The 288,358-nt window shown below is 35.9% G+C and overlaps 3 protein-coding genes across 3 annotated transcripts; 2 read left to right on the plus strand and 1 right to left on the minus strand.

The window, feature by feature from the left end:
- Positions 1-5,076: 5,076 nt before the first annotated feature.
- On the minus strand, positions 5,077-186,680 carry LOC129235637 (uncharacterized). Its single transcript, XM_054869585.1, has 9 exons — positions 186,551-186,680; positions 181,811-181,920; positions 132,605-132,703; positions 122,603-122,738; positions 122,358-122,494; positions 119,868-120,078; positions 106,104-106,284; positions 18,838-19,232; positions 5,077-5,276 (listed from the first exon to the last, which is right to left on the minus strand). The coding sequence occupies exons 1-9, from the start codon at positions 186,678-186,680 to the stop codon at positions 5,077-5,079; spliced, it is 1,599 nt and encodes a 532-aa protein (XP_054725560.1).
- LOC129235555 (phospholipase A1-like) lies at positions 55,548-57,899 on the plus strand. The gene is made up of 3 exons (XM_054869459.1): positions 55,548-55,633; positions 56,868-57,045; positions 57,108-57,899. The coding sequence occupies exons 1-3, from the start codon at positions 55,600-55,602 to the stop codon at positions 57,886-57,888; spliced, it is 993 nt and encodes a 330-aa protein (XP_054725434.1). The 5' UTR covers positions 55,548-55,599; the 3' UTR covers positions 57,889-57,899.
- LOC129235556 (uncharacterized) lies at positions 68,220-69,112 on the plus strand. The gene is made up of 3 exons (XM_054869460.1): positions 68,220-68,234; positions 68,306-68,495; positions 68,541-69,112. The coding sequence occupies exons 1-3, from the start codon at positions 68,220-68,222 to the stop codon at positions 69,110-69,112; spliced, it is 777 nt and encodes a 258-aa protein (XP_054725435.1).
- Positions 186,681-288,358: the final 101,678 nt, after the last annotated feature.

Consider the following 288,358-nt stretch of genomic DNA (forward strand, 5'->3'; position numbering starts at 1 on the left):
TTTTTTTCTCATTTTTTATATCTAAATTGTAAATGTATAATTAATGCAAATAATCTCTATATCTTTTTGTTTTGGTTCATTTTTGTTTTTTGCTTTTGTTTTGTTTCTGTTGTTTAGTTAATAATAGACAGCGTAGCATAGGAAGACGTCAATACCTGCATAAGACATTTTAGCCATTTTTTTTCTTAGTTTTTTTAACATATTCATATTTTTTCTATTTTTTTGTTTTCATATACATACATAAATTTTCGTAAAAACCCGACCTTGTTTTTTGTTCTTTATACTTTATACTTGTGTTTCATTTATTTTTGGTTTAAATTTTACGCTTTTTGAGTAAATTTTCCAGTTGGGCATTTGCGGATTTTTGAATAGGTATTTGAATTATGTTTCTTATGGTTGCGGTTGGCTCTTTTCTATTGAAAATAATTTTATTTTATTGTGTGAAACTCAAGTTATTTACGAGTATATTTGTGACATATATTTTCTATGTACCCACGTATGTTTGTATTTAAGTATTTTAGTGATTAAATTTCATTTTAGTACTTTGAATTATTGGGGGCATTTAACAACCATTTTAGTGTTCACTTGTTTTGTATGGAGAAGAAATCAATACTTCAGTGTATTTGCAGTTCGCAGTTATGAGTTTATTTTAGTTACCTTAAATTTCTGTTTTTTGTTATGGTTTCTATTTATTTATTTATTTTTTGGTTTTGTTTTTTGAGTAGAAATTTCTTCGCAGGCTCACACAATTACTTACATGCACAAGAGTTTATGTTTTTATTTTTTAGAAAGAAGCTTACCAATACGAAACACCTAAATATAGTCATCTGTTAGGAAATCCTTTAATTTTTTGCACGCACTTTCGGCATACGATATTTTTGGTTAATTTTTAAATATCAATTTGCAATGGTTATTTTTTTATAGGTATAATTGCATTTATTTTTTAAATACTTTTTGTAGACACTTAAAGCGTTGAGACGATTTGGTTGCCCTCAATTTGATACGTACACGTGCATGTATGTATGTATATGAGTTACTCTTACTAAATCTTTTACACTATAAATGTATATATGTATGTATATGGCTGTTTTATGTGTGTGCATGCATACACATACACGTATGTATGTATGCAAATTGGGTTTTCATTTATGTACGTGGTATTTTGATCTCACTGACACTTGCCACACATAACAGCATTAATTTCTACATTGACTACACAAATTCTATCTTTTGCCAATACCTAACTATAAATAATAACAATAATAGACTGGCGCATATATCCTTGAGAGAGGATCGGACAACATTACTCCGGCTCGTGGTGCACTTGCCACACAGTTTTTGCCGTCAACGAACGGCTCAACAAGGAGGCCGCCACCTATCTAACTATACGAGCACAAATACTCAGCTCATTGCATAATTTTCTACCCAAAACTAATTTAATAGGTTTCCTTTTTTGCTTTTTTATATAATTTTTTTTTAATACACGCACATTATTCAAATGAAGTAGTAAGCATCTAAAGTTAGAATGCAATGTCGCCATAAAAAAATATGTATTTTCAATAATAAATTTGCTCTCTAAACCAGACTTGATAAGACATACGAATATATGCTAGCGTCCCTAATTAATTGGTAATAACATATACATATACAATTATAACACTCACACCTACATATATAATATAATATCCGCAGTTACTAAAATTGTAAATACAAATGTAGCTCGCAATTCTTATCAACATTTGTATATTTTAGTTTTTCGTATTTAGGTTTCAGTTTTTCGTATTTTTGCTTTTGTAAATGGGGTCTTGAATTAATTTGGTCTTTATTTTGTTCTCAACATTGATTGTATTTTTAAGCTTCTTGGGTTTTGGTTTTTGGATTTTTTGTGTTACATTAATTTTTATGTATTTTTCGGTTACTACACTAACGAAATTTTTGCATTGGACGCATCGAAAAACATATATGTACATATATTTTTTATTTAGGTATTTTGTTGTTGCCTAGTTGTTTTTAGGGCTTTTACTCAAATGTGCTGCTGAGTTTGTAAATAGTTTTGTAGTAACACACACATCGAAAAATATGGAAATTGTACAATAAACCACTTCGTTTGCTGCGATCGGCTAACGCATTGGGACATTTCCCCTAAATGCCTATTATGTATATTTGTATATATAAGTAATTTTTATACAACTTTGAAAATTCTTTTGACTTCTCTAATGAAATCCTATGCGTAGAATTCATCAATCAGTTTATACGCTACATTTACGAACAGAAAGATTGAGGAATTTGCCTCTTCGATGGTTATTCCACAGATACTACGCATATTTTCCAATAATGCAAATATTTAAAGTCTGTCAATAAAGGAATTAACTATCTAAGTACTGATTGTAATTTTCGGATGGGCTTTTAGAAAGATTAAAAACGAGGTTTTCGCAAATAGACATGTAAAAATGCATATTACTGGGTATCGAACGCAACTCACCCATATAAACGGTTATATTGATATTGGATTCTAATTGCGATTGTCTCTGAATGTTAGTTGCTGGATGATAATGGAAGAATTTCTCAATTGTGCATACATATTTCAAATTCAAGCTAAACTACACCACTCAATTCAAAATTGGCGATAAGGGCTGACGAGGGCGTTAGCTCTCGCTCACCAAGTGTTGGCGATGTACGAGCCATAAAAAGCCCGATAGGCCAGTTAATGACCTTCCTAAGCATTGACAGCCTCCACATATTACACAAGGGTCACGAATTCTCTATGAGAAAAGTGGCTCCGTCCAATTGCTGAGTGTCCAAGGAAGATAAAAGGGTCACTGCAGTGTAGAAGATGAAACCAAAGGCACATGGCCAAAAAAATATTCAGCACGTAACGTCTACTGCAGCTCGTATGATAGCACGCAGATAGTTGGTGTGCGATTCATACTTGGAAGGGAAGGAAACTGAGACATTATTTTCAGACTGACTCTGGTGCATAAATGAACACGCGCAATAGGCAATAAATCCATATTAAACAAACGGGAAGTTCGGAAAGCTTTGAGTTTATTTAACTTACGGTCCATAGCAAGGCAGATCACTGCCTGGGTGCAGCTGCAGCAAGACACGTGCATTAGACAGAGCCCAGAATTGGCAAACTTAAAGGAAACTTGATTTTGAATGCTGCTGAAAGAAACAACTGCTCACCATCCGCCGCACATACGAGCAGGATTTTATAGCAAATCGAAAACAGATCTTTACGCACGCAATTTAAAAAACGGCTTGAAAAATTCGCGCTTATCGCTTTAACATTCCTTTATGTTTAAAACTTTTTGTGGTTTCTACAGCTTTAGATATACGCAAGTTAATTTCTTTTAATTGCATTGTCTTTGTTCAAAATTTAAAAATGCAAGTATACGAAGAATGAGAGGAAGTTTTGTTTGGAAATCTTCTTTAAAGCCTGTGAACAAAGGTACCCAAATATTTCAATATGCAGCAAATTTTCGCTACTTTCTTTCTCTTCAAAATTTTGCAGCTGCTCAAAAAGATTTTTGCTGCTCTTTGCCAATCTTCAAAATTATTTTCACCCAACTCTTCGTACAATATTATAACTTTTGGCCTCATACTGAAGTAAATAATTTCAATCACCTCTAAATGATCTAAATATTTATTCTTTTTCAAAAGAAAATCAAATTAGAATTACTTTGAAAATCTTCACGAAGTGCTTTAGAAAATGAATTCTGCATTTTGACTACTTACAGTGTGTGCGACATTTTGCAACCAGGAGCTGGAAACTTTTCAAAGCGAATTCTCTTTTTATACATGTGTATGTATGTATATATATATTTTATATGCTCTTCTTCTATGTAAAAATTTGAAAATATTCTGCGGTGGAAATTTACCACCAGTTTTATATTTTTTAGAGCTGCTTCTTTTAAAAAATTATTATCCTTTGACTACCCTCTTTATAACTTTTTTACGACTTTAAAAATCTCCACATCCTTTCGTTTTCAAATGCATCTTTCAAGTACAGATCTCCAGATTTCGTATGGCAACCTGTTTTTTTATTTAAATTTTCCACTTAACTAATTCTCCATGTTCATCAGTTTGTTTCGGTTAATTTTATTCCTGTTTTTGTAATATATATACATATATATGTATTTATAGAAAAGAAAAATTATTGTTTTATTTCGTCTTTTATTGCGGGCAAATAAGCAAAGCTTCTCAAAATTTTCCACATATAGGAATCTTTGTAGATGCTAACATCTACATGCACGCCTACAAGTACACCTATACACTTAAATGCAAACACAAACATTTACGCTTACACAGGATAGTCGCTGGGCCCATTCCGCCAGTTGGGCGTTTCGTCTCATTTCTTTTGTGCAATTAAATTTAGTCTATTCGTCCTGTACTTGATGCGCTGGGCATATGTATGTATGTGTCTTGTTTCGCTTTTAAAGTTCACAAAGTTTTTCAGTTAAAATTCTCTGTTTGTTTTTTCTTTTTCTCCTTTTCCATGCATTTAGTTGTCTTTTGTTGATTTTCCCTTTTAGCTTCTGTTGTTTTTTTTTGTTTTTTGTTTTTTTTTTTAATTTATATATTTTTATATTTATTAAATTTCTGCTGCTTCTTCTTCAGTTTTAATTTCTACTTTTTACATACAGTCATTTCTTCATTGTTTGCTCTCAGGCTATCCGGCACCGCCCTTGTGCCTTTTGTTTGAAAACAACAAATGTGCAAGTACACGTAAATAAGTATTTTACCTTTCCTTACTAACTTTCTACAATTCGTCGTTTCAATTTTATATTTAGTTCCCTTTACATATTCCCTTTTTTATTACTAAGTATGTACTTTGTGCCTTGTTTGTTTTTGTTTCTGTTTTATGCTATATATGAAGAAAGAGAGAGGGATATTTTTCTAAAGGTACATATCAGCTGGGTTTAACTGTAGTTTTTACTACAGCGAACCAAGATTTTTGTTTCTACTTTCGGTTGGTCGTTCGGTGGGCCGAGACGGGGTTGCATCGAAAACCGAAGCCGGTGGCACCTACCGTCAGGCAGCCGGTGCGTAGTGGTAAGCTTTCTATTTTATCATTCAGTAGCACAACATCTGCAACACAGCTACCTGCACTGCTAGTATGGCCCATGTGTATGTGGCTGCAATTGTGAGGCTAATGGTTGGTCTATCAGCTGCCGCCGCTTCGCCGGAATGTGAGGCGCCATTACCAAGCGCTGCCATTCCTATGCTTGGGGCTGTAGTTGTTGTTGACGAAGTTTCCATTCGTATGAGTTCAACTGTATCCAGCAACCATTCGTGGATCCATTTGTGTGTAAGTGAACCGGTTTAAAGGCGCCACAGGTAGAAGATGCAAGGAGAAACGCGGCACATGGAATAATAAGAAAAAGAAAAAAATTAATTTGGAGTTAAATTTCTACAGCATAAAAAGTACATTGTAACCCACAGATCGCTCCCTCTCATTGCCATCCGTCAGCAATGGTAGCGCTGAAATGGGTTGCCAAAGTATTAGATTGACATTTAGAGTGAAGGCAAATTGATGAAATTAATTGAGCACAGCGAATAGCTAACCAGCATCAGGTCAAACGTGTACATATGTACGTACATACATACATACATGCATGCATTTCTGCTGATGTAGGCATTAAGAATAACGATTTAAAATGCGACCTACACGGCCATACTTTCATACGTTTCAGCAAAATGCTATTGAGCTGCATTATTGTTGTTATTTTAAGAATACCATTTACTCGTAAACCGACTGAAATAAGTAACTGAACTGCCGCAGTTAAAAAAAGGTCGAATAGCTTGTGGTCGAAAACCAATTAAATGTATTTTCAAGAGTAGCAGGATCTAACAAGCAAAGCAGAAAAAGTAGTGAATAGGACAAAATTAAAAAAAAGTACCTACTTTTTTAGTAAACTAATGAGTGTAACCACGGCCGCCGTAGCAGAATTGTTTCGCGCGGGTTCGAAACCCACCATGGGCATGAAATATTAAGATGATAGAAAAGGTTGTTTATGACAGCGGTCGCCCTTGGCATTCAATAACAAGCCTCCGAGCGTATTTCTGGTAAGATAAAAAAACCATCTGTCCTTCGCAGGCAGTATAAAACTGTAGGCCCCCATTTGTAGGACAACATCAAGACGCGCACAATAAATTTTGAGAGGAGCTAGACCAAATACCCCAAAAAATATCGGCGCGCCAATTATAAATGAAGAGAGTTTGTAAGTTATCAAAAGATTCGATATTCTTGAAGAGAAACATTTTACTAAATTAGGTAATATTATGTAACACCAGGTAGCCGTTGCTGGGCTTAACAGTCGTTAGTATGAAGCTTATAAAACAAAGATATCAAAGGTTGAAAATTGTTAGAAAATTTCCCCAAAACTTAGGCATATCTCGGCAAGCATAGGATGTACAAGAAGCTACTGTGCTTAACCTGTAAAGTGGGGGGCGCCTGAATGCAAAATGCACTCTACAGTAGCGAAAGGTTGCGACAGCATGCGAGTCCATACATACTACACTGCCTCATATGAAATCGAGGGGTAAATCCCCTTTTACAGTAAATAATGATATGTTTTGTTTTTGAACTTGATTTTTCATTTTATCAGAAATGATAATTACCTAAATTTTAAGAAATTAAAAAAAGAAGCAATCACAAAATACACTTGTTTACATTTTCAGTTTTTTGCAACGATCTTTTTTCGACATATCTGCAGTTACTTTATCAAATATGTACACGCTAAAGTACTATTAGTGTTTCATTTTGTTGCTAATGAAATAATTAACACTTGAAATTAAAAAATATTATATATTTAAAACACATTTACTTATTATTTATTAAATCGTAGGAGGCTTCTCAAACAATATTGATGGAATTTTTTTCGAGTTAAGTCATTGCAACATAATGAATATCTAAATCCCTTTACTAATTTCAGGATCCCACAACTGCAAGAAAGAGATCCCGAAAATCGCGGTATCATAAAAATTAATAAAATTGCCAACCCGAATACATACGCCAGAACGTGCACGTCATAGCGTTAGAATGGAATATACTCGTATATATATGTAATTGGCGGGTACACCCTTTTTGGGTGTTTGGCCGAGCTCCTCCTCCTATTTGTGGTGTGCGTCTTGATGTTGTTCCACAAATAGAGAGACCTACAGCCCTCCTACTTCGAACGGCAGATATTTTTAACACACTTTTATTAGGTCGGGTTGTATGTATGTATGTATGTAACGGAATCTTTGAGCTTAATTTTTACTGACTTCTAAAAATCTAATCGACTTGAAATTTTGCACACCTATCAAGGACCGATGACAATGCAATAATTTGATAAAAGTTTTCCATTATCCTTATTAGGATTGCCAGGATTAATATTTTCTTTTTTTTACTGTGGGCAAAAAGTAAGGTGAATTTGATTGTAAAATGAAAAATCTTTATTTATTCTTGTAAATCAGTTTCTCAGGCTCCCTCCACGAAATAAGTTCTTCATCCCGATTACTTCTTTATCACGGCCGATAACTGCATAGCTTTAGACTCACAGTCGATAAGAAAGGAATTAAATATAACACGAATATATCAAATCATTTATTCACTGACTGCAATGATAACAATAATTTTCATTCATAATAAAAAAAAATAGTTTAAAGAAAGTAAAAAACACATTTTTTTGCTAATCGAACTAAAAAGTAGAAAATAAAAAAATAGTTAAAAAACCAAAAAAAAAACGCTTTATTGCTAATCGAACTAAAAAGTAGAAAATAAATTTTAATGACAAAGAGACCTATAATGAAGTAATAGCAAATCGAACGATCAGTCATAGTCAACTACCTCAGAACAGAATTATAACAAAAATTAAGATAAAAAAAGAGTAATTCAAATTAGATTTAAAAGCGTGGGATGCATTTTGCTTCACTTTCATAACCCTCTGTACATAGGTAGTTGCCAATAGAATGATTGTAATATTTACTATATCAAGCCTGCCGAGGGGCGACCGCTATTAGAAAAAACTTTTTATTTATTTTGTTGTTTCACCGAGATTCGAACCTACGTTCTCTCCATTTATAATGGTAGTCACGCCTTCATCCGTCGTCGTTGTCTTCTAAATTGCATAGCTTGACTTAGTCATTTTAAATTTTTTATTCACAAATAAATAAAATTTCACAGACTGAATGTATTTCTTCAACAAAAATCAAACGGAAAATTAAAGAAAAACAATGTTGCAAGTAAATAATATTTAAATATAATAACAAAATATCTTTTTAAGTTTTGTATCTCTTTTATTAGTTCCTTGCTGTCTTGGCGTCTACACAATTTAATATTATTTACGAAACAAGTGTATTGAAATCAACCTTTACTCCGTTTGCGTTTCACCTTGCTTTTTGAAGACTTTATTTGAATGTAGTTTGGACGTGGGAAACGAATTGGGCCCATGGCAGAGAGAAAATGTTTCACCACAAAACCAGCATTGTAAGCAAAATTGTTTTTTATCGTCGTCAGAAACCTGAATAAATCCGAAAATTTCATCTGGAGTAATAAAATTACGTTTCATATTTCTTAATCATATAGACTTCATGCTATCTAAAGCGTACTCCATTTTTTATCAGAAGGAAAAGTTTGCAACTTACCATGTATCTTACCTATTGACAGAATTGAACGAGCACAAAATGTTGTTTAATGTATGTTCTCTCTTCACTGAATTTATCTGACCCTGTCCGTTCATATAAATCCCGCTTACTTCTAATTAGTAGAAAGTAGAAGATCGATGTTGTCGCTGTTTTTTTGATTGTTCAACATTATCGAGGCTGAAATTGACTGTTGTGATGAAACAATGAGCAGCGCAGCGAATAAAGATCCAGCGACTGCGTTGGCTGGGTCATGTCATGCGAATGGATACATACGCTCCGGCTCTGAAAGTATTCGATGCGGTACCAACTGGTGATTCCCACAAATGTGAGCTATGGATTGCAATGAAGTAACATACGGCACGCAATTCCCCAATGTTGCTTTTTGTCGCGTGAGATACAAAACAGCGCGTCCAGTACACTTTGTGCTGTTGCACAAAAAACACGGATTTCGCGGCATTGGTTTTTAGTTAATTTTTTTACTATGCACAAAATATTTATTTTCCAATTTCCACAAATGAAAAGTAATTTCATTAGGGTTAAAACTAATGACACTTAGTGCAAACTTTCAAACAATACATTCAAACGAATTGTCAAATAAGCACGCATACGTTTTTTGTTTTGTCTATGATACTTTGCTCAGTGTATACACTGTGACTTCGTCTTTGTTGTTCGGCCATGAGCTATAGCTATTGTGCTTCGTCTTAAGGGTAAAATATTTTAGAAGCAAAAACTAAGAAGCTGGCTTAACAAAATTAAACAATTCACTTAGTCGCATAATCTTCGATTCCGATTAAAGTCGACAAAATAATTCAGTAGATTTAATAAATTTCATCACAGAAGGTGTTTATAAATATCATCGAATCGAATATATCAAATACTAAACACAAATAATATTTTATTCAAGTCCTCCAATAATATTGTCTATCGTTTTAAAAAGAATTTTATTTCCGCTTGCCCTCACTACCCAAATAACTGTATCACTACGCCTAAAAATAGGCTAAGCAAAATTTTACTTAAATTTCATGCTCAACCGCACCGGATATAAGCTAACGAATTTCCGTCTAGCTATCACTCATCATTTGATTGATGACATGGATTCAATTTTAAATAATTTAAAAAGTAATGGAAAAAGGTGTCATGTTTCTGAGTTCCTAACCCAAATCCGCTCATACAACTTGTTCGGTTGGTGTGCATTTACTCGAAAATAATTTCATTCCGACTTTTGTTAGCTACGAGAAATTTCTGTGGACAGTCATTCAACTCCTTTGCGCAAATGAATCCCAACACAAATATGTCAACAAAACAAACAAGGATTAAGCGAAAACAAAGTCAACAGCTTTCCCATTTCAGACTGGACGAAGTGTCTGAAAAACCATTGGCAGTAGCCGGCTAAACCATGGCTTTGTGGCAAAGGCCAGTCGAGAGAAATATTTCAAAACCAATTCAATCAAATAACTGGCAAAAGATTTTCAATGTTTTGATTTATTTCTCACGTGCATACAAATTTGACGGATTAGAAACAAAAGTGAAACTTGTATCAAATAATCTGTCCTGGCAGCGATGATTGGGTGACGATGCAGGGCACAACACCTTTTGGTGTTTATAGCTGCGACAGTTGAGTAAAAGCTGAATGAACTTCAAATATCATTTTGCTTTTACGCCCCACATTGCACAATTAATTATTTATGAGTTGAGAAATTAAACTCTGCTCGACTTTTTTGCGTGAATGGAATCTTGAATGAAGCGCAAACTTTTACACATTTAAAGTGCCAAAACAAAAACAAAAACTAAACAAAAAACAAAAAAACATATAACAGTAATAAGACCAGAAAAACCAATAACAGTTTCCAGTGAACTTTTGGGTTTTTGTTCTCTTGCTGACCTCCGTAGTTAACGCAAATTTATTTTGCATTCATTTTCTGTAAAGCTAAGGTGTGGAATTTTGGCTTGGCAGAAAACGCGTTAGTGCGTAGGTATGTTATAATAAATTGCTGGTATAATAATTTACTACAATACATAATAGTGTAAATACGCAAACACGAGGAAGTTTCTGAAGCCGCCACTCATTTCTCTGTCCGCCCATCTCGTCAAACAATTACAAACGCACGAACATATTGGCGACTTAGCCAGCCAAGTTGTTGCTGATTATACGAGTAAGTACAAATAGGTTAAGCCACGTTGCGTCTGTACTATTTGGCAACGCACCTGTAGGATAACTGCAGCAATAACTCATGAGGCGGAGGTGTGCATTAGTCCTCCACAAGAAATACACAAATTATTTCTCACAATTTACGACAGTTTGACGCCGCCCCAGTGCCGGTACTCCAACTCCCCAAATAACACTCATAAAAGGCGAACGTTTAAGTACAACTTAATGACTTCCTTCGAAGGTTTGGAACTAACGCCCATGTATGCCTACACATATACAGTCGGTCTAATAGAAGCGTGACTGCCATAACCTAGAAACTATTTCAACAATTCGATTGTATTGTATGGGCTCATAATATTTCTTATACGCAAGAGATTCAATCAAATGTATAGTCACCACCATTGGTTATAATGGTTGCACATCTTTGAGTCATACTTTGTGTTAATTCCTGCGAAAGTTGCGGACGTAATCGGCTCCAAGCCAGCCGAGTTTGCCTTGAAAACTGTCCATGTCATAACGATCATCAATTAATATTTGCTTTTCTTTGAGTTTTTGCTTAACTATTGTCCCAAAATGTTCAATAGAGTTAGCACCAGGCCAATCGAACATTTCAATCCCATTTGCTGTTTCCACTCTACACACTTTCAGCTTCGTCCCAATGTTGGCTAGTTCTTCTAAATATCGCCGCAGTTGATAACAGTGATGGTTTTTAGTAAATTTTATTATTCAAACCTGCATTCAAATTGGTGGTAAACACAAATAAATGACCAAATCTTTTTCTCGGAGAAGCAGCCCCAAACATGAACCTTTACATGAAAGATTACCAGTTCATTGAGTTGTCCATTATCAGCAGTGCACCAGAACTAATGTATGCAACTATTTGCCCAAGAGGAGGATTCATCGGTGAATATTGAGTTTGCCTAATTCCGTTGTGAATTTGTCTTAGCCCATGCAAGTATTTTTTTCAATGTGCAATAGTGAGAGCAGCGGTTTTTTCAAACTGCTCCGGAATTCAAGGTCTTCTGCACATCAATGTCCTCGAATCGTGTGTATGGATATATTAACACCACTTTCCCTTACACTGATTCAGCTTCACCCAACCATAAGTTTGGCTTTTCGGTTGATCTTGCTTTGTAGAGGTATTTTTTGGGCCTCGTCCGAAGAAGTTATCAACGTCTTTGCTTCGGCATACCGTTGCACTCATTTATTTCTGAACGCTGCTTTAAATAGTTTTTCATGCGAGGAACTCATTTTGTAAAAACAACGTACGCTTTCTAAATTTCGCCAAAACCAACAAATTGCTCAACGCACATTATGAAAAGCACCCACCTACTTAGCAGCAATTAAATTTTTTTTATAACGGAACTCAAAGTTTGAATTTTGCCGGACACGCTTCTATTAGACAGACTGTGCTGGTTTGAAATATGCCTTAAACAACGCCAATATAGCAAGCCAAAGGTTATAAGTTTTCGGGAGCGCAAACAAAAAAAATAGTAGCAAACAAGTCAAGAAAAAGACTTTCACATACATGCATATGTACATTAGGATGATCCTCTTTTCGCGAGCACGCCTTAGATTTATTCGATTTGCTTACTAATTATTATATTTTGCAGTGTAGCAAAAACCTTCACGTTTTACCACACTTTTGTTAATGACAGCTCATACACCCGTAGCTACATTGACTGATTAAGAGTATAGTGAAGGGAAAAAACCTTAGATTTTTCTTTAGAAAATTATTGGTAATCAGGTTTTAAGTGAAAACACGATGAATTATTTCTTTTTATTTGGTTTAAAATGTATTTATTTATTTAATTTTTGTTAAAGTGTACGTATATATTATACATTCTTTGGAATACGATCAATATGTTGGCGACCTTGAATACGCCGATAAAATCGCTCTCTTATCACGGCCTAGAGGAGCAAACTTAATGACTTAAGCTTTCAAGCTAAAAATCTAGTACTACGAACCACTGCACAGTGGTCCCGCCGCGTAGGAAGAGCGGTCATAAGAACTTTTGGCGTGATAAATGACTTTTTAGTACGTTTTTAAGTTGTTTTTATTTGTTACAAAAACATTAAGACATATAAAAAGTAATATATATAATAAGAGTATAAATAAGATATAATAATAATAATATATATATTAATAAAGTAATATATAACTAAAATAAAAAGTCAAAGGAAAATTAGGTACACACATTTTTTATATAAAATTTTTTTATTTCGTTTAAAGTTTGGCATAAATCTTAAATTATAAACAATAATGAAAAAAAAACATTAAATTCCGAAAGGATGAGCATAAAGTATACTTTGATACCAGTTAACTTATTCTTATTTATGAAAACAATAAAATATTCACTTCCAAAAAGTGAATCAAATAATAAATAAATCTAATACTTCTCTTGACATCATAGATATCTTTTTACATGGTAATTTTCGTAGACTAGATATAAATGGATCCGAATTAAGAAGTAGCCTGTGCAAAAGATCCGTGTTAGTTACAGTTCTTGAGTGCTTTCTGGTATTGTCACGTCTGAATTGTATCACTAATTTATTACATGATTCAGCTGCCTCCTCTGGTAATTCTCCAATTGATAATAAACAATAATCGATCACCTCCGACCCATGAATGAGCACTTTATGAACTGATGCAGGTAAATTATACCATGAATATTTACTAACTAGAATTTTAGCAGTGTCTAGTGCGTATATTTTGAATTTATTCGAATTAATTTTAAAACCAGATGAAAGACATTGTAGGAGATAGCTACATCTGTCTATAACGTGTTTTTCTATTCCTGTGATTTCGGATGATATGGTTGAATGAAGGAAACATTTTCGTGCTGTATTTCCATCATTAGAGGTGCCACTTCCTCCACTTCGCTGTTTGTCAACTATCAAGCCTAATTGTTCTCTAAACTCCCTCTGAACAAATTCCTTTCTCTTAGCTAAAAGTGCTTTTTGCTCAGATGAACGTGCTTGCCACCTTTTAAATTCAATTCTATAAGAAACATGAATAAAGTATTCAAAAAATCTAATCCAAGAATGCAGGGGTAATAAACCAAATTCAAATCTACTGGAGTTTACTTGTTTGTTTCCACACTTTTCTAAGTCATTCATTTCTTTAGGTGTCGCACCACAAATATAAGATTTACTCGTACATGAGTCACATAGGTACAGATTAGACCCTATATCAAGCGCAATCGCAGGTCATCGCAGCTGGGAATTATTTTTCTTAAAGAGGACATACGTAAGAATATTTTAATGTATGTTTCATTTGTGCGGATTCGTGCGAACTTAGTTAAAACTTTACAAACTTCTTATAAAAAAAAATAAACGACAAATTTTAAAGTACGATAATAATTAAAAAAGATAACAAAACGTTTAACATGTTGTACATACCTTCAACTTGAATTTCCATTGTACAACAGGTCATAAACACAGTAATGCTTAGAAAAATAACACTTCTCAGAACTGCGTAAGTACGGAGCGGAGACCACGCTAACTCTCACTTTTCAAATTCTCTTACTTTGGAGGCACAATTATAAGTGAATTGTTTGTGCAGTTGAAATTTCTTTTGTACTCTAAGTTACTATGACTAATGAACTAACATTTAGCTAAATATTGTTGCATAATTTTAACATGACTATTTTCATCCAATGTCCTATGGCGGAACTACTGTGCACTCTCAAGAAACCCAAAACTATGGAAATCAGCATCATGCGCCAGAAAACGTTCACACTTTTTGGAGATTCCTCGATAACGTCAAAAGCCGCACCTATCTCGGAAACCAAATCACCCTGGACGGTGGAGCAATAGATGATATTGGTACCACAACAAAAAAAGCAAAAGCTCCATTCTGCTGTATGGCGAAACATGGTTAGTGTCTATATCTGCGACTCAAAAGTTGCAAGCATTTGTAAACCGGTGTCCTAAAACCAGTTTTATAGACTGAAATAGACACTGAAATACGAGAACACAAATGGAAGTGGATTGGCCATACACTGCGCAAACCAGCGACCGGCATACAGGTAAGTACAATGGAACACACACGGGTCAGGCCGCAGGGGACGCTCTAAAGTATTTTGGTGATGTAGCCTTAATGAGGAGCACTCAGCTCCTCTCTCGACGACTCTCTTACGTGGACCCAAATTATGGCAAAAGCGAAAAGCAGTCAACGGTTGTTTCGCCACTATGCGCGCAAAGCAGGCGCTCTAGCAACTAACAATAATAATACGCATACATACATACATATATGTTTGCTTTTAGCACATGTAAACGGCAGACTTTAATAAATATGCCTTCATTATGCCTAATTTTAGCTCATTTCCGGACAAAAAATAAATCTGAAGAGGCTTTATTTTGCACTGTGAGCCACTTTCTTCCGCTTTTTTTTAATATTTACCGTTAGTAGACTTGGTAGAGTAGGTATATAAAATGAAAAAAATTGTATATTCGTGAATGGCGATTTTGGCTGAGAAGGTTAAGGGCTACTCATAAATAGCAATAAACTAATATACACCTATTATCCAAGTATTTTTTAGATTACAGTCAATTGTTTTATTTTTTAAATTATAATTAAGATCCTTGTGTGAAAAACTTAAATACCATCACTTTGAGCTAAAGAATCGGGCAATTGATGGACAATAACAATACAGTGAACCATCCTCTACATAACGAAGTGCAGTGCGTTGAGTGCACCGTGTCAGTCATGTTTAAATTTTTTGTCAAAGTAAGGTATCCAGTGAAGCTTAAGTCGATTTACCTACCCGACAGAAATGCAATTAAAAAGCTCCAAAAATTGTTTGCGGTGAGGCATTCTACACCGCATTGTATATTTGGGAATTTGACATCTGTAAAAAATTCTATTGATGGTTTTATTCAAAATGAATGAAATAACATAATAATTTGCACAAATTGAAAACTTTTAACTTCTTTTGAAAACTGTTTTTTAACTGTTTAAAAACTCATCACATTCTTCTTTGTATCGAGTTTTTGATATCCTATAAATACCACCTTAATCAAAAAGTTCCCGGAACAACCGCTATATGACGCTCTAGGTCAACTGATCTGAGATCTCTTTTGTTTTTGTTTAGGTTGCCATATCTATGAATGACATTGCTACCAAAAATGTATCGCCATTGCTTCAGATTTATTAAAGTTACACCGTCTTGAGTAGGCCTACCTCTGCACGTGTTTTCGAGTTTTTACAGTTTTAAAAATGGATTTAAATTTGAAATAACGACTTTGTAATAAATTTTGCCTTAAAAATAGATTCAATGGTGCGAAAATCTTAGTAATGTTGGAAAACTATATATTTCGTTACTGACACTATAAAGAAAGCCGACGTTTACGAGTGGCATGAACGCTTATGAAGATGTGGTGAGTTCATCGAGGATGACGTCGGCATCGAAAACCCATGTTAACGTCAATAAAGTGAAAGAGAAATTGTTACATAATCGCAAATTAACCATCAAAGAGCTAGCAAAAGACTTAAGCATTGTTTGTGGATCTTTTCAGAAGATTGTAGTTAAAGATTTAGGTTTGCATCGTGTTGCTGCAAGTTTGGTTCCAAAGGGCCCGAATTTCACCCCAAATCCATGATTTTCAAGACTGAATCCAAACTTCAGTCTTCAAACGCATCATTACTGTAGACGAGACGTGAGCTTATGAGTACGACATGCAATCCAAGCACCAGGCACTAGTCAAGTAAGTGGAGAACTCCGAAAGAACCAAAGCCAAAAAAACCACTTTGTTTTCAGTCAAAAAAAAAAAAATCGATGCTCACAGTTTTTATGGATTAAGGCGGTATTGTACACCACGATTTTTTGCCGAAAGGTCAGACAGTTTATAAGGATTATTATTTGGACATTATGAGATGTTTACTCGTATGAGAATCAGTTCGCCTAAAATGAAAGGATTTGCAGGAAAAAAATTCATCGATACAATCCAACCGCCATCGAATTCAACTGATATGACTCCCTGTGACTTTTTCTTGTTAGATTGAGCTACAAAATCACTATGGGGAATGCGTACGAAGAAAGTAATGGAAAAATCGAACACGGTTCTGATGGCTGAACCGAAAATAGAGTTTGAGAAATTTTTCAAAAGCTGGATGAAACGCTGGCAGAAATGCGTTGCAGTAGATGGGTAATACTTTGAAGGCGATAATATCGCTTTTGAGGAATAAACTTGTACTTTTTGAGTTTTTTGAATATATTCCTTGAACTAAAGGGCGATTTTTTACCTATTATCTTTTTAAACAGTTGGTTTAAACAGCTGACGCACGTTTCATGTTTTGTTTCACTGTCAAACATCTTCAGTTTGGTTTATAATTTAACCATGAATCGTCTTATAAACGAACAACGCTTGCAAATCATTGAATTTTATTATAAAAATGCGTATTCTGTTAAGAAAGTTTAAAGTCGAAAAATTGTGTTCAGCGACGAAGCTCATTTTTGGATCAATGGGTACGTAAATAAGCAGAATTTTCGATATGGGAGTGAAGATCAGCCAGAAGAATTGCAAGAGCTACCAATGTATCCAGAAAACGTCAAAGTTTGGTGCGGTTTATGGGCTGGAGGTATCATTGGACCGCACTTCTTCAAAGATGCTGCGAATCGTAACGTAACTGTGAATGGTGAGCGCTACCATGAAATGATATCCAACTTTTTTTTGCCCAAAATGCAAGAGCTTGATTTGTATGACATGTGGTTTCAGCAAGACGGTGCCGCATGCCACACAGCACGCGTAACAATGGACTTGTTGAGAGGCGAGTTCGATGAACAATTTATTTCACGTTCGGGACCTGTCAATTGGCCACCCAGATCGTGCGATATAACGCCTTTAGATTATTTTTTGTGGGGCTACGTTAAAGCTCATGTCTATTTCGACAAGCCTACTTCAATTAACGCATTGGAAGACAACATTAAAGCATTTATGTGTGAAACATTGGAAAGAGTGTGCCAAAATTGGACTAAGCGGATGGACCATTTGAAGCGCAGTCACGGTCAACATTTGCATGAAATAACCTTCAAACATTAAATTATATGGACTGTACTATCGATTTAAATAAAAATTGCATGCATTTTTCTGAATTTTACGTGTGTTTTTTTGAAAAACTTTCTTATAGCTCTTAAAAAATCACCCGTTATTTCATGAAATTAGTGTAACAAACGTATAGATATGACGAAGCATTTGTCCAGCCGCTTTAACTTCGTTACACCGAGGTTTCACTGTATTTATATATGGGTGTTTTCAATGTGGAAACTTGCAAGTGACCGAAGTTAAATTCGCAGCCAATGTTAGCAATGCTCCTTTTTGTGAACAATTTGTTTGAGTTCCTTAGAGCTTAACTTAATTTGAATCACTTCATGGACAGCAAACCTCTTCAGCACATTAGGTAACCCAATGTGACCTATGCGACGTTTCGGGCATTACACACACATTCACAATTTTTAGAAAATTTAAATGAATAATGCAATCAGCTCAATGGAAACGCTGACCCTTAAGCCGTTGGGTTCAACCTACTTTACGCCTACATAAATCACGTCAAATTCCAATGAAGCTCACTCAAAATCTAATAAGTATGCATGTATTTCATAATAAAGTTCGCATGCATAGATGTAGTTGTGTATATACGTACACACGCCCATAAATGCAAATGTATGTGAGTGAAAGCGAGCTGCCCGATTACAGGCTCGAATAGCATTCACCACTACCCTACAGTATAGTTAAACAGAACCACAAATTTACATGGACTATGCATAAATATTTCAACGGTAAAATTGCCACTTTCGCTTTAACAGCTTACAGCACAAAAAACATCGAAAATCACCAATCCCAGCGAATACGAGTACAGTAGGCATGCAAAGAGCCGGTCACACAATCGTTCACATGTATGTACTACAAATACATACATACATTGATATATTTTGTCCTTCTGACATCTCTGTGCATTACTTACGGTCGGACGGCAGTGAAGTGCGAGTTTGAGGCATCTGCCAGTAATGTAACAAAAAGCACGGCTAGGTTTTATTGGGACAACCTGTACTCACCTTTCACCGAGTAGGTCTTGTAATCAGCAAACATCTCCCCTTGACCTATTGCTGATGGTATTGTGGACAAGCACGTCAGTTCCATACGGCCATTGTTGTTGTGCGCCTCCTCCAAGTCAATATTAAGCTGGCTAAGTGAGAACATACCCCGCTCCTTTGTAGCCGCCGTTACAGCAGCTGCTGCTGCTGCAACACCAATGCCGCCGCCGGGATGTGATATTGGTCGTCCATAGCCGGCAGCCAGTTGACTCATCGGTCCGGCGTTTGGTGGTATGCCGAGCTCGTTATTTAGGTTAGGCGGCTGAGGCCCGAATCCGCCGCTGTTGAGGGTGCTGCGTATTATGCCGAGGGCATTCTCGTTGATGTGCCGGCGATATTTCTGCTTTGATGAGTTTCTGTGAAAGCAAATAATGCGAAATGAATGCAAAATCAGTTTGCTAGAGTACGAACTTGCAATAATAATGAAAATATGGGAAGTGCGGTGAGTTGGTTACATTATATTAAGTTTTTCATCATTTATTCTCAAATTCGATAAGTGCATCAAAATGAGATTTTAATTCGTGTGTTTTCTTAAACTACAAAAACAGTGAAATTTCATGTTGAATGGAACATTTTAATTTAATATTTAATTGAATAATTAAATGAATTAAACAAATAAAGTTTTAGTAAATTGGCTTAACCACGTCAATCACGGACTTGAGTTGAAAATGGATTTGGGGGTTAAGATATCCAGAAATAGGAGACATATTATCTAATTTTTTAATTTGGTTTAGAATTTTTGAAGTTATTAATGAAAAAAACTGTATGAACCTACAACAAAAAAAAAAATCAGAGAATGCAGCAGACGTGGCAACATCTGCTGATATATTCGAAGATTTGGACATTGATTCCAAAAATGCCATGACATATTGGTAAACTAAATAAATCAAATTCAGGTTGAATTGAAAAAGAAGTATACTAAATTTACCCAAATAAAATTAGAATTTACCAAGTAAGGAATGCTAATTTTGGACCAAACCGAACTTAAATGTATCTTAGTAAAATTTAATTTTGGACAGCTGTTAAATTTCTCAAGAGAAAACTCGATGTATAGGTACCACAAGAATTGACGCAAATGAACCATTTGAGCTCAAACGATCGCCAAGTCTGAATTGAACATCAGAAAGATTTGCTGTGTGTTTGGTAGGATTCGAAAGGAACCGTATACCTAAGTCCTACCTCTATGGGGCAAACATTCAATTCGGATATTTACTGCCTACAGCTAAGAAGAATGAAGCAGGCTATAATTGGCAAATAGGGAGGGCGTTGAGTTCCATCAAAACACCGAAGACTGTACACTCCGACGCCTGTTACACCGTGAGTTTAGATGTAAGGGCCTGGGAAATCCAGATCAGGCGTTTATCACCTCTCCAAGCACTTACAAAATATCGTGGTACATAACTGACCTCAAGATAGGCTTGAGAAAAAGATCATTTCAAGATAGAAGTGAGGTCTTATTTCACCGTGGAATTCTGAAGTTGACTTCAAAATGGACAGGAGTCAAAACGACTAATCTAATTCATAGGATATACAAATTTTGTTTATAAATGGTTGTATGTAACAACTTATAGAAATCGGGATTTACATTTAGCATTTACATATATACCGAAATGTTCAAAATAATGGGAGCAGTTGATTCCATTTGTAACAACATCAAGACGTCCGCCACAAATCGAACCGAGGAGGCGCTAGGCCAAACAGCCAAAAAGGGTGTAAGCGTCAATTATATATGCATAGTTGATTTAGATATGTCCGTCTGTCCGTCAATGCGAATGATAACGAAAACAATTATTTTTTCAATGAAATTTGGTTCTCTTTGTCCGAGGCAGTTGATGGACTTTAATCGACTTTAATTAGACTAAATCGTTCAATAACCATTCATCAATCTCATATAACTTTAATTTAAAAAAATCATGTGCAGCATGTACACGTGGTAGAAGTGAAACTTCTGTGTGTGAATGAGTGTGAATAAGAGAGAGAGAGAGAGAAAGAGCGAGAGGGGAAGAGAAAGAGACAGGGATAATTTCAAAAGAAATACAACAGTATAAAATTTGTGTAACCAAAATTCGATTTTATTAACTATATATGCATTATGCTATCATCTGTTGGTGGTTCAATTGGTAATACTGATATAATTGGTTTGTGATAGCTGAAATATGAAATAAATGTACGTGATTCAATATTTTCTAGATTACGTGTGAAAATTGCATCTAGTGTAGTTCCGGATTTTGTTGTTGATTCTTTAGGGTTATTGCTGCAAACCGAATGTTTCTCGAATTGAAATCAACGGCAAAGAATCATTGGGTCCGAAATTTACGTTGAAATCTCCCCCGAGAATCAATGGAATTTTGTCTTCGCCTCTTCCAAGTGCATTTGCACCTGCGTGGCTGTAAACCAGTAGTGAGCGGTGGATGAAATATATTAATATATGTCATCAAGATTTTGGTTCGGTGAGATATAGATGGCGGCTATGACAATAGTTTTTCCATTCAGCGTTTGACATTCTGTAATGCAAACATCGCCAACTGGTGTGACTTTGATGAATATGACTGAGACTGCCTTGCAGTCATTTCCATGTTTGGTGTGACGATATTTACGCTATCATCTTGATTGTGGTAGATTGCCACACCGCCAGCTCTAACATTTAGTCGCTTATATTTGATGACGCAATTGAAATTTGGTATACTAATATCCTCGTTATCGTTTAACCAAGTTACGGACAAAAGTGCTATACTCGATTTGCGGAAGACAGAGTCTGTTAAATCTGCGGAATGTGCTCGTAGGCTCTGACAATTAAGAGTATATACAGATAGCCCTCTTCTCTGAGTCTTGAAATCGATTATTTGTTTATCCACAGTTTCCAGTCTATTTAACGATACTCTCCGGAACTCATCTTGTAAATGAGGCTCGTCGGCCATGGTAGAATCTAAAATCATTTCCGTTCGTGATAATCCACAAGCCTTCAATACAAGTGACTCGTGATAAAGCAACGTAAACTAATGATTGCGAATGTTTTTTATCATATTCGTAAACAACTTCTGAATACGTGCTTCCCTGAGACTTGTGAATGGTCGTCGCACAAGCACAAACTAATGGTAAATGTGATCGTTTAGCGTTAATCGTTTTGTTGTTGTTAAGCGGGATTGTTGATGTGCGTCGTCCGATTGGTATCGTTGTTATACTGATATTATGCGCTGCAACATGACCAGCAACTCTTTCTCTCTATGTTATATATCTGTATACTCTGTCTTACAACGAAGCCTATGTCTTAGGTATAGAAAATCTATAGCTCTCTTTCTCCTTCTCTCTACGTTGTATCTTTTTTCACTCTCGCGTAACGAAATCTCTAAACGTTAAATTTTTTCCAATTCACTCTCCATTCTCGCTCAAATATCAGACCGCCGCTAAAGAAGTTGCACTTCAAAAAGACAAAAATGTGATATCGAAGCAAAATTACTCAAATTGGTACCAATTGATACCTTGTATGTAAACAAAAAATAAATAGTAATAGTAGTAGTAGAAATATATTTATTTGTTCTATACATTAAATATGTTTAGAAATGTTGGAAACTCTTATAAAAATAGAAATAAATAAAATCATAGACATTTAACATTTGATATTGTATGTCTGCAAAGCACTTCAATTTTAAACTGAGCGAATTCATTCAGAATCAGTTCTCTATACTTTCCTCACTTCTTTCCTATATTTAACACCTGTGGTAGATCCAAAACTTTCACTTTACCGATTATTTGAATAAATAGGACACCCAGCGATAAAATGGAACGTATCTTCAACAACATTTCAATTGGAAACAGTACAAATTGAAGAATAACAGAACGAGAAGGACGGCTCTCGCATTAAGCTTTAGTAAGCCACCGCCTCTAGCTCTAAAAGTCAAGCTCACAGTATACGCCGAGAGCTCAGTTTAACCAAGATATTTATATTCATTGACGATTTCAATCGGAACACTACCGTAAAACCAATGACAGCCAGCATGAATTCTTGAACATTCTCTGAAAACCATAATCTCAGATTTAATCAGGTTTACGTTTAGTAGTTGGTACAATAAGTGTAAAGATCAGGTGTCATTTTTTGAGAATCTATCACAGAAGCTCCAAGCAAAACGATATCGTCAAAAATATCGTAAAAATTAATAGCACGCAAGTAAAATTTTAGAAAATGTACGGTGCCGCACCCACTTTTGGTTAAAAGCGTATATCTTGAAAGAGACTTAGTAATTTAATTAGTTTTGAAATGCGATTTTCCTGTTCAGCTATGCTCGGACATGTGTACCATAAATGGCGCGTCGACACGATACACAGGGCTGAGGCTGTATACAGCTCCATGCATACGCAGATATGATATACATATATGTATGTATAGCGGTACTTGCGGTCATGTATTCCATTTTGGCGAGTACACATGCACCCACATACATACATACATATGCTCAAATGTTGTTTGTGAATGCAGTCGGTTTTCTTCAAACGACATCCACACATCAATCATAAAACACAAATATTTGCGATGTTATTATTTATTCGCTCGTTTTTATGGTTGTTGACACTAATGCAGCGTATTGCATTTGTTGGTGGGTGTGAATTTGCACCCAATCGAATTCGTGATTTCTAATACGATTCTGAGGGTAAAATGGGAAATCTTTCAAAAGTATGGCGTTGCGAAATAAACTGTTAAGAGGGACATAAAAATGCCATAACATGCCAACGTTACCACTCGGAGAACGACAAATATACTTATAATGTAAGTACCTATGTACTCGTATGTATATAAACATGTCGTCATTTGGTTTTTTATTGAATTTTTCAGTAACACCGATCACAATAAGGCCCATGAGCGTGTATATGGTACATACGTATGTATGTATATGTATGCACTACACTTTTATATGCTGAAAAATGTGAATACATTACAAAATGCTTACTGAATGGTTAAAAGGTGCTTACATGATATTTATTGGATAAATGAGAGAGGCGTCCGAATTTTCTGTGAGCACACGTGGCTTTACGTATTTTGATACTATTCTGAACTTTACCCAAATGCATTGTTAACTTTTGTTTTTGTTTGTCTCCTTATTTTTGTCATAGGGAACAAGCTTAATTTTATTACCGTTATGGAAAAGCTTAGTTTATATATGTTGTGTTTTTGTTAAATCCACATGCTCTATGTAGTGGCCTAATTGTATGAGCTCAAGTGTATGTATTTTATTCGGTGACAATTTGAAAGATTGCTTAGAAATTTGAAAAAGGGTCCGTAAGTTCAATCGTATTTACTTCAGGGACCCCGTTGCTTATTCAAAAGCTGTCCAAAAGACTAGAGAGCTTATTTCGGCCGAAGCTCCCAGTGTTTCAAGCAGTCGATTGCGATGACTCATGATTTTTGAGAGCACCACCTCAACTGAACTGAATTTTTTTTCGGCTGACCGATAAGGGACTACTACATGTGTATAAGTATAAGTATGAGAACTTTTTATAGACGTGAATGTGCTTTGTGCTTTGTAAAAAATATCGATATCTATTAACAGTATCTCGTTAGGTGAAAAACTTTATTTACTATTACTTTGTTTACATTTTTTTATTTTTATTTAATTTTTTTTTGTCGGGACAACTTTCAAGCACAGCACACATACAACATTAAGTCCATTGTACTGAACTTGACTTCCTTTCTTTACTTTTCTTTAAATCTACTCGACCTGCGAAAGTCGGTCGGACATGGCAGGGACAGTTTTGTCCTAGTAAATTACAAGTTTTGAAGCCGTTTTTCTCGACATTTTGGTTTTTTGGATTATTACCCTCTTGAAATAAAAGAGCTTGCATTTATTTTTGCGGATAATGCATACTTGAAGTAGATAGAGTGGCAGCGCCTGTTGTTTGCGCTGTTCTTTAATATCAGGTCAAGTGAGGAACAAAGAGCTACGCAACTCATTTTGCGAAAACTTCTAGAGAGGTGGGCCTTGTTTGGCATCGACTGGCATCTACTGAAACTAATCATATCATCTATCTATACGTCAAAACGCCACATCAAAAACTGTACCAGCTAAAATTCTGAAAGTAATTTCGGCTGTCACATCACAATGTTTTCTACCCGCTCATTTCACATGTATTCTTACGCTCGTCCAATCAGTCGTTGTTTATACCGCAACGACGTAACCTAAGTATGATGTTATTTTATATCACCAAGAAAATTTCAATTTTGTCATAAACAAACCACTGTCACATCTGATGTGATGTCAGCAAATCAGCTGATTCCTTAAAAATCGCTGAGAACCGGTTAACGGTCCAATGCTGGTCACGCCTCTACGTGCTGTGCATCGTGCTACCGCACCTTTTATTGAAGTTCCCTTGATCTGATTTTACTCAAACTTATATGTATGTATTTGCACATACATACCTTCTACTCAAATATGAACGAGACGGTATCAATAAAACGGTCCGCGGATGACATATGGCAAAAATAAATTTTTTGTTTTTTGGTAGGACTGTTATAAGCTTACATGACAAATTTCAGCGTGATATGTCACATAGTTTGTTTTCTGTGCTACTGTAAACAAGTCAAGCTCGAGTGTGTTCTTCGAATTTAACGATGGAAATTCAGAGAATTTGTTTGAAAGTTTGTTATTCCAACAAAATTTCGGCTTCAGACGCCTTAAAAATATTGCAGACAACCTATGGGGACTCTGCTCTATCGCGTGCACGTGTTTTCCAGTGGTACAAATCGTTCAAAGAGGGCCGTACATCGGTTGAAAACTTGCCTCATTAACGTCGTCCAGCAACATCAGTAAACGACGAAAACATCGGAAAAGTAAAGGAAATTGTGCTTGAAAATCGCAGAAATCGCAAAATCGGTTAACGCTGAAGATTATTTAGACGTTTTAAAGCGTTTGCGTGAGAACATTCGTCTTAAAAGGAAGGAATTGTGGGACAACAAGTCATGGTTCTTGCATCACGATAATGCACCAGCTCACACATCACGTCTTGTTCGCAATTATTTGAACAAAAATAATGTTTATATCGTTCCGCAAGCACCGTATTCGCCTGATATGGCTCCATGTGACTTTTTCCTGTTTCCCAAGCTCAAGTTGCCGCTCCGTGGAAAACATTTTGAGACAATTGAAGTCATAAAAGAGAATTCGAAGAACACACTCGAGCTTGACTTATTTACAGTAACACAGAAAACAAACTATGTGACATATCACGCTGAAATTTGCCATGTAAGCTTATAACAGTCCTACCAAAAAACAAAAGATTTATTTTTGCCATATGTCATCCGCGGACCGTTTTATTGATAACGTCTCGTTCATATTTGAGCAGAAGTTATATTGATCTAAAGCTATCCTCTTTTACTAATGTACAAATATTAATCCCGATATATCGGAGGTGTATATATTGGCACAATGGCATGACTCCCCTTACTAGATTACAAATTTTTCGTCGCTTTTCTCTGAAACCACTTCTGTTATGTTGCGGAAATTCTAAGCGAAAAAGATGAGAGCTATTGGTAGAGACGGCGTGGCATTTTCTAATTGATTTTCTCTGTATTGTTCAACGTTGGAACGATTTTGTAAAATTTTGTTTAATAAGAAATAGAAATCGGCTAAGAGCGGACAATAATATTTCTAAGAATCCTGCTATGCCACGGGTGTAGAAATGTATCCCAAATAAGCGTCCTATGAAATAGTTTATAATCCGGTTGCGGTGGAGTTTTAAACGTGGTACTACTTCTTGAGAAAGTCGGCTCGAATTGATTGCCCTTAGTACCGTAACCACTACTTTGTTAACTGTGCAAAGATTTCGCATTTGAAATGGGCAAGAAAATTCCCAGGGCGTTTAAAAAGGCTTTATGCAAATGTTCTTTTTGACTTCCTAAGTAATTTCTTAAATATTTACATACATTAAGGCACACAACCGAAAGCAAAACGAAAGCTTTTCACAAGAAGAAGTTCTCAAGAATTTGTACGTTTGCGCAGCACTTTGTTATTGCATTTGTGCAAAATGTACTTATACGTTCATACAGATGCACTGGCTGACATTCTCGTACTAACTAATGTGTGCATACAAACAACTACTTTCCTGTGAATTCATCCGTGTACGCAAAAACTACGCCTGCTTACAGCACTTCGAGTGTCATGAGTACTTTTACGCAAACATCGAACAATAGCAATAAAAAACATTATGCACTTAACGATCATCTTGGTTGTCAGTCAGGCAGTCATCAGCATCGTCATTTTAAGACAAAGCTGCAAGCAGTACAAAAACAAGAAAAAACAACACTTCAACAAAAACAACAAGGGTGAATTGGACTAGACCAACAATAGCGTTATAATCCAGATCAGTCTGCTTTCATGTTTTCCTTTCAGTCTGTTTTGCTTCTTTGCTCTGAGTTTTTGTTGTAATGTTTATGTACATAGATAAGTTGATTCTCTAACAATATGCAAACTGAACAAAAACAACTACTACATAAAATAGTTCGCAGTTGAACAACCCCTGTAGTCAACCGTACAAGTTCTGGTCACAGGTGAATTACTAGTTGCCCATCGTCTGTCTTTTCAATATTGGAAACTAGTATTTTTAACAAAGCGATGTCCTACAAAATGCGCTTCAGCACAAACTAATCGGCCTCTACGTCAGCATACACCAGTTAACGAACCAGTAAACCATTGAAGCTGTCCTACACCAGTTAATGAATTACATCATGCGTTACTTCATAATGGATAAATAAATGTAGTGGAATTTGCAGTGAAAATAACCATTGATTGTAGCAACAAATAAAAATTGGCAAAACGAATTAAAAACTATTTTATTATGCAACAAAAGATTACACACTTTTTTTTTTCTTGTCTCCAAATTTGTTGCTCGACTTCAATTTACAAATTTTTCTATTCTGAAATTAAAGGAAACCGAGTTCAAGTATAAATTTTGAAATATTGATATTGAAAAATGTAACAAAATAAGCAACAAACATAATAGCAGAACATTTGTTTTGCTAACATCTCTAATTGGTTATTTCTGCAACTGGTATACTTTTTAGTCACTCTTGAACTAGTACGACTTCTTCCCATTCATGAACTGTGTTCTCGGCTGCGGTAGTTTGGCTTTTCACTGCAGGAGCTACAGTAAGAACAGTGAGTAAAGGAACATTACTGCAAACACAAGGAATGCTCTGGGCTATTGAGCTACTCTTGTTGCAGCACGCACAAGGCCACCTTGGTTAGGATAACTATCAACCAAGAGCATGCAAACAGCTAACAAGGGCAACGTTGCTGCTACTTCAGCTAAACTAAAAGAGAAACTCTTTAAGTTGAAAAATAATAAAGTTTTTGTTGCACTACCGGTTTGAGGAGAACACAGACGCTGCCATGCAAATCAGGCGGAAATGTTGCGACTTCCTTGTGGGAAGCGTTGTGAACGGAAGAGGTAAAAGCGTAGGGGGAACAACAACCACAGCTGCACTGCTGGCATTAGACTTCAAAAGGAAGCTGCAAAGTGCTGGAGGCTGCATTCATGTCCTCACACAAACACAAACACAAGCAATTCAAATTCCCATTTTGTGTGCACGAGTATGTATGTATGTGAAATGAAGATGATTAGCCTAGCCTTGACAGCGGTAAAACTTTACATGCGCCAACTTAAACGCAACCAACCTTCGAAGAAACAACCAACAGCTGAAATGACAGCCTACATCCTGACAATTGATTTCTCCGATTGCCTCCGTTTAAAATAAAAAAATGAATATTTTTTAAATTGAATTGTGCGGCAGGAAACATGTTCAGGAACTGTATTAACAAGGAAATTGCAATAGAAGTAAAAAAGATGGCGTGTTTAACATAAGACTAACGAAATTTTATTTAAGACTAAAAAGATAATAATATTCTGACATGCCTCTAGGCGTAAAAGATAATCAAGAGTAAGAATTGCTAACAGAGTCGAGGGGAGTAATACTTACCACAGCGGCGTTTATGACAAACAAAAGCAAACGACTAATAGTGTTTTGTTTTCTTGGAGAAAAATTACATCTAATTTTATGGCGACAATACGAAATGGTTGCATATCATTTCCACAATAATATAATACATAAGTAATATGAGCTGATTTCGACTCACCAGCCTCCTGGCGAGTAAAACGAAAAAAAATTGCCTTGAACCCCACGTTCGTGATATGATTTGGCAGCACTTCATTATTTTTGTTCGCAAAGAAAGACATTTTAAAGCAATTTGTTGTGATCAAAGAAATGCAAAGGTGACGAAATACATCTAAATTTAAGGTGTTGTTAAGGAGCTTGATATCTTAAAATGATCATACAAAACAGAAATATTGTTGGAATGAATTTTTTTATTGTAATCTGGTAGATAGTTTCACGGCATTTATTTTTTTTTAATTATATCCGGCCTATTTCTATCGTGGCTCCAAGGTAAATGGTTCATTCGATCAGTCCAAATTTTCACCTCGTTTCACAATAAATCTGAATAATAAATTTAGATAACTCTAATTAGCCAATACGAAAGGCAAACGATAGTCATTTGGCTTTAATTCTTGCATGAGCTGCATTTCATAGGGACGTAAGTCAAGACCCTTCCAATAAATTTCGATTAAAGTTGGCAAATAACATAACAATAAAAAAAATATTTAGCTTTCACTTGAAGTGTTTGAGAAAAAGAATTTGCAGAAGATTTTAGACCTCTGCTAGCTACGGCGAGTATCGGAGGCTATAAAACAATGAGCTGTAAAAGCTTTACGGTAACATACACACAGCGGAGCGAATAAAGATCCAGCGGCTCCGCTGGCTGGGTCATGTCTTCCGGCTCTGAAAGTTGTTCGTTGTGGTACCAGCTGGTGGTTGCATAGGAAGAGTATGTCCTCTTTTGGGCTAGAAAGGTGTGATCAACCAGCGTCGGTTAGCACGAGAAGGAAACGACTGGTGCGCTTCATTAAACTCGGTCAAAATATAGGATTGGGGGCATATTGTTTATATTCAGTCGTGAGAATTTCTATACAAAATGGAGAAAAGAGCCGTTGATTTTTTTGGGGGATACTGATATTGATATATTCCTATAGAAAAAAGCAATCTATAACCCAGTTAGCCACGTTAAAAGCAAAAGAGAAAGATCCCACAGGTTTTCTAGGTTGCAGTTACTTGAGATTAACTAAAAGTACATATACGATTACGATTACTGTATGGCGGCGTAGGCTCCGAAAATTTTAAGGCACGTAGTTTTAACCTCAGTGATGACTTTTTGAATACTTTTATGAGTATTAAAATATAAATTCGAAGAGAAAATAACACTGAAATTTTGTTCCCATGAACATTTTAAAGTAGATACTGAATTAGAAATTCAGTAAGACGTTGTGTACTTTCGCATAAGTTGCTTTAGAACACTTTTAAATATTTAATGAAAAAGATTATCTTAGTTGGTTAATTTCATCTTGAAGTCTAGCCACGTCACTAGCGTGTTGTATAACCGAAAACATTTTGAAGTAGAAAGTTTGTAAAAGAGAAGGAAGTACTAAACCAAACGCAAAGCAGAGGGCCTAAAATACTCCCTTAAGAGACCGCAGAAGAGGGGTAAATTTTTGCATTGTATAAGTATATTAAATAAAACTAGCCAATATCGTAAAAAAAAAAAAAATAAATTGAAATAAAATTTCGAAACCGTAGAATATCGAAAGGCACTATTAACAAACAATTTCTCATAAATCAAACTACTCTGTGTAGAGTATTTTTGCGTCCACCACCATTCATTGTTGAAAGCCTTCGAACGCTCTTATTTTATTGCAAAATATTTTGTTTTACTTCAATTTAGACTTTTTGAAAGTTTTCGACCCTCTTTTCGGTCTCTAACTTTCTTCGAGATACACACATATACAAGCATATGTATTTTTTGAACATTCTTTTTAAAAGTTTTTCCTAATCTTTATAGAGATTTGACTGTAAAGCTAGTGTCTCAAAATTTATTGCCGCAACAACAAACATTGACAACCAATATTATTATTAACATCGTACCAATATTTCAATTTCCAATAGGTTATTTTCAAAGTCACTGTCTGATTCTGTACATTTTTTTTTGCGGCGTACTTCAAGTCAAATTTCGTATTGGATGATGACTCTACGTGCGTCGGCATTGAATCTACCTAAACATTTGATTTTGGGTCCATGTCTGTCTCTAAAATAGATGCCATAAATGGATGTCACTACTGTTCTAAGGATCTTAATGAATAGTGATAATAACGGTTTTCGATCCTATTTTCTTAAACAATGTAAATGCACTTCAGCAGCTGTAATATTGTGCTTGATTTATTGGTTCACTTGAATAGAGGCACTAACCAAATAAGTAACAAATATAGGATTTTTTTCATTTATTATTTAAACTGAATAGCTTATGCTGCCACCTTCTTTATAAATTACTTCATAAATACGTTAATGAATGGATTTTAATAAATTCTCCAGAAAGCCTATCGGAATTTAAAACCAGACCGTTTTAATTACGCATTCTTATAAGTCTTATGAGCGAACCATACCCACATATTTTCAGTAGTGTTGATATTTGGGGAATATGGGGGCCATGCTAAAGTTTCAACGTTTTGGGATGCAATCCAAGTTTATCCCACACTTAAGGGGGGAGCCTGGTTTATAAGGTCAAAAAAATCAATTTTTTTTTTCGTTTTAAGCGATTCCTAATATAATTCAGAATATTCACACAAAGTTACAGAGACTAATTCTCAATATTTCCGTAGATACAAAGCCAAAGGTAGGCGAGCGTTAGGTAGTTACGCTGTGACCGGACAGCTATAGTACAAACTTTATCTTCTTTTCTCGACTTTTCATTTTTATGATTTCTTTGAATTGGCGTACATGAATGAAAAAAAACTAATGAACCTTTTGAAATGAATCATAACTTGTTCCCTTCAGTATTAAATTCTCATCTATTTGAACTAACAAAATAGATACAAAAAATTTTTTTAAGATTTTTATACCAAGTTGAAGATAATTTTTTTTTTATAGAAAGGCATTTTTTCGTTTAAAACCTCCAAAAAGTTGAAATTTTGGAATTTTTCTCAGTTTTCTTAGTTCAGCTAGAATAAAAAATCATGATAATTAGAAATCCATTTGAATTTTTTACTTTAGATAATAATTACGAGCTGTATCTTGTAGGCCAGTTGGAAACTCCAGCGTGGCAGGGCTCTACTAATTTCTATGTTAAACATTTTTTTCAACTTATTTTAACCAGTACAAAAATTTTTTATACTTTTTAAATGTTCATTAAAAGATAGAAAAAACTTTGCAGTGCTAAATTAATTTTTTCCTTAAAACAAAAAAAATCGCAAAGAGATGCAATTTTTAGACCTCATAAACCAGGCTCCCCCCTTAAAGTGTTTATAGATGCGTTATACAAAGATCCAATTAATAGATCCCAATCTTTCACAAAAACATGATTCCAGCAGAGCTTTATAACAATTCAAACGCGCCATAGGGGAGTAATCCCCATACCATAACACCTCCTTCACGGCAGGGAAGTCGACTCAAGTACTTTTTCTCCTTCCTAATTCATGGAAATAGTAATTGTATCCATCCATCCCATCTAGATTGCACTTCTTTTCGTCACTAAATACTAAATCGAGGCCGGTGGTGGTTCTTTGCGAAATTTGTTCAAAAGCATTAAAGCCATCGCAGTTCTGCCCTTGTAGTTCTTACCATGGAAGGCACTTTGTTTCACCTAAAGAACCCAAACGCTTCATCATTGACCAATCTTTTTGGCAATTTCATTGATTTCGGTTTGTCCTTTTTCGCGATATAGTAGGAATGTCTACTTTACCATTTTATTAGAATTAAGCATTAATGCGCAAATAATGTAAGCAAACTGGGTGTCTCTATTCAAGTGAACGAATAAATCAATCACAATATTACAAATGCTGAAGTTTGACTGCTCTCAAATACCGTTAAATGGAATAATATTTTGATGCATGTTTATTTTCGAGCAAAGTACAATAATCTCTTTAATCATCAGAAAATTTTAAGAAAAATTTTAGTTATTTACAACATAGATGTGACGAATATTTAATAGGTTGGTGATTGGATTTGCTGCAGGTTGCCGCAGCGGGGCATTGGGTATGGACAATTAGGTACTATATTCCTTGCGACTTACTAAGAAAGACGTAGACTCCACCTCATGCTTCCTAAAGGTAATAGTGGCGTATCCCAAACAACAGTTTTAAAATACATATATAAAGCGTTTTTCAGTAAGAGCGCTTCAACTTTTTTTTAATAAAACACAAACGGTTTGACTTTTTTAACTAATTTTTTTTTATTATCGAGCTTGAACATATACATTTAAGTATGAAATTCGATTTCTTTTGCATGACCACCGCGTGCACGTTTTACGAAGTCCAATCGTTGAACCCAATTTTCGACCACTCTTTTGCATAAATCGGCCGAAATTCCAGCAATTTCGCGTTCAATATTGGCTCTGAGCTCACATATCGTCGCCGGCTTCATACTGTAGACCAATGACTTCACATAACCCCAAAGAAAATAGTCTAGAGGCGTCAAATCACACGAGCGCGGCGGCCATTCGACCGGTCCATTTCTGGAAATAATGCGCTCATCGAACTTACTCTTCAACAAATCAATTGTAGCGTGTGCTGTGTGGCTTGTGGCCCCGTCCTGTTGAAACCACATGTCGTCTAAGTCCATACCATTCAATTGCGGCCAAAAATAATCGTTTATCATGTCGCGGTATCGATTTCCATTCACAGTAACGTGCCGATCGTTCTCGTCAACGAAAAAATATGGGCCAATTACGCCGCCGGCATTTAAACCGCACCAAACAGTGATTTTTTCGGGATGCAACGGTGCCTCATGAATCACGTGTGGATTGCTTTCTGCCCAGTAACGCATATTTTGCTTGTTGACAAAGCCATTGAGCCAAAAGTGAGCGTCATCATAAAATGGCCGTAATGCTCTTAAAGTAGCAGCAACAGAACGATTATTTTCATAAAAAATTTGCACGATTTGCAATTGTTGCTCAAGTGTGTAGCGTTCCATGATGAAATGTATACTAATGAAGTTTACAAATGACAAGCGAAAAATAAAAAATAAAGCGTCGTTCGCCCTCCCTATCGGAAAAAAGTTGAAGCGCACCTATTGAAAAACGCCTTACAATATACATATATAGATACTATCGAAGTATACATGTATACATAAAAAAATTTCTGAAAATTAAGCGTTTCTGCTAAGTTTGCTTAAGGGGCATCGAGTAGCATACATATAAATATGTATGTACATGTATACCTATTTACCTAAAAACATAAACAAATCATTTTTCAAGTGTTGGGCCAAGCTTTCCCTTCAGTTCATAGCGTGTTTTTTGATGTTCTACAAATAGAGGGTACAAAAATATGATGCCATCTCCGAGCTGAAGATGGATTTTATGAGTAATTGTTTCATATTAGGAATCCACTAGGGGGTTTATCATTTTGCGCTATTAAGAAAAACTTATTTAGTCATTTAACTTCTCGTGCCCAGAGGGAGACTCGATTCGCGCACTTGCTCGGCCACGGCACCTGCGTATACTTGTGTATGCGTTGTTGGACACGAGCAAGTACATTATTTGCACTGACCTTCCTATATACTTAATTGCTTCTTTACCATTTAGAGTACATATTTACACATTATTATGTACCCACCGATAGTTTTTCACTGTCTGATTTGTTTCCTTTAACTGCCATTCGCTTTCATGAACACTTTCTGTGAAACATTTTTTAATTCACTCTCCCAGCCATCCTAATGAACCAATTAAGATAATTTTTTTCTGTCTCATAAGCGCTAAACAAAAGGTAAACAATTCATTACACTAAACAAACACGGTACACGTATCACTTTGTGGTTCCGTCGTGCCGAGTCTCTTGTTTATAAATGTTGCTGTGCAAAAAAAGACTCAGGCGTTAGTTGGCGGTGCAGGCCTGCAACAAGGACCATATACACCACAAGTACAAACATACATATGTATTTGAAGAAAGGCGAATATTGGTATATCATTGGGCTGGTATGTTGAAACAAATATGTACCTACATACATAAACACATCCAAACATACACACATACCTACATACATATGAACCCATACCTGCTTGATTCTTGAAGCTTTCAATGTTGTTATTGCCATTAATTTTCCTCGACATATTACGGCGCACCTTAAATGAGAAAATACCCACCTACTTACACAAATACAAACAAAAGCCACCATTCATTAGGAACGGACGCATTGCGCCATGAAACGCACCCGTTGCCAACTGGCGCCATCGCACGATACATTGCACACCGGCTAGACTACGAGTAGTTTGAAAACGAGGCAAACACAGGTGTAGATAATTTTGAATTTCACATTGCTAGGTTATTTCAGTGCTACAAAACACTACGCTGGCCAGTCGCCAATGCTTAAAGGCTACCGACATAGTTTTAACCAGCTGACAAATGTAAGGTCAAAGTGCATATCTACCTATGTACATATGTATGTGTAATAAGTAAATTTGTATATCGTATGGTTTAATGGTATTGATATCAGCACCGAAGTGTAAAAGCACCAGTTGCCGACTTGCAAAAGTGCCGAGACCTTGGACACAGAAGGTGATGAAGTGATGAAATGTCTGCCATCGGAATGGAAAATTGCGCCGTTTGCATTTTAAGGTCGAACTGGCTTCTGCCCATATCAGGTTGCATGCTAGTGCGTCATTTGCTTGGATACATTTCCGGTAGCATAAAACAACTTTTCGTGGTTTCAAGCTAGAACTCAAAACCAAACTTGCACAGCTTTTTACTGAGCTATACGAGTTGTTAGTCCGAACTACGCGTAGGAAGTAAGATAGGGAGACTCAGCTATAAGTTTACAATTTACTTGTGAAATAAATTTGATTGGAGGGTAGATAAAGAATAATTCTTTCAAATTATTTTAAAAAATATTTTCGTAATTGGTCTTGCTTACTGACTTATTTATTTATGTAACTGCAAAATATGCATGTGTGATTGTGTTAATATTTACATGTGTACGTGCCTTGCAAAATATTGTGCGACTAATCCCTAAAATGAGTATTCAGGGATTAGTCACCATGGGGTACGATTGGGTATTAATTCCGCAATTTCGAGCCACTTTTACGCAGTTTGAAAGAAAACATAAATAACTACTTCACTTGCCCATGACGACAATCGCGTAATGTGAAATTTTCAAGTCAAATATGTATTCGAATTTAAAAAGCATTAGAAGGGAAAAATTGCATACAATTTCCATCACCGGCCTTAACAACCATGCTGTTATTTTCCAAACTAGACAAAGAAGCAAAGCGAATGGACCTGGTGGTGAACGAGGACAAAACGAAATACCTCCTGTTATCAAGCAAACAGTCAGCGGACCCGCATATCGGCACCCACGTCATTGTTGACAGTTATGATTTCGGGGTTGTAAGAGACTTTGTTTATCTAGGAACCAGCACTAACACCGATGAAAATACCAGCCTCGAAACCCAACTGAGGATCTCTCTTGTCAACAAGTGTCACTTTGAGTTAAGTAGTCAAATGAGTAGTAAAATCCTCTCTCGACTAGCAAACAAAACTAACACCGTATAAGGCTCTTGTCATGCTCGCCTTAACGTGTGGCGCAGAAGTTTGGACGATGACAATATCTGATGAGACGTCACTTGGAGTGTTTAAGAAAAGGATTCTGCGGAAGATTTTTTAACTTTTGATGAACAATGAGCTGTATGAGCTTTACGACGACATAGACATAGCGCAGCGAATAAAGATCAGCAAAAATCAGTTATCGCAGCAATCAAGAAAAAAGGAAGGGAAAAACTAATAACTAAAATTTGTTGGCATATGCCAAGACTTAAACTCCAGATGTCAAGTGTACATCAACCCTATAACCTATAGGCTATTGAGCTGCCTACAAATGTAAAATTCAATTTTCAAGACCGGTTAGTCTCACTTTATGGCCATTCGGACACAAAAGGGTACAGTTCATTCTTTATAAAGAGATTGAAAGTGGCTATAATCGCATTTTCCTTTACGACTGGTAACGAACTCGTCCGTCGTAGCTGAATGAGTTGGTGCGTGAGTATCGTTCGGTAGAGCCCAAGAAACACCGGATATGAAACACGGAATGATAGAAACGGTTTTTTCTAATAGCGGTCGCCCTCTGCAAGCAATGGCTAACCTCTTAGTGTGTTTCTGTCATGAAAACACTGAGTGCGGCATTAAATGGTAAGTCCCCCCATTTTTGAAAAAACAGACGCATTTCACAAATAGGACGAAAAAATCCTCTATTTCTTAATTATCCAGGAGAAGATTAAAAAAAAAATTTGGTAGTAGAAAGTAAAAGTTTAAATTATTCTATACCAAGTTGACAAAAAAATGGGATAAAGTAAATAAAATGATTAAAGATTGCATAATATAGATTTCCGAAAAGTACCAGACGAAGAAACTGCTGAGTTGGAGCATTAGACATAGGCACAAAAAGCTTCAAGGCATATCCGCGATAAAACCAACTTGAATTGTCGCAACCATCGGAGTACGAAAAACTATTATAGTTTCCATAAATTTTCCCACTTTACAGGTTTCAGAAGTACTATAGACTTAATAAAACTATTTCGATATTTGCTCGAGCAGCCAAATAAAAAGCAATTGCACGTTTCGCTCATTATAAAACTTAGAGAAATTTGCCCTTTTTTGCGCTCCGCTTAGTACGGAGATCGGAAAAGATGGGGGCATTTATTTGAACTTTTATTCATGATAGAAGGAAAGAGAATAGAGCAAAACATTTTGGGGGAGTTTCAATTCAGAATCGAGCTAATCATTTATTGTTGCCAAGCTTTTTTTTCTCTTTTGTCTTGTCATTTGTAAACTTCATTAGTATACATTTCATCATGGAACGCTACACACTTGAGCAACGATTGCAAATCGTGCAAATTTTTTATGAAAATAATCGTTCTGTTGGTCTACAGTAACAAGCCGGCGACGATTTATGAGCTCAGAGCCAATATTGAACGCGAAATTGCTGGAATTTCAGCCGATTTATGCAAAAGAGTGGTCGAATATTGGGTTCAACGATTGGACTTCGTAAAACGTGCATGTGGTGGTCATGCAAAAGAAATCGAATTTCATACTTAAATGTATATGTTCAAACTCGTATATGTTCAAAAAAGTTCAAAAGTTGAAGCGCTCTTACTGAAAAACCCTCTACTATAAATTAGCCCCGGCATAAAAATAGGCATCCGGATATCTTCTAAATGTATTTGAATATTTTTTTTATTGAATGTGGAACGTTAAAATGTACTTAACAAAAAAATATTCTTATTTTTTTACACGCCTCCTAAGTGCATACAATTCTCTTATTGATGTAGTCGAGGGTTTCTTAGAAAATAGCGAGCCAAAAAGATGAAACCATTGAAGACAAAATGCTTGTAAACTACGAAAGCATCGAAGCCACAATGTCTTTGAAAATTAGTTTTCTAAAATGTTACCATATTTTCAAACTCTAACAAACGTTTTAGAACGCTTCGGTGACGAACATGATGAGCGATTCCAACAAAATATTTCCAATGTGGAAAAGCGATTTGATGTACTTACGTATCGATTTGAAATGCTCGGAGAGTTTTGCTGACCGTTACTGCGCGAGTTAACATTTATTTATAGAAGAGATGGATTGAATTATGGTTTTTATTTTTGTTTTTGTTATTCGTTGGATGGTTTTGAAATAAATATGCATGTTTTTGTGTTTCTTTAAGTTACGCTTTTTGTAAATTTTGGTGTTCATATTTTTTAGTCGTTGTACTAACAAAATTGTCGCAAGCCATCTTTTTTTAACTAGCGAAACTGAAAACTAGGTTATTTTCGCAATTACATATTATATTAAACCAAAGAATAATGGGTCTCTCAGTGCAGAAAATGAAAGTAATTCAAGGAAAACAGTAAATATGAGAATTTTTTATTAAATCGATGCCAGCAGCAAATGCAACCAGCCATGGAAATTTCAAATGTATCAAAAAGTGGTTAAACATATTTTATATAAAGCAAATGTAAGATATCTTTAGTTTGTTTGTAAAGATCTTCGCATTCAATAAAAATTTTACTCTTTTATCCATATCATTCATCGCGTAGGACAACTTTTTTAGAATGAATTTTATATGGTGAGACTCACATTTAAGATATAAGTTTTAAAATAAATAAATAGTTCTTATATAGGTTGCAAAGTTTTTGAATTTTAGTGATGAAACCTCAGTAATGCTCTGAAAACAAACAAAAAATCAGAAAATGGTTCCCAAAAAAAACAAATCTGACCAACTTTGGAAAAACAATACGAGTATGATTTTTACCACATAAAGGTAATAGCTCAATAAACAGTCCATGAATAAATAACTAGAACCCAATAAACAGAAGGAAACGGATAGACATCGGAGGGTTATTGTAATAAACTACAGCGCGTTGAATAACTATAGCGCTAGGACTTACTGAAAGGTTTTGAGAATTTATTTGTTTTTTATTCAATTTTCATAATTTCCATATTATTTATAGAGACGTTATAATATTGCAACTAGTATGTAAACAATAATACCAACAAGCAACTTGAATTTAATATTTTTACATTGTAAAACGAAGCATATATACGAAAGACATATAACTAAAAATAAAATTTATGTCACTCGTTTTGCATGAGGTTTGCAACTGTTATGCGCTTTAGCCGTCTTCTCGTAGTATTCAGCTGAAGTAAGACGGATGCAGCCACATTGGCATGGTTTTGTAGCGTTGGCAAGTTATTTCGTCACCCCAGTAACTGTTAACATGCTAAGATCACGGTGAAAATCATTGTTTCGTATGTAATATGGCGCATTTACTATGTTTCGTAGAACCTTTTGCAGACGAAGAATGGAAGTAATGCATTTTTTGATTGCGCATCCCCAGAATTAGATGCCATAGGCCCAGACAGGCTTTTAAATTTGTTGAAGGTTGATAATTTAGAGCACCGTAAATTCAATTAGGCAATGGAGCTTTTTGAGTTTCAAATCTGTTTTAGAAATTCTGAATAAAAAATGTGAAATTTATAGTTTTTTGCAAAGTTTGAAACTTGTATTATATGGTGTTTGCAAGAGAATGAACTATTTTCATATTTTTTTATTAAGACTAAATAAAATACAAATAAATTGCTAAATTTGTCCTAGTGCTATAGTTATTTAATGCACTGTATATTTGATAAAAAAGTGCTTATTTGTTAACAACTCTACTTAAATTTATTAATACCTAGCCTACGAGTTTTTTCCAAGTTTAACCTTTGCCTTCTTTATTAGCTCGAGCGTTCGAAACCTCGTAGACCAACAAAACTGCTGGGCGTTCTCCACTCATTTTTTCGTTACTCAATACTCGATTGTTGCCCTGCTATAATGTCAGCCCTTCATTAGTTCCACAGTCTGTGATTAACCGCTCTAAGTTTTTGACCAAAATGGTTAATAGTCAACTGGAAACGAATTCTAGCATTAATTGCTCGTGGCGAACTATTTGAATACCAATTGAGGTTAAAGGAGGGGTGAAAGTTTAGGTATAATTTTTCTTTTTATGAAACGAGTATACATATATACACCAAGTTGTTGAACGTTAAACAGATGTGCATTTTTACCTACCCAACACGCATTCACTAATAGATGTGATTCAAAAGTTTCACATACAAAGCTTCTGATTAGCCCCAAAATGAACTCACTCCGATGGAGTTAGCTTGACATTATCCTTTGCCACAATCCGTGGCTTTCACAGTTTCCATAGGTTCCTTGTGTTAAGTTTAGCGCGTGCTTTTGTGGTACTGGCTGCCGTTTAATTACAAGCGCCTGCTTTGTGGCCGCCATCCAGTTGATAGCTAACTACCGAAAGCCACTCGCAAAGCGATTGCAGGCAAACCAAGTATAATCAAAAAGTACGCGCACAAAAGCGTGTATGCATGCCTGCATGTTCATACATAACTCTGCCTAAGCATGTGGGAGGACTGGCAATATCATATGAATACTAAACAGCTTTTTAAGGAACGGAGGGACATTTTTAAAAGAGTAATAATTGGGTGTCGTAAATGAATACAAAGCGAAATTTCTTCCATTTGCGAGAGTGTACCGGCGAACACGTTCAACATGTGCGCCATACTATTTGCGTGTACATACATACAGTCCGCGACAAAAATATAGAATATTCAGGTTTTTTGTTGCAAGGCAACTAGGATAAAAACTACCATAAATTATAAAAAATAAATGGATGTTCTAGTCGTGCGTGGATATGTTCTACTTATAAAAAAAACCTCTGCCATATGTCGAGATTTAAATGAATACTTTATTATACTGACTATGAATCTATTTAAACTTTTCTAGTACATTTCATTTCAACAGTTAATACTGCACCATAGTAAATCACACGAATGCCGACATTCCTTTTATATGGAAAATACGCGAAATACCGTCAGTGGGAAAAAATTATCAAAACTAGTCAAAATATCACATTGTTCATTAAGTGTACGCCGCGGCGGCCGCCTTAGCTGAATCGGTTGGTGCGTGACTATCATCCGGATGAGCGCAGGTTTGAATCTCCGTGCATGAAATAACAAATGGTAGAAAAAGTTTTTTTCTAATAGCGGTCGCCCTTCGGCAGTAAATGCCAAACTTCCGAGTGCATTTCGGCCACAACATGAAGGCGCACACCACAAATCGGAGGAGGGGCTCGGCCGACAAACAAAAAGGGTGTAAGCGCCAATTATATAGGTATATATAATTAGCTGGATGCAACAGAGCATATCTACATACGCACACTAGACTGATTCGAAAAAAAGTTGCACAAATCCACCCTTGTATTTAAAGCTTATGTTGAGAGGACTTCAACATTTAAAAACCGTCGAAATGATTTCTTCACTTGCTTACATCATATTCTATTTTCAAAAATATAACATCATTATTCCAGTCTTCAGGAGTTATGTATTTGTTCCTATGTCCTTTTGAGCTCCGAATTCATTTTCACATAGTTGAGTCAGTCACCCAGAGTTGTACCCACAGAAGATATCCTTTTTGTTTCATCAGCTTTAAATTCATTAAAAGTTTGCTAAAAAAGGTTGTAATCCTTAAACTTTTATAATATTAAATATTATCATTTAAGCAGCATTTAATAACATGCAGTTTTCCATACATGCTCAATTTTTTTTATGTTCGGGAATTAAAAAACTACGTGGAAAAATATTACGTTGCTGATTTTGCATTTGCTCTTCTTTTAATTTTCACTGTCAAATTTTTTACAAGTCTCATATACAAGGTGGCACAAAATTCATCATCTAATTTGGTTTTTGAATAATTTCTTTACTAAACAAAAAAAAAAATAGTTTTTAGTAATGGAAATCTTTATATTGACCTTTACGCACTCCATTGCTTGTCTGCCTGGTTCACAAGTGTTAAATATTATCCGACGGCATTTGCAAATATTATAAATCATCCGACGGTGTGATTAATTTTTTCATGTGCTTATTTAAACATAGCAAGGGAGAATGTTTTTCGTTAAAAGTGACAAAATCGCGGCGTAATCAACTTAATTACTGATTCTTCCGTTAGCCTGACTGTGCGGAGTAAATTTAAAATTACGGAATCTCCTTCTGTGCAGAGAGTCAACTTGGAGAGTATCAATTTTCAGAAAACGAAATTATAAATATTTCAGGTAAACATCCCGAAGTGGAAAACTAGGTTGTTTATTACAGCTACATATGTCATTTTTGCTGACTTTCTTTGCCGTTCTCAAACCATTGATTTGTATGTGTTGTGAGTGAGTCTACCCGTGCTGTCGGTATTGATAAAAAACGCCTGGGTCACATTTTTGGGAAAGTTAGAAAGTGGTGAGCATTTTAATTACCATTACACTGTGGAACAAATTCAGGTTAGCAAAAGTTAGGTCCATTCTGAGAGTGGCGGGTGAAAATAGAGGCGAAATTAGAAGACCCGTATCGCGGCGTTTGTTTATGTTAGTTCGAATTTTTTTTTAATCGGCCTTCGAAGTTTGCAGTCAAATGCCGATTTTCAGTATATTGTTTATATGGTTTTTTGGCTATAACTCGTCGACTAATTGATATTTTTTCAATCTGTAAAAGCCAAATTATTGCTAGAGACCTGTGCAATAATTACAATTTTTGAAAAAATTGATTTCGAAAATTTTTATGGTACTTATGAGGCAAAATGTTGGAAAAATTATTTTTTTTCATGTTTTTTGAAAATATTTTCAACAAAACTAAGTCTTTTTTACATTTTGTGTGGTCTATAATATGCTTCTCAGTTTCTTAAATAAATGTAATTTGAAAAAAAATTGTCTTAGTCGACAATTTGCGCTTTAGGCATACAGTCATAATACAAAACTTGCGTTTTTTGAGCTTAATATTAATTTATTTCTCATTTTTTATTTACCAATTTTGTTCAGTGTTGGTTTTGAAGAAACATAGAAAAAGAAAATATAAAAATATGGAAAAAAATATAATTTTGAAATGTTAATAATGAAAAGTTTTAAGTAGAAAAATAAAATAAATTAAATTAATAATTTGGCCAGCTGCCGTTTAGCAGGCGGCTGTGGATCAACATCACTGCTCTCTCTAATGTCTTGGTCATCGTCATCATCATCAGAGAGATCGATTATTTCGTCCAACAGATATTCTGGATTTTCATCTGTGTCTTCCCCTTCTTCCTCTGTTTCCTCGTCTTCCTCTTCTTCAAAGGTGTTTTTATACCACCAACAAATTTCAGCGAGTATCGCATCTGGAGATTTCTTTCCTCTGTACCTGAAACGAAAATAGTTTTCAATCGTTAACATGTTTAAATTGTGCACTCTGACCAAGATATTAGAAAAATCTAGGAATTCAAAATATGCACACTCTATAGTTACCTTATTTCAAATGGAAGCGCAGTTTGGTGATGACGTTCGCCTTGCTCATCAGATTCAGTTGGCAACTGTTGAGCGAGTTTTTCAAGATGCTGATGCAAGAGATGAATTTTGTATGACATATTAACCCCAATTTCAGCGAAAGCTGCCAACATGTTTGCAACAGATTGCCTGTAGTTTTCTTCACGTTCTTTACCCAAAAGTCCTTTGATGACTGCTTTCAATGCGAGCCATCCATTTAATTCTCGGTCTGTCAGAACTTGCTCAAAATCTTGACGACTCATTAGTTTCCGTATGTCGGGACCATTAACAACCCCTTCCTGAATTTTGGCCTTACTTAGTCTTGGGAAAATATCTTTCAAGCGGTTGAATACTGCTGGTCTTTTTGCGATACATTTCAAAAAATGCAATGCCAAGTTTAATGTGGAGCAACGGCAACAAAATTTTCATTTCAGGAACAAGACTTTCGTGTAGCCTATTGTCATTAGGCCATTTTCGCCCAATTCGACTACTCCAGTTATGTTGTTTGTACTGGTTTCTTCCTTTAATACCTTCTCCGTATCGTGAATCCCAATCGCACAAAAAACACGGATATTTTGGACGGCCAGATGCTGTTAAGCCTGTAATCAAGGAAACTACTTTGAGGTCGCAGCAAATGCGCCATTGGTGTTCGTTATATTCGACTACTTCCAGAATGTCTTTCAATTTATCGAAAGTTTCACTAGTGTCAGTGCTATACGCAATCGGAACAGAAGGCATTCTATTTGTCTTGTGCAAAAGCACAACTTTTAAGCTGATTAGTGAACTATCGATAAAGAGACGCCAATCATCTTTTTTATAGGTTAACCCTATCGCCTCCATTAACTTTTCAATATCGTTGCAATAAGCGAAATTTTTTGCATCATTGACATTGAAGAACTTTTGTAACTCTTTTTGGCGTTTTCGATATGCTGTTACTTTTGTACCTTTCGTCAGCAAATTATTTCCTTTCAAAAATGACGCCAGTCGTTCTGATTTTTTCTGAGTCAAACACAAATTTGCAACAATTCCATCCAATTGGTTTTGTGTTATTAGGATTGGGTCCTTTGATGTTTTATTTGATGTACCTTCACCAGGGTTGAATTCTGAGGAGAAATCCATGGGTGTGGCAGGGGTGGTTGTAGTACTGATACCTGTTTGAAGATCAGTACTTCGGTATGTTGGTACTGGAACGAATTCTGAGTGCGGTAATGGTAATTGGACACTTGACACTGCTACATAAGTTTTATTCTTTGTTTTCCTTCTATTCAAAGTTTTATTGTAGTTGGTACATCCATAGCAATTTTCTTCTTGATGTGGGCTATTATCTGACCAAATCATTGGTACACCAAAAGGCATAGCCTTCTTCTTTTCACTTTTCCATTGCATAAGAATTGAATAGCAATTAAAGCAAACTTTTTTAGGGGCATAGTTTACGTCATTGATAAACTCTTGCGAGAAATATTGTCTATAGATTTCCAAAAAAGAATCAGTCACATTGCCGCATTTTTCATCGCTTACTATGAAACGTCCACAAATATTACAAAAATGGTTCATTTTACATGTTGGTTCCGACATTTTTAATACAATATATATTATAGAATGTTTTTTTTTGTTAATTTTATGAAACTGATACACTTAACTTAAATCACTCAATAAATGAAATAGGTTCCAAAAGAATGAATAGCAAATTTTATCACGACCGAGCGAAAATTAAAAGACATCAGCTTCGGCTGAGTTTCGAGTCTTAACTGAATCTTTATTTTTAAAATTAGTTCGCATGCAACACAAATGTTTACAAATATTATTTTAATAGCTATTGATTGTTCCTGGAAATTCCCTTTCTTAATTGTATTCTGGGAATTTCCTTTTCCTTAATTATTTTTGGAGCATGCTTTCTTCTCGGAAAATCCCTTTTTTAATCCATACTTAGCATTTCCTTTTCTTTAATTGTTTTTGGAATGTTCCTAATTCTTGAAACTTCTCTTTTTAATTACTTCTACCAAAATCGATATTTATTTAATGGTTTTGGGGATTTTTAATTACTATGTGTTTACTAGGAATTTTGGGTTTTTTTACATTAGTTTTATGTAATGAATGTGTGTATATCGCACAAATTTTCGACTGATACTATATTTTTTTCCATGATATTTATGTCATGGATTGAAAACTATATTTTAGATAAGAAAAAAAGCGAAAAAAATGAGTTGCTTGCCAGATATTAAGAAATAATAAGGAAAACGTTAATTTTTCGAACATTTTGTGACTTTCGTCAAAGTAGCTGCCAAAGTATTTAATCCCGTAATTTTCTTTTCAAATTACATTTATTTAAGAAACTGAGAAGCATATTATAGACCACACAAAATGTAAAAAAGACTTAGTTTTGTTGAAAATATTTTCAAAAAACATGAAAAAAAAATAATTTTTCCAACATTTTGCCTCATAAGTACCATAAAAATTTTCGAAATCAATTTTTTCAAAAATTGTAATTATTGCACAGGTCTCTAGCAATAATTTGGCTTTTACAGATTGAAAAAATATCAATTAGTCGACGAGTTATAGCCAAAAAACCATATAAACAATATACTGAAAATCGGCATTTGACTGCAAACTTCGAAGGCCGATTAAAAAAAAATTCGAACTAACATAAACAAACGCCGCGATACGGGTCTTCTAATTTCGCCTCTATTTTCACCCGCCACTCTCAGAATGGACCTAACTTTTGCTAACCTGAATTTGTTCCACAGTGTTACACGCGCCAATATTTAAGTTAGTCATTTCTCACTGCTTAACCCGCGCGTTGTTGAATGAATTCTAGAAGTAGGTAACACTTATCCTTACTTATGTTGTAGTTCTCCCGAAGTTAAATGATGTAAATAATAATAAGTAAGTGTTAACCTCAATTTTTGAAAGTTGTGATAAAACAACCTGTAAGTTCGTAAAAAAATACATATTTACTTTATTGTAAACCATTTCCAATTGAATCAATCATTACTTTCGAAGATAAACTAACTTTTGAGGTCTTTTCGCCAAAATGATACTCCAGAAAAGTTCAAATGACTTTTCCATTATTATTAAGAATAATAGGCAGAATAGGTTCTTAAATCATTTCCACATGAATTAATAAAACGTAGGTGGAAATAGATTTACTTAATTATCATTAAGACACACACATATTAAAGGAGAAATAATGAAATAGTAATATATTTTGGTTTTTTTGTTTACGAAACCATTTATAAAAAGTAGTTGCAAAATATATAAAATAGTTGAAAAGCGGAAAAAATGTTATCGCTCGACTCAATGAAAATATTTTTCGAAATGTCATAGAATTATAGACAATTTTTGATAGTTTTATTATTGCTAAATATATTGATTAAAATAGAGTCAATTATTTTATTTTATAAAAAAATACTTTTTCAGCAAAAATGGAAATCGAAAAACAGTTTGAACGCATTTTTTTAATGAACATCAAGTACTTGAGATTGATATTTCAAAACGGATATCTTATGGGACTACAATTCTGGGTAACTGACACAACTATGTGAAATGACTTCGGAGCTCAAAAGGACAAGATCTAGAATTCTCCAACACTAGAATAATGGTATACTATTTTTGAAAATAGAAAACCAATAAATAACCAAGCTATTATAAAAACCATTACGGCGGTTTTAAAAGAACCAAAAAAAATTTTTTTAAATGCCAAAATCCTCTCAATATAAATTTTAATTACAGGAGTGAAGTTTTGCAAAGTTTATTTGTTTTGTACGGCGACGGACCAGGTCTAATATTCGCATTTCGACTTTTAGAGTAAAATTAATATTTTTTCATTACCAGGGGTATGCTCTCATAAAAAATTGAACTTCAATAGTCACATAGTCTATATTATATAAAATTTTCAGTTTTTTGCTTTATAAGTAAAAATAAAACTCAGGTGCCAATCATTACTCTTAAGAGAAAAAATATAAATCACATGATAGCCATTATTCCTGAGCGAAAAACATATAATTGAAATAATCATTTTGCTGCACGGGAAAACTAAAAACCAAATCAGAATTCGTCCCTCGATCAAAAATATAAAAAAGACTAAATCGTTATCCAAGAAAAAAAAAATCAAATATAATAAATAATTTTAATAAAAGAAATAGTCAGTAAATATAGTAGTTATACTTAAAAAATAAAAATCAGATAGTGATAATTCAATGTTTTAATGTATAATGATTACGATTCCTAATATTTATATACAATATAAAACAGGTTATCGGAAGATTTCATATAATCAGTGTTTGCATTAATTAATTCGTAGCAGCAATCTCTACGAAAACATTGCTCTGCTCTACTGCTCTGAACTTGATCAGATGAGTAGTGGAGCAGGTAGCTCAGAGCAATAGTCACTCAAATTTTAAGTGCTCTCTGTAGTTGGAGTACTAATAAAGATCTTGGAATCGACCGGAGCGCTGCTTCGGAAATTATTCATGTGTACTCCAATTACTGCTATTCCTTTCGCTTCTGTTGCTGTGCTACTATTCCCATAGCTGCTATAGGGTGGGCCATATAAAATTTGCTTTTTGAACCGGCTATAAAAAAAAACGAATCAATATTTTTTCAAATTTTTTTTTTTATTTCACATTTTCGATTGTTTTGGGCTCTCAGCTCCGAGGCGGTCAACTGATATCGGAATTTCGGCTGATTATTCGGTTTTCAAAAACGGTAGCCAAAAGTTCGAGTGTAACTTTGGCAGTGTGACAAGTTGCACCGTCCTGTTGAAACCAAATGTCTTCCATGTCATCCTCTTCAATTTTTGGAAACAACTCGTTGAGCATGTCACGGTAACGCTCGCCATTTGCTGTAACCGCGGAAGAAGAAGAAGAAGACTCACCACTTTGGAAATAGGTTTTCAATATTTCCCAATTTTGTTCAAGCGTATAGTGTCCCATTTCGCAAATGTCAAACCTTTAAGTAATTTATGAACACATTTGACATGTCATTTGTGTTACCATTATGAAAAAAATAGGTGGTTCAAAAATCAAACACTATATGGCCCACCCTGTATTTGAGCACTGTTCGTTTTTGCTTTTTAGATGTATTTTTATGCGTTTTTGCGGTGCCATATTGAAGACATTTCGAACAAATTATGTTGTTCAGGGTAGAAGTGTTGTTGAATACAACCTAAAATTATGTTTTTTATAGTTACTGAACCCTCCAAAGTTTCATGTTAAAACATATAAAAATGCCATACTTTATGCTATACTAACCTATTGATATCTGGACTATTTTTTATGGATTTATTTTTTTTATATGATTCTATAATTCTGAATACAGATAAACAAAGAACTATTCCTTTTTCAGAGTTTTATGAGAATCTTTTTCATTCCAATTTTGAGTCGCCGCCAGCTAGCCTAAATTTTCAATAGCATCAAAGTTTTTTTGTCGTCGCATTATTATATATACTCGGAGGTGTGCTATTGCCTGCCGTGGGGCGACCGCTATTAGGAAAAACTTTTTGGTCTTTCACCGAAATTCGAACCTACGTTCTCTCTGAATTCCGAATGGTAGTCACGCACCAACCCATTCGGCTACGGCGGCCGCTTATTACTCGCATTAAATTACAAATGCCGATAAGAAGGATATAAAAATCGACACTCTGTGAAAAGTGTTCATTGCGCGCTCAGGCCAACTTATGGTGTACAACGATGAGGCCAATTTTTGACTTAATGGCTACGTCAATAAGCAAAATACCTGTGTTTGGGCTGAAGAGCAATTCCAAGCCATCCAAGAGCAGGCGTTACATCCATTGAAAACAACAACAACATTTAAAACGAATTATCTTTAAGAAATAAAAAATAATAAATATTGTCCAATCAATTTGAATTTTTTTTTGCAGGGGCTGAGACTTAAAATGTCGCACGCATCATCCTACGAAATAAGTTATCAAATGATAAGGGTTCAAGAGGCAGGATCCCTGGCAATAAAATTGCATATCATTTCCGTGAACCCTTAAAAGGTGATATTTCTGTGTCTACGAACATAAAATCTTCGGAATAGCATAGACTAAATAGCACCAGAATCATACCTTGGATTACCTACAAATCGCATGGTGCAAGTATACGGAATTAGGGGCATTCTCTACCACAGATTACTATGCAATAGAGTTCCGCAGACATCAGAATAACTGCGTATAGATATCAATTATTTAAAGTTCGTCCGTAAGACATCAGCATTAGTCTTACTCACCGCAAGCTTCGACCCATCTATCGAACGATAGCGGGATAACCAAACTTGTAAATCTTTTTGAATTTTTCTGTTTCAGATAACTTTTACGTGCTAAATGGTGGCAACCATTTGACATGCAAAGACCAACAGAAATGTCTGTTAAATGAGTGAAAATAAACGCATTGAAATCAAGTAACCGTACCTTAAAAATGTAATCATTCATTCTCTTACAAAACCCATATAAACAATACAAAAAACTTCAATAATTTTTTTTATTTCAAAATTCTTAATCAGAATCTTCAGAAAATTCCGATTTTGCGATTGTATATCTCTTTAAATGATGGATTTGGATGTTTCCTTCCAAATAAAAAAAATTGAGCTTTTATTATATTGAGAAAATGCTTTAGTTATTTAACGCAAACAACAACTTAAAGACTCAGCATGCGTTAAGCCAACAGTAATAATAATATTTTATAAATTTGTATGTATTTCTTACTTATTTTCTCAATCTGTGAACCCAACCAAATGCCCCTTAAAATTCTAAAAATGTTTTAAGAAACTTATGCAAGGAAAAGTGAAATTTACACGTACGTTGCTAAATTTTTGAAATCTCGACGCTTTTATTCATTTAAAATAACTTTTTAACAAAATTCCTACCTCACTATTATTTTTGCCAACAATTTGTATGAATACGTCTACTGTGAGTCGATGCATTCATAATGTTTGTATGCAAATATGTATGTTCTGGTACTTTCCTTCCTATTAGCTTTATTTGCTGTAAATAAATACTTCACGAGAATCTCGGGTAAAAGTGTCAACTTGAATGTGTGCTGTTGTGTTCATATACGAACCGAGGTTGATACTGTATGGAAAGAAAGGTTTTAAAGTGTGTGTAGCTGTAGCTGTTCAATAGTTTGTTTTAATACATGCATATGTATGTGTGTATGTAAGTGAAGAAAAATTATAGGGATATCTATCCCCGCAAGAAAATCAGCTTGATCTGAACTGGCTCCTTTTATTTATATGTATAAAAATAAAATGAGATGAACAGAAATAAAGTTTTCAATTTGTTGAGAACTAATTCAAAACAACAAAAATCCATACGCGTATTATTTATGGTACATGTTTTCATTCTTGTGGCTGTCCTGTCTGGTCTCGTAGTACCCCAACCAGCCAAACTAATTTTGGAAGACCTTGTTGACAGTTTCTGGTTCTGCCTTAAGACTATCTGTAATTTTCTTTTTCTTAACTCTGGATTTTTGCATAACATCGAACTTTCAGGAAACTCCACAAAAATTCGTCACTAATGATTAACTCAACGCTATTCAAAAGTTGGGCAATTATTCTGCTTCCACGGTAGTTTGGTAGTTTCGAATTAATGGATTTTCCTGCTGGGTAATGAGTCACTGCGCTACATTCTGTGTGCGTGAACTCGAGTGGCTGATATTGAGACGCAATGGCGCGTATGAAAGTGTAATGTGCGGATTAATTGTACATTTGCTGCCTTTCATTAAAGTTTATTTTTATATCTGACTTATGTTTTTATTTTGCGCTTCGTAGCTTTGCCGTAATTAAGCTAATGTTCTATTTTACAATTTGCTTTAAGATTTTATAAAATTTAGCTCTTCTCATAACATAAAATGTTTGTATGTGCATGCATGCACCCCAAAACTATACTTAATTAAAAGCAAACGTTAATGTGTGACTAAATAGGGGTAGTAGCACAATCGTTGGTGTTACATACACACACACACATTTGTTCAGTCAGCATAGTAGATAGATAGAAAATTAAAATGTACAACAAAAAGTGTTTTTTTGATTAATGCATCGATCCACGTACATACATATATATACACATATACCTATGTATGTACAGACGCGCAACTAGGATTTTTTAAGGCGGATTAGGTCGTGGTTTTGTGAAATAATATAAAGCAAGTAAATATTTAGAAGTTTCATGCAAACTTTGTTTATAAAAAGTGAGAAAATTAATAATAAAAAGAAAAAAATAATAATACAAAAAAAATAATATATATATTTTTCAATAAAAATAAATTAAATCCAAATAACATTGAAACAAATAGAGATATTTAGTGGCATGAAAGTAAAAATATATAAAATTTGATTTCGATTATTTACATTTTACATTCTTTCCACCGTGATAATTTGAGCCTCTACAGATATAAATAAGTGTTACCCCACTCAACCGGTCTTCCGAGGTCATACTTTCAGCCTCTCACTTGATAAGAGCTAAATATATTTTTTCTGTTTTTGTGTCAAATTCCTTTTCAGCCTTTCTTCGGACTTCATATTGCAAAATATCATCAATAAGTTATCACTACAAAAAATTATCAAATTTTTATTTTAAGCATTATCGTCAAGCCCCGAAGTATTATAGGGAAAATCTGTATGAAAACCCATGATTCAATAATAAAAGGTTTGCTCAGTAAGCAGCTTTCTCATTCCCTCTTGACAAATCGGCTCCCTTAGCAAGACACTGGGTTGCTAGCTCTAGAAATTTTAACTAAAATTGGAGGAAAAGTAAAATTTGTAGAAAAAACATTTCATTTTCAAAATGGACTGCTTACGAGCAACAACTCGCTCAAGAGTTTTCATCGGTATATTCAGGACTATGGTAGTATGACATGGAATACATACCGCTTAAGTCAGGACATGATAGAGTATTTGACGCAATCCGAGATCGAGATGGAGAATTTACAAAGCTTTATTTCCTATGATGTGATGATTTAAACGGAACTCATGGTTTACAAAGAGCTGACGTTTGCTAAAGAGTTACAGCAGGGAGAATTATTGGATAGTCCCGACGGAATCGATTGCATTGCAGACCTCATTATAAAACAGTTGGCAGAACTTGTTTCCAATGAGCCCACCTTTCTATGGATGGATGAAGTGTCCAGAGGGGGCTTAGAAAGGCACAGTACCAGTATGAAAGAGCTTCTAATAAAAAACCATCTACCGGAATCGGCTTAAAACTGTAGGGCCTTCCAATTCTGGAACGCGCGCTACAAATAGGAGGAGGATCTCGGCGAAACACCTAACAGAATTGTACATGCCAATTATTTATTTATTTTTAACAAAATAGTTTCATATTGGCGAAACTTCGCGATTGGTTTTAAATTTAAAAATTAATTCACAAAATAAAATCTTGAGTTATGTGAAATAATTTCTTGTTTTAATATTAGACTTGGCAATTTCCGCTAATCACTTCAATCTATACCATTATTTACATTGAAATATTATAATTATTAAAATTTATAATATTTTTTAAGCCTTTCGCAGTTTGTTTCCATTTAAGTAACAAAATACTATTTTGCTACCATTTTTACCAAAAAGTTTTTAGTTTTTTCCTTTTTATGCACCTTCTTAAATACAACCTTTTGTAAGGGAGTGTCAAAATTCGAATGCCACTAGTGAGCAAACCTTTAATAATTGAATATTGATTAAGGGGTTAGAAGTAGTCAGAATTTTCAAAAAATTTGATTTTTTTTTTGCATTTTCTTAAAGTATAAAAAAAAAAGCTTCGATCAGGCACAAGATTATCTAAAACTAATTTCTCTTGTCCGATTGATTTTAGATGGATATCCAAGGACTTGTGATGATCACCGCGAGGGACTTCTAGAGAAACGGGCTCCCCACAAACAGCAATAACTTTTACAATTATTATTTTTTTTTTGAAATTTTGCTAAAGTCAAGTCGAAACATGATGTATTAATGCTAAGTTTTTATTTTTGTAAAATAAAGCAATTGACTAGCAAAAAAAAAATTATTGAAAATCACCATATTTTTTGGAGCCTCTTACTATCTCTAACCTCTTAATAATAATAGGCATCTTCTATTCGCTACATAAGGACACTGGCTAACGCTTGGCGAAAAGCAGAGGCCCATATTTAATAGATACTAATCATGTATTTAAACCAAATTTGGACGAAATTAATGCAGCTGAAAGAAAATAAAATAGCCGTTTAGTTTTTTTTTATGGATTGGTTGCAACTTTAAAATTTAACTAGTTTTCGAGATAACGCATTTGGTGTAAATTTCTTCCCTTTTTTTCCTTCTAGTTGTATATAGGTGTATATGCGCATCCAAAATAAAAACTTAATTACTATTATATTTACCAAATTTGGTTATATTTTCTGTAATTATTATAATAATTTGTCTCCTAAATACTTTATAATCAACGTTATTTGCTCTATCATTGCCGATTGAAAATGGATTAGTTCAGTTGCCAAATAAAAATGCAGCAACAAGCGTGTTACTATTTCATTCGCAAGTCTAAAGCTAGAACTCCAGACCAAAGCTCATAGCGATTCTTATAGCTGAATAAAGCGCTGAAAACTACAGCGCCCGCAACGCTTGTTATGGAGTTTTAGCTTATAACACGTTCACATATAAGTAGATGATCTACTTTTTCGCGCTTAACTCAAAATCTGTAATCAGAAAGCGCGATGGCCCATACAAAATTTCTCTCCCAAAATCTGAGATTATAAAATAATCCCGGATAATAACGATGCTTATTGACATACAACCCTGTGTTTTCTGTGTTATCGATAATTACGAAAGTAAGGAGAAACATCAAAATAAAAACTAAATAAAATGGATGCCGGCAAAGCAAATAGAGCTGTAAACATAATTGTAAAAAAATTTTTGTTAAATATTATTAATTAGGGAGTCATTTTACAGAAAAAAGCGTGTGTCCATAAACGTTTTGTCCTCTTATTACTTACTATAAAATGTAACCTCAGTAAACGTCTCATACGGATTTCCTCCAATTGTTTATTATTAGCAGCCAATCGCGCAATTAAATTAGCTATTCCTTCTCCTTGTATTTTCTTCATATCATTAATAATAATTAAAGAAACCAAAAACACCGAAATATTCAGACAAAATAATTTCTATGAAGAAAAACCTCTCAAGCAGTATTGACAGCTGATTGTAGATTTTGCAGGTAATCTGCCATATGTGAACGGGTAGATTAATTTGGTGGATTTATAGGTGATATGTGCATATGTGAACGTATTATTAGGTGCTTGGCATATTATCTATGCATGTCATATTTAGTGATTATCGCCTTGATTGAAGTACAAGTATTGTTGTTTTCTTTGATCGTACGCACGTGCAGAAAACATGTACGGGACTTAAATTATAAAAAACGTTAACTTTGTGTCGAGAGTCATATTTAGTGATTATCGCCTTGATTGAAGTACAAGTATTGTTGTTTTCTTTGATCGTACGCACGTGCAGAAAACATGTACGGGACTTAAATTGTAAAAAACGTTAACCTTGTGATCGTACGCACGTGCTCTCGACACAAAGTTAACGTTTTTTATAATTTAAGTCCCGTACATGTTTTCTGCACGTGCGTACGATCAAAGAAAACAACAATACTTGTACTTCAATCAAGGCGATAATCACTAAATATGACTGCCGAATTTAAATCTATACAAAATCTAATCAGCTCAATATTTATTGAGTATTTATAAATGCATGGAAGTACGATAGTCACGTGTAAGTTGTGAGTCGACTTCTCTCAGTGATCAGTTGAACATGAAGGGGCTATTAGTGCTCTGCGGCTTTTTAGGTAAGTATAAGTGGTACATTTAAAGTTATTAGAAAACTTCCCGGATTCTGAATGAAAGATTAATCCATTTTTAAACGTTTGAAAAAACTATTACCGATTTTAGTCAAGGACGTTGAAACTCCTAAACTTTCAGTCAGTTAAAAAAAGTGATGTGAAAAAAGTGCATCTGTTTCTGTGAAAGAGACATCTTTACGAGTTTATGGAACCTTCAAAGGTAGAAAGTGACTGTGCACCAGCGATAAACGGTTCACTAGACCGGGCTGGATTACTGAGGTGGCAGTCCTTGGTCGGAAAAAAACCGAGTTATTACTGTAACGTATAACCGGCGGTCATGGGAACTACTGTGCAGCAGTAGTCGCATCTGCTCAATAATGGTCTCATTCGATCACTCAATCGTTGCGGTTGCAATTAATGGTATCTGGTTTCCTGTGACGGTAATCACCAGATACGAGTTTCTTCCTTATCTCTCCTGCAAGTTTAACTCGCTTATTGAACTATTTTATGAATTCGTATGCAATATATGTACAGTGATGTGCGATGAAATAGAGACCCCTTCAACCAAAGTTTTCAAATCAACAGGTTTTCCAAAATAAGACTGATGATACACTTTGTTTATTTATTTTTATGCAGTGCTAACATGTTGAAATAATTTAGCGAAACCAATACAGTGGTTCATGTCAAAGAAATAATATAAAAACTAAATTTTTAAATAATATAAAAATTAAAATTACTAAAATAGAACCGAACGTCAGAAATTCTTATCGATAGAGTCCTGAGTTCTTAACAATAATGGGTCCATTCCACTATTCAAAGCAAAGGCTCGTTAGACCCCAAAACGACGGGCGACTACTTTTTGAGGAAGATATTCAAACCAGAGATTTCGTAAATCTCTAATCCCGTCAACAAGCACACCACAAACTGGAGCAGAAGCTCGTCCTAAACTCCTGACAAAGATATGTTGTGTACAACACAGATAGATTGCAAGTGGAATTTTGGCAGTTCGCTCCTTAATTTGTTTTGAGAGTTGAGTTGCGGTCTTTTATTATAACATAATTTTATTTATTATATTTTTTCTTTTTTAGTAGTATTTTTTTTCCTTTTTTTTGTAGTTTTTAATAGTATGTTTTAAATTCTTCTTGAAAAAAGTTCATAATGCGAAGAATATTTCTTTATATGTGCGTAGGTGTATGCATGGCACACATTTTTTAATACCAATTGATTTTCTATTTCAAAGCTACAACATGCGCGCTTCCTTTACGTCAAAACGCTCTGGATACAGTCGATGCTGAAGTCACAGATAATGTTCGTTTCTACCTTTACACTGCTTCAAATCCGGAAGAACCGCAAGAGCTACGCATTGACAATAAGGACTCGGTACAAAAATCACTATTCGACAAAGGCCGTCATACAAAGTAAGCATTCCGTTACTTTTATAAAATAGCTGATATTGTCATAAAGCATATCCATCTTTCAGAATCTTGATTCATGGCTGGGGTGGCTCATATACGACTTCACCAAATGGCGTGCTGCATCGAGCATATTTCACGCAACAGGATTACAATATAATTTCAGTTGATTGGTATCCCTATGCCAAATTGAATTACATATCTGCCCGTGCGAAGGCGCCCATTGTAGGCGAAAATATTGCCGAGTTATTGGATTTCCTACATGAACAATTCAACTTAAACTATGACAAAGTGGTGGTGATCGGCCACAGTTTGGGTGCACACATCGCAGGCTTTTGCGGCAAGAGCGTAAAGCGTGGGAAGATTGCTGGGATTGTAGGCTTGGACCCAGCTTCTCCGCTTTACAGCTATAATAATCCTGAAAGTCGTCTCTCCAGTGATGATGCCAAGTTTGTGATAAGCATACATACAAACAGCAATTTTAAAGGATTCTCAGAACCCATTGGCGCAGCGGCATTCTATCCGAATTGGGGTCGCATACAACCAGGTTGTGGTTTAGATTTAGATGGCGTGTGCTCGCATGCACGCTGCATATCTTTGTATGCGGAAGCTTTACGCGGATACGGATTTGTGCCAATGTACCAATGTGGCGATTATGATGATATTTCATCGAAAGGTGGCTGCACCCAAATTGTAACTCAAGTGAAACTGGGTGATCCACTGCAGATTGATCAAAGAGCTGGTATATATTATTTCACAACAAACTCAGAATCGCCATTCGGAGTATTGGGTGATAGAAGCGGTAATAATGAAAGTATTGAATATGTTGTTAACGTTCCTGAAGTATAATCTAATAAATGTTTTACTGGTAAAGTCTCTCTTAAGTATGTTTTAGTTAAAATAATTTCATGTTTGCCGTCAACTAATGCGGAAGCATAAATTTTTACCTTTTATCGCCTAGGCAGGCGGTGGCGTTAATCTGACTTAATTTAGAATTATCTCAGGCAACTGAGACAACTATCTTAGTGCAACTGATGCGGATTGATAACTAGACTTATGGTGCTCACACCCACCAACGGAAACGTACGCCCGTATCAGCTGACACTATAAAACCAATGCCCGTATAAATCAATTCTCACCAACGTCCCGTTCCGTAGTATCGTAGATCGTTGTTTCATCGTGTCAGTTGATACGGGCGTACGTTTACGTTGGTGAGTGTGAGCACCATTAGCGGATAGCGGAATTTCAGCACTGCCGAGAAATAACAGTTAAATCTATTGTGAATGAAAAATAATTAAACTTTCAAAGAGATCAAGAAACTGGCATTACATCCAGGTTTGCACTAACACTTTCGAAATTACATCAATTGTTTTGATATTTCAGAGCAGCTTGAAAATTAGATTTCGGTGATGCCGGTCTTCGGAATATCCATATATGCATATAGATACTCATGGCGTAAAGACAGCGATAGTTTAGCGTATAAGAGATGCATGGGACGAAGGAAAATGTACACCCATATTAAATATTATGCTTCTTTTTACACAGATTTTCTACCGTTTATCCACTGGAATTAGGCACTTCAGCTGTCTTTGATTTTTTTTTAATTTAATTTTTTTTAATGTACCACGATTAAGGCAGTTGCCTGATTCATTTTATGTTATTTTATAGAAAATCGGTTTAACTTCGTACCATATTTTCGGTCTAGATGACACGAATGATATTTAGAATAATTTAAAGCTTCTCAAAACATATGTATTTATATGTATACTACGAAAACATGTCATTGAAGATTTTATAATGCAAATCATGAAAGAAATAGTCATAAGTATGTCTGAATACTTATTTTATTTTAATAGTGCCCTTAATAGTAAGCTGTACTCGCACATTGTGATGAACTTATACTAGTATAAAAATTTTAATTGAAATTATACCAAAACATATACAAACACATACATGTGTACATACATACAGTGATATTCTAGCGAATCCTCAATAAATCTAATTAGTGGCAGAATCCATTGTTGAGCCGGTCCCACTCAGCACACCAGTAACACCCAATAGTGTCTCTCCAATAGAGTTAACTGGATTGACATCTGTCCCAAGACCTACCCCAATAGCACCTGCAAGACCCATGCTGGTACTAGTGCCAACACCATCTGTAACTACAGGTGCAGGAATTGCGTTGCTAGTGTCCACAATACTCCGACTCAATGCTGCAACGTGGGTCCGCATATGCGCATTCAAGCGTCCCGATTGTGCAAACGTTTTGCCGCACACTTTACATTCGTGTTTACGATCTTTAGAATGTAATTTTTTATGCACGCGAAGAGACTTCTTTCTTTGATATGTTGAACCGCACATGTCGCATGCAAATGGTCGTTCAGTGCTATGTGTTACCGCATGCACATTTAGATCGTGGAAACTGTAAAAAGCTTTGCCACAAACATCGCATTTTGCAGGTCTTTCACCGGTGTGTCGGCGCATGTGTGCTTTGTATACCCCGTGGTCGCGACAACGTCTTCCGCATATCTCACAAACTACTGGTCTTTCGCCTGTATGGCGCAACATATCGCACCCTAAATACAAAAGGGTCACAACTCAAAATGTGTCTTCTGCTCAAATATGAACGAGACGTTATCAATAAAACGGTCCGCGGATGACATATGGCAAAAATACATTTTTTGTTTTTTGGTAGGAATGTTATAAGCTTACATGACAAATTTCAGCGTGATATGTCACATAGTTTGTTTTCTGTTCTATTGTAAACAAGTCAAGCTCGAGTGTGGAAAATTTTGAGTTGTGACCCTTTTGTAAAGGGTGTTTTTTTTAGAGGTTAGGTTTTCAAGTTGGCACTACTTTTTTCGTAGATGGTCTTTTTGACAGCTGTCACTTGATTTATGCTCAGTTTGGTTTGCCATTTCATAATGAATAGACTTACACCTGAACAACGTTTGCAAATCGTGCAAATTTATTACGAAAATAATGGTTCGGTTCGCGCGACGCATCGAAGAAAATTTTGTTCAGCGATGAAGCTCACTTTTGGTTGAATGGGTATGTCAATAAGCAAAATTGTCTCATTTGGAGTGAACATAATCCACAAGCCATTGCTGAGACGCCGTTACATCCTCAAAAAGTCAATGTTTGGTGTGCTCTATGGGCAGAGGGAATCATTGGTCCATATTTCTTTAGAAATGAAGCCGGCCATAATGTTACAGTCAATGGAGAGCGCTATAGAGCCATGATTAATGACTTTTTCGTGCCTGAATTGGACGATGTTGATGTGGACGACCTTTGGTTCCAACAAGACGGCGCTACATGCCATACAGCCAACGCAACAATCGATTTATTGAAGGAAACTTTTGGTGAGCGCATTATCTCGCGCCGTGGACCTGTGGCGTGGCCTCCAAGATCGTGCGATATAACACCGCTGGACTATTTCTTGTGGGGCTATGTGAAATCGCTTGTCTACGCAGATAAGCCCGAGATGATTGACGTCTTGGAAGAGAATATTCGGCGCGTTATTGCTGACATACGGCCCCAATTGCTGCAAAAAGTGGTCGAAAATTGGGCCTCTCGGCTGGAATTTATTCGAGCCAGCCGCGGCGGCCACTTGCCCGAAATCATTTTTAAAACATAATGGCAAACCCTTATCTTTATAATAAAGCTAAATTCTTGGCCATAACATTAAATTATATACGTTTTATTTCTTCTTGAAAACCTAACCTCTAAAAAAACACCCTTTATTTAGGGTGCGATATGTGCTTTTAATTCTTTATCTGTGAAGAAGTCGTTGCCACATTCCTGACACTTGTGCGCCTTTATGCCGGTGTGTCGTATTTTATGTCGTTGCAGGTTACCAGTTTGAGAGAATTTCTTGCCACAAATGTCGCACACAATACCAGTATGTTTCCATTTCTGCGCACGCAAATTCGGATACTTTTTCCCCCGGGCCCGGAGTTTTCAGAGGGGCCCGGACTCGAGATTATACGTATTTATATGAATTAGACATAATTGGAAAGGGCCCGCATTTGCAATTTTCCCCCGGGCCCGGATATGCTCCCTACGGCCCTGGCGATATGCTTAGGACCGTGCTACCAATTTGAAGTAGGAATATTTTTTTATTTACAATTTTAGTTTGGGGAAAGTCATCGGTAGATGACTGTAGTGATCGATATCTCGTAAAGTATGAATCAAACAATCAAAAGTTTATGCTCGTTTTCAACGTGACATTTCACACTAAAAAAATTATTTTACTGTTTTTTATTTGTTCCATTCAGTTGTGAGTTACAGGGTGTCAACAATGGAAGTCAACAAAGAGAAAATTCGGTACATTTTACAGTTTTTCTTTAATAAAGGAGAAAATGCAAGCCAGGCAGCTGAAATTGTGAATGGTGTTTATGGTACCGATACTAAAATAGCTAATTACGTGCAATTTTGATTTCGTTGACTCCATTCAGGCATTTTTCGATGTTAAAAATGCACCTCGCACGGGCTGGCCCGTCCTCGAAAATGTCGATAAAATCACAGAAATAATCGAAGTTAATCGATATGTTAGTAGTTGTAGCATCGCCCAGGGGCTAAAGATCGATCATAAGACAGTTTAAGCCATCGATCATAAGACAGTTTAAGCCATCACAATTGTATGCGCTGTATACTTCAGGTGAACTACTGTTTGCCAAAACGAAAATAATGGAAATTAAATGCAACGTTGGATTCAAGGCGATTTTTTTGTTTTATTCACTACATCCTAGGTGGTTGGTGAATTGAAAGCAGCTATTGTATAATTTTTTTATGAGAAGTGTTATCCTTTTGGGGGTTTGAACCCAAGCACCCCTTTTTGATTGTATATATCGATGGTTTTCGAGAAAAGCGACACAACTCAAAATTAACTCAAATTCGGAGTTTTGCCGTTAAAAGCAAAAATCAACTACAGAGTTTATATATTTTTATCTGGAAAAGCGTCATAAGCGAATCTTGAAGCAATTCTGAGAGATGGCGTTAGTGTCGTTTTGTAAGGTGATCGAATTGGCGCATCAATTATCTAGAAAACTGACCCACCGCAGTATTTTGTATTTTTGAATTATGTCACTTTTCTCGAAAACCATCGATATGCTTATGTATATAAGTACGCAAATAAAGTTCTTTCCCGAAACTATGCATTGATTTGTAAGTATACGTTAAGTAAGTATGATATGTAGATCTTCCCGGACTTTTTGTGTTCAGGGGGTAGCACCGGACTAGTCGTTTGTCTGCTACACGAATCAAGTATTCAATTTATTTCTATATTTATATGGTAGAGCGGATATTTTTCTGCTTACTCTTTCTTTGCCTTTCCTATTTTTGACATATTTGTTGTTTCTTCAGCTCAATAAAAGTTGAAGGAGATTGTATCAAAAGTCTCGAAGGTACTCAAAACAGAAAGTACGTATTTTTTCCTGCACATTATGTTCGATTAATGGCAGAATAGTTGACATATTGGTATGCATATTTTATGGTCAGTTAAACGAATTATTTGCCTTCTAACAGGTACTAAGTGTACATAAACGCACATAAAACAGAGGAAACGACTCCTAAGTGAGTATAAGGTGAAAAACAAAAAGAAGCCCTTTGAATTTCCAGGAAAATGTCAGTTGAACTGAATTTTCAGAATTAGAGCTTGGACTGATCAAGTAAATGAATCAAACCCGTACGAAAGTTGCCAAATTATAGCTTTTGTAAGGACACATTGAAGCACCGTTAAAGATTTTAGATTAAGATTTTATATAAAAAAATTTGTAATAGCTTTTTTTTTAATTATTTTCAATATATTTTCAAAAATAAACATGACTTGTGTAAAAAGCATCTCATAAAAATCATCCGCCGTTCGTAGACAGCATAAAACTGTAGGTCCTTCTATTTGTAGAAAAACATCAATATGCAAAAGAATAAATAGGGTGTAAATATGTATGTATATGAAAACAATACCATTAACAATGAAAACAATAACATTAACAACAACAAAAACAAACAATCAAGAAGAAGCTTAGGATTGAAGAGCTAAGGCAAACCCCTACAATCAAAAGGGGTTTAAAAACTCATACCTCTCCCCAGGGATGAATGGAGAATGCTCACGGGCATTCCCATAGGCCACTGCAGACTCCAATGTATCTTCGTTAAAGCGCGGAGATGGTTGAGACATCTCGCCCAACTGCAGTCAGAGATACGCTCAATACAACACAGTTATCCTGAGTTTAATAAGGGAACTAGGTCTGGATGAGGTACTGTGATAAGGTGGAAGCGCGAGCTTCGAAGTAATCTAATAAAAAGAACCTTTTGCTTTGGATTGAATTGTATATTTTTTCTTCTTTACAAAATGTTAAAATTTTTCCCGATATTTATACTTTCTGGGTTGTACCACATTCATAATTATTTTGTGTACCACTACTGCGATCGGTATTTGAATTATTGTAATTCTTTTGCTTTGTTTTATATTTTCTTGATGCAGTGGATAGAAGAAGAAATGCTATAGTTCGCATGTTAAACACAAAATTTTGTGGAAATTAGGAACGCCAAAATAAAAACGCCGTATTAAATTTATGCATTAGTATCAAATGGTATTTAGTTGTTTTGTATTTAAATGGTTACCCTACTCATGCCCAATAAACAGGAGAGGCGTAGGTGACAGTGGTGTTATTCGCAAGTCACGTAAAAGTCAGTTCCCCCAGACTGCCGACAAGATATCATTAAGAGGTAATGTACGAGTATATAAACATGTACAAAATCTAAATTTCAGAACAAGAGCCATTCCTTTTTTGAAAAAAAAAAAAATTAATTAATTAAACTTTTATATATATGGATCACTACTTATATATAAAACCGCTGATAAAGGGACATAGTTTTAGTGTATTGATTCCTGATTGACATTGGAGTGCCGGAGTAAGTGCTAGTGAAACTATGAGTCGAGAGCAGGACAGAAGAGCTGCGATACTAGAGTCACTTCGCACCGGAAAAAGCCCTAAAGAGATAATTGAGTGGTTTGGTTACAAAAAAACGCAAGTTGTTAAACCCTGGATGGACCCCGTGGCTGCTGGAAGAGAATATGTGTTTCAGCAGTACTCCGCACCTGCTCACAAGGCCAAGAAGACTCAGGCCTGGCTCCAGAATAACCTACCCTACCACTGGTCACCAGATTTTTGGCCACCTTCAAACCCAGACTGCAATCCTCTTGATTATTACGTGTGGGGCACAGGACGCTCTGAAGACAACCATCGAGGAAGTGATGACCACATTGGACAAAGAGGACGCTTGTGGGCGCTTTAGGTCCCGGCTGGAGCAGGTAATAGCACGAGATGGAGGTTACATTGAATAATTTTCAACTATGATATGTGTACTCACAATATACAAAGTTAAGTGCAAATAAAATTATTTTTGTATAAATATCCAATAGTTTTGTTTTTAACTTCAACATTCCGGATTTACCTCCACGGCCCTGTAGATCACTAAGGGAGAAATAATTTCGAAAAGCTTAACTTGCTCCAACTAATCGGTACACCCATCAGAGAAATTTGCCGATTGCAAAGGGTCAAAAGGGATGGAGTGAAAAATAAAATTTCGGCAAACGTATCGAATTGGTTCATTCAATACGTAATTTCCTTTACATGGCTTTAAAAAGTGTTTGTACTCGAGAGGGAATATTAAGTTTAACTTCTGTCAAATGAAATGCACTCTAAGCCAAAATGCTTAATCAATTGTATGTCCAGCATTTTTCTGCGACAAGCTAGAGTGGGAGGATTGATTAGCTCTAAGCAACTAGTAGAAAGGAGATCATAAAGCGAATCCGGCACGTCGCAAAGCTTTCTAAACTTATTCGTGCTAAAGAGTAGTCAATATAAAATAAAAGGTATTTCTGTCATCACGTAGGCTCTATATTTGCCTACTAACTTTCTTATTATGCCAACATTTTAAGTTTCCATTGAATAACTTCCTTGAAAACCAAATTTAATAAAGAAAGTAAATTAAATTATTGATGCCTAGGGTTTCTAAAATTTAACAGCAGGTAAATGTATTAGTTTGTAGACCAAATTTGTATTTTGTATTTTTTAAAGTGAATGCAAATATATTTACATATAATATATGTATGTATGTATGCATATGATAATTGCTCACACAGGTGATAACCACAGTACAGCGTAAACCATAGCAAATTAATTTCAAATTTGCATAACAAAAATAAATGAGAAAAGGCTTATTGACATTACTGACTCTATTTCAGATTAAAATCTATACTAATTTAAGCAAACAAACCGCAAAGCAGCGAAATATTTGTGTTTGTTATTTGTTGTACGCGTATTCACTACAAAAAATGTACGGCAGTTAATTGAAAAAATAATGCAAATCAGCGTTTCTGTTAATGGAACACATAAAATGAATAAAAGTCAAAATAACAAAGGCGTGGACATTTAAATATCTATCAAAATGACGAACGGTATTAGAAAAAACACATTTGACGTTTTTGTTAATTCATGTTTCTGGCTAAAATTTATAATATAAATACATACATTATTTAAACACACCGCGAAAAATAAATGACAGCAAATTCTTCGCTTTCGAAATTCGTTGAAAAGCAGTGTATGTACGGTCCGGAGAATACGGCGGATACTGAAGGACCTCCCATTCGAGCTCTTGGAGTGTGGCTTTGACAACTTGTGCAACATGGGGCGTGGCGTTGTCGGGATGGAGTATGGCTTGACCATCTTGATGAGGTATTTTCAATCGAATAGCCTCATTCACGAGGTGGAGCTGGGCAATGTAGAACTCCTTGTTGACCGTGGCATTCTTTTCGAATATTTCCCAGTGCATCATGCCCTCTCAGATCCATCATACACATATCATGATCTTCTTTGTATGAAGATCCGGCCTGACTCTCGGCTTTGGCGTATCTCCTGGAGCCACCCACTCTTTTCAAGCTGACTTTCTTTGTTTTTTTGTTGGCGTCGTGAGGCACCCAGACCCCCAATTTTTCGGTAAGTCCCATTGAATGAAAGTGATTGAGAAGCGTTTTATGATCGCAGTTCATTTTTTTCGCCCATTCACGACTGGTTTGGCGACCGTTCTCCTTTAAAAGTGATTTCAGACGTTCTTCATTGTATTCAGAAGGTCTTCCGCTGTGGAACGTATCGTTGTCATCAAAGTCACCCTATTTTGAACTTTACAAACTATTTCTCTGCTGTAAACTCACCGATGACACCTTTCCTATACGCGTCGTAAATGTCCCGGCCTGCTTGGCATCTTTTTGACCTCGATGAAAAGCAAAGAAAATCAGGTGTCGAAATTGTTGATTTTTGCTTCCTGGGTATTCCATTTCTAAAACTCAAAACTAAAAAAAATTAAATAACTCAAAAATAGAATTAACAAAGTTTTGTAGAGCAGAGAGAGTTCTATCGAATGAATACTTACCCTTTGCCAAACAGCAAACAAATCGTTGTAAAATAAAAGAAAATATAAAAACATTATGCACTTATTCCGCAATTAATTGGCATGAAAAAAGGTGTTAAAATATCGAAACTCTCAGTGAATATAATTATTGATTTGCTTAAAAGAAGCTCGTAAAATTTACGAGGGGTTGAGAAGTATGACGCCAAAAAAGCAGTTGAATGGGGCAGTCTATACGTTATTCATATCTAAAGAGATGGAAGGAACTTTAGATGTATTTGCTGAAAATAAGGGACGATCTGTTTTTCATTCCACTAAATGTTTAATTGTTCCAATTTGATTTGGTTTTAATTTAATTTCATTAAACAAATTTTATTTTCGTTTTATTAAATATAATTTTCTTAGAACATTGAAATAATTTACATGGCATCAAAAAGTGGATTCATAAGAATCGGTTGAAATTTGTTTCGACACTCACTGCAGGAATGGTTGGCAGTTTTCATTTCAACACAGAAAGAAACCAATTGCCATGTATGGTGCCAATCCTTTTCGGTATTATGGCTAATACTAATCAAATTAAGTACTTTAGAAAATAGATTATAATATATAAGTAATTACCGCTATCATTGATTGTTCAATTTTACTTGAGAGGGTAAGCTTTAATGTTCCTCAAAGAAATCATTGAAATGTTTGCTCGTTCTATGGGGAAAGCTTCAAAACTGAATTTGTAAGTAACGCACTTCGGGAACTTAACGCATTGCCAAATTCACATCAGCTGGATTTTTCTTTATTTAAACCGGATTTTAGTAATTCAACTTTAAATAAAATTGTTTCTATACCTACTATTTTTTTTAGTCTGTAAGGTACATCGTACTGCAGGTTTAATATAAATAAATACATAAATAATAAATCAACTTTGATGAACCAGATGGTCTTAATAAGACGCAGTCTTGGTTTCCCATATTACAAGTGCCACAAAATGTACAAGCTAATAAAGCGAAAATATTGATTTTGTGTGATTTTTCCCATTATTTGAAAAAAAGTTGTAAACCTTTTTAAGCAACCCGTCATTACCCCCTTAAATATTTCGAATTTTGTTTTAACACCCCGTATATATCTCTTGAATTTTGATGGACCACAAAACCGATATTCGGACTTTTCTTGATCTTTAAACTAAATTTATAGTAGGTATATGCAATTTGCCGGCATTTACCACATTTTGCCAAACTTAATTTAAAGTGGATTTATTTGCCCATATGGCACGTATATACAGGGAAATTATTCAAATTATGTTTTCTTTATTTTACACTCCAGGGTAAATTTTTGTTGCATATTATGCATAGATTAGATTAATTCACATTGCACAGCTGCGAGACATATTGACCTTATTTTAATTCGCTTGCATAGCTGGGCGTTTACTGACAATCGAAAAGCCGCATGCATTAATTTTTAATCATCTAACTAATTCGCAAAGTTGAATGAATTCATAATTACGCCCGGCACATCGTTTCGCCTTATCTATGTGGATACATCGCAAAATTATCTGCACTAAGTGAATATGCAAATACCATCGTCCCGATTGCGAGATTTGAACTTGAATATTGTATGAGTTTGATTGATTTTCGATATTTATTCGGTAGCTGGGTTAAACTGTTGAATTTCAATTTTGATGCGAGTATAAAAATACCTGTGAGATTTGTATCTGGCATCACAAACCATATACGCCTCTCGAGTTGAGCATCTAAGACTTGGAATAGCAAAATACGAAAATGCGTACTTTTATTGTGAGTAACATTTGACTTTCCCTAAAATGTTTGCAGCAACCTTTTTTTTACAAATATTAACATTTTTATAGGTGTTAGCTTTGTTTGCTGTGGTGCGTGCTGATGTTGGTGGCTACAACTATGGATCCGGCGTAGGCTCTTTCCCGAGCGCAGGTGGCTCACTTGGTGGACACGGTGGTTCCGTTGGTGGTGATGCCAACTTGGGGGGACCGATTGGTGGCGGTAGTATTGGCAGTTTGGCAGGTCCCCTCAGCGGTGGTGGTATTGGTGACTTTGGCAGTCCGGTCAGCGGACCAGCTGTTGTAGGTCATGGCGCCCACGCTCCCGCTCAACCTGTACTACAGAAGGAATTCTTTACATACACCGCTCCCGAAGCCGACTTCGATGATGGCAAATCTCTTGGTAACTTGGCTTCCGGTTTGAAGAAGAATTTGCGCGTTATCTTCATCAAGGGACCCGAAAACAATGGTCTCTCTGATGCAGCCCTCCAATTAGCTAAGAATTTTGGGGAAGAAAGAACCGCCATCTACGTTTTGCAGAAGCAGAACGATGTCTCTGGCTTGGCTCAACAATTGCAAAACCTCAACAGACAGAGCGCCAACAAACCCGAGGTGCACTTCGTGAAGTACCGTACTCCCGAAGACGCTGAACATGCACAACATGCCATCCAACAACAATACAACGATCTGGGTGGCAACTCCTTGTCCCATGACGGTGGTGTGGCACCAGTCTTGAACTACGCTTCCCAAGCACCAGCTGCTCCTGCCGCGCCTTCGAACCAGTACATCCCACCTGCTGAACCTTCCAAGACCTACATTCCTCCCGCCAGTCAACCACAAGCACCAAACGCTGCTTACTTGCCAATCCTCAAGTTGTAAAGTGAAAACTGGATAAGGTAGCAACAAAATCGAGCTGCAAAGACTATTCGATTTAAGTTAGACAAATTTCATCTTCCCTCATTGTATAATATTAATGATTGAACTACAACTAGTTTGATTTTGCATAGAATACATGCATATGTATGTTTATAGCTAAATAGTTAATAAAAAAATTAATGAAATTTTTACGACATTCGCTTTTTTGTTTCTATGCGTGACTATTCAAGCAGTCTCAGCCCTGACCTTCGTTATCTGACGTTAATAGAGTGCAGAAGATAAATTGTTTAACCGCGAATGGCTGTCCGAGTTTCTCACCATGTGCATGCTTTTCGTTATTTTTATTCGTTCAAAGACTAATTTGCATACAGAAAGTCATTCAAGAGCATACGGGAAGAAGCAACAACGAAAGGTGAACGTCGTAAAATTAATATTTACTTTGCTAACTAAAAAGGCGGAGAAGGCATGGCTCGGCAAAGAAGAGGATGTAAAGTAGAATGCAAAAGTAAGTTGACATTATTTGACCTCATTTACTAGTTTGAGAATGATGCAGCCTGAAAAGGGTTGAAGTACCTGACTATTGGATGTAAATAATGCAGCCATTAATTGGTGGCACACGAAGATTCTATTTTCAAATACCCTACATAACTCTAAAAGACCATAAATCTGTCAAATCCACCATGCCCCTATTGTACTGCGGGCAAAAAGTAAGGTGAATTTATTTGTCAAACTTCGCGGTATTCAAATTTCGCTCTAGTTATTTTTTTCATGAGTTGACAGCACTGTCAATAACATCTGGGCCAACTTTCATGTGAATTTCATTATCAGTAATATAATTACGCTTGTGTTTACCAAACGACCAAGAGTGCATTTTTCGATTTTTACAATGTCTGATTTGATTGAGCAGAGAAGTGCCATCAAATTTTGTTTGCGGAATGAAATTTCGGCTGCGGAAACGTGTAGCATTTTGCAGAAGGCATTTGTTGGATTGACCATGTCGCAGAAAAATGTTTATAAGTGGTACAAAGACTTCAAAGAGGGTCGAGAACGTGTTGATGACTTTGAGCGCTCCGGACGACCATCGACGTCAACAGATGACCAACACGTCAATAAAGTGAAGGAGTTAGTGCTCAAAAATCGTCGGTTGACTGTTAAAGACCTTACTGATATGATCGGAATATCAGAAGGATCTGTGGAAACCATTTTGAAAGACTTTGGGCTTACCAAAAGTCAAATCTCGTTTGGTACCGAAAACTCTCAATTTCTTGGAAAAAAGTCGTCGCGTTGATGTGTGTGAAACAATGCTTTTGAGACTATCAGGACAAGCTCAAATGCATCATTACGGGAGATGAGACGTGGATTTATGCTTACGACCCTGAAACAACCGACCAATCAAACGAATATCGTGCTAAAGGCGAGGCCAGACCGAAAAGAGCACATCAAAGTCGTTCAAAAAAAAAGGTCATGATGACAGTTTTTTTCGATTTCCGTCTCACACTGCACTCGTTCTTCGTGACCATTTCGCCAAAAATTCTACGCATATCGTTCCGTAACCACCGTATTCGCCTGATTTGGCTCTGTGTGACTTCTGGCTATTCCCAAAACTCAAGAGACCACTCCGGGGAACGCGTTTCGAGTCGATTGAGGAGATAAAAACTGAATCGAAGAAGGTGCTGAAGGTGCTATACCGGAAATGGACTATTTGGCATGTTTCGGGAATTGGAAAAATCGTTGGCATAAGTGTATTTCATCGGGAGGGGATTATTTTGAAGGGGATGAAATTGATTTACGGGAATAAATAAAGATTTTTCATTTTACAACCAAATTCACCTTACTTTTTGCCCACAGGTATATCCATAAAGAGCGTTTTAACAGACGAACCTTTTTTGATTGAGCTGAAATATGTACGAGTATATGGTTTCTGCGTACAGAATGGCCTAGAGTGTTTATGTCTTTAGTCACTACGGGTATGTTCGATATGAGTGTCTTATTGTGCAATGAAAATTGGTATAAAAAGTTTTAAATAAATAAAATATTTGGGAAAAGTTTTGCAACTTAGCTTTAGTAGTACCAAATACACATGAAAACACATCTGCGTGCACAATAAACGCAGCGCGGCATAATGTTAAGTCTTAACCATTGGCTTATTTCTTATTTAATTTTCTTATATTATATTTTTATAAAAAGTTTATACTCGTAGTACATCAAAACCAGGATCACCAAAGCTTATACGGAAAATATCAACATAACTAAGAGGACCAATAGGGGAACTCCACAGGGAGGGATATTATCTCCAGTTTTTTGGTTGTGTATGAGAAGTGAAATCTTGATTAAAGTCTATAGAGGTGGGGTAAAAGTGGTGGCGTCCACCGTAGCCGAATGGCTTGATGCATGACTACCATTCGGAGTACGTTGGTTCGAATCTCAGTGAAACACCAAAATGTAGAAAAAGTTTTTTTTCGCCCCTCGGCGAGAATGGCAAACCTCCGAGTGTATTTCTACTATGAAAAAACTCCTCATAAAAAATCTCTGCTATTCTAAGTCGGCTTTAAACTATGAGTTCCTCCATTTATGTAAAAATATCAAGACGCACACCATAAGTTGAAGGAAAAGCTCGTTCAAACAAACAAAAAGGGTGTACGCGCCAATTATATAAGTGATGGCGTATGCTGATGATATCGTGGTAATGGCATCAGGACTGTGTCCTAACACGATCATTTGGATCATTCAAAGGGCACTAGGTCAGCTCAACTGATAGATCACAGGCTGTGGCTTAAGTTTAAACCCACGTAAAACAGAGTTCATGGTTTTTGCCACTAGATACAAGGTACACAATTTTACCCTAGTACTTATAGATTGACAAACTCTCTCAAATTCACTCAGCGCGAAACTGAACGTTAAAGAACGGCCAACAACAAAACCCAAAACAAAACTTAAGATTTTAAAATTTCACTACCTTTTTCACAATTTTTAGAAAAACTGCTCTGCTTTTATATTTTTTTTTACGATCTTGGTATTTTATGCAGCTTATTAAATCTTAATATAACAATGTGCAAGTTTAAGGTTGCTGAAAAATCTCGTTTATTTTTATCATTTTTTTCCTTGAGGCATTTGCGCATTTTTTTACTGGTGGTATTATTCATTTTCCTCATATAAAAAATATGCAGCATCCGTTATATGGAAGCAAAGGCATAACAACGTCAACAAAAAAAAATTATCAAAAAAACAACTCGAATTCCGTAGTGGAATTCACTAACACTAACACTCTGAATGATATTCGCATTCCTATCTTTCCTTAACCACAATTTTACCATTTTGATATTCGGTTGCCCATTTCATAGCAAAAATCGGTAAGACAAAATCAGCTGTTTTGATTAACAAGTCGATTAACGTAGGTACATAAATTAGACGGCTACAATTTTCGTGCCATTAACTCAAAGAAGAAAATAAGAATTAATGGTTTTAATTAAAACGATGAAATTACGTTTATTAAACAGTCACCGGGCGGATATGACTTTTGAATATTTGGTTTATTTTGGTTCGACTGCAGGGGAGCTTAAGAAAATATTTGGACTAACGCAAAATTGGCTGAAAACCTAATTTCTTGGCAGTCAACTTAGAGGTTCTAGAATTTCGACTGAAAGTTCTAAATTCGGCCCTTATATTACTAGGTTCTAGCTGCATTGCAATTTTTTGCTACTGGATTTTATCAACGATCTGTAAGTTAGTGATGGGGAATTTCCTTGAGTCGTTCGTTAGCCGTAGCATACATCGTGTTACCGATGTAATCAACCTATCTATGTTTTGCGCAAATTTGAGTTTTCTTATGTCCCTAGTGGAACGGCATGTGGCAAAAGAAATTTTGGCTTGAGCAGGTTAACCGTTTATGGGAGGCTATCACTTTTACACATATGACGATTTTGGCTCTAAATGTCATGAGGATACGTATGTCAACCACCGTGGTTACCATTCACTGAATGTATAATTCACTTTGCCTAAATATAATTGAAGAACACATTCAAGGTTGAATTCAACTGCTTGGCTAATATGCATATTTTAGTCGAGAGAGATGTCACTCTCTGTTAATTTGAATAAATGCAAGAGGACAGCTGCTCAGTCTTAGTTAGCATAAGTTTGTGAATGGTACAATTGTTAGTGCAAACGGTAAATATTGTAGAGAGAAATACAAGTTGTCGAATCGATTTAAGTTAGTGAATTGCACTACTGCGCTTCCTTAAACTGGCTAATATTAAACGAAAACTGAATGGGGTACAAAACTGCATACCAAATAATTTTCTAAAAATTCTGCTTAATTAGTCTAAATTTTGATAGACATTTAATGATATTTTGAAATTTTGTACAAAGCTTGAGACTTTGAGTTATATGATATTTTTTGTAGTTCAAATATATTAAACAAATAAAAAATAAAATAAACAGGTAGTCATTATAGTGAACTCTTATGCTCGTACGTTAAGTGGCGCCGATGTTCTAAGGTTGAATAAAGCAATGGTCACAAATTAATTTTGTCTCGCACAGTCGTTAAAGTGGAAAACGCACTTAACTGGAGTAGGTTTATTCTTATAGTTCTTTTTAGGTGGACACCGAGTAACTGAAAAGTTCAGATAACTGAAAATCAAAATATGTATTTAAATAATTTCAACTCTGTCCAACAAAAACAATCCGTTACGTTGTTTGATAACCATTGTGACACTGAGGGAAACTGCACGATCGATGAACTAGCGAGACTTCACTCCTAGTTGGCTGATGAGTACATAGACAATAATATAATATTTTTACAGACTTGCAAGCTACTTATTTTTGAGGAAGTTGTAAGAGCAGCGAGTTAAAGATGGCGTAAGAAACCCACTTGAAAAATCGCCCGACAATTGTAGTCGCCTCTCAATGCTAAATGCACAGAATCTCTGCTAAGCCAAAATAAACACAGTCTTAACACACTAATTTACATTATAACGGGGCATTGCCTAATAGGCAGACATGCTCAGGGGATGGACGTCACTGATATGACTGGCATTACTCCTGCAGAAGCTGTCTAGATGAAAAAGAGGAATGGAAAATCTGGAACCTCCTGTGCCATTGCCCTGCTCTATCCAGACGAAGATTTACCATTTTAGGTAGACAATGGGATACAAGTCTGAGTGTCTCCGATAATAACCAACAGCTTCATCCTAACCTAACCTAATAGAAACAATGCAAGTTGACATTAACCTTTTTAAATTCTAATACTCGTAACACAAAACAGTTGCATTAAATTTGTACTATGCGACCCGCGAAAAAATGATAGCGCATCACAAATGTTGACTGTTCATTATTTTTTTATTGTCTATCAAAATTAAGCTGTAACTAACTAGCATTCAAAAAATAAAGAATAAAAATAGTCAAGACTGGTAAAAATGTTGATGCGCTCACACTAATTAGTATAATGCCGAAGCACACTTTTTCGCTTTAACAACATCTACGAAGTTTTTAGCCTCATACAACAATCTCATCTAACCCTTCAGGGAAAATCACTAGCACAATAGTGGCGCGCTTTTGTGAATTAGAACAAAGACTGTTTTGCACTTAATTGCACCCTCCATCCCTTTTCCGATTGTTCTGAACTAAATATTTAGTTTAAATTCGCAATATGATACCTCCTACGATCTGTAGGTTACATATAGTTCATATGCTGCAAAAGTATAACAATCTGACAAGCCAAAATATCGAGAAAAGCGGCTTGAGGTTTTTCAATTCACCATGCCTCCCTAAACAAAAGTAAAGACACATTTTCATTTAATGAGTCATGCATTTTTTCCGCAGTTTAATTTGACAACAAATGTGACATAACAATTTACCTTTTTTAATATGTAAAAACCACAATCCTTCATAAGAGGTCGAATGTTTGCATATACATACATACATACATATATGTTAGTATGTATACATAATGCCAAATAGCTATATGGCACACTGAACAAAAAATTTTGTTTTTGTAATAAAATAATAAGAGGTTAAATCGTTTTACCTTCCGGCATTTCGGCATAAGAAAAGAGAACAAAAACTTAAAGGATTTATTTTGGCCTTTTATTGTAAAAATTGAACAATTTTCAAGGACATAAAAGGAAACAGATATATGGGACAAAACTAATATTAAATCAAATCTTAGGAAAACAATAACAAATAACAACAAAACGAATTTACGAGTGACTGTAAGACACTAAGGTCGAATTTTGCCCATTCCTATTGAATAGTTTTTTACGGCAAGTGTTAAACTTGCTTCTGCCTTTATAAACTTGCTCCCAAGGAATGTTCCAGACGTTCTCCATTAGATTTAGGTCTGCACTAGTCTGCGAAAAACCCATTTGTACGCTTAGCGCTGTGATTGGGCCATTGTTCTGATGAGACGTCCAAAACACACCGTGAAATTCTTCGACAAAATTCAATAAAGCATTATCCAATACCTCTACTTAATTTTTAGCGTTCATCGTGTGAGAAATAAAACAAAATGGTTACTAAAAGCGCCTCAGAAGATTCGGGGGTACAAAGGTGATGCGTTTATGGTAGCTCTTTAATAGCTCTCCAATACTTCTGATACCCATCAGGCGCATCGAAACTACATTTTTTCATCGCTAAAAATGATGGCCTGCTATTCATCATCCCAAAACTTATGAAGTGAAATTTAGAAGTGAACTCGAGTCTAGCTGATTTGTGGTGTGGTGTAAACGTCTGCTTAGCCAGTTTATTATGATATTTTAAATTCGAATCTTCACTCAAAATTTACTGTGTTTTTCTCTTAATCGCATTAAGAGTAAATTCACATTTTATTTGGTTACAGATGATGTTTAATTTTTCCATATTAATAAATTTTTTATAAAATTGTATACCATCCACATTTAATTTAATTCGATTGTCTTTAAACGCTATTTTGCGAACTTAGACTCCCAATTCACTATAGTAAGCTAGAATACTAGATAGCTGCGTTCATTTTGGCATAGTGTAATAAAAAGTTATTTTCCTCGCGTGAAAATTATTTATTTGCTTTTGGGAACTTCTCAACTTACCTTAAGGTACAATTGCCACAATAAGAAATAAAATCTTGTCCCTTATAACAGTTTGCTTCAAAAACTCAAATTTCAAGCAAATGCAACGGAACTTGAAGCAAGTGGCAAAATAATTTAAAACTATTGCTGGTTCTTGCACACATTTAAATACATTATAAAGTAACTCAAGGAAAATATTACACAGCTATTTTAGAAGAAAAATTATGAAGTAGGTTTGTTCCATATCGCTATTTCGTTTAGTGTAGATACTGGCTAGTATGAATAACTATTGAGAGTTGTGATTGCTGGCAACATTTGTATGTACGTAAATAGCGAAGTTTATCGCAAATGTGGAAATCGTAGTATTTCTACCCAGATTTTTTTTTGTGTTTTTTAATATAAAGGTTTTCCCTGCAGAATAGGCGCTCACATGTGTACATACATACATATTTATACACCAAATAGACGTACAAACAAATATTCATTGGATTAAAAAGTTATACTGTCAAACTTAGGTGCCCAGGATTAATACATATGCCAGTTTGTTGTCGTTCGTCAACTGATAACTTTTTGGGGTGTTTATTTATAAACAACATTACTATTCACAACTAATCCACTTATGCCTGCAGTTGTTATTGTCACATAACACACCGGACGATTAAAGGTGGGTGTGTGAAAAGCTATTAATTTATAAAAGTGTCAATTAATGGCAGTAGTTTCGAACTGCAAATCGAGGTGTGTGTGATCTAGACACGGCGAAAATTTGTGAATTTACGAGCGGCTATAAATTAGCATTTTGATGTGTGTACGATTTCCAAACACAAATACATACAAACATATATGTAAATTTATGTTCATATGCAAATGTATATTAGGGATGCCAATACTAGCGGTAATTTGTTGATCCCAGGATTTCGGAATATATTTAAAGTAATGTAATTTAGTTACTTAAATTATGTAAAAATATGTTAAACTTTTGAAATATTCTAAACTTTGCAGACAATTTCAGCTAAATGTATTTCGATCGTATTTAAATATACATACATACTTATGTGTATCTTCAATGCATAAAAGCAAAGGTATTTTTGAAGTAATTATTTATACTCTATATTTACAAATATACAAAAAATTCTCAATTTTACTTTTTTTATTTGTTTTACTCCTCTCGAACACTTTAACTTGGAAACAAATTAATAAGCCATCAAACAGACATCCAGGAATCCCGAGATTCACCATATTTGCATATATTCGGGACTTATATAATTGCTTATAAATGCAGAGATACCGGGAAAGTCCTCCTGGATACTTAAAGGCAGTATCATTGAAGCTATTTAAATGCTTTCGAGATATTCGATTTTAAAGATTATCTTGAAAAATATTTTTTTTTTGCTTGAACGCCCATTTTTTTGAATGTTAGTTTAACGATACGAGTTTGTTTTTGGTTTTAGTTAAAAGGTATGTTCATTAATATTTTATTGTAAAACTATCTAATATTTAATTAATAAAACTCATCAATAAAACTTTAATCAAACCCTCACAGTTAGCAATGGCTGCCTGATAAAGTTTTGAATTTTCGAATTTTACTAAGTGTTTTCTATTACTGAAAAATAAAAATGGCGGGTATTCCTTGTGCGTTCGAATGTGGGCCTAACTTTTAGTCGCTAACAACACAACCCAGTATATGTTATTATGAGTTGAATAATAATAATTTTAAATAAAAAAAAGAAATATTAAAAATTTTAAATAATTTTTCTCAGTATATTAACAGTTTATTACAAAGGGCAAGTATTCCTATTATTTTTGGAACACGATTTCATTCATGTCGCTGGCTCATCTGGGTGCACAGTACAACATCCTGTTAACAAAGTTTTCCAATCTTGGTGATGATTCCTAGCTCTATATTTGCTTTAAGGCTTGAGTCGTTAAATTACTGTTCGCATAACATGGGTATTTTCGGAACCCTACAAAAAAGTGTAGGAGCTCCGAGGTAGTAATTGATAGCGCCGAGATGCTTTATAATAGGACTACCGAACTTGCTACACAAAAGATGGGAACCAAGAAATCAAAGGTCGCCCTAGCTAATGTCTTAAATTTCTCGCTGCCCAAATTTTTAGCATGCTTCTGTAGCACTCACCCTATTTTTTAAAAAGGATGGTCCAATTATACCATCGCTTCAAAATTTACACCAAATGGTCACTCTCTGTGTCTACATTGGCTTCTCGACGGATTTTTTAATCCCCAAATGTGGCAAACTTGCTTGTTAACGTAGCTGCCGAGATGAAAATGCGCTTCGTCAGAAAATATGATTTTTCGAGCAAAATCCTTTTCCATTTCGAGGTACTCTAAGTCGCAAACTGCGGAGCAGTAATAAAGCAGATAATCATGTGCCTCAACTGCACAAACTCTCGTATAGCGGGTGCGGTGTGGGCCTGATTTCGGTCAGAGCTTCTTTGGCCACTGTTTGGGCTACAAAAGATTGACTTTGTAGACAAGTTTGCAATATTTCCCAACGTTGTTCAAGCTTAAGGCGGTACTGGTACTGACTTTCTGTTAAGATTTCTAGCGGGAAAGTATAATTTAATGCAAACCGCTGTATATACAACCCTTATATATGGACATATGTAATTAGCGCTTACATTCTTTGTTGGATGTTGGTCGAGTGTCTTGATATTGCCCCACAAATGGAGTGACCTAACTACAGTTTTATGCCGCCTCCGAATGGTAGATGATTTTTTTATGTGAAGTTTTTTAGTGTCAGAAATACGCTCGGAGCTGACCGCTATTACAAAAACCTTTTTTATGATTTTGATTTTCATACACACAGTGGGTTCTTATTACGTAATAAACACACAATTTTGTATACCCATATGCAGTAGATATTTATCTGTAAGTATATTTATGCGTATTACAGATAAGCCTTAAATAAATAAACCTCTAAAATATCCAGACTAATACACATTCGCACATTTAGAACATGCACATTTAGAACATTTTGTAAAGACAAAGCAACAGAGGCAGCAGCTTGAACGTGTCGGCCCCATTCACCACGTGTAACCAACCGTGATAAAAAGTGGAAGCTGCGTGCACCGAAAGTCAATACACAAAGGAAAGTGCAGCTCAACTGCTTGTTTTTCCTTTGTTTTTATTTTAAAGCGGTCAAAAAGTACTTTACACGTTGCTGCACAATTTATGATTGTGCTACATGTAAGCGCTTCCTGTTGCAATTTTATCGTACACGTTTCGTGCGATGTAGATGCGAGAGGGCTGGTAATTCTTGCTCGATGGCTTGTTTTTGATTTTCGGTTTGCTATTTTAGTCCTTAACAAGTAGTAAGTGCTAAGAGGCAACATAAAGGTCATAAAGGCGCTCACGTATATAATTTGTATGTATGCATTCAAATGACTGATAACCCAATGCACACTTCAATGAACCCAAGAAGGCTGCAGGCATTTGAAACATTAGAGGTATTCTCGTTAAGTTGCATGGATAGCATACATACATACATACAGTACGTTAAATAACTGTAGGCAGGGGAGTTATTGACAGGTTTTGAAAACTTATTTGTTTCTCATTTTGTTTTAATAATTTTATATGAAAATATATGTAGCTAATTCTCCTACAAAAGGCATATAGATCAAAGTTTCAATGTATGCGCAAATTGAAAAAAATTCAACAAATTTTCATCTTAATTTTTTTATCACAATTTTCCCAGTATGCAGTTTTATAGCTCGTTGGTGTTATAAAGTGCAATTTGAAATCAATCACAAATCGCGTTGATTATCGATAATTTTCTTGCTGGCGGTCAAACGCATTTTCTCCTTATAACAAATGTTCGAAATGCGGCTCCTTAGTGCAGTTAACTTCTCGATGAATACATTACTAAATATTAGAGTAGCTTTTCAAGGAAAAAGGGACATATATTTCTTAAAGGACCAATTATATATACCATTTCAGAGCTTTCATCTTTGAGGTATGCACCTGATACATTTGTGGATACCGAACTCATATGTTCTATCGGCCGAAGAAACTGAATACTACCATTCGGAAGCTCCTCATAATATATCATAATATATCTGCCGTTCGGAATCGGTTTAACTGTGAAACAAAATCAAGACACACGCCACAAACAGGAGGAGGAGCTCGGCCAAACATCCGAAAATGGTGTAAGCGCCAGTTATATATATATTATATACTTTTTTCTTTTGTCAAAATTTTCTTCTTCTGCTTATTAGCTACTATTTTATTTGCACATACGGATATGTATGCATGTATGTACGCATATTAAAATTATATTAAGTGTTTTATGTTTTTATTTAATTAATCCAAAAATTTTGCTTTTAAATTTAAAAACAAAATGCTTTTTAAATAATTATTTTATTTGCCTTTTTTGCAGCATATTAAAAACATAACTTAAGTTTTAAAATTCATTTAACAGCGCATAAAATTTTTAATGCATATTTTGCCTTGTCCTTTTTGTTAGTGGGCCTATGCTCCAACTACGAACTATAAGAATTGATATTGATGATGATTTGCTAGAAATACAGTTCTCGTTTATGTGCACATTTTAGTTTTAAAGGGTTGCTATTCATGCCTGCTTGCATTCAGGCATAGATGGAGAATACCCCTAATGTCTACGTTGTGGCACTCTTGAGGGCGAAGGCGATATTAATTCAGCAGTTAATATATGTAGTAGGTATGTATTGGTAGAACACACACATTACATAATTACGTTACAAATGTTCAAGTGGTTGGTAAAGGTTATTTCTCTGTATTAATTAATATAAAAAAAAACTTGAGATGACTGGAACTATCTAATCTCATCCGACCCATTGCAGGATGTTTTTTAGTTTTTTTGGACTTTTTTAGTAGTAGTTGTCTAAAAGAGAGATTTTTATTTGGTGTGGTTGAGTAGTTTTGTGCGTGACTTCCATTCATTGGGTCGCCAGTTCGCTGCTCACTGTAGTCATATGCACATACATAGGTTATCAAATGCAGAAAATATTGTCGCTTCAAGTGGTGTCCTTTCTGCGGTAAAAAGGGTTTTTGACAAACACCAGATGCCATTCGGTGGCAGGTCACAAACTAAAAAATCAATGGTTTTTAATTTTTGCCGCTTTTAATTTCTTATTTACTTTCGATAGTTGAGCAAATCGACTTAATCGAAATAGACATTTTCAGAGGATATGGACGCTATCCTCGAGAAATTCCAACTACAGTTTCAAAACACTCTAATGGCTTTGGGTAAAAACACCAATTAAAATGAGAAATTATTAAAAAATACTGTGCACAAGTAATTCTACTTACAAGGTCTCACCGAATGCATAAAAAAATCTTTGAAAAATCAGTGCCAATAATGTTGGATTAGGTTAGACAGGTTGCTTGGCGAAGATAAGAAACTTGGTGGCCCTGGGGCCCATTGTGATACCTGCATTTGATTTCCATTCCCTAACTAAGTTGCTTAAACGATTTAGACCTTTTTATAAGGTAACTAGTCCCTACAGTGAGACATTTTGCAAATTTCCCAGGTCTTCAAAGAAATAATCGCCAAGTGCAGAATATTCACAGAGGAGGTATTGTACTCAATTTCTTCGTCACCCTATAATGTTAAAATAAATTTAAATTAGTCAATATAAGAGTCAAGCGCTTACTTGAAGACTGTATGCGAATATATTCTGCACTTCAAAAATTCCTTTTTCACATTTATTGGAATGTCTACTTTAGGGCTGGGGCATAATAGTTTCTCGGAAAAGTTGATAGTGTCAGAAATTATTTCCCCACGAAATCCTTAAAAGATCACTTTCAACAAATAAAAATAGGTAAAAATTAATAATAAAACTCGCATACTCTAGAAGGCTGGGTAAATGGCACGCAGCTGGACAACACGTGCTTTGGAAAAAAACGTACACCTTCATCATTTCACAGTTTGTCTTAGTATTTTTAATTATTTATGCACAAATAAATAACATTTCACGGATTCCACAAGTAAATAGTATCTTGAAGGCAATGCCTCAATTGCCTCCTAACTTCATGTACATGCCTCCAATGCAGCAACACATAAAGCATTCAACGAATATAGGCAATATTGCAATATTGTGAAATATAAGCCAGCCGAATGCCAGAAAATGAACAGATAATGCTGCCTCATTACCTAACCTTTGCTTTGTCGCCTTGGTTTGATGCCATATTTACACATTTACCTTTTGTGAAGTGTGAACTTATAAGACTTTAAGCGGCTTTGCTTTGAGTTCAAAAAATTGTGATTTATCATAGAAAAATTTAGTGTATTAGTGAATTTTTATTGAGACGCTTACTTAAGCTCCAGCTATAAACGATAAATTGATTGAATATTTCGAGGAAAGCAGTCATAATAGTGCCCGCCAGAAAAGCAGTGCTGAATATACTTAAGTGCCTTATCACAAGTATGTTGTATGTTGAATATAGCTGTAAAATCATTGATTCCTGTCCTGATTCTGAGAGGTAATAGCGATCGAAAGAACGTACATAGTTTAGATAACGGGGCAAGAAATTTTCGAAATGGATTATAAAAATGTGAGCTCATTTCAAATGTTTCTATAGACTAGTATTATTAACACCGATTTTCTATTTCTTTAAAGAACCTTCGTGCATTCCCTCCACCTCTTCTGGAGTGGTGCTATAACCAGCTAAGAAATTTTAGCCGAGTTAACCTAACCAGAAGTACTGCTGGATGCAATATAACTGGATTATGTTTGTGAGGGTCGTTTAGTTCATACACTTCACAGTTTTTCTAACAATTTAATAATTTGCAAAGGCACACAAATCCTAGGCACAAATTTACTCGCGTACACTCACTCCAAGAGAGTTAAAGAGACTCTTCTATACGCTTTTGTTGCTAATGCAATAAGTTGTTATGCAATCATGAATTGAAAAGTTAAACTCAACTGTTATATTCAATTCAAATTGTATACTTTTCACAAAGAATAAAAGTCTGACAATTTTTGACTCATGGGGTTAAACAACCAATAATAAAACAAAAAAAAAAAAAAAAAAACAAAACGAAAAAATACCAAACACTTCCTACCAGAGAGACTTGTTCAACAATTGAGCTGCAGTTTTTGTAACTACGACTTTTTTGCAAGGCAACTTTCAAGAATGGCCGACAAGCGCTTAAACAAAAACAATCACACGTAAGGTGAACCGACCTCACCTTTTCATTCAATGTTGCCTAACCGTCTGAGCCTTAGCACATTGCCCAAGGAAACAGAATTTACGGCCAACAACAAGAACGGTTGTAGGGTAGCAATTGTATTCAGTACCCTTTTTGGTTGGCTTCACACCTCGGTGCTCAGCGACTCACGCCATTTGTAGCAAGGGTGGTGCGCAACAGGAAGCTCAAAACTGTTCAAGTTCATGCTTGGCCAAGGCGGCAACGATTTGTATGTAATTGTTGCCGAACATTTTTCTTTTGCTGAATTATAAGAAAACTAAATTTTTCACTTTAATCAACAAGTAGAGGTGCAAAATTGCTACCTTTTTCTTAATTTACCTTTAATACAGAAAAATTGAAGTAGAATTTTTATCGGCACCTCCGCATAAAATCATTTATTAACCCATTTGCGCTCGCTGCACTAAATAAGGGACATCATTTCAAGACACCCTAAGATTATACTTTTTAATGGAATAATTTCCAAAAATGGTCAGTAGGTGGAGTTGCTGCGACTTTAGATGAGTTAACATATAAATAGACATTCCAGTTGAAGTCAGATTTTGAAAATTTCCCATCGGAAGAGTGTTCGAAATGGTAATCGCATATTTTGTTGATTTATCGTATATTTTTACCTCGGACATCAAAAACCAAGTGATAGAAAAAGCTTTTTCTAACAGCGATCGCACTTCGGCAAGCAATGGCAAAACTCTGAATGTATTACTGAGTGTATATATCATATTCTTTTACACCAATTCGCCTTGAACAATTTCTACCACAACGTAGATTGTTGGACACAAGTGGCATTGAAATAATATTTTTGTTTGTCAATTAGGATATATGTCAATTGGGGTATGAGAGCAGTCATTTTTCTGGGGTTTGAAGAAGCTATAAACGCCAATAGTTAAGGAATTGAGCGATTATGAATACGACAAAGCCTTTTGCTGAGGTGACAGGCAAAGAGGATGATGATTTTCAGCTATCAAAGGATATCCCTGGAAGGATAACCGTTTTCGTAAATATTCGAATACTAATGAAATTAATGGGATCTGAATGGGAAGAAGGCTTTGAGGAACTCTTACGTACGAGAACGAGATATTTAACCTGACTTACATCCCTAATCCGAAAATGGTGTACAATTCCTATTCTTCTTCCCACTTGTCCAAAAATGCATGTTTTTCACAACAACAAAAAATGTATGTAGTGTCGATCAACTAGAAAATCTTTTTCCCATAGAGGTTATCGGAAATTGTTAGTTAAACTACGTTTAATAACTGAAGCACTAATTTCTTATGACGGGTATTGACCATTTACTTGTTTGTTGTTTTATTTGAATAATTTTTCTATGGAAATATTGTTAATTTTCTTACAAAAAACCATCCAAATCCAATTTTAAAACTGTATGCAAATTTAAAAGAAATTCAACAAATTTTCATCAAAATATTACACTTCCTCATCAGAATTTCGAGTATGCAGTTTAATAACCCATTAAATTTTCTTACAAAAAGTGCAAGTTCACAGTTGTAAGCAACCGGAGAAAAATGAAACAATCTTCCATTTCTTCTGTGCAAACCATAGTTCGAGAGTATGGAACAACTGTCTGGCTTAGATGTCAACAACCTAATAAGGTTCTTAAATCGCACAGACTGGATATAGTCATGCCGTAAATAACTGGTGAACAAGTTGGTAACGAGGATGGGGCAACAAAATGGTGCGGAAGCTCTAGTAGGATCCTGGATAAATCACTACTTTAACCAACCAACCATTCACAGAGAGAACGTCGGTTCGAGTCTCGGTGAAACACCAAAATTAAGAAAAAGATTTTTCTAATAGCGGTCGCCCCTCGGCAGGCAATGGCAAACCTCCGAGTGTATTTCTGCCATGAAAAAGCTGCCGTTCGCAGTCGTCTTGAAACTGTAGGTCCCTCCATTTGTGGAACAACATCAAGACGCACACCACAAATAGGAGGAGGAGCTCGGCCAAGCACCCAAAAAGGGTGTACGCGCCAATATATATATATATAGACGAGAATATATTCAGGGTGGTTTTTCTCTTATCTGCATATAGTAAGCTGCCACAATGAAGGTCCTAGAATAAATATGGTGGCTAAGCGCATATTGAAAAATCCACTTCTAGGTGATTATAGCTTTGGAACTACTTCAAACGATAAGATGTTCCAAATCAGACCCCTACGTGGCATGTTAATTAAAAATGTTTGCCCGTAGTTTATTTCGTCATAACATTTCAATCAAGGAGTCAATAATAAAGTATTGTGGGTACCATACAGGTGAGCAGATTATCAAAAGCTACTCAAGCAATTAAGCTATGCGCTGTGATATACTCCAAACTAAAAAACTGTATGTTTTACCAAATACGGTTTTCAAATTTATCAATCACTTTAATAAAAGGAAGTACACCTTCAAAAGTTAACTTTTAAGAATTTTTCATTCCATTCTACTTTCATCGTTTCGCTGTAACGGACTTAGTCCTCCACAAATAAAGTTGGGTTTGAAAAAAGCAACAGCGGATTTTATTTGGACGTAAATCGGTTAAGCTTATGCGCAAAAATTATGTGCATATTTACTTTTTAGTCATATAATAGAAACCTACTGCAAGTATTTTGGTTTCGACACGCAATAATCGTAGAAACGAAAACTTCTCACTAACAAAATTACTTATATTATAATCACTTCATTTAGTTCAATATTGCGCTTTAAGATAACCCATTCCAGAACTTTTATTTATTATTTATAAGTGTGCATTTTCTTGTGTGTGTATTTGTTATTGCTACCAAATTAATTAACCGGAATTGCGTGCCGATAGTAAACTTATTTATTTTACAACAAAAGAACAGCAATTGCTTGATAAGCATAACGTACATATGTCGAACCGGAATCCAAACTACACGTGGATGTCCTCTGGCCGAGGGTCACTTTATTTGGTGCCCGGTTAATCGCATAGCTTTTAATTGCTCCATTTCATTACGCTTTTCTGCTTCGGTTGTAACTAAGTTAAAGCGTTTCATTGGCGTTACTTCATCAGATTGGCAAATCGACGTTATGGAAACGATTCGAAATGCGAAGGTTGAGTCCATTGCTAATGCATGTGTTCATCGATTTATGTATGTGCGTCTATAAGTACATTTTTGTGGGCAGAAGTGCTAACTATGTAAGTAAGTCACGTACTATTTGCGTGCCAAAATGTATGTGTGCAAATTACTATACATATATGAATTTTCCTACTTTTGAGGGTCACCAATTGTAGCCACAGGTCTCACCAACAATTCACTTCATTTTGAGTTCTCGGTTGTGAAACAACAAACAGACAACAAACTGCTTGACTAGAGTTACCAAATGCCTTTTGCCAAAAATCAGGCGGTTGGTATTGTGCGAGGTGGTAGATATAAAATTTGTGTGTGCTCTCCGCTGCATTGAAATATCATCACCTTTGACCTTCACCATAGTATTGATTTATAAAAATTTCCATCTATGTATTTGTAAAAGGGGACTCTAACGAAACCTATACGAACTATTACAGCTTAAAGTGTTTGATTACAGAATTGAATAGCAAAAAATTAAGAGCACAAATAATTTCTTTTAAATAACAATAAAATTGTTAAATAAACAAGAAGGAACACAGCTTTAGCAACGGAGGATTTCAGCTGCACAAATATTTATTGGAGATCAAGAGAGAAATTTAAGATGTGATCACAATGACATTTTCTTAAAAATAAGATTAAATGGCTAACTATATTAGGAGGCGCATGCAGCTCTTCAAGTGGGTAATTATCTACTTCGTGGTACAAATGGAAAATTTGGTTAATAAAAAAGTCGAAGGAACGTCAATCGATGCGAATAGGTTCCAGTATAAATAATCGGAAGGAGCAAAGTGACTAGATTTAACCATTAAGGTTATAAAAAAAAACACTTTTATAGTATTGCTTTTTTATCACTAAATATACGAAATTAAATACACTGAGAACTCAAACTTCATTTTTTCTTTACACATGGTATTATATTTGAATAGTATTTGAAGAAAAATTCGGAAATCTAATACACGTATCTCAATGGGCCTTGCGGCTATCGAGTGTCTTGTCTTAGACAAGCAATCTGGCTAACCCAACATAACCTAAATATATTGTTAATAAAAGTGTAGCCTCTGTTAAGTTTTTGAATGGATAAGGTCGCTCTGAGACTGCCCCATTGGAGTCTATAAAAAGATAGAGGAGTTAGCGGGAGCTCAGCTCTTTTACAGATATTTTTTGTTTTTATCATCATATCAGGCCGTGGCCGAGTAGAGGATTGGTGCGTAACTACCATTTGGTATAGCCCGGATTTGAAACTCCAAGCATGAAAACATTTTTTCTAATAGCGATCGCCCCTCAATGTATGGGGCGCAATGTATGCCTCCTAGTGTATGTTTGTCATATAAATGTTGCCCATAAAAAACCATCTGATGTTTTTATATATGTATGGGTATAGCCAAAACTGTGTATTATATGAATGCTCCATTCAGGGGGTTGCTATCTCAATTCAACGCTGATTCTTATGCCTTAGAATTTGATTTATCTTCATCTATACTAATTATTGCATTTAAAAATCTACTAGTAAGACCCTTGTTGTAATATTCATGTAAGAATACTTTTTAAAAGAGTTGCCACCCATTAATAAAGTTAAATTAAATTATATTAATGAGTTCGGTGAAATATTACAATACAAGTGTCAAATGAAAAAGGGCTTAAGGGAATCTGATTTCTAAAATATTTTTGAAGAGGATTGCCACCTGTTTGAAAAATTATGTTCAAATCAAAATAATAAAATAAATGAAACATAACAGTATGGATGTCAGCGGAAAGAAGTCTTGATTCCGACCATATTTTTGAATAGGGCTGACAATTTTTTAAAAATTAAATTTAATAAATCATAATAAATAATTAGAATAATTCAGTGTGGGTGTGAAATGAAAGAAATTTAATAAAGCCTATTTTAGAAAATGATTTTGGAGGTATTTGCCACCTGTTTGAAAATGTTGGTAATTTAATATAATGAATAAGCTAACTGAAATATTACTATAGGTGCCCAGCAAAAGAAGAACAAAATGTCTCAATTCATTTTGAATAGAGTTGTCACCTATTAAAAATCAAATTCGATAAATGAACGTCCAAATAATGAATAGTATTTGAATGTCCCCGAAATTACTGAAAGCTGGGGTTTTTATGTGCTTTTCAAACTTCGTTCATGTTTTATTACACAAGTCGGGGTTTTGATTTTAAAAAAATTTTAAATCTGCTGAGAAAAAGAAAATGTAATTAGTGGAAAACAGCGGAAAGAGTGGGACATTTGAAGATAGTTAGAAGTAAAGGTTTTTGGTGATTGACCGTTGGGTTAGGTTAGGTTAGCCTGGTTGGCAACAAGCCACGCATAGACCTTTTGGTCCCTAGCGATACCAGATGGAGACCGACCTCTATGAATACCTAAAGTAGACATCATGTAGGATGTCAGTGCTTTTGGCGAATCTAAGTAGGGCTGGGAGCTCCACTTTTGAGACGTCTTCCAGACCCTCAAACAGTGGGGCACAGAAGGTATTCTAAAGTCTCCTCAACATCCTCTCTGCATTTTCTGCATTTGTCCGAGTTAGCAATCCCTACCTTGTACGCATATACAGCCAATAGATTGTGGCCTGTTAGCATCCCTATGATAGTTCTGCATTCCTTTCGCGAGAGCGTAAGTACGAATTGAGTCAGTTGTTTTTTCGTTAGTTCTACACATGACTTTTGCTGTATTGCATGTGGTCAGGTTAGTCCACCTAGCTTCCACTTACCTTTTCATGTGGTCGTCCATTTCGTTGTATATTGTGTTTAGCGGTTTTGGTATGTCGTTCTCTTGTTCAAAAGGTAGTCTCACAGCACTTTTTGTTATCTCATCTACTATTTCGTTCCCCATAATGCCTTTGTGACCCTGCTCCGTCGAACATTTTTGGACTTAATACAATATGAGCTTATTGCTCTTATTGCTGCTTGACTATCCACGTATATATTAATTTTTGAGTTCTTTCTTGTTCTAGTGTAGGCTAGCTCCGCGGCCTTCCCCACAGCAAAAAATTCCGCCTGGAAAATACTGCTGTGGTCTGGCAGCTTGATAGGCTGCCTTATTCCTAGTTTTGAGCAGTAAATACCCGCTCCCACTCCGTCTGGAGTTTTCGAGCCGTCTGTATAGATGTGAAAAGTTCTATGGCCAGGTTTCATACCTTTGTGCCATCCCTCCCCTTCAACTGTAGTGCGAAACCTTCTCTCCCAATTAAAGTACGGAGTCATGTAGTCCGTGCCACCTGAGCTCCACTTTCCCATTGAGCTGTGACCGAAGGTTCTGCAGATGAATACCCCCGCTGCCTTTAGCTTCCTCGCGGATTTCGCCGTCGGGTTTTCCGCCATGAGTTCAATAGGTGGCATGCTGAGTATCATTTCCAGCGCCGCCGTTGGAGTGGTCTTCACCGTGATGACCGTTGGCTTAGTATCATTAAATTTAATACTTAACTTGCAGTAACCAATACCTAGGATATTTTAGCATAAAAGATTTCGTAGAAGAAAAGGAACTCAATGCAGAAAGCAAATTCCTTTATTAAGCAGATAAGCAGAGAATTACCTATGTACGAGTAAAAGCATACTCATTTATTTTAAACCGTTTGGAAAGGAGAAAATGTGCTGGTCTTGCATATTCCAATTATACCTCCGAAATGAGAAGGCCAAAAATGTGGTTTATCAGCTGGGTATAAAAAATTCAATTCCTGCCATATTTCAACAAAGTGGCAATGCCAAGCATCACTTGGTACCCTCATCGACCTTTTTTACCAATTATTCCATTTTTCAGTGCCGTTCGATTGTAATTATTATTTTATTGCATTTTTCAGGCGTGAAATGCAAGCGCTCTCGTAACCCTGCATCGCCATTCGATGGCATTCAGTTTGTATCACTTTTTTGAGCGGGAAATAGCTACCAGTGTAAAGTAAATCATGTAATTTAAAATTGAATCAGCTGTTGGACTACCCTATAACACTTTGAACCACTTCAAACGCCTTAAAGAAAATTGGCGTTTGGCCGCATTTTACACACTTTAGTTTTTCATTCGTTTAAAAGCTAAACAATACAGTACTTAATTAGGTCTACGCCTTAGAAATAACAAAAGTGAAACGGTTTTATTAATATCACGCCAAAGCGTTTAGTGCTTATTATGTAGGTATAAGAGGTTCCCCGTTGCGTTATTTCGTTTTCACAAATTTGACAGTTGTGTAACGTCACAAGTTGACCTCTTTTTAATGCGGACAGCAAACTGACAAAATCATAATTTAACAAATATTGTGTCTTTTTACACATTGCACGCTTTTAACTCTAATTTGAATTACTCTATTTGTATCTTAATTTTTGTTATAATTCTGTTGTGAGTAGTTGACTATGACTGATCGTTCGATTTGCTATTACTTCATTATAGGTCTCTTTGTCATTAAAATTTATTTTATACTTTTTAGTTCGATTGGCAATAAAAGCGTGTTTTTTAGTTTTTTTAAACTATTTTTTATTTTGTACTTTTTAGTTCGATTAGCAAAAAAGCGAGTTTTTTAGGTTTTTTTTTTTAAATTATTTTTTATTATGAATGAAAATTATTGTTATCATTGCAGTCAGTGAATTAATGATTCGATATATTCGTGTTATATTTAATTCCTTTCTTATCGACTGTGAGTCTAAAGCTATGCAGTTATCGGCCGTGATAAAGAAGTAATCGGGATGAAGAACTTATTTCGTGGAGAGAGCCTGAGAAACGGCTACCCCAATCCATTGGCCAGTTTTTTTCGATTTTCGTGGTGTGGTGCACTATGAATTCCTTCCACCTGGCCAAACTGTTAATAAAGAATATTATTTGAGCGTTATGCGTCGTTTACGTGAAGCAATTCGTCTAAAAAGACCAGAATTATGGGGCAACAACTCTTGGTTTTTGCACCGTCTCACACTGCACTCGTTCTTCGTGACCATTTCGCCAAAAATTCCATGCATATCGTTCCGCAACCACCGTATTCGCCTGATTTGGCTCCGTGTGACTTATGGCTATTCCCAAAACTCAAGAGACCACTCCGGGGAACGCGTTTCGAGTCGATTGAGGAGATAAAAGCTGAATCGAAGAAGGTGTTGAAGGCTATACCGGAAATGGACTATTTGGCATGTTTCGGAGATTGGAAAAATCGTTGGCATAAGTGTATTTCATCGATAGGGGATTATTTCGAAGGGAATGAAATTGATTTACAAGAATAAATAAAGATTTTTCATTTTACAACCAAATTCACCTTACTTTCTGCCCACATGTAAAAAAAGAAAATATTAATCCTGGCAATCCTAATAAGGATAATGGAAAACTTTTATCAAATGATTGCATTGTCATCGGTCCTTGATAGGTGTGCAAAATTCCAAGTCGACCAGATTTTTAGAAGCCAGTGAAAATTAAGCTCAAAGATTCCGTTACATACATACATACATACATACAACCCGACCTAATAAAAGTGTGTTAAAAATGGATCAAAGAAGTTGCATCAAATTTTGTGTAAAAAATGAAATTAAGTGCTCAAAAACACTTGAAATGTTGACATGGGCATACGGTGAGAGTACTCTGCATCAGAAAAAAATTTTACAAGTGGTACAAACTTTTCAGCCGTCGAGAAGATGTGAATGGCAATGCTCGCTCTGGACGCTCCAGCACATCAAGAACCGATGAAGTTGTTGAGAAAGTGAAGAGAATTGTTATAGAGAAGCGTCACAGTTAAAGAAGTTGCTGAGGAGTCGGCATATCGGTTGACTCATGCCATGCAATCTTTTCGGAAATTTTGGCCATGAAATTGCTGAATTTTGACAAAAAAAAAAAACAAAACCACCAATGGAAGAGTCTAGGAGAGCCAAGACCAAAAAAAGCATGCCAAGTTCAATCAAACGTCAAGGTTTTACTCACTGTTTTCTTCGATTACCAAGGCGTAGAGTATCAGGAGTTTTTACCACAAGTTCGTACGGAACATAGAAGTACTAACTTGAAGTTAAGTGCCGTTTGCCTGAAGCATAACGAAAAAAACGCTCGGACTTTTGGAAAAAAATTGCGACTTTTGCATTATGATAATGCACCTGTTCACTCATCTTTGCTTGTGTGAGATTATTTGGCCAAAAACAACACCGTTATCACGCCTCAGCGACCGTATTCACCAGATTTGACACCCTGCTACTTTTTCCTGTTTCCAAGATTGAAGAGACCCATGAAAGGCCGGTGAGGAGATTGAGGAGATAAAAACCGAGTCGCTGAGAGAGAGCTCAAGGACATACCAAAAAATGCATATCAGAACTGCTTCGAGGGTTGGAAAAAACACTGGCACAAGTGTATTATATCTGAGGGGGACTACTTTGAAGGAAATGAAATAGAAATTGATGAATAAATATATATTTTTTAAGAATAATGAAAACTCACCTGATTTTTTGAAAACATCTGGTAAAATCCTCTTGGAGAAGATTTCCAAAATTTCACAAAATTGTGGATATGTTCAGTCATTATAATCGACCAATAGAGTCCGGGATAAAAAAAATGTGAAACCAAAAATTCCAGTTGATTGGCCAAGAAACTCAGTGCAAGTTCGTTAAAATGTCACCACTGTAAGCTAAGCATTGAAGAAAATCGAAATTGAGCGCAACGGGAACAGATTGAGTTATCGAGATATCGTCACCTTATGCCAGAAGCATGAATGTGCACATTTCTCAATTTTGTGTTAATGGCTAGGGTTGATTTGGGTGTCGTATGTTATACAAAAACCTAAAATACCATATATAAATTAATTTCCTATGGTTCCTATTGTCTAATTTTTACACATTCCTGCCTCTGGCATAAATGGGAAGATATTTTAACAACGTTTATTTATTGCTTTGGTGTGCTATACTACTGATAGGACGAATAATAATGAAATGAGGTTTCAACAAGGCGGTGTAGGATGTCAAACAGCCAACAAACTATGAACATGTTGCTGTCAATTTTTCATAACGGTTCCTGTGACGTATTGAAAACACAAAACTTTATAAAGCGATTTTGATTTATTAAAACTATTCCAAAGCTATGAAGTTACTAAACTATTTGCATAAGTACAAGGTGGCGCCAAATTGATTATCGGATTTTGTTTTTGAATAACTTTTTTACTAAATAAAAAAAAGTTTTGGGAGATGGAAATCTTTGTCCTTTACGTGCTCCATTGCTTGTCTGTCTGGTTCATCGTCATCATCATTAGCTTCACGGCCTTTAGCAGACCACAGCTTCCGCAGCTACATTCCTTCTTTTAACTCAAAGCTGTCTAGTTCACAAGTGTCAAATATGATTGATTTAAGACGCTATTTGCAAGAATTATAAATCTTCCTATAGGGTGATTGATTTGCTCAGCTTGTATTTAATATTAGTGTATAATAGATGAGTTAGAAAGTCCGGAGATTCTGAGGCGTTTGGTTAGCTTTCTAGAATTAAAATAATACGAGTGTACGCACATCTACTTCAGGTATGTACATACAGTCTATCTAACAAAAGTGTGACCACCATAACTTGGAAACTATTTAACTATTTTGATACAAAGAAACTAATTTTATGGGCTTATAATATTAATAATATGCAGGATATTCAATCAAATGTATAGTCACCACCATTGGTTATAACGGCTTCATATCTTTGAGTCATACTTGGTTTTAATTTCAGCGCACGTTGTGGAAGTAATCGGCTCCAAATCAGCAGAATTCGCCTTTATAAGTATTTCACCGTCCATATTTGTTTTGTTTTGAGTTTTTGCTTAACTATTGCCCAAACATTTTCAAAGGCAAGTTAAAGGCAAATCCAACATATCAATACCAGTTTGCTATTTCCACTCTATACACCTTCAGCTTCGATGGGTGTACACCATTACCCATTTATTTATGACCGTCTTCGACTTTTTCAAATATTTTGCTCCAGATATACATAACATTTTTGGACCTATAGGGTGTCTATATAAGAAATCAAATCGTCCTTCACGTGAGGAACTCAGTTAGAAGCGTACCTCACTCAAACTTACAAATTGAACCACGCGTATTGGGAAAAGGATACTCTTACCGTATTGGGGAGCATTTAAAGTTTTTTTATAATGGAACGTTAAGTTTTAATTTTACCGTTTTTGTTAAACAGACTGTATGTATATAATAAAATAATACATTTAAGTTCTGACCATATTACATAAGTTTTGTACAGCACAAAACGGAGTAAGAAGACTCCTCCTCCGTTTTTAAGCTTGTTTTGCATCAAACTGTGTCACTTTATCAGATACGTACACGTTTAAGTATTATTAAATGCTTACTAATTTAACTTTTGCCTTTTGTTTTGTTGCAAATGAAATAGTTTTCATTTAAAGAAAGTCTAATATATTTAAAGTCATGTATTTATTATTTATTATATGGTAAGAGAAATATAATTATATGGTAATAAATTCCGGGACTAGTCCCGGAATATTGGGATATTAATAGTGACAATTTCGGAAAATAACGTTCTCATAAAATTCGAAAAAATGTACGTCCGGAATACTTAAGGGTACTCTCGAAAAATCGAACCCGGACGGCGTAGATGATTTCGAGACTTCTACTCATCTGAAACACAAAATTCAAGAAGATTCTTAATCAGAAAGAGTGCAGTATGGTCGGAACTAGAACAAACCGAAAAAATGAAAAATTGACAAAATGGCGCACTTTTGAAAAAAAAGTTCGTTAAATCGGGGTTTTTCACTAATTTTTTAGTTTAAAAAATAGGAAAATATTTAAATAGAATTATGATTCTAGTTTCGACGATAGCGATACATGTTGTGAACAACATATCCAAGTTTCAAGTGATTCGATTGAATAGTTTGCCGAAAAAGTCGTTTCGAAATAAATGAGTTTAAAGTTTGAGGTACAGGAGCGCGCGGACCGCTCTCTACCAGTTAACGGGCTGTAGAAGCTATAATATTGGGAATTTCTACATCAAAGTTTCATAGTATATTCTTAAGATACTATACTTTCGAAATATCGAAAAAACAAAAAAATTGATTTTTTGAAAATTCTAGACCACCGGGTACCCTTAAGCCATATTATGCCGCCCTTCTACATTTTTTCTAAATTCACAGTTTCGATATTATTACATTTAGTTAAAAGTGTATACCACTGTAAAAACCAAAGCACTTATCGAAATCAAGAAATTAGTTAGCAAGCTCCTCGTGAGCATGTTCACCATTTTGAAGAAATCCTCAGCCAAAACGAACCTGATTCCCATACGGGAAGTAAACAAATGTTTGCAACTGTACACATGTGCAGATGTTTGTAAGTATACTTGGATGAAATTACAGCTGTATATGCTTGTGTACCATCGAATAGGTGCTAAGAGCTGTAGAGGAGTGGTGGAGGACGAAGATAAGTTAGTCGATGCGCATACTTCTAGATATTGGAAAAGTTTCTCGTTGATTTTTAATATCACAGGTAGGTATAAATAATTTATGGCATTAATTTACGTCTCCCCATCCAAGCGTGCGAAGAAACGATGGCCGAAGCCCGATAACCAAAATAACCTACATACATATGTACATATGTATGTAGTGGTTGCGTGAAATTGAGGGTAGTAGAAAAAAGGTGTTTTTGTTGATACAGTGGTTAATGAATAATAATAGTACTATAGAAGCATAGCGTCATTCCATTAATGTGAATAAAATAATTTCCATCCATTGAACATGCGTAGGCTAAAGACAAGCACGGCACAAAATAACCTGTCACTTCTGAATAAGAAAGAACGTTTTTGACACACTTAGACAAACCAGTACAAAGTCTTAGGATAAAAGTAATTTAAATATTTTGGTGACATTTCATTGGCAAATGTAGATAGGCAAAAACAGCCGCTAATTCAAAATGGTAAAATTAAAATTGCATGCCTTTATACTTTCTATAGTCTTCTTCTGTGTAAGAGACTAATTCAATTTAACTTTATACTAGATAAATTTATGGCGTGCACCTTTATTAACAGAAGAAATTGGCATACCAATACAAAGGCGTGCAATTTAGCTGTATAATTTCGCCCGTTCATTCGTTCATAAGGTCCGCCATAAATTGGAATCATCAGGCAGCGCAATAAACTGGTACTGTCCGACGTGCAGAATTTATTCAACAAGTGCAAGCGATGATTGAGAAGGTCCTTTCAAAATTTGATGGTCTTATCTGTCGAGTTGTCTATGAAGATCTCCGATATAAATCTTACGTTATGCGCAGAAGACAGTTCGGAGCAAACGCGAGGACAGAGAGTTACCTGAAAAACGCCTTCTAAACAGCATAAATACTCTGCTGTGGCTGAAAAGTTTAGGGTTGTTTTTAGAGGGAAAAAATGTGACCAAAGTCAAAGGACCAATCGTAGAAATGGCATATGTCTATGTTCCAATCCTGCAGAGATTCCTCTTGTTATGCACTCGAAGCTGTTATGGTTTTAGGTGTTGTGAGCAACAAAGGGCATGTCATGCCATCACACTTTTTACTCTAAGACTTCCAGTGAACTCTGGTATACACATAACACCGAACTTATGGCCGCCTAGCTCTCCAGACCTTAATCCCCTGAACTACTACGTATGAGTCGTAGTTGATCGCGAAACCAATAAGCATCCTCATAACACCACATCTTCTCTGAAGGCTGTAATTATAAGTTATACCGTTATGGTCAATATGAATAAGGAGCAGTTCAGGCATGAATCGTTTCCGGGCCCTGATCGAGGAGGTTACTGCAACTAATGGAGAGTTTATTGTATGATGTTATAGATTTTATAGTAACTTATTGAACAACTTGGTGTATTAAATTAATACTTTGTAACAAATTCGTGAAGTTGCATTAAATTTTGTTCAAACTAATTAAAAGCTGATTAGTTTTACTCTGAAGTTGTCCTCAAATACCATTCGTACCCATTTACTTGATACATCTACGAAATTATTTCAAAGGAATTGGTATGAATAAATTTTTTAAAATTGTTTCACAAGGAACAGAATCTTAATCACTATACAAATGAATATGGCATACGGCCTTTGTATTTCTTTCAATTAGGAGCAGTTTGCAGTTCTAATCTGGTAGGCGACACAGAGTGGTATCGCTCTCGTAGGAAGGCGACCTTTGAAGTTTTGTGAGCAATGAATTGTGTCGGAAATACATAATTCCTTTTAGCGAAATTGGGCAGAAAACTTAATTTCTATTACTTTTGGTTCGTGTGAAACCAAGATCATATAAGCTGTGCATACACAAATAAAATAATTTGCAGTGCATAATAAACCGAATACCTCTTTCGGTAGCTCCATCCTTAACTTTCGTAGTAATTTTCGAAACCTAGGAATGAAAAAATCTGAATTATGATGACAAGAGAGCCATTTGTCCAACATAAACACTCCATCAAATGAGCTCCTCCAACTCTATCCAAAAATAAAGATATTTTATCGATAGACCAATTAAAAAAGGAGCATAACCATCTGCATTACCCAGACGTAGCTAAACGTAGCTGGAATGTTTTGATGTGAAACTAAAGATCTTTGAAAACATTTTGGTACTAATATCATGAGTATAATTTATAGCCAATATAATTAAATGCTTTGATAAATCAGAAAACCCCGTTTTTTATACTTAGTGCCGTTTATTAAATTTTAGTTCTAAACTAATTTTATGATATTAAAAAAAAGTCGAACACTTCGAAAATTCATACATACATACCTTCAGGTTTCAGCTCCATATTAAAAACTTCTGACGGGCAGTTATTTTCTAAAAATCTTCTGCACATTTCACTTAAAGTAATGCACACTTGTAGCAATAATATGAATATATCTGAAGTGTTCACTCGCGATAGACGGAACGGAACTTTACTGTTTCCTTTTAATTACATTTTTTGCTTTTCCCCCATTTAGAATGGCTGATAATGAGACGAGATATCATGTAAAAATTAGGCATAAATATTTTGCACGAATGACCTACGACGCTGTGGGCTAATAATATTTACCCACGTTGTGCTGAGGTAAGAAATTGTTTCATTCCCAAAAAAGGAAGAGCCAAACCAAAGCATTTCAAACACACTATTTTATCATTCCACTTGCTAAAATCTCTATTATATACGTAGGTAAATTAGAATCAAGACTGCTTAATATTTATCTGTTGCACGGGATATTTAAATACAGCTCAATTCGTTGAAATAACACTCGACTCTACTTATGAATATACTAAGTTGTACGTAATAAGAAATCCCTATATAACAAAGAATACACTCTGGCTATCTTGCTCGATTCGAATTGTTATATATTCAAAGCGTTAACCTGAGGTTTATCAATCTAGTAGGAAGCAATCTTCATACTAACATTTTCTAAATATCTGGAAAGGAAGCCAAACTGGGTGCCCACTGTCGCAGAAAAAGTGCACAAAACAACGGCAACGGTCAGCTGGAAAAATTTGAGTTTGTGTTACTAAACTTTCTTCTACTAGAAATGCATTCAGCAAGCGGTATTTTCGGCGGTGCACATTCCAAAAATATAGTAGTTATATAGTCTTCCCAACTATTGCAGCGTCTGTAGGCGTAAATGACGGCAGAGTGATGTAATACCAGGGGATAAAGTATACATTTCCTCTGAGAACTAGACAGCATAACGAGCTCTGGAGTCATTTCGGAAAAGGCTTTATGGTTTTCAAAACATTCCGACATGTTGAACCTAAATGATTGTAATATTAGCATCATAATATGTGTTATCCCAGGTCACTGTCTGATAGACTGGCAAGTAAATATATGGCAGGCATCACAATAAGAGAGCCGGTAGCTCGTAACCGATAAGAACCGATAAGAAACTGAGTTCAACTAAAGTTAATAAAAAAGAAAAACAAATAAATCAGTTTTATTTTTGATTATTTCTGATTACAATGACTTGTTATTGCTGCAGTGTGTGTACATGCATCATGTTTGCGGCAAAAAAAAAATATAATATTGCCCATGTGTTCATACCTATATATGTAAGTACATACATATGTAGGCTCTTATGAGCGCATTTGTTCCAGGTGAAAACTTATGAAAGTTCCCTCAATATTGCAAAGTTGTAGCTGAACACATTAAAATTGATGTGTAAGCGAAGTGTTCATACATACACGCACATACTTTTCGTTCATAAATTTACAAATACAGGCAGTCAAAGGGTAAGGTGGAAGGCATAGGGCGCCATGGAGTCACATAACAAGATTGTGTGTGAAACAGGAAAGTCATTAATTTTCCACATCAGTAGCGAAACCTCTCTGAAAGGAATTTTGACTTCGCGCTTTAGAAGTTACGTCTTTAATTTCCGCGCTCATAAAAAAATCGATACGTAAATTTGCTGCAACCGTGCAATTTCGACTGCCGTTGCGAACAAATTTGAATTGAAGCTAATTAATTTGTACAAATGCGAAGATGTGTGGGTTGGTTTGCCTTTCACGCACCAACAAAGCGACGGTGCAATCGGAAAGAGATTAGTTTGTAATATTATTCTATATATTGTAGGTATGTACTGATTAATGGATTCAGGGGGAGAGATTATATATATTCTTTAATAAACACTTCATGATAATATGTACGTCCAATCAAGGAACATGACGCATGTCACGAACAGGGGTAGGAGTTCGGTCAAACACCCAAAAAGTGTGTACGCGCCCATTATATGTATATGTACAGGGTGGGCCATATAGCGTTTGCTGTTTAAACCACCTATTTTTTGAGAATGGTAACACAAATGACATGTCAAATCTCTTCATAATTTACTTAAAGGTTTGACATTTACGAAATGAGCCCCTATACGCTTGAACAAAATTGGGAAATATTGAAAACCTATTTCCAAAGTGGTGAGTCTTCTTCTTCTTTTCTGATTTTCACATCGGTGGCTACGTCAATAAGCAAAATTGTCGGATTTGGGGCTCAGAAAATCCACACGATACTGTAGAGAAGTAAATACATCCACAACGAGTCCCTGTTTGGTGCGGTTTTTGGTCTGGCGGCATCATCGGGCCATTTTTTTTCGAAAATGAGCGAGGAGCCGCGGTTACAGTAAATGGCGAACGTTACCGTGACATGCTCAACGAGTTGATTCCAAAAATTAAAGAGGATGACGTGGACGACATTTGGTTTCAACAGGAGGGTGCAACTTGTCACACTGCCAAAGTTACACTCGAACTTTTGGCTACCGTTTTGAAAACCGAATAATAAGCCGAAATTCCGATATCAATTGTCCGCCTCGGAGATGTGATTTAAGCCCGTTGGACTATTTTTTGTGGGGAGCCGTTAAAGACAAATGCTATGCGAACTATCCAGAGACGATTGATCCTTTAAAACACAAAATTGAAGTTGCCATTAATGAAATTGGAGCCCAAACAATCGAAAATGTGCTTAAAAATTGGGTTGATCGAATGGCCTACTGTAAAGCCAGTCGTGGCAGTCATTTGAACGACATTATTTTTCATTCATAAATGACAATGTCCAATCTTCCAAATAAAGAAAAATATTGATTAGGTTTTTTTTTATAGCCGATTCAAAAAGCAAATTTTACATAGCCCACCCTATATACAGGGTCCGCCATATAAATTTACGGAATTAAAAATGCTATAAAAAAGAAACTACTCAATATTTTTCCAAACTGTTTTTTTTTTTATTTTGAAGAACAATCCTTCCGGTTAATGATGAAACACAACTTCATTTATATGGCTGCCTCGGCTAGCCATGCACCACCCCATACGATCGGTCCAATTTTTCAACACATTTTCGATTGTATGCGTTGATGTTCCTTGTGATTCACGACCACTCTGGGCCACAGCAGCAATATTTTCGGGTGTACGCACGGTTTTTGGTCGGTCACGCGTTGGTTTGTCAATAAGCAACCCAGTTTCTCTTACTTTTTTCGCAAAGTAACGCACATACGCTTCATTCGATGCTTTTCTTCTTCCCATTGCCGTACGTAATTTGCGTACACATTCTGCAACATTACCATGGTTTTCAAAGTAATGTCGCAATATTTCCCTGCGTTCTTTGAGCGTATACACAACCATTTTCGTTCAGCGGAAGAATAGAACTAATTTTCTGTCAAATCAGATGACAGCTATATATCTATATGTATATAATAATTATTATTATTAAGTGAGAAATAAAAACATAGCAATTATTTTACACTATTTTGAAGAAAGCACTAGCTACAAAAGCTTTCGATTTTTCCTGCACATTTTCGAACAGCTTAGTCAAATGACCAACGAGACCTCCACACCTGTGCGATGCTCATTACAAGAAAACTTTCGAACGTGAGCTTGAGTATATTAAGCTTTTTCGAATAATTCAAGCGATGTTTTTGATTATTTTGACTTTTTTGTAGGCATTTTTTTTTAGTTTTATAAACTTTTTAAAAAACTTTTTTTTTTTTAGTTTTATAAACTTGGAAAAACTAAAATACAAATAAAATTGAGAACTACTATTTAGCTACTTAAATTCTTCAACTGCTCGAAAATGTTGAACAAACAACTAAGCAGTTGCGCAATAAACGAGTTTCGAGGTATTCGCATTACTCTATACTCGAGTATCTGGAGCTCTACTAACTACTTAGACTTTTAGCTTGTAATAAATAGTATTTGTATATCGACATTTCTGCTCAGTAAGATTTGTGAAGTTTTCGTGAATCGCTTAACGCTAGAACAACGTTTCCGAAATGCGGAAATTTACTTTGAAAAAAATAAATCTGTTCACGAAGTTCATAGAGCGTAGAGTTAAAGAAAACGCCAAAATGCATGCGAGCATATGCCGGATATCATATTCAAAAATATATACCATATACCTGATTATAATAAAAAAATGCCTTCTAAAAATATTTCTGTTTCACATTACCATTTTAAGGTAACAAGCTCTCAAAAAACACCCGTTGTTATAAAAATACGGTGGCGCCCGTGGCCAAATTGATTTGTGCGTAACTACCATGCAGTGAAGCTCAGATTCGAAACCCCCAACATAAAAACCAACTGATACAAAAAGTGTTTTCTAATAGAGGTTTTCTCTCAGCAGACAATGACAAGCTTTCGCGTGTATTTCTGCTGTGAAAAAGCTCCTCATAAAAACCATTTTGCCGTTCGGAATCAACATAAAACTACAGGTCCCTACATATGTAGAAAACGGCAAGACGTACACCACAATACCATACACCATATTTAAACCTTATTTATGCAATAATCACTTAAGACTTAAGTCCTATGTATATAACCAGTATATAATTTTACACAACATTCGTTTTGTTTTTTTGATAATTTAATTGTAGTACGGTTTTTCTACTCGCATAAGATAAATTTAGATCCAACAAATTTTGTGAAAAAGTTAAATTCAGATAAAGTTCTATTTATCGGAACATTAGCACGGTAGGCTGTCCGGTTAAGACTGACACGAGAATCTTCATAATTACATAAATTTCTCCATGGAAGATTAAAATTTTTACGCTGAAGAAGAAAAAGACAACCCATATAAACCATATTATTAATGAACGAAACACGAACTAAGGCATATAATATCTCTTATCACCGGCCACTGCCTTTTGGGCACTCACGCACGTCGGCTCGGGGTTCCTCAAAACGACCTGTGCAGATACTGCGAGGACGAAGATGAGGAAGTATCGAGCAGGCATTTGCTGTGCAGTTGTCCCGGCCTAGCCAGAAGTCGACTCGCTCTTCTAGGCTCTCCAACAATTGACATTCTTTCAGCACTCTCGGACCTGAAAATCGAATCTCTCATTAAATTCTCGAAACGAATTAATATTTTGGACCAAAATCTATAATAAAAATCTCGGTTAGGTGGGGAAATCATATAAAATAATGAGCTCTAGGGCAACACAACAGACCCAACTTGCGGTTTATGTGGCACTCCGATGCGGGGTCACCCTTAAACCAACCCAACCCAACCAATGAACCAAACCGGCCAGAGAGTTCTCTTATCTGGTAATTATAATAAACTTGTTGTTTGGAAGAATGATTCGTGGGATGTGATCGGGTCAGAAAAGTTAAGACAACGCAGAGCAAAACGGGGAAAGATCTTCTGGGCTGTTTCCTATCAGTTAATGTACATGTATCACAAAATGAAAATGAGAAGAGGGGTGTCTAACAAATGAATTGGTAATAATAATAGTAGTGAAACTAAATCTATTATCAAAATACTAGTTTTTAATTTATTTAACCTCAGTAAGACTTGAATTCCTAATCTTTAAATATGTTGTTTTATTACAATGTTTACTGTTAAGAGATAGTCGATTCCTAACCTAATTGAAACTTCGTTATAACAAGTTATAGAAACATCTTATTCCAGAATCTATTTTAAGGTCATATGCATTTATATACATACTTTTATAGTCCACATATAAAAGAATAAAAATATTCTTTTTTAGTTCGACGAAACTATCAGTTACTAAAAAGTTTCTTTAATTACAATGTGCAGAGATAGTGTATACGTAATCCCTTTGTAGAAAAGTAAGTTCTTGGTGTATTTTTCAAATTCATAATGAAGAATTTAGTTGATCAAAGAGTGATGTGAAATTTTTTTTTGTGCTCATCCATCCGTCACTATGACAAATGAAAGCATCAGAACAAATAAGAAACTGTACTCAACTGTACTTCTCGTGTCTTGTTGGGAGGGGTGAGGTACGTTATGTACATTTTCTGGAGGATGTGATAAGGTGCAAAAGCAGTAACGCATTCGAAATAGTGTAAATCAAAAATCATGGTTTTATAGATCGTTTTCTTTGATTGCCGTAGAATGGCACACTTCGAATATCTTCCGGCTGAAAGCCTTGGAATTATGAAGAAAAATCTCATGGTTTCTTCACCGTAACAATGTACCTACTCCCTCTTATATTATAATTTTTCACACAATTCAATACCACATCACGGAATGAGCATAGAGACGATTGAGGCGATAAAGGAGAGTTCGCAGAAGGAGCTGAAGGCGATTCTTAAATAGGTCTATTAAAAGGCTATAGAAAATTGGTTATTCCTTTAATAATAGCAACTAGTTCTGTAAATTTATTTATAACTCAGCCGGTGTTGATTTTGAATAAAATACAATTTTTTGAAGAAATTATTGTCATTTCTCTTTATTACGATAATATTGGTGTGGCTCAATTACGTAGGGAACACAATATCGGCACACCTCTATCCGATGGTCCAAATTTTTGATGACGCTGAGGCATAAAATAAGGGTTGAAATGATTCGGCACATTAATGTTCTATGCCATTAATGTGCCGAATCATTTCAACCCTTAGCTCTTGAATTGTTGCTGGCTTATCGACGTACAACTTTTCTTTCAAATAACCCTAAAGAAAGAAGTCCAACGTTGTCATTGACGTTTAGGTGTGGTTCACATTCAACATCGGCCCTTGAAATTTAACCACCCTTTATATTCATAGTCATACATCTGAGAGGACGAAGTTTGAAATTTGGTTTGTGCTTTATGCTTGTTTTTCGAAATCATTTTTTTGGAAATGAGTGACTTACTATTCTTACTGAAGCAAGTTGCAGCCCAATTATTAGAGAAATCCGGCGCTTTCAGAGCGACGCCAGAGATTCAATGAGTCGGGTAAAGAATTGAGATGGCACCTGGTGATTTGAGCAAAAGCCCGAGACCGGTAAACAAAGTCAGCAGTATGCAAAAAAGGGTATCATTCATGGTGAATATGTTTCTGCCAATTTCGATGTTGCCATCGTAGAGTGGCTGTGTGCACTCATTTTCCGTGCTTGGCCCAAACTCGTCATTGAAATCTTGTAATATGTATACGCGGTGACTCATTCCTCGTTCATTGGCCAAGAGTTCTAGCGAAAACGTGCAAGTTTGAAGAGACTCAAAAATCATTGTTTTTGTGTTGGTCTTGTGCACTTTCCCCATATAAAAAAATTGGTGCATTCGTTATATGGAAGAAGATGCATAACACCGCGGACAAAAAAATTATCAGCTACTTTAAAATGGCAGAATATCACACCAAAGTGTTTTTTGTTTTTTGTAAATCATTTGTTCTTTTGTCAGTGACAGCTTCTTTCCTAAAGTCAGTATCGTATATCCGCGAAACGAAACATTGCGAAAAGAGACATTGCAAACTTAATTCCAATTTCAATGTTCTCTAGCCCAAATAGTGTGTTTATTGAAAATAAGTCAAAATCAGCTTTTGGAGCTACCGTTAAATACCAAAAAAATAAATTCCTGTTCATTTTTTTTAATTTTTAAAAATAAACCACCCTGTATACTAGTTTATGCATGTATATCTTTCAATCAAGTGTAAATCGAAATTCAATAATGATGTTATTTACTTATTTTTTACATGAAATATAAATATAAATGATTATATCACGCAATTAAGGCAACCAACAGTAGAGGCTATTAGCCTCTAATTAATTAATAATTGATAAAAATAAGTAAATGTGGTGTGTAATGCGATAATTATATAAAATGAATAGCTCTATCATTTTAGTACTCTAATTACAGCTTCAGCGACATTGGCATAAAGTAATTGATAAAATTTCCACTACTAGCCATTAACAAGTGGAAATATGAATGTTTCACTCAATGATTATTCATCCGAAAGTTTATTTGGTCATACACGAAGGTTACACGAGTGTTCAGGCAATGAATGACAGGCTACGTTCATACTGGCTAATGAATTGGCCAGCCATGCACACTTTATGGCTACTCACTCACCTGTGCTTCTTCATTTCCATATGCTTCTTTATTTCTCTTTGCTTATTATTGTAATTTCGCTGATGTATCTCATGGCTATCAACTTCATGCATAATGGCCAAGGAGCTGAAGGGATTATTGTAGATGTTCGCAGAATGGTGATGGCCGTCATGGTGGTATGCGCTATGCGAAGTGAAATCATCTGAAGTTCAGGAAAGGAGAAAATAATTATAAGAGAAAAAAACTAGAAAACTAGCGTAATTAAATATGAGCTCATGCTCGGTTAATATAATATAATTAATAAAGTTTCTTATGTATATTAAGCGATGTATGAATGCAATTTGATGTTTCATTTCCACACTGGTCTTCGAACTCGTGCCTAACAAATGAGAGTCACGTACGTATATAAACGGATACTTAAACGGAGCAGATACATTTATGAAAAGAAATTACCCAATCTAGCGCACTTAAGTGACAGTTACGTGTTGGTTGCAGTTTCGTTGCCCAGCGTGAGTTTGAAATCGAATGTTAAGCCTTAGGTGTATTTTTGTCACAAAAAAAACTTCCTATAAAAACCAACTCTGTAAAACTTCAGCGCTCGCTCTTTTGAGGTAACTTACACAATTTAGATGAGAAACTCGACCGAAACACTTAATTAAAGATATATGTCCATATGCGTCGACTGCATGCTTGCGTGTAGTGCATATGTATTGTGCATTAGGACAGGTCAATGTGCATGGAACTTTTTTTTCGACATTACTCCCTGCTGATTCAAATTTTATTTAAAACTAGCAAACCCGGCGCGCTTCGCTGGGCACACTAAAATAGAATAGATATGGTTTAGAAAAGAAAAGATATGGTTTTCATATTATTTATTTCTTTATTCTTTATTCAAGCGCTTTGGCATAAACAATATTTTTTGTTTTTCTATTTGTTTTTGAGTAAATATAAAATATAAATTGAAAATCAGGAAAAAAGAAGATTGTTTTTAAATTTCAAATCAACGCAAATGAATAACTAAGAAACAGTCGTATTTTTTTCCTGATCATCCATGAATCTTTCGTTACAATTTATATGTTTTATTAAGCATTGGAGCTTTTTTAACCATTATCCATTTATATTTTTGAAAAGAAAAAAACGAAAATTTTTTTTTTCCACGAACACATAATTTCATTTGAACATTCGGATTTCACATTAAATTCTCAAATTTCGTAAGAAATTATTCACTGTTCCAAAATCCACTCCAAAAAAATTCACAAAAAATGTTTACACTTTGCCCTTACGTCTTCTCCTTATGGCATCCAAATCAGAAAGAAATATTGACACATTGTAACTCACACTGTCAATTTGACAGTTCAGTTCAGCCCCAAGCGTTAAAAAAGTAAACGACATTATGGCTGGTTCAAAAGAACGCTGTACCCGTTGCCACTGCTCCGAATTACAACCAAGCTTTAGGAAACCCATTTTCAATTCTTACTTAACAATGTGTGTAAGTTTGGTTTAATTCGGTTCAAAGACACGGCGGGTCCACGTTTTGGCATATATTTCGAGACCCTAGTCATCAATAGGTATGAAAATTACCCCGTATTAAAGTACTTATGAACAGCTTTCATTTGATACCCATATTGTACAATACATACACAACCAAAGGTTACCCGGGTCCACGTTTTGACCTATATCTCGAACCCTATCCACCAATAGGTATCCAAACTATACGGAAACCATCTTCAATACCTTCTTAACAATGTGTGTAAGTTTGGTTTAATTTGGTGCAAAGACACGGCCGGTTAGCGAACACACACAAAAAGTTGACTTTATTTTATATATAAGATTACCCGGTGCTACAGTAAATCAGAACTTTTGAAGTGACATGATGAGCACTGTAGATCTAGCCGAGAACGACGTGGAACCGTGTTCAAAAAATTTTTAACACCCTCAAATTTTTTATTTATTGTTAAAAACCGATTTTGGGTGTTTTCCGACACTTAAAAATTCGTAGCTCGTCTGCATTTTATCCGATTTCCAATCTTGTAACAGTTTTGTTGAGGTTAATGTTAGTCCTTCTGCCGTATGTCTTCTACTTTTCACGCTAAGCAAAAATAAACACGGAATTTTCAACACAAAACTTAAATTGTAGTCAATTTTTCCAATTTTTGCGAGTTTAACAAGATGTTGTGGATAATATTGAAATGAAAGGTTTATTTATTAGTAAAAAGTCTTATAGCTGCATCTTTTCCGAATGAGTATTTAATTTCAAAAATCGAACAAAATGTGTCGAAGCAACGGCTTCTTTTGTAAAACAATAAGTAAACTGAAGGTTTTGTTCACTACTTTCATATTTGCAAATTTAATGCGGTTCTCCGTTATTATTCGCAAAATACGTGTATTATTAAGTATATTTACTTATACCTGTGTCCATTCCGAATCTCACAATGTGAGACAATCGAACCCATTGTGCTGTTTTTCTGCATTCCAAAAGGAAGTCATTTTGATTAGTTTGCAATGCCAACCTATCCAAACTCGCCGTAACCTTGAATAACTTATCCTAATCTCACTTTACTAAATATAACCCTACGTGACACAATTGGACCGATTGCATTGTACTTCTATGTGTACTCGATTAAAAACATCTACAAATAAGCGTAACGTATCTTTACCTAGTACAAGACAAAATAACATTACCTTACAGGATAGTCACGATAGTCTTCATTTGGTACTAAATGACGTTCATTTAAAGTTACTCCAATGGGAATATAATGTCTATCTGCATTTAAATTTCCGTCACTGGATTCAGATGAATCTTCTGTCTTCTTTGTTGAAATTTGCTCGTCTTGGATTTTTCGTAAGACTGGCTTGGAGATAGTTATAACATCCGCATACTTTATACGGTGACGAGTTTTGTAGTGATTAGCTGTGATGTTAGTCTGACAAAAGTAGCAACCTTTTCGCTTGTGGAACTTCTGATAAGGCCAAACCATCGGAATCGTTATCGGTTACTTTTTGCGAACTCCAAACGATGCTTTTTGATGATTACGCTTATCACACATTCTGATTTATGTTTACTTAAGTTATGCTAAGTTTTAATAGGTCTTGATCTTTCAGGAGTCATGATTTTTCACACTCATTAAATTGTAATTGCAAACGGTTCTGCTGTATCATGCAAGCTTTGGTTGGTCAGTTTGGATTAGGTAAGCTAGGGTTATAATGAGTTTTGGTATGTTAGATGTATTAATAGTTATGTAAACTTATTGCTGTCTTTCAAAATTAGCCACAATGAAGAGTAAAGCATTATCGGTCATGCGGTATTCTCTCGCAGTCTCGGTTCAGCTGGATTTTAAAAAAATGTGGAAAAAAACCATTTTAAAAAAAAATCGTAGTTTTTCAATGTATGAAGATAAAAAATATCTTATTTGGAGCAAATTTTATTGGAGTTTAAAAATACGTATATATTTGTGGTGCCCGTTGGGGAATAGTGGCCAAAAAATTGCACCACATTGAAAAAAATGTGGAAAAATTGCACAAATCAGAGCTTTTAATTGAAAATTTCTTTTGAACGTCAATCGTTCAATCTAAGAATTATGTATCATATATTCATAATGCACATACACTTCCCTTCCCAAGACCATATTGAAATAAAAAATCGGTTAAAAAATGGGTTAGTTATGTATTTTTACTTCATCAAAAACACCATAAATCGGTTTTTTAACAATAAATAAAAAAATTGAGGGTGTTTTGAATTTTCTAAACACAGTTTTGTGTTCTACTGGTCTTGACCTAAAACGTGCACTATATCACTTGAAAAGTTCTTTCGATTATTTTTATTTTGTAGCACCGTGTTATTAGAAGAAAGGTCTATTAGAGCTAAGCTCTAAAGTCGTTTCCAGCCTCCCAAATTTTAAGAGAAGCTACACTTGTGCTTCCATAATTAAGTCACTTCATTTGTTTTGTAAATATTCGCAATATTTTTCATGCTAGACTTCTTTCGCTATTTTTTTTTTAAGGCAAAAAGTTCATAAATGGAAGTCCCAAACTTTGTAAAAAATTTAACAAATTTTAAAAACTTAGCGGAAAATTTTTAAATTTTTTAATGACATTTGTTGCAAAACTTCTGGATATGCAATTTATAGTAATATCCCCTTTAACTGTTTTTGTCCCTTTATGATTTTTTGACAATTTTTTACATACGATGCTGAAAATTTTCTTCCATATAAATCACATGTCGGAAGACTTTTACATGGAAGAAAATGCTCAACATAGTTTACAAAAAAATTTATTTGCATTTGTTTAATGTTTGATATGGTTTTGGTTTAAAGGATCGCAAGACGGCGTCACAAAGTAAATTATTTGTAGTTTTTTAACATTGTAATTGAAAGATGGATGGAAATAATAGGCTGAATTTTTTTATTGTAAATCGAACTGAAAATGGAGAAAAATCAAAACAAAAAACTTATCTTTAACATTTAGCTACATTTTGCGTTTATTCAAAATAAAAATAGATATAAAAATAAATTATTAGTAATGAAAATACCGAAGTAATAAGTTTGTATTAAAAAAATAACATTCATAATACTTAAATAAAAATTTATCTCCATATAAACTTCGCATTAATAAAAGATACATTTTTTTGAAATTTAAATGAAATGACTTTAGAGCTGTGCTTTAGGGGTTTTTTTTGCTTATAATTTTGCGTAAAATTCGAATCTGCTTGGAGCAATGTAAAACAAAGTTGATCCGCACTAATGTATATGTATATATGTATATATATTTTTTATTATATATATAAGATATACGTATATTCTCATAAGACTGCAAATACGGGTAGTACTGCATTAATATCATTGCTTTTGCAATGCATATATTTGCTGTTTCTTCCCAAGCCTCTTTCACCGATTATACCATGACGTGTCAGACATTCTGAGGATGTAGTAAATTCGGTCACTCTCAGTAGAACAACAAGAAACTGAATCACTATCACGATGAAATATTTTCTTTGCACGGCATTTCATGTTCTGTAAATTGTGCAAAAAAAGGTTTTTTGTTTCCGTAATTATATAACTAATAATGCAATGTTCTTGACAATTATTGCGCAAGTGGAATATTTTCCAAGCGCCAAATACAGGCACACCATCTTTCGAATTTTGCATCTACATGTGTGGTGGTGGCATATTTCATTCCGCCGTTGTCGGATATCGTGGCAATGGTGACGTTTACAGAAGAGGCAGAATTAAAAGTAGGCCGGCTACCCGCATCTGCAATTGTGCACCTCTTATGGCGAAGATGAATTATTCTCCTTTCTCGTATTTACCGTAGAATAGTAAAAATGGTTCCTTTTATCATATTTCACTAAATGGTTGCTTGAAATGCACCAAATTTGCGCATGATACATTAGATTTGAAATATGCGGATAAAAGGGAACGTAAAATTCATAGAAGGACAAAGTTTACAGCAATTTAAGAATGCTCACAAAATTAATGGGTTTTTTTCTTATTGGCTAGACGAATACTTAAAAATGCAGAGTTCCTCCTGATTATCGATAAACAAACGCATTCGGAGAGAATAACAGTTTGGCCTTTCTCTAAGTAATTGAAAAAACTTTATTATCACAGCACGAAAATTTTAATATACAATTTTACAAAAACGATAATTTAAGTGAAGCACACATTATAAGGTTTCCAAAGTGACTTTATGTGTGGATCGCCCCAGCATGCAAACGTTCGCACTATTTATACAGGCACTCGAAGTGTAACTAATTAAAAGGGTAATAAATTTAGTTCGGAAAATTGCTTGATGCAAAGTAAAAACTGTGTGAAAATAATACAAAATTAAGAATCAATTTACTTTTGCTCGATATGGGCAATGGCTTCTTTCAGCGCCTCGAGACTGGTGAATCTTTTAGTTCAGACTTTGATCTCCAAAATGGCCCAAAGAGAATAATCCATCGGATTTGCGTCTTGGGAATTTGACAGCCAGTGTGTCGACGTTATGAAGTTCAGAACGCTTTTTTAGCCATTCTTAGCTTTGTGAGACGGTGCCGAGTCCTGGGCACCAGGGCTTCAAAGCAACCTCCAAAATACTTTCCCGATAATATTTTGCATTTACCTTGATGCCAGACTCGATGAAAATGATTGTAGAGCGCTCATCTGCGTTTACAGCGCCCCAAACCATTACCTGTGGCGGGTGCTATCTCCTGGTGGCAAATCGATGACTCAAATTCTCGTATGAACGATCAGTCAAATAAACCATATCGCTTTGGAAGTTTACGAATTGCTCAATTTTAAAAATTTTCTTATTAGAAAACACAATGTTCGGAAATTGACCACTTTCGGCCAAGCGAAGCAACTTCTTTGCTCTCTCAAGTCTGACTTGTTGCTGCTTTGGTGTGAGATCATGCGCCTTTTGGATCTTATAAGGCTTGACTTAGGGATAATTTTTCCGTATGCGCCGGATGCTACAGTCAGATATTTTCAGTTTTTTCGCCATTTGATTGGCACTTCGTCGGGGATTTCGCTCAAGTCGCTTCTTCACTTTTTGAATCATTTCACGTACCGTTGCAGTCTTTTGATGACCACTTCCAGACGTTTCGGGATGCTACGAGCATCGTTATAACGAGTAAAGGTTACTCGAGCTCACGAACAATCGGTGGTTGTGATTTTCCAGCCAAATATAATGCAATCACACTATTACACTCTTTACGCAGACATTTCGCTTAAAAACACTATATTTTCGGAGTATTCGAACTCAAGAACTTACCTCGCAAACGAACTGTAAGTTTTCGCTAAATTTTAAATGACAGGTACATTTTAAATAGGTGTAAAAAATGCTGCTGGCATTATGTTGCTAGGATGTTGTGGTATTGCTTTCATGGCGTGAACTGAGTATTACTTTGTCGTGAGATACATACGAAATTTCACTTTGCATAGAAATGCAATTTGTATGGATTTTGACAGCCATTTCATGTCAAAAGCGAACTTAGTGGAGGGCTTCAGGATTGGAATGAAGCCAAATCTTATCACCGAGATTGTAATTTCAAAACGGCTTGTCACGAGACAGTGAAATAATGTACGCATAGAGCCGTTTTTCGGCGCCGTGATAACGAAGTTGAAAAATACCATTAGTCTACTTTTCTCATTTTTCTTTTAACTAAAATTTCCCACACAAAGGCCCTTGTTTTATTGAGTATGAGCCTATGTGAGTGTTTAAACTTAGTATAGCTAGAAAGCGGCCGCCGTAGCCGAATGGGTTGGTGCGTGACTACAGGAAAAGTTTTTTCTAATAGCGGTCGCCCCTCGGCAGGCAATGGCAAACCTCCGAGTGTATTTCTGCCATGAAAAAAGCTCCTCATAAAAATATCTGCCGTTCGGAATCGGCTTAAAACTGTAGGTCCCTCGATTTGTGGAACAACATCAAGACGCACGTCACATATAGGAGGAGGAGCCTTGGCCAAACACCCAAACAGGATGTACGCGCCAATTATATATATATATACATATATATATATATATAGCTAGAAAGCAAATTCAAATTTCAGGCCAATATTTCAGTGCAGCATCTGTTGCGCTTTCCAAGTAATTTAAGTTATGTTAAACATAGTTTCAAAATTCACTACTATTTCCCTAATTTAATGACTAGATTTGACACTATGGTATACTGCAAGGGGATTCGTACAATGGCCTGCCCGTTCGCGTAATCCTACATGACTAAGCCTGAATGTTTCTTGATACTCCTCGTTGTTCGTTACAAAGAAAGCTAGGCATGATTTTACAACCATTTTCAATGTTCTCCCACACATTACTCACATCCCGCTAATTTATAGTCCGTACCTCACTTGGCTTCATAAATGGAAAAGTACAGTGTGAGACGGAGTTTACTACATATAAGTAAAGCATATACATATCAATTTATATGAATAATGTAGGCGTATTCTCCAGCTTGTGCGGTGTGTTTTGTGCGTGTTTCTTTTACGCGGATTTTTGAAAGTAACGATTACATTGCCTGCTGTGTTACTCCTCCACTTAACATACAACTGTATTGCTTCGACAAGTACGCGGAAAGTTAAAAGGCCTTGAAAATTTTTTTTTATTATTTATACTGATGGATAATACTCTACAGTATTTTGTCGTACTCATCAAAAGTTAATGGAAGGTAGCCGCAATACTTATGAAGATTAAACAAGAAAACATCTCAACTTTTAGTCTTTATGACTTCCTTGACACCTTATTCGCAAGCAAGCAGTGATATCCTTGCAACGAACTTTTTTGAGCTTTTGCACTGAGCTGTAAAACAGCTTAATTGTGAATTTTTTGTTTCAAATAAACTGCCATAACATACTCATGACCTTCTTAAATGGTACCAGATAGAAAAATTATATGAATAGTAAGTATTGTTTGCATGCATTTTTTTTTTCTTGGACCATATCTTAGTTAGGAACGGAGTTCTTAGACTCTCACGTGATATGGTTTTAAATAAAAAAATATAAATTAAAATGCAAATATAATGCGCTTATGTGTCACATTTAATTACGTTCTTCAAGCGTAGTTTTCAAAACTACAAAAAACATAAACAAACTTCAACGCATTCGTACAAAGAAAATATACAAATATAAAAACTTAGCAAAATCTGTTAGTTACACTATTTATAACTCGAGAACGGCTGAACCGATTTGGCTGAAAATCGGTGGAAAGGTAGCCTAGATCCAGGAGCCGGGCATAGGATACTTTTTATCCCATTCGAACGCGTCTCCGTGAAGTCACTATAAAATGTGGTATAAAAAAAACGCATCTGATATGGAATAACAAAACGCAAATTACTGCTAAACGTAATTTTGTCTATGGTTAAGTAGAAAATTTGATAATAAAGCGTTTTTCAGTAAGAGCGCTTAAACTTTTTTTTTTAATTAAAACACAAACGGTTTGACTTTTTTAACTAATTTTTTTTTTTTTATTATCGAGTTTGAACATATACATTTAAGTATGAAATTCGATTTCTTTTGCATGACCACCGCGTGCACGTTTTACGAAGTCCAATCGTTGAACACAATTTTCGACCACTCTTTTGCATAAATCGGCCGAAATTCCAACAATTTCGCGTTCAATATTGGCTCTGAGCTCACAAATCGTCGCCGGCTTGTTACTGTAGACCAATGACTTCACATAACCCCAAAGAAAATAGTCTAGAGGCGTCAAATCACATGAGCGCGGCGGCCATTCGACCGGTCCATTTCTGGAAATAATGCGCTCATCGAACTTACTCTTCAACAAATCAATTGTAGCGTGTGCTGTGTGGCTTGTGGCCCCGTCCTGTTGAAACCACATGTCGTCTAAGTCCATACCATTCAATTGCGGCCAAAAATAATCGTTTATCATGTCGCGGTATCGATTTCCATTCACAGTAACGCGGTGATCGTTCTCGTCAACGAAAAAATATGGGCCAATTACGCCGCCGGCATGTAAACCGCACCAAACAGTGATTTTTTCGGGATGCAACGGTGCCTCATGAATCACGTGTGGATTGCTTTCTGCCCAGTAACGCATATTTTACTTGTTGACAAAGCCATTGAGCCAAAAGTGAGCTTCATCACTGAAGATGATTTTTTGGAAAATATCTGGATCATTTTCGAGTTGATCTTCAGCCCAATTTACGAATCGAAGTCGCTTCAAATGGTCAAACGGCTTCAGTTCTTGTGTCAGCTTGATCTTGTACGGATGTAGGCCAAGATCTTTTCGCAAAATTCGCCACAATGACGACACAGAAAGGCCCAATTGTTCAGAACGTCGTGTGAGCGACACATTTGCGTCTTCTTGAACTGATGCCCTGGCGGCAGCAATATTTTCGTGCACTTCTTGCTCTCACTGGCACCGGAACATTATGTAGCGAAAACGTAGATACAAATTTTTTCACTAGACGGTCGATTGTCGAACGGGATGGTTTGTTAAATGGACCGTAAAATGGCCGTAGTGCTCTTAAAGTAGCAGCAACAGAACGATTATTTTCATAAAAAATTTGCACGATTTGCAATCGTTGCTCAAGTGTGTAGCGTTCCATGATGAAATGACAAGCGAAAAATAAAAAAAAGTTGAAGCGCACCTATTGAAGAACGCTGTATAAAATTTATCAGAAATATATAATCACAGTAATTTGTATTCTCTTTGAATTATCATTATCAATACCACGACCAAGACGATCGAATCTTTCCCGACAAAGCCATAATGCAAGAAGGATACGAAACATTGCGAATGAAACGACTGAAGAAGCACAAGGAATTGCCCGTGAAGAGCGCCGCGTTAGTATGGCTCGACTTCGTGCTTCTCAATCACAAGAGCAAAGCGAGGCAGCCTATAAAACGGCTCGGCTGGCAATGCGAAATCGTCGAGCGAATAACAGAGATCAACAAGTAGAGCATTTTCGACGCACAAGAAGAGAAATATCAAGTGCTGATTTGAATCAAGCAGCGTTTTGATATGATTGCAACACTGATTACTGCTTGCATCCTAGCATTTGCATAGGGCCAATGACCGTTGTTTGCGAGTATTTTGGCGCATTGAAATTTTCCGGAGAAACGCCCGGATTGTGCTGCCTTAGTGGAAGAGTGAAATTGCCATTATTGATTTTTTTGGAGGCGCAATGATTTTACTGCCTGGCGACTTCCGCCAAACGCTGCCAGTAATTCCAAGATCAGCTGCTGCTGCCATTAACAAATCACAAGACCAATCCTTGAAAGTTTTTGGTCTGAATCTAGAAAATCAATGTTTCTCACATGGTCAATTATATGTGGCATGTTCACGGTCGGAAAACCATCTGCGTTGTTTGTTCTTGAACCTGATAATAAAACAAAAAATGTCGTGTATAACAAGGTGCTTAACTGAAGAGTGCAATTTATTAAAGCTTCATTGAAATACTTGATTAATATAAAAATTTACTTAATAAAATCAAAAATCTGCTTTTTTATTGCCTCTAGGGCAGAACAAAGTTCGCCAGGTCAGCTAGTACATGATAAAAAAGAATTCGAGCATTTATATAAAGTAGAGTTAGGCAAATAATATTTAAGAAAAAACAATATAATTAATATTTAGTCGGCAAGCCTATATTTTTTCTCACAGCATTCAGTCTTCTTGGCATGGATTCGACCAGCTTCTTGCTTGTTAAATGATCTTATTTCTTCCACTTTTCTTTAATGACATCTTCTAGGTCTTTTTTGTTTCCAACAACATGCTTTTTCAGTTGGTTTGCCAAATGAGCCCACAGACGCGTACTTTAGGGCAGTTGTATGATACATAAGCCATAAACATAAACGGGCATCGAGTGCCTTATGCTAGGGATCGTTGTCTTTATAGTACAGAATATTGTCCTTAATTCCCAACTTTTCAGCACTTCGGACCAAATTTGCTTTCATAATTGTTAAGTATTGTTTGTGGTCCAAATTGCCGTTAATGAAGCACAAATTTCCACTACCACTTTCCAGTACCAACCCCACCTCCATGTTTAACTGTCGGATGTAAGTTTTTTTCAGTAGCTCTTCATTAGGTCTTCTCCACACATATGATAGTTCATCTGGACCTAATTATGTCAAACTTGCTTTCATCTGTAAATAAAATTTGCTTCTAGAACTCGAATACCTTATCCTCATGACGCTTTGCGAATTTTTTCTGTTTTGTCGGTTAATCTCGTTGATGAAAAAATTTTTCGTGCAAATTTTCCAATATAATTATTCCTTCGCAACACTATACCTATATATACATATATAATTGGCACGTGCACCTTTTTTGGATGCTTGGCCAAGCTCCTCCTGCTATTTGCTGCGTGGGTCTTGATGTTTTTCCACATTTATAGTATTGGTTTCATTTACATGTACAATTATTCATTGAATAAAAATACCTCAAAACGTTAGTAAATTCATAGAACTAACAAATGTTCATTTTCTATTCATTTTCGTTCATATATTCAGAAGCTTTTAAGCTTTGAGTATTCAAAAGATCTATTTTCTTGTGGAGCGTACCTGCTATCATAAACTGCCGAATTGCAATTTTTACGAAAATAATTCGGCGATTCCCTGGAAATGGAAATGTCGAAAGTTTTCGAGGCATGCGAAAAACGCCACATTTGTGACAGTTATTTTCCGAGGTTGGAGGTTTTCAAGTCATGTAGGTATGTATGTTTTTTTTTTTTTTTTGTTATCCGATGGGGGAATCTTACATAGATACCCTCAATATAGACGGCATGCACGATTCATACTGATCGCTAAGGGTGCACCTCATTCGGGACCACGCACAGTCAGTATTACTACTAAACTGGACTTGCGAAACAGTACACCTACGTATTAAACTCTAACTCCGACCTCTGTAACTTTAGTTTGCTCTGCGGTACCGCCGTTTAAGCATTGCATTGCAGGGCCAAGCTAGCCATTATGGCTCTTCATTTATATTTCTGTCTCCGTCTACCCTTCATTACTTCTTTGTCTTTACTGCGTTCCCATTCCTTTTTTCGCAGTTGCTGTAACGCATCTTGGTCCACACCAACTTCGACTGCAGCATGTGATCTACAATGTTGCCCGTGGTTATTCTTTCTTTTATGATTTCTTCAATGGACATTTTTCAGATGCGTATCTCGGGCAGGAAAAGAGGACATGTTCCACGTTCTCACTACCGTTGCCGCAGAACGAGTAGTCTGCTGCGTCCTCGTTTCGGAGACTATGGTCAACACAATGTCGTCTTTGCACTTCCTCGGCATTGGCAGTTGCAGTACCCCATCATATAGTACATTCCATAGGATCGGGCCCAGTACAGATCCCTGCTATATTTCGCCCGCCACTGCATATCTCTTAGAACACTCATCTGTATTGTACAGAAGTACTCTTTTCGACAGATAACTCTTCATAACCCGTACTAAGTATGCTGGCGTTTTTTTCTCTTCAAGAACCTTTATAATATGGGGCCAGTATGCCGAGTTGAAGGCGTTCTTGACATCCAGAGTGACAACTGCACAGTATTCTTTACCACCATGCATCCACCTGTCACCCTCAATAGCCTTGCTTGCAATGTTTGTCACCCTCCTGACGGCGTCGATGGTTGAACGATCTTTTCGGAAACCAAACGGATGTTCGGATAGTTCAGCCGGCACTTTCTCCAGATGCTGTTCCAGGCGCGTGCAGATTAGTTTGTCCAAGATTTTACCCATAGTATAGCAGAGTGGCCGATAAGAATTTGGGTCACCCGCTGGCTTATTTGGTTTCTGGAGTAGGACTAGTTGTTGCTTTTTCCATATTTTCGGAAACATGCCTTCATTTATACGCTCGGTGAAGTGTTCTGCAAAAGGCTTGTCATGTATGTATGTATGTATGTAAGTACATTCGTGCGCAATGTTGATATATATGTACATACATGTGTGGATATGTTTCTTAGAGTGCATCACTCTGCATACAAAAAAATCGGTTCTGCTTTTTCATCGGAATCATACAATTTATTATAATTTAATACTTCCACCATAGTGTTTCGGAAAAATGTAAATATTTACGTGTACTCAACTTCTTTGAGAGTATCTCCAAAGAATTTTGCTATTTACACAATTGACTTCACGCACTGCAACCAAACTAAAATCTGACGCTACAAACCTGAATTATTTCGTTCTTGATATCGTGATTGTAAAAACATCGACAATATCCATATTACTATCGATTGTTTTCTAGCTCTAATGCTGACTGATGTCATAAATTGGTTATGACCAGAAAGACACAATGGAAATATAGGCCTATGCCTTCAGACCTAGTTAAAATCAGTAATTTTTCAAACCCACCTGGCCGTCCACCGCTCCAACGCAAACTCTTGTCGTATCGATCGATCAAATGTGGCACTTGATATTGGGGCTGATACTGATTGTGAAGTTGTTGTTGATAGTACTGTTGCTGCAGTAATTGCTGCTGTATTTGATGCTGCTGCTGCGCTCGGCGATGGCTTTTATTGGTCATCGAGTAGGCGTGATGTGTACGCACATATTTATCATCAACCTGAAATTTGTATTATTATTTTATTTTTTTTATATTTTTACAACGTTAAACTTAAGTTACAATTGGGACTTCAATTATTAAATATAAAGTAAAATGAGGTACAATGGTGAAAGGTCGTTCAGTACGTTCAGCAATATTCTGCAAAGTAATGAACCAAACAGAAGGGTAGAAGACCCGGGTGTTTTCCTGTAAGATCAAAGGTACCGATCTGGTGACTGACATCCAGAGCGAGCTTAAATTATGAAGGGACCACTTCTCGAACTTGTTAAATAGTGACGGCTGCGCATGACACAGAGAATGTGAAGATCCCGATACCCCACTCGTTGACGACGGAACTGTCGTTCCGCTACCCGACCATAACGAAGTGAAAATAGTGATAACACGGCTAAGGAATAACGAAGCCGCGAGAGTCGGACAAGATATTCAAACATCTAAATTTTGAACTTTTTTTGATGGGTGCAGCTTGCCAGCTCCTATGCAAAATATGGGTGGCATGGTTGCCGATTGGAATTTAAGTGTGCTTTACCCAGTCCATAAAAAGGGAGATTCTGCAATCTGTGCCAATTACAGCGGGATTAGTCTTCTAAATTTCGAATATAAGGTTTTTTAACAATCTTTTATAAGAGCGTACAATTATTGGCGTATGTCGATGCTATTTATGTATATCGCTCACACTATGATACCCATAATAGTCTATCTGACCACCTCGCTTGTATGGCGTAAAAATCCACAACTATCCAATAACAGTATGTAACTGGAAAAAAATGTGTCTTTATATATATATGTAAATATATATTTGGCGCGTACACCTTTTTAGAGCCAACACCGAACGGCAGATATTTTTATGAGGAGCTTTTCCACGGCAGAAATACACTTGGAGGTTTGCTATTGCCTGCCGAGGAGCGACCGGTTTAGAAAAAAACTTTTTCTTCATTTGTGGTTTCGCCGAGATTTGAACCTACGTTCTCTCTCAATTCCAAATGGTACTCACGCACCAATCCACCGCCGTAGCTGTGTTTAACTTTTATTTACTAATACGTTTCCACCAAAGACACATCCAGGGTTTGCAGGTTTTGGGTTTGAGAGAATTATGAGCTGTTGGCGCTGTGTGCTTGATAAAAATTGTGTTCAAACTGTAATTCGTTTGTTTCATTCTTGGGTATGTACATATGTACTCGTATATCTAAATTTTAGACGCCGGCAGCTAATTAAGTTGTCTCGACATTTACAAGTTGCAAAACATTGCCATCGATAAGAATACAATAACAAAAGAGAAAAAATCATGTAAATGATTACTTTGGGCACCATTTAATATTAAAATGCATGCAAACCCAACACGAACATACTGTGAAAAATGAGTTGGGGTTCTAATATTTGTATGGGAGTTGACAAGTGTTTTAGCAGATGTTTAATTTAAACAATCTAGCGGCAGCAAACCCAAAAATAAGTGGCGGTGAAAACGTTTTAGTAGAGAAGGAAAAGTATATTGAGAGAAAATGCGCAGGACCGTTTAAAAAAAAAAGTTATAATAATCATTTCCAACTTTTATTAATAAAGTGAAGTTTATATGAAAATACCACAACAGCTGTCTCCTAATTTTTTTTTTTTAACCAATGCAATTATTTAGCTCCTTAAAACTTGCTCCAAAACTCAAGAGCGAATAAAAATGCATACATATTCGAAATTTGTTTAAATGGTCAGATTAAGGAGTTCAATGAAAGTTTGTTAAATCTTTCTATATTTTGAATACTTTGAAGTATATTAATATAAAAACAAAGCTACTACTAGCCGCATGCCAGACATTATTTAAAAAATAAAAACTAAAGGCCCAATAACAGCTCTAAAGCAGCATAGGGCTGCGAAAAAAGTTCGAATGGATGCAAGCGCTCCAACCCTGACAATACTTCATAGTGAACCAGCAAGTGGTAGCAGAAAAAGAGCATATTCCATTGTGCTTTTGGAGGGACCAAGTGTAAAATTATTGTCTGTGTGCAGGAGGAAGAGATGACTGGCGCGCTTTGCTGAGCTCGGTAGCTACTGTGCCAATTAAGGAGCTGAAAACTAAACAACCATTCTGCATATTTCATACATATTTTTGTGTTTTATCTGAAAAGTATTTTGCTTTAGACATGATACCAATAAGCAGATACAATAAATTATTGATAAAATGAATTATAGACCATTCCAAACTACTTTTATTATGCACTTTCTTAATTTCCCATATCATGGATTGCTTTATTGAGAATCTCTTAACATCCAATATAAAACAGCCAACTTACCTTCTTGCCATTTATGAGCCACGTGATGTGCGGTGCGGGGAAAGCACGGGTCGTATTGCACAAAGCAAATAATTTTTCGCCGATGATAAATGGCATTCGCTTCCGGAATTTTATTATGGGCGGTCCAGTTTGCGGCACTAAAATTTTGACATTAGACCACAATTATTATGAATCAAGCGCGTTAATATTTGTATTTGTGTATGTGTGCATGCATGTATTTGTGTTTTTAGAATATTTCAACTTACAAAATACTGACAACAATTCATCTACAGACGCCTTGGTGTAAATGGGCGCGTCCGTTGAAACCTCGCAGAAGAATTGTCCCGACAAATCAAAGTCAACATTTTTCAATGTCACCTGCGTCTCGTTGGAATTCTCCCACTGTTAAATATTCAAATGAAATGATTTCAATTAATGTAAGCTCAGAAGAGTTTAAATAAGTGTGTATGTTTGTATGTCACTATCTCGTTAATTTTAATAATATATTAGTGTAATTTATTTTTAATAATGTGGTGCAAAAATAAAAAATTAATACTGGGGAATACGTAAGCAAATGTGTATTTTCAGGTCAATTAACATATGTAATATTTAATACAAACACTACTTCTTTCTTTTCGATGGGGAAGAGTGCTCAGAACACCAGCAAGCGTTGATTATTTGAATTAAAATATCATCTCTGAAGATAAAATACGGTGTCAGAACCGATCTACCTGATTAATATAAAAATGCAGACAAAACAAACTCTAAATCTAAACAATCCAATCGGACTGAGGAGCGCCCAAATTTTGTCTTCTCTTTGCATATTTAGTATTTTACTTAATTCAAATTTAATTTATGAGGTAAAATTTTTACCATATTTTCTTCCTTCTAATTAATTACACGTTTTTGTATTATAATCGTCGAATATTTAAATAAAGGAGTATTCGGAATAAAAGTAATACAAAAAATAGTATACCAATTTTTGGTTTTGCTGAAAATGGGGTTATATAAAGAAAAAATAAAAGTGTAGAAAAAGTAGAGAGTGTAAAATTTACTACGACTTCCATGCAGGAGTTAAAGAGTCAAACATATATATAAATATATATTTAAGTCAAAGGTGAATTAAGATGAAGTCCATCAAAAATAATGATAATACAAAATCAACAATTTAAATGGTATATATTAGAATTTTCTATCAATAATAATTCAAGTGCGTCTGCGTTGGCTAGGGCATGTCGTGCGTATGGATGAAGAAGCTGCAGCAAAGAAGGTGTTCGAGGGCGAAGTCCAAGGGAGCCGACGCAGAGGAAGACCATTGCTCCGGTGGAAAGACTAGGTGGAGGAAACCCTATGCTCGCTTGGTGTACAGAATTGGAGAAGGCGCGCGCGGAGTAGAGGCGCCTGGAGAGAGCTAGTGAGGTCGGCCGTAACTCGGTAACGGGTTGTTATGGCCACCTAAGTAAGTAAAGTAAGCTAAAAAATATAACTTTTATGAGGACCTGTTTTAAGAAAAGCATTCGTAGATGTATCCATGCGTGCCATTGGTACTCTTTTCTATCCATTGGTGTTTTAAGCCTGGAGTTTTGAGCCTGAGCACTACTGGATGGTAGTCACACACAAACCTATTCGACTGCGGCAGCCGCGAAAGGAACCTAAATATGGAATTTATTTTTACCAGAAACGGTCAGTTGGGTGCGTTTAATAAAAATAAAAAATTATCCAATTCATTTTCCTCGCGTATATTAAATCTTATTTTATGATTTTCTTAGCCCCAAAGTCCAAAAATAAGGAATTTTCCATTCAGCGCACTCTAGCAGTTTTTGGCGAAACAAATTTCTAGGTTAAAATTCCTCGATCCCGAAAATCGCCAAAATGACGTTTTGGTGGTGAAAATATTTGCAGCAACTTCAAACTGAAAAAAATGCATTCATCCATTCTGCAAAACAAAAAAAACTGATTATGTTCTCCAGTAGGTGAATGTCTTGTAAAGGAAGAGCATTCAAATATGCGGACACAAATCAATCATCAGTAATTCACGTGTATGTGTAGAAGACTTAGTAATGAGTGAAAAATTAGTAATGAATAAAAAATTAGTAATCAGGTTAAAAATACAAATGAGTGTATGGGAGGGATTTAGGAAAATATGAAAATCACTAAACGAATAACCTGATAGCTTTTATTTCATAGACCACATCACCCTATAATTCCGTCCATGTACTTCACTTTTTATTTAAGATATGAAATTTGCACTTTTGTCCAAGGGCACTCTTGCGTAAGCAACCAAATAACCTAACCTAACCCAGGACCAGTTTTTTCGGTGCTAAAGGTGCCGTATAATGATTTTAGTTGATCGATGCATTCTTGTCTTGTTAATCCACATTCACGATTTCGTTCTATATGTCGTATATGGTAGAATATGTCAAAGTTTTCAATAGTTTCCAACTCAAGGCGAGAAATGTATATAGTAGCCCTCGTATTATATCGTTCGCGTATCACTCATGCAAGTTCATGTCAGTAGCAGTCAGTGCTTTCCAGCTTAGTATAGTTCCTGGCCGCCAAATGCGGCATTACAGGTACAGCTACCGAACGACTATATTCAAATTTGTAAATACTACTACGGTCAATAGACGCACTATACGCTGCCGTTTCATTGACCGTTGCAACTTCATAGTTTTAATTAAGCTAATCAAATATTTAATATCCGCGTTTATAAGTTCATAGTCGTAAACATGCCTCATGATACTCGTATATGAATCAAATATTGCGCTTGAGTTTCATGCGCTTGCCCTATTCTCTGCAACTCCCAGCAGACTTGTCCAAAGAAAAGCTTATAAACCGTCCCATATGGTGCTCTGAACGCAATAAATAAATACAAGCACAAGAACAAAGTTTAATACACATACGCGTACACACCTCCCACTTCTCACAGCAACATGCCCGATTCTCACTTTTCTATTAAATAATCACTCAAACTTTAATACAACTTTTTATCAACTTCCTCAGTACAATTTACGGAATTGCTTTCGGTTCCCCATAGCCATTTTCTCCATTTTATACTATCTTAACTAATGTATTTGTACATATATAAATGTAATTAATACAAATACAAGGTTGCGCAAAATTAATCATAATTTGTTTTGCTAAATATAATAACTTTTTTACTAAAAAACCAGAAAAAAAAAATATTTTGAGCGATGGGAATTTTTAGTTGTACCCAGGGTTTGCATTGCTGACTGTCAAATAGCAACAGCAATAGTAATTTGACTATTTCATTTTCAATGCATAGTCGTTTTTTGCGGAATTTCCTTACCGCATGCCCTTACCGTGCACAAAACTGAGCAAAACTATTTCCCGTAGATAACAGCTGTTTTAGTTGGTTACATACATACAAACAATATTTACAAAATACATCGGTGACAAAATGGATGAAGAAGACATCGAAATTTGCGACTTATTTCTTAATTTATTTCAACTATATATTTTATATAAAAAATACAAGGACCAAAAAAAGTGCAGAAGGTATAAAGTTCGGCTATTAAATAGGAGTTGGGGCACAAGTTGTTATCAAATCCAAGTGTTCCGCCGAATGAAAACATTGGAGCCTGATAAATTGTTTTCACACACAAGGATGTCCCCGCCTGTGTATGAGCTGCTTTTAAAATTAGTGAGCAGTTCCTTGAGGAAGCCAAAATAGCGGATTGGTCCTGAGGAAACACTATCTTTAGTTTTGCTGTATGCATATTGAGAAAGCGAGGCTTCAAGTCGATTAATATTTATTTCTTATTGGTTGTTTAGATATTTGTCACAAGATGTAGTAGTTCTTTTATTATTGCAAAATTCAGGTACAATGTATACATATTTAAAAAACCACAGTATTCTCGTATACGCATATTTACAAAGTTTACATACTTAAAAAACCCAGCATTCAGGTATACGCATATGTACATATATTAACTAAATATGGGATATGTATCGATCATCGCTATCCAAGCTATTGTCGCAGTTATTACAATGATGCATTCAAACAACTATAGTTCTTTTAGTTAACTGTTATAGTTATAGTTATAGTTAACTGTTACACGAAGAACTGTGGCTGTCGGCTTACACTTATTCGTCGTTCATAGTCGTCAGTTAAGCAGTTCGGTTCATTTGAGTGTTTGCATGTTTCATTTCCATTTAACATGCAGCTATTTCATAGCTAAAGCGATAGTCACAGTTATTGCGCAAAAAACGACTATGCATTGAGAATGCCATAGTTGAAGTTCAGTCAGCAATTCGAACCCTGGTTGTACCATAATGAGCACTATTGCTCGTCTGTTTGTATACAGCAGCTGTCTAGTTTACAAGTGTCAAATATGATTGACGTACGACGCCATTTGCAAAAATTGTACATTTTCCGACAGGATGGCTAATTTTGCGCCACCTTGCGTAATATGAATATAATTTTGTATTCATAAGCATTTACGGAAAATAATGTTTTTTTCTATTTCAACCAGAAAATCAACCTGTAAACACTTCGCAAAACAATTTTAACTATGCTCAAATCTTTGTGATATTTGTAAAATTATATTATAAGTAAATAAAAGTAATTATTAATATTTGAATAATTTCAAATATTAATATTTTTCATCAAGATTACTGAATAATATGCACTTGCACATGTCAACTGGCAGTAGAAATACGACTATTGGGCGGTTATCGATTATCGATGCTATTGGGAACGTCGATCGCTCGGAGACCAGCGACTGGAAACAGTTTTCATGCACAAAGGTTACTAGTAAAATAATGGGGAAAAAGTAAGATATTTGCATTTAAAATTATAAAAAATTAAAAAAATTAAATTAAATGTGTACTACAGAACTAAAGTGGTGAGCAATAAAAAAACTTCCGCGCCTGGTATTCCACTTTTCCCAAAAAATTTAATTTTTGCTTTTCGCTTCTCTCCTTCAGCCTATTTAAAGGTTGTCCTGTCTTTACATTCCTGCTCTTCTAAAACTTTTAACACCACAATTAATACCAAGGAAACGGTGGATGAGCCAAATGCGATATTGGTCTGGTTTTCTGCACCTATTTCGTATGATCCTTGAGCACAGAGCCTTAGAGCCACTGATAACTTTAGAGTTGTGGGAATTAATGTATTCCGTACACTTGCGGGAAATTTGCATTCCAAAATTGTATGGAAATACGTAAACGCAGATTTTCGCAAACGAAATTTTTTCAAAACGAAATTTCTAAAGCAACGTTTGAAAATTACACATCTGTTTCTCCAGGTCCAGAGGATGGGATGCATCTCTTAACTTCCTCCTGAATTGCGCCAACTCCACCAACTACCAAATTCATCTTCACTCTCATCACCAAGCCACAGCTCAATCTATCCATTTATACAATTTTTGCCAAAAAGATATTTATTTAAAAGTAATAAAAAGTAAATCAAAAGTCAATGTTATTCTTCTGCCTGATGGCATTCGCAACAAGGGTATTAGCATCAGAGCTGTATTTTTTTCGCGCAAGACTCATGTGATTTTTTTTTTACTTTACTTTTGACTGCCACCTAATTTAAATTTTTCTCAACATAAAACAGAAAGTCTTATATAATCTAGACTATATGACCATTGAGTAACTGGCTTTGGTAACGAAAATTTTGAAATTCTACCCTAAAGTGCGGTGTCGCGTACTCAATTAGCAATGCCATATTTAGACCAGTTTTGAACTACTGCTTTCGGTTTTTTTTTCTTCATTTAATTTTCATTCAACTTTTATAGAAATATAGTTCATTCTACAAAAAATGTCATATAAATAAAATTTTGTACAACATTCCTGAAAACCCGACATTGTTCCATCAAAAATTAAAAAACAAAAAGCAGAAATCGGACGCGCAGTTTTATACTCCTTTAAAGTATGTTGCCTTTTAACAGGGGCGCCTTTGCAACTGCACTTAGTTCGGTACTTTTATCGATAAGTTCAGTAGTTTTGAGCATAAACTTACATATGACGTTTTTACCCTCGGGCTTTATTTGATCCTTCCTCAGTAAATTGAAAAATCCAAAAGATGACATTAACTTGTGAAAATTTTCATGCGCTGATTTATTATCGATTATCGGCGACAGGAGTGCATTATCAAGTTACTTCGCAACAGTACACTTAGCCCCTGTGGACCGCTGGCACTACGAGTTCCAATGCTTCGGTTGATCCATGCAGGATGAATTTCGTGAAGTCCTGAAAGAAAGTTGATCCGCCTGAAACAATTGATGCTGAGCGTTAATTGATAAGACAAGATCGTCATGTGGCACATCGCGGGATAGATACATCCTTGGACATTAGTGAGGCCAGCGTACATTCAATATTGCATAAAGATTTGTTCTCTTGGATAGCGCATAGTTTGACAATTGCCAAAAAAAGATCGCATGTTGATAGGTGAAAGAAATGAGAATGTTGAATAATTTTAGACGCGGCTGTTCAAATCACGTAGGTGTGCAATCTTCGTATAATAAAGTGCGGTGGTTGAGTAAGTAATAAGATAGAGACACAATCTCGAACAAATATTATTTTGTATGGGGGGTACTGGGAGTTATAAAGGCGATCAAAGATGGTTTTGCTATAATATAAAGAGTAAACACCGCAGAGTGCTGCGGCTTTATATAAACAGTGGTTAAAAATGGGCAAATGGATAAATTTTGCTTAAATTTTTTTCCAGTGGGCTAGACTACGCTCTCCTCTCTTTGATTTTTGATCACTATTATCCTTGACGGTATTTTCCATATAAAAAATTTCGTGCATGCGTTTTATGGAACGAACCTGCAGCTCTTTCAGTGAAAGCCAAACTATTTGCAGTTGTGTAAGCTGTTTCTTCAATGAACCTTGCTAAATTGAATGTGTCCAAAAAGCTGTCTTGAGTACGCGCTACGTTCATTGAGCTTTGTAAACCAATTCTTACCTATCAATATTGATTGCTTATGATTAATCTAAATTCTTTGAAAGTAAGAGGGTCGATCACTCCTCTCGCTTTCATTTGTTTATAACATCATCAAAAGCAATATCGACTACTCATTTCGTTTGGAAATAATTAATTGTAATATACCACAGTGTAATCTTCGTAGCTCTTTACCTTTCTAAGGTGATAAATATAAAACAAAGTTTTCGCGTAATGCTCCTCTTGAGCTTTAAGTGAATATAATTCAACCTCGAATATTTTTAATTATTTTATATTCTATATTTTAGGTATTTAAATCTTGTCCGATAGTTATTTTACTTATCGCTGCAATTAGTCCGCAAGAAGTTTGTGCTCACAGACTAAATAAATAAATATACTAAATAGTTGCCATTTTGACTGTTTTTTTGTTTTTGTTTTTTTGGTAAAGCAATTATTCCATTAGTCCTTCGAGATATTCTCAGTTTCTTCTAGCTTTGCGGGTCTATTTTGAATTCAATTTCACGATTAAAAGAGTTACGCAGGTACAGAAAAAATTAATATCAGGAAAGATCACGCCTACGCTTCTGTTTTACAATTCTGAGCGATGTAATTGAATTGCTTAATTCAATCTCATAATGTGCTATTCGCCTACATTCTCACCAGACACACATCATTTGCTTACTTCGGGTCAATGTCGACTTTGCTACCAGTTGGGTACTTCCGCATGCTTCGTCCACAATTTCCCTCCTACATTATTGTGGTATGTGAGATATTTGTTTACCGCATTTTTTAGCGATTATTCGCTTTTAAAGGTTCTCGGGATATTTGGTACTTTTGAAATATCGTGACTAATTCTACACCTATGCCCACAATTCCACAATTTGTTCCATGATTTCATTGACTTTTTACATGATTGGTCGGAATTTGCGTAACAGAAGAAAAGTAAATTGTTAGGAAAATATTCTAAATATTCACATCTTATGTTCAAACCCAAAAAATTTTCATATAATTTTTTCCGAGAATGAAGCCATATATCGTGAATTTATTATGGAACTCATATACTTGCAAATATACACCTGTGTTCACAATAATAGCAGCGCGGCATATTGCAAAGTTGTGACTATTTATTTATTTGACAACACAAACCAAATAACTTAAAGTTTAAAACTTTGTACAAAATTAGAAAAAATTAACTAGCTTTTCAGAAAATTTCAGAGCTTTTTATCAAAATTTATAGAAAAGTTTCGGGTACGTAGTTTTGTAGTCTATTAAATTTTGTAATAATAAAGAGTAAGTTTCAAAAGGCCTAAAGATCGCTTTCATTTCGGAGAACTTTTTTTGCTGACGTTCTTGTGGATTTTGTTCATATAAAAAATGACAAATATTCATTATGTGAGTATTAAAGAAAATTAACATATACGTTATCAAAAATTAACACGAATTTAAGAAGCTTGAAACTTTCGCACTAATATACCAAAATTCAATAGGTGCAAAATTGCAAACCCAAAATTTTACTAAATATTCTGAGTAAAAAGTTTAGACTTTTAATAAAAATCTGTTGATTTGTTTTTTAATAATAAATAAATACACATGTAAGTATATGAATTAAAAAAAATAAAAGAAATTAAACTAAAAATAAATAAATAGTCAACATTTTGCGTCAAATATGTCGCGCTGCTATTTTTGTGCACTTAGGTGTATGCATTTTCTACAAATTACATGAGTCTGCATGGTTGAAATTGATGGCACTTTCTTTACATTTTCTGTTCTTTTAGAAATACTTTTACGAGTATAAAACTATTCAGGAGAAGAATAGGATGTTCATGAATATGGTAACCACAAATATTGAGGAAACGAATCCACTTCTCAGCAGCAAAATGAACCAAAATTAACGTAATTTACATACGAAATGTGAAACCACACAAAGTTAGTATTTTATATTCTTCTCATATTCAAATTGTTCGGTTTTGTATAGTGGCCGATGGAAACTTGAAAATTGGGTGCTAGGTAGCTGGATAATCAGCATATTTCTTAACGGTATAAATATGAATATTAATTAATTTGTTTTTAATTGGAATTAAGAAGTTGTATTTTATTACTTTAGACTTATAATTTTGGACACTGTAAATTCTAATTTTGTGAACGTATGACAGTCCTTAGTAAGAGTATTCAGTTCATTAAGTGTTTAGTTATCATTAACAGGGAGTCGAATTTCGAATTCTGTAACTTTCTGCATTGTATTTATTTATTTAATAATTTTGCACACAGCTTTATGTTTTCTTCACGGCCTTTGACACTTCAACTTCAACTTCAAGAAATATATGAATTGTAGTACATGGGGATTGTGCTGCCAATGATACTGCATCTACAAACTTATTTTGGCTATAGCGCCTTCAATTCACCACTTGTGCTCGCTATTTTTGGGCTCTGTTCGCTTGACGAAAAATTTGCATATGAAAGCAACAACAAAGTTTTCGAGCAAGATTCGCCGCTAGCCAGTATGGTTATGCCTCGTAAAACTGGTGTAACTCATTACTTGCTAAGCTGTCAAATCTCGATTGTGATATTAGATACCTTTCTTTAGGTCGCGTTCATACAGAGATTTAGTTGTTTCAACTTTGCGAATTCTCTCTTGGCGTTCCGCGTCATTTTCATATACCTTCCAATTGTAAGTTATAGCTACAAATGTTTCCCCTGAACGCGTACGAACGCAGTTTTATAAATACACATTAAGTGCTTCCACACAAATGTAAAAATTGGCAGCTCTTTTCCAGCGCTACCAATACTTATATGTATATTTATTTATATCAGTTGTTTCATCTACTAGCCACTTGCTAAGGCTTGGCAAATCGAAGGCACCTTATGTTTCGCTATATAATGGTCTAATAACTTGCCCAAATGCTTTACCTGGTTGAAAAATGTGCGATTTCCATGCACCTCCCTACAAACAGAACGGATGTTTAACGGAATAATTAAAACCTTGTCCCAACTATGTGGCGGATATTCGAGCTGGCACTAGTTTTGTACATACAAATGTTTGGCGCCCCCACCCTTGTATGTACAATAATTCAAAGCGCGGACATAATGGTACAACATTACATAGCAAATGCGTAGGGATTTGTTAGCAATTACCGAAACATCTTCAAGTAATCCAGGGCTTTAATACTAGAAAGAGTAGGGTGTGTTTAATTGGGTAGCAGGTTGTTTCTGTAAATAAAGTAAGATGTACTAAAAATAAAATGTGAGTGCATGTGTTGGTAGGTGGGTATACAATTGTATGTATAAACTATTACGCAAATATATAAGTAAAAACTCGAGTGCCGAATAAACAAGAATTTAGAAGGAAATGTATACTCACATCGATTTCACCGCCTCCAATGGACGTATTCCGGAATGGCGGATTCCGTCCGTTTATGAATTCAAAGAATTTACCCTTGTCAACTTTGAGCCACGTCACCTGCAATTGATGGAAAAAATGTCAAAATTTAATACAAGTCAACTCAAATCTTATAGCTGAGCAGTGACGCAAAGTTTTTTGTTTAGATACAATCACTACAACGGGGAAAGAGTGAGCGATCTTTCTGCATACACATTAATTTGTGTATACATACATACACATATAGACAACTTAAATATAGCATATCCAGTTTCATTTTCTTTGTTAAGTTTTTGATTGAAAGGAGATTGAGTAAAATGTCAAAGTTTCTATGCACAGCTTTACAATTTCGAATTGACGAGATTGATAAGTTCGACAGTGGCAATATGAGAATTGAATTAGCAAATAGCCAGCGGTGGTGATGGCATATACATACCTTCTGCTCAAATATGAACGAGACGTTATCAATAAAACGGCCCGCGGATGACATATAGCAAAAATAAATTTTTTGATTTTGGTAGGACTGTTATAAGCTTACATGGCAAATTTCAGCGTGATATGTCACATAGCTTGTTTTCTGTGCTACTGTAAACAAGTCAAGCTCGAGTGTGTTCTTCGAATTCTCTTTTATGACTTCAATTGTCTCAAAATGTTTTCCACGGAGCGGCAACTTGAGCTTGGGAAACAGGAAAAAGTAACGTGGAGTCATATCAGGCGAATACGGTGCTTGCGGAACGATATTAACATTATTTTTGTTCAAATAATCGCGAACAAGACGTGATGTGTGAGCTGGTGCATTATCGTGATGCAAGAACCATGACATGTTGTCCCACAATTCCTTCCTTTTAAGACGAATGTTCTCGCGCAAACGCTATAAAACGTCTAAATAATATTCAGCGTTAACCGATCAGCCTTGCGGAAGGAACTCCGAGTGCACCACACCTTCGTAATCGAAAAAAACAGTCAGCATAACATTAATTTTTGAGCGACTTTGGCGTGGTTTTTTGGGTTGATGTACGGCCCTCTTTGAACGATTTGTACCACTGGAAAACACGTGCACGCGATAGAGCAGAGTCCCCATAGGTTGTCTGCAACATTTTTAAGGCGTCTGAAGCCGAAATTTTGTTGGAATAACAAACTTTCAAACAAATTCTCTGAATTTCCATCGTTAAATTCGAAGAACACACTCGAGCTTGACTTGTTTACAGTAGCACAGAAAACAAACTATGTGACATATCACGCTGAAATTTGTCATGTAAGCTTATAACAGTCCTACCAAAAAACAAAAAATTTATTTTTCCCATATGTCATCCGCGGACCGTTTTATTGATAACGTCTCGTTCATATTTGAGTAGAAGGTACAATAAAATAGGTTAGACAATTGAATATAAAAATAAGTGAACAACTTTCGGAATTATCTCACGCCTGAAAAATCCATTAATATAGGAACTAAAAGTACTTCTCAACATAAAAATGGAATGAAAATTATTGATTAGTTTTCTAAAAGAGCAAATACATATGTGTATTATTCTTTTATTTCTTATTAATAACATTTCCCGTTGCTTTAATTGCACAAATTTCATACAAAATATTCCGTGATTGCGAGTACAGCAGACTCAGCAAATCTTGAATGCGATTTTTATAAAATTTTTGCTGATATAAAAGAAAAAGTTAAATTTTAATATAAGCAAAAGTTTTTATGTTTCTTATTTTAAATCTCCAGGCATAGAAGAAGCCTGCTGCGTATCAGATAGTTCTAGATTATCCTATCCTATCGACCTTGGTATGGTAATTGACTCTATATTCCCTTTACAAAGGCACTTAAATTACACCATTGCAAAGTAATATTTTGTACTTGCTTTTATTCAACATTCCAGTCGTATTCTAGGGATCAAAATAAGAAACTTTGCCGAAGGAATCATACCTCTAAAACGAGGTCTGATGCCCCCCAATTTGGGTGGAACGAAAAATCCCACTTTGACCCATTTAGAGTGCTCCAATCGAGTCAAAATGTATGACCGACCGCCACTAACTTTGGACGGCCGATCCACCCATGTCAGTGGCACACCACCTGGAACTCCCCTGGGGGTTCCCCATACAATCATTTTAAAATATCACCCTTTTTGGCCTTTACATGTGAAAAGAAACTAAAAAGTTCGACCCAAATTGGGTGACATCAGAATTCGTTTTAGAGGTATGGTTCCTTCGGCAAAGTTTCTTATTTTAATCCCTAGAATATGATTTTCACAGGGCAATGGGCGATTTTTTTGCCTCCTCACAAAAAACAGTAAAAGTTCGACCCAAATTGGGGGACATCAGAATTCGTTTTAGAGGAATGGTTCCTTCGGCAAAGTTTCTTATTTTGATCCCTAGAATATGATTTTCACAGAGCAATGGGCCATTTTTTTGCCTCCCCACAAATCGACCCGGCCTAATATATATATATGTATAATGATTCAGATGCTTTCCATTTCAATTCAACCGGGCTACTCGGGTCATGTTCTTCGATTTCGATGTAACTTAAATATGTTGCTCTCTGGTCAAAATAATGAGACACGTATTTTTTTGTTCGCCCGAAAAAAATTTTTTTCAAGAGTTATCGGCAATTTTGTTTTTCGCCTCAAACTCGATTTTTTTTAATTATATAAGAAAAAAATTTTTTGAAATGCCCATAACTTAGTCAAAAATGAACCGATTTTAATAATTCTGGGTTCAAAATGATCGTAATTACTTATACAAGCGACTTCATGTAGAAACAATTGCAAAAAAGTAGTTGAAAATTTTTTATTTAGTAAAAAAGAAAAAAAATTTAAATTTTTTCAAAATTCAATATTTCAAAAAGTGCATTTTTTTTTTTTTTATAACTTTTTCCAAATCAAAAAAACATCTCAAACTTTAATTGAGCTGCATGCCTAGTAGCTAAAATGCGTTGTTTTTGAGTAATGAATTTTTAAGTAAACACCCTGTTTCGCACTTTTTGTTTTTTGCAAAATAAAAAATTTTCAACTACTTTTTTGCAACTATTTCTAAATGAAATCGCTCGTGTATGTAATAACGATCATTTTGAACCCAAAATTATTAAAATCGGTTCATTTTTGACTAAGTTATGAGTATTTCAAAAAATTTTTTTCTTATATAATTAAAAAAAATCGATTTTGAGCCGAAAAACAAAATTGCCGATAACTCTTGAAAAAAAAATTTTTCGGGCGAACAAAAAAGTACGTGTCTCATTATTTTGACCAGAGAGCAACATATTTGAGTTACATCGAAATCGAAGAACATGTCCCGAATAGCCCTTTTGAATTGAAATGGAAATAATCTATATAAGAAAATTTTTTTTAATTGCTCATAACTTAGTCAAAAATGAACCGATTTTAATAGTTTTGGGTTCAAAATGATCGTAATTACTTACACAAGCGACTTCATGTAGAAATAGTTGCAAAAAAGTAGTTGAAAATTTTTTATTTTGCAAAAAACAAAAAGTGCGAAACAGGGTGTTTACTTAAAAATTCATTACTCAAAAACAACGCATTTTAGCTACTAGGCATGCAGCTCAATTAAAGTTTGAGATGTTTTTTTGATTTGGAAAAAGTTATAAAAAAAAAAAAATGCACTTTTTGAAATATTGAATTTTGAAAAAATTTAAATTTTTTTTCTTTTTTACTAAATAAAAAATTTTCAACTACTTTTTTGCAATTGTTTCTACATGAAGTCGCTTGTGTAAGTAATTACGATCATTTTGAACCCAGAATTATTAAAATCGGTTCATTTTTGACTAAGTTATGGGCATTTCAAAAAATTTTTTTCTTATATAATTAAAAAAAATCGAGTTTGAGGCAAAAAACAAAATTGCCGATAACTCTTGAAAAAAATTTTTTTCGGGCGAACAAAAAAATACGTGTCTCATTATTTTGACCAGAGAGCAACATATTTAAGTTACATCGAAATCGAAGAACATGACCCGAGTAGCCCGGTTGAATTGAAATGGAAAGCATCTTCACAATAATTAACATTTATAAAATTATAATTTATAAAGGGCAAGTGTTACCTAAGCATTACAAATAAATCTAAATAAAAGTACCTTGAAAAGCGAGAAGTAGAAAATTAGAACTAAAAGTTTAGATATTTAAGTATTTAAGCACATCTAATTTAAAGAGACCTTCCATCTGAATGGTTTTTATATAAATCGGGAAAGAATTCCATATTTTAGCAACACTAACAAAGCACATTTCAGAGGTTACAAAATAAAATTGCGTTAACTGTGGTTTGATTTACAGGTTCTAACTGATTGCGCAAATTTAAATTTTTTAAAAAAGTATTTCGGGTTTTTTTTCATGAATCAATTTATGCAAAAATAAAAGGTTACGTCACTCTTAGAAGACAGACAGGCTTAAGTTTAGTATTCAACAGGTATATTGGGAAATATGATCAAATTTTCAAACAATTATTTAGTGCCACTTGCAGGTTTTGCTCACGTGGGCTGTATAGTTGACCATAAACCACTTGCAGGTTTTGCTCACATGGGCTGTATAGTTGGCCATAAACTATATGAAATTAGTGGCACTGGCACTGGCTATAAAATTTCTCACCAAACGTAGTGTTATGTGTTGAGGTATAAAGTTCGCCATAATTAAATAAATTTTACCTAAGGTCTGATTTACATAATATGAGTCTATTTCATAACTGGTCCAAATTCGATCCATGCTCTATTTTCTATTGTTAATGTTGCAATGCCTTCTTCGGTATTTAAATGGGGCGAGATTCATATACCCTTGGTTTTCGTTGCATTCAAATTCAAGTTATTTAGCTTTGCCTGAACGATATAGAATGAGTATCTTCATTAACACGAGCCATTAAGTCTTCAGAAAGATCAATTGGGCATATATAATATAATTTCGGGCATCATCCGCATAGAAATGGACGGACACAATATAGAAAAATAATTAACGCAGCAAAAAGTGAAAGAGTAAAGTTCAGTATCAAAGGCAGCCCACCTATAGGGTGACTCTTTAGGATTCAACATGTTTGCTGGGATTGTATTCAAAGTCCTTATTTAACTAGACAAATTTCCTATAATTTGTATGTCCCCATGGGAAGATAAATGGCTGCCCAAACGAGGGACTACTTGGACAAAAAATCATATTCGTCCATTGTAATGTCAAACAGAGGAGAAAAGAGGGGGGAAACAAAAACCGAACACGGAGGAAGGAGACTTGGATTGGAGGATGATGAACAAAGGGGTGAAATTGCTGAAATTCACCAGGTGAGTAATACTATATCAGCAGGTCAGAACCTAGATATCTGAATCTTAGCCCGATGCGAGCAGGGCAGTTGAGAAAGAGGTGCTAAAAAAATTCCACATCATTCTACAGACAGCTTTTGCAGAAAGGACTTGAGGTAATCCATTTGCGTTCCTAACGGACAATGCCCAATAAGAGCACCCACCAAATTTAAGAGCTGCTAACAAAGTCTTAGAAGTTTCCTTGAGCGCCCTCGATCTGACCGTGGCCGCAAGGATCTCGGGACTTGGCACGTTTGCGAATCTTTCTAGGAGCAGACCGCAGAACCCCAATCCACGCATTTCTCGATGAAACCGTCTCGGAGGTCCCCAGTCTAGCCGGGTCATCAGCCCAGCAGTTTCCTGCTTTGCCACTGTGGCCAGAAATTCTAGTGAGCCTGATATCGAAGTATTTGGATACAGTCGAGAGGGTTGTCAGGCATTCCCCGCATGCCATCCTAATTGCCGCCTGGCTGTTGGAGTAGATTACAGTAATAGCAAAGGTAAGCAACCACTGCTTCCTTAATTGCGTCAATTGATGCGGGAGCTCCTTACAGAATATCATATCACCTCATGAACTCTTAGGGAAAAGATAAAAAAACGTCTCTCACCATAAAATACTACTACACAAGGTCTATCAAACGAGAATTATTTTATTAAACAAATTTTTTTGAAAAATTAGTTTTTGATGTAAAGAATTTAAATAGCAAAGTAATTAAATGCTTTTAAGACATTCAAATGATTGGTTGTTGTTGTTGTAGCAATACAAACATTTCCCATACAAATATGGGGAATGCTGCTGAAGTGACAGTCATTGGCCGGATATAAATCCGGATCGTTCCGGTAACGTAAAATCGACTGTCGTGGGGACGTCAAATGATTGGTTTTCGGGTCTGGCAAAAAATTTTAAAATTTTCACATCAATTAAAAATAAATTAACAAAATCTCAGACTGCACCACCTTTAAAACCGTTGCTAGTAAATCGTTAGTAATTGCGGCTATTGAAATGAATTGCTTTTTATGGCTTTGAAGATATCATCCTCCACTTGGGCAAGCACTTATACCCTGAGTGCCATTGGTGTAGCACTGACACTGACACTGACACTTGCAAAACAGCCAAGAGTTTGCTGAAAAGACCTAATAGTGTGGTAGGAAAATTCCTTATTAGATAGAGAAGAAGTGATAGACGAATCCCGGAAGATCTAATTATGACATACAATGCATATGGATGTCACATTCTTAACATAACCATCATCGACTATCCACACTGCTACATCTGTAGAACATTTTCTCCAACGGTGAATTATATATCTTTGAATGGGATGCATTAGGAATGGATCAATTACATTCTCGTTTCCATACCGAAGTACTAGGTTTCAAACAATATTACCTGAGTGCTTGAAATATTCCGGCCATCCACAATGAACATAAATTCCAACAATTTCTTATTTGGGAAATTTTATAAATTATTTCTATCAATTTTATTATTGACAAAAAAAAAATATGAACAAACAAAATACACTTAACACCTTAATTTACTGAAATCAGTCATATGACTCAAGAATTGTGTGCATTTTTGGAAAACCATGCCGAAATTACCTTTATTTCCGACCCTAACATTAAAGTTAGTCACAAGGAAATATATTTCCAAAACCTAATCCGAATCAAAATAGATAACAAAGTTTCATTTACATGTATTGTAAAATAAAATGATAGCTGCCTAGAACATTGAGTGCGGATCGATAATAGCAATTATCTGCAAGGCACTGTATTATAAAAATTATAAAACTATCTTTTGCGAGGTCTCAACCCACCTCTATTAATCCAATAAATAACAAAATAACAATTAACTTTTCATTTCCCTCTACCATAAATTTGATAACTCAACTCATACGTAGGTACAAATATGCGTATGTAGTCATGTGCACACATATAACATATGTGTACGAGTACATTTACAAGCTGGCTAACATGTGTGGGTGCAAATGTGTTGAATCGGAGTCAATCGGAGCGTAAAATAGTAGTTAATTTTCCACACAATTGCGCTGCATTTAAAGCAATCAACAAATTCAAAGCTCTAAAATGCAATATAAGAGAGAAGAAGTAAAAAGTTATTAACTGGTGCATTAAAAAGTATGGCCACAACTGCGGCTAGGGTTGACAGGAATTCTGCCTGCCATAGGTACGAAGTTTCAGTTGTTGGTAAAATCATGAATGAGTAAATAATAAATTATGAATGGTTTAACATGAGCTTTTGCAGGAGCATCAATGTGAGTGCAACTCTGTAAGTATATGGTGGGATTTATGTACATATGTATATACGATAGCGCTGAAGTGTTAAACTAAAGCTTTTTTTCTATTTGGAAAAATTGCTCCAGCCAAAGCTAAAAAAGGAAAATAAAAACACGTGTGACGGTTTTTATGCAATCGGTCGTAAGCTTTATGGTTATTTCACGTTATATGGAGCGGTGATAGTTAAGTGTTGAGTTGACTTTTTATTCGGGTATTCGTTTCACTTTTGATTTAAAAAATTTAATAAGATAACTGGTATAATCAGGGAAAGTAATTGAAATATATTTATATACATATGTATGTTTATATGTATATTTCTTTATATTCCAACAGAGGATTATTTTAGTCAAGCAATATAAAAAATTCGTACAAATATGTACGAGTACCAACCTGATTTATATATCCAAATATTTAATAATAATTGCAGTGGAATTTCTCATGACCAGAAAATCAGCGACGCAATAATTTTGTTCGTTTAAGGGAGGGAGCAAAAACTTATGTCTAAGTTGATCAGGAATTGTCCTTTATTTAATATGTTGTACACATTTATGAATATTTAATATGCAAATTACATATGCAGCCATACATACATATTATTATTGCATGCACATATGTATACACATAAATAAAATGCAATACTAATTTGATTGAAAAAAAGTATACGAGTTGATTGCTCAAACATTGATTGCTTTAATTTTAAATGTTCATTTAAAAATGACTCTCGTTATTTTTCATGTGTTGAAAAGCTACAAAAACATACTGGCGAACTGGCAGTTTTAACGTCACACCGGACGGCATTTATTTATTTCTTCATTAGATTCTTTTCCTAAATCACTTTGTATGCCCATAATATCGCTTGGTTTTTTAAATTAAACTTCTATTTTGCACTTTACTGAAATTTGGTTATTTTGGAGAAAACCCTCGTAATCATTCACCAAATTGAATCCTTCCTTAAAGCATAGATTGACAGTGGAATAGTATTTTGGGGATTAAAATCGGGAAGACACAATTCAGTTTCCGAAAATTTTGCTTTACGGAAGCATTTTCTGATTGTTGTTTTTTCTATTTTATGCCGAGATGTTTTGATGAAATACGCAGCTTCATTTTTATTAGTGCATTTATTTTCAAACACAAAACCTCAAAGTTATTTCACACGGAACTTAAGAATGTTTGTCATTCCTGGAAATGCATCACGGATAAACTGAATAGGAGGGGAACTGATCTTAAATCAGTCAATTCTGCCCAATTCGTGCGCATCCCTTTATCTTCACGCAAGCTCTGGATCAGCTCGATCTACTACACGCAAGCCAATAGCAGATGGACCACGGACCCTACTTGTGAGATAACGGGTAAATTTTAGCCTAAAAGGAACGAGCACAGAACTAGGCCCCATCAATTTAGACCGACCTTCTATTAGTACGATAGTTGGTAACACCATCGGGAATCACTAAACGAGAACACATTAAAAACGTATGGGGTTTCCCTCAGGGACGGGGGTGATGGAGAGCGCTCTTACCAGAATGCGATATCGCTATCTAAACTTTTACTTCTTGTGTGTCTAGCATACTGGATATCGGCAGCCATCCACAGTGTCTTATCGTTTGTCCAAGAGACGAAGTTGTTTCAACGCATTGGAAATTAGAAGGAACTTGAGTCCAAAGAAATGTATCACAATGGGCCTCCTTAGTAGGCCTCCAAGCCTAAATGGGTCCCTTCTACACCCTTATGGAGGATGGCAACCATCGTAATCTAAAACCTAAAAACAATCTGGCTCACAATCAAAATAATGCAGCAATCACTTGTGGCAAAATTAAACTTAAATCTTGCACATCTAATCACAGAGAAAATGATGCACACGCACTTACTGTTAGTTGCGACAAAGCGGTACCAAATTTTAAACCAGCTACAAGTGATATTAGTGCCTAAGAATAAAACATATTCATTTTCATTATTTATTCACATTTAACGCAAAAAAGTCGTAGGCGGTGCAGTGCGATGGGTCCGTCAAATATCTGTTGAAAAAAGTGAAATGCAAGATGGCACAAAATTAATCATCCAATTTTGTGTTTTAATAACTTTCATAAGCTTTTCTGTTTGTATACTGCAGCTGCCTAGTTCACAAGTGTCAAAAATAATTGACGTACGACACCATTTGAAAAAATTATCATTGAAGCTTGTAAGAGGCCATACACATTATTGTGGCTACATATAATTTCTGGAACACCATAATTTTTGCTGGCGATAGCAATTCTTACCTTTTCAGATCAGACGGCAACAGTTTTGTTTGGAGAAAACCGAATGCAGAGCTTAATTGTTTGATAGGATATAGAGAAGGAGGTAAATGGAATCGGAATGAAATTGATCAAGTTACATCTACACAAACGTGAAAAATTACGAAACATTTATTTACTGATAATGCAGTACAATTCTGTAATGGCTCAAACAATGCAGGACAAACTCTAATAACGAACCTTATTCACAGAGTTCGCCTGCTCACTTTGCAGATATTGAAAAAGGCACAGTGATTCCAAAGTCCTTTATAATAATAAAGGAATAATAAAAACATTAAAACAACAGGTACTTTTTATTAACAACTAGTCGTCACTAATTATAAATTCGGTAAGGATGATGATGATAAACTTGGTTTTATTTTAAATTCTTCAAGTAAATCAAATTAATAATAATCAATAAGAAGGCATATACAAATACAAATATGTAAATTTATATACATATGCGCATATATGTACATGCATAGTCATGCATTCTGTGGACAAAAAGTAAGGTGAATTTATTTGTCAAACTTCGCAGGATTAAAATTTCGCTCTAGTTATTTTTTTCATGAGTTGGCAGCACTGTTAATAATATCTGGGCCAACTTTCATGTGAATGTCATTATCAGTAATATATTTACGCTTGTGTTTACCAAACGACCAAGAGTGCATTTTTCGATTTTTACAATGTCTGATTTGATTGAGCAGAGAAGTGCCATCAAATTTTGTTTGCGGAATGAAATTTCGGCTGCGAAAACGTTTAGCATGTTGCAGAAGACATTTGGTGATTCGACCATGTCGCAGAAAAATGTTTATAAGTGGTACAAAGACTTCAAAGAGGGTCGAGAACGTGTTGATGACTTGGAGCGCTCCGGACGACCATCGACGTCAACAGATGACCAACATGACAATAAAGTGAAGGAGTTAGTGCTCAAAAATCGTCGGTTGACTGTTAAAGGCCTTACTGATATGATCGGAATATCAGAAGGATCTGTGAAAACCATTTTGAAAGACCATTTGGGCCTACGAAAAGTCAAATCTCGTTTGGTACCGAAAACTCTCAATTTCTTGGAAAAAAGTCGTCGCGTTGATGTGTGTGAAACAATGCTTTCAGACTATCAGGACAAGCTCAAATGCATCATTACGGGAGATGAGACTTGGATTTATGCTTATGACCCTGAAACAACCGACCAATCAAGCGAATATCGTGCTAAAGGCGAGGCCAGACCGAAAAGAGCACGTCAAAGTCGTTCAAAAATAAAGGTCATGATGACAGTTTTTTTCGATTTTCGTGGTGTGGTGCACCTGGCTGAACTGTTAATAAGGAATATTATTTGAGCGTTATGCGTCGGTTACGTGAAGCAATTCGTCTAAAAAGACCAGAAGTATGGGCCAACAACTCTTGGTTTTTGCATCACGATAATGCACCATCTCAGACTGCACTCGTTCTTTGTGACCATTTCGCCAAAAATTCCACGCATATCGTTCCGCAACCACCGTATTCGCCTGATTTGGCTCCGTGCGACTTCTGGCTATTCCCAAAACTCAAGAGACCACTCCGGGAAACGCGTTTCGAGTCGATTGACGAGATAAAAGCTGAACCGATTGTGCTCTTTCTCGTTCGTTTCGCTTGCAGTTCAAGCAAGGCAACGGCCCATGAGCAAGATAACGACACATTTTTTCGTGCGTGCTGCCGGCTAAATCGAATTATAAGACGTTATCACGTCAAAAATTGGCCCATTTGAACAGCAGCGCCAAATTTGCATGTTATTAAGAACATACGGTCGCTTTTATATAAAGAGATTCGAAAACATGTAATCCAAAATCAATCTTTACTCAAAAAGGTGATATGCATAAGAGGAATGTTAAAATATTTATTTTGAATATATTAAGAAGTTCGTGGAGACGGGTTCAAAGATACTCTTATCTGATATGGGCAAAAGGGGATACCCTACAAAATCATTAGTAGTAGTAACTTCAATCTACTTTATTCATAAATAAGTGGTAGTAGATACTTGTCTCACTATTTTTTAGAATTTTTTTGTACGACATCATTTTGGCTGTGTGTTGTATTTTTAGTTTCTGTTGGGCTTTCGTACTAAATGAATATTAAAAATGATTTTTTTCTTTATATTTTAATAAAAACATGTTGTATTACCCACTGGCGCAAAATTTACCCCTAAAAGTTATTCTGAATAAATCTCCCTCCGGAAATCTTCTGTAAACAAAATTCCTCTGTTTACATTGGGGGGAAGTCCCCTAAATTGGTAGCACTGGCTCTGCATGCTATCATCGAAATACTCCCCAATCAATGCAAAAAATGTGGTAGCGCCACTGTTAGCTCTGGAATATAAACAGTTTACCTTTGCAATATCTCAACGTTATGCAAAAACAAACGATTTAATTATTTGTGTATTGACCACCTTTTTTTATAGCATTACTAACGTACGAAATTGCAAGCATGAGATATTTCACAAAAAAATTTTGATTTGTTGGTTGTGGTCGAAATATATATTAAACAGTTTTTAGTAGGCCACTAAATATGTACACTGACAAACATATGTACATATTCAATCAGTACGTTTGTAATTCAGCCTTGTGCAAAAACAAATATTTTGTAATAATGTTTTTACGGCGGCTTGCATTCAGAAACAAGATTCCTTTCAATTTTTTTCTTGATTGACAAAAACACTATTAAATATACCTGTGGACGCTCTAATAAAAAAATATTTGTGAAAAAATGCTGGAAAATGGTCGATGCAGAAATAACTATTGCGCTTGTAATGCAATTAATTATTTAAACGTTGGTATTACACGCATACTTGACGTAACGCTCGAATTGCTCACACTAATACACGATTTTTCAAAAACACAATTTTAAATGTTTCGAAATTAGGATAAGTTTGACGAAAATTTGCATGTGAAAGTAACAACAAAGTTATGGAGCAGGATTCGACGCTAGCGAGTCTAATCGGTATAACTCACTATTTTCAATGCTGACAACTCTCTTCCAGGAGAATTTCGGCACACCGCGTTTATACAGGAGACTTTTATTGCTTTAACTTTTCGGATTCTTTTCTGGCATTGCTCGTCGTATTCATATGTCTTGAAACTGTTAGTTCATTTGAGACAACATTGGGAGGAAAGAGAACACAAACGGTGTTGCCAAAGCACGAGCATCACAAGTGACGAGTTGAAGCAAGTTGCCTATATGAACGCGGTTTGGCTAGCCAAATACTAGAAGAGTTTCATACCCGCCCTTTTGCTTTTGGGGTTTCACAAGAATAGTAAAGTAACAGTTGCTACCAAAATTATTTGCGATATTTACCCTTATAAATGCCGAAGGTGGCTTTCTTAGTTCAGATTCGGTAATATCGATTTTATCCACTCAAATCGATCAGGAAGCATATCCATGTCAGACAATCGAGGAACTGTTAAATACTCTTGACCAATCTTGGGCGATCATCAAAGATCATTTGCAAGAAATTTTTGAAAGAAACAAACAAGTGAAAACAGAGCTAACTGTTATACTATATTATATATTATTTAATATATTATATATACAATACTTATATATAAGGGTGTACGTTTTGGGTGTTTGGCCGAGCTCCTCCTCCTACTTGTGGCGTGCGTCTTGAATATGTTCCACAAATGACGAGACCTACAGTTTTAAGCCGACTCCAACGGCAAATGATTTTTTATGGCAGAAATATTGGAACTTACCCACTTCTAAATGGCACTCAAGCACCAACCCATTCGGCTACGGCGGCCGGTATACGACGACCATATAGACTACGTTATGCCGAATAGTTCCAAGTAATTTTACACATTTGTCATACCCTTACTCTTTCAAGTTGTCAAAAAATATAAACGCATTGAGCGTAGACGGAAGGTATTAATTAACTTTACATTACGGCTACTTAACTTTTCAGAGCCATTGCTCTTCATACAATTCTCGATATCAGCTTTTGATTTTTAACATCACTCACAGTAGAATACCCCTTTTGTCATGTTCTTTTATCATATACAATTGAACATATTCAATTATGCTATAATTGCTCCCATTGCGCAAACGTTGAGTTAACTCAATAAAGTCAATCTATATAATGTCTCATTTACCGGAGCGGTATTGCAAAACTTAGTCCTAAATGATGTACAAACTCATAGACCCTCTTTGTAAGTGCATAGCTAGTAAGAATGAAATTGTAATTCATAGTTAAAACAAATCAATAAATACAGACCCCCCTTGAAAGAGATTGAAACTATCTGCTGTGGTTTTCTATACATACATATCAACCCTTTGTAGTAAAGGGTTTTCCAATAAGGGGTCTTAAGAATAATGGTTTCGTTGCTTGAGTGGCACGTAATGACTCCTTCTTGAAAATAAACGTTGTCCAGATCAATACCATCCAATTCCGGCCATAAAAAATAGTTAATCATCTCTCGATAGCGCAATCTATTCACACAGGTACACGTTGAGGATAGCGAGGCTTTTCAACAATAACTCTTAGATTTTCTGCGCCCCAGAAAAGCAATTTTGCTTGCTGACAGAGCCACCGAGGTGAAATTGGGCCTCATGACTCAAGATGATTCTTCGAAGGAACTCCGGATAATTTTCATGCATTTTAACGCCCCAATCAGCAAAGACACGACGTTGTTGATGATCAGCCGGCTTGAGTTCTTGTGTTAACTGGAATTTATAAGCCTTAAGACCCAAATCTTTATGCACAATACGGTGTAATGACGTTTGTGGAATGCCTAATTCCAAAGAACGACGAGGAATGGGCAAACCTGGGTTTTCTTCAACACTTTCGGCTACAACAACAATATGTTCAGCTGTTCTTAAGCGACGTGCACGGGTTGTATTCTGCATATCACTAACTTGTCCCAACACCTCCAATTTGTTTACCAATTTCTGTATTGCCTTCCGACAAGGAGCTTCATAATGACCCAAATTGTTCGAGTTTTACGAACCGTCTCTGCCAAATTTTCACCATTTTTATAATGAATTTTAATAATTTCAATGCTTTGTTTAAGCGTGTGTCGTTCCATTTTTATTAATGGCGTAGTTTCTATTGGTCAAATATCAAAAAATTACAGCTTCGAAAGTGACATCTACCGAAATAGCGGGCTATTCAAAATAACACCTGTTATTGGAAAACCCTTTACTTATTTCGCTTTTGAGTACAATGTTTGCCATTAAAGGCTTAAAGGAAGTCAATACAGATAACAAAGCATTCTTAAATTTAACAATGAGTATTTTATTTATTTATTTATCATATTAACTAGCAATATAACTATAAATAGTAATATTACAATTAAAAGGCACTAGCTATCGGCCTAATAATTATTTATTTTCTATTTCTCTCACAGTCTCAAACAAGCAGACAACGAAGAATTAAAACCTGCTTGAGAAGTGTCCAGTACTGTACCTTAATTAAAGCGTCTCAAAATAGGCAGCTTAATTTTAAGTCGACACGTACGAACATACATATACATACAAACATATGTACATATAATATAACGATGTCGCCTTTTGCACGTTATGAATTTCAATTAAACAGCACGTGCCGAAACAGACGGCTCACTTGACTATTCCTGTTGCATCGAAAAGCAAATTGCCATTCGCCTATAAAAGCTTCATGTGCCGAATATTGGGTGGTGCTGGAAGATGATTTTGGAGTGCATACGTAAGTCAACTGTGCGCAGCTATTTTCACATCGCAGTGAATGCTATCTCAGAACTTCATGGCCCATTAATGTTTTATTAGAGAGTATTAAACATATGAAGTATATGTAGTTTTAATAAGTTCATGTATACCAGTACGTATACGAGTATTTTTAATACATAAACCGCAAGGGATGGCCGTAGATGGTAATTCGGGCTTTATTATTTGTGGATGACAAATAAAGCCCTTAACGCATACAAACACACTAGCTATGGGGCGCATAAAGGTCAAAATAAAGATTTCCATCACTCAAAATAATTTTTTTATTTAGTACTGAAAGTCAAAATTAATGATTAATTTTGGGTCATTTTGTTTAAACTCATTAAAAGGCAAATGTAGCTGGGAACTTTGTTTAGAAGAGAATTCTTCAGACATATGGTATAAATGGCGTCTACATTCTTTGATGGTTATTTGATCGACCTCCTCCTTCAATTTGTGTTGCGCGTCTTACGTTTTTCCCCAATTGTGCAGACCTACAATTTTATGCCGCCTCCTAAGGGTTTTCAAGAGGAGCTTTATCATAGCAGTAATATATTCAGAGGTTTGCTATTGTCGGTCGAGTCGTTGTTAAATTTCCGGGGTGTGAATAATAGTCACTCGCCAATCCATTCGGCTACGGCGGTCGCCCATAAGCTTCATGTAAATATATTTTATAGCGTTGTTCATAGCTTAAGGTTTAAAAATGTCAGCATTAAATTTCCTAGAAGTGTTAACGATGCGACAATACTTAAGGTAGCTGTCGTTTTCACAACTACATACATATATACCAAGTAATTCGACCACTCACTACAATAGTAAACTAAGATATGCAGCATATCCTTTGCTTCCGTAGCTACTAAAATCTGCCAGTAATATGCCAGTGTGGTTGATAAATCATTTAACTTTTAAACGCTGTATCTGAAAGCGGACGGATATTTCAGTCATATTTTGAAAATACCGATCATTTTATTAATCGACAGTAAGAATTTAGGGGAAAGAAGGTTTTATATTTCTACTATATAGTACAAGTATGCCTAAAATATAATCAATTCTAAAATAGGATAGATAGATAAATTATCTGATTTAAAACAAACTCGGTTATTTTCAGCAGCTTTGCAGAATATCAACTATGCTCTCAACGAGCCTATTGTAAGATGCCTCTGATTATGTATAGATTACGTAGAATATACAGACTACAGCTTCAATTTTTCAACTTTTAATTAAAATTTACTTTAAGTCTTTAATTAAGACAAATAATCTGTAATGGCGATTTCGTTTCTCTTAAGAAATATTGACTTTTCATTGTGCTCTAGTCTTTCATTTTCGATTATAAAATAAGTGTAATCCAGCGAAAACTGCTGTGCTCAAGTCTAAAAATAATGAGGGGTGCCTTTATATGTCGGGATTTGGCAACCCTGGTGTTGCAATCTGGCAACTGACAGCTGTATCGCAAAGTTTGACATTATTTGGCTTTTACGTACTCAGAACGTTTTGAAATACCAGCGCTATTTGTGTTGTTTACAGTAACTTAAAAGATTCATCTCGGTCCAAAAATGGAATTAAATCGTGAACACTTTCGTGCGATTATTTTTTACAACTTTCGACATGGATGAACTCAATTCATTTTTTGGCGATGAAGCTCCATCAAGGACCAGTGTTTATCGATGATATGGTGAATTCAATCGTGGTCGTAGTTCACTCCTAGACGAATTTCGTGAAGGTCGTCCAAAATCAGTTGTTGTTCCGAAAACCATTGATGCTGTGCGCGAACTGATATTGCAAGATCGTCATGTGACCAATCGTGAGACTGAGACAATCTTAGGCATTAGTGGGACCAGCATACATTCAATATTGCATAAACATTTGACTGTCAAAAGAACTTGTTCGCGGAAAACCAATCGCCAAAGACGGATCACTCTTCACCAGGACAATGCGAGCTCTCACACATCGGCTCAAACAACTGAATTTTTGAGCATCCAAAACATCGAGTTAATGGGTCATCCGCCGTATAGTCCTGACTTGGCACCGAATGACTTCTTTTTATTCCCGTATGTAAAAAACAAACTGAGAGGTCAACGTTTTTCGACACCTGAAGAAGCGGTTGCGGCATTCAGAATGCATGTTTTGGAGGTACCTCATTCAGGGTGGCAAAAGTGCTTCGACAATTGGTTCAAACGCATGCAAAAGTGTATAGATCTTCATGGAGAATATTTTGAAAAACAATAAAGTGATTTTCGATGATTAAAATTTGTTTTTTTTCTCTAATCCTGAAATATAAAAGGCACCCCTCGTTTTCTCCCTTCAGAAGCGTTGCAGAGAATTCATCATCAACATCATTCCTTCGTCTCCGTTGCGGAGCATAGGGCCAAAGTAAAATTTTCCATTTTGTGCTATTCCCGGATATACGTGCTGCCAGGTCATCTTTTTGTTCACGGCTTTGAATTCCGCTTCTAGGTCTTCCTCTTTTGCGCTGTCCTTTGAGGTTCCAGTCCCACGCTTGTCTACTGATTTCAGTGCCGCCTTTCCGTAGGGTATAGCCAAGCCATCTCCATTTACGTTCTCTTATTTCAGTTGCAATTGGTTTTTGATGGCATCGTCGATGCAATTCGGTGTGGTCTGGCCACCAGATACGTAGAATGCGTCTCAAGCAGCGGTTCACGAACACTTGAAGATTCTGTACAATTTCCGCAGACAGAGAATTGGTTGCCCTACAAATTATCTAACTACTTAAAAACTTCTATTCTTCTTTTTAATTGGCTCGATAACCACTTACGCGAGTTTAATAATGCGCGCCAGTCGTTTCTTTCTCATGTTAACCGGCCAGTTGGATACACCAAGTGAAGCCAAGTCCTTCTCCACCTGATCTTTCCAACGCAAAGGAGGCCTTCCTCTTCTTCTGCTATAACCAGCTGGTACCGCATCAAATACTTTCCATTCGGACGAAATAACCCAGCCAAAGTAACTGCTGGATCTTTATTCGCTGCGCTATGTCTAGGTTAAAAACTTTTTTTTTGTTATTATATAATATATATATAATTGGCGCGTGCACCCTTTTTGGGTGTTTGGCCGAACTCCTCCTCCTATTTGTGGTGTGCGTCTTGAGGTTGTTCCACAAATGGAGTGGCTTACAGTTTCAAGCCGACTCCGAACGGCAAATATTTTCTATGAGGAGCTTTTTCATGGCAGAAATACACTCGGAGGTTCGCCAATGCCTGCCGAGGGGCGACCGCTATTAGAAAAAACTTTTTCTTAATTTTCTCTCTGTGAATTCCGTATGGTAGTCACGCACCAACCCATTCGGCAACTTAATATTAAGAAATGCGTGTACCAAACAAAATATAGATACATAGTCGCAGTATTTTGTGATGTTTTCAAAGTAGGCAGAAAGCATGGCTTTTCACAGGGTCGAGCACAACATTTAGCAGCCTGTACACCGTAGAAGGGCAAAATTTTAGCGTAGAAACAAAAACACCATATGATTTACTCTGTAGACGAATAGAATCAAATAAATAAATAAAGGGTCTTTCAAAAGAGGCGCCTAGATGTCAGTAGTGAATAATACTTAGACGGTACCTTTTTATGTCATATTTGACATTTGTCAAGTAGACAAATGCACAATTTTACACGATAGAACAACGCGTCAGAATTTTCGAAACTTATTATGAAAATGGTTGATCATTAAGAACAACATATCGTAATTCGTAATTTTTTTGGTGGAAATAATCGTTTGAGTGAGTCTACAATTTAAGGAAAATACAAAATTAATGGAAAAATTTAAACCAACAGGATCTGATGAGGATAGCCAGCTCTGGACGTTGAGAATGTTGCTACTGTAGAACAAAGTATTGCTGCACACCCGACACCATTAATATCTCGACGTTCTCAACAATTAGGCGTTCATGAATCAACTCCACGCTTCTGGGGAGTAGCAAACCATCGCATAATTTCAGAGAAATCATTACATCCACTAAAATGTACTGTTTGATGTGGTTTTTGCGCTGCTGGAATAATTGGACCGTTTTTGTTCGAAGATGAAAACGAAAGAGCTGTTACTGTTGACGAGCAGTGAGTGGCCTGAGCTTGAAGGAATAGACATAGATGATCTTAATTTTCAACAGCATAGTCTCACGAGATGGGAAAACATTGCATTATTGCGAACTAAGTTTCCCGGTCAATTCACTTCACGTAATTAGCACCTAGATCAAGCGATGGAACTTCATTAGACTAGTTTTTGTGGTGTTCTTTGAAAAGTAAAATGTATGTGAATAAGCCAATACTGATTCCAGAGCTGAAGCACGACATGTGGATCGTGATTGCTGAACTCAAAGCGATAATATGTGAGCGAGTCCTTGAAAAATTGAATTCTTGTATGAGCTCCTGTAGACGTGCTCATGGTGCACATTTAAATGAGGTAATTGGAAATATATATTACATATGTAATGTATATATGTATAAAAAACCTGAAAAAATCTAAATTTTTACATGCTTTATTTTGAAACAACATCTGGATGCGTCCAGATTTAAAATGTCCACCATTTAAAATTGTATATGAATTATAACGGGAAGCTTTGTACTTTCCGTGGCTATTTGGTCACTGCCTCACTACAACATCGCCCTTTTTGTAATCATTTTCAATTCCACTTAAGGGTCTTCTAAAAAAAAATAAATTTTTAGTTTACCGAACAACGCCGTTTCAAGAAAAGTTGTTATCACATGCGTAGCGGTTAAATATCCCGCCACTACTAAATTTGTGCGTTATCTTATTGTTGTAACTTGAATTTACGTTATGAAACTAGTTATGAAAAAAGGAACAGAAAATTAACTGTAGTATTAGCATATTAGAATGCAAATAAGTTGGGTTAGAATGGAAAAATTTACAATTTATATTCAAATTCAATAGACATATACACCCATATATACTTGACATAATAAATAAGTGTACGTACAACCACACATACGTATGTATATTATTTTATATTCGCATGGTGACGCCCGCTCAGCCAGAGAAATTCCCTCAGAGACAATAGTGGCATATGCATACATGCGAGTACATACCCACATATAAAGCAATCCACAATTGTTTTTTTTAACCACATGCGTATGTGGCTTCAAAATTCCGTTCAGGGAACAGATTTATGCTTGCCTCCAGCACAAATATTATATAAGACCAATACACACATACCTACGAGCTAATGTAGATATGGATTCAGTCAACTGCACTAATATAAAAGTTCATTTGCATGCAAACTGCAAAAAATAAAGAAATAAGTCCTTTGACGAAACACTGAGCATGACTGGAAATTTCATCAGTGTACGCATTTTTATTAAATTTTCCACTTGTTTTTCTTTATTTTTAGTTTTCCAAATCTCTCGCTATTTGATGAACTCAGATTTGGTATTAGGAATCGGTGGTCCGCCATCACCATTTTCGGCATTCACGTGTGTATTGTGGTCCTGGTAGCAGTGAATGCGAGTATACTCGTATACACACACGCGGCCATGGAAAGCACAAAGTCACGTTGCATATAATTCAATAAAAACTCGACATGTCCGTCCAGGAGTTAGAAAAGCTAATGCCTCAACAGAAAATAAGTTTTTATACGCGTGTGTCCGTATAACACACACATACATACATATATGCATATATGAAAATAAAAATCTACATAGCCAGGAGGGCGGCGCGAAAAATTTATTTATTTCATTGGATGCTACAAACTTCAACGGCCTACAGTGATTTATTCATCGATCGTTGGGAGCTGATGCTGTATGCACAAATTCGATCTGGCTTCATTGCATCACTCGTCCACTAAATTTTATTCATTTAAAAATAATTTATTTTGACTATGTTTTTCTTTTACATACCCACATACATATGTACATATTTATTTTAGCATATTTTCACTATTGGCACTATTTGCATTTTCACAATTTTTCCCTCTGACTGAATTGTTCGGCAAATTAAATTTGGTGAGATGCTCTAGGTTTTTTGTGTTTTTTTTTGCTATTTATACCGAATATCCTGGGAAAATTTGCGTTGCGGTTTAGATGTCGTTGCAGCTTCCGGGTGATGTGTTTTAACTTAACAACCAAAGTTATCAGTTTAGTAGATTTCAACAAAAAATGGTAAAAAAAATATTTCCTTTGTTAGAAGGTGGTTCCCTTTTCTAGCATTAAAATGTGCGTAATGTGTTTTAAACGCTTAATATCTTGAATTTTATCGCTTCACGATAAGTGAGTTTTCGATATGTTTTTCGAGCCATGAAAAGGTCTCGGAAACTGTAATTTCAAACTGAACAACTACTTTAGCAACTATTGCAAGCTAATAAAGTAAGCAAAATCAAACCGTTGAGTGAATTTCGTCGAACAGAACGTTAATGTCGGGTGACATTCATTGAAACTATTTATCAAAAAAAAAGCAAAAAGATTAATCCCCAATTTAGTCTGTGAGACCGGCTACCAACATTCGTGTTTTTAATTTTTTTTTTTTGTAAACGGAAAAAGTCAGATCTGTAATGCAAATGTAACAGGCTTAGTACTAATACCGACAAGTACACGAAATTTAGAGTGAAAAAAAGTGTAAGTAAGATGATTTTTTCCAAAAATAATTATTGGGCTGGGAAATAAGTGTATAGCGTTTTTATATTTTCTTTTATTTTACGTCGATCTGACTCATTCGATAGAACTCTTTCTGAACTACAAACCTATGTTAATTGTATTTTTGAGTTATTCAATTTTTTATTAGTTTTGAGACTTAGAAATGGACACCTTTTCTTCTGGGCTTCTCATCGAGGTCAAAAAGCTGCCGAAGCAGTCCGTGACATTTACAACGGCTAAGGAGAAGGTGTCATGGACGAGTCTACAGCAAAGAAATGATTTACAAAGTTCAAAAATGGCGAATTTGACGTCGATGACACGTCCCGCAGCGGAAGGCCTTCTGAATTTGGTGAAGAACGTCTCAAATCACTTTTGAAGAACGGTCGTCAAACTAGTCGTGAATTGGCGTAAAAAATGAACTGCGATCATAAATCGATTCTCAATCACCTTCATTCAATGTGATTTACAGAAAAATTGCGACTCTGGGTGCCAATGAAAAAAACGAAGAAAGTCAAAGTTGGTGGGGCTGGAAAGGCATGGTGAACTGGGAAATGATCAAAAAGAATGCCACGGACGACAAGGTGCTCTACATTACAAAGCTACACCGCGTGAATGAAGCTATTGCTATTCGACTGAAAAGATTCTCAAACTATACTCCTTCCCGACAACGCCAGGCCCAATGTTGCACAAGTTGTCAATGCCGCACTCCAAGAGCTCGAAATGGGAGGTTCTTCAGCATCCGCCGTATTCTCCGGACCTTACATCGACCGATTACCATCTCTTCCGCTCCCCGCCAAACCGTATGAAGGGCGTTGCTTTCGATAACAAAGAGGTCCTTAAAAACTGGCTCAACAACTTCTTGGACACCAGACCAGGCGCTCTTTGGTGGAAAGCAACAAATTGGTCTGGAGGTGGGAAGAGGTTGTAAGCAGTAAAGGCGAATATATAATTGATAAAATTATTGATGTAATTATTGTTTTTTGTTTAAATAAAAGTCTTCGGTAAAACGCTACGAACTTATTCCTCAACCTAATAAAATGAATTTATGAATAAATGAATGATGAAATCTCTCCAAGAAACCACAGAGTACTTACTGCGAGGCCTAGTGCTGTCACTCCCCATTTATGGCTCGAACCAAGTGCATCCAACAAGCAAAAAAATGTAAATTCGATATTGTGATTTTTTTTAATAAAAACGTGCACTATATCGTCCAAATTAAGAGTTACAAGTATCCTTTAAGATTTTGTGCTCTATTTGTAAACGCCTGCTTTGTCTACCTTTCTCTTCTACCAATAAAACTACCGCAGAAATGGCATCCACTTTAATTTTAAATATCGTTTTTTTTTAATTACCCCTTTAGAATAATGCTTTCTATGTTAATAATTATCAACGACGTAAACAAAGATAATCTGGTCAGTTGCACTAATTTGAACTTAGTGGTTGGCAACACTGACTACGAAAACTTCGGAATTACTAATTGCGGTTTCCTCGAATACGTTACGGAAGTTCCGTTCACAACGAGAGTTCGTTCGTAATGCAAATTAGGGCTGTAGGTGGTGCCACAGGCAACATCAATTGATATGTTAGACCGGTGTGGGTGTAGGTATATATTTTTATGTAAGCCATATTCTGTCGATTTCAAATAATGTTGTATTATTATTTATTGTTATTGAGTTAATACCTTAGCCGATAACTGGAAATAATTTGTAGGTTAGATTTTAATTTCTTGCGTTTCATATGCTTAGTTGATATGTTGAATCTTCAAGTTGAGATTGAAAATCTTTATTCATGGTGCGCTACATCTCATCTTTGCTTAAATATTAAAAAATGGTTTCATGTTAGTTACTCAAAACCACGTTTTATTTTTGAAAGCTCCTATAGTATTGCTAGCCATTTCCTGTTGATCAAGAGACCGCTGGGTTATTTTTGGTACAAAATTTATTACTGAAACCTTGACCTTATCATTTCTATACCTTATGCTATTCATGGTTTCATTCGGCGGAATAGCTCGTGTTCTCGGAGCCATTCACATCAAAATTGCTTAACACCTCTTTCATACGTTCTCACCTTGAGTATGCCACTATTATTTGGTGTCCTTATCATCTATTCCACCCCCGTAGCCGAATGGGTTTGTGCGTGACTACCATTCGGAATTCACATAGAGAACGTAGGTTCGAATCTCGGTGAAACACCAAAATTAAGAAAAACATTTTTCTAATAGCGGTCGCCCCTCGGGAGGCAATGGCAAACCTCCGAGTGTATTTCTGCCATGAAAAAGCTTTTCATAAAAATATCTGCCGTTCGGAGTCGGCTTGAAACCGTAGGCCCCTACATTTGTGGAACAATATCACACCACAAACAGGAGGAGGAGCTCGGCCAAACACCCAAAACGGGTGTACGTATGCTCGGAGGTATTTACGATTTACTGATTCTCTTCCATGATATAATGTTCGTTTACTTCTTTTAATTATCAAACCTCTAGAAAGTGGAAAATCTGTTCTCTTCTTAACTTTTGTCTATGTCTGGAAAAAATAAACTTTAATGTTCTAAGAAAAGAAACAAAATTCCTACCCCATTTATGGAAATCATAAGAAAACAAATTATGCCCGAAACGCGCCAATTGCTCGCGCTCTTAACGAATCCAAGCAGATCTGACGTATTTTTAATGTATTTGAGATGTCACAGATTGCTAATATTTCGTAAGTTATACTAATTTCCATGAATCGTATGTAAGACAAATGTAAAATGCATTCAACGGATTTTTATCAGACAATTTAAAATTTATGCGAAAATGTGCGAAGTAACATACCCCTGAGCACATACCTAATCAGACATTTATGCTTTCCAATCATTGTTCAGACGGCAACGAAGTAACATGAGAAATAAAGGGTGATTTTTTAGCTATTATCTTTTTAAACAGTTGGTTTAAACAGCTGACGCACGTTTCGTGTTTTGTTTCACTGTCAAACATCTTCAGTTAGGTCTATAATTTAACCATGAATCGTCTTACAAACGAACAACGCTTGCAAATCATTGAATTTTATTATAAAAATGCGTGTTCTGTTAAGAAATTTTATCGCGCGCTTCTTCCATTTTATGGTCAGTTTAATCAACCCACTGAAGCGGCTGTTCGAGCTATTGTGACTAAATTTAGAACCAAATTTACATTATTGGACATCAAACCACCAACACGCTTACGTAGAGTGCGAACTGAAGAAAATATCGCAGCTGTATCGGCCAGTGTTAATGATGACCATCAATTATCGATTCGTCGCCGTTCGTAGCATTGGGCCTCTGTTACTCAACAACGTGGGAAATTTTGCGAAAGGATTTAGGTGTGAAGCCTTTCAATATACAGCTGGTGCAAGAATTGAAGCCGAACGACCTACCGTAACGCAGAATTTTTGGTGAATGGGCTCTTGGAAAGTTGGCCGAAGATCCACTTTTTTATCGAAAAATTGTGTTCAGCGACGAAGCTCATTTTTGGATCAATGGCTAAGTAATGGGTAAATAAGCAGAATTGTCGATTTTGGAGTGAAGATTAGCCAGAAGAATTGCAAGAGCTACCAATATATGAAGAAAAGGTCACAGTTTGGTGCGGTTTATGGGCTGGAGGTATCATTGGACCGTACTTCTTCGAAGATGCTGCGAACTATGAATGGTGAGCGCTACCGTGAAATGATATCCAACTTTTTTTTGCCCAAAATGCAAGAGCTTGACTTGCAAGACGGTGCCACATGCCACACAGCACGCGTAACAATGGACTTGTTGAGAGGCGAGTTCGGTGAACATTTTATTTCACGTTCGGGACCGTCAATTGGCCACCCAGATCGTGCGATATAACGCCTTTAGATTATTTTTTGTAGGGCTATGTTAACGCTCATGTCTATTCAGACAAGCCTGCCTCAATTGACGCATTGGAAGAGAACATTATAGCATTTATATGTGAGATGCTGGGCGAAACATTGGAAAGAGTATGCCAAAAAAAAGTATGACAAATTTGAAGCGCAGTCGCGGTCAACATTTGCATGAAATAATCTTCAAAAATTAAATTATATGGACTGTACTATCGATTTAAATAAAAATTTCATGCATTTTTCTGAATTTATTTGTGTTTTTTTGAAAAACTTTCCTTTAGCTCTTAAAAAATCACCCTTTAGTTGCGTTGATTTTTCTTATATCACTAATAATAGGACTATGAATAAGTTCGTGCGGTTTTACAACAGATGGCGTAACTTGATTATTATTCCATCGATCCACATTTCCAAACATTCATTGGAGAGCTACTGTCGTAAGGCACAAACGTCAGTATAAGTTTTTTATTTGAAGCGTAAACAACAATATTTTTACCACACTTGAAAATGTCGAATTTCGTGCCAAATAATGTGTTTTTGCGGGGAATTTTTTAATATGAAGAAAAAAGCAGCCGAAAGTCATCGTATCTTGGTGGAAGTTTATGGTGAGCATGCTCTAGCTGAGCGAACGTGCCAGAAGTGGTTTGCACGCTTTAAAAGTGGTGATTTTGGCTTGGAAGACGAAGAACGCGAGGGTGCGCCGCCAAAGTTCATGGATACCGAATTGGAGGAATTGCTCGATCAAGATCCGGCTCAAACGCAAGAAGAGGTTGCAAAAACTTTGGGAGTTGATCAATCAACCATTTCCAAACGTTTAAAAGCCATGGGAATGATCCGAAAGGTAGGCCATTGGGTGCCGTATGAATTGAAGCCAAGAGACGTTGAACGCCGTTTTATGGCATGCGAACAACTGCTTCAACGGCACAAAAGAAAGGGTTTTTTGCATCGAATTGTGACTGGCGATGAAAAGTGGGTCCATTACGACAATCCAAAACGTCGGGCAACGTATGGATACCCTGGCCATGCTTCAACATCGACGTCGGCGCAGAATATTCATGGCCTGAAGGTTATGCTGTGTATCTGGTGGGACCAGCTGGGTGTTGTGTATTATGAGCTACTGAAACCGAATGAAACGATTACGGGGGATGTCTACCGACGACAATTGATGCGTTTGAGCCGAGCACTGCGAGAAAAACGGCCGCAATACGCCGATAGACACGACAAAGTTATTTTGCAACATGACAATGCTCGGCCACATGTTGCACAAGTGGTCAAAACATACTTAGAAACGCTCAAATGGGATGTCCTACCCCACCCGCCGTATAGTCCAGACCTTGCGCCATCCGATTACTATCTCTTCCGATCGATGCAACATGGCCTGGCTGACCAGCACTTCCGTAATTACGATGAAGTCAAAAAATGGATCGATTCGTGGATTGCGGCAAAACCGACCGAATTTTTCACAAAGGGAATCCGTGAATTGCCAGAAAGATGGGAAAAAGTAGTAGTAAGCGATGGACAATACTTTGAATATTAAATTTGTAACCATTTTACGTCAATAAAGTTTCAAATTTCGAAAAAAACCGCACGAACTTATTCATAGTCCTATTACATTCTCAGTTTTGTCGTAAACAAACCACCGTCACATCCGCTGTTAGTCCGCTTTGAGTCTGCTTACCTACATTTTTGCATATTCATTTGTACCTTAATGCAATATATATTTGCATCCTAAACAACATATTTAGTTCTGAAATACATTTATGAAATAATTTGCCATTAAAATCGATTATGCAAGCCCACAGTTTATGTTAATTGCCGCTAATCCAGTTGACTACTACTAATCTGTCAATGCAGCAATGGTAAAAACATAAATTATAAATATTTAATTTGCCATGCAACTGAAATTTCGAATAAATTTGCACATTTACAAATTAATTTAGAATTAGCATCCACTTACTAATCACTTCAATGCAAACTGATAACTAAAAGTCATTTACGAGTGCATATTTGTGCACGTACAACCTCAATTACCCAGGTATTCCATAATCGCTTTTTGGGGCTACCGGGAATTTATTAAATTGAAATACATGCATACATACATACATATGTAAACGTTAAAAAATAGCAGTTCAAATAATAGAAGGTAGATAAAATTATTTCATTCATGAATAATCCATTTTCAATGCTTTTGAATGGCTAAGGCCTAATGTTTAGTAGAGGCAGATTTTATTTGAATGCATGATTGAATAGCATAAACTAATATGGAAAATCTACAACAATTCCTCCATTTGCGAAACACCGCGGGCATAAAGAAAGAGTCTAATAAACAAAATATCAAATATCTTCTTTCATGGTGCATACAAAATTCATGGCAATGCCTATCAAGAGTATCCCATTAGGTGAAAATATGTCTTCACTTTTACTTAGGGAGGCATAGTAAATTAAAAATTTTGAAACCTTTTTTCTCATCATTTTGGTGTTATGACAACAAATGAGTGAAAAACGATAAGTTCAACTTTTTCATTTTTACTTCACATACATGTGTGCATACATTTCTACATACTGTTGGCAAGTTTTGACATTATTTCAAAGCGTTTTCATTTCCTTCGAATGTATTTGGTGGTCAAATGGCTTTTGGTGACGAGCTTGCATTGTCGGTGATAAATTGTGTTGATTTATTTATTTATTATTTATACTAAATATTATTATGAAAACTTTTATACTTTACTTACTTTCTACTTTAGCACTTTTATTTAAGTTTTAAAATCTCTAATAAATGAAGTATATTAATAGATATAAATAAGTGGCGCTTACAGCCTTTTTTAGTGTTTTGGCAGCGCTCCTCTTGTGGTGTGTGAATTGATGCTTTCCCCACAAATGGAGGAGCCTTCAGTTTTATACCGCCTACGATCGGTAGAAGGTTTTTATGGCAGATTACAGAAACACACTCGGAGGATTGCCCTCTCCTGCCGAGGGGCGACCGTTAAAGATTAAAGCGTTTAAGAAATTTATTTTGGAAATATAAATCATTTCTTGTTGAAAATTTGTGGGGAATTTTTGTTTTTTTGTCATATTTAAAAAACATTATTTATAACTTTTAATTTTTTTTTTTAATTTCATCTTTAAATCTTGCATTTAATAAAATAATTTTGGGGAGAAAAATTAAAATTTGTTGTTAAAAATTTTTGAGGGAAAGTTTTAGCTGAGTATAATTAAAAAAAAAATATTCCCCTTTTCTTTTGAAGCTGAAGCTTGAACAAAGCCGAAACTATTTGCTTGTAACTTTTTAAACAGGGAATATGGGATGACGCAACCATGTGATCTTTATAACAATTTTGCCTTTCTCACTGAATCAATCGAATTATTAAAATTTGTACAGTTTCCGTAGCCCTGTGGCAAAAATCAAAATTCAACATTTTTTTTGTCCTTAATATACTTATGAAGACGAATTTGGTATTTTAGAAAACTTCATTTATCTGTTATCAAGAGACGGCCCTAATTTTTGAAAAAAAAAATATTTATACGCAGGGGAAACGTCCTGCAATATTTTAGTCAAAGCATCGTCAGTTTTGGCCTTGTACGGAAAAAATTGACAAAACTACAACTTATGAATTATTAAGTTATATTTTCCATTTTCCATTTACAATTTCTTAGAACAACTTCAAAATAAACAAGTTTAAGTTCTGTAGCTTAGACTCGCTGTATTGCAAATACAAATTTATTTTGTTGAAAATAAAAATTATAATATACTAAAGTTTAAGGGAGTGAATCTAAAAATCATGTAAAGTCATGGTTTTTTTTTTTGTATTCCACAAATAAAAAGTATGGTCTTTTGTGTGTTGCTCTGGACTTATCTACTGCGTAATATTGTTTTTAAAGACTTCGCTTTGACGCTCAGACTGATTACTCGTTCGTGAGATTAGAATATGAAGCCTGCTTTTCGAATTACTCAAAAGTGAGTATGACTATTGTGACCATATATGTATGTGTTCGCCGCAATAACTTTAGCAGTATTGTGACCCTGTTACTTTTTTGATGGCCTGTTGCTTAGTAGCTGATAAGCTGCCGCGTATTTCAGAAGTTATTTCGCGCCGAACGAGTTGTTTAAAAATATGAGCCAATGACGTAGTTTCATTTAAATTTAATTTTGAGTCAAAAAGAAACTATGCTTCTAAGTATTATTTACTAAATAAAAACTTACGTTTCCTTTTCTATTTCATGAAAACTTTCGTGCGCTTGATTAGTTACTGACAGAACTTTGTGACAGAACGTGATGCTGTGTTATAAAAACTAACACTACCCCAATTATTACAGAAGTTGAATTCTCGTGGATTCATTTTTAACCAGGAAATATTCTCCAATTCTAAGCTCCTGAGGAGAACATTTTTCCACAAAATTGAGGGAGTGGGAAATTTGAATTTCGAAACATCTGAATTCTGCATTTTTGACAGGTCCAAGTTTTGTGAGTTGGGTGAAGTAGATAAAATTATTAAGCAATGCATGTTATAGTTTCCGGAAAGTAACAGACAAACTACTGAGTTGGAGCAACAGACACAGGCACACAAAGCTGTAAGAAAACATATTTGCTATAAAGAAAATCCACTTTAATTGACGTAACCTTCGAGAAAACTAAAAATTTGTTTTATTAAAGTTCCCCTAAATTTTTCATTATTAAGGGATGATAAGTACTATAGACTAAATAAAGATCTTTTCCAATATTTTTTGAAGGGACTTCAAAAATCTATGCAGAAAAATAAAAAAGCAATTGGATGTTTCACTTATTTTAAAACTATTGCGCTGGCTGGGCCACGTCGAGCGTATGGATGCAGAAGCTCCAGCAAGGAAGGTGTTCGGATGGTAAGTTAGAGGACAACGACGTAGACTATGCCTCCGATGGAAGGATCAAGTTGAGGGAACCCTATTTTCGCTTGGTGTAACAAATTTGACAAGGCGCGCGCAAAGCAATGCCGCCTGGCGGGACCTGTTACAGTCGGCCTTAATCCGGTAACGGGTTGTGATCCTTGATCAGGACATAGAAGTAAGTAAGTAAGTGAAGTTTTGCGCTTATTTGCTGAAGGTATGAAGCAAAAGGAGATCGGAAAGCATGGTAACATTAATTTGGGTCAATCCACTCTCAATAAAGCTAAACATCATTTGGTTGAGATTTTTAAAAACATTTATGTGCAAAGTGCATGAATGTTGTATGTAAAGTAAAAGCATTCATTTTAAAACATTATCAATCCTAAGCGAGTAGTAGTTTATGTCACCCTCTTTAGCGATAGCGTAGAAGAAATTACTTGGCCTCACCCCTATAGTTAACAATGACCCAAAGTAAAAGAAACTGAATAGAAAGTGCCCTATATAACTAGTTCCAAAAAAGGTAGCCAACTAAAATTATTCGTTTTTATTATTGCCCTTTTTACTAAAATAAATAAAATTATTTCAGAATATAATAGTAAATATTATAATTAAAACACTCAAATTCCTATTCACAAGGATTAAGCATATTTTTGGTTACTTAGTCTCTTGCTAACCTTCACATTGCTGCCTTTAAAAAATTCTCTCGTGATTCCCGGATTTCCTCGTTTTATGTTTACAAGTAACTCTAGTTGGCTCTTGTTTGTGGTTTTTGACCTAAAAACATATTTTTTACTTTTTTTTCCACTGAAAAGTTTAAACGCTTACATTTTTGTGTATTGCTCCCTCATACTTTGGTGGCGGAAAATTCATTTGAAAGTGCCACCACATTCTCCCTCTATTTTGCATTTGTGATATCTCCTTTTCTCCCAAAGCACAATCTACCTTTCTCAAAGTGCATTTTGATAAGAGCAAGGGGAAAGTGGAAAAAATTCCACAGGAAAATGTATTCTTTATAAGGGGAAAGGAAATAGAGAAAAATCTCTAGGGGAGTTTTCAATCATTATTAGGCTGATTAAGTAAAACAAAAATATCTTTGTCGGCAACCACCAAAATTATAGCACTTTTTTTCATAAATATTATTTGCTTAGTACAACACGGGTTCGTAATTACCGAAAGAGGGATAGAGAGCATACTAACTCGAATTTAGTACCATTTCCGAACTATCAGAAATAGTTGCAGTAGGAGATAAATGGCTTACTATACATGTGCCTTTGATTTCCTTTCAGGGTATTAAAAGTAGTCGGTTCTCCTCGCATTTACATATGTATGTATGTATGTGTACATATTGAGAACTGTGCACCCCAAAATATACTAGTCCTGCGTTAATAACCACCCTGTTTTTTGTCTGCAAAGTACTTGAAGCGTAAAGTAGGTGCATTCGGTTGTGTGCGAATTTAATTGTTGGTTTTAAATGTTTTGGCCAGTTGGTTTGTTTGTTTGTTCAATTGTATGGATGTTTGTGTTTTAACGTTTAATTTGTCCATTTTTGAATTTTGTATAAAACCACTGTTGTAATTTCTGCTTGCCAGTAACAGCCGCCATGGCTGAATAGATTGGTGCGTGACTACCATTCGGAGGTGCACGAGGACGATGCCCAGAGCATGAAACACCTCTTTACAGAACAAGTTTTTCCAATAGCGCACATGCAATAGGCAAAGGCAAGCTTCGATTGCATTTCTGCCATAAAAAAAAAACTGCTCATAAAAACCCGTTAAACTGTTCAGAGATGACGTTACACTACAGGGCTTACCATTTGCAGAATAACACTAATATGTGCAGATATCATAAATTAGAGAAGAAATTCGGCCAAACACCTCGCTCAGAATAAATGTATGACTCTCTGACTCTATGACTCTATTTGAAAAAAAAAAAAACCAGTTAAGCCTGAAATAATCGAAATTTTAAATGCTTCATTTTAAAACATGATCTAGGCTCTTTTGAAAGACCCCTTATGCATATGTATGTATGAATATGTGTGTGCAAATGTGCCTATTGTAGATCCTAAGCAATTTAAATAGCGTTGTGTTTATATAATAATCCAAATAAACGAATAGAATGAATTCAAAACGGAACCAACGGGCAAAACATTTGCTCCAAAGCATTTACTTACACAACAGCGAATCACATTATGCCCAACCTTTCCAAACTGGCCGCACTGGTAATTATATGGGTTAGTGGTGGCGTGGTGTAATGTCATTTGTGCCTGTGTCCCGTAATTAGTTTACATATATATGTATATAATTTATTTATGCACGGCATCGTGTTTGTATTTATCCATTCTTGTTTGTGTGTGCATTAAGGTGCGCCGTCTTTGAGGAGGTAAATCGTTTTTGTCTATGTTTAAAAATTAAACCTTAATTTAAAATTTACATAAATGTAACGCAGAAGTGGCCTAAAATTAAATCAGAATGTTTATCTAAGGAAACGCTCTTTCCAAATCAAATACGAAATACTAGCCCACTTTGCTTGACTTCACAAATATTTTTGAGTCGAGTTTGTTTATTTAATTAATTAGACTGCGTTTAAACAGACTAATTCGCTGAGACCATAAAGCTTTAAACTGCGTTGTTGAGTTTGATGTTCACATACACATACATACAATTCAGTTTACGTATTTAATTAGTATTTGATAGCGTACAGTTTGAGGATCAGAGTTCGAAAACCAATGACATGAAAAGTATGGTTTTGTTTCGTTTTACCCATTACGGAGAGGCAAATACCAAGATACGTAAATGAAACCCACAGCAGAAAGTGCGCAGCTACCAATACCACATTGATCAAAAAGTTCCCGGAACAACCGCCAGTTGATGTTCTTAGTCAACTTATTTGAGTTCTGTTCTTTTTGTTAGGTTAACACTCATACTTGATACTTAGATACTCTAAAGAAAACAATCGTTTACGAGCGGCATGAAGGCTTCAGAAGAGATCGTGAGTCCACAAATTAACCATAAGAGAGCTAGCAGAGGACTTGAGCATATCTTATGGATCCTTTCAGGACATTGCAGTTAATGATTTTGCTTTGCGCTAAGTTGGTCCCAAAGAACCTGAATTTCCGAATGAAGCTTCGAATGAACTAAATCCCATAAAACCTAGTCGTTTTCAGTCACGAAAACCATGCTCACGTTTTTGATGGATTCCACCAAATTTGTTTCAGAACGTCAGACATTTAATAAGGCCTATTATTTGGAGATTATGAAACGTTTACTTGAAGCAATTCGCCAAAAAATACAGTATTTGTGGGAATACAACTCGTTGGTTTTGCACCATTTTTTCTGTTTTTTGGTTTAGTCACGCAGAACTTAAAACAAAATTATTTAGCTTGGCACGAACAATTCAAATTAGTCGTCAATATCATAGTTACCTGCCAGTAGATGCTAGGCAATTAGCCTGGAGAATTTTTTCAGAAAATAATATTCCTGCTATTTTGTTTTTGAACAAATTTTTTACTAAATAAGAAAAAATTATTTTGAGTGATGGAAATGTTTATTTTTCCCTTTACGCGCTCCATTGCGTGCCTGTAGGTTTGAGGTGTTTGTACGATTGAGGTACGACGCCACTTACAAAAAATATATGTAAATCTTCCGATAGATGGATGCGCTTCATGTGTGCTTTAAGAATCCGAAATTTTTTTAGTTTTTTTTTTCAAAACGAGCGAAACTGTTTTGGATTACAGCAAATACAATTTTTAATTAAAAGAAAAACTGTTCTCAATAAAATTTCTCTTTTGCGAATTTCATTAAATTTTGAATACTCTTTATTAAGACGAAATTTCATCAAAATGCTCCATTTACATACATTCTAGAGGTATTAAAAACAAGGATCAAAATCATTAATCTTTTTATAACTTTCGCAATTGTTAATTGTTAATGAGCTTTTTGAAATATTTTGGGAAGATTTTTAGGTCAAAACGTACTCTAAAGTGCAACCATTACTGTCTATTTCACTTTATGTCGGGAAAAAAGAGATCCATTTAACGATCCCTTACAATCGAGTTTTGATTGGAGCCTGAATTTGTTCATAAAAACAGAAGGGGTTCTTGCTAATTGCTATTAGAATAAAAGGCAACTCAAAGGTCATTGTGGGGCTGGACAACAAAATTAAAATAAGTTTTGTTACAAACAATAACATTCGCTTTGTTATAGAAATGGTTTAAATTTACCCACCATCAATTTTGTCCCTCATCGTTGTTTTGTTTTTGCTCTATTTGATTCTAATGCCATTTAATTTTCATGATATTGCGATTTAACTATTGTACGGTAAATTGAGTGACAATTAATGCTTAAAATGCCGAAATGTTCTTAATTGCCAATTAGGGGTCTGAACTAGATAAGTAAAAAACAAAAAAAAAAAATAAATATTTTTCAAATATAATAACTTCAATCAATCACTTCCATTGTGGTTATTCTGTTAACCCCAAAAACATTTACGCTGACCCACATGTCAAAGAGCGAAACGACCATTACAGAACTTCCGTCAACTAAGCGCGGTTGAGCTCCAACTTTGACTGGAGCAATTGAAAATTATTTAGTACGATATTTACTGAGAATGAAGTTAGCAGAGCTGCAGCACTGTACCTGGCAATTTTTCGTACGGCTTCTTTATAGGCTCTGCCGTATTTTTTTTTAATATCCCTAAAATTTGTGGCATTCGTTGCAGATGAATAGATGTAAATCAAATACTTCCAAAATGTTATCAACTGGGATTGATTAAAACCAGGCAAACGCAAATGGGCATACCACAATACAATCACTTATTTTATTTGTGCGTCTTGATATTTTCCTACAATTTTGTTTGTTGAATATGTAATCCGGCATATGAAGGTTGCAACTACGAGTTAAATGGTCCATTCCATCAGTTCAGTTGTGTTATTGATTCGATTGTTAAGTACACTGCCAAGCTGCGCCGTCTTGTTGGAAGCAAATACCCCCGATGTTTAATTTTCGGAAACAAAAATTCAGCCTGCATGGCTCGATAGAGCTCACCATTCACTGCAATGGCAGCTCCTTCCTCATTTCGAGAGACATAAGGACCGAACAGATTTTTTTTTAAGAAAATTTCCGCAATTTGGACGCATTGCTCTGGCGTTACACGATTCTTGATGACTTGACAAACCTCACTGAATATAGAGGTAGTAATAAAACTCCGAAACATAGAATGGGAGCGCAGAGGCGAAGCAAAGCGAATACGTTCGATGTAGAACACCCAACAGATGCGTCGCCCAAAGAAACCATTTTGAAACAGATGTCCTGCAGAGGTGACTGTATGCACGAACAGACGACAAGCACGAACGCGTGAGGTAAAGCCTCAAGATGAACCCAAACAGACGACAAGTCGACATCGAGTAACGATATCGCAATTTTCCGTTACCATTGGTCACAAAGCAATTGAGGCTATCGATAGCATATAACCCCAATTAAGAGAGGAACCTAGACGGAGGTACCTGGTGTGTCTAAAAGGCATAAACACGGCTTCATTTTGATGAAATATCCCAGGGTGGAATCAGCCGAGAGGGGAGGAATGTTATATTGTTAGTGGGACCATGCATCACATACCACTGGCACCTTAGATGATGTTTCTGACATTTTCAATTTTAACCTCCTCTGAGTCGGAGTCTGAGTTAGTGTTTTTTATATGAATACAAATGTTGGCCCAGTGTGGAATTGTTTTTGTTACTTGCTTGCCGCCTTGATGCCAGAAATTAAAAGCTTTTACATGTATTTAACAGTCATTCCACTCTCTAACTCACAATTATTCCAATTCCCACACTTTGCATTTTCCCCTTCCACTCGATTGCCTGTCACTTAGATATTTCAGCCTCCTTGTTGTTGTTAACGGTTGTTTTTGTCGTTCTTTTCCACCAATAGTTTGTTTCACCTGTAATTACCTTCTTGTCCTTTCCCTGCCAATCCTAACACAATAACATTTAATGAGTGATCTGATATTCAGCTAATTACACTAATTAGACACAGATTGCTACCCAAAAAGCCACATGCCCCACCATATAAAATCCGTCCTTCCATATAGCATAACCACCGCATTTTTTTGGCGCCAGTGCTTTCGTTAATTGCTTGAAGATTACCACATTGACGCTACTTTCTGCAGCTCTGTTACGAGCGATGTAACTAAGCAAATGCATTAATCTTAACATAAATAAAAAATTCAACAAAAAATTATAATTTTGTGCACCCCTATTTAAATAACCTACTTAATTAGATTATGTAAATGGTCTTAGATTTTTGAAATTAAGTTTAAGATAAACAAACTGTTTTATTCAATACTCCAGGCGACTCGACACTCTTATTTGGCCAAACTGTTTGAAACCAGAATAACAGTACACATCTCCTCAGAATATCTGACGAGAATAATGAAATTCTGCATAATTCGTCATACCATGAAAACGGCCTTGCAAAGGTGTTCTAATACTTTCTGTTTTACTACATACGTTGACTGCGGGATGTTATACATAAGAATGCGTTTACATATACTAACTGTTTGAAGGTATGGTCTAGAAATCCAAAGCTTAATACAAATTTTCTATATCCCTGATATATATAATTTATTATTCAAGCAATTGATGTAACTGCACAGCAAAGTTTCATTAAAGTCAGTTAAATGACTATACCAAAAGATAAATAAACGAAAATTACTACCTTTTCAAGGTTCCATACATTTTGAGGAATTGGGTTATATAAATTCTATGCCGGACTTTCACGAAATTCGCTATGGTCACGAAACACCGAAATGGTAGAAAAAGTTCTTTTTAATGGCGTTCACTCCTCGGCAGACAATAGAAAACTTCCGAGTGCATCTCTGCCATGAAAAGCTGCCGTCCGAACCACATCAAATGAATTAAGTGTCAAATATTTTATTTTTTATAAAAACATATACAACAAAAACTATATAATATATATAAGTTAAATTTTCAAATTTTGTGTAAAATTTTACCAAATTCAAAAATTTTCATGAAAATTTTAAACCTGTGAGTCAAAGTCTTTGGGAAAATCTCGAGTATGAAGTTTTATAGGCCATTGAATTTTTTATAATGTGGCCTCGGGCAATTATTTTTTGCGACGGTCTTATGCATTTTCTCCATACAAAATTAAATTTCGATCATTCGTTATATGAAGGAAATGCATAGCGCCGTCAACAAAATAAAAATTATCAAAAATCAAAGGCAATTTGTAGTCACTTGGAACTTGTATTTCGTAATAATGAAATTGTAAGCGCTATAAAACTGCATGCCCTGACTCTTGTGAAAAGGTTTAGATTTTGGTGAAACTTTGCTGATTTTTTTTAATTTCCTTAGAAAATTTTGAGCTTGAAGATATATAGTTTTTGCTGTAGTATAGTATATATAAACTAAAAAAAAATAAAATAAAAAATAAGTACAGTAGATTCTGTTTATATGCGGTTTTGAAATAGTGCGGTTTTTTTTTAATTAAAAAATGCATGTTGACCTATCGAGAATTTACATATAAACAAGATTCTAAACCAGCTAAGCAAAAACTTATCACAGATTATATCAAAAATGCTAACCCTACAAGTACGGAACCGCCTGCATAACTATCTAGATCAGACGTGTACATTTCCTCAAGTGACGGAAGTGATTTTACGCCAAATCCTAAACGAATGCGCAACATGCGGGTATTGTCTGATTCTATTTCTGACGATGTAAATTTATTTATATTTATAATATGGGACTAGTACCCTTTTTTATGCGATTTTATTACATTATTTCAGATTTATGCGGTTCTTAGCACTTTTGAAACGTATCTATAGTTTTACTATAGAACACGTCGCTTTTTTTATGCTGTTTTTTTATGCTGTTTTTTTATGCTGTTTCTTGCGGAACGTATATACCGCATAAAAACAGAATCTACTGTATATAATATACAGCATATATAAATAGTATATATGTATAGTCCATTGTACTGCACCAGGGTTGCCTTTTTAATTTTCTTTAAATCTACCCGACGTCCGAAGAAATCTGAATAGATCTTGCCGTACCACGGGGTCAAGGGGGTCGCTTCTTAACCCATCAGCGAACGTCGGGCAGTCGCACAAAAACTGGCCCGCCGTCTCATCCTCCTCTCCACATGCTAGGCAGAGTGCCCCGTCTGAGATGCCTACCTTTTCCATGTGCTTCACACATAGAAAGTGGCCCGTCATCACTCCAACCAGCTACCTACAGTCCGTTCTGCTTAATGACAGGAGGATCTACCATAGTCAGTCGGACATGACAGGTAACATCAGTTTCGTCCATCTGCAGCCTCCCTCACGTGTCCCGGGTGCCATATTAATCGATCAGAATATTATGTCTACCGGCACAGTTCAACCTGGATTTACAGGACTCAACTACCCATAAGCGCAGCTTTGCTGTCGCTGTAGACACGCACGAATCTGCCTCTCCAACTGTTTTCCACAACAAAGTTCATTGCTTCTTGAACAAAATTCTTCTTCGGTTACTACCACTTACGAGTTCTTTCAGATACAACCGACAGCAACAGCATGATACCGATTATATCGATACTCCAAAATGTATATGCGTGGCATATTTGGGGCTAAAATATAAGCAATAGAAAGGTCTCAACACTTAAATGGCAGACGCAATTGCCAAAATTTCCAATCTGATAGCTAAGCTGTCCTCAAACCCAACCATAACCTTAACGCACTTGGCATGCTTAACCAAGTTCCGAGTCTCTGAATACCAGGTCATTATTTGCATTGAAGAAAATGAAATTGTTGAAAAACTCTGAAAGAAAGAAGCAACAACTCCCCTTATATGCTCAGAGCGCTTCTGAGGCGTGCGCATGTGGGCACTGAAGAAGAAACTACTAGCAAACCATACTGACACTATTTAATTAGATTTAAAATACTCCAAACTCAGCTTTGGAATTATCACGAGAATTGTGGCAGGACAATTCAGGCTGAACAATCCACTGACAAACTGAGAACTAATTGGTGTGAAACCTGTAGATCTTGCACCTCAGGAATTATGATTAAAAGGTATTCCCTAAATCCTTAATATTTAAGCAACGTATCAGTACTTCGCCCAACCCACTTAAATGAAAATTAGCAAGATAAACCTTAGTTTAAAATTGTACATTAAAAAATAGAAATTACCAAAAATATTCAGCTCAAATTAATTTTACGATTTACAAAACATAGTATTAAGAATCACACTTGGATTATTTAATTGCATAATCCTATACAGAGCCATATTTTTTTATCAAAAACTAAACTTAGTTTTCGAGTGTATTTTATTGTTATTATTAAACCGTTTAAGTAATGATTAAATATCATATTTTTATAAAACTCATAATGGTTACGGTCTCTGTAAAATACGTCACCGCTTTAATCTAAAATATTAATATTTTTAACATTTTTTATAGAATGTATTCAACAAACAAACAATCAATGGGGTGCGTAAAGTTCCAAATCACTCAAAATAATTTTTTTTATACAGTAAACAAGTTCTGCAAAATCAAAATTGATGGTTAATTTTGGGCCACCTTGTATATTATTATAACTGGCACACGTGGCCTGTGATTTTCTTTCCGTTTTCTTTAGCAAATCAGTGTGTTAATGTGTTGAGAGCGCTAAAATGGTACGGAACCGCTTTCCAAAACTATGGAGTCTATGCAATTTTGTTTGTTTTTGTTTTTCTCTTTTGTTCGTGCCAATAATAACTTACTGAAGTGAAATTAATAGCCGCAGTTACGGCCACGAAAGGCATATGTAGCGAGCATGGAATGCAGGTTATGGATGACATTGACCGCGTCTGAGTAAAACCGCCTTTAAAATAGCGACTTTTTGTGCGTGAGTCGGGTCCTCATTGTGCTTGAATTGGTTTCCGAGAGAATTTTAAATAATGGCATGGTAGCTTAGCATTTTTTTCGCCCTTTACGATTCTTGTTTGCATCAATTTGTAGCATAAAATTTTTCACGTGGAGTATTGGAAAAAGTTGTCTGATCATTTTCGTGCAAACTAACGCCTTGACCTCAAAAACTATTTGAAGCTAAAAAAAGAGAAAGTTATGGAGAAAACTAAGGGGAAATATGCCAAGTGCGTAATAAGGCTACTCCAGCACTTTGCTGAAGTATTCTAAAGTGGTTTCAATCTCAATCGGCAATGATGCTTTTGGATTTGAATTCAGATGCGAAAAAGTGAAGCTAAAGGAAGCAAAGGAAGAAACTTTAATAGAATGAGTGAGATGGTGTAATTACAAACCAAATTTAACCCACTACATACACGTAAAAATAACGCATGCAAGTAAACAAGAATTAAATATGAACATACGTACATGGTAGGTAGGTAGGTAGGGTGGTTGTCGTGAGACACACTTAGACCTTCGGCAGGTCCATTGCGTATACGTACATATGAATAGTTGATTGAATTTGGCTATAAACAAAATACATATATTTTTAAATGGGTTTTTTTTATTGGAAAGAGTAAACCTTGCCACCGAACATGAATCACAATTACATCCATTTTCAGCTATTAAACCTTGAATTCCATTTTTGTAGTCTTGAATCATTTCTGGATTATTAGCATAACATTTCTCCGAACTCAAATCGCAGCTTTTTTGAACAAATTATAATAAATTTGCATGTTAAGGCACGACTGTCGTTCTGAAATCTTAGCATTTAGCTTTGATCTGATCAATAATTCAACAAGTCATCAAGTCAAATATGCGGATGGTATTGAATACCAGTAGAGAACAGAGCGTTCCCAAAATCTTACAAGTAATAACGAACGTGGTTATGCACATCATGAAAGAATTACCTTACAGACTAGCAACAAAGTATACTTAAATCCAATAATAAACTTATTAAATAATTGAGTTCAAAATTTGTGGAGAAGCATATCCCGATGGGGTAAAATCAAGCACCTGTGACTTAGAAAACAAGTTCAGTTCTCGGAGAGCGCGAGCAACAGCTGTATTCCTTGTATATATAAATAGTTTTGTAGTTTTCCACGTAAAAAGTGTAGACATTTTGGTGACTTCATTATGAACTATTTAAAACTTATCCTCTCATGTAAAACTGGAAAATCAGTGATGCCAATAATTACTTTTTAGATAAATGACAAGGAAGGGAAAAATCTTCTCTTTTCCAAAGACCTCAAACTAATTGACAAAAACCGAGAATCGTAAGATGAAATAAGAATCTCAAGCCATAGCGAACGTAATGCATATTTCAGAAACTCTTTTTTGGATGTAGTTCACGGCTATTAACTGAAAATTTAATAGCCTATGGTCGTCAAATTATAGTTGCGTATTCCAAAAGCGAACGGACGAGAACTGTGTATATGAGGTTAAATGCGTACGGATCGCAGAATTCTGAGGTATTATTGGTAATATGACTTTTGAAAGAAAACTTGGAGTCAAATATCAGTTCAAGATCATTTTCAACTCTCCATTACATTATGTGGTAGCTTACATGGTTATCGATAGAGTACAGCGTGTTCATAGAATTCTGACACCTAGAAAACGTAATGTGAAAGCATTTTTTTATGTTTAAGGTAAAGTCATCTATCTAACAGGTAAGTCCCAAATAACTTTAAGGTTGAAGAATAAAATCCTAGGCAGGCTTGTTCACAAGAATCGACACAGCTATAAAAACGCTCATCGGCTGAGCACCATCCTTTGACATGAGAGAGAATAGTACGCTGCCAGAATGAAAACTAAAATTTTGGCTAGGGCTCGAAACGGTTGTGGTAGATGCGTTTAGTGCGGCATATCTCACGATGTTTGCATTGCATCGAATCATAAAACATAAGTACAATGATTTAAATAAGTTCCTTATTCGTCTCGCCAATTACGAAGAAATATTTGTAAGCAACTACACCAGGTCAATAAGTTTTGCGGTTAGATAAGAGGAAAAGTTGTTACTAGTCTAAATTTTTTTGTTATGCTTGTACACTTTTCGTTCATATGAAATATGTAAAGTTTCATTTTAATCTGTAAATTTATTCTTTGTTTGCACGCGATTTAGTATCGACGTGTCACAGTATTTTCTACATTGGAAAGAATCAAGTATCGTGCAGTGATTGAATTTCTATTTTTGGAAGGTTTAAAAGCAAAGGAAATTTATAAACGAATGTTGAAAGTGTATAAGGATACAGAATTTAAATGTGGTCACACAAGCCTTGAAGACGGTCCACCATAAATCGTAGAAAAAATACGAATATCGATTGGTAAATCGTTGAGTGACTGAAAGAGATTTGGTCCTAGGCATGTCGCACAGTGTAAGCAATAATTTGACTGAAGTGTTGGGTTTCAGAAAGCTGTGTGTACAATGAGTGCCGCGTTCGCAAACAATGGAACAAAAACACATTCAAATACGACTTTCTCAGCAAAATTTCGAGCATAAACGAGCTTGTGTCCAGAAATCGGCTACGAATGTGTTAGCATCAGTTTTTTGGGATGCGAAAGATATTTTCTTTGTGGACTTCTTGTAAACTGGTAAAACCATAAATGCTGAATATTAAAAAAAATTATTTTCCATCAGGACTATGAACCCTGTCCCAAGAGCATTTTGGCAATGGCTAAAATCCATGAATTAAAATTCGATTTGTTGGAGCATCCACCGTATTCAGCAGATTTTACCCTTAGCTTCTTCCATCTGTTTTGGAAATCTAACCTGTTTCTAAGACCTAAAAAATGCATGCGTGGACAGCGTTCATCAAATGATGAGGTAAAAACAGATATGGAAGCGTATTTTGCAACCCTTCCAGATTCTCACTTCAGGAATGAAATTCGTTGGAAAAAGTGTATTGATGTTTGGGGAGACTATAGTGAATAATAAAGTGTGATTCAAACCATAAAATTGTGTATTTCTTATCGAACCGCAAAACTTATTGAACAACCTAGTATATTTAACTTTTCAAAATAAAAATAAAAATAAAAATAACTGTACCATTTTCTACTTTCGCACAACTAATGCACAAACTGAACCCACAGTGTATAGAGTGAGCCAAGTAGACAAAACAAATAAAAATGAATACATTATTCATACAAACATAAATATTTCACAATTCGTTTAAATGCATTGGTTGAAAACTTTTATTAAGTGTCATTAGTTTTAACCCGAATGAAATTACTATTCAGTTTGTGCAATATAAAAAAACTAAATTAGAAAACAAATGCCGTGAACTTCGTGTGCTTTGTGCAATAGCACTAAATGTGCTGACTCGATGTTTTGTATGCCACATGACGAATTTGATAAAAAACAGTGGGGAATTGCGTGCCGTACTTCATTGCTCACATTTGTAGCAATCATTTCAGTTCCAACGACTTTTCTGCTTTAGGCGTGCAGCGAAAGCGATTGAGTTCAGACGCCAACACAACACAGTTTTTTCCTCAAGCGAACTCAAAAGCTGAAAATCAGTAAGAGGCGTAATGGAAAATTGAGCGAAGCTTAGTTAAGTTAACATTGATATTGCCACATATTTTCAATATTGAAAACTCAGTATTGGCCGATCCCAGCATTGCATATTTCATGGGTCTTCATTTGCTATTTAAAAAATACCCATGGCGTACGAAAGCATTTAGAATTTTTAAATAACTGTAAACGAAAATTTATGCCAAATCCAATCAATTTTAGGACTCAAGATGCAATTTGTGGATTTGTTCAGGTTTCTAATGACGATAAAAAACAATCTTCTTTGCGATATGTGTTTTGTGGTGAAATATTTTTTCTCTGGTCTGGCCAAGTTACTTCGAATTCGATACATTTGTGAAAGTGGTCACTGAACCATGCAACTTTGTCCGAGTTATTTTGGCTCGCAGACTAGATGGACAATGGAAGCGACCGCTTTTCTACGGGCTTGACGCTAAAATAACAATGAATATCTTACTGTGAAACTTCTTACTGTGAATAAGATATTCACTGTTATTTTAGCGTCAAGCCCGTAGAAAAGCGGTCGCTTCCATTGTCCATCTAGTCTGCGAGCCAAAATAACTCGGACAAAGTTGCATGGTTCAGTGACCATAGGATATTCACTGTTATTTTAGCGTCAAGCCCGTAGAAAAGCGGTCGCTTCCATTGCCCATCTAGTCTGCGAGCCAAAATAACTCGGACAAAGTTGCATGGTTCAGTGACCATAGGATATTCACTGTTATTTTAGCGTCAAGCCCGTAGAAAAGCGGTCGCTTCCATTGTCCATCTAGTCTGCGAGCCAAAATAACTCGGACAAAGTTGCATGGTTCAGTGACCATAGGATATTCACTGTTATTTTAGCGTCAAGCCCGTAGAAAAGCGGTCGCTTCCATTGTCCATCTAGTCTGCGAGCCAAAATAACTCGGACAAAGTTGCATGGTTCAGTGACCATGGGATATTCACTGTTATTTTAGCGTCAAGCCCGTAGAAAAGCGGTCGCTTCCATTGTCCATCTAGTCTGCGAGCCAAAATAACTCGGACAAAGTTGCATGGTTCAGTGACCATAGGATATTCACTGTTATTTTAGCGTCAAGCCCGTAGAAAAGCGGTCGCTTCCATTGTCCATCTAGTCTGCGAGCCAAAATAACTCGGACAAAGTTGCATGGTTCAGTGACCATAGGATATTCACTGTTATTTTAGCGTCAAGCCCGTAGAAAAGCGGTCGCTTCCATTGTCCATCTAGTCTGCGAGCCAAAATAACTCGGACAAAGTTGCATGGTTCAGTGACCACTTTCACAAATGTATCGAATTCGAAGTAACTTGGCCAGACCAGAGAAAAAATATTTCACCACAAAACACATATCGCAAAGAAGATTGTTTTTTATCGTCATTAGAAACCTGAACAAATCCACAAATTGCATCTTGAGGTCATTTTGAAACTTCACGAAATAAATTTCGCAGTTGTTGCCATTGCTTCTGGCATGCGACCCTCCAATCAAGCTCTTTGGCGAGAATTCGCCATTTCTATTTATAGGTCTACATATTTGTTTCGACGTGTTGTATGTACAAAAGTTCCTCATGCATTGAAGTTGATAAGAAACCACTTCATTCTAGAATGAACTAGACGAAAACATGAACTGAAAATTCAGGACAAGATGTGTAAGCCAGATGATCACAGTCGTGCTCTCTTTATACTATCACTAACACGAAGAGATGGTAGAATTATAACAGGCGTGCTGATGCGACATAGCCCAGCAGCAGCGTCTGCTTATAAGAAAGGCGTCTCTCACCGCGAGGAATGCGCGAAATGTAGGGAGCATCTTCTTTGTGTGTTAAGCATCTTCTTTGTGGATGTACTGCTTTATTCAAAACAGGCTTAAAATATTTGGGGGCACTACAGTTTGACGGATTGGAAGACATCTCAGCGGTGGGGTAGAAATGTGTCCTTCGCTATGGGCCGAATCGGTCCAAAAGTGGGCAAAAAGTAAAGTGAATTTATTTGTCAAACTTCGCGGGATTAAAATTTCGCTCTAGTTATTTTTTTCATGAGTTGGCAGCACTGTTAATAACATCTGGGCCAACTTTCATGTGAATGTCATTATCAGTAATATATTTACGCTTGTGTTTACCAAACGACCAAGAGTGCATTTTTTGATTTTTACAATGTCTGATTTGATTGAGCAGAGAAGTGCCATCAAATTTTGTATGCGGAATGAAATTTCGGCTGCGGAAACGTTTAGCATGTTGCAGAAGGCATTTGGTGATTCGACCATGTCGCAGAAAAATGTTTATAAGTGGTACAAAGACTAGAAAGAGGGTTGAGAACGTGTTGATGACTTGGAGCGCTCCGGACGACCATCGACGTCAACAGATGACCAACACGTCAATAAAGTGAAGGAGTTAGTGCTCAAAAATCGTCAGTTGACTGTTAAAGACCTTACTGATATGATCGAAATATCAGAAGGATCTGTGAAAACCATTTTGAAAGACCATTTGGGCCTACGAAAAGTGAAATCTCGTTCGGTACCGAAAACTCTCAATTTCTTGGAAAAAAGTCGTCGCGTTGATGTGTGTGAAACAATGCTTTCAGACTATCAGGACAAGCTCAAATGCATCATTACGGGAGATGAGACGTGGATTTATGCTTACGACCCTGAAACAACCGACCAATCAAGCGAATATCGTGCTAAAGGCGAGGCCAGACCGAAAAGAGCACGTCAAAGTCGTTCAAAAATAAAGGTCATGATGACAGTTTTTTTCGATTTTCGTGGTGTGGTGCACCTGGCTAAACTGTTAATAAAGAATATTATTTGAGCGTTATGCGTCGTTTACGTGAAGCAATTCGTCTAAAACGCCAGAATTAGGGGCCAACAACTCTTGGTTTTTGCATCACGATAATGCACCGTCTCACACTGCATTCGTTCTTCGTGACCATTTCGCCAAAAATTCCACGCATATCGTTCCGCAACCACCGTATTCGCCTGATTTGGCTTTTGGCTCCGTGTGACTTCTGGCCATTCCCAAAACTCAAGAGACCACTCCGGGGAACGCGTTTCGAGTCGATTGAGGAGATAAAGCTGAATCGAAGAAGGTGCTGATGGCTATACCGGAAATGGACTATTTGGCATGTTTCGGGGATTGGAAAAATCGTTGGCATAAGTGTATTTCATCGAGAGGGGATTATTTCGAAGGGGATGAAATCGATTTACAAGAATAAATAAAGATTTTTCATTTTACAACCAAATTTACCTTACTTTTTGCCCACAGTAGTACATACATAAATCACTTCAAATACAAATTGTCAAATAAGCATGTTGGCTATTTTAGCACTTCTGGCTATTTTAGCACTTGAAGTAAAAAATAAAAAGATTTTCTCTATGAGTGCTTTGTGACCATGTATCATATTATAGAATTGTTTCATGCCAAAATATATTATATCTATCATATAGATTTTTCAATAAAATATTTCCTCGGAACTGGACTAGAATAAGAAAGTTGTTGATATTTTAAAACGATCTTCCAGAATCCTTCTTCTAGCTGGTCGAGCATTAACGGATGTTCCAATTTCTTCCGACAGGGCACAAGAGGATTTTTTGCGATACTTGAGAGACTCGCGTATAAGTTTTTGGCCTTCCCGTACACTAGTGAGACGTTTTCTTCCACTTTTTGATTTATTACAGTGGAATTTTGTTTAAGTTTGCACTAAAGAGTATTTGCAAATTGACTGCCAAATTTGAAATGCCAAAATATTTTAAGAAACCTTTAAAGATGCCACTTTTTAAACTTTACACATTAAGTGTGCCATGACTTTTCCCATAATACAATTTCTTGTTGTAATCAAAGGTTAAACACACTAGAGGACACATTTGCAAAAAGCAGCGGCCACTTAGGTAGTCACATTTGAAATTACTTGAATTTTAGTGGGGTGCCTAAGGAGTGGGATTTGGCCAAGGCTGTATACATATATGCTGTACAAACTCGAAAAATCAATAGATTTTGCTTACTGATTTCTGGTTCTTAAAAGTCTGTAAAATAAAAAAATCAACGCTCGAATCGCCTCATCCGTGCGCATATTGGCAATGGTACGAAAAAAAATTACGAACAATTATTATCGTATTTTAAGCCTCACTGCGATTTAGATTGTATTTTTGATTCACAATAAATATAGAATTGTTTAAATAATTTAAAAATTACTTGAATCGAGCAAAACCTAACATGTAAATACTTTATTTCTCTAGCGAACGATGATAGCGATGAAAAAATAATTATATAATAATAATTATTATTATTATAATTTATTTTAGAAAGTGTGTTTATAAACCATTCATGCCAAAGTTTTTAAATGATCTCGTTTGACAGAAGAGGTTTTCTAGTATATTCTGGAGGAACTAAATTTGAAATAGTTAGATGACAAAGGAGTGCATCCATTAGCAACCGCTCTATCGGCTTTGGCAGCGAGTACTCAGCAGGAACTGGAAACCTCCTTCGGCATTGCCTGTAAAATAACACCGACCGCTCTGCAACTTCTTTTGCTTCGAGTTCAGTTTACTATAATTGGTCCTAATAGTAAAATTTATGTAAAATTTTCCTTTATTTCTTCACATTAATTAATGTTATTTATTTTCTTTTTCTTATTTTCCATTTATTTGCGCTTCCTTTACTTCCTTTCATTGCACTTAATTCCATTACATTCCTCTCCGTTAAGTTTCATTTGTTTATATTTAATTATTTCATTTTGTTTCTTTAAACCATACTCGATGACATTCACTTTGTGGCTGTCTTAGCTCATCCCCACGTGACCAAAAAACTTGGGTAATAAGAAAAAAGTGTTGCTTCTGTTTCTTGCCGATAAGAGAAGCGTAGAAGAAAAAAAAAATAGTTGTTTGTTTACCTTATAAAGGATTTCCGGTTGCACATTGTGTCTACATTTAAAAGTGGCGCTGGACCCGCGTTCCACGTACCGCGGTACCACCAATTGCACGTCCAGCTCAGATTGTCCATCTGCAATGGAAAAGAAGAGAAAATCAACATAAGAAACTGTAAGATAAATAAAGTTGTTTGCACTTAATGTAAAAATATTTCGCTCAACTAAGTTTTTCCCCAACGTGGCGTTACGTTCACACCAGATAATACCAGCTATATGTAAATGACGACAGTAAAAGGAAATCCGTCAGAGTGAAACACTAAAAAATGTGGGTAACTTAGAAACAAAACTTGCTCACTCATGCTAGAAATACATACAACCCCCGAAAAAAATATAGCACCTCAATATTTTGATAATATATATATATTTTTTTTAATCTTCACTATTTTTCTATAAATGTATAGCTCATTGTCTAACAAACCTCATTTTTCAAACTTTATACAACAGGTGAAAAAATTAGGCAAGTTTTCATAAGAGTTTCAATATTTTTAATCAGAATTTAAAATAATTTGGTATATATGATTTTTGATAATTTTTTTCCTTGACAAACCCATGAAATTTTTCCCATGTGGGGTAAATTCTTTAATATCAAAAATCAACGAGAATTTCGAGCCAGTTGCGAGTTGTACTTTATTAAGCTAAAATTTAGTGTGCTATAAATCATACCAATTTTTACTATGTTGTAATTCCGATTAAAAAGTTTTAAATTTAAATAAAATTTGTTTAATTTTGTATAAATCTTGTGAAAAGTTTGAAACTTGGATTAATATGGTTTTTATTATAAAATGAGCCATGTTTTTGTATTGTAAAAGGTAATTTAAATAAAAAAATAAATAAATAGTCAAAACTTGTCATAATGTTCAGGTGTAAAATTTTTTTCGCAGGCTGCACATATACAATATAGGCAATATTTAAGAAATCAACCTTAATTCCACCTAATTTTGTTGTTGGCTTATTCAGTAGGCTTTTTCATGTCGAAGCCTATAAAAAGTAAAGAAACTTAGCTAAGTTCTTTGATTTAACACTCTACACAAGCAAGCATGTTATGGTACAGGAATGGGAAGTGTTGAGTGGGCCCTCATTCTCTGATCACAGATACAAAAGCTTTCAGGTTATATTCCGCTTAAAAAACAAGCTTATATCCTTTAGAAATCCTAAGAATACGAACTGGGACTTATAGGGATATACTATCAAAAACACCAATGATACCCCGGAAATACAAGTCACACGTCGCACTTGAGAAAGGGGTTGAATTGTTTGCAACTACTCTCGTCAAAGCCTTTAAAAGATCCTGCCCTCCAAGACGTAATAGACGCAAGGTGAAGCCTCCTTGGTGGAACAGGGAATTAGGAGCACAAAGGCGTAGGGTACATGAATTCTATAGGTTAGCCAAAGTTGCTGACAATGAGTTCTGTTGGAAATAGTGTAAGGATCTACTAAAAGTATACAAGAAAGAGATACGTAAAGCCAAGAGAGAATCCTGCAAAGACTTCTGTAGCAGTATGGAAGACACTAATGATGTGGCTAGACTTAGGAAACTGTTATCTAAGAATCCGTCTATGCCCAGAACAATACGAAAAATCAACGGGGAGTGGGCTGACAGCTGTGAGGACTCTCTAGAAGACCTAGTCAGCACACATTTCCCAGGGTGTGCGGACACTGCAGATCTCGAACCTAGAGGAGATATTGTGCACGAAATCCCGACGCACGTAATTACAACCAACAAGATAGAATGGGCTATACAAAGTTTCGACCCATATAAATCGCCAGGACTGGATGGAATCTTCCCAGCCATGCTCCAAAAGATTCATCTTGTGGTACCATGGTTAAGATCGATATTCAGGGGATGCCTGAGGTTCAGCTATGTTCCTGTATTGTGGAGAGAAGCGAGAGTTGTGTTTATTCCAAAAGCGAGAAAAGCCAACCCTCTCTACTCGAAGGAATACAGGCCCATTAGTCTGACCTCATTTCTCCTGAAAACGTTAGAGAAGATTCTAGACACATACATTAGAGACACAATTGCGCCGGACGAATTATCCAAGGCGCAGCATGCTTACACTAAAGGCAGATCTACTGAAACTGCACTTCACTCACTTGTACTAAACATAGAAAAGACGTTAGAATATAAGGAGTATGCTCTAGGAGTATTTCTAGATATATCAGGGGCCTTTAACAACGAGACAAAAGATGCTATTTTAAATAGCATAGAGTCACTCAATGTGCAACCCGCGATTCACCTATGGATAAGGCAGCTATTAGCTAGCAGAAAGATAAGAGCGGAGTGAAACGATGCGAGCGTCATTAAATATGCATGCAGAGGTACTCCGCAAGGTTGGGTACTGGGGTACTATCGCCGGTATTATGGTTACTTGTAGTAAATGAAATGCTTAAGAAAATTGACGGAGGGGCTCCAATACTGGTGGCATATGCCGATGACATAGCTATAGTAGTTACGGGAAAGTACCTGGACACCATCAGTAATGTGATGAATAACACTCTCAAAACAGTACACCAATGGATATCTCGTGCAGGGCTAGGGATAAACGCGGGAAAAACGGACATGGTACCTTTTACCCGGAAGTAAAAAGTCCCGGCGTGGAACCTACCGAAGCTAGGCAACAACGAACTACTTCTCAAAGACTATGCGAGGTACCTCGGAGTAATACTGTACAGCAAACTGCTGTGGAATCACAACGTTGAGGAGAGGGTGGAAAAGGCCAGTAATGCGTTTTACGCACGTAAAATAATGCTGGGCGTTATTTGGGGTCTATCACCCTCTCTGATGGATTGGTGCTACACGGCAGTAGTTAGACCGATATTGCTGTATGGGGCCTTAGTATGGTGGACTGCGACAAGAAAACTGGCATACTTAATGCCATTGGAAAGGATTCAACGACTCGCTACTCTGTGCATAACAGGAGCGATGAACACCACTCCAACGGCGGCGCTGGAAATGATACTCAGCATGCCACCTATTGACCTCATGGTGGAAAACCTGGCAGCGAAATCCGCGAGGAGGCTAATGGCTGCGGTGATATTCACCTCCAAAACCTTCGGGCACAGCTCAATAGTAAAGTGGAGCTCAGGTGGCACGGACTACATGACTGCGTACTTTAATTGGGAGAGAAGGTTTCACACTACAATTGAAGAGGAGGGATGGCACAAAGGCATGAAGCCTAGCCATAGAACTTTTCACATCTATACAGACGGCTCTAAAACTCTAGACGGAGTGGGTGCGGGTATTTACTGCTCAAAACTAGGAATAATGCAGCCTATCAAGCTACCAGACCACAGCAGTATTTTCCAAGCGGTAGTTTTTGCTGTGGGTAAAGCCGCGGAGCTAGCCTACACTAGAACAAGAAAGAACTCAACAATTAATATATACGTAATAGCAGCAATAAAAGCAATAAGCTCATATTGTATTAAGTCCAAAAATGTTCGACGGAGCAGGGAGGCCATAGAAAGGCTAGCCGGAAACAGTAGGCTGCATATCTACTGGGTCCCTGGTCACAAAGGCATTATGGGGAACGAAATAGTAGATGAGATAGCAAAAAGTGCTGTTAGACTACCTTTTGAGCAAGAGAACGACATACCAAAACCGCTAAACACAATATACAACGAAATGGACGACCACATAAAAAAGCAAGTAGAAGCTAGGTGGACTAACTTGACCACATGCAAAACAGCAAAAGTCATGGAAAACGTCTCAAAAGCGGAGCTCCCAGCCCTACTTAGATTGGCCAAAAGCGCTGACATCCTATATGACATCTACTTTAGGTATTCATAGAAGTCGGTCTCCATCTGATATCGCTAGGGACCAAAAGGTATATGCGTGGCTTATTGCCAACCAGGCTAACCTAACCTAGCTAAGTTTTTAATACGGCTAAAAACTGAAGTAGAAATTTATATGAGGGTTTCCTTTTATATTCTGCACTTTTACTACACAACGTGCGATAAGATGTAATTCGATACATTTAGCGAAAAGTTTGGCACTTTTTAACATAAGCCTACTTATAATGTTTTCACTTACGAGCTTTATTTATTCTTTTTTCAGTTAATAAATTCCTATAAAGGCAACTCCCGCATTTAGTGATAAGAAGGAGTAGAAATTAGTGCGGTGCCCACGTCTAGATAATTGAAGTATACATCAAAGCCACCAAGAAACGGGTTAGAAAAAAATAAAAATTCGACATACGAGTATTTCACCACAAATGATTTTGACCCACTAAACCGAATGAATGAATAATAATTATAAGAACCTTGTATATAGACCATGTTGGGCTTTAAAAAGAAAGATGAGTTTTGCCAAAAGGTCAGACTCTATCCAAGAATAAGGAAAATGCCACTAAAATAATCATATTCATCTACATCCGTAAAAGAACTAGCCAAATCAACTAAATATTAAAGAATTTTCTTTGGATACTTTTTTAAGCAAAGTTTTAAAATGTTTATTTTTTTTAATTATATTGCATTAAACTTTGTACACTTATGTTAAGCTATATATGAATATAATATTGCCATCTACAGTTTTTATTAAAATACGTTTGAATGTTTCTGAGGTTTTAAAATAAACAAAAAATACTGTCCTTATTTTCATAAAGGCATAGCTAGTGACATTTTAAAAACTATTCAAAGTTCTTTTGGACTTCAAAGTAAACTCCCAAGAGACTATTATTTAAAAAAAAAACTATTATTTTAGAGTCTTACCCAGCGTTATATCGCTGAGATTACTGCTCTTGGTCGCGAAAACCAAAAGACATTCAACAGCATTGAACTGGCTGGGATTGGAATGTACACTGGGTGATGTGCTTATACTTTTCCGCCTTATGTTCAACATTTTTATCTCAAAGCACCACCAACCACCAGAAAGAGTGCCACTTATCTCTCATTGATGGCTTATTGGAGGGTTAATAAATCTCTCCGATATTCGTCGCTCCTAACAACATGCGCAAAAATCAGCTTGTGCTCGGAAGTGGAGTCCCATCCTAAATACAGGCAGGCCGTGAACGATATTCATTGAGAGAACATTACTATCTTCACCACCTCCCGCCCTTTGAATGCTGTTATCGAAGTCCTAGAGCGGGAAAAATTGCAGCTGCTTCGTAAGACACGCACAATTACATTCTGGCCAAACTCCTACTTATCCAGAATTGACTCCAACGCACATACGTTACTCCAGCCTATGAAGGAGCCTCGCCTTACACTTACTATCCGCACACATACCCGCTTAGGTTCACTTATCTAACATCATACTCGCTTTGGTCAGAACTCGTCGAAACGACTTTTTGCTAGCAATAACTACTTAAATGGTACATGAAGACAATTTATAGTCAAACTGCTCTGAACAGGATTTAGCAAGCTGTTACAACAACAAGTGTTTGTTATGTTCATTCTCATCTCCTCTCCTAGCTTGACTACCTTGAAATATTACATCAAGGGAAGGTGATTAACCACCGCTGTTGTGTCTCAGACTTTTGAGATATTTCATATTTGTGTTTGCGTGCTGCATATGTTGCACGAATGTTTCCGAAAAATCAGGTTCCCCAAAGGATTTATGAAGTTTTTGGAAGTGCGAGCATACGAATGCTCCGCAATCGTAGTAGAGATTGTCGTCAATATGTTTTGAAGCAATCTTGTCCAGCAACTGGGACAGGTTTCATTGTGGATGCATTTGCGTGCCCAGCGCCGTTTTGCTGAGTTATCCAACTTTGCCACTCATAAATGCAGTTTTCTCTTAGTGTCTCACGAGGTTTTTTGCTATGTGAACAGCTCCCTTTGCAAGAATATCTAAAGTTTGCATGCCGAATATTACTTGAGTTGCATCGCACAATTTTAAGTGCACTGCCTACGTGTGCTGCGCTCAGCCGATAGACAGACTGTAAACCTCAAAAGTGCAACAACGAGGGGTGCCTTTTATATGTCGGGATTAGAGAACAAAAACCAATTTTAATCATCGAAAATCACTTTATTGTTTTTCAAAATATTCTCCATGAAGATCTATACACTTTTGCATGCGTTTGAACCAATTGTCGAAGCACTTTTGCCACTCTGAATGAGGTACCTCCAAAACATGCATTCTGAATGCCGCAACCGCTTCTTCAGGTGTCCAATTGTTGACCTCTTAGTTTGTTTTTTACGTACGGGAATAAAAAGAAGTCATTCGGTGCCAAGTCAGGACTATACGGTGGATGACCCATTAATTCGATGTTTTGGGTGCTCAACAATGCAGTTGTTTGAGCCGATGTGTGAGAGCTCGCATTGTCCTGGTGAAGAGTGATCCGTCTTTGGCGATTGGTTTTTCCAATTTCTTGGAAGACAACTGGCAAAAAAATGGTTGTGTACCACTCAGAATTTACTGTTCTGCGTTGTTCTAGTGGTACGGTTGCGACATGTCCAGTTTTTCCGAAAAAACAGGCGACCATTTGCTTGGAAGTGCTTCGTGCGCGAACAACTTTTGTTGGATTTGGCTCATCTTCAAACACCCATACAGTCGACTGCTGTTTACTTTCGGGCTCATACACGTAAATCGATGATTCGTCACCTGTCACGATGTCATAGACGTGTTTCGAAGCCCCGCGATCGTCTTCTTTGAGTATTTCCTTCGAACAATCGACACGAGCCTTTTTTTGAGCGATTGACAAATTGTGTGGGATCCAACGCGAACAAATTTTTTTGACAGTCAAATGTTTATGCAATATTGAATGTATGCTGGTCCCACTAATGCCTAAGATTGTCTCAGTCTCACGATTGGTCACATGACGATCTTGCAATATCAGTTCGCGCACAGCATCAATGGTTTTCGGAACAACAACTGATTTTGGACGAACTTCACGAAATTCGTCTTGGAGTGAACTACGACCACGATTGAATTCACCATACCATCGATAAACACTGGCCCTTGATGGAGCTTCATCGCCAAAAAATGAATTAAGTTCATCCATGCAATGTTGCTGAGTTAATCCACGTCGAAAGTTGTAAAAAATAATCGCACGAAAATGTTCACGATTTAATTCCATTTTTGGACCGAGATGAATCTTTTAAGTTACTGTAAACAACACAAATAGCGCTGGTATTTCAAAACGTTCTGAGTACGTAAAAACCAAAAAATGTCAGACTTTGCGATGCAGCTGTCAGTTGCCAGATTGCAACACCAGGGTTGCCAAATCCTGCCAAATAAAAGGCACCCCTAGTATTGAATATTTTTAACTTTAGACCAGAGCGAGTAGTTTGCGCAAAAATTATTTATGGAATTAAAAATAATCAGACTTGTGTAATGATTACCAATGTTTCACAGACTTCCGCTTAAACTCATTCCCGCCTGTAAGTATGCAGCACGTTACCTTTTCCCTTATCATTTCACTTGCCGAGCAGATCGCGCTTTCTCTCAAAGACCTTATAGAATCCTGAATTTAAGCGTACACGACTGTATGAGTCAGTGAGCCATAAGATTAAATAAAGTTGCCTAAAGGTGTTTACGCGTACCAAATAGATGTACGGTAACAAGCCTTAAGAGCTATAAAGCTCAAATAGATAATCCCCGGTTCCCCCAGTCTTCCTGAGCTAAGCATCGATTTTATAAAATTAATTTAGAAAAATGTATGATCCAAAGATCCAGTGCTCGTGAGATTTCAATTAAACTTCATATTGGCATGTGAAAAATCACACAATTAACTTGTTTTATGATTTGCTTTGAACCGTTATATTCAAAATTCTATCCATCTTATTTTGTATGTGTAAGTATGCACACACATAGGTGTATATTTTGTGTATGGCTTTGATTTATTGACATTTAGTCTAGTAATACGTTCTAAGTACACAACTTAATCCCTGCAAAGACGTTGACACACTTGATCACTTCAAACAGACGCGTATGTATGTGCGTTGTTGCTGATACCAGCTAATACCATAATAGAAACAACAAACACGGAGTGCGGTAGGAATTTTCAAAAATATTTGCGGTGAAACTGTAAAAAGACACAGCCTACATAAATACATACATACATACATACATACCTAAGCGTATGTACCCGGCCTTGAAATTGGTTTGACTTTAATAATCGGGATGGAGAACCAACCACCAGCTGTTGCCCTTAAATTACCGTTTTACTGCTTTGCTCAACAAAGTGCTCTCTTTCTTGTAAATTATAGCAATTCCTTTCTTAGAAGGCCTGGGAATGTATTCATATTTAGAGGAAAGCTCCATCTCACACATTGATTCTATGTATTTACCTGTATATTCTTTTTGTGCGTATCTGTGTATTAGGGCGGGTCGATTTAAAAAGAATCGGTCATTGCTCTGTGAAAATCGTATTCTAGGGATCAAAATAAGAAACTTTGCCGAAGGAACCATACCTCTAAAACGAATTCTGATGTCCCCCAATTTAAAAGTATCACCATTTTCGGTCTTTATTTGAAAAAATCAGCTAAATGGCTATGTTTTTTCTTTATTTTTTTTTTTATTTATAATAATATTTATTATTTATTTATAATAATATTTATTATTTATTTATAATAATATCTATTTTTTCTCTTAAGAAATTTATTTAGTTAGAACATATGTAAATGAAAAAATTAATTTAAGTGAGTTATAGAAAAGAAACTAAAAAGTTCGACCCAAATTGGGGGACATCAGAATTCGTTTTAGAGGTATGGTTCCTTCGGCAAAGTTTCTTATTTTGATCCCTAGAATATGATTTTCACAGAGCAATGGGCGATTTTTTTGCCTCTCCACAAATCGACCCGGCCTAGTGTGTATGTATATTTTACTTTTATTTGCTTGCGAGACATGTTGGATGTAAATCAGATTTAGTGTTAACAGGAAGCGCATCAAGATATCCCTTACTTTGCCAAGAATACTACATAAATAATAAATGCATTTGCTTCGCTGCTGGGTAGGAATACAGATACTCACAACTACCCACACACTTGTCAAATAGTACCCTTGTAAGTTGTACGTAATCACCGAAGGCAGTACTTGTCTAAGCTCATAGAAATTTCCTTGAAGTATTGGTAAGTGGCAATGTGTCGGTATCAGAGTATGTGGTTAACTTGAGACTTTAAAATAACACACATACATACATGACAAGCAGAAAAACTGTATGGCATGTGTCAAATAGCTAAATGTATTTTACACTTGGGGTGGAGCACTCTCAGTCATTGTGCTAAGCCTACACCTGGAACGAAACAAAGTGGCTAACTGTTACTTCTTATCCTCAAAGGATACACATACATATGTACAGAGATATATGGCGTCGTCCAAAAGCTCAATTATTATTTTTTTTTGTGTAAAGAGGGGACTTACATACATATGTACATATGTATGGGAACCAAGTCAAAATCAGCATATTTTACTATCCTATCTACTCATTAATATTTTAAGCAAATTCTGTATTTCTGCTATGTTCGTCTCGTTGTTAATTCTTCTAATTATTAATTAGTAAATATACAATAAACCAGATATACCATTACAAACATCCAAGCTACCCAGTTTTGAGAAATGTGTATGGCAAACAGAAGAAGGCGTAACGAGCCCACCTGCAGTACCGCTCGACAAATGTGGGCGTTGGACTTACAAATTCATACCATATGTTGATGAGTGGTTAAGGAGAAAATATGGCTATCAGCTTTCGCAGTAGGTCAGCAAACATGTCTGTTTTCGGGAATGCATGCAGATGTTATACTTTCTTGGTCCCAGGTGGGAGGATTGTTAAAGAATTAGTAGGAGCGTGCCCACATACCATTGGTGTGACGGTATCTTTGAGATGTTTCTGACATTTTCATTGAAACGTCCTCCAAAAGACACAAAATTGCTGACTCTCAATGCTAAACGCACAGAATCTCCGCTGAGCCAAAATAAGCATAATATCAGGTCAGTCCCTAGGTTCGTGCGTTTTTTAAAGGTGGTTTAAAAATTAATAAAAAATACGTTTAAAGTATTTATTAAACAATAATATATTTTCCTTCATTATTTACAAAAAATTGTTTGTCCTTGGAGCCAAAATACGCTTCGATATCTCTTTTTATAGCTTCTTTTGAGAAGTAGTACTTGTTACTCATATCGGATTGACGTCCACGGAAAAGGTGATAATCATAAGGCGCAATATCCGGAGAGTATGGTGGATGCGTCATTAGCTCCCATCCGAGCTCGTTCAGCTTGCCTCATGTTTGCCTTGCGGTATGAGGTCTTGCGTTGTCATGGTGAAACAAAACTTTGCGTCTATTCACTAAACACGGTCGATTTTTTTAAGTGCCTCATTCAGGTTTGATAGCTGATGGGAATAATAATCAGCAGTTATCGTCTGGTTTGGTTCCAGGAGTTCATAATAAACAATACCGGTCATATCCCACCAAATAGACAGAAGAATCTTCTTGGGGTGAAGGCCATCTCTAGGGGTCGGTTCTGGTGTTTCATCTTTATCTAACCATTGGCGTTTGCGAACAGGATTATTGTAAAGGACCCATTTTTCCACACCAGTAACGATACGGTTCAAAAAACTTTTATTTTCAAGCCGCTGCAGCAGCTGAGAACACACATTCACTCTCTGCTGAAGGTTGGCGACGGAAAGTCTACGCGGAACCCATTTTCCCATATTTCAAACCTTTCCCAACTGAACCAGGTGCCTGTGAACTGTTCCATGCGATGAATTTAACCTCTGAGCTATCATATCGACTGTCAAGATTTGGCTCAGCCTCCACGAGTTCGAGCTAGGCGTCGGAGTTAAAGACTTTTATAAAAAATACAAAATATACCTCTGAAACGCGTTCGAAGATTCCATTTTATTTTTTAACAACACGTGCTTCTATCCGCGATTAAAATCGCTTGTTGAATGCACAATATATCAAAGAAAATATAAATAGTTCCGTTATATTCCACAAATAATTTTTTGTATGCAAAAATCGTACAAAAGTGAAATTATGGGTAAAATACGCACGAACTTATGGACTGACCTGATATTTCGTTTGAAATGGGACGCGCGCAGTTGCTAGGCACGTAGACACATGACAGGGCAGAAGCTGTCTAGATGAAGCAGAAAAAGTGACGATTTTGCTCTTTGTGTGCGACTGTTCGGCTCTATTCAGACAAAGATTCATCACTTACGTGGATAATTCTTTAATGAGTTGAAAGATCTCATCACAAGTTCCCCAGTAGCATCACCATGAGTCTTGAGCCTGAATGTGTCCCATAGTAGACAACCGCTAAGACCTAACCTAACCCACAATTCTTCATTTCAAAAAAAATTATTGTAAGAGTTTTCTAACGCCTATTTTTGTCATGTTGCCCTTTTTCTCGCTATTTTTCATGCACCTTCATTCATTTTTCTCTATTTACTATTCTCAACCTAACAATAACTTTGCTTCTCATTCAATTTCCCTTTGCGGCTTTTCCGAGCTCACAAATGGCACTGTCTAACTGGATGAGAAGCTGCACAACAATAATGCAAGCTGCGTTAAGCTTCACCTTCCACCCTGTGGTAGGTGACAGTAGGGTCTGGTTTACAAAATTACATTCGCGCGAAAAAATCGATTTTCAATTTATGAGCGGATTTATTGGTTTATTAAAAGCCATTATAAGATGGTTTTATGGCCATTGGGGTAAAGTTACACACAGTCCCACGCCGCGATTCAGGTATGCAAACAATGCAAATGAATGACCTGAATTCCACTATTTACATATTATATATCATGTGTACTTGTACATTTATATACATATGTATTAGGGCGGGTCGATTTCAAAATCATTGCTCTGTGAAAATCGTATTCTAGGGATCAAAATAAGAAACTTTGCCGAAGGAACCATACCTCTAAAACGAATTCTGATGTCCCCCAATTTGGGTCGAACGAAAAATCCCACTTTGACCCATTTAGAGTGCTCCAATCGAGTCCAAATGCATGACCGACCCCCACTAACTTTGGATGGCCGATCTACCCATGCCAGTGGCACACCCCCTGGAATTCCCCTGGGGGGTTCCCCATACAATCATTTCAAAATATCACCATTTTTGGCCTTTACATGAGAAAAGAAACTAAAAAGTTCGACCCAAATTGGGGGACATCAGAATTCGTTTTAGAGGTATGGTTCCTTCGGCAAAGTTTCTTATTTTGATCCCTAGAATATGATTTTCACAGAGCAATGGGCGATTTTTTTGCCTCCCCACAAATCGACCCGGCCTAATATGCATATATATGTATACGAGTATAGCTCTTGCATGAATCAAACACATCACAATCCGATCGCCTAACAATTTGCGATTTTTCGGAAAAACATATTGTACCAACTGTTACCCGCTTATTAACCATTTAATTACGAGCCATACGGTTGATGCTGTTGTATGTTTGTAAGTACCACATATGGCCGTTGTGGTTGATGTTTTAGGCCTTACTTCCACTTGCTGAAGCTGAATATTAAATACGCCAGCCATTTTGTAGCGTTGAGGAAACGCCGCAAGCAGCAAGTCGCTCGTCGATACAAGGACTTGAGCTGGTCGTTATTTCCAAGTAAATATCAGCCTTTACAGTCATAAATCTTCTTAATCCCATCCAAATAAGCATTAAGCTTACAATACACAACAACAACACCAACAGAGTATCGAAATAACAAATAGCATTCGAATGGCATATCGCAAAACGGGCATAATAAATTTGCCTGCTATAAATTGGCCACAAGCGCCACAAAACGAGGAAGCCACCAAAGTAAAAGGAAAGCCGCTCCTCGTACAAAATATTATAAGCGGCAACGAAATCCTAAGCAATCACTGGACCAGAAAGAAAAACGATACGCATAACAAGTGTTGACGCAACGAATGACAAAACAAACTGTAGGGCAAAATCTACCAATTTTGGTGCGTTTCCATCGCTACGGCATAAGTATACTCGGTTTTTTTTTTGCGAATTGTGGTAAGCCAGTGAAAGTAAAGCTAACTGACTGCTCAACCGACCGTTAATTATTTCAAAATACTGTGTGGATCCCCAAGGCGGCCAATGCACACAGATTTTGACAGCCGATAACGTATTGGGCCGCTCAAATTGCCTCAACAGTTTCAATTCGCTCCGACGCTTACAGATGGTCATCAAAGCTTTTGGTTTTTATTTTTGGTTGCAAAATGTTGCAAAGCAAAAGGATTCATTCGTTTAGAAAACCAAACGTCAACAAGGACAGAGAACAAGAAAAATCAAGCTGAAAAGGAAAGAGATTTACATTATTTGGCCCAGTGGGTAAAATGTACGAGTTCCACCAAGGCGAATTCATAAAAAGTGACTTCCATAGAGCAGCTGATTTGGTTTGCTTCATCCGATGTGGTATCACTTGAAAATTTAATTGCAATAAGTCTTTGTACACCACTCTGTAGGGCTAAATCGATTTTATTTGTCTAATCACACGCCGAATGTTGGCTTCAGAAGTTATTAAATGTAGTTTCTTATTCAGTATAGCTTAAAATTACCAGTTTAAATCAAATGGCCGATTGATAAGAAAAAATACTAAGGTCATCAAAAGATTATGCGCATTATGTATGTACCTTCTGCTCAAATATGAACGAGACGTTATCAATAAAACGGTCCGCGGATGACATATGGCAAAAATAAATTTTTTGTTTTTTGGTAGGACTGTTATAAGCTTACATGGCAAATTTCAGCGTGATATGTCACATAGTTTGTTTTCTGTGCTATTGTAAACAAGTCAAGCTCGAGTGTGTTCTTCGAATTCTTTTTTATGACTTCAATTGTCTCAAAATGTTTTCCACGGAGCGGCAACTTGAGCTTGGGAAACAGGAAAAAGTCACATGGAGCCATATCAGGCGAATACGGTGCTTGCGGAACGATATTAACATTATTTTTGTTCAAATAATCGCGAACAAGACGTGATGTGTGAGCTGGTGCATTATCGTGATGCAAGAACCATGACTTGTTGTCCCACAATTCCTTCCTTTTAAGACGAATGTCCTCGCGCAAATGCTTTAAAACGTCTAAATAATATTCAGCGTTAACCGATCGGCCTTGCGGAAGGAACTCCGAGTGCACTCCACCTTCGTAATCGAAAAAAAACAGTCAGAAAAACCTTAATTTTTGAGCAACTTTGGCGTGGTTTTTTGGGTTGATGTACGGCCCTCTTTGAACGATTTGTACCACTGCAAAACACGTGCACGCGATAGAGCAGAGTCCCCATAGGTTCTCTGCATCATTTTTAAGGCGTCTCAAGCCGAAATTTTGTTGGAATAACAAAATTTCAAACAAATTCTTTGTTCAACTTGAATTTCCATCGTTAAATTCAAAGAACACACCCGAGCTTGACTTGTTTACAATAGCACAGAAAACAAACTATGTGACATATCACGCTGAAATTTGCCATGTAAGCTTATAACAGTCCTACCAAAAAACAAAAAATTTTTTTTTGCCATATGTCATCCGCGGACCGTTTTATTGATAAAGTCTCGTTCATATTTGAGCATATATTTTTTTCACCGTTTTTTTTTCACGCATTTCTAAGGAAAGTATCTACCGTATAAAAACAGAGTTGGATGTACCAAAATTTAGAGACATGTAAAATTGCATATCTAAAGAATATGTAGCATTTCTGATTAAGAAATTTCATTCAATTGGTTTAATTTTTTGAATTAAAATGCTTGGCTGAATTAATTAATATATGATAGAATAAGCGCGCTGGTCATTTTTGTAGAATTAAAGAAAATTTTATAATGTATAAAAATATCCCGAAAACAGAGTTTTTCAAAAAACCATATCTCGAAACTCGCTATACTTTGTTTTTTTTAATGGCATACTGCAAAATTGTACAATTTAGTTAGGTTAGGCTTGTACCTCACTTATAGAGAAATGTTTTAAAATTTTCTTGGGAAAATTGTCCCGATTTTTCTCCATAAGGTTTGCAAAAACTCCGATATTTCCGTTTAATTATGAGGAAAATTTACTCAAATTAGTTACAAGCAATGATACGAGTACGTCATGGTGCCACACCCACGATTTTGAACACATATGGCCTTTGATGTGAGATTCATGTTAGATGACTGAAGTAGGTCAATAGCGCAAATTTTCAAAAGTTAAAAAATAAGATCTATAATATTTGTTGAAAAAGCTGCTCAAAAGTGGTAAAGAGAACTTCTTACACTTTATGGAAATTGAGCGTTGCGACGCCAAGGATAAATTAGCCAGGGAAATATGTTACGTGAGATGTCCATCAAGTAGTTATTGACTAGCGTACGATCGAGCAAATATATATTTGTACATATATACATACATATGCATGAACATGAAAGGCTAATTCATTTATTTGTTGACTAAAATATGGTCTACTTAGCGATAAGCAATTTCTATAGCAACAACTAATGCGCTGAGTAAACACGAAAGCTCTAGTTACATCCGCATATATATACATATACATCCGCACATATATATATATATATTTATACATATATATACATGTATATATATACTTATACATGTGTCAATGAAGCTAGCCTTCAATTTATTAAATTAATTTGGATTCGATGCTCCTAGTGCTGCCGGAAAGAAGTTTTCCGATGGGATTCGTTTAGAGAATCGACTTGAAAGAAGCAACAGCACCATTCGGTTCAATATATACCACATAAATTTTGAGGAGTGGCTTATGATTACATACCAAACTAACTGTATGCATGCCTTCTTAGTGTGCGATTGGTAAGTACACCTGCTCTCGCTGAACACAGTAACAAGAAACATACTACATACATACATATCTACATTAGGATGGGCTGAAAAAACTAAAAACGAAAATAATTTTTTCTTCATGCCAGCTCTATTTGTTCTTCGGCAAAAAAGGTCATTTGTGAGGAGAAATCAAAAGCAGAGATTAATTTATATGTATCCGTAATTTTTTTATAAATAATAAAAAATGCATTTTTTGCTAAGCAAATTTAAAGCGCTGGCGGTACAGGTGAATACTACAATGGGTTGCTTAATGAGTTTTGCCATTTGATAAGAAAAACAATTTCAAGCTTCCAAATACACTTTATTATTCAGTATAGTCACCCCAAGCATCAATACATTTGTTCCAACGAGATTCCAATTTATGAATTCCATCCCTGAAATAAGAATCTGGAACGGCTGCAAAACACGCATCCACAGCTGTTATGACCTCATCATTTGATGAAAAACGGTTTCCACACTTGAAATTTTTTAGGTCTGGAAACTGAGAGAAGTCGCTTGGAGCGAAATCTGCTGAATACGGTGGATGCTCCAACAATTCGAACTTTAATTCATGGATTTTAGTCATTGTCACAAAAGCTCTTGCGTCACGGTGCATTCTCCTAATGAAAAATATTTTTTTCTTTTGCAAGCTGGGTCTTTTTGACGAGTTTTTTCTTCAGCTGGTCCAAAAGTTTACAATAATATTCAGAATTATGGTTTTACTAGTTTTCAGGTACTCCACAAACAAAATTCCTTTCGTATCCCAAACAATTGATGCTAATACCTTCGTGGCCGATTTTTGGACACGAACTCGTTTCGGAGCAGAAGAACCAGGCAGACCGGTTAAAATGAAACTTCACTCACGTTAATTTTAGAAGAGTTTACCAACACAACAAAAAAACAAAAATTTAAGTTAGCAGCGCCATCTCTTATCGAACCGGAAAACTTATTAAGCCACCTAGTATAAAAGATCTTCACAATAGATCAACTCTGGTCGCAGTGCGTAATGGCCTTCTAATAATAATAGTATAAAAGATCGTAATTATATATATAAGAGAACACCCGAAACCGGTTATACTTTACTTACTTACAATTGGCATATTTTGTTTCGTTTTATTTGTACGAGGGGTGCCTTTTATATGTCGGGATTAGAGAACAAAAACAAATTTTAATCATCGAAAATCACTTTATTGTTTTTCAAAATATTCTCCATGAAGATCTATACACTTTTGCATGCGTTTGAACCAATTGTCGAAGCACTTTTGCCACTCTGAATGAGGTACCTCCAAAACATGCATTCTGAATGCCGCAACCGCTTCTTCAGATGTCGAAATCGTTGACCTCTCAGTTTGTTTTTTACGTACGGAAATAAAAAGAAGTCATTCGGTGCCAAGTCATGACTATACGGCGGATGACCCATTAATTCGATGTTTTGGGTGCTCAAAAATGCAGTTGTTTGAGCTGATGTGTGAGAGCTCGCATTTCCCTGGTGATTGGTTTTCCTAATTTCTTGGAAGACAACTGACAACCAAATGGTTGTGTACCACTCAGAATTTACTGTTCTGCGTTGTTCTAGTGGTACGGTTGCGACATGTTCAGTTTTTCCGAAAAAACAGGCGACCATTTGCTTGGAAGTGCTTCGTGCGCGAACAACTTTTGTTGGATTTGGCTCATCTCGAAACACCCATACAGTCAACTGCTGTTTACTTTCGGACTCATACACGTAAATCCATGATTCATCACCTGCCACGATGTCATAGACGTGTTTCGAAGCCCCGCGATCGTATTTTTTGAGCATTTCCTTCAACCAATCGACACGAGCTTTTTTTTGAGCGATTGACAAATTGTGTGGGATCCAACACGAACAAATTTTTTTGACAGTCAAATGTTTATGCAATATTGAATGTATGCTGGTCCCACTAATGCCTAAGATTGTCTCGATCTCACGATAGGTCACATGACGATCTTGCAATATCAGTTCGCGCACAGCATCAATGGTTTTCGGAACAACAACTGATTTTGGACGACCTTCACGAAATTCGTCTTGAAGTGAACTACGACCACGATTGAATTTACAATACCATCGATAAACACTGGTCCTTGATGGAGCTTCATCGCCAAAAAATGAATTAAGTTCATCCATGCAATGTTGCTGAGTTAATCCACGTCGAGAGTTGTAAAAAATAATCGCACGAAAATGTTCACGATTTAATTTCATTTTTGGACCGACATGAATCTTTTAAGCTACTGTAAACAACACAAATAGCGCTGGTATTTCAAAACATTCTGAGTACGTAAAAGCCAAAAAATGTCAACCTTTGCGATACAGTTGTCAGTTGCCAGATTGCAACACCAGGGTTGCCAAATCCCGACATATAAAAGGCACCCCTCATATATGCATCAGCTGAAGGTTTCGTTAAATTCAAGGCGAAACCATTTAAGGTGAAAGGAGTAGTACAAAACCAAAATTAAAAATTTGTTGCTCGAATTTTGTTTTTGCAATTCGTTAGTTTATATATCAAAATTTCAGTTAAAATGTAAACAAACAAGCAAAACAATAACAAAAAACCGGTCACTTTGCCACTGAAACCACCAAATCGCAAGAAACAAACAAGTCTGTCATTCTACCCTATCACCTAATATGGATGTGCCTCGGTTTCATACATTGCACAGATCCCTAAGTAAAACCACTTTCAGCTGGTCGTCAAAAAATGCCCACAGCTGAAATCACCTGATTCCAATGTATTTTTATCGATATTCTATTGTTTTTAATGTTACCATAAACATTTTAATTTGGCATAGCAACCCCGCCAATATGCCCAAGCAAAAAGATCAAGTACTCCCACAATTACAAAACATAGGGGAATGTCAATTTCACACCTAGAGTGCCTGCCAAAAAATAGGAAGAAAAGAAGTGTTTTCCTTATATGGTATTTCTGTACAATTGTTTTGTGTATACCCAATAGTTTGATGTTAGCTGGAATTTCCAAGGGCCCATTCACAGCAGTATTTTTTTTTTATTTTACCACACTACTACTCAAGTCACAAATAGTTATGCGCTTTCAACTCAAATCAGTTATATCAGCTCAAATTGGATATTTGGTGTTGTCCCTTTCCACGTAATTCGCAAATTTTCTAGTGTCCTTTTACAGGTCGATACAAAAAGAATGTAGCACTGGTGACTCATTACATTAGGACCATCCTAATGTCCTACTACAACATAGGGGCATGTACATATGTGCATAAGAAGTGGGTCCGGCAGAGCACTTGGATTTGACCCAATAATCACTGATTACAGATTCAATATTAAGGCAGACGGTCAATTAGTCGCTTGGTTAGTTGGCCAAATTGTTGACCGGCGCACCTATAAACCGATACAAACAAATCATTGGCATGGCGAACACAAATTTGTGATAATTGGCGCAAAATTTGCACTTTAATCGGAATTACTTAAGGGGCTGCGCGGGCAGAGAAGTGAACTGTGCTATAAATTGGTGTATACATTAAAATGTACATCCATTTCTACAATAATACTTCATTGTGTGTCTGTATGCGAGCTTACAAGTGCGAGCACATTGCTATTGTGTTCCATTATGAATATTATTCGAGCGCGTGGTGGAGAACGACTGGTATGATTTACATACTTGGCAGCTTGGTTTCAGTACACGTGTACACTCAAAAGAACAATACCTACATACCTACATACATGCATGCATGTGTAAAGTACAAGTGCATGTGTGAGTATTTGTTTGAATTGATTGTGCATGTAATTTGCTGTAGTAACTTTGCCTGGCAACTGTTGACTGATACATTCCGCATATACACACACATACACGTGCATTTACAAGCAAACACATACATAAATTATGTAGAACAAAAATAAAGTTACCTCAGCTCAGAGAGTAAGCTAACTGCTTCCAGAAAGAATATTGCAATATTCAGAAATTCTTGGAGGATTTAAAATATTTAAAAAGAAAGAAGGAGTGATATAAGATTTCATTTCAAACAATTCTATCCTTATTTGCAAATATGCAATTGGCAAAATCCAATACTAAAAATAGTAACAATTTGCCTAGGTTTCAGGTTGATATTTAAACTCATCTAGTTTTGCAAAATGAATAGCATCGAAATTCCTATATAGCCATGGATGCTACGGATACTAGGGATATAATTTCTTTCGATTTTACAATCCCGGCAGTTCGCGGATTTCGTTATTGCAAACCCGGGATCCCGACGTTAGTTCCGAGAGTTAGGTTTTCATTATTTTGGAAAAACTTAACTTTTAGCCTTTCAAATAATAATAAAATTTTTTTAATGATAAATAGCCAAAAAATACGAAAAACCAAAAAATCTAAAGAATTTTAAAAGTAAAAATTAAACTACGAGGGCGGGTCAATAAGTCCTTGACTTTTTGTATTTCTGACCTCTTTACTGAAAAATAAATACTGCTCCTGTCAACAGGCATCTGTCAGTTGACTCCTGTCAAAATTTGAACGTGCTGCGTCAGTTAGTTTGTGTTTTGCAGCTACCTTTATCAGACTACCCAGTAATTTGAAGAGAAAATGGAAAAAACTGTATTTCGTGTGCTTATTAAGCCGATTCACCCTTAGAAAAGTTGTTACTCGATTGCGTTTGTGGTCGACTGTAAATTTCTGGGTAGTCTGATAAAGGTAGCTGTAAAACACAAACTAACTGAAGCAGCACGTTCAAATTTTGACAGGAGTCAACTGACAAATGCCCGTTGACAGGAGGTCAGAAATACAAAAAGTCACGGACTTATTAACCCGTCCTCGTATCTAATTTTCAAACTTATAGAGATATATACAGCCGTTGAAAAATACTTAAGTACGATAGCCAGTTCTCTCAATTCGAGACTTTCAATAAAATCACTGAGGTTTTGCCGCTAGGTTTTATTTTATAAATTTTAAATGTTTTCAACCTGTATCAGTCTTTTTTCTAAGAAAAACCAAAATTTTTTTTACTTCATGTACAAAAGTTAATACAATTCGAAAATCCGTTTAGAAAAATACTAAAGAACGAAGCAAAATAATAGTCAAATCGGAAAAGCGCAGACGAAAAGGAAAAGTATACATTAATATTTTTTTGAAAATCCTTTTTACTTTATTATTTCTACACAGCGCCTTTGCACTGATATTGTTAAATCTTTACAACGTTCAATAGGAATGGATTCCCTGCTGCTCTGGCGTTTTCAAATAACCCACCAAAATTTGTGATAAGCTGCGTACTGAGTGCTTTTTGTACGTCATTCCAAAGATGTTCTACTGGATTTAAGTCGCTATTCGAAGATGCCCAATCCAGAACAGTGATCAAATTGTCTTCGAAAAACTTTGTTGGCACAGGAGATGTGTGCTTCGCATCATTGCCATGTTGAAATTTATAAACCACAGGTAAATTATCTTCCGCATGAGGCAGTATTACATTTTGAAGTACCTGAACGTTCTTGACCGCATCCGTATTACGCTGAATTGGCCCGACACTCTTCCACGAAAGCTGCACGTCTTGGCCGCCACACGCACTTCCTACTACTACTATACTCGTATTTATTTTCGTTTATTAGCAGAATAAAATATAACGCCACTGATTTTGAGTGCAGGACTTGTGCTCTCGAGCAAACTCAATTCGGCGTTGGTGTGACGATGCTGTTACCAATGCTTCTTCTGTGCCTGTTCTTTTTGTTATTTGCACCGTTATACATCGTTCTTGAGCATTTTTCAACGGCCGTATTCTTGGAACAGCAGTTTAAGCACTTAAGTAAGGCTCTCTAGCGAAACTATATTTAAAAATTTGAGGTTGATGTTAAAGCTAACCCGAAGACTTCCTGGCGTTACGTCAAGTCGAAAAACGACTATTCCCTTTGAAATATTCTGCAAAGGGGATTTGCTCACTCTACTCGTTAATCGGTTGATCTGTTTGTGGACTTTTCTAGTTCTAATTTTGGGCCATCTTCAGCCACTGGAACGTTTATTCTACTGTGAATTTCGGTTTTTTGCCTTATTTCTTCGAGAAATGTCGAGTCCTCGCATACTCTTCTTTATTGATTTTTAATCACATTTTAATCATACCTATATTCAAGGCTAGCAATAAAAATGATGTTGCTTATTACAATCATATTACAAACTATTTACGGCATCAAAGTTGCTTTAATTTATTATTACACAAAAGTTGTAAATATTTTGCTGCAAGGCGTTACATATCGAATAGCTTGCAAAGTTGCATGGCAGGTAGGTCAACCGTCACTACTTCTACGGTATTCAAAGAATGTCTGCTTTCAATGACAGGCTCCAAGTCTATATTGTATATGTGGACTTTTCGAAAGCTTTTGATAAGGTCGACCACTCGATTTTAATCTCCAAATTGCATAGTTTCAGGCTTCACTCCTTTTATGCCGTAATTATAATTGCTAATGCTCCTTCTAATTTTAGCAGTATTTTAAGTCCATTACTTTTTCATCATCTTTATTATTGAATACCTGAGCGTTTTTAATTTTCGAAATTTCGTGCGACGATTTAAAATTTACTAAACCAATTTGAAATCTTTCCGATTCGTATATTAAGTTCTTAGAGATAAAAATCGCCTTCACCCAAATTTTAGGATATATTTTTAGGTATTCTACCAACCTTATCTACGCAGTTATTTGCTATATTTATGTAAAGGGTCTTTCAGAAGTAACACTTAGATGTTTGTGGCGAATGATTCCTAAAATTGCAGAGAACTGGTTCTGTCGAAAATAGAAAAAGGACTGGCAGAACAAACGCTTGACATTCTGTTGAGAAAATTGCTACTGTAGCGCAAAGTTTTGCTTGGAAGTCGCTGATCAATCTCGACGATCTCATAAGTTAGGTATCCAAGAATAGACTGTTTGGCGAATTTTACCTGTAGATGTGCTCATGGTGGACATTTAAATTATGTAATTTTTTATATATAATTGTTAAGAGCCGTATTTTGAGCAAAAATAGTGAAACCGGAAAAATTATAAGATTTTATGGTATATGTTCCATTTTAAAACAACATCTAACGGCGTGGGTGTTAGGCCGAATTCCTTCTCCTATTTGTGGTGTACGTCTTGATGTTTTCCACCGCAGATGGTTTTTGCGTTTCCGAATGGCAGATGGTTTTTTTTATGAGGAGTTTTTTCATGGCAGCAATACATTCGGATGTTTGTCATTGTCTATCGAAGAGCGATAGCTGTTAGAGAAAACGTTTCCTGGCAATTGGTATCGAGTCACCCACCAACCCATTTGGCTACGGCAGTCAACCATTCCTTTTGTGGTCAAGTGGTAAATTACTAATTTCTTAACTTAATAACTAAGAAAAGAAAAAAGTGCGTTGTAATTTGATAACTCCATAATCCGCTTATTCAAGTGCTGCTGAAAACTAACCTCAAAGGCTTCCCAAGTTGACATCAAACAGTTAGTTGGGTATAACCTTAAAATTGTGTCTATAATTCCTTTGTTATTCCACCCGACTTAAAATTCACTAAAAGCATGCACCGGATATTCGGTATAAAGTGCGGTTTCGCCTAAAATTACGTATACCTCCCTTTACATGTTTTTTCCGTGTGCTTCTTCTCGACTGTCTGTAAGTGATTTTGGTCGCGCTCAACAAAGTCAATTATTATATTCTCATTTTGCCAATTCTCATTTCGAATGGAGTGAAGGAAACACTTTCTAATTTTTGTGGATTAAATTTAAAACTACACTAATACATTTGTATTATTTATATAATACATTCCACACATACTTAGGCACGTATTTAAGTTGAAAATCATTATCAAACTTTTCTCAAATTAAGTGGTTTCATTCTTTCTATTGTCCAATGAAAATAAGGGTGTGGGAAATGCAAATTAATTGGTCATAGACGTCAAAAAATGTAAAAAGAGGAGGAAGTGAAAATGGAAAAAGTAAATATAAAAAAATTGAAAAATATTGTTGCTAAGTACTTTTGTGTGCGTTTGTGGTACTCCGAATAGTTTTAGAAACTTTTTATTACTTGAAATTTTTTTTAAATTTCTGCTTAGCTATTTCAACTGAAAAGTTTGAAAACGCGTTGAATAAATTTCAATTTTTAATAAATATAATTGCGCTTTAATAGAAATACTTAACTTTTATTCTAACACAAGTGGTAACCGTTAGAACCAAATAACTGCCAAATAGGGTATAGTGCGCACGTATCTATGTATTCACAATTGTGTGCAGGGGTTTTCGTTATTTTTTCATTTATATGAACAAAGCCTTTATTATCATTGAGCACAGCAATTTTGGCCTTGCTGGCTTGACTCTATTATTTCTGGTAATCCCAGTGGGGGTTTTGTATGCGCGCGTTGACGAACCGAATAGCTTCAAACGGATATGCATTGGTATGTAAGCATGCAAATAAATGTACGTATGCGTATATATGCCCATGTTGAGGATTGGCAATTGAAGAAATATATTATGGGAATTAATTAACAGTTGTATAATACGTTGTTCATATAACGATCCAGATACCTAGCATTTTGGCACTTGTGTTGTAACTGTCCTAAGGCAGTTTGGTATTGAGCAAATTGGGGCAATAACCTCTCAAGAAACTGTGTTCTAAAAATAATTTACTCACTTTTATCAATTATCAGTAATTTACTCAGTTTTTTATCGTTTCAGTATACATTAGTAATGTTGAAAATTAATAAAATTAGAGGGTGGCAATGATCAAAAAAAAATTTTAATTTTTGGCAGTCAGTTTGTTTGCGAAGGAAATTTTCTCGCATAAACTTACAGGATATTGTTTTTTTATATTGCCTTTATTAAGTACAAGCTGTTATACATATATTAAGAATATGCAATCTTCGAATAATTAGGATCTATGTTCTTTTGCCAATGTAAGAAGAACCTCTTTTTTTTTTTTTTTGTTTTTTGTAATTTCGCCGTAAATCTTATAGTTAAATCAGTCGGTGTGAGTCGCTATAATCTTCGTTGGATATTTTCTGCCGGTGCTATTTTACGCAATTGTGCGTTTTGGTGGACTGACACAGTGATGGTAAATGATTTTTTGAAAAATCCCTGCACAGCCCAAAAAATTCCCTACTTTTCCCTACGTTTACAAAAAATTTTCCCTTTACAATTCCCTACATTTTTTCTCCTGTGTTTACACTATAATGAGGCACTTGCAACGTCAAAATTGAATTATTTGCATAAGTTTTGGGCTTGGTGCTATTTTGACACTTTATAAGACACTTTAATAAGAACTTTTATTTCAAAAATATATATAAATACACATATATATTATATTATAAACACATATATGAAGAAAAATTCAGCAAAAAGACTAAAAATTACACTTTTTCATTACATTCAGTTCTGTTTAAAACAAGACAGAGTTTCTATTTTTTCAGAATCCGGCACGATTACTTTTAAGATTGGGATAAAATAGTCCGCCACTTGCAGCGCGACATTATGCTCAGCGAAGAACATGCTAAATCTTATTTCGAAATTTCTGGAACCATTTGGATTACTCGGCTTTTCCTTTAAAAAAAAAACTCGTTATTTTAGGTGTCTTTTTTATTGCCTTGATATTTTTTTGGTACGTTTTTGCTTCGGCGTGCTTCTTCAAATCAGAATTGCCGCACTTCAAAACTTTGTCGCACTCAGCGCATTTGCATTTGAATGGATCGTTAGCCACAGCTTTCAACCAGCCACTAAAATTGTCGTCGTCAAGCCACTTGTTATTGAACTTTTGTTTCCGATACTTGAATTTTTCTCCTGGTGTTCCTCCGAAGAGTCAGTCGAAGAGGAGGAGCTCATTTCTGTAAAATGTATAAATTTTACATATAAAAAAAGCTAAAATTAAAAACAAAAACGCGGGACAACTAACAATTTTCGTGCGAAGAAAAAATCGAGTTAGCGTTGACGAAGAAAAAATGGCAATGTTGCCGTATTAACGCTTTAAAAGTATGCTGCCATAAGGAAAAAAATACTGGCATGAAATCTTACTGCGGCTTTTTATTTTAAATGAACTTTTTTAATATTTCCCGCTATTGTAAAATTTTTTCTGTCCTTTTTGAAAATTCCCTACATTTACAGAATTTAAAAAAATCTGTCCTTCTTTTTCGACAAATATCCCTACATGTAAGGAATTTTCCCTACATTTACCATGACTGGACTGACAGTAGGTGTATGTTATATATATGTTTAGTACTACATTTTGTGTTTGTTTCTTGGATTGTGTCTACATTTAAGTCACGATGTATGGCTTCATTGGAAATAAACTAACCAGCATTTGTTATATTTCGTAATACTTTGGTTTGTGTTCGCTGTATGAGCTGAAGATATGTGTTTTTAGCCGTTCGCCATATTTCTATTCCGTATTTCCAGATAGGAGTAATAATTGTTTTGTATATAAGCACTTTATAATAAGTTCTCGGTTTTGATGCTCTTTAATTGCCGGGATTTATTCTTAATTTGATTTCTTTTGTAAATGATGTGCTGTTTCCACGTTAGTTTTTTCTCAATAGTTATTCCAATATATTTTGCTGCTGGGCATATTTTTATTTTATTGTTTTTTTCAAAGTAAGATTATATTTATATTTATTTTATATTATATGTATTATATGTAGGGTATTCTAAAAAAAAACTTAGTCTCATCTAATCCAATTCCTTTGCGCTTAAGGCTATTAATGCATTAGATTGAATTTCAGTTTCATAAAGTATCACAAACAGTCTTAAAGTTACAAACATGATTCGTATACAACTATGACATTGCATCCTTTTTAACTTTATTTTATCATCACAGGGAAGATAGAAAATATTAAATTGTATCCATCCATTCCAAAAAACTTTTATGACGGAAAATCGCTACAATTAATAAAGAAAATTGGCTTTGGCTTTTCCATTTGAGTATAAAAAATAATAAATACTTTTGAAGTAGTAAATAATTCATGTAAGGATGTTTTCTCCAAACGAATCCGGATGTGAAATACCATCTACTTGCAAAGCGAACAAGACATACGCCACTAAGATCGTCTATTTTGAATATAGCGCCAAATTTTTCTATCATTCGAGCATTGTCGTATTCGTACCTCATTTGCTACAGGGAAAATTGTGAAAACCCAATAGATGACTAATAACAATTTGGAATAAGTGGATGTCAATTTGATATTAACTTCCTCTAATTTTGTCAAATACATAGCGTCGAAATTTCTATAGTAGAAAATCGGTATGAAACACAGTGCACGAGCCATGGATGCTAGGGATACTAGAGATGCCACTTTCTCAATTTTGATGGTCCTAACATTTTCGGGATCTCGTTATTGCAAACCCAGGATCCTTGCTTTAGTTGCAAGATTTAGATATTCATTAGTTTGCAAAAACTTAACTCGACAAAAGGGCGTCTATACTCTTTGAAAGCCTCAAAAATAATAATAAATATGTAAGTGGGTTTTAAGAAGTGAGAATTATTTGATTAGTAACAAAAGAAAGGTTAAATTCATATGGGTTAAATACTCGTAAAACTTTCTGATAAAGTCGACAAATGGTCTATACAAAAAAGACTGAAGAAGTGAATAAATTTAAAACTATGTGGTTGAAAAGAGTTCATATACATTTTAATACCGTACAAAAAAGAAAATAAGAAATCAGGTAAGCCACCTTTTTTCAAAGAGGAATACATATCCATGTATTGCTCTCTACATTAAACAGACACGTATCATTTTTTGCTAAAAAGGTAAAGTCAATAAAAGATTGTAGGCGAATAATCTCAAAATCTTCGGAATATATATAATATATGTATTCGGAATGTACATATTTTCGATACAGGATATTGAAAAATCCCTAAAGGATACCTACAAAGTTCTTTAAAAACTGGGGTGGTATCTCCATTCATGCATATTCAGGGTCCTTCCAAAGACGCGGCTAGATGTTCTTAAAAAAAAGAATGTGAAAATTTAGATTATTTCATGTTTAACTATTAACGTCGAGATTTCGAAGTTGAAGGCAGTTCAGCAATACTTTGCGCTACAGCAGCAATATTTTTTCCAGTTTTTGGTCTGCCAGACCTTTTTCTATCCAGAAAGAACCAGTGGTGAAATTTTTTCACCAACTTTCGGATTGGCGGCACATTCGGACGAATTTTACACCAAAAAAATTACGAAGTTCGCGATATGTTGTTCTTAAAGTTCGATTATTTTCATAATAAATTTCAATAATTTTATCTTATAAAATTGTACAACTGTTTACTTGATAAATGTGAAAGATGACATATAAAAGGTACCGTTTAGGAATTATTCACTACTGACGTCACTTTTGACTTTCCGTCGACTCTTAAGCAAAAATCAAATGAAATTTTTTTTTAGATATTTTTTGTTTTATTGTTGAATGACGTATCACACGAATGAAAAATCTGCGTATAAATTTGTAAAGACGTACATTTGTATCGAAGCTATCCCCCGCTGATTGCTAAATCCAAATATATTGCGAAGATATTTGCTCATGCTTCTCGTCAGCAAAATTCCTGCTTTATGCAGATGACGGCGATCACTAGCCCTCTCGATTCGGAATTGGTGCTAATTGAATTTGATAATTTCAGTAACTGTTGTATCAATAATAAAATAAATAAGTGTTTCCAGCGTGCCACTGTTATTGACACCTTTTATCAAATATCTAGCATGCCTCTGTCATGTGTAAGGGGAATTAAAGACTAGGATGTAATATTTGATTCGACGCTTACTTTTTTATTATTACCACATCTTACGCCATACTTGCTTTTATTACGCGTCATAGCTCCGATTTCTCCGACCCTTATACGCTAAAGCTTTTGTGCGGTCCTTCATTTGGTCTCCGTATTATACGTGCCATGCTGCTAGAATTGAACGAATCCAGAAAGTAATCTTGCATTTCGCGTTGTGCAATTTACGCTTTTCGGATTCTCCCCTACCTATGAAGCGCGATGCCATAACTTAAAATCATTGCATAACAGGAGAATAAGTGTAATCTCATCCTTTTCTTAAATTTTTGATTTGATCCGTGGTGCTGTCGACTATCCGGTGCTTCTTGACTGGAGTTTCTTTAATATTCTGGCTAGAGCTCTGTGTAGTTCAGACTTCTTCTACGTTGGTCTTCGAAGTTCATTTATGTTGGTCTTTCTTTATGCTCGAAGTATTCCCATTAATAGAGTCTTATTTAAGTTTAAAAATCCCTAAATTTTTTGAGATCGATTTTTCTTTCATTCAAAAATATGTCTACTTAGTCTATAAGAATCTATTACATATATTAATTGGTTTAATAAAAAAATAAATAAATATGGAAGTATTTAATAAACGGCGTGCCGGTTGTGATCGAGTATCACCTCAAACGTTAATAACGACACCCCTGACCCACCATTAAGTTCCGAAATTAATAATTGCGATATTAAAGTGCTCATATACGCAGATGATATAATTATATTGGGATCTCACCAACGCATAACTAAAGCCAATGAAGCCGTTAACTCATACCTAAATGAATTAAATACATACTTTCACAAATGGAAGCTAAAGCTAAACTTCAATAAAAGCGAAACAACTATTGTTAAAGGAATACGTAAAAACGTATATCCAAATGCTCGTAAATATGAGCCTCAAATTAAAATAAATGGATTCAACATAAAATACAAAGAAAAAATTAAATACTTGGGCATAATTTTGGATAGCAAATTCACCTTTGTAAGACATGTAGATTTCATTTTGACAAAAGCAAAAAAAATGTTCTTTAACTATTGTAATTTAGTAAGAAGACAGGGTGGACTACCGAACTGCTTTAAAATAAATATTTACAAACAAATAATTAGACCAATCATATCTTATGCTCATCCGATACGGTTGAACATTTCGTCGAACCAAATGGAGAGACTAAGACGATTTGAACGATATGTTTTAAGAATTTGTAGCGGTCTTAACCGCCAACCTTACAGAAGTGGTACTTTTCCGAAAAGAGTTTCTAATAAAAGTTTATATGAAAAATACCACGCATAGACTTTTTCTTAATGAAATCGTCAATAAGATTGATAAACTGACATTCATAGAAAATGAACTGATAAACAAATATCTGTCAAAGGCAAGGGAAATATCATTACCTCTAACAGAAAAACATTTATCACCAATATATTTAAAAATACTAAAAAATAATAATATGTTACATAAAAATAGTAAAGCAATATATTATCATAGGCGATACAATACTTACAACTTCAACGATGAAAATTTAGTTTATAACATTGATCAATTTATAGCCAAATAAATTATAGAAGTTTAATATATGTACGTTATCTCCTTTTTAAGCCCTTTTTGGGAGAATACAAATAAGTTTTAAAATTATGCCAAAGACATTCCAAATAATAATCATAACCCATTGTATATATCAAAAGAAAAATAAGTTTTAAACTCCTAGATAAATACAAACAATCTAATTTTATCATAACTTTGTAAACTCCTATGTTAAAATGATTTTGGGCAATAAATGAAATTGAAAATTGAAATGAAAATGAAATGAAAATGAAATGAAAATGAAATGAAAATGAAATGAAAATGAAATGAAAATGAAATGAAAATGAAATGAAAATGAAATGAAAATGAAATGAAAATGAAATGAAAATGAAATGAAAATGAAATGAAAATGAAATGAAAATGAAATGAAAATGAAATGAAAATGAAATGAAAATGAAATGAAAATGAAATGAAATTAATAACGACAATGGTTTTTGGAGAAATTATATTGCTGGCATATTTATTTGTCAGAATAGAAAATTATAAATAAATTCTATGCGTGCACTCCCTTAAACTTCTGGTAAAAAACTGAATTGTCCAGTCTCCGGCTGTGTCAATTTTCAGGATGTGCATTTCGTAGGTCTCCAGCAGTACCTGACACGATATTGATACTTTTGCCTTGCACACCTACAGTAGTGCTGCAATGCTAAAACTATGCTAGCCACAAAACATTATTTTATCTGGTCTAGAAAAAATCGATTTTTTTGTTCAACCGAATCGTCTGAAATTTGAATATGTTGTTCAAAACATCAATGGCTATCGCCCGTACTAGAATCATATTTTTTTAGAGTGTCAAATTCAAAACCGCCCAATTTTTTTTAATTCTATTGCAGGACATAGCAGTCATAGTGATTAAGAATTTTTTTAGGTTTTTGTGTTTCAGATGAATAGAATACGCAAAATGGACAACAGCGTACAGGTCCAATTTTTCGGGATGGTCAAAATATTTAAAATAATTTTTTTTTCCATTTTTGTATATAAAAAAGCTAAAAAATTTAAATATCGTTTTTAATTTTTTTTTGTAAAAAGAGTTCCAGAAAATACCCTAAATTTTCGAGCTCTAGACCACCGGAGGCCCTAAACGAGGCTTTGATTGTTATTATAAATTTCGTTTGTACCAAGTTTTAACCTTTCTCTGATCAAAACCGAAAAACTTTACCTAGATTATTTCCCACACAATCCGCGAATAGGAGAGAGATAAAATTGTCACGCTTAGTTTAGCTATATAAACCTTTTCGTTGGTTGTACAATTATTGAGAATTGGATTTTGATTGCCATCAACCAACCATATGACCGTGTATTTAACTCGAATCGAGTTGGGAGCGCGAAGGCAATCGCTTATGCACATTTGCCATGCTTCCATGCGTGGAGTACAGCGTAGATACATACACACATACAATACTCGTGCATACAATTGAGCTACGCCATTGTTGTAGACGTTTTAGCGCGAACTTCACATTCTGGTTGTTTTTTGTTGTTGCGAATAATGGAAGTTTATGTGGCGTGTTATTTAAATCGAGCTGAAAATAAGTTTTGAAAAATTCTTCGTCAGCAACTTGTGAGCCTGCCAACTTCTAAAGCTGTTAAATGGTAGTCAAATTGAATGCTTAGCTGTCTCTATAAATTATGCAGTGAATCCCCTCTGTGGCGTCTATTTTATTTTTGGTGGTCGTAGCACAGTTTACACTTCCAAGAGCGTTAATTTGAATTAACCCCCCCTTAAAGAGATCACAATTGTGTTACTGAGGTGAAAGGGAAGCGTTAGCATTAGCAACTAGCAACGCGTGGGATTCCGCTCTTTTTGTATCAAATTGATGCTTGAATTACTTTGTTGCGATTAACGCATAACGCCACTCGTTAATTTTGCACATGCATAAGTGAACTTACGTACGCATGTATGTATGTATGTGCTTTTATAGGTATAATTACACGTGCCCCATAGCACAAATAGAAGTGTAAATACATTCAAACTTAAGTATGTGTATAGTATGTACGAGTATGCATGGGTAACACATCATCTGCACTCATAAGTCACCTTGCTAAGTATCAAGACGTAATCGTAAAACCTTACATAAATAATATTAATTTAATTTTACGCATGAAATATTTCACTCACACGACATAAGACTCACTTATGCTAAATAAATAATTTCCATCATTATCACCGCTTCGTTTGTTAGCCTGCCGAGATGCCATCCGCAAGCAGTTATCCGCGTGGCGGCTGTAGGGCCCGGTTATAGAGAAATGCCAACTCATCTGTCGAAAATTAACTGCAGACATTAAGTATATTACGGAAGCTCTTACGTTCCTCACACATAACACAAGCGTGTGCTTCATATAAAAACATGCACACTTGTATATGTGTGTGTATGTTCTGCATACATTTGATAGAGTCATATTACCTTCCCAACTTTTTCCAATTTTGACTTTTACTAAATTAATGGAGCTGCGCGTATATAAATGTGAAAAACTGAAACGATATTAAATAACAGGACTGTGTCTAAGGGGGGCCTTGCATAGCGTAAATAATTCTCGAAACTTCACAAGATACAAGAACCTGCTTAAGGCCATTATTTGTCAGGGATATTCGAAAAGGGATTAAACAAAAGGTAATAAATAACTATAGCACCGGAACTTATTGGCAAGTTTTGACAGATCATTTGCTGCTTCTTTAATTTTAATTTGTTATACAAAATTTTATAAAACTCAGTAAACAATATTAAATATAATAGTACATATAAGCCTAACGAACAAATTTTTATGAATAGTTTCCCAACATTTTTCCAACCAAAATATAACTTGTCCGGTAAGGGCAAAGACAGAATAAATGCTTCAGCGAATATTGACGTTTATTATAGGACTAACGCGGTGTTTTTTCTCGATGATGTTGCCACCCATTTTGAAGCGACTTAGATGGCTAGCAGCTTGAAATACGAATATTTGCTTCACTCAGAACTTTCTTTATGGAAAAAGAAATGGGGCGAAGTAGAACCTGCAAAACATCTGAATAAGTGGATAAGATGCACTCCCTTATATTTTCTCCTTACTGAAAATATTTGGAACGATGGCTTTATTGTGCCACAGAATTATTATTTTTACTTTTAAACGCTTCAGCACTTTTTTGCGTAGCTCGACTGCAGAAAAAAAACTAAATGGCTTACTGCGTCGATTTAAACTAGACACCGAAAAAGTGATTAATGAATTTGCGACAAAATCTCTAGCCCCCCTATTAGTCTTGTTTCAGTTAAAGGTCAAATACAATTAAGTTTTTATTCGCTCTTTACTCTTTAAATTACTTTTTGTTCTTTTGTTTTGTTTTTAGATACAGAAGCTGTTTCTTGCGAAATACTAATACAATTTGTAAAAAATGATTGACTGCTTGCAACCCAACACTGCCTTGACTACGACCCTGTTCAACAGTGAAGAGGGTGGTAGCCTAACTAGTCGATCGCCTGGTTGTCCGAGTGCTTGGCGGAAGGTATCAGCCAAATTAATTAAAAGCCTCAGCTGTGTGAACAACAACTAGTTAGGTAGACAAGCAGCCAACCTACCGCGCTTTCCATCAGTTTCACTGACGGCTGACCAACAACGACAAGAATTCACATATCCAAAAAATTTCATATGAAATACGAGCTCGCATGGCAGTGGGAAGATGTGCCTGTGTGTTTGTCAATATGAGTATAACAAATTCTCATATTAAATGTACATTTGTTGGAAACCGGTAGTTAATGGGACACAAAAGTTCATTAATTTTCATGAAGTTTTAATATAACCGAAACCATATACATACATACATACCTGTAAGTATGCATGTTTAAGTGTTCATTTGCATAATCGTGATGTGGGTGCGTACATTCATATTGTATTATATAAAATTACATATTATGCATATACACATATATATTTACTACATGCACATACATGTATGTGTGCGTGTAAAGTAATTTCGCTTGATTCTGGTGGCTTTCGGCCCTTTATGAATTAACAACAATGGTTGAATGAAAATGAACATGAAAAGTTGAACGAGAAGTAAAAAGGTGTAACAAATCATCGCTACTTTATATAGCGTAAAGCTCAACAAACTCGCTAAGAGGGTGCAACGAGACATGATGTTTGAGGGTAGTTTGGTCCACCTTCCAAGAATTAGCTAATCTAATATGCATTTGAATAACTGCACTAAATGTCGGTACAATTTACGTACATTCATATACCTTCTGCTCAAATATGAACGAGACGGTATCAATAAAACGGTCCGATTTTGTGATTTGTGCGATTTTCAAGCACAATTTCCTTTACTTTTCCGATGTTTTCGTCGTTTACTGATGTTGCTGGACGACGTTCATGAGGCAAGTTTTCAACCGATGTACGGCCCTCTTTGAACGATTTGTACCACTGGAAAACACGTGCACGCGATAGAGCAGAGTCCCCATAGGTTGTCTGCAACATTTTTAAGGCGTCTGAAGCCGAAATTTTGTTGGAATAATAAAATTTCAAACAAATTCTTTGTTCAACTTGAATTTCCATCGTTAAATTCGAAGAACACACTCGAGCTTGACTTGTTTACAGTAGCACAGAAAACAAACTATGTGACATATTACGCTGAAATTTGCAATGTAAGCTTATAACAGTCCTACCAAAAAACAAAAAATTTATTTTTGCCATATGTCATCCGCGGACCGTTTTATTGATACCGTCTCGTTCATATTTGAGCAGAAGGTATGTATGTATGTATGTGAAATTGTACAAAAAGAATAATTAAAAATAATTTATAATTCAAAGGCTCTTTTGTGAATTGTTGGCTAACATTACGAGAGTTTATGGTATAAAATAAAGGCTGAATTGCTCAGTAACAAATTCACAAGCAAATAATTTTGAAAGCCGAGTACTTGCACGCGCTTTATTTGGTGCTCATAACCTGAAAATGGCTTTGAATGTCACACAAGCCCCTCGCCAATGACCAGCCAATAGCCCCCAACTTCTGTCATCAATCACACGCGCTAAGTGCCATCAGTCCCCCTTTGCTTTGACATACATAGGCAAGCTGCTTAAAACCATCGCTATACTCAAACAGTTTGACGTCTTTAAATTTATTTTTATTGGGAGTAGATGGCGATTACTCGTCCCTTTTTTGAAATGCCGTTAGGCGATGATTTTCACATTTCATTCGTAGCTGGTCAATTTATGGTGGTACTTGGGATGGCGTCAACACGATATGCCAAATACATTTCAGAATATGCGAAAAGTAAGGAATAATAAACATGAAGAATACAATTTGCATAAATATCAACTAAGTATCGTTTTACTGTAAATTCGTACATACTTGTCTGCATAACTACGTAGGCGTTTATATGCTTCCCCTAAAAAAGTTTGTGCGAAAATCTTCAATACACAGTATTAAAGAGATATTAATACGGTGGTGATAAATTTAGGGATCTGTCCACTTAAATGGGATAAGATCGTATAACGAGTTTTTAAAATATTTTTATTAGGTCGCCATCATTTTGCCTGTTCCGTACTGATTTTTCTATCAGTTTTAAACCCACTTGCAGAATTAATGCTTTAAGTGGCGAGGGATGGTCCCTTGGCAGATGGGTGAAACAAAATTCTGTACATTTAAAGTATTTGGACAAATTAGATTATGATGGGATTTGGCTGATGATCAAAATAAAAATGTGGCCAATCTGCAAAAAATGGCATTGGGTTAAGATATTATTTGCTTGTCGTTAATATCTGCTAAAGAAGCTGAAGCACAACACAATTTAAATATGCGCTGATACGCTACCTTTTTCACTCATTCAACCTTTGCATGCATAACCTTAACAGGGAATCAGCCTTAGGTAATGCGTGCGCAAGTAACAGTGGTCTGGTCTTGAATCCAAATAAGTCGCAATGTGTTGCTATCTTTAAAAAAGGTTTTGACATGTATGATAAAATTTTATTAAAGAGATCGGCGATGCCGTACGTCGATGTAGCTAAGAACTTAGTTGTACTATTCGGTAGAACACTAACATGAGATAATCATATATATAGTAGAATTGGTAATGTATACGGAATGCTGAGGTCTTTATGGCGGGTCCCAAACCCAGCTATCCTGGGATACTTCGCCTTCTCACGTCAGCTCACTCCTAAACGGATGTTCGCAAACTACTCAGAGGATACTTGGGCTAATACCGGAAGTTGTGAGCTGCTTGAACCATATGCAAAATAGTCGTCCTAGCCACTCCTAAGTGAATGGCGATCAGTAACTTTCCCCACTTGCATTGACTTCTACATATAGAAAACATCCGCATCTCAAAAATTGGCTTCAAATGACTTAATCGTCACGATTACAATAGCTTTTGCACTTGAAAGTCAATTATATAATATCTGAATGTTAGTCTTTCGTCTATTCAGTACGCCTATGGAAAAATATACCTCTTAAGCTCAGGGCTACTAAAGATACATTAAAATTTAAAATAGCATTACTTGAATACTATTCACAATAAAAGATATTTGGTTTTATTTAATTTCACTTTCTTTTCCATCAAATCTTACCCTTCCTAAATAATGAAATTTAGGTTTAATTTAATAAATTTTAGATATTAAGTTCAAATTGTATAAATTTTTAATATTTTATAGATTTTATTGTAGTACCATTAGTATCTAACACGAAATGTAAGTTTTTGTAGTGGTATTAGACTAAATAAATAAATAAGTATTGGGGAAGCTGTGACCTATCTTAATCCTCCGTTGGGCACCCGGATCTAGTCAGAATTTGTCGACTTTGGACATGAATTTAACATACTTCTATTATACCTAATGACTGGAGCTTCCAGGTGGCTTCCTAAAATATTATTCTCTATCGCTTTATAGATATAATCTTTAAAAAAGCATCCTCGAACAAGACGAGAAAAGGCCTGAGTCAGGTGCCAAACCGAAAGTTTTAAAAAAGGTAGCCAAAGGAGGGTTAATAGTAAGCTCCTTTCTTGATAAAATGATAGGCAGAATGTTACTAAAAAGTCTTCGAAAACAACATTTCGAAATCACAATCTCCAAGTCACGATTGTATACGCACACTCCGGCACCTATTGTACGCTGAAATTCCTTATGAATACCATCCTTTTGCGCTACTTGTCGCAATTTGGGTATTGAGAACTGATAGAATGATTTGGACGTCAATGGCGTTTTCTTCTGGCGCGGGAAGCGCACATTTGAGAATTATTAGTTATACATATTTGTAAATATTATTTGGTTATACATATTTATTAAGATGACGAAAACAAAACAAAAAACAAAAAAAACTTAAAACTTTTTTATTTTATATATAAATACTTAAATTATATATTTTAATAAAATTTTTTTTTTATTTTTTTGTTTCTTTTTTTCTTTTGTTCCAACATCCCATTATTTGGAAGGCACTTGCACAATTTGGCGACAACTTTGCTGCAAGTCAAATGTTTACACTGTTTTAATAACTTCTTATACCATTGTACTCTAAAATTGTACTCTAAATTAAAATAGAACTAATAGGAGTAAATATTATAACAATAAATTTGCTAATTTACTTATTTTAAAGATGGCATCGGAAATTTAAACTTTCAATAATATTTAAGCCAGAAGTAATTGCATTGTCCTTAATGGTCTTTACAATAAAAACTGATCTGTATGTAACTTAAATGAGAAGGAAATCACCTAACTATTTCATGGACGATGCTAAATACAATATAAGACCATACAAGTACTGCTGTATTTTCTTTGGAAAGACCGGCCATAGTAATTCTGAAATAGTTCATGTTCTAACTGGTGTAAATGATTTTCAATGGGAAAAATTAATCTATTTTATTACTGGGATTTGAGATGAAGGCAGTAATGATGTGGGCCCTCAACGGCCTTCCTTCTTTGGAAAACTGAACGGTGAAGCCTAAAACCCTGGCAGGCCTCTACCCGTAGCCATTGGGTTGGCGGAGTAGGTGCAGTTGAGATGACTCCCGTCTTTGTGTCCGGTCTGGCTCTGAACGCATACATTAAGGACGACTACACACTACAGGTTTGGATAGCGGCTTCTAGTGGAGACCGGCTTAACAAACAATGAATAAAAAAAACACAACAACAGCAAACAACAACACAACAAACAAAACAATAACCCTGCATAAAGCTTCAGGTGGTAGTGGGAATTCGGAACCGAATCCTAAAACCACCTCAGGACAGGACGAGCGAAATCGCCTTCTCCAAAATTTTTGCCCCGAAGGGCAGTCTCTAGTGAGGGTAATGAGTCGGAATCGACGTGCAAGGCAGCGACCAAGGGAGACACTGGACCACAATCAGACTCGGGAGTAAAAAGGCAACGCTCCCAAGAGGAGGATGTCTCCCAAGAAAAGAGGGCCATCATTGGTAGAGGCCCGCTCAAATCGTTTAGCGAAGTCACTAAACAGGCAGTCTTCATCATTTTCGGAGTGATGGACAGCGGTGTTGTTGAAAGTTGTTGAAATGTCGATTTCATTATTATAAAACATTAAACATGTATTTTAACAATCATTATTGCAACATTTGAAGGTAAAAACATCGATTTTTCAAATGTGTCACACTGGTAGTTCCTTCTAAAATATAAAAATCACATATAAAAAACAAGAATATGAAATTTGAAAATATTGACGGATATGTCAAAAAGCACAAAAAATAAGGAAAATAGGATGTGAAGGCTGGCAAACAGGCAAAAAGTAACAGCAGCCAAGCAAACAGATGCGACGACAATGAGCCATAAAAAATTGCAAACAAAACATCAACATAAACAAAAACATAAACTATTTTAATATGCACACGCAACAAAAAGGGAAAACATGAGCAATACACTTACTAATACACTCGCATATGTAGCTACATCAAACATAAAGGACAATACCCAAATACATACATACCTACATATGTATATATGTATGTAATTTGTAAGTTGACAAGTTTCACCAACGCTAACCGCTTGCAAGCCAGATTCATTGGATATAAAAAATCATAAAAATGGAAAAAATTGTAATGTGAACAATAAAAGTAAAATGCAGAGAAATGGAAAAGTTACAAAAAATATGAGCAAAAGGTTGCACAAATATATGCATGTATGTAAATGAGGGCAGCCCACGCACCCAACAGGCGTCAAAACCCTAGCAAATACGAAAAACAGCGGGAAAGGACGTTAGGGAAGCGATGACGAAAACCGCAATCTTACATGTTCACACAAAACCTGGCGCACATTGTGAGTACTGTATGTATGAGCAAATATGCAGCACATACACAGATATGAGTAGTTACACCAATTGGACTTTAGTACCAACACGCACGCCAATACATTTACTGCATGTGTATCCACCTGCCCTGCAAGAAACTACTTAGGCTGTGTTTACGTAGCCCTTAGGGTGCTCGGCCTATTGTTGAAATACAAATGTATGGATGCATATACATATGTGAAAGCATATGAGTTATATGTATCATATGTACCTACGCATTTTGTTTCAGTTTTTACACTTTTTCCGAGGACCAGTAGAAAATTGACTTTCACATTAGGTGACCAAGGATCCCTCATTATTATTTTGCTCTCACTATTTATTGTCTTTGAACAAATTAAGCAGACGATCAAATGGAGATATTCTTTTTTTTCAATTTTCGATTTTCATATCGATAACGTAACTTATTAACACAATTTCTTTCGATTTTATAATTGATTTCGGATAATCGATATAATAAGTATGTAGGTAATAATAGGCGGATATGTGGATTCTTGCAGGGATGTACTTTCGGCGAGGGATCGAGGAGCGTACGAACATGACGTCCTTACTGCTTTACAGGCATTAGTATCTGCTCCACGAAGAGCCGATCATATGAATGTACAGAGGAAGGCGTTTATTTGGGATTTTGTAACCCTTACGTAGCAAGTTCTTAATTTTTTGAAAAACCTTTTTGAAACGATTTTAAATGTGCCTTGCAAAGGTACCTTGCTCCTTATTATTTTTTCTGGCTAATGACATAACTCATCTTGCCGAACATCCATTGGATGAATGTACTTTTCGGCACCTATTTTCCTCTCTCTGGCTTTGAGGATTTCGCTAATGTTAAATCCAGCAAATGAAAAAATATCCGAATATGCCACCGCTTAGATTGTCATTTTATTTTGTTTTAACTCTTTTGATCATCATACCTTAAAAAAAACTACGCTTCGAATATGCCAGTCATATTCCTCAATCACGATGGGAGATAAAATTGTGCGATAGTTTTACTCTCATTTGTTTTATCTGAACAAAGTTGGATGCTAATCTGAGATCTTTGTGGTCGCACCTCGAATTTACCTATATTCCACTGAGGTCACCCTCCTGCTCGATAGATGTCACATGAGACTCTTTCTTGAAAAGCTTGTCCACCCGTAACTTGCAACTGGATATACGATTTCTTCTAAATTTTCTCAAACTTAATAGCTCGCATTTTTTTTTAAATATTCAATCAACGGCTACAAAATTAGTATTTGTAGAAGAAAATGAGATTGTTTTCATTGAGTCACACTTCTTTTAAGTCGACTACTTCTACTGGCAGATACACCTAAGTTGGGTTCATTAACAGCGACAATATTTTTAAAATTTATGGGCAATGTCACTTATGTCAGACATTCCATCATATATGCGGTTTATCGGGAAAGTACTGCTTCAAATGACAATTGATAATTGTGCATATGTTCTTCAAGTGGCAACGAGAGTTCACTTTTCCTCATCTGAAAACTCTATTCCATTTCCACTTTCCCAAGCAAAATTCTGTGAAATTCGTTCTATTTCAACGTCTGTTATGGGCATTATTTTCAACTGCAAATAGAAACTTACAAAACAAATCACGCACATAAAGAGCTCGTTTTTCGATCGAAAAATATCTCAAATTTTTAGAATAAGTTAATAAGCGTTTTGATTTTCAGGGGAAAGTGTCGTTTTTTCTTTACGAATATGAAGTTAGGTTAGGTTAGGCTTGGCAGCCGCATCGCACATAAAAACAACGATGCCACTTAGTCCACGAAATGGGTCCGTTGTGAGCCGCGGAGGCTGGGCTACATTTCCCTCTCCATATTGAGCCATCCTGAGCTTTTGACAAAGCGTAAAAGGTTGTTGATATCTAAAGTGTATAGATTATCTATATTCGTTAAGAAGTAGGATTTTAAAAATCGGTTCCTGCTTCTAGCTAGAGCCGGGCATGTGCAAAAAAGGTGTTGAATTGTTTCCAATTCCTCCTCATTTCTGCAGCTACGACAGAAATCATGCTTGTAAACGCCTAATCTCCTTGCATGATTTCCTATGAGACAATGCCTTGTGAGGGCTCCTACTAAGGTCCTGATTTGAAGTCTACTCAGTTTTATAACACTCTTGGACAGACGTAAGTTTAGCCTTGGCCATGTTTGCCTAGCAATATCACAGGTGTTAGTGCTAATCCATCTTTGATTTGCAGAATTGATTAGTGCGTCCTTAATGAGAAGCTTAGAAGTTGCGAGAGGTATCTCCATTAATTTACTTATGTCTGGCATACAGGTACCTTCTCTTGCACGTTGGTCTGCCCTACAGTTCCCTGGTATATCTCTGTGACCTGGGACCCAGCATAAGATTATACGATATTGTTTGACCATCTCATTTAGAGATTGGCGACAACATAAGACACTCCTTGATGTTGTTTGGAATGCATCCAGGGCTCGTAGGGCAGCTTGACTGTCTGATAGAATGCAGATATCCGTTGATGATATTCTGTTTATCTTTAACCATTTTAAGGCTTCATGAATAGCGTTTATTTCCGCTTGAAAAACGCTACAGCGATCCGGTAGTTTAAAGGATTCACTAATAGAAAGCTCTTCGCAAAATAACCTTGACCCTACACCGGTGTCCATTTTGGATCCGTCCGTGTAGATCTTACCGGGTGTGTTGGGTGTTGGATCTTCTTCAAGCCATTCCAGTCTAGAAGGGATTTTCATTAGGAAATTCCTTTCGAAGCAAATAATGGGAGGGTGATAATCACAGTCACTGGGTATATCCGTGTAGGAGTCTAAAATGGTTGAATATCCATGTGTAGCAGTTCTCCATTGTGAGCTCGCTTTGAGCCTTAAAGCGGAGCAGGCCGCTGAGTATTTGCAGAAGAGATCTAGGGGTGGCAGATATAGCATGATGTCCAAAGCCATAGATGGCGTGGTTTTCATCAAGATGAAGTTGGTTAGATTTTTTATGAAATTAAGTCTCGAAACGGTGGTAATTGAATTAAAAGAAAGGAACACGTCAAAATTACCGGATTTGAAGTTGCAATGAACACAAATTACTATAAAAAATAGTAGCCCAATACAACTGAAATCACTTAGTATTCGCGGTAACAATATATGGTACTTCATACGTCCCGATGGTCTACCTTTCGAAACACTGCTGATTGATGATGCGCCATAATCTGAATCAAAGAAAAAGGATAACAGTCGTGAGGGTAGCGTGGCAGAGGACGTGGTGCACTTGGTCGCGTCGGTCCAAAAGGTCTAGAAGCTAGTAGACAATAAGATTTTACAAAATTTTACTGAAATAAAAATACGAGTCTTGTAACAAGGAAAATTTTTTGTTTTTATTTAACCATATAAACTTTCGATGTTATGGGGTTGTATTATTACAGTTAAACTCAACTTTTGAACGGGCCATTTCTTTCAATTGTAGAATACACGAGGTTTGTTCCAAAAGTATCGCGAATTTTGTGATTTTTCAAAAATTATTTATTTATTCATTAATATATATTTTGTCCCCTTCAAGGTAATCCCCATGCGATATTATGCACTTGTGCCAACGTTTGTTCCAATCTTCGAAGCACTTCAGAAAATCATTTTTTTTTTTTATCTTGTTCAGCCCCTCCTTCGATGCGGTCTTTATCTCATCAATCGTAGCGTAGCGTCGTCCTTTTATGGGCCTCTTCAGTTTCGGGAAGAAAAAAAGTCACAGGGGGAAAGATCTGGAGAATGCGGTGGTTGTGGCATCATTAGTATAATTTTTTTGGCCAAAAAGTCGCGCACAAGCAACGATGTGTGAGCAGGGGCGTTACCGAGATGCGAGAGCCAATTTTTGTTTTTCCACAAATCCGTGCGTTTCTGGCGGATTGCTTTGCGCAAATTGCACATAAATTGCAGGTAATATTCCTTACTTACCATTTTACCCTATAGCAAGAACTCCTGATGCACAACGCCCCTGCAATCGAAGAAAATGGTAAGCAAAACTTTTATATTCGACCGAACTTGGCGCGCTTTTTTGGATTTCAGTTCGTGCGGCAGCTTCCATTGAAATGATTGAACTTTGGTTTCCACGTCATAACCATAAACCCACGATTCGTCACCAGTTATGACCCTCTGGAGCAAATTTGGGTTGTCGCGGACAGAGTCCAACATCTCATTTGCAATGTTCATGCGATGCTGTTTTTGGTCGAAATTGAGCAGTTTTGGTACGAATTTTGCGGTGCCCAGATCATTGAAAAAAATCAAATGGTACGAGCCATTCGATATGTCTAGGTCCTCAGCAACTTCTCTAATGGTTTTTCGACGATTGGCCAATACCATTTTCTTCACTTCATCAATTTTTTCGTCTGTTGTTGAAGTGCTCGGGCGTCCGGAACGCCACACACTGGGCATTTAGCGGAAGAAAGTCAAATTTGCAACATACCACCTACGCAATGTTTAATGGTATTTCTAAACTCCAGAATAGAACCAACTATAAAATCAAAAAGAATTACTAAACTCCGACATACAGTTTTTTTTTATAGATATGTCAAAAGTATAATTTTTTTATAGTATTGAACTGACTAAGAAAAAACTTCAAAGCCCAAGGTGGTTTTTTTTTCCTTTTGCTTGAGCCGACTTCCAATTTTTTATTTTTCATTTTTATATATTTTAGCCGGAAGAACAAAGGCTGTGAAGCATTTGATTATCTCTTTATAATTAATTTTACGAAAAAAACAAAAAAAAAATCATATTCCTTCATATTCTTGGATCTGCAAGTTGAGCTACATTTACCTACGGTCAGAAACTAGTATCAACGTGTTGCTTAATAGCGTCTCTTTCAGTTTTAATCAATTGCAGGTGGTGGCACCAGGGCGCCACTGATTATTTTTTGGCAATGATAATAACTAAACGCTTTCTAGTGTGTGCATAATGATAACGAAACACTTTTAATTTTGTTTTGACATTTTGAGGGTAATTCAGAATTATGAACTTACATGTATCCTGTGCGTAAATATTTGCTGGCTTATATTAATAAACAAAAAAAACAAAAAAATTAAAATTTATGAATTTTAAAAAACATTGTTTTTTAAAATTTTTTTTAAAATAGTTTTTAAACATGTTCTTTTCATACACAAATATATACAACTTCGTTAGTAGTAAAAATGTAAATATTTTTTGGGATGTATACTTTTTTCCGCATCTCTGTACAAAAATCCCCAGTGTGCGCCATTCGTCGTTCACATCTTCTCGGTCTTCTGAGAACATTTTGCACCACATACTCGTATAAACGTTGCTTTTGTCCAAAGTAGCTTCTCCGTATGACACAGTCAACATTCGGAATGCATCCGCGCACTTAACTTCGTTTTTCACACAAAATTTGATACAGGTTCTTTAATCCATCTTTTTGAATAGGTAACAATCGAAGAGGAGCCGAAACACGTGCAAGCAAAGCAGCTGTCAACATTCAAAATAACCGAGCTCGTTGGCATGAGTGAGGGACTTGAGTACCAACATATCGCTACAAAAAAATCGAAACTCGAAAATACGTAACCTGCGAAAACTAACTTTTTGATCACATCTCGTACATACCATATGCTCTTGTGCATGCTTACTATCTTTTTTAATAAAAGACGAGTCTTATATCTTACTGCCCAGTATTTATTAACCAAGTCAGTACTCTTCGCCGTATCAGCAGCTACTTTTAAATCATTTACCAACTATGTAGTTCAGTTCCTTACAGGGCATTTAAGCACAATAGCAATACTATGTATACATATGTATGTATGTACATTTACACAAACATTGTATGGCTTGGAGAATGCAGAGCCAAAGTCAACGTCAGCCGGGCAATGAAAACAATATGCAAATGCGAGTAAACATCGTAGACGTTCGCTTACATGTAGGTGCATATTAGGGATGACAATATCAGCGGTAATTTTGATCCCGAGATGCCACGATATTTTTAATATGTATTTATTAGGTGTATAAATATTGGCCGCGACAGCCGAGTGAATGAGTGCGTGACTAACATTTGGTGGGTGCCGAATTCGAAGCCTGTTATGGACATGATTGCAGAAAAAGTTGTCTAATAACGGTAGGCTAAGAGGAATCTCCGAGTAAAATCGTGATATAAAGAAGTTCCCGCAAAAATCGTCTGCCATCCGGAGTCGGCGTAAAACGGAACAATATCAAGACGCGTACGTCAAATTGGAGAAGACAATGGACTCCTTGGTAGACATTGATTTTTCTTTGATGGCCCTTGCCCAAGAAAAAAGAGCATGGAGAACAAGGTGATGAAGACAACATCCACACTGAAATGCACCATGTTACGAGTATGTAGAGATATTTGTTCGAGAGAGAAGAGGATAAATTGAACATTAGTGACTAAGTGCATCCATTCCACCTAAGATGTTCAAAAGACTTATAGACGGTGAATAATGGTTGTTAAATATATTGAAACCTCCTCATATTGAAAATAATAATCTTACTTCAAGATGCGAAAGCTTAATTACTGCTCTATGACTCCAAATTGTTTTAAACCATTTTGAAAAGTTTTTCTGATGAATTTTTGCGTATCTTTCAGTATAACAGAGTATAGTTGTATACATTTCAAAATAATAAGCACAGTTTCGTTATTACTGTTGAAGAGTTGAAAACCTGCTTGGTCATTCTTCTTCTGACCACCTATAACTGTCTGCCCAGAGAAGCGATGTATTGGTATTTTGACGACGATTACAGCACGACTATAATTACAATACTAAAGCCAATGAGGTAGTCATAGCCGAATGGTTTGGAGCGTGTCCACCACTCGGTAACGCACGAGTTCGAAACCGCGGGCGGTTGCCTCTCGGTAGACAATGGCATACCTCCGATGTTTTTTTAATAAAAAATCACTTGCCATTCGGAGGCGACATAAAAACGGTAGGTCCCTCCATTTGTGAAAAAACATCAAGGCGCACACGAAAAATAGTAAAAGCAGCTCGCCCAAATATCCAATAAAGGGTTTCGGCTAGGCGCAAATTTTATAATGCCAAGAAATAGGTTTCCAGAAGTAAAGAGAGGTTTACATTTTTGTGGCAATGGGCTCTGAATTGAGACTTCAGACAAATTGTTCAAGGGCTGACCTCTTGCTGCCATATGTACTGAAAAAAAAAATCCGATGGAATATATTTCTGCTGATCTGGCTATAGACAGTGAAGTATGAATGCCCCATAATGTTTACACCCTACAACCGAGCTTACAAACGGGTGATTTTTTAGCTATTATCTTTTTTAACAGTTGGTTTAAACAGCTGACGCACGTTTCGTGTTTTGCTTCACTGTCAAACATTTTATTATAAAAATGCGTGTTCTGTTAAGAAAGTGTATCGCGCGCTTCTTCTTTAATCGACCCACTGAAGCGGCTATTGGAGCTATTGTGACTAAATTTAGAACCAAATTTACATTATTGGACATTAAACCACCAACACGCTTACGTAGAGCGCGAACTGAAGAAAATATCGCAGTTGTATCGGTCAGTGTTATTGATGACCATGAATTATCGATTCGTCGCCGTTCGCAGCAATTGGGCCTCTGTTACTCAACAACGTGGAAAATTTTGCGAAAGGACTTAGGTGTGAAGTCTTTCAAAATACAGCTGGTGCAAGAATTGAAGCCCAACGACCTACCACAACGCAGAACTTTTGGGGGATGGGCTCTTGGAAAGTTGGCCGAAGATCCACTTTTTTATCGAAAACTTGTGTTCAGCGACGAAGCTCATTTTTGGTTCAATGGGTACGTAAATAAGCAGAAATGTCGATTTTGGAGTGAAGATCAGCCAGAAGGGTTGCAAAAGCTACCAACGTATCTAGAAAAGGTCACAGTTTGGTGCGGTTTATGGGCTGGAGGTATGTTTGCACCGTACTTCTTCAAAGATGCTGCGAATCGTAACGTAACTGTGAATGGTGAGCGCTACCGTGAAATGATATCCAACTTTTTTTTTTTTGCCAAAATGCAAGAGCTTGACTTGCATGGCATGTGGTTTCAGCAAGACGGCGCCACATGCCTCACAGCATGCGGAACAATGGATTTGTTGAGAGGCGAGTTCGGTGAACATTTTCTTTCACGTTCGGGACCTGTCAATTGGCCACCCAGATCGTGCGATATAACGCCTTTAGATTATTTTTTGTGGGGCTATGTTAAAGTTCATGTATATTCAGCCAAGCCCGCTTCAATTAACGCATTGGAAGACAACATTAAAGCATTTATATGTGAGATACCGGTCAAGACATTGGAAAGAGTATGCCAAAATTGGATTAAGCGGATGGACCATTTGAAGCGAGGTCGCGGTCCACATTTGCATGAAATAATCTTCAAACATTAAATTATATGGACTGTACTATCGTTTTAAATAAAAATTGCATGCATTTTTCTGAATTTTACGTGTGTTTTTTTGAAAAACTTTCCTGTAGCTCTTAAAAAATCACCCTTTATATAATGGCTTTGGTCACTTTCGACAAAAGGTGTCAATACAAGTTCAATTCATAGTTTTTCATAGTAAAAAAATATTATAATGTAAAAAATGTATAACAAACGTAATGCCTTGAAAGAAAATGTCTTCACTTCTTCACAATGAGCTCAGTATCCAGTGTTTAAGGACGGATTTTTTTCGATATGTAAAAATTAAAAATAAAATAATGTTTGACTTTTGTGTTTAATTTAACTATAATATTTCTAGAGTAAAAATAAATTCTGTTTCAAAAGTCTTCTGCAATTTTTTTCTTTTGCACGAACGTGTTAAATAAACTTTGCTGATAATTACAAATAAAGGTTTTGAATAGCGATTATTTATTTCCAAATAAAAACAAAAAAGAGTAATAGAAATGATGAAGTTTAGGTGTGCTGATCGTGCTGATGACAAAGTGAAACAACATTAAAAACTAATTATTTGAATTAATTTTGATACCAATAATATTTTTAAAACCATGAAACAACTTCACTTAAAAAAATTCAAATATTTCTCTTTCGGCTAGAAGCACTATATGAGATTGCTGTGTCTAGTCTGATAAGCCCGAATCAACATGACTTTATTACTGGAAGGTCTGCGGTTTCAAACCTTGCAAATTTTTAGCTTTAAGACTGGCTGCCAAGTAGATGACATTTACACTGAGTTTTCGCAGTATTTTGACAGGGTCTCTCATAAAATTTGCTAAGTAAATGAGCCTATTTCGGATTCCATTCCACCTTCATAACTTGGATACTTTTGCAAGGCCTAATGTGAGTTGTCTTTAAATAGAAACATTATTCAAAGTCTTTCTTCACTTTAGCTAGAAATAAATTGTACCGAACGTCATAGCAGGGCCTTCCGGTATTTAAAAACGTCAGGAAACCGGGATTGTAAAATCCCGGAATTGACATTCCTTTTACAAATATGCTCACAAACATAGTACGTTTACTCTCAAAGTGGGAACGGATCATAAAACATGCCTACAGTCAATTTTTGATATCGACATTTATGTAAAAAAATTTGAGAATTCATTGGAATTAATGAGGGAAGCCAAAAATTATAAGTTGATGGGAAACATGCCATTCTCGCATAATATGCTACGTACGATATACATACATAAAAGCTAAAGTTTCAACTAATTGCCTACACAATTTTAGTTTAGTGGGCTGGCGAATAAAAGGGATAAGTTGTATCCACCCTCTAAACTCATATGAAATTACCATATTGAGTGTAAGAGGAGTTTCAGCATAGATGCATTAAAAATGTTGACAATTTTTTTAAAGAGATTTTGACTTGTGAGTTTAAGTGAAGCCAACGAATATTTTTTGATTTGCTTATGTTTTTAATATCTATTACAATATTAAAAAAAAATAGATTCCTTCAAATATTTGAATACAGTGTTTATAATTCTTACGTGCAGCTTGAAACTTCAATTATTAAAGTTACATTCGAGAATACGAGAGTAATATTTTCTTAATTCGAGCACAACGCCTCAGAGAAGATAATTCAACGCACAATGAGTTTTATTAATCGATTGGACAAATAAACGATTTTTTTAATAACATATTATTAGTCAAGGCAGTTAATCTTAGTTGATATTGCCATTGAACAAAAAATAAAAAATCGGTGGGAAGTTAATATTCTAATGTACAAGGACTGCAGACGGAGTAATTTACCGTCGGCCGATGTATGTAATTAAGAGAACAATTTGGTCCATCTTATACAAAGTCATTTTGTACACACTTTTTGCATTCTTTAAATTATCATAGAATAGTTTGCCTAATATTTGTTTCATACTAACGAACAGTGTACGAGTCGTGTGCTCATCAAGGCAGCGCAGAGTGACTTCGAAGTGTGGGGCTCTGTCAAAACCGTTCGCATTTCTTCTAATAAGACGGAGATTATTGGAAATAATATAGCCCATAAGTTTGGCTAATAAAAGCTTCGTTTCAAGGACTTGTCTTTCTGGTGCACACTAAAGCAAAGAATTTCTCTAAACTCCTATGTAAATGGTGTATTGCCCTCCTTTATTCAAACGCATATGCTATCCGTTCAGCTGCACACCCCTTACATTTTCCAAACTAATATTACGACGTGTAATCAAAGATTTGAAATAAATAAATACCAGGATATTATTTTAAATGCATGGAATGAAAGAAATTTGTATAGATTCAATGCTATATAAGTAGAAGTGCACAGGCACGAGTTTTTAACTGTTTGTGCGAGACAGCCGTACAATTATTGTATTGATCGACAGTCAAAGAAGGAGGATATGAGAAGTCTTAAAATTTTCTGCATTTAAATGCCTAATAATTATTTAATGAGGTATTTAAAGAGGGCAGCTACACTTCCAAATGAATTCTTTGTGCAAACGTCATACATTCGGAAAGCGAACCAAATTCAGTAAATAAGCGAGTTTCTGCGTGCATGTAATTAATAGCATTTGATTAATTATTAATATTATTATTGATTTGGAATATACAAAGTGAAGTCAAAAATAAACAAGACGGAGCTAAAATAGAAAGGACAGGAGCTTTGTTCTGATAACTTCGAGTTTATTAATTCAAAATGATTACTTTCTAATGCTCAAAAGTTACATCCAAGAAACATATACACAGTTGACGAAGCACTACAAACTGCGAGCAGAAGGCATACCTGTATGAGCAGACTTCTGACGCACACAAATCCGACGATGAGAAAGCTTCCTGCTGAAGAAAAATTCAATAAGAAGAGACTTAACCGAAAAACACCAATATACCTCTTGTAATATATTAATAAGAAATATGCTTATGTAATTATCTAAATTATTATAGTAAACATTTTACAAATGAATTACATATTCCTAAATGATCCTGAAGTGGAATGACCTTACAGTATCAATTATACATCCAAATATCATTAAAACAAGTTAATTATTGTTAATATAGACAGGTGTAATATTTTTGGAAGCAATAAAAAATAATAATTATTCAAAATAGTCCGCTCTGCCCTCGATACACTGTTTTGAGCGATCTAAACGCTTTTCGAAAGAATGTTTCACGTCATTGACCGGAATGACGGGGAGCCATAATTCCATTGACGGTTTGGCCCGTTGGCACGAGTTCCTTGTGGACAATTCCCTTGGAATCGTAAAAACAAATGAGGATCGACTTGATTTTCGACTTCCCCAAACGCGATTTCTTGGGTGGTGGCTCATCTGGGGCCTTCCATTCGGCACTTCGACGCTTAGTTTCAGGTTCATGTTGGAAACTCCACGTTTCATCACCAGTTACAATGTTGTAAAGGAAGTTCTCGTGTTTTCTCACCTCTTTAATGAGGTTTTTCGAATTTTGATTTCCGAATAATTTTTGGTCCTCAGTTAGTGCACAGACCCTTCCTTCGTAAGCCCAAATTATCAGTTAAAATACGATCAATCGATGTTTTGGAGATATTCAACTCCGATTGCTTGAATTTCAACGATGATCTCGGTTCATTTTTGATAAATTTACAAACTATTACGATGGAGTTTTCGGTGATTACTGATTTTGATTTTTCATTGCCATTTATGTTCTCACCACCATCTCTGAAACGTGTAAGCTACTCATGAACTCTGTCACGAGATAGACAATCATCGCCATACACTTTTTGCATCAATTCAAATATTTCGGTAAACGTTTTACCGATTTTAAAACAAAATTTGATATTAGCTCTTTGTTCGAAACTCATTTTGTATGGATGACACAGACATATTGACACTTTAGACGCAATAACTTCGCTTGCACTGAACCGAATGTCATTAAGCGTTCACTGGAAGTCAGCTAGGGATGTAACTTCCAATGCACTAACTCAATAAAAAGATGGCGCCCTCAAAAACATTTTTACGATGCCAGTCTTGTTTATTTTGGACTTCACTATGTAAAACCAATAGCTATTAATGTTAAATATATATGTACATATAGTATACATTTATATGACCTGAGGAATGATTTTTAACCACCTCTAACTAAAAGTGCGATTTTTTATTATTCACTTATATTTGTAAGTTTTATATGAAAATACTCAAGGCTTGAAGTAAAAAAAAACTTATTAAAGATGATACGATTCTCATGAACCTAATTATCCTGTCGTCCGAATGGATATAAAAGCTCCAGCTCTAGAAGTATTCCATGCTGATGCTTTGCTGATGGTAGCAGAGGAAGGGGAAGCCCTTCTTTGTGGTGGAAAGAAGAAAGAAAGAAACGACTGGCGCAACTTATGTGCGTACATATATAAGTAAGTGCATACACATCCATAAGTATGTAAAAACAACTATATTATTGTCATGGGTTAGTGATGTTAGTTACAATGTTAATGTTAAAGCAAAGGAGTACCCATATAATTTAAATATGTACCATAAGTGTCGGTGAACTAAGTTGAACGCTTTAGCAGGAATTTAGTATTCTCTTTTAAAGTATTTATTGTGGGGTAGCCAATGCAACTGTGCTGTTAGGTGGCGTGACACTCTGAAACACTAAAATAACACAATGCATTATTTTTTAGGTAATAAACTTTTAGTGTTTATGTTCCGAAATTAGGTCCAAGTCGATATCGGTGAATAAAGACTTGTTTTGTATTACTGTTCGGGTTCTAATTTGGTTATTTCACTCGAGCTTTGTTAAACTCGGCTAAAATCGCCAAACAAGGAGAAGAATCATCTCGAACATTATATTCGAATAGAATTTATTACTCCTAGGAGACTAAAATAATACGCGTTAATCCGCTGTTAGTAATAATGATCTGAAATCGCAATTAATTGTAGTTTTTGCAGATATAATGCCGAATGGATTGAAAACCTAATATAGATTGAATGTCGAATTAACTCAAACTTCCTTCGAATGAGTGTGAAAGCAAGAAATTATTAACCTATTTCCCAAGCGTGGATAAAAGAGTGGTAGTACAAAATTTGTAACTTTTAATGAATTTTCAGCACTGACCGAGATGTATGAATTAGTAATATTTCATCAGTTGTTGTTAAGAAGATTGTCTATGTTCTTATTATATTAATATTATTTTTATTACCAGTTTACTTGACAAATAAATACATAAAGAAATCTAAACCAGAAGTGCTGGCAGTTGAAGGCATACAATTCTATGGACGTTCCGACGCTTCGATCGATTTGAGAACGGGCGTAATATAGGAATAGGTACGTATACTGGCGCTTTGTTAGAGAATCATGTTATACTGATTTACTGTACTGTTATAAGGATCCCATTATGAAACTTGTGGGGATTACTGAGCATAGTGCCAGCTATTAATAAAAAATAATAAGAACGAAATTTGAAGGGGGTGTTTTTTAAAAATGACAATCCAATTTCTTTCCCAAAAAATCTTGAACAAAAACACCCTTTTTTAAAAAGTAATATATATAGTAAAGTATTTTATAATGCAAAGACAAAAATAGTTTATAAAAATATTAAAAACAACCGAAAATATATATTAGGAGGTTGAATTAGTTTTAAAGGTGGCACACAGATGGCGCTATTTATCACTTTATCGCGTTGGCAATACTGAATATATATTCATGACAAAGCCTCATCCCTAGGCTTTCGCTGTATCTGTCATTTCGCTGAAGTATAAACAACGCAGTGTTTTCGTGCTCCGAGTATGCCAACTTTCGTGCCGTCGAAACGCAATTTGCGGGAACCTTTGCTTTTCTGCTTCAATTTGAAAAAAAATACACCCCAAGCCCGTGAATTGCTGCAGGAGGCCTACCCAGACCATACTTCGTCGATTTCAACATGTGAGTACTGGTTTCGACGATTCAAAAGTGGTGATTTTCACACCGAAGACAAGGAGCGTCTTGTCCAGCCCAAAAAGTTCGAGGACGCGGAATTGGGGGAATTGGTAAACGAGGACTCGTGCCAAACCCAAGAAGAGCTTGCTGAATCATTGGGCGTTGATAAATCAACCGTTTGCTAGCGTCTAAAAGCGATGGGAATGATCCAAAAGCAAGGACATTGGGTCCCGTACGAGTTGAAGGCGATTTTTTACGTGCGAATTGCTGATCGAGCGACAAAATCGGAAGGGTTTTTTGCATCCGGTGGTGACTGGCGACAAAAAATGGATCCACTACGATAACCCAAAACGCAAAAAATCATGGGGTTTGCCCGGCCACGCATCAACGTCAACGGCCAAGCAGAATATTCACGGCAAGAAAATCATGCTCTGCATTTGGTGAGATCAGGTCGGCGTCGTATATTTTGAGCTGCTCCAACTGGGCGAAACAATCACGGGGGATCGTTACCGACTGCAATTGATGCGTTTAAGCCGGGCATTGAAAGAAAAGGTTATTTTGCAACATGACAACGCTCGACCGCATGTTGCTCAACCTGTCAAAAAATACCTTGGAACGCTTGGCTGGGAAGTGTTACCCCACCCGCCGTATAGTCCAGACATAGCTCCCTCCGATTATCATTTGTTCCGGCATATGAGTCTCGATTTGGCGGACCAGCGGTTCTCCTCGTACGAGGCTACCAAAATATGGGTTGAGTCATGGATAGCCAAGCAGCGGCCAGAATTTTGGAGAAACGGCATCCGGAAATTGCCCGAAAGATGGGCGAAAGTTGTAGCTAGCGATGGCCAATACTTCGAATAAAATATTTTGTACCGTTTTTTCACAATAAAGCCCCAAATCTTCGAAAAAAACCTTTAAAACTAATTCAACCTCCCAATATTTGACTTAAAAAGTCAAAATTTTACTCTGAAATTAAAAAAAAATTAATTTATAAAAACGTTAAAAAGAACCGAAAATACTTTAAAACAGCACGCATTTATTTGAAGTATGTTTTTTATTAATAAATTACCAAAAAATTAATTTATAAAAATAATAAAAAGAATCGAAAATATTTGACTTTAAAAAAGCAAAAATTAAAAAAATCATATTTTATACTAAAAAATCATAAAAAAGTATACATAAATGTTAAAATGAACCAAAGATATTTGACCTTAAAAACTCTATACCAAATTAGTTTAGTTCTTTTATTCTCAAGCCTATAAAAATTTGTTTTAGACAATCAACAACAATGTCTAAAGTACAGGGATCACTTGACATGGAATAGTTTTCAAATCGGGTACAAATTTACTCTACGAGATATATCTCCCATTAAATAGTTGAAATATTAAGTTAAGTATTGCAGCTTACTTTAGGTTACGTTTCGGTTGGGGAGTGGCACCTTAAGGGTGTATATATATATATAATTGGCGCGTACACCCTTTTTGGGTGTTTTGCCGAGCTCCTCCTTCTATTTGTGGTGTGATATTGTTCCACAAATGGAGGGACCTACAGTTTCAAGCTGACTCCGAACGGCAGATATTTTTTTTATGAGGAGCTTTTTCGTGGCAGAAATACACTCGGAGGTTTGCCATTGCCTGCCGAGGGGCGACCGCTATTAGAAAAATGTTTTTATTAATTTTTGGTGTTTCGCCGAGATTCGAACCGATGTTCTCTCTGTGAATTCTGAATGGTAGTCACGCACCAACCCATTCGGCTACGGCGGCCGAGGGTGTAACAGGGGTCTAATTAGGCCTGGAGGTCATTGTAAAACCATTCGTTTCGACTTAATCTCCCCCAAATGTGATAAAATCACTTTGTCTCTTCTTCTTCTGCTTATTTCACTGTTGTCCAAATTTTAATATGCACATGTATGTATGTATATTTGAAAAATAGTCTGCAATATTAATACGGTAGAGAGCCGCTATAGGCATTTGATTTTTCCTTTGAGAATTAAGAGCTGCTCATAAAAGCTTTGGCGGATTTGGCTTTTACTTGAAACAGGATAAGATTTTATAGATTTAATAAACAATATTAAATTCTTCACCTTTTCGATCTTCGAATAATTCTTCATGTACTATAAATGTTTTTACATTCAAGCATATTCATATGTTTTTGACGCCCTATGCTCCATTAGAAGTTAAGGGAAAACATATATGTGTAGGTATGTGTGTTGGAAAATGAATAAGATTATGGCAAAAGAAAGTGCAAAACTATTTTGTTTGTTAAATTTGTTGCCATTTGTTATAGAATTACTATTAATATCTATCACATATGATATTTCAGAGAGACACGAAAAACGAAGTGAGATATGAGAGCTTAGTACCCAAAGCAGCTAGCTTCGTAAAACTCTTGGAGTGCCTGGTGTGTACGTGTAGAGTCAAGGAGTGGAAGTAGCGCACGTTCCCCTTTACACCTCATCATCCTTAGACCATTACGTGGGTAGCAGCTTTAACAAAGAATATTGCTTTATCTTCTAGCCAGAATTTGCCTGCCTACCATACACATATGTATATAACTAAATTTAAGTCCAAGAATAGGAAAATCTGTAGTACCACAAGCAACAAATAATTGCGTAAATCTTAAGTAAAATCAAATGTGCAGCAGTGTTGTCATGCGAATACTTTTGCCTGGTAGCACCTCGATTACGCAGTAAGTAAAGTTTCATTTAAGCTGCTACTGTGAAATTTATGTTCATCTTCCCAACATTTCTGTAGCATAGCATTAAAGCAGCAACAAGAAAATAAAAGCAATGCAACAGAAGCAAAACGTGTAATAAACAAAAGCGGATGAGTAAAAGGTTCTAAAAGTACGTGATTAGAGTGCAAGAGATCTATGGTAGTATTAGTAATCAGTGTAAGAAGAGACAACGGAGAACATCTGATAGCACAAACAAAAGTGAAGCGAACGAAACGACTTCACCTCACCGAATTTCGCACTGCCAGAATTAGAACACTCAGAAGTACTTAGATGACACTGAACACAGCCGGGTGGTGGCGAAATTCGCCGACGTCATTTCGCTGAGATTGATTTAATTTGATATCTGCCGCCGGGCGATTATAATTTAAATTTTAACCTTCTGTAGACACAGTCCCCCACAAAATATTTTATAGGATTGTAGTTTATTTCTAGTAACTGGAAATATACCGTTGGCTGTATTTTAGCAACGCCGATTTACTCTTCGAACTCATACAGTAAATCCTCAGTAGTGGTGCGTGCCGAATTTATGCAGATCTAAAAGAGTGATATGGTGAAATTTACCCCAGTGTGTAGTTCGCGTACTTTTTTTGCGTGTACAGTCAACGTCGAAAGAAAGCAATCACATATGTATATATATTATCAAGTCTAGGACACTATCATCGTCATCAAATTCAATTATTTCATCATCCAAAACAGGTCAAAAATTGTGCGCCCAATTTCTTTTAGAAGCCGACTTCATTGCCATTATTGTTTAAAAAAAAATCACTCCTAATAGAAATGGCCTTAAAAGAGATAAAAATTTACCTTTGACAAAACTGTGCTGAATATACTTAGTCTTGCCATAAATTCGGTGACAAATTTTACAATGCATAGATAACGCCAGTTGTTTCTTTCTCGTGAAAACCGGTGCCAGTTGGATACACCAACTGAAGCCAAATCCTTCTCCACCTGATCTTTCCAACGCAGAGGAGCCCTTCCTCTTCCTCTGCTACCACCAGCTGGTACCGCATCGAATACTTTCAGAGCCAGAGCGTTTGTATCCATTCGACCGACATGACCCAGCCAACGTAGCCGCTGGATGTTTATTCGCTGCGCTATGTCTATGTCGTCGTAAAGCTCATACAGCTCATCGTTCTACTCGTCGTCGTCAACGTGCAAAGGTCCAAAAAGGTCTGCCGAATCTTTAAAATGCATACGGCGAGAACAAATTTGCAGAAAAAGGCTCGGTTATTTTTTGTCTACTCATAAATTATACTCAGTTTCGTGGAACATTTCTCTTGTTTAACAATGGAGTCGCGAGCTAAAGAAAATCGCATTCCAGTGATTGCAGTGCATAAGTATTGTAAAAGGCAGGCAGCTTCTTCGGTGACCAGCGGTCAACGACCATGAAACATTCTTTTCACAAATGAAAAAATTGTCACTGTTTTAGAATATTTTAATAAGTAAAACGACAAAATCTATGCAAAAACTTCTAAAACATGTTATTCTAAGGGTTCAGCGTGGGCACCATCCTGCCTCCGTACTGGTTTGGTGGGAAGTGCCTTCTAAAGGCGTTACATTTATTCATTTTCGCGAAAAAGAGGTTAAGATCGAGGCAGAAATGTACCAGCATAATGACTTAGATGGCGTGGTAAAGCAGGTGAACAGTAGTCTCTTCGATGGAGAGCATTGGATCTTCTAGCTAGATTCCGCTCCAGCCTATAAATCAGAAACCGAGGCAAAAATGTACCAGCATAATGTCTTAGAAGGCGTGGTAAAGCAGTTGAACAGTAGTCTCTTCGATGGAGAGCATTGGATCTTCCAGCTAGATTCCGCTCCAGTCCATAAATCAGAAACCGCCCAGCAGCGGCTAAAAAAATATCTCTGGGTTCATAGCCGCAGAAGATTGGCCTCCTGGAAGTCTAGATTTGAATACATTCGACTAAAGTTTGTGTCCAGAATGGGAGAACACGGCCTGCCAAAGACCTCACAGAAATTTGGAGAGTGTAAAACAATCTTTGGTTCGAGCAGCGACGTTGACATCCATGTAAACCGTGCGTGCTGTAATAGCTGAATGACCTAATCGTTTGAAGGCTTATGTAAAATCATATAGTGACCATTTCGAAAAAATATTTAAAATTATTTCTTTAATATTTACATGAATAAATAAAATGGCCTTCATTAAAAAAAGTATTACAATTTCATATCTATAACGGACTTAACTTGTAACAGAACTTATGGCAGGACTTAGTACATTTAGATTAAGGTTAGTTGTGTAGTGTATAAGTGTATTTTGTACTCTAAGGCTCGAAATAAATGTAAGTAAATATATAAGTTTCTCTGTAAGGTTCTTGTAATGATAGACTTAAATAAATAAATAAGGATACCCTACTTTTTATTGTTCCATAATTGGCTGTTTCCACGACGTACAGAATGCAAAAATGTGGCCCAAGAATGACAGATTACTAGATTTGGACATGAGAGCAGTTTGGGCTGCTACGTCATAAGAATTCAGACTACAACGAAACAACATTGGAGGAAGTTGTACTAAAGCAATTTCAGTTGTTGCCATCCTGTCTCGTAAGCAAACCGCTGTCATAACCCCTGTTATGTCAGCAAATTAGCTGATTCCTTCAAATTCGCTGAGGAGCTGGTTAACGGTCTGATGTTGGCCGCGCATTTGCATTATGCAAATCGTATGAACAACGAGTAATCGGTAAAGTGTAAGAATACAAGTGAAATGAGCGGGTAAAATTGTGCTGTCGAATCCAATATGACGTGGCAGCCGACATTATTCTCAAAATTTTCTTTCGGATGGTCAAACTTTATAATCTGTCATCCATGTACATCCAGATCTACGGTGTACAGAAGCTAAATGTGACGACTTCCTTTTCCTTTGACAACTGGCATGAGTGGGAATAATAAAGAACAAATAAACAAAAGAAATAACATTCTTAAGCGACAGATCTAATTATTCTCCAGTAAGCGAAATCGCTTAGCGAAATTTTGAGAGGACGTCGCGACGCTCGGCGAAAAACGTCTTTCGTCCGAATTGTGTTCACTGCATAATGAGAAACAAATAAATTTGGCACAACATTTGAGTAGCAAATACTCGTAACAATGCCTTTCACTTCACTTTTGTGTTGTAAAGCAATTGAGGCGAATGGCAGTGAAAGAACAACCATAAGGAGAAAATGTATGTGCTTATGTAGGTGTACATATATTTCTTTGTACATATGGAGGATGATGAACATACATAAATATGTTTGTATGTACTTATATTATATACTTAACTTTGTCAGTGTAAGTTAGTTCGTATCTAGCCACACAGGTACGTCGAAAATGACACCAGAGCAGCAAATGAGCAACAAGAGGCAGCCATCAGGCGAAGTTACGTTGACGAAGGCGAGTTGCGAGAATAGACCCAAAGTCTTTGGGTAATTGGAGCTCAAGCTAATGCACCCGCTGGGTGTCACACTGTTGTTTGAATTATTGATTACAGGAAAATCAAGGAAAAGGTTGGTACCCACAAAAGATGCTTGCAAACAGTTGGTATGCCATTTATGCGAAACTCCATGGACTTTCTTAATACCAAACAGCGCTCACACTCAACTACTTGTACTTTATCATAGATTGGATTTCCAAAATACAAAAACCGACCATGCCATGGGAATTGGAGATAATGATGCACTGTGTTGAAAAAATAAAGTACCAAAAAGGATAAATAGAGTATTAGGAGTGAGATAAACGAAAAGTTTCATATAACCCAATAACTTAGTCAATATTTTGAAATGAAAAAAATATTAAAAGATTGTGGGTGCACTATGTAGGTGGTGTTTTTTAAGGCCTTCACAACTTAAGATGATAACACAAAACGGAAATATTCTGGTTGTTGTTTGTATTACAAGCTTGTGGATCATTTCATTTATTTTTTTATATGATAGTTACATGATCCATTTGATCAGTTCAATTTTTGAAAATCTTTTCCAATAAATCTGAATAATAAATCTAAGTGAGCCCAACCAGCAAAAATGTGATGCAGCAAACGATAATCGTTTGGATTAAATTCTTGCACGAACTGTAGTTTATGGCTAAGTGAGCGAAGATCTTTACGTAAAATTTGTCACGTAGCTAAAGTACAGAGTCGAACATGTTGCGAACGACGACGCATCGACACTTTGCTCTATGAATGACATGCCAAACCTTACTAAACAGAAATGTCAACACAATTTACTATTCCAGCTCCCGAGCTGTAGCTATCGATATCGATAGTTCTCATAAAACTTAGAAACACCCGATACATTCGTATGCATATTCAAGTGGGCTTGAATTTGTACGGTTTTCGATTAACCGTCACTTTGTCATTGACCTTTTCGCCTATGAAACAGAAAATGTTATCCACTTGAGTTTGTTCACTATTTCTGAGCGTCTGGCCTTTTATCCAAGTTTATTAAAACAAAGTTTTGTTTTCCTTGAATTAGGTCAAATGGAATGGGTGAAAGCATAAAAGCAAATAAAAATAAACCGTATAATAGAGGGGCCGTGTAAAAACGGATGGCAAACACGCACAAAAGAACTGTCGAAAAGCATTGATATATTAGTGGTATTCCCAGGTTGGAGCAAATTCAAATATAGGTATGTAATTTACCAATAATAAGTACTCTTATGCAAACAGGTAATTGGTCACATTCTGAAATTTATTATTTAGGACAAAACAAATTTATTTCGTTTTCCATATTTCGTTTAACGAGGAGAAAATCAACGATATGCGCACAAACTAAATAGCAAAAAGTAATGAAATCAACGTCGAGACTATTACAATAAATAAGTCCTAAACATTTTTGCCCGTATGGATGCATGCGAATCACTTCTGAATCGCAACAAAATCGAACCGTTTTTGAAGCGGCTGGTGACTGGCGATGAAAAGTGGGTCACTTACGACAACGTGAAGTGCAAACGGTCATAGTCGAAAAGCGGTGAAGCTGCCCAGACGGTGGCCAAGCCTGGATTGACGGCCAGGAAGGTTCTTCTGTGTGTTTGGTGGGATTGGCAGGGAATCATCCACTATGAGCTGCACCCCTATGGCCAAACGCTCAATTCGGACCTGTACTGCCAATAACTGGACCGCTTGAATGCAGCACTCATCCAGAAGAGGCCATCTTTGATCAACAGAGGCCGAATTGTCTTCCATCAGGACAACGCCTGGCCACACACATCTTTGGTGACGCGCCAGAAGCTCCGGGAGCTCGGATGGGAGGTTCTTTTGCATCCACCGTATAGTCCGGATCTCGCACCAAGTGATTACCACCTATTTCTGTCCATCGCGAACGAGCTTGGTAGTCGGAAGTTGTCCACAAGAGAGTCCTGTGAAAATTGGCTCTCCGAGTTTTTTGACAATAGGGAAGCGAGCTTCTATAAGAGGGGCATTATGAAGTTGGCATCTCGTTGGGAACTCGTCATCGAACAAAACGGCGCATATTTGACTTAAATCGTATTATTATAACCAATTTTACGAACAATTGAAAATTCAATAAAAATACCGCAAGACTTTTTTGCCAACCTATATTATGCCCAATAATGTAATCACCGTAAAATTATAATGAAAATGGCGTTTATGTGTTCCAAAATATTCGCTTTTTAAGTCAATGAGAATTTCGATTAAGCAACCAATATAGGTTTCGGATTTTAATTAAAAGTGCTTTGCGTTCTGTGAAAATATGTGTTTTCCATGTAAGCTTGCTGTCGAGGCGCATGGCAAGATATTATTTTGGGGAATTATTACATTATTGAGTTTAACGGGCGGGCAAGTGCTTCTTCATGCAAAGAAAAACGTTGACATTAATTTTTGATGTGCGGGAATAAAAATAAATCAGTAGGTGTCAAATTATCAATTCGAACTTTTGAGTGCTCAAAAACTCTCTTTCGGCAGCTATTCGAACACTGTACTAATAACTTAATTAAATTGTAAAAGAACAGTTTTTTTTCAACACTATGAGCGATTTATATAGTGAAGTGAAAGGCTCGGAAATTTTAATCTTACTTTATTCAATCTGTGTAAAGGCACTGGCATATTTTATAAAGATATTCAAAACTGCTTCAACTCGACCATTACACAGGGAAAATGTTTATATTTCTTTAAGGTACACCATGCACCGAAAAAAATGGCTAGCCGAGTCTTACAAAAACACTTAAAGCGTGTAGAGAAGTGGCTGGGGAATTGGCGAATCAAAGTTAATGAGCAAAATTGAAAGCATGAGGCACTTACGCTCAAGGCAAACACATGCTCAGCTGTTGTTTTAAATAACGTTACCACTCCCCAAGACAACAATATTATGTACCTTGGTATTAACTTGAATAAATGCCTTATGATGAAAAGAAGGCACAAATAAATTTGAAAAGCTCAAACTTAGGTACATTGGTGAACGAAAAGAAAATCTACATTAAAACTAGACTACCATCTGCCAATATGGATGTATGGTGTACAGCTTTGGGGCACACTTTGGGCTCTACTAACATCGATATCATACGAAGGGTGCAATCCAAGGTACTACTAGCGTCATGCTACGACAAAAACACGAAGATACAAAGAGATCTTCAAATACCCATGGATGACAAAGTAAAAATAGTAGAGAAAAATATATTATACATATAAACAAAATTAGAAACCCAGACGAAGCTCTTCATAAAAACCATTTGCTGTTCGGAGACGCACGCCACAAATTGGAGGACGAGCACAGCCAAGCACCGAAAAAGGATGGAAGCGCCAATTATATACTTATATACACAAATGGTAAGGGTGAGCGTATTATAAACGATTTTTCTTACATTTGCATTAACAAATGGTTTTTTCTAGGCAATTCTTCCATGCAGATCACCAGCTTTATGAAGACCAGCTTCCGATGGTTCCGATTATTCTACTAATATATTTCTAAGAATTGGAGTACTAAGGCAAGAATTTCATTTAAATTTTTGGGATAAGCCAACACTCTTCGCGCACACTCAGCACATTCTTAGCAGGATGTTTTGGTTTGTTTCCGGTTCGTTTTTCGTCATTATATGTTTAATTTTGCTTTTTTGAGGATTTGACAATTTCTGCTCTTACTGTTTGACTTCTTCCACTTTTAATTTGCTATATTATTAAATATCGTATTTCGTATTTCAATTATAGACTCTGGAGCTATTTTACGAAAATGCGCAATATTCACAGTTCTAAAATTCGCTAACATAACTAATAAGGCAATCTCATGAACAAATATTCTAGATGAAGCAAAGAGATAAAAATTGACTAACAGTTTTAGTAATAAACGGCTGTAAGTGCTGCTTTCAATACGTGGGTCATTTTGAAAAAAAAAATGAAAATATTACTTATTAAGATTTGAGAAAAATAAAGAAAGTTGAAGCAGAAAAACTGAATTTTTGCTTTTATTGCAAGTTTTACAAAATTTCCACAGGTTGGCCATTTTGTGTGCCACTCACTGTACACAGTTATTTGACTCAAGATGAACTCTTACGTATATATTTTGCTTGGTATGAATTCCGCTAAAATGTTCTTATGTTAGTACAATAATTTATCCCGCCTTCACAGTTTAGCCTGCACAAATAAACCCACTAACACCACTATTGAAACTTGTATCCTTCAATTATTACCTAAATAAGTCGAATCCTTACCCACACGCGTGCGTCCAGAGTCCACATAGTAGATGTGACACGAATAGCGCTACTGTGGCAAGGACACCACGCTTTGCTGCATCCCTTCTCCTCCCACCTATCCGCACCGGGCTATTCAAAATTAAACCTAAAAGGTGGAAAATGAAAATTTTCTTTTGATAACCTTTCGCACATTTTTGTTTTGTTTCTTTTTTGTTGGTCCTTTATACATACTTTGCTTTTGTGCGTTTTTGTTTTAGTTCTTGGCCTCCTCACAATTGAAGGCCGCTAGGCTTTCACAGTGACATTGTTTGTTTAGCAAGCCCAGTGAACTTGTTACTGGATTTGTTCGTTTTCATAGTTGACATTGTCAAAATAAGATAATATAGCATGTATGTACCCATGTACGAGTATATTCGCCAGTCTAGCAGCAGGTGTTACTAAATGTCAACCGAAATTGTTAAAAGCTGCAACTCTGCAAACTACATACAATACTACATACATATAGAATGAATTACAAAAAAAAAAATAAAAATACTTCTGAGGAAAAACGGAAAAATTGAAAAATGTACATATCAATTTGTGGAAAGAGCACAAGAATAGTAATATTTTTATTACCCTGGAAATGTGAGCTCAGATTTGGTTCATGTTAAAAGCTTTTTCGTTTTGCACAAAAATCGGGTGAATAAAATGGAAAACAAAAAGAAGAATGTATACCAACAAATTTTAATGGCCACCGGAAAAAGACAGAGAATTTTTGTTTTTATTTCGAATAAGAGTACTCGGTACGGGGAATGTGTTGGAAGGTGAATGCGTTTGCATAAATGCATACGCTTGCTCACTTATACCGTTATTTGTATGCAAACATCGTATTTTTTACATATAACTCCATTGTAAGAGATATTCGCACGTTTAAATAAGTTTTCAACTGCAGGAGAAGAAAAACACATTTAAGATCTTAATTGGGATGACAAAAAGGGTTTAAAATAATAATTTATTTAAATGCATATGACTTTTTCGTAACTGAAATATGCATGCAAATCTCTGCCGGCAATGAATAAGAAAATATAAAAACTGTAAACCTATTGCGAATAGTTATTATTTGTGAATAAAGGGAAAGGCAAAACGAGTCGCTTAATTATATTTTCTGGTTCAGTTGAAAGGCATAGCCCTTAGATCACTTAAAATTGTAGTTAAAAAGTAGGTATTAAAAACCAATTCCTCTTTCAGAACCAGAAAAAGTTCAAGACAATAATTTGTTCTATTTTATGTAAAATAAATTTTTTTCTTTTGGAAAAGTATTGGAACTAAGTAAAATGTTTGACTGATCGCAATCAGAGCGATTATTAAATGATTATTTTGTGATTGAAATTACTCTCTTGTAATTTGTCAATGGTAATCTCATCGCATAGCGCAGTAGCTAGGACGATGACAACATCCGATGAGGCGTCCCTTGTAGTGTTTGAGAGAAAGATTCTTTGCATTAATATCTTTATATTATCGGCAAGTAACGCAGGCGATGGAACAATGAGCTGTTTGAGCTTTACGACGATGTACATAGACATAGCGGCTTTGTTGGCTATGTCAAGTCGTTCAAATGTGTACAAACTCTCCGGCTCTGAAAGCATCCGATGCGGTAGCAACTGGAGGGAGTAGAGGAATAGGCGCCTCTCTGCATTTCTGAATACAGGTCTGCATCAAAATTTCATTCAACGTAATATGGGAAGATGTACGACTCGACACGTTGAAAGCTACACTCAATTTCGTCGTCATACTTTCAGGTTGAAAGACGCGGAATTAAGTAGTGTGACTCGCTCGGGATCTATTAGTTGGGCTCTTGTGGCTCAATTCAACATATTCATTCATGAAATATAAATACATTTTATGAACTTCTGGATTATTCAAGGCTTTTTTTGTAATAGCGCCTAGTATTTTTTGTGCTGCAACTAAATTTTTACCGCTTGCTCCGTGCGATCGCGACTTCGACTGGAAACCAGTTTGCATTTCGGTTGTTTCATTTTGATTAAAGCGCTATGTACGTCAATAATTGTACAAGAAGGCACTAAGAATTTTACTCTTGTATGGTGCCATAACAAGCATTGCTATTGATTGACAGTTTTTCGTACAATTGATTCTCAAACTAATGCAATGCATTTCGCATAGCCACTAGTCCTGAAATTAATTAGAAAATGAGATATCAAAGTTTTCATAACATCACGTATCAAATTAACGAGTCTTTCATCGATTATAAATTTCTTACAAACGTAAAAACGTAAAAACAAAAAATGCAAAAACGCAAATGAAGCGAATGTTCGCCATCAAAAGCATCATGTCATCCCCAGATTGATCAGATAATTACTCGTAGCCAGATAAGCTATTAAAGGACGAATGAGCGACAGACGAACGGGGAACGGAACGTATTCGGAGCAGTCAGCACATCAGTGCTGGGCAAAAGCCAAACCAAAGCGGATAATTAGAAACAAAAACAAACATAATGTGCTGGTAATACAGAGAGGAAACGCGCACAGAACGGGCAACCCGTACACATCACTGCAAGCAGCTGTGGCAGCTGGTGTTGCCGATGCCCTTATTGCCTCCTTCATGGGGCAACGACAGCAGCCAATAGAAGCTACGAATTCTCTGGTGCGATGACGCGTCATGGCATTGAGTGTGGCTGGCCGCAGGCTACCAAATGATTACAATGTCTGAAAGGCAATCAAGTATAATGATTCAGCAGCCAAACTAGCTCCTGCACATACACAGGCAAAGCAATAAGAAAAAAGAAAGCAAACTGTGGACTCATATATTTGTAGGTACGTGTAAATACTAAGATAATATTGGCAGAGTGAAGCTGCTTTGTCACTGCAACAGGCGATTTTCACTTACAACTACAAATCAATTCATTCACATTCATAAACTGGCACCCACATGCACATGCGCACACGTACATACATACATGCATATGTACATGTGAACAAGCAAACAAATGAACAGCGGCCATTTGAAGTGGCATTTTAGGCGATTACACATTGTTGGTTGAGCTGAGTGCTCGGAATATTGATGATTATTAGTTATTTGATTGGCATTTCAGCATCGCATGGCGTGTGTAAATATTGATTAACCACTGCGAGTAAATCAGTGCTACTTTTACTAATTGTTAATTTTGGTCAGTCATTATGACGGTGGCCTTCAGTTCTTGGACTGTAATTTGTTATTTATTTTCCTTTTTTGTTTCAATGTTCTTTTGTTGCTGTGTGTGCTTTCCTGTTTTGTTGATTTACTTGTAGCGCGTGTTATTGGCCTTGGTTTCATCCTACGTCGACTACCGCCTTCTTGTCTGCTTTTAATGTATATTTAGATAATCTGGCGAGAGTTTCTGAAGGCCCTTGAACCCCAGCCAACCAACTTCTAATAAGTACTCTTTAATGATTGAGTACTAATGAATTAAATTTCCCAGCGAGAAATTTATGCATGAATTTTCTTAGGGCTTACACCAGCGATATAGTAGAAGAAGCTAATTAAAAAATCATTGGTAAAATATCAGAAAAAAATTTTTTTTTGTAATTCATTCATATTATCTTGCAACAAACTAAGTAATTTTTTGTTTTTTGCAATTTATTCACATTAGTTTCCAAACGCGCCACTAAATAAAGTCCTAGCGCTTTTGCTTACCTGCGCCACGGCATTCTTTCTTAGTTGCTTCAATTTAGAACTTTCAATAAAAACTTTAAACGTCTAAAATACAAATTATGATTATTTGAAGACAGGGCGGCAGGAAAGCGTAAAACGCTTTTGTCGTTTTCGCTTTCGTTTTTCTTGTAACAACATTAACACCTTTTTATGTAAATGCTTTCTACACAGTGTGCCGTGGGACTTCTTAGACTTTAAAAATTTTCATATCATACATTTTTTAACTATTGCGTTTGCAAAAAAAGCTAAAATGCTTGCATTTGCCTAAGAAATTTGTTTTTCAAAAACGGCTATTTCACTTTGTAGATAATTTATCAAACTTTAAAAGAGTCTTAATTTATTTGCGCCGAATTAAAATTGCAATGTCTGTCATGCCTACAATGAAGGAGTATCCTAGAAAAAATTGCCTCACGCAGAGTCATGTATCTCCGCAACTTAAAAATGTGTCTTTATTGTAATATGTAAAGTGAAAGAATCGGTGTACACCCGTCAAATGCGCGTAGTTCCTGAATCTGCTGATGAACAACACCTAGGCCGCTTTGCATCTAAGCTCGAGAGCTGCTAGAAATACAGCCAAATTGAAATGCGACAAAATACTATCGACCAGACAATACAAAGCGCCAGCAGAAGACACATAAGCAGAATATTGGCGCACACAAATCCTGTGATGAGAAGGTTCCTAAATAAAGAGAAATCTTCCCAAAGTCCGCGTAACCGTGAAACATCAACAGATCTTGCAAAATCTATGTAGCTAATTGTGAACTAATCGTTTTTGTCAATGTTTGTTAGTCACTCGTTTTAAATACTATGTATAGTATAGTTCTTCTAAATGAGCATGAGGGTATTGGCCCTTCAATATCACTCTCATTCGATCTCGTTGTAAATTAAATTACTTATGGTCTAACGACAGGTGAACAATTTTATGAAAGCAAATAAAAAAGTAAAACAAAATAAAAATGTATAATGGAGTAGTTGAGATGAAGTAATAGGTCGGTTCTAGAATCGTTAACTTAAAGTTAATGACCTATGGAACAAACAAAAATTCTCTCCACGATACAAAAATATCGATATATCACTTCCTTAGATCCGACTGTAAATACTAAATATATTACGAAGAATGCAAAACGGCATTCGGCAATAAAAATTTTTGTAAATACTAAAGTAAATGCTAAATACTAGAATAATTGAATAATTGTAAGGCTAAAAGTCCTTAGCGAAAGTTGAATGATTTTTGGCGAGCTTTAATCTACTGACATTAGGGTGATACTTTAGGATGATAGGAACTGAGATATGTTGGACACTGGGAGGAAGTATTTGCGACCAATGAACTTGGGAATAAAAAAATTGTATTCTCAAAACAAAAACATCGAGGTTTTCAGAGCCATTTGTAGATCCTATGAAAAACTAGCCTCAGGAGTGTACGGTCTAATGTAAATATAGGTGTTTTGTTAAAAATCGTCACATCGAAAAGATGCAATCTTTTGAAATTATATGATATACAGTTGTACACTTTCTAAATGAAAAAGAAGACAGTGAACATTTTTTTGGAAGATGCCCAATATTAACACAGTGCAGTGTTGCAAATTTCCAAAAAAAAACTTTGACACATTATGATACTACTGTGGGCAAAAAGTAAGGTGAATGTATTTGTCAAACTTCGCGGGATTAAAATTTCGCTCTAGATTTTTTTTTCATGAGTTGGCAGCACTGTTAATAACATCTGGGCCAACTTTCATGTGAATGTCATTATCAGTAATATATTTACGCTTGTGTTTACCAAACGACCAAGAGTGCATTTTTTGATTTTTACAATGTCTGATTTGATTGAGCAGAGAAGTGCCATCAAAGACTTCAAAGAGGGCCGAGAACGTGTTGATGACTTGGAGCGCTCCGGACGACCATCGACATCAACAGATGACCAACACGTCAATAAAGTGAAGGAGTTAGTGCTCAAAAATCGTCGGTTGACTGTTAAAGACCTTACTGATATGATCGGAATATCAGAAGGATCTGTGAAAACCATTTTGAAAGACCATGATGTGTGTGAAAGAATGCTTTCAGACTATCAGAACAAGCTCAAATGCATCATTACGGGAGAGGAGACTTGGATTTATGCTTACGACCCTGAAACAACCGACCAATCAAGCGAACATCGTGCTAAAGGCGAGGCCAGACCGAAAAGAGCACGACAAAGTCGTTCAAAAATAAAGGTCATGATGACAGTTTTTTTCGATTTTCGTGGTGTGGTGCACTATGAATTCCTTCCACCTGGCCAAACTGTTAATAAGGAATATTATTTGAGCGCTATGCGTCGTTTACGTGAAGCAATTCGTCTAAAAAGACCAGAATTATGGGTCAACAACTCTTGGCTTTGCATCACGATAATGCACCGTCTCACACTGCACTCGTTCTTCGTGACCATTTCGTCAAAAATTCCACGCATATCGTTCCGCAACCACCGTATTCGCCTGATTTGGCTCCGTGCGACTTCTGGCTATTCCCAAAACTCAAGAGACCACTCCGGGGAACGCGTTTCGAGTCGATTGAGGAGATAAAAGCTGAATCGAAGAAGGTGCTGATGGCTATACAGGAAATGGACTATGGCATGTTTCGGGGATTGGAAAAATCGTTGGCATAAGTGTATTTCATCGAGAGGGGATTATTTTGAAGAGGATGAAATTGATTTACAAGAATAAATAAAGATTTTTCATTTCACAACCAAATTCACCTTACTTTTTGCCCACAGCAGTATAGTGAATTTGTTGAATGGAAAAAGTGAGGAGTCTTGGAAACAGCTAGATTCTTACATAAGTGGTGCTTTAAATTACAGAGTGTTGATTGAATCACCAATTAAGATTGGCATGGAAAATAGGCGAAACGTGCAGAATGGCACAATTAATTTCGAATGCCTAAGAATAATAAAGCATCGTAACCCAATTTGAATTGGCAATTAATAAAAGATGGCGCAAAATCACCCCATGGGAAGACTTATATTTTTTGCAAATGGCGCCGAATGCCAATCATATATGACACTTTTGAACTACATACAATAGATAGCCGCAGTAAACTCAAAATCATGTTTTTTATTCAGTTAGCAAGTTATTCAAAAAACAAGATTTTATGATAAATTTTTCGCCACCTTGTATTAACATTAAAAATAAAATATTTTTACTATGGTATAGTAAAGGTTGCTCTCAAAGCCCAAAAGAATAGCTTTGAAACTACAAGTAAATTTAGTTAAGCACTAAATTATGCAGTACCAGACCAGAAAGCAACAAATACTAAACTACTTTGGTTTACAATCAGCCCCTTAAAATTGCGTAGTTCATTGTGCGATTCAAAGCCTACATTCATACATTCATACAAACATATTTACATCTTAACGAAAAAATTGCGTGCTTCCACTACTAATTATTATTATTTTTTATTTTTTTTTTGTGGGAGCCACGGTAAAATTAATACAATTTTGATAAATCGATTGTTTGCGTTCGCTTGACACATATTGTACATTTTTGCATTGTCATATTTGTCTCCTTTTCCATCCCCAACCAAACCCTCAATTTCTTTCCGACAGCCAAACTGGTTACAATGGACAGGGAAAGGCATTTTAGGAGGAAAAAAGTGCTCGTAAAAATGCAATGAAAATAGTTCAACGCTCATTTCTTGCATGTCAGATGTCAACAGATGTGCTAATACTTCTACTTTATTTTATTTGCGGTTAAACACGCGCTGTCGAGTTGTCGCGCAGCGTTAGTGTGCCTCTCGTACAGCACTTTTTGCGGATATCGTACTGGAGTGTGACCGTTTTTGCGGTGCGCCAAATTGCTGTGGCACATTGAAAGGTGACAAAGAGGGAGAAGTTGACAAATAGGAAAAACGCAAACTTTCATACGCCGCTGCAGCCACTTAGCCGCTTAGCACTACGAGCGCACAACTTTTGGCTACTTGCCAAATAAAAGTTTGAACCCAGCGGCAGCGGAGATGATGAAGACGACAATGACTTTATCGACGAGCACAAAAAGTGGGTGCATTGAATGCGATTATAAAAAGCGTCTGATGTTTAAGAGAAGTAGAGTGAAGCTAAATATTCAAAACCGAATGACAAAAAGGCAAGAAACTGCGCGCGGATGTAGAAATCATTCTTGACTGGCTATGACATTGATGAGTTATTCATGTTATGCCTATGTAGATGTCTGGGTGCCCTCCCCTTCCGACATATACGTATGTATATAGGACTAAACCAATACTTGCATATTAAAGTGATTGTGGTTTTATGAATCTTTTGCTCGTTAGCGCGAAAATGTTCTCGAAACTTGTAGGGGATGAGGTGAATAAGTTTGTATGCTTGTGGCTGAGTTGCTCCACCAATTGATGAAGGCATATATGCACTTTATGTGTTTGTGTATGAAATGAGGAATTTTGTTTGCAACAAGTTGTCGTGTGAAAGAAAACCCATTTTTCCACATCGTTGCCTATTTAGATTCTCCTCGCCGTCTGCTGAAGTGTCGACTGTCGAGTACTTCTCGATGACACTTTGCGTGACTGATGACAGAATAATTACGCAAATTAAGAAAAGTTACTACCCTTTCGAAAGCAATTGGCGCATGGAGCTCAAAGCTTTCTAAATTATGTGCTAGTTTCCATCTTTGAAAGCTAATGGAATTATACACAAAAGTTAAAAATTCCTCAAAATTAGTACGGAATTGGTAAGGATTGATAATTTATAAAGATTGATGTACTCTATAACAGATTTCACTGAGTATAAATAAGTTATGATAATCAAACAAATACATATATTTTTCATACTTCTTTTTTAGCCCTGTCATTTTAGGGGTTTCACCTCGGATGAAAGATAATAAGCTGGAAATTGGTAAAAGCCTTTGTTTTGTCACCCTAAATATTGTCTCAAAAGTCACAAATGCCATCGTGTCCTCGTCTTAAGATATTGAAGGTCAAAGGTCACAAAATGGCATTTGTGACTTTTGAGACAATATTTAGGGCGATAAAACAAATGTTTTTACCAATTTCCAGCTTATTATCTTTCATTCCGAGGTTGACCCCTTTTTTTACCTAATTTCACTGGGTTATTTATATTTTTTAAATAACTCAAAACTAAACAACTACGAGGGTTGCTATTTATATTTCTGGCTTAACACTTCCTCCTTAACCAACTGTTGTTAAACCGAGTAGCTTTATATGTAGAAAGAGGAGCCTCTAGCTAGTACATAGGGTATCGGTTTGATTTACTGGTATTCCATCAAAATTAGATAAACAAAGTGGCGCAAAAGTAATCACCTCATGGTAAGGCTATGAACTAGACAGATGCAGTATACAAACAGACAAGCAATAAAGCGCTTCGTCAAAAGGAGACGAAGGTCAAAACAAAGATTTCCAAAGCTCAAACTACTTTTTTTATTTATTAAAAAAGTTGTTCGAAAACAAAATTAAATTAATAATATTGTGCCTTGTACATATGTATATAAGTCTATATATACATCTATTTACATCTAGTTTACGTCTATTTACGAAAAAACATAAAAAAAAATTCTCTTTAGTGTTAGATAGTCGCCCTCAAAAAATGATCTGAAAATAACCCAGTCAATTACGCTTTTTTACCCAAAACCAGAAAACACAATTCCCATTAAACTTAGATCATAAAAATGTTTAATATATTGAGAATCCGCTAGCCGATTAATATATGGTTTTATAATTTAAAATTTTCTCTAAATAAAAAGAAAATCAACTGAGTTGGGCACTTGTTGAACTTTACTTAAGTAGATCAATGAAGAAATTTGCAATTTTATTCTCATGCGGATAGCTTTTGTATTTATTTGATTATTTATTTCAGTTATATAGCGTTTTTCAATAGGTGCGCTTCAACTTTTTTCCGATAGGGAAGGCGAACGACGCAATATTTTTTATTTTTCGCTTGTCATTTGTAAACTTCATTAGTATACATTTCATCATGGAACGCTACACACTTGAGCAACGATTGCAAATCGTGCAAATTTTTTATGAAAATAATCGTTCTGTTGCTGCTACTTTAAGAGCAGATTTTCCAAAAAATCATCTTCAGTGATGAAGCTCACTTTTGGCTCAATGGCTTTGTCAACAAGCAAAATATGCATTACTGGGCAGAAAGCAATCCACACGTGATTCATGAGGCACCGTTGCATCCCGAAAAAATCACTGTTCGGTGCGGTACTGTGAATGGAAATCGATACCGCGACATGATAAACGATTATTTTTGGCCGCAATTGAATGGTATGGACTTAGACGACATGTGGTTTTAACAGGACGGGCCACAAGCCACACAGCACACGCTACAATTGATTTGTTGAAGAGTAAGTTCGATGAGCGCATTATTTCCAGAAATGGACCGGTCGAATGGCCGCCGCGCTCGTGTGATTTGACGCCTCTACACTATTTTCTTTGGGGTTATGTGAAGTCATTGGTCTACAGTAACAAGCCGGGGACGATTTGTGAGCTCAGAGCCAATATTGAACGCGAAATTGCTGGAATTTCGGGCGATTTATGCAAAAGAGTGGTCGAAAATTGGGTTCAACGATTGGACTTCGTAAAACGTGCACGCGGTGGTCATGCAAAAGAAATCGAATTTCATACTTAAATGTATATGTTCAAACTCGATAATAAAAAAAAAATTTGTTAAAAAAGTCAAACCATTTGTGCTTTATTCAAAAAAAAGTTGAAGCGCTCTTACTGAAAAACGCTTTACCTTAAACTTTTTCGAAGTAAGTTAGTTTTGAAAAATAATGAAACAATTATCAGAAGTCTTTTTTATATATTTCTTACAACTTAAATCGAAAAATTGTATACTTTTACAGAAAGAAATTACTTCTAATTTTTTTTAAAACTTGGCCAATATATTGAAAACGTTTAATTTTATTGAAACTAAGTGTTAACGAATGATATAAAACTATATTGCCTTAATTTGATTTATATTTTATTGTGATCGGTTAACGGTTTCTCTTAGGACATTTTTAAGTCTACCTTTATATTTTTAATTCAAAACCGTTATATGGCGATATCTCGAAAACTACGGATTCAGCAAGTGATTTTACATAGCAATTGGATATTCTAGTTTTTGGGTTTATTGTTGAGGTAAACTAGTGTCATTGTTTCATAACTCTAAAACTATCAATTTTAGGCGGTTGGGTATTTTTATTTAGGTAAAATTTTTCGAAAACTCATGTGCGAAAATTTTCTTTTGAGTTACTCTCGTGTATTTTTGTAAGACTGATAATACAATTTTAACATACTGTTGGATAGGGTATTAAGTGTAGATGCATTACAAAAAAAATATGTTTATATTTATTATCATACACCACAACTTAACTCAAGAAATGAAGACGCATGCAGTTATCGTCGCTGTATGTGCAAATCACAGCGATGTGGAAATCTTGTATTTTCTTAAGTGCGCGCATTCTTTCGGTCATAAGGTTCGCCGTGCATTGGAATCACCAGGCGGCGTTGCAGAATCACGAGGAACGTTCCGACACTGTCGGATCTGCAGAATTTATTTAACAAGTGTAAGCGATCATTGAGGAGGACCCTTCAAATCCAATGAGGGCCCTTGGGTAGGAGCTTAATATTGCTGAAATCGTCACAATTTACGTAGCAATATCAATGACGAGCTTTTGATTCGAGCATGCAATCGCTTCCGGATCTGTATCGAGGAGGTTATTGTAGCTAATGGAAATTTCATTGAAGGACTTTAGAGATATATAATAAGTTAAAGTTCAATTTTGTTCAAAATAAAAGCTAATCGGTTCTACTCTCAAGTTGTCCTGAAATACCATACGCACCCTGTGCTAATGGGGGCATGTAAACAGCAGACATTAAGTGAAAATGCTACCTTCTCGTATCATTTTCATTCATCTATGCACAGTAGGGCGGGTAGATTTAAAAATCGCTCATTGCTCTGTGAAAATCGTATTCTAGGGATCAAAATAAGAAACTTTGCCGAAGGAACCATACCTCTAAAACGAATTCTGATGTCTCCAATTTGGGTCGAACGAAAAATCCCACTTTGACCCATTTAGAGTGCTCCAATCGAGTCCAAATGTATGACCGACCCCCACTAACTTTGGACGGCCGATCCACCCATGCCAGTGGCACACCCCCTGGAACTCCCCTGGGGAGTTCCCCATACAATCATTTCAAAATATCACCATTTTTGGCCTTTACATGAGAAAAGAAACTAAAAAGTTCGACCCAAATTGGGGGACATCAGAATTCGTTTTAGAGGTATGGTTCCTTCGGCAAAGTTTCTTATTTTGATCCCTAGAATATGATTTTTACAGAGCAATGGGCGATTTTTTTTGCCTCCCCACAAATCGACCCGGACTATTGCACAGCCATTTCACATTTTACTGACATACTGGCTCTATACTTATTACCAATAATGAAATATGAGTTCTCACATTTTTAGCCAGCCATTTCTTATATAAAGTAGTCGCTGCTCACTTGTTCGTGGCTGAAAATCAATAACCATATAACAACTCAATTACTTAAATAGGATAGCATGTGGAATTATTGTCTATACAGTAGCCCGAACTTTTGACATATGGAAAGTGATATGCTAAATATAAACCTCAGAGTACTTAGCAAATTAAATATATCCTTGAGAGAATTTCTTCATCATATGTCAGGTAGAGTTCACTGAAATCAATCTAGAAAGATTATCAAGTGTCACATTATTGGAGGAAAACAAAAAATACAAAGCCGGTAGGGTAGCCAAAACAGTCAACAATCATAATTCTTAAAGTAATAACAGCATTGAAGTACTTTCTTGTTATTTTCATAACTTGTCAAGTCTCTAAAAGGCTGCATTGGTAGTAAATAGGTAAATTTTGTTCAATGCTTTTGCTACATGTCGGCGTTTGTCAAGACGAGTGAGTAACATTTATTATTAAAACAGGTAGGAAGGGTGGATTTGTGTTATTTGTTTCGACACGGACGTTAATGCACGCTAATGCTAAAATAATTGGTGCCATTACAAATGTGGCAAATGTTAAATCGTATACAAACATGCCTTGCCGCATAATGAAATTTACTATCTAAATTGACGCCTACAATATATGTGCATGTTCATTTAGGGATTTTAATACAAGGGCAATGGTTGATCCCGGAATTTCAAATTCTTATATGTAATATCATAATTTTAATCATGGCTAATGATTATTTGGTATTGGCAGAGTTCGAAACCCGGGGTATGAAACCCAATAAAGGGTATAAGCATCAAATATACATATATAGGTATATATATGTATATAGATATCTTTTAGACCTTCCTCCGCCAGCAGAGTATAGAAATAGGGCACTAAAAACCAAACGAAATGGAAAAAACTTAAGATTGCAAAAACTGAATGAGCTATTCCTAATATCGAGAGGGAAACAAAAAGAAAGATATCTAAATTTACGTAGGATGTGCCGCTAAAATGAATAGCGTACTTGATTTCTTGAAGTTCATTCGTTAGGATTATCCAGATACACCACAGGAAAAAATTATAAGGCCGAGATGATTATGACGATATCTACTAAAGCAATAAAAGAAAAATGTTCTAATATCATTTCGTTGATAGTATGTTTCAAACGGTATCTCATAACGGAAATTATTCCGCATATAGAGCTGGTATTTTAGTAACACGCAAATTCTTCTTCTGTGCAAAACGAAATAATTAAAGGACAAAAAGTGGTTGCTTTTAACTTAAAAGTGTTTAATGTAAGTTATTACGTTAAAATGAGTATATTTTAAGTGCTTTCGGTCACTTTAGCGCGATCTCATATTAAGTGGTTTTTTTGGCTTAGAAAAAAAAAATGCCCCGTGGAAAAGCTCTGTCTGAGTTTGAATTTGTTTATGAATAAATTTTAGCATGGAGAGACAGGTCTTACAATGCGAGAGATTGCTTACAATTTAGGAAGAAGCAAAACTGCGGCTCTGCGTTTATGCCATCCGAAACAAAAGTATGGATATAACAAGAGAAGTGGTAGAAAACCAAAACTTGGAGCTAGAAGCGCTCGAAAAATCAAACATTTAGCTATAACTAAATTAAATGCACTCTGCTGAAGTTAAACGCACTCTTAATTTGGAAATTACTACCAGACGTGTGCAACAAATTTTGAAGCAGTTTCTAGTCTAGAATATTTAAAACGACTACCTAAACTTAAGTTAACCACATGACACAAACAGGTCAGATTGACATTTGCAGAAAAGTACCAATTTTGAGAATATAAATGGGAAAATGGTAGTTTTTCCGATGAAAAAAAATCTGGATTGATCAGATGATTTCCTAATGTATTGGCATGATAAAGGGAAGAAAAAGCGGAGAGAATGTCTCGTAATTTCGGAAAGGGTTCTGTTATGGTTTGGGAAGTCATTAATGTCAAAGCCAAAATGCCTATATGTTCCATACCAACAAAACTAATGCAAGTATGTAGAACTTCTAAACGAAGTACTTATTACTTTTTTTTATGATAATTTTGATGAGGAGTGGATTTTGCAGCATAACAACGCAGCTGTTAACTAACGCCTTCAAAGTAACAAACGAGCTTTTGTCAGCGGAAAAAATACCAATTTTAGAGTGGCCTGTCCACAGCTCTGATCGTAATGCAATCGAAAATGTATGGGCAATACTTTGTCAATTCGTTTACGAAAATGGAAGAGAGTTTGATAACGCTAAAATCCTTCTCGGATGGTCAAAAATTTATCAAAATATTAAAAAACATTGATCAAATCGATGCCTCGACGACTTCAAGCTGTAATCAAAGGAGAATCCAACACAAGTTACTAAGTTCCAAACTTTAACTATCCTCAAGGATTATATTTGTTTTTTTTTTTTCAAATATAATGACATTGTACTTTTTTCGCTCTCTTATTTCTGGTTATTTTTAAAACATTTATCATTAAAAGTTTAAATATTAAAAACAGAAATTGTTTACCCTAAACTGATAATAAAAATATAGAAAATTTAGTTGGTCTTATACTTTTTTCGTGCGGCGTAGTAATAATTTTTCCAAAATCGAAAAACTCGAGATTGTTGATAGTTTAATATAGTTTTTTAAATGGTAAATGGGTTTTCAATCGAATTTTATTTCAACTAGGAAATTAGGTTCAGGTAAAGCCATATAGAATATAGATAGATATAGATAGAAGATATAGTTTATCTTTAACGGTATTCCATATGGCTTTAACTGAACCTAATTTCCTAGCTGAAATAAATAATATGCTTTAAAGTGAAGATATGTGATAAGCCACTTGTACATATACGAGTATATAATTAAATTTGTAGTTTCTGCATTGGTAATTGCTTTTTTTGCTTGATTTGTAAAAATTTAAATTTAAACAAAAGATTACTTAGTTTGACTGAATAAGTGGATTTGTTTGTATTATTTTATTTTTTTTATTCGCTATTTAAAATTTTTCGGGATCCCGGGACTGCGACATCCCTAGTACATATGCATTAAATCGCTCTTAGATTTCAGTGATATTTTATCATTACACCAGTCGGCAGCTGCTACCAATCGCAATTTCCAGGTGAACATAATTTTCAATAATCATTTCAGTGCAATTAACCTAATTTGTGTGGTTGGTAAAGGTAAAAATGAAAGCGTGAACGACGTATTTTCGCTGCAATAATAAAGGGTTTTTCAATAAGGGCGGGTAGGTGTTGAAATGGAATAAAATGGCGATTGCTGCGTGGCACGTAGCGCCGTCCTGCTGGAACCACATGTCGTCTAGGTCCTTATGGTTCAATATGGGCCATAAGAAATTGGAAGGGCCACCACGTCTACCGAAAAATGGGCGCAATGCGCGCAACGTTTGCGTTAATGAACACTCATTTTGATAATAAAGTTTTATCATTTGAACGTGCTGTTCAATCGTGTAACTTGCCATGATGATTTGGCATAAGCAGCTGAATAATAAACGAATGATTTGACAGATGTCACCAAAACCAAATGGCTGCCACAGGGCGCCAAAATCGACCCGCGCCAATTGAAAAACCCTTTACAATGACGGCTGAAGTTGACGTACAGAAGTGAAAAGAGGTAACCTGCGACACCATTACTTCCTTACTTGGTCACACCTATAATTGTAAGGTGTATACAATCGCTTTTATTAGCATACCGTCACCTACAAAATTGATCACGCTTTTATTTATTGGTAACTTTTTTGCACATTTTTCCAACTACACGCAAAAGTAGTGGTGCTTTAATTGTGAATGAAGTGTCAAAGCCACGCATGATTTATAAGTAAATATTTTATGTCTAAAGACCACTGTTGAACTTTAATATACATATATTAGTTAAAAAATTATTTTTGTTTTTAAACAATGAAACTCAGTACAAAAAGTGCTCATATTTTTGTTAAAAACAAGACCGTTAGCAATGCAATTCGATATCGAAAAACTTCCTCACAACGTCAAACCCCATTAAATTGAAAATCTCTATTGTTGTGATAAGTAAAATTCGTTGACAAGTTCCAAATCAACCAGTTAGTTTAGTTAAGTTGACGGAAAATGGAGCTCTACCGTCTGCGAAGAAGTTATATGGTTAGACATGACCAATATAAATCATTTTGGATTGGACGGCCGCGCATAAGTCCGGCGAAAAAAGGCGAAAATTATAACTACATAATGGCAAGTATGCACTGAAGTTTAAAGGAATTTTAATTATAAAAGTAGTATAGAGTCAGGCACTCGAAGTGTAACCAACTGCAGATCGCTCGCGCAGTTGATGCTGGTCCAGGACTCGGCACCGTCTCACAAAGCTCGAGTGAACCCAGAATGCTGGAAAAAGAACGTTCCGAACTTCAAAACGTCCACACAATGGCTCCCAAATTCACCAGACGCAAATCCGATGAATTATTCTCTTAGGGTCGTTTTGGAGAGCAAGGTCCGAAATAAAAGATTCACCAGGCTCAAAAAAGCCATTGTCCGCGAGTGAGCCAAAATACCTGCAAGTCGCATTTGGGCAGTGTGCGATTCGTTTCTGGACCGTCTCAAGGCCATAGTCAAGGGAAAACGTGGTCATATCGAGCAAAAGTATATTGATTCTTAACTTTGTATTATTTTCACACAGTTTTTACTTTGAATTGAACAAAAGTAGTTTTCCAAACTAAATTTATGGCCTTTTTAATTGGTTACACTTCGGGCCCTGTATAAGTATATTGTGTGGGTGCCTGACGAATGAATGACAGCAATTTTTTTATTTTTTCTGGGGTGTTAAAAATATAGGTACTTAATACTATAAACGACTTGCTCCGGATATTGTATTTCACCAGGGCAAAGAAAACAACCTTTTAGCAAGAACAATTTGTAAGTGGCTCAATGACACAGAATTAACAATGACTGCAGATTTCCCCCAATGATCTGCAGATTTGCTCCACATAAAGCACCTATGAGATACGAGTATATTAAAAAACCTGTGACTGGGAAAATCGGTGGCATAGCGAAACAATGGAATAAAATCCGATAAGTATGCCTGTGTGGATAAGAGCTGTGATGGGTATGATGGTTGCATAAAATGTGATATTAATATTAATTTTTATGTACGAGGTGTGCTCAAAAAGTATCGCGAATTTTGAATTTTCGTAGGTTATATATATTCCAATTTCGATTTTTTTGTGGCGATATGTTGGCACTCATGACTCTCAGTCATGCCAACGAGTTCGGCCATTTTGAATGTTCAGTTAATTGTTGACAGCTGCTTTGCTTGCACGTGTTTCGGCTCGTCTTCGAAAAAGATGGATCAAAGACCCCGTAACAAATTTTGTGTGAAAAACGAAAATAAGTGCGCGGATGCATTCCGAATGTTGACTGTGTCATACGGAGAAGCTACTTTGGACCAAAGCGACGTTTATAGGTGGTGCAAAATGTTCTCAGAAGGCCGAGAAGATGTGAACGACGAAAAGCGTTCCGGACGCCCGAGCACTTCAACAACAGACGAACAAATTTATGAAGTGAAGAAAATGGTATTGGCCAATTGTCGAATCACCGTTAGAGAAGTTGCTGAGACATGGTTTGGGCATGAGACGGGTCGCCGCAAAATTCGTACTAAAACTAAACTAAAATATTGCTAATGAGATGTTGGACTCTGTCCGCGAAGACTCTTATTTGCTCCAGAGGATCATAACTGATGACAAATCATGGGTTTATGGTTATGACGCGGAAACCAAAGCTCAATCATCTCAATGGAAGCTGCCGCACGAACTGAAATCGAAAAAAGCGCGCCAAGTTCGGTCGAATGTAAAAGCTTTGCTTACCGTTTTCTTCGATTGCAGGGGCGTTGTGCATCATGAGTACCTGCAAGTTATGTGCAAAAAACACAAAATTCGCGATACTTTTTGAATACACCTCGTATACTCATGTTAAGTCATAAAATTGATCGACTGCAAGTTTTTGCATTTCTTTTTATTACTGTGTTAATCAATTTTTTGCAGTGAAACTCCTGCTTTTTGTAGTCACTGAAACCACTTTTTTCAGTAATTGTTACTGTGTGCCAAGGCATATTTATTAATCCCATTCAATATCAGAAGCTTTTGGGTTCAGTTTGTGTGACTTTCGCCATTTTGATTGCTCATCTCAATCTGTATTAATTATTTGAATTTTAAAGGAGATTTCTTTTTTAGTTTTATATATTGTACATACCTAAAATATGGAATATAAATTAATATTGTAACAAAAAACCAATTAAATTAAATTACGGTCTGTACACAAAAATACTGATTTTATCTAAACTAATTTGAGTCTACTCACTTCAGATTAATGATTAATAGGTGTCGAAGTGAATTTTTATTTTAATAAATTTTTTTTAATGGTTTTCTTTCGCCAGGCGTAGAACTAGAACTATTTATGTACTTAAAAACAATGGCATAAGTTCAGCGAATGAAACGATCATTACCTTGTGACTTCGCAATTAAATTTTTTTAATCAATATAAAATTTTTTTTCATAACATTGACATTCATAACAATATTTCCTATCGCCTGTATGCATTGGCAACAAATGTAACTCACTTAAATTTAATTGAAATCATTCAGCCGCACATTTGTGGCAATATTTAACCGAATCTGCTACCTTCCGTAGCCACTACTCTCACGGCGCACACCCGAAAAGAAAAGTAAAACGTATTTTTTGTTACACCCTCCTCTTAGCCAACAATTTCTCAAACAGCCAACAAGTTTACGGTTAACGTCCAGTCTGATAGGTATAATTCCAGTCTACCTTGGAAATCTCACAAATGTGGCTCACACACCGGAATTGGCATTTCGATTTCTGAAAAGTTCAAATCTAGCAGTCGGAAGCTTTAAACTTTTGCCATACCATACCGGTGTGACCTTTCGGAACTAGTTGCATGCCTCGTCGTTATATCTATATATACGCACACATACATACGTACCATGCATATGTACATATGTATGTAGGCAAATGCCCGAAGGCTTTTAACTGCATTTAGTAACGACGCAATTGGCTACTATTTTTCTTTTTTGCCACTTTATTGCCTTTCTGGCTGTTCATGTTTGGTTGTGTACCTCCTCCAGCAAGTTCGGCACCAAAAAAATTCGCGTGCACTTTGCAAACAAATTAAGATTTATAGCCAAGAATGTGGCTACCTCACTGGAAAGCATTTTTGAGCACAACTATATGTGTACGTATGTACTGTATACATACTGTATATTATACATAGTACCTCCATATGAATGTGCTCTAGCTACAGTCGCTTATGAAACGTATGAGCCCTTTTGTTATTTACTTATACCTACCGGCCATTATAGCTATAGGCATAAGCATCATATACACGACCAAAAAATCGATCATTCGTATATTCGTGTACCTGCACGCATTCAATGAGCCTACTACCTAAAACTACAATGTCATGCACGCAAACAATCGCAACTACGTTTTAAGACGCTTGTTTCAGGCATGCAGAATTTGCACGAGTTAAAAATTCGATGACGAGTGCATGTGAGTTTGCCTGTGTGCTCTCACAGAAAGGCTGTCGCATGCACACCAACTAAATTTACTCCGCCCACTTGGAATTTGTGTGGAATGCTTGCACATAGAACGATTGAAATTTTAATTAGTTAGTTAGACTGCAGGATTTTGCATGTACTATATATCGCGCCCTTCTTTCGAAAGTACCTTACATAAATATATATTTATATGTCCCACCTTTTACACGGATTAGTTCGAATTTAAAAAAAAAATTATAAAAACAGAAAAACCATATAAATAAGCATTTTAAAGTTGCACGCACTCTAAAATTTAAATTTATTCATCTGTAAGCATAGGTATGCGATATATGGTAGGAAGCTTTTTACCATTTAGTTAAATAGGACTTATATAGGGTTTTTTAATACGTGCGCTTCAACTTTTTTCCGATAGGGAGGGCGAATGACGCAATCTTTTTTATTTTTCGCTTGTCATTTGTAAACTTCATTAGTATACATTCCATCATGGAACGCTACACACTTGAGCAACGATTGTAAATCGTGCAAATTTTTTATGAAAATAATCGTTCTGTTGCTGCTACTTTAAGAGCATTACGGCCATTTTACGGTCCATTTAACAAGCCGTCCCGTTTTGGGGTTATGTGAAGTCATTGGTCTACAGTAACAAGCCGGCGAAGATTTGTGAGCTCAGAGCCAATATTGAACGCGAAATTGCTGGAATTTCGGCCGATTTATGCAAAAGAGTGGTCGAAAATTGGGTTCAACGATTGGACTTCGTAAAACGTGCACGCGGTGGTCATGCAAAAGAAATCGAATTTCATACTTAAATGTATATGTTCAAACTCGATAATAAAAAAATAAAGTGAAAAGTGCGCCGTCAAAGAACGCAATCAAGCAAATGCACAAAAGATTTTTGTCTTCCGGCACTGTGGCTAATACCCGACGTCCAAATAAAAAGCGGCCAAGACGATCTAACGAAAATATCGCGGCCGTACGAGCCAGTATCGAGTCATCGCCGCGAACGTCAGGTAATCGTCGTTCTGCTCAGTTGGACATCCCTCGGACCACTCTACGACGTATCATTCGTTTGGATTTGGGGATATTCCCGTACAAAATACAACTAAATCAACAACTGTTGCCGGCCGATAAGCCTCGTCGCTTGGAATATGCCAATTTTGTCGTCCGAATGGCCCAAACTGATGAGGATTTTTGGCATCAAATCATTATGAGTGATGAGGCCCATTTCTCCTTGAACGGAACCGTAAATAAGCAAAATTGCCGTTTCTACGCCACTGAAAACCCTCAAATTATTGAAGAGGTACCTCTCCACGACCAAAAAGTTACAGTCTGGTGTGGCATTTGCGCTGATATGGTCATTGGGCCGTTCTTCTTTGAAAATGGTCAACACCAACCATTGACCGTCAATCAAGAGCGTTATCGGGCCATGATAACCGATTTTGTGATGCCGATTGTTCGTGAAAATGGTATGGAGCACTTCTGGTTTCAGCAAGATGGCGCACCACCACACACAGCACGAGCCACCGTCAACTTATTGAAGACTTTGTTCCCTGGTCGTTTGATATCAAAAAGCGGCGATTTTGACTGGCCGCCACGATCACCGGATTTGACGCCACCGGACTTTTTTCTTTGGGGCTATTTGAAATCTAAGGTTTACGTCAACAAGCCAAAGACACTAGGCGCACTTAAGGCCAATATCCGACGGGAAATAGCCGCCATATCGGCCGAGACGCTGGCCAAAACTATGGAAAACGCCGAAAAACGGGCACATTACGCTATACGAGCTAAGGGCGACCACTTGCGCGATATCATATTCAAAAAGTGATGTAAACGAATCTCCTTGAACTAAATTAAATGTTTTTCACAATGAAACACAAAAAAATATTTCTTTTTCCATATTTTTTTAATAATCACATGGGTCAGTTTAATATGGCCAACCCTGTACTTTTTATTTACAACATATTGGTTCAAGTCTAAAACATGTACCATAAGTCTAACTATTTAAGGCAACGAAAACGCAGAGCGACTGAATTTGAACCCCAAACTACGCCGCGCAATTTATAATAAATTAAGGGGTTTTTTCCGCAACTTAAAAAAATTTTTCCACAACTAAAATTAAATAATTTCAACTATTTTCCCCAAAAAAAATTCTAAGGCGAACAAGGCCACAACTGTCGAATTTGGTAGAGATTCTTAACGAGCATTGTCCGTCAGGTATCCATGCGGTGAGACTTGGGATTGCTTCAAGTCTTGCTGCTGTCTGGAGGATGAATTGGGATCACTATCACCTTCCTCTCACGTTTTTGCTACACCTGCGGATAGAGCAGGTTTAAATAGACACACCTGGTGTAGGTCAATAGCTTGAAGCGATTAACACAAATGCAATTAGTCACCCTTGGTCGTCTTTCAATCCAAAGCCGCTTCTTCTATACCAAAATTCAATAAGCTATAAAACTTCATATTGATATTTTTTTAATTTAGATGAAAATTGTTTGATTTTTTTTATTGAGATTTGTGTAAAAGCGAAAATTTCGTGTAAATATGCGGATGTGTAGGCAAATATCATAATCATTAGAACTTAATTTGATGTGAATAAGGTTATGAAAGATATGATTCCTATAATATACGTCAAATAAGGCGGTATATAATAGTTAATTACCTGAAAGCTAGTAGTAAGTTGATAGACTTTGTCGTCCACAGGCAGTGGTACATTGGGAAGAATAATTTTACTGTGATTTCTACCACAAAATATAACATTTGTCAGAAGAAAGGCAAAATACTCTAGTTTTTCTTTTTAGTTTGCTTTAAGCAATTTTACGTCTTACCTTGGTTGGTTTCAATAAACAGAAAGTTAATTTAAAATCATTGCACTTACAATTCACGGAATGAGTTAGCTATCCATTTTTATCAATATTCTAACACTAAATTCATTGCTGCAAATGATAAAAGTTCGCTATTGACCTACGCTTGCCCATCACTAAAGTCGTTTGGACTTATGACCGAATAATAGAGAACTTTTACTTTTCACTAAATGTGCATCATTCCCTTGGGTATTGTCAAAATATCATTTAATTCCACACTTTCCATAATCGGCACGAACGAAAGGCGAAAAATCGCACATTTCACTTACAAACTCTTACAGAAAAGTTTATCAGCTTAAAGCAGATTCACCGGTGCACAAGTTCGGCACAAAACTTTATAAATTAATAACAAAATCTATTTGAAATCACAAAACAAAAAGAAAATAAGCCTTTACGGGACTCATTCCTCTCAAAATTCACGCCAGCGTCGCAAATAGGTAAGCAAGCAAGTAAGCATGCAGTCAGCAGGTGGTAGGTGTAGGGTGGAGAGCTACTGACGAGTCAGGCGTTTATGGGTGAAGGCAAAAAGTTAGTGGCAGCCAGCAATCAGATTAAAAGTATTTTTCGTGCAACACTAGCGCCAGAAGCGGCCGATGGTGAACGAAAATTTACGCTTCATCAGTCCACCTTCGTTGGTAGTTGCCACACCCAAAAACAATACAAAACACTACTACCTATAAACATACCAGCCACACCTAAGAACCAGCTCTTAGCTCAGACTGAGACAAGGATATCGAAAACATTTTCTGATGAAAATTTTTAGCAAAATTTTCTCAAACACAATCAAAAAGTTATAAAACATACTCAGCAAACAAATGCTTCAATGCCTAAAATTTAATGCTTTGGCGCAGCGGAACAAAAACCGTTACAAGAAACTCACTAAAAGATGTAGCAGAATTTAGAATGAGAGACAGAAGAGCAAGCACAGCTGCAAAACAATGGGAATAAACTTTGATATACTTAGACTTGAAGGCAAATACCTGAAAATATTATCTAGCCCATGAGGCAGCTAAGTTTGCGGAAAATTTTACTTACACATACACATATGTATGAGTGTGTGGGTACCATCCAAATACATTGCACTCATTGCAAAATATGCAGGAGTATATGAATGAGCGTCAAAACTTTGAAAAAGTCCCAAGGCGGATTGTTTAGTCAGTCGTTTTCTTGTTTTGTTCTTCACTGAATCTTCGGCTCCTATGTTTTGCAGTTTGTTCGCAGATTGCCAGCGAAACAACAATGTGCGGCGTGCTGAAGCGCCGGTGAATTTTGCTTATCAGCAATTCGAAGCACCGATGGTGACAACGATGCTGTCGAATGTGGTTGTAACTGTTCGCTGAATTGGTGATAGAAAGTTGCTTATGCGACAAATTGTCACAGTGCGTATAATGTGTAAATATTGTAGTGTGTCAAATACATACATATATACGTGCGTAGGGCAGGTTTAGGACGAGGTATGCTCTGTAATTTCATTTCGGCAGTAAATGATAGAAATATTCTTGGAGGTTTGGCTTTGCCTGGTGTTACGCACATTTAAAGCGGCATGCTTGAAGTAGGGTACGAACTGATCTCCTTCCCGGTAGGTTAAGCACAAATACACAAATATATAATTGGCGTGTACACCCCTTCTGGGTGTTTGGCCCAGCTCCTCCTCCTATTTGTGGTGTGCGTCTTGATGTTGTTCCACAAATGGAGGGACCTACAGTTTCAAGCCGACTCCGAACGGCAGATATTTTTATGAGGGGCTTTTTCATGGCAGAAATACACTCGGAGGCTTGCCATTGCATGCCGAGGGACGACCGCTATTAGAAAAATATTTTTCTTAATTTTGGTGTTTCACCGAGATTCGAACTGACGTTCTCTCTGTGCATTCCGAATGGTAGTCACGCACCCAACCTTTCGGCTACGGCGGCCGCCAATGCGAATGTATAAATACAAGGTGGCGCAGAATTAATCATCCAATTTTAAATAACTTATTTCCTAAACAAAAAAATCATTTTGAGTGATGGAAATCTTTATTTGTCCTTTATGAGCTCCATTACTTGTCTGTTTGTATACTGCAGCTGTCTAGTTCACAAAAAAAATTATAATCCGCCCGACAGGGTGATTAATTTTGCGCCACTTTGTATAGAGTGTTTTTTAGATGCGTGAGATATATTCATCTGGATTACTGTGGTTTGACAGTTGAGAATAGCCAACTCTATTGACGTTTCAGCTCCGTAAGGTTAAGCAAGTCATCGTGAATCATTTAATGCCAGAACAACGCTTCCAAATTGTGGCAATTTACTTTGAAAAAAAAATTTTTTTTTTTCGCGAAATTTAGAGGGCACTGACGGCATCATCCGTCCTTATTTCTTTCGAAATGAGAAGGGAGCTGCCGCTGCAATGAATGAAGAGCTGACTGAGTTTTTGATTCCAAAAATTAATTAATTAAAAATTCAAGGGACCATTGACGTCATACGTCCAAATTTATTGAAAAAAATAGTCAAAAATTGGACTAATGTTTGGGCCATGTAACTCATAGCCGCGGCAAATATATGCCGGATATTATATTAACAGAAAATAAATACCTACCAATTTATAATAGAAAATGCATTACAACAATATTTCAGATGTATTATCTCTTTACGTCTTTAAAAAACATCCAATATATCAGAAATGCGCACCAACTTCAGGATAGTCAGACGTCACGGTATAAATTAAAAAAAGTGACAATGGGCAAAGTGGCAAATAGTTTCTAGGATTATAATTTCGTATTTTCGGAAATCGACCCCTTCAATTAATTCTACAATAGAATAACCGATTTAAACTGTCTGAACAATCAAAACTCAAAAATGTCAACGCGAACGTTAGCTTTGAGATTTTAGGTTTTCAATTTATTAACTGAAATTAAAATAAATTAAAACTGTTTAACACTTGAATGCACAGTTTTATTCTTAAAAAATTACAAATCAATTATTTAGCAACCCATTCAGTACACTACTAATAAGAAAATAAATCAAGTGACTACCTTTTGAGTAATATTTACGCGAAAAATGGTAAGCATTGCAACGTAAAATAGTAGCAAAATAGCTCAAGGGGGTAGTTTACCTTTGAAATTGATAGTCCGCTAATAAACTGGAAGTATTTTACAAAAAAATAAATTTTTGTTTTTCCGAATCCTCAAGCAAAAATATAGTCTTATCACCACTTGTCAAAATTGAGGTTAACACTTACGTACTTTTTTAGTTGGTATCATTTCATTTTGGGGGGAAAAAACGCAAGAAGAGGTTATTAGCAGACATTGCCAAGAATTTTAAAAGAGAAAATGGTTAAATTGAATCCAAGAATTATATTTTGTGAGTTATTTTTTTAATTGTGATGTTTCGCCAATATGAAGTTATTGCAATATATTACCTAAGCAAAAGAGGGTTACAATGAATTGTTTCATAGAAGAAGAAGATTCGTCACAAATTTAATTGACTATACTTGTACATACTTTTACCTTACTTTAGTACTCTTGACCTACGTAAGTTTAGAGTTTTTAGCTTCAAATCAAAATTTGTCTTACACTACTAACTACTTGACAAGGTTTTGAGGGTTGTGCTTGGACTATATTTCCAAGCAGACTGGATTGGAAGGAGGATAGAGTCTGTACGGTCATAGATACCTCGGTTTTCATCGATGGATCAGGAGGCTTAAGGTGTTGAGTATTCTTCACCAGTCAATCTCCAAACTCATAGCACTGTTCACCGGTCACCGGGTGATCGTAACTCATGTGGAGAAACTGGGACTTCCGGATAACACCCATTGGAGAAGATGTGGGGTTCCTGCAGAGAAATAGACTATTGAACACTTTCTTCCTAAGTGTGCATTTTAGGGATAGCCTGAGGCAGTTCTCCAGCCTGGATCCCTTTTCTCTCTCCTCCACTACGTCAACAGCACTGGATGGCTGTAGATGGTTTTTCTTCCTTTACGTTGTGTAATTTTTCGCAAGTTGCAGTCTACATTATGGTATCAAAATGGCACCCCGGTGCTGCTTGTAGTGTACCCGTGGTACTCTTGCTATCTAACCCACCTGACAAACTAACTGTACTTATGTATTTAAGTTGATTATTATTCCATTTAAAGGTTTTTTTTTAATAATTATTTTTATTTCGAATGGAAAGCAACTCTTTGACGTTGGAGCTGGCTTTTATATGCTCCGAATGCGCAGTAAACTTTTCGAAGTAGATGTTAAAGTACAAATTAGTTGCACCGTTGAAACTATAGAATACCAGTTGATATTCTTTAGCAGTACTCAGAAATCTGGTATCCCCTCTGCACACCTCATAGACTTATGTGAAGGTAGGCTCATTAATGGGGTCTGCAATGTACCTCGCTCCCATTTTCCCTATTTTTGCTCTCGGTCACCTTATCATCAGAAATATAGTTGTTCTTTCTTATTCTGCAGTGGAGCTGTGTCACTTGGCGAACCCACTCTACTTCATCAGTTACCACGAGTGAAGAGGATTAATTTATCGTTTTATCAGCCACTTCGAAACTGCGACTTGACTCCGTTAAACTTTTTTTGTGTTTCACTGTGAAGGGTCGATGTCATGAGAACAAACCAAAGATTCTTAAGGCAAATAGCGAGCAAAATACTTGCGAGATAAAGACAGAACTGGTTTTCTGCTTCTAAAAATGTCGAAATTTTTCTTATATAGAGGAAAATACTCGACACCGTCAAAAGGAAAAATTACCAATAATCAACACGATTTTTGAGCCAAACTGCACATCAAAATTCACTTAACAACAACGAAACCGCATACTCGAAATTTTTCCAGAAATTACATTTAAATAGTTTGAAATGATGAAAATGAAGATTTGCCGAAGTTTTATAAATGTTGTCTAAAGTTTGAAACTTTGCGTAATATGGTTTTTGTTATAGTATGAACTCTACTTTTATAAAAAAAATAGTCAAAGCTGGTTAATATGTATGTGGTGCACACTCTCTTTTGACTCTGAATGTATGAACTCTGCATTGCAAAAATAAAATCAGCGATTGAAAGTACATACGTACACATATGTGGATGCTTTGTAATTTTTAAAGTGAAAATGTTATTTAATATAACCTTTAAAAAGAGGAACATTAAATTATATGTATTATTGAAATTTAAATTGAGCGCACACGCGCCGCATTACCGTCGATTCGACTTAACTCTCTTCAACTACTACTCGTACAGGATGGAGTTTGCGTGCTAGAAGAGGACAAGATTGTGGGCTGCCATTTAGCAATATTCTAGTTCTAAAGACCACTCCCACACATATACTTACATATGCACGTGCACTTGCAGTACTTTTTGTTTGTTTTTTAAATGAGTTTTAATAAGCGAATTTACGAAATATAAATATGGACTTCTTTGTTACCGGATAAAGTTGCATAGTATGGACACCGGTATTCAATTTTTTTCTAAAATATAATTTTTTTATAAACATGTAGTTAATACTACAACAAAAACCATATATAGTAATGCAAACTTTTAAATGAAAAGTTTGAAATTTTGATGAAAATGTGTTTAATTTTTTTTCAAGTTTAAAACTCTGAGTTGCATGTTATTTATTGTAGAATGAACGGTATTTAAAAAAAATAGCAATAGCTAAATAAATAATGAATTAATTGACAAAACTTCGCAATATATGGCACTACTACAGGGTGGGCCATATAGCGTTTGCTTTTTGAACCATCTATTTTTTTGAGAATGATAACACAAATGACATGTCAAATGTGTTCATAATTTACTTAAAGGTTTGACATTTACGAAATGGGACGCTATACGCTTGAACAAAATTGGGAAATATTGAAAACCTATTTCGAAAGTGGTGAGTCTTCTTATTCTTTTCTGATTTTCACATCGGTGGCTACGTCAATACGCAAAATTGTCGGATTTGGGGCTCAGAAAATCCACACGTTACTGTAGAGAAGCAAATGCATCCACAACGAGTCAATGTTTGGTTCGGTTTATGGTCTGGCGGCATCATCAGGCCATTTTTTTTTTTTCGAAAATGAGCGAGGAGCCGCGGTTACAGTAAATGGCGAGCGTTACAGTCACATGTTCAACGAGTTGTTTCCAAAAATTGAAGAGGATGGCATGGACGACATTTGGTTTCAACAAGACGGTGCAATTTGTCACACTGCCAAAGTTACACTCGAAGTTTTGACTACCGTTTTTGAAAACCGAATAATCAGCCGAAACTCCGATATCAATTGGCCGCCTCGGAGCTGTGATTTAAGCCCGTTGGACTATTTTTTGTAGGGAGCCGTCAAGGACAAATGCTATGCGAACCATCCAGAGACGATTGATGCTTTAAAACACGAAACCGAAGTTGCCATTCATGAAATTGGAGCCCAAACAATCGAAAATGTGCTTAAAAATTGGGTTGATCGAATGGCCTACTGTAAAGCCAGTCGTGGCAGTCATTTGAACGATATTATTTTTCATTCATAAATGACAATGTTCAATCTTCAAAATAAAAAAAAAGTTTGAAAAAATATTGTTTAGTTTTTTTTTATAACCGATTCAAAAAGCAAATTTTACATGGCCCACCCTATATTATTCTGAGGACAGGTGCATGGACATACATATGTATGTTTTTTTTTATTGATTTTTTTGTGATAGCTTTTTTGTTTTTTTTTTTTGAAGAGTAACATGAAGAGCTTTTTATATTTTGAGAATTAGTGCACACTCATTACTGCCTGTGCGCTGCAGACTTCTGCGTAATTTTGAGACCAATTAAAAGTTAACTTCAGTACGCTACCTTAAAGTATTTTTTTTAGCAATCGACTATGAAATTCTCGGCAACTTTATGTCAAGACTAAGTCTATACACGTTTTCAAAATACAATTGCATACAAGTAATTAAATCTGAGTTCGCTACGGCTAAATATTAAATAAATATATTCGATAAATATTTAAAGCAAATGAAATAAAACTTTGAAATCTGAGGTGACGTTCGCACGACAGTCGGTTCTATGTTATCGGAACCACTCCGGTTTAAAGGGCTGTCACTCCCAGTAGCTGCTACAACAAAAACAACAAAGCCGACGTTACGTCCAAGTACCTCATTGAATACTGCCAGACCTTAAAAACAATTCAAACTCATTGGCTGTATATCAGCCACCAAATTTCAATTTTTATAATTAAGCTCAGAAAATGTTCCACATTTTTTATTCAAAATTAACTTTGAAGATGTTTTTTTGGCTGTAATTAAAAAAAAAATGAAAAACTTTGATTCTTCTTGTGGATTATTTTTATTTGGTCTTTTAATTTTTTTTTGCATCAAGTCGAGAATATGATGTCATGTAAATGGCTGTCGCCACAGTTGATTGCCATTTGAGCCCTTTTTATGGCATTTTCCATCACTTTGGCCAAAACTTACGGCGATAGGTCCTCACATTCTTGACGGATATTGTCTTTAAGAGCTGCAAGAGTCTGAGGCTTTTTGACATAAACCCGCGACTTCAAAAAGCCCCACAAAAAGAAGTCTGGAGCGGTCAAATCAGGCGATCTTGCTGGCCAGTGCAAATCGCCAGAACGGTAGATTAGGCGCGCGGGAAATGCATCCTTCAGCATATCGGTTGTGGCACGTGCAGTGTGTGCCGTTGCACCGTCCTGTTGGAACCACATGTTTTCCAATCCCAATCCATCAAGTTGCGGCAAAAAGAACTCGTTGATCATTGCTCTGTAGCGCTCACCATTCACAGTAACCGTTTGGCCCGCGACGTCTTCGAAGAAAAAAGGTCCGATAACTCCTCCAGCGAAAACAGCACACCATACAGGGTGACTTTGAGCGGATGTAATGGCTCTTCGTGGGTTACACGCGGATTTTCAGTGCCCCAGAAGCGTAAATTTTGCTTATTTGCGTACCCGCTAAGACGGAAATGGGCCTCATCCCTCTTAATTATTTTTGATGAAAAATCATCTTCCTCTTGGTAGTGATTAAGGATGGCTTGAGCGTATGTTAGACGCGATTGGCGGTCAGCGGCTAACAGCTGATGCATCGTCTGGACTTTGTACGGAAACATCTTCAAATCTTGTACCAAAATTCGCTGTAAAGACCGTCGACTGTTACCCATTTGCGTGGCACGTCGTCTGGTCGATGTCGACGGCGCTTCCATGACATCCTTGGCTACAGCAGCAACGCAGAACGGCTACTCCGGGGTCTGCCACGCCTGGCAGCATCTCGTGTTGTGCCAGTATCTTCGAGGCGAGCGGCTAAACGTCGCAGTGTTTCACCAGTAGGCGTTGGACGGCGAGGAAATCTGCGACGAAATTCACGTTGTGCCAAAGTCACCGACCGATTATTGGTCAAATAAATAGTCAGCAATATTCCGCGTTCTGGAGCAGTGTAGCGTAACATTGTTTATTAACGTGTATTTCGCATGTGTTTACTACACAAATGTCAAAACAGAACTGACATTAGGGGCCAATCGCAAAACGTATAGCATTTTCTGATAGGAGGATTACTTTAGCGCCACCTGGTATCAATGCAAGGAAGCCATAGTCTTTGAGTTCATCCCCTTAGTGACTACACAGCTACACAGGGGGCCTTCAAGGTGGTTTCGTCACATATTGAGAGGATTGATGTACCCTTAAAAATCTCTGGTATGCCCCCTTCACATAAACTCAGCGAGCGCTCACCTCTCCTTTTCTTTCTCTTTTGTGCTCTCGATGGTATCATAAAGGACGAAGTTGGTGACAACCATGAACAACCATTTAACCTAACATAACCTAGCACCCCGTATGCTTCCGCAACTAACATTTCTCTAACTACTCTAACAACTATTTGACATCTATTAAATTCTCAGATTTCTTCATAATAGTTTCGAAAATAATTATAAAGTATTGTTCCAGAAAATTTAAAACGTGTGGTGTGATTTCTTAAGCCCCTACTACGTCTGGATATAAGTCCAATTCGTAACATAAAATAAGGGCTTGAAATATTAACCCTCCTAACTTATGTTAGATATTTTTGGTAAGTATGGTAAGATTGTTCTCCATTATCCGTGAGAATTCCTCTCACTATAGGAGCTGATTAATTTCAACGAAACGCGACCAAAAAACTTTCCACACTCCACAATTTGGACGCATTGTTCTTGCGTTAAACGATTCATGATGAGTAGCCAAACCTTGCTGAACCAAATTATCAACACAGTGTGCCATTATCAGCTATCAAAACATTGTTATCGATGTCGATAGTTCCCATGCAGTTAACAAAACACCCATATATGTTCAGCAGTAGTAAAATGTAGTAAGAAGCAGTAAAATAATGTAGTGCAAACATATTTAAAATATGTATTCATAATCCATTGCGAGATATTCCTGAAACTATTTTTGTTAGAAATATTTTTTTTATTATATATAGGGTAATCTAACAAGAGGTGTTATTTTGATATTCAAAGAAAAATGCTATTTGTTAATATAAATGATCGGATGTTTACTTCATTATAAAGAGGAAGTGGAAAATAACATCAGGCAAATGACCACCACGACCACGTTTACAGGACAATATCCTTTTCATGAAACTGTCCATAACCGAATTGCAAAGTGGCTGCCCTGACATGAATTGACTCTGGGCTGTTGGCGTAGACCTGGCTCTAAAGAAAAAAGTCAGAAGGTATTAAATCACAAGATCTCGATGGCCAATTGTGATCACCTCTTCGAGAGATAATACGGTGCGGCCCGTCTTGTTGAAATTAAACGTTGTCCAGATCAATATCAATTTTACTATACTAATACTAAGATTAGTCACTTCAAATATTGGCTCCGGTTCGCTGATATCGGCAGTTGAATTGTTGGCCGCAAAAACAACTTCGGTTTTTAAAATTATCTTGAAAATGAAGAATTGTGGAAAACCGGATTTTGCACAAACTATATGACTAATTAAGAGCTATAAGTTGAGCCAGATGTTTTTTTTTTAGTTTGAATGATCTTCACGTTCAACATCATGGAAATGCCCATATGCAAGTAAGCGTTAGTTATTTGATGGAGTAATATGAAGGGGTGTTCATTAGGCGTGGTATGGTTTCTTAAGAAAGAACTACTTAATTGTTGGGAAATTGAAATGATTTAACGAATATTTTCATAATGAAATTTAATGATGTGTAAACGTTGTTGAGTCGGCCACCGGAGCCAATTGGACTGGTGTCTGGAAGTGCAGAAACCCCGTACACGAAGCAACAATTGATAGAAAAAGTATTTTCTCACACTCGGCAAACAAATTGCCAAGCCTATTTCTGCCATGAAAAAAGCTACGGGAAAAATCATTTGCCATTCGTAGGCGGCATAAAACTGCAGGCCCCTTCCAGTTGTAGAAAACATCAAAACGCACATTAAAAACGGAGGAGGAGCTCGGCAAAAGACCAAAAATAAAATAAGTAATAAGTTTGGAAAGACCCTTTATATAAGTACTCGTATATGTTAACATTGTTGAGACGTATGTATATCCTTCTGTTCCATATCTGTATTTTCATTGAGCCTATCACTGTCTACTTTTTTGAATGTAATAAAAACCGTAGCTAAGTAAATACATCTGTAACATCATAAAATTTAATAAAAGATTTAAAACGCTTAAAAAGGAACGGATAAGAAGTGAAATTTTTACAAACGAAGTGGAGAGATTGCACCAGCACTTTCGCTAGGTGGTTGTCTTATGTATGTACATACATATCAAGCATAACGCTGCGCAATAAGCATGCAAAGCAACAAATTCAAATAAGCTACTCATCAACAGCAGACAAGGTATTTTACTTTCAATTTCTAATGTGAAAAAGTTATGAACTCGACATTAACATACACACACTCACATACACACACACACAGGTATGTATACTTAACAGGGATGACAATATTAGCATTAAACTATAATTCCGGGATGGTTTTAAAGTAATCCCGAGATTCTGAGAAGCGCCCGAGTTTCACTTTAAATCAGAACTTTTCTACTAAGAGGACAATAAATCTCAAAACAAAAAAATGTTGAATTTTAATTCGGACACCCAAGTGAAATGGTTTTAAAACTAAAAATATATATTAAAAATCAAATCTAATGCGTTTGCCTTAGTTTTATCATGTCGTATATAATCGAACGGTGTCTATCCACTACTTCTGCGATTTCTCGAACGAACCCTTTTCATGATGACTAAGATTAAATTTCTGGCTTGAATTGAGCTTTGTCGACGTAGTGATCGATATCTCGTAAAGTATCGGTCAAATAATTTAAAGTTTACGCTCGTTATCAAGGTGACATTTCTCATTAAAAAAATTATTTTGCTGTTTTTTCTTCGTTCCATTCAGTTGTAAATTACAGAGTATGAAATATAAATTATTACATTTTACAGGGTATGAAATATAAAGAAAATGTCGATAATATCGAAAATGCCGAAAATGTCGATACAAGCACAGAAATAAGCGAATTTGACCGACATGTTAGTAGTCGTAGATTCGCCCAGGAGCTAACGATCGACCATAAAACAGCTTTCAGCTATTTGCGCAAACGTTTCACATAACAATATATAAATTAAGTACATTATACATACAGTGCCATTATCTATAAGAAGCAATATCTAATTTATTATTAATTGCGATGGACCTTTGCATTTCATCCTTCGCGCTTTTGGTTTTCCTGTAAGGTAGCCATCTCATCAAGGAGTTTTGTGTGTGTCAGTAGTCGGTTGTTGTATTCTGACTTCTGAACATATTTATGCTACGCCATAAAGCACTCCTAAGTAATCGTATATAACTGAATTCATATTTAAAAGAATTAAAATTAATTAAAATTTATTGCTTTTAAAATGTGTAAGCACGAAGACCAGGAAATTTTATATTCCAGTAAATCTTAATAGAATAGCACAAGTCGTCCGACTAGAATTACAGTGAGGCATGCCGAAGAATCAGTTAGGCCCGAATTAGGCAGGCTTTACTGAGGCACACCTCACTATTACCTTACCAGGCCCACGTTAGGCAAGGCAAAGATTGGCATGCCAGAACAATACCAAATTTGGTTGTGGTCACGAAAATCTGTGGCAGTGTCTCACTTAGGCATAAATTGGAATCCCTAACTGATTTTAAGAAGGGTATCCGGAGTATTACCGAAGTTCGGTTTTACGAACCTGGGCCTAATGAGGCAGATGTGTGGCGATACCTTTCGGGACTTGGGCCTAGTTTGGCTGCCTTATAAGGCGCAAATTTGGAATGCGGTCTGCCTTATTTGCGCCTAATCACCGCCTTACCAAAATTTCTAGTCGGGCGATTTTTTAAAGCTAATAGCTAATATATGTATGTATGTATGAATATCGCCAAATTAACAGTTTCTTCACTGTAAAATACTTTCTTAGCTTGATTTGCAAAATTTTTAAACAACAAAAGCTTACTCAGTTGACTGGATAATTTTATTTCTCTTACTTTAATAAAGGCGTAGAGAAGTCGTGCCCGTGTATGGAACATTTCTTGTAGATAATGACTGAAAATGATGCAGGGAATTTAAAAGATAATTGGATCATTTTTTTTGAATTTTTATGTCTATTTGAACTCAGTAACCTCCGAAACTACTGAACAGATTTTCATGGGGTTTTATTAAGGGGCTAGAGAGCAACCTTAGACAAATCATAGAATATGTTTTATCAAAACCGGCACTTGGTCAAAAATATATACCAATTTATAGTTTAATGCAGAAAAAATTTACTTTCCAATAAATTCTTTTGAATACAATTTTATTTTTTCAGCGACACCACTATTATTTTGTTTTTTTGCTGGCTTATTATTTGTATTTTATTTGTGTTTTTTTTTTCAATTTTTAACTGAGATACAAATGAAGTTCATATACATATGCACGTGCGTATTATCCCAAAATAGAAATACATGCATACAAACAATTCTGCAACGAAAAAAAGTTATAATCGCAAACTCACATACCCATATGCTTAGAAGACAAGGTTAGTGGACAGTTGTCCACTATGGGATACACTCAGGCTCATAGCCCGGTGATGTCGCGCGGGGAACTTGCCTTTATTCTTCGTTAAACCAGTGATTACCTCAAAAATTTTATAAAATCCCTGATTTTAACAATACTGAGACTTTCCAATTCATTCAAAAATTGTCTACCTAAAATGGTAAATCTACATACCTACAAGTATGTGTGTCTGGACTGTGGGGACAATGACACAGGAGGTGCGAGATCGTCTCTAGCCAGCTTCTGCAGAGCTCATGTGCTTGCACGCCCATCCTCTAGGCGTGTCTGCTTATTAAGCAGGTACTCGTTATGAGGGAAATGAAGTGTGCTTAGACTGTGCTTATTCAGACTTGGCAGAGATTCTGTGCGTTGAACATTGAGAGTCGGCCGCTCTCAGGCGCTTATTATTGAGAATCGGCTCACAGTCGGGCGATTCTGCAGGAGTTTTCATTACGCTGTTTTACATCTGCTGCTCTTACAATTTCCTCAACAATAACTAACCTATAAGTCTGTAAGGGTATGCCTAAGTCATAGTCTGTGTACTCAACAGTACACTTAGTGCCAAGTCCATCTGCCCTGCAGTCACCCTCAATATCACAATGGCCAGGAGGCCATGTTACCTTTAGGTGAAATGTCTCTGCCATCTCGTTAAGAGATGCACGGCTTTGCATGGCTACCTTGGAGGTTGTCGATTACGTTTTGAGAGATTTTATCGGCGTCTGGCTGTCAGTGAAAATGTAGATATCATCTCTGTACCAGTGTTACGGTTTTTGTTATAATTCAGTTAATTGCAGTACGCGGAAAGCCGAAAAGAGATCCCCAGAATGTAAAGAAGAAGAATATATAATTTGAAAGAAGATTGAGAAGGCATTCTACCTATCAAAAAAATTAAAATTAACTGAGTAAATTAAAATATTACAATATGGATACTATTTTTCCATTCAAATACAATTTAACTCAGAAATATTTTTAAATAGTATTGCCACCTACCAAGATTTTAAAACTAATTAAATACTATAGGTAGGGAAATATAAGTATTATAATACTGCTATCAAACTAAAGCTGTTTGAGAAAGTCTTAATTCTGACTTATTTTGGGATAGTGTTGCCATCAATCAAAAAATAGTAATTATGTAGGTAAGATATTTTGATGTGAAGATAAATGGAAACGCGTTGGGAATAACTTAACTCCCTTTTTATTTATTATTTGAACGTTAAACCACGAATCCTGTAACTAGTTTCAAACAAAATATATAAAAAAGTTGACCTTTCTCTAACACAAATGATGAAATTAATATAGTTAAAAAGTGAAATAGAAAAAAAACAAATGTAAAACATTTTGAAATTCGCCAATTCATACATTTATTTTCAAATTTATATTTCGATTGCAAATTGCGATATACATATATACACTTTAGGCAAAAAGCGCTAGAGCTGGAAATCTAAACTGGTGATCGAGTGCCTTAGAACACTTAACACACTTGACATGATCAATGAAGTTTGGCTTCTCTAAGTAGCGGTAATATCGACAATGAAGGAAGTAATATTTCAGACAAACTCGCAAAGGAGGATACAAGTAGGTTCAGAACACTTGTACGGCTTGCGCAAGGGTACACTGTCCGTATTTGCAAGAGAAGAGGAAGAAGTTCCAGGGAATAGAGTCATCAAGAAGGTTCAAGACACTGCAGAGCATATTACGGGCTACTGCAATCGAAAACCCCTGAAAATTCGGTTAGTAACTTGAGATGTCACGCGTGTTTTCACTAACCTAAAAAAAATACTATGAAATCTGGAAATCTGCCAAGGTAGAAAATTTATACTGCAAGGAGCATTCTTGAGGTAATTTCCTACACCGATGCACAAATTCAAACGATTGGCTGGAGCGCTGAATTTCAAGTACGTAGAGCACATACTAAAGTTCCTCTCGGAAGTAGGGTTAAAAGTCATTACCTAAATACTGGAAGAAGAAGGCAAAATAGATAGCAAGGAAATTTAAGACATTTTATTGTAATAAACTAATTTTTACTTCTTTCAATTCGATATTTAAAAATTTTCGGGATCTCTGAAAAATACTGAAATCCCGGTATACTTATGTACTTGAATACCTACTTACACGCAAGTGAGTATGGAAGGTGTGGAGCTCAAAGAGTTTGGAATGAAAAGTGTTTTTGAGAAGCGTGTGTAATGGTATATATAACTGTATGTTATACTTGAATAGAAAGTAGACAGACAGTCTAATGTTCGCGACGAAAGGTCGAGCGGGAAGAAATATTTAGACAATTATTACAATTACGGGCATTTTATACAGCAAGCACACATATACATATTTACACGTAAACACGTACCTAAGTGCCTTGGAAGAATAATTACGTACAAGTGTTGGCTTTAAGCTCATGTGCCCACAGCCAGCTAAGCACAGAAAGCGATGAACGCCACTGAAAGTGCATGCTCTTGTTTGCTGGTGGCCATGGGTTGCGTCAGATGGTCGGCCGGCCCTTGGATGCGTCGGAACGCTAGTGACGCTGCTGAAGGACACTTCACTCTTTCATTCAGTAGGTTATAACTGTATGCGAGTCAAGAATAATATACATATAATATGATTTGACGTGCTTACGTTCGTACGCCCACATTTCCATAAGCTTACACACAATCGCACTTTTCTGGTGGATACTCTGAATCGTTCATTTCAATGAGAAGAGATATGATATCACACACTTACATAATATATGCACGTAAACATACATACATATGTACATGTGGTTATGTATAATGTTTGCATAAAAATAGAAATCAGCAAACACGCGCCTACAAGTTTTCTTCTCCTATACACATACACGGTAACATGCATACCCAGTCAACAAGAGACGCCCGCAATTCTATATTTAGTAAAAACCCGAAAATGAAAACATATCGATGTTGATGAAAATTTCATTAGCTTTTCGTGACATGCCATATGAAGGATATGAAGAAGGGTACGAAATCTACTGCGGTGATGCCTCAATACAATTATATGGTTTCATTCCATACGGGCATTGGGCCACTGTAAAGTTCTGCTCTAAGAAGCTGTATATATCCTTTAATTATATTGAATACAATTACATATTACAAATATATATTATATATTATAGACAGATATGCCGATTAAGCTCAACAATAAATATATGCAAATTGAAACAAAATATCTTGGAATCCATCTGGACTCAAAACTAACTTGGAAAGATCATATCCAAAAAGAAAAGAAAACAATTAAAGGAAAATTTTCGACAATTGCATTGGCTAATAGGCAGAAATTCTAAGCTCATTATTTCCAACAAACTTTTAGTGTACAAGGCGGTCATTAAACCAATCTGGACCTATCGACTTCAAGTGTGGGGAACTGCAAAAAGAACTCACATAAGCAAAGTACAGCGACAAAAATCAAACATCTTACGTATAATAACAATGTCCGACAGGTACATAAAAAATGATGACATTCATACTACGTTCAATATACCCTTAATCGACGAAGAAATAAAAGCGATATCAACAAGGTATTTTAACGAAATAAACCAGCACAAAAATAGAGAAGTCAATACACTCTCACAACTTGAAAGATGAACTTTACGACGTCTGAAGAGAAACCGACCAATTGACCTATTAAATTAAATATTAATTCTCGAATGCTAATATAACTGTTCTATATAAAATGTAATTCTTTTCCTAAAATGTAATCGCTGTATTCGTTTTGGCACTGGCCATGATGAAATATATTTAAGAATTTTCCTAACTAATTTTTAAAAAATGTACTAGATGTCAGTATGACAGATGTATGATTAATGTAGGAATAAAAAAAAATATCATATAATACCCTTGTGAACTAGACAGTAAACAGACTAGCTGCGGTATACAAACAAACAAGAAAGGGAGCGCGCAAAGGTCACAATAAAGATTTCTATCATTCAAAAAAATTTTTTATATGTAGCAAACAAGTAAAAAAGTATATGAAAGGTTACAAGAAGCACGAAACATCTATTTTTGGTGAGATCGTAATACATAAGCTATTTTATTGATAAATGCTAAACTTGTGATTTAACACCAATTATCGCATCTACGTAGGTATGTATATATGTATGTTATATCATGACTTGAGAACGACTCGACCTATTGGGCTATTTTTACTTTCGTCTTTTTGTTTTGTTGACAGGGAAAAGTTTGTATAATAAGGAGTTTCACCGAAAAAGTAAGAAATTTGTATGATATATTTGTAGGGCAATCGCCGCTTACATAAATTGGACTCTCGATATCATGGAGACACAATGTGACTACTAAATGGAGAGTTATGCTGTGAATAGTTGTGATTACGTACTTTTTCAGTAATAGTTATCGAAACCCAAATGTCCGGAAAACAAACACAGGACGACCTTAAAGATAAAATTATGAAAAATAGTTTGCGAACACAAAATTGAAGAATCTTGCAATTCTTACGAGTTTCTTAGTGCGTCAACCCAAATAAATTTTTTACATTTTGCACGAAAACAAAGAGAATTTTCCAAAAGTCGGTTTATTTAGATGTTAGATACTTACATTGCGCATTTACAATACATTTAATTTATATGCAAAAAAGCGGTGGCAAAAGTTCGCTACTTTCATACACCCAAATTAGCTTTTGCGATTGCATGGTTTATTAAAATCGAATTTAAAAAAATTGATTTATCTAAAAACAATTTGCACATCCTCTCAGCACAAAATATCACTTTGTTCTCCAAATTTTTTTTCTTTACAAGTTTGAGTACAAGGACATAGAATATTGATAATTTTTTTATAGCTAAAATACCACGAGAAGCATACCATCCTATTGCAATGTGAAATTAGTCTTTTGTGATGTAGTTTTTAGGATATCGCCAAATAACGGTTTTGGATTAAAGAAAAAAGGCACATCGTAAAAACTTTCAACTTTTAATTTATGCTTCATTTTTCAATAAAATTATATATTTTTAGCATAACTTTTTACATATTTTTCTAAACAAACAAGCATCGTTCAAATACACAATGAGCTTGAGCATGGACGAAAGTTGTCAAGCAATGAACAGTGAACAGATGTGTGGGCACATGTTGCGCATACGCCCGGGCTGTTCAAAATGTGCAAGCAAAATCTGAGGTTTTAGTGAGAAATTTAAAGAAAATAATTTTCGAAAAATATTGTTTTTCTACTTTCGTAAAACAAACATGTCTAGAAAAAATTAAATGTAAATAAAAAAATTCTAAAATAAATATAAAAGTTATCCGCATTAGAGTAAAGGTGCTCATTTTTGCATTGACCAACCTTAAGTTGAACAAATAATCAACCAACAACGGATTTTCGTATGTCAATAATCGATCTGCAATAATATAAAAATTATATTAGTATATATAAATTATACAATTATATAATAATTCTAGCCGAGTACCAATGCTAAACTCGCAGAGTCTCTGCTGAGCCAAAATACGCATAGCTTTAGCACACAAATTTCTCTTATAATAGAGCAGAGGCTAGCGCAAGCACATGCCTTCTGCAGAAGCAGTCAAGTTGAAGAATAGGAAGTAACATTTTGCACTCTCTGTGCCACTATCCCGTTGTAGCCAGACACACAATTGGCATTTCGTCTGTACAATGGAAATCAGGAAACCCTGTTAAAGCTCTATATTTCCGTAAGTTTTCACTTGATTTGCTGGAAATATTTAAATTGCAGAATTGAAAGCATGCCGCTTTAGCAAAAATCAAAAGAACCAAAAAACGGCGTTTTGGAAAAAAGAAGCAGTCAAATGTGCTTATAATCTCACTGGGACCTTGGTGAGTTAAAATTGGTTTTAAGAGAGATCAGGACAAATTCTCATACGACATCATGATTCATTGCTGACTGCACCTGGGTTTGTCCCGTAGTGAATCACTGCTACAATCACCAGAACCTGACCTCAGCATTTAAATTAAAAATCTTTCATATTTACCACCTTCAGTATCTAATTACGCCGATCCACTCGCAATGTATCGGCACAATAAATAGGGATGCGATTGTGATAGTTTTGATTTCAATTCAAATGCTTAGGAAAGCTAGCCATTGGATCAACTAAATCCTTCAATGGAATTTTAGGAGTTTAACTAGGCTCTTCCATTTTATTCACATTTGTGAGGTTTTAGTAATTAAATAATAAAACTTAAAAAAATTGTATTATATTACCTTTTTCAAATGTGTCTGGCAAGTTTTATACTCGTAGGTAAACACAATATCAAGAATTTGTTATTGTTATTGTGTTTTTTGTTTTTTTTTTTTTTGTTCCAACAATATTACGAAACTTAGAAGTTGATTTATTTTATTCAAGGAGGAGTGATAAGGGGGAGTTGCTGTTATCTCAACATGCCCGGCATAGTTTGCAGGAGGCACGAATTTCGTAGCACACGCTTAGTATTAATTAACAGTATTTGATAGAGGAATGTATTTTTATTGGAATTTCGTGAAGTCTGATTTTCAAATGGAATTCTAAAATAGCATCAAAATTGAAGTAATCTTGAAATCCAATAAAGAAATCTCATTCAGTTTTGTGTTTGTGCGAACAATCAGTTAAACTTTTTCCGTGTTTTTTCGTATTAAATTTGCTTAATTTGCCGTTTCGGATACACATACACATGTGGGTATGTATGTGTGAACTTTGAAGTATTTCTTTCAACGCTTTTTGTACAGTGGGTAGTTGCAAGTGTACATGCGTAGCACATTTACTCATACTCTACATTGGATAATTTAATCCACATCAAACTGAATTTTATGCTCGCATGTGCCGTACGTGTCTGTATGCTGTTTTTGCGTTCGCAAGCTTGTGTGACTGTGCCTGCGTCTTTTTGTTTTGATTGAAAGGAGCAATAATTTCATTTTCAATTTACGTCCATGTACACATACATATGTATATATTCCGTCTGCGGGCAACTGGACGCATTTTAAAAAATTTATTACATTTCCACTTATACAGCTCATCGCCTGATTGCGCCGAACACTTGTTTGCTCAACGGTTCTTGTTGGTGAATTAGGCTCATTTAGTACTAATGCCTTCGATTAATAATTAAATCTTCAATTGACCATTCAGCACAAATTCATGGACATTTAATCTTCGCTAAAGTGTTGTTGTGCGTAACATTTCACTTAAAAGCAGGGCATTTAATATGTGTGTACATATGTACATATTATTACAAGCACTGAATTCTAAGTGGAGCACTT

Source organism: Anastrepha obliqua, chromosome 1, assembly GCF_027943255.1.
Source record: "Anastrepha obliqua isolate idAnaObli1 chromosome 1, idAnaObli1_1.0, whole genome shotgun sequence".
Lineage (NCBI taxonomy): Eukaryota > Metazoa > Arthropoda > Insecta > Diptera > Tephritidae > Anastrepha > Anastrepha obliqua.

Excerpts from the sequence above, each read along its gene's own strand:
- LOC129235555 (XM_054869459.1), top strand. The coding sequence starts at position 55,600 with ATGAAGGGGCTATTAGTGCTCTGCGGCTTTTTAG. Across the intron at positions 55,634-56,867 it reads AGTGCTCTGCGGCTTTTTAG|CTACAACATGCGCGCTTCCT; the intron begins GTAAGTATAAGT and ends TCTATTTCAAAG. Across the intron at positions 57,046-57,107 it reads GACAAAGGCCGTCATACAAA|AATCTTGATTCATGGCTGGG; the intron begins GTAAGCATTCCG and ends TCCATCTTTCAG.
- LOC129235556 (XM_054869460.1), top strand. Across the intron at positions 68,496-68,540 it reads AGGTCCCCTCAGCGGTGGTG|GTCATGGCGCCCACGCTCCC; the intron begins GTATTGGTGACT and ends CAGCTGTTGTAG.
- LOC129235637 (XM_054869585.1), bottom strand. The coding sequence starts at position 186,680 with ATGTTGAACATAAGGCGGAAAAGTATAAGCACATCACCCAGTGTACAT. Across the intron at positions 120,079-122,357 it reads GGCTCATAAATGGCAAGAAG|GTTGATGATAAATATGTGCG; the intron begins GTAAGTTGGCTG and ends TACAAATTTCAG. Across the intron at positions 19,233-106,103 it reads ATGGAAATGAAGAAGCACAG|AAACTCATCAAAGCAGAAAT; the intron begins GTGAGTGAGTAG and ends TTGCTTTCACAG.